Source organism: Trachemys scripta, chromosome 3 (assembly GCF_013100865.1).
Source record: "Trachemys scripta elegans isolate TJP31775 chromosome 3, CAS_Tse_1.0, whole genome shotgun sequence".
Classification (NCBI taxonomy): Eukaryota; Metazoa; Chordata; order Testudines; family Emydidae; genus Trachemys; species Trachemys scripta.
Genome location: NC_048300.1, coordinates 46,264,704 through 46,553,061, shown reverse-complemented (window position 1 = coordinate 46,553,061; position 288,358 = coordinate 46,264,704). Strand labels below are relative to the sequence as shown.

Genomic DNA, 288,358 nt, shown 5'->3' with positions numbered 1-288,358 from the left:
GGGGAAGGAATGCAAGCCAAAATAGGAAAAGAACAGGTTAAAGAATATTTAGCTAAGTTAGATGTATGCAAGTTGGCATGCCTTGATGAAATTCATCCTAGGGTACTTGAGGAACTAGCTGAGACAATCTCAGAACCATTAGCAATTTTCTTTGAGAACTCCAAGAGGATGGGTGAGATCCAGAAGACTGAAGAAGGGCAAACATACACCTATCTTTAAAAGGGGGAACAAAGAGGACCCCGGATATTGTAGACCAGTCAGACTAACTTTGATATCTGGGAAGATACAAGAAACATTTATTCCATGATCAGTTTTCAAGTACTTAGAGGATAATAGGGTTATAAGGAATAGTCCTCACGGATCTGTCAAGAACAAATCATGCCAGACCAACCTAATTTCCTTCTTTGACAGGGTTATTGGTCTAGTTGATGGGGGGAAGAAATAGATCTGATATATCTTGATTTTAGTAAAGCTTTGATACAGTTCTACGTAACATTCTCATAAGTGAAGTAAAGCAATGTGGTCTAGCTGAAATTACTATAAGGTGGGTGCACATGCATTTGAAAGACTGTATTCAAAGAGTTATTATCAATGGTTTGCTGTCCAACTGGGACGATGTATCTTGTGGGGTCTCGCAGGGGTCACTCTTGCATTCGGTACAATTCAATATTATCATTAATGATTTGGAGAATGGAATGGACCGGATGCTTACAAAATTTGCGGATGACACCAAGCTGGGAGGGGTTGCAAGCACTTTGGATGACAGGATAAGAATTCAAAATGACCTTGAAAAATTAGAGAATTGGTCTGAATTCAGCAAGACGAAACTCAATAAAGACCAGTGCAAAGCACCTTACTTAGGAAGGAAAAATTAAATGCACAACTACAACATGAGGAATAACTGGCTAGGTGGTAGTACTGCTGGAAAGGATCGGGGGGCGATAGTTTAAGGGTTAGCCATGTTAGTCTGTATCCCCAAAAACAATAAGGAGTCTAGTGGCACCTTAAAGACTAACAGATCTGTTAGTCTTTAAGGTGCTACCGGACTCCTTGTTGTTTTTGTGGGGGCTATAGTGGATCACAAATTGAATATGAGTCAACAGTGTGATGCAGTTGCTAAAAAGGCTAATAATAATTCCCAGATGCATTAACAGGGGTGTTGTATGTAAGAAACAGGAGATAATTGTCCTGCTCTACTTGGCACTGGTGGGGCGTCAGCTGGAGTACTGTGTTCAATCCTGGGCACCACATCAGACTGTAGAAAAGAGGTGGACAATTTGGAAGGAGACCATAGGAGAGCAATAAAAATTATAAAAGTTTAGAAAACCTGACCTATGAGGAAAGATTAAACATCTGGGCATAATTAGTCTTGAGAAAAGAAGACTGAGGGGAGAGCTGATAACAGTCTTCAAATATATTAAGGGCTGTCAGAAAAAGGACAATGATCAATTGCTCTCAGTGTTAATTGAAGGTAGGACAAGAAGTAATGGGCTTAATCTGCAGCAAGGAAGGTTTAGGTTAGATATTAGGAAAAAATTCTAATTATAAAGGTTGTTAAGCTCTGGAATAGACTTTCAAGAGAGATTGTGGAATCGCCCATCACTAGACATTTTTAAAAACAGGTTGTACAAATACCTGTCAGGGATGGTCTAGGTTCACTTGGTCCAGCCAAAGCCTGGGGGGCTGGACTTGATGATTTCTCAAGGTCCCTTCCAGCCCTACATTTCTATGATTTTATGAGATAATGTCTTCAGGAAGCTTCGGAAACACAGTGGAGATACCGATGATTGCTATGAAGGTTTGCTAGAACCATTTATTTTTAACTTACTGTGTCCAAATAACTCAGCTTCTAAAATGAAACCAAGATATGATCATATCTTAATTATTCTTAATATTGGTACCCAGCACTTTCTTAGGTGCTGTTAAACAATATAATAGTAATGCATAATTATAATTAATGCACATACAGGCCCTATGGTGATTGCATGTTAAAAGTTTCTTCCCCTTAGAAAGATCCCAGTGGTTTGAGACATCTTACACTGGGGAACATCTGTAGAACTGGTAAAAATCTTCATCTTAAACAAAATGTTTCAAGTACTCCCCCTGTTTTAGAAAGTCAAGATAGAGACATAGGCTCAAGGTTCTGGAGCAGCAGCATACTCTGGTGGGTTGTACGCTGGAAGCCAGGAGACATATTGTTTATTATTTGTATTGCTGTAGTGCCAAGGAAACCCAATCATGGATCAAGACCTCATTGTGCTAGGCACTATATAAACAAGACCTGGTTCTATTCCCAGCTTTGTTCCAGCCCTACTGTGTTATGTTGGGCAGGTCACTTCACCTCTGTTTCCCCTTCCACCTTTTGTCTACCTAATCTATTTAGACTGTAGGCTTGGTGTGAGAAGGGCTGTCTCTCATTATACAGAGCCTAACATAATGGGGTCCCAGTGTTAGTGGGTGATTCTAGCTGCCACTATAATACAAGTAACTAAAGCTGATCAAAAAATGTTGTTGAAATATTTTTTGATAAAAAGATGGGACCAAAATGAAACTTTAATGTCAATTTTTTCCATTTTTCAAAGAAAAACCAAATATATTTCAATACGTTTAGGTTTCAATTTTGTTTTCAGTTTCAGATTTTTTGAGTGCTTGGGGGTAGCCATATTGCTTACATCCATAGATTCCGAGACCAGAAGGGACCATTGTGATCATTTAGTCAGACCTTCTGTATAATGCAGGTCATAGAACTTCCCCAAAATAATTCCTAGAGAACATCCAAGGAGTATTCCTGTAAACTTGCAACTTGTAGTCTCATCAGAAAAAGTTTATTTGACAGATTCTATTTTCCATAAACCCACATTGATTGACATTAACGATTTCAGGATCTCCTTTAATCTCTCTCATGCCCACACCAAACATCCACATCAGGGTATCAAAGGTGTGATGTCTGCCTTCTTGAGAGGAGATGTTAATGAAATCTCTATAATTAACAAACAAACTTCTAGCTAATAACATATGTGCCTATCATGACCCTTAGCACTCTATTCTGTGTTTCATCCTTTTCCATTTCTGCTTTTTTCTGTCTCTCTTGTGTTGGATGGCAAGCTATCTGGGACAAGGTCTCTGTCTTCCTCTGTGCTCAGAAAGGACATACCACATTTTGGGTACTCCCATAATATAAATAATTAATAATCCTGTCAGATGGGCCTTGGCTTTATGGACCACAAGTATAGAAGTAGCAGAGTTTGTGTGCTCGGGTTGTTGGCATCCCGCAACAGATGTTCTTGCAGCAGCTGAGAAGAAACAAGTAATAAAACAAAGAGACATTATAGTTTTGCACCACATGTTCTCAGACAATAGAGCCTGGAGGCTTCACGTCTCCGGATACTGACATGTATTTAAGCAAAGCATTCCTAAGGATGCATTACATACAACTGCATGTCAGGCAGGATGATGATACCCAACAGAAAACTTTCCTTCCCTCAAAGCTAAAATAATTAGCTCTCTGTTGTTCATGAAAATGAAACTCTTGAGGTGTGAAATGGCAGGTGGGTGGTGGTTATAGTATCAAGCACAATGTATTACAACTCTTTTTGGATTAGAAAAAAAAGGCCCTAGAAAAACCTTGGGTCTGTGGCAATGTCTTCTGCGCAGCTTATGGCTATCACTTGTAATAGTGGATCATGTATGATACCGGAGGCCCCTTTCTCTTCCTGTGGTAGCTAGGGCATAGGCTCCCCAGTGGTGGAGTTTGAGTGGGCACAAGTTGTCCTTTATTTGTGCTACAACTGGAAACCACAAAGAGGAGATTACCTTTTACAATCTGTTGAAGATAGTCAGATGAAATTTTATAATAGCTCATGAAGTACATTTCACAGAGAAAGCACTCGTTAAGCTCTCTGGGACAGGGATTGTCTCGAGCACAATGAGGCTTTGGCTCCCTGATTGGGATCCCTATGTACTACAATAATTTAGACCTGCCTGCAGAGCTGGTATTGACTGACAGTAGTTTCTTAAGGTTTTGGACCTAACATCATTAGAAAGTCTTCTTACAAGGCCCATGAAAATATAGAAAGTACCATGCCAAGCCTAGATCCCCTAGAAGCAGATTGTTCAAGCTGTTCTTTGGTGTCAAGTAAATTGCTGAAAATGAGTCTATGCTTTATTGTCATGGGGCAGCAGAAGCAGAAGATGGAACAGTGGAAGATAGAGCAGCAAAGGGACTGGCGATATGGCACCCAGAGAACCAGGAGTGGTCTTCATTGGGGTCAAAAATATGTCATTGTCGGGTGTGATTTCATGCTTGGAGGAAGCTATGTACCTGCAAACAACTGCTAACCACCATCAGACTTTTCTCTATTTTTTCCAAATCAGCTACCAAGAAACACTCCCTGCCAGATGGGAAAAGTAAATCTTAGGCTGAGATAGGAGAGTTGTGTTAGCTTCCACTAGCTTGAGTAACTACTTCCATATTTGAGGTCCCTTCATTCAGTTGCCCTGTTGGTAGGGACACAGAGACGGTAATGAAGCAGATAAATAAATAAAAACTCACTGCATATGGCCTAGGTCTGGGAGGAAGTTATGCATTTGATAGTAAGGATGATGCACTAGCAGAAGAGGCATAACTACAGAGCACCGATGAATGTGCCTTCTGTTGTTTCCTGTAAGGGCAAGGACAGCCTTCACAACTGTTTGTTGTGCTAGTGAACTGCCCCTAATTTTTTATGGAAAAACGTCCGTAGAGATATATCCTGTGTCCCCTTGGCACACTTCAGACCTATATAGAATAAAGTTAGGCGAGCTGGATGTAAGCCCTATGACCCAAAGTGTGTAAGTGCCTGTGATCTTAGCAACGGCAGGCATATGCTCAAATCCTGCATTTCTCATTAAGGCTGGTCTCCTTTTCTGATACCATCAGGCAACAGCCTCTGAGTAAACTCTCTCCTCTTGTGTCCTTTTCCTCTCAGAATGTGATCAGTTTCACCAATCTTACATCATCACTGTGGGATTTCTCATAAATACCTACAGTACGGCCATGCGCAAAGGAGTGGAGTGGAGTTCTGCAGAAGGCAGAGTGGTCTTGACAAAGTCTGGAAATTCTGTGCTTTGGACCAGGGCTGGGACATTTTCTGTTGCTTCCTGGATGAGAATTTGGCTCTGTCGGAGCCCAGCTGTGGAAGTGTGCATCAGTGCAGAGCCTCTTGTAAATCACAGAAATCTGATTATAGTATGAGCGGGTCCCTGACACAGCAGTAGTCCTATCCTTTTTAAACACAAAATCAGGCTGCAAGTCATTCCCCCAAACAGACATTTTGTTAAGAAAGGAACCCCCTGTCATATAAATCATATATAAAGGCACATACTGGGTCATATCTCATTTAATATTTCTTTACAAATACTGCTAATATAATTAAATATATTTTTACTAAACCCATGCATCTAAGAGCCCAGTTTGCTTTAAGGAGATGAAGCATAATTCCCCTTTAAGAGAAGGAAGAGCTTCCCCTGACAGTAAAACTCTGAGCTCATTAGATACCCCCATGATTATAGACTTGAAAAATTCACAGACAGATGAGTTCTGAAGGAAATCTTATCCAGGCTCATGGCTGGAATGATGGTTACTATCACATTATGCCTTCAAGCTGTAGGAGGGGGAGAAGTTAAAACAGAGGAAATGGGAAGATTCTCTCTGTCAAAACCGTGAAGAATACCCACTAGCCCCAGAGGGAAATGGTATTTAAATAGTTAAACATTTCTGGTTAAGTTAAGAAAGCATTCTGCCTTTCTTCCATCATGCATATTTCAGTAATCATGAATCATAATGTTGTGGAACTATAAATCTGGCATTCCTTCTCTAGGTACCGAGTGCCCATATATGTGTGTTTACATGGCACTCCCAGCTTGTCAAAGGTTCTCAAATGTTTTCCTACACTTCAGCTCAGTGACAGCACAATTGGTGAATTGAAAAGCAGACTATAACTAGCAATGGCGTGTGTAATATTTTTTTATGATTGCCCGCTATTAAAATAGGATCTTAAGAAAGCACGACAACACTAACAATCATAATTACCAATTTGGTTAGACACACTACAAATGTCGGACTGGAAAGAGAGATCATTTCCAGGTGCAAAAGGGAATTGCTTGTCTCACTTCATCGGATTGTCAGGCAACTCGGGTGAAGAAAATTGAGATTACACGTGCTTCGAAAATGCTGCAACTGAAACGAGAGGCCAGGAGAGGATTTCTAAAATAATAAGTCTGAAAGTCCCTGCAAATCTACATTTTCCAACTGTTGTGAGAAGATGGCAATGGCAAGCACTCATGGCTATGTTGAGTCTTTTGCTCTTTACACAACCAGAGTAACAGGAAGGAACCCCGGGGGCACAATGGGGTCTAAATACCCTGGTTACTAACATGCAAGGCCCAGCTACATATACACACTGCTGTTCTGGCAGGGCTCACATGGCTTCTGAAACACAACGTAGTGAGGGCCACTAGAGGGCTCACAAACTATTTAAAGGGATACTACTCAACTTGGATACTCTGCAGGCTCTTACAAGACTTGTGCATGGGACTATTATTTTACCATGGCAGTTCCTAGGGAAAGATACAAAAGCCAGGGCAATATAAAAACATAATAAAAGGGACACAAGGATGTAGTAACAGAGTGAAAGTTCTCAATGGCATATTATTCATAATACCGTTTTATTTATTTAGATTTATTGAATAATACAAATGTACGTGAGTGCCTATAACAACTCTCACTGTCCTAATGCTCTCTCAGATTCAAGATACCTCATAATTCTAGTAAGTAGAATTTTCCTCCCAGTTGCTTTAAGTTAATTTCTTATCATGATTAGGTGCTGTGTGGTGATTCCTTCACAGTTGTTTAGGGACATGTTTGCCTAAACAAAAGAGTCAACGTGGTCTATTGGATAGGGCTCTGGACTAGGTGTCAGGAGATCTGGATTCTATTCACTGACTCACTAGGAATGTCATTTCTTTTCTTTGTGCCTTTTCTTCCTCTGCTACCCTTTGTCTTGTCTTTTTCGAATGTCTACTCTTTGGGACAAGGGATGAATCATATTATGTGTTTGTACAGTTCCAAGTTCAATTAGACCCCTAGGCACTATTATGATTAGGACCCCACCAAATTCACGGCTGTGAAAAACATGTCACGGATCGTGAAATCTAAATAGTGGAGGAAAGGGGGAGGGGCAGGGCTGGGGACATCCCAGCTGGGGGATTCTACTGTACATTGGGCTCCAGTCCAGGATGTGACTTCCTCTTCCCCTGCATGGCCACTCTCAAGGGAGAGATCAGACCCACCTCCAGGTACCTCCCCCTGCTACAGGAAGCTCCACCATAGGCACCGACTCCGTGGGTGCTCCAGGGCTGGAGCACCCACAGCGAAAAATTAGTGGGTCTTAGCACCCACCGGCAGCCAAGCTCCCTCCTCCCCCCACCCCTCCCAGCGCCTCTCCCCCACTGGCAGCCCTGCTGATCACTCCTCCCTCTCCCTCCCAGTGCCTCCTGCCCACCGCAAACAGCTGTTTCGCAGCATGTAGGTCGGCTCTGGGAGGGAGGGGAGGAGTGGGGATGGGGCTTGCTCAGAGGAGGGGGTGGAAAGAGACGGAGAAGAGGCAGGGTGGGGTGTGGAGAAGGGGTGGAGTGGGAGTGTGGGTGGAGCCTGGGGCAGAGGAGGGGGGCGAGCACCTCCGCGGATAGAGAGAAAGTCGGCACCTATGAGCTCAGCAGCTGAAGGCAGCACAGAAGTGAGGGTGGCAATCCCTCGACCCCCATACAACAGCTTTGCGACTCCCCATGACTCCCTTTTGGGTCAGGGCCCCCACAATTACAACACCATGAAATTTCAGATGTAAACATCTGAAACCGTGAAATTGACTAATTAAAAAAACCCTATGGCCATGAAATTGGCGAAAATGGACCATGAATTTGGTAGGACCATAACCATAATACAAGCAATAAAAATTATAACAACACTGTGGGGCTCATAGCTCTCTCTAAAAGTAGAAAGGGATTAGCTTAGCCTGAACTAGAGAATCTCATGTAATAATCATGGCCCGCTCACTGACTTCCTGTGATTGTCACAAGTTGAAACTGAGTTCCATCAACTAAAGAGTTCTTATTAAGCTTAGCAGATGTAGGCGGGAGTCAGTCATTGAGATAACTGGGACTTTACCTATTCAGGGCTTTGTAGGTGAGGAAGAAGACTCTTGAAATGGATCCTGACTTCAGCTGGCAGATAATGTAGAGTGTGGAAACCACTTGTAAGCGATGAGTTCCTGCCACTCGGCTCTGCTTAGCGTCTTATTTTAAGGCAAAGTTGATTGGTGTCTGTATATTTTATAACATTAATACAATACAAAAACAACCTGTGGCACGTTCCAGTACCTCAAACAGCTGAAAGATTATCATGCTGTCAGATAATTGGATGATTATCATTTTATTACATAAGGCATCATGGTTTATGTAATGCAGTAAATCACATACAAACAAGATAAGTAAAATTAGACATCTACTGACAAACATACTTGGCATCAGTTTCATTTGTAACTTATGGTATTAGCTTTAATTTACAGTCATAAAGCCTAGGTTTCTTAGCCAGTATTTATACTTTGTCCGAAGTAAGTTACTTCCTCTGTTGACAGAATAGATGGATATGCAAAAATATTCAGGGCAGACTACAGAATTTGTGCCCTATATTGTTGCAAGAATATCTTAATCCCCTTTCAACTCCTATTTCTTTAAACATCTGTCATACAAAAATCCTAAGCCAAAATTCCACATAATGTTGGAAATTCTTTGCTTGAAACATACTCAAAAACATGCCAGTTCCCACTGAAAATCATTCTAGACTTAGGAGGTTTTAAGTGAATTTGCCTACATGTAATCAGTGACTGGCCTAAGTCTATTTCTAATGAAAATAGGTTGTGATATGAAGATTAGCTGACTTTCAGAAACCCCTTTCAGAGGGTTTCTAATAAAGAACCTACAGTGGAGTTTTATGTTCAGAAAACTGTGTTTGGGGTCCAAATTAAATCCATTATCTTCAAACTCCTTGTAAAGATTTTCTGAATATGTATGGAAATAGACATATGTATACATATACAAATATACGTATGTATGGATGTATTTTCATCAGAAGTCATCGTAATATTGTAATGAGATGAGTGGTGTGTTTGTGCACCACTTTCCTCTACTGGATACAATTCGAATGGCTCCCCTTTGTGTCATAAGGCCCATACTGCTGACAGCGAATGGAGACTTTCCTTCAATTCCAGCACTAGGGGCCTTCGTTTTTGGAGCAGGATAATCTGAATTCTTTCCCATGTGTTGCTGTGAAGTTATTATGGTGGATAGCACAATGGCCACTGTGAAATTCCTAGGTACTCAGAGAGGACACTGTACCCTTACTCTTATGAAAAGAGTCATGATCTGCTTAATAACCATTACTGATCAGGACCTAGGATTTACATCTCATCCCCAGCACCTCTCGCAGTATAGTGGCCCCTAATGCCATGCTGGCGCTCATTCAACATTGACTCAGAGAGACGAGTGCCACTTCATGAATCACCAACCAACAACTTCCTGCAGTACCTCCCTATAGGACTCTCAGCCAAGTACTGAACCACCATGGTCCACCTTGGGTAACTAGCAGCTATGGCTGCAAGCCATATTATTCTGAACACTGTAGCCGCTACCAGCTTATTTTACGTAAGCCATCAGACAGCTGACATTCATCTACTGCTTTTGAATATGGTCTTTTAATACCTTAAATAATTTAATGACATGCAGAATAATATGAGGCAATCGGCTCTTATAACAAAATGTATATACGGCCCAATTAGTAGGAAAAGTATGTAATTATTATTTTATTAACCACTAAGCTACTTAACCATTTTAAAAACTACTTATAACTCATGAAGAAAGGGTTAATAGTGCAAAACAATTATTTATTAAATGTTATTTGGCTATTTTCCCCCTCATCTTTCGCTAGAATGCCAATCCCTTCAATTGTCTGGCAGATTCTAGACATAGCTCTCTGTGTATATTGTTTTGCACTCTTTAAATATTATAAATTAGCTGTTATGTGCTTAGGCCTTGCAAAAGAATCTATTTGAAAGACAGCCTGGCAACATGAAATGTGATTTGTGAAAAAAAGTTATGAATATTATGATTTTAAACCGGAGACTTCTGGCTTTTCTTTAAAGTCAGATAATCATAACTGACCTGATTGGAAGGATAAATACCATTTGCACTGTTAGTTTGTATGCAACATGCCACCCACTGAAATCAAAGAATGCTATTATACAAATCTATAAGCACAAATCTGAAGTTACATTACAGATTTAGGGTCCAATCTTTAAACTGTTACTTATGTGCAATCTATGCTTGTCTGAGTAGCCCCATTGGCTTAAATAGGACCAGTTGCATGAGTTAGTGTTGTTGGACCAGACCCTAATAAAACAGCCAAAGCATAGCAGTCTTGGACTATAGTGAATATTGAGCAATCTTCTCTTTATTGATTTCTGAGTGCTGTTCATGGACAATATACTATAACAACTTATTATGTTGTGCCTTTCATAAGCATCCTAGGGCAGACTGATTGTGCCATCATATTGGAGGATCTCAAAGCCCCTAACAAACTTTATACATATGTACAGATCACATCACCCACCACTGAAAAGCAACTGGAAATACAGATGGTTAAAAAATGGGATGAAAATTTGCCTTGGGATCTTGTAATAATCACAAAAGGTCAAGATCTTAATTTTACATCTCAACCAAGAGATATATTTCCCCTATTTATGCCATTTTGTTGCATGCTTTCAGCATACTTTTTCTAAGGGCATGTTATAGGAGATTAAGTGCTTATTGTATGATTCATGAAACAAAGTGATTTGTGAGTACACAAAGCAGAGATGAGAGGGTGGCCTAAAGGCTGGGACTCTGGTGAATGAAAGAAAAATGGAATCCGCCTCTACCTACCATATGGATTCCTGCAGCTCCCCCAAGCTGTCCCACTGGCTAAAGATGAAAGATAACTACATGGAGGCTGTCTTTGCAGAGCTCATCTCAAATGTTGTTTACGTCTGGCTGTCAGAGATATAGCCATATCAGACACGGACACAATAGTGTCCAGCTCACTGGCGCCCACAGAATTTCATATAATTCAGAGGTGTATACCACTGCATATAATTTTTTGACTTGGAGGCATCATATGGCCTGTGAAGGCAGCAGGGAGTGTGCATATATCTCTATATTTTTACAACATTATTATGAAAACCAAAACTGTTTCTGGACAGTGTAAAAAGTTTCACTTGAAAACCAAAAGTTATTGAATCTAGGCTTTTGGGCTACAGTTCCAAAAACAAGGCGAAAGGTTTCACTGTCGCTCATGCATTTTAACTAATGATAAGAAATCCTCCACAGGGTCAGTGTTCAGATCAGATGGGACAAAAGCTGAAAAGTTCACATGCTTATTCCAACTTTATCCAAATGATCTACCGATATATGCTTGATTTGCAAAACTGGGGCGGAAATTTCATAAGAACAGTGTTTCCTTTAGGATTTCTGGTACAATAGCTGCAAAATAAATACTACTAAACTTCTCATAGTATTTTGGGACTTCTGCTTTTATGGAAAGATTTGACTTGGATGGTGGCGGGATCAGGCCCTTCAGTGATCATCGAGTTGCACAAAATGAAAAATTATTTCAGAAAAATTATTCACTCAACTTTTTTTGAACCTCAAATCGTTTCAAGGTAGGGGTAAGACTTGGGCATATTAGCATGAAGGGCAAATGACCTTTCTTGTCTTCCATAACTTCTCCATGCCAAGGCAGACTATAATCCCCCAATAGATGAGCTAGTTGGTTTTCATTTTATGAATATCAGTTCACCCATCCCTAATTTTAACTTCCTTTCACATTAGAAGAAAGACCCTTTTTGCCCGCACTCTGTGTCATATGGGAGAACAGAGCAGTATTAGACTTAAACCAGGGCCGACGGTGGCTTTAATTCTGGTAGTTCCAGAAGGAGCACATGGGAGAGCAGGGCTAGGTAAATGTGGCCCTTCACCTTATCCCCAGTTATAGAAACTGAATGTCAGCCTGGAGGAGGGGTGAAGATCAAACCACTACAAACTATTTTATTATATGAAGAAGGAACCAATCCCTTTGGTATATAAACATCATTGTTTTCTTCCCAACTCAAAGGTGCTCTGATTATGACCGCTTCCTTTCTCCTCAGTTGTGCTGTTCTTGCAGTGTATGGTCAGCCATCTCGGCAGCACAACTGTAAAACATTTTCAATCACCAGCTTTTATAGCTCCCTGACATCCTTTGACTGGGCCAAGCATGAAGAGTCATCCCCCCAAACAACGAGCGATTGCACCACTCATACTGGCTAACCATTATCTGCCTTGCTACAATCCTGAGATGGTTTTTACAGTGACCAAGTCACTACAAACCGCCAGCTGTTGTCCTGCTTTTCTTCATCCCTTCTTCTGGCTGCCAGATAGTAAGAGTGATCCATCAACAACCAGTTCAAATAATGGCTTTAGTTTAGTTCCAGCACAGCTAGCTGCTTCCCCCAGTGGCTCTTAGGTTTCTTCACTTGAAGAGCAAGCCCAAAGCCAAACCAGTCTTTCTTGCTCACTGTGATGAGAGATAGACTATATGAGGAATGAGAAAGGAAAAAATAGATTCTCCTCATGGAGACAGGCTTTTTGTATTGCTACACAGTTCTCTTGCCAAGTGGGGAACTGCTCTGTGGTACTAGTTTAGCTTTCTCCTGAGGCACAAATCTCTCCAGGTGCTTCTCTGGGGTTCAGTACAAATCCCATGCAGGGGCCTATGCAAATGCCACAAGCTAGCTCTTTGCTGGCCAAGTGACTGCTTCCCTCGGGTCACAGTTCTCTTAATGATTGGATCAAAATCAGCCACAGGGCAAGGGACACGATACTGGGTGGTGTGTGCTATGTACATTCATTAAAATATATACAAATATGTTAATTAAGCTGAAGAACAGTGAACATTATAGTGATTCAGGGAGCAGCAGGGGCCCAGATTTTCAATTATTTGTAGCACTATATTCGTGTGCATGCACATCTGCTTAGGTTGCGCACTAACAAGCGTGAGTGATGTGAGCACAGATGTGCATGTGTGCAAATCCCAGTTTGTGCATATGCCCATAGATAGACAGACATGTAGCTACTCATATTAGCACGCAAATACGTGCCTTACCTCTCAGGATATGTCTACACAGCAGCTGGGAGGGTGCCTTTCAGGGCAGGTAGATAGACATGGGCTCGAGCTACCATACTAAAAATAGCAGCGTGACTATGGCACCAAGGGCAGCAGCTCAGACTAGCTACCTGGGTTGGGTGTGTTTGTACTTGGGTGGCTAGCCTGGGCCACTGGCCATGTTGCCCCAGCCACACGGCTATTTTTAGTTCACTACCTTCAGCAGAGCTGGCTCTTGTCTGTCTAGGTGGGCTGGGAAGCACCCTCCCAGCTGCTGTGTAGACATATCCCGAGAGGCAAGGCATGTATTAGACAGACACAAGCATGCAAGCTCTGGGCACATGCACAAACTGGGATTTGCACACAAGCACATCTGGCACATGAAATCCTTGCCTTAAAGCTTTCTGAAAGCCAATCCTTTCATGAACAGACAAACATGCTGTACTTGCAAGACGGGGCCTATTAATAGTTTGTGAGGTATTAAATAAGGGGAATAATGGGTTAGTAACAGACCAGCCTCTAGATTTTTTAAGATGTACTGTATGATCATTATGAAATTTTAGCCACAACTATTTTCTTTTTGGATACCAACAGAGACCTAGTGACTGAGCTACATTTATTCTCTGTTTGTCAGTTCATATAACCGAGCAAACAGGAAAACATCAATGCTCCTTTCACTCTGGTTCTAAACAAAGATGAATTGCAACTGTTTGTGCGTCCTGACTGGGACACCTTGGTGCAATGAAATACCTCAAAGGAGGTATCTGATACTATCTCAGTATCCAAATAATGTCCTATACTGTCTGCATCCCGGGCTCAATCCCGCAAGGAACTGAACGCTCCTGGGAAGTGCTGAGTGTCCTAAGTTACCCCTGATGTTAGTGGTGGTTGATGGTATGCAGAGCCTCATAGGTAAAGCTGCAAGTCTTTCACAGAGGTCACGGAAGTCACGGATTCCCTGACTTTCCGGGACCTCCATGACTTCTGCACTGGCTGGTGCAGCTGACCCCATGGCTGCCCAAGCAGCTGGAGCAGCCTTAGGGCCAGCCGCACTGGCCGCTGCTTGGGTGGCCCCAAGCAGCTGGTCCCGGTGCAGTCTGGGAGCAGCAGCAGCGCCACGGGCCGTGTTCCCTTCAGCAGTGGCGACAGGGCCCCAGACCACTACCCCCTGCCCAGAGCAGCAGTGGTGGCGGAGGGACCCCAGGCTGCCCCCACCCTAGCAGCGTCAGGGCCCAGAGTAGCACCCCCCTATGATCAGTAGCATCCCTGGAAGCCTCCCACCCCCAACCCCCAGCACCTAAGATTTAGTTAGGGGTATTTTTAGTAAAAGTCATGGACAGGTCACCAGCCCCTGACTTTTTGGTTATTGCCTGTGACCTGTCCATGACTTTTACTAAAAATACCCATGATTAAATCATAGCCTTAATTATAGGATGCTGTACATATAAAGCTGCTGTGGGGGAGGTTGTAATATAATAAGGGGTAAAAGGTTCGAGGAAATTCCAGTGTTTGTACAGTAGGAATAGATCAAACTCTTCTATGTGTTATCTTTTTCTAAGCTTTTTGGCTAGGATTAGAGGTGGTATAGGCTAAGAGCAGATATGTCCTCCCTCCTGCACTTCCTTAAGTCCTACTAGACACATTTTTCCATCTCTGAGATGGGAGATGGGAGGGTTCCAGAGGTGGGCTGCAGTCTGAGCTTGTCTAAACGGCCCCTTACCCTGATGCCCACAAGCCCGAGTCAGTTGGCATGGGCCAGCCACGGGTGTCTAAGTGCAGTGTAGACATCCCCTGAGTCATACTCTAGCCCTACGAGTTGCTTTAGGTGAAAACTGGAGATTGGTATTCCTTTAAAAAATAAATACATTCAAATAAATTCTGTAAAGTATAGTTATTTCCCTGGGTGTGAATGTGATTCCCAGTGTTGCTGGACAAACAAAAAAACCAAATTCTGAAACATAAATATAAGCAAAAACTACTCCACATGACCTTGCACACAGAAAAATCCAAACCTCTCAATAATCCAACATGCAGGGCAAATCCTGATAAACAGAACTGGGAGCTAGGATTCCACCATCCATTAGCATTAAAGCCAAAGCACTTGATTCTTTTGTGCTGAGCTCTGTGAAGAGATAACTGACATCATTTTCTTTGTGTCTTCACAGTTGTTGTAACCTCATTATTCTTTGAATTATCTTGGCTGTTAGTCATTTTTTAGGTTTAGTTGGTGCCATCTCGTCTGTAAAGCTGTGTCATCAAAATTACAATGCAGAGAAAGGTCGCAGCACAAAAAATAAGTCAGTCTCCATCTTCTAGCACTAGTAGAACTCCTTTTGTTTCCTGAATTATTCATTATTTCTTCTTCTTTTCAGTTCTCGGTAATTGTCTGATATCATCCTGCTCGTGCAACTCAGCAATAACAGTCTATGAATGCTAGAAAAGTTTATTTTCTTCTCCTTTCATGCCAATTGCTTTTACCAGTTCCATTGGAATTCTATAATTGGGGTGAGATAATATGCCAGCACAGTACAAAACAGCTAATCTCTGCAAGCATAATACCCAAGAAGACTAGAATCATATGGTTTATTGCTAGAAGTCAATATTCAGCACAAAACTGACAGAAGATTTAACTAAGTGATCTCCCTCTCCCTCTCTTCCCTTGGAAAAGAAATGCCTGGTTCATACAAAAATAATGGTAATAAAACAATTTGCGCTGCATTGTTGAAAAAGGTCTACTTGTTCTTCTGAAATAATGGTGCTTTCTCCTGCCTGGACTCTCACTGCTCTGTTTGACGTACTCTAGGGGTTAGCCAGAAATATAGGATTGTATTTGTCAAAATGCAAATGCTAAAATTGCACAAATGGTCAGTCTCTCACAGGCCCTAAAGCTACTGTGAAAGTTAGTAAGTCAGAATAACCTTCTCATAACAAAAGGTTTCCAATGACAGGCATCATTTCCATATTTATGCTGGTCGGCATTAAATATCATCATTTGCCAGCAAAAATTATACAGTGGTATGAGAGAAATCCCAGCTTCCCACTCTACTTCGAATAAAAAATAGCTGAGGTATCTCAGCTACACCCATGTCATAAATATGAACAATACTGACCACTGCATGATCATCTAGGGCTACATCGCACGTTTGCTCGGCGTCCTTTGGAATGGGCTGTGCGTAGCTGCACTGCTACTGGAAGAGTCCCCGGAAAGAACTGTGTCTCAGAAAGGCAATTCCAGCCCTGCTGTCCCTTTGTTTCCAAATGTTGCTCCTTTGTTAGATAGAAATAATAATACCCATCTCTCAGGGGTGGTAATTCGTTAAGATCTGTGATGTGTTTTCAGACCATCAGGTGGAAGGAACTATAAAAGTGCAAAGTAAGCCACTGACAGGGTGAGATTCAGGAAAGCACATATGTGTGTGCTTGGACTTAAGCATATGCTTAAAGCTAATTGATTTTAATGAGGCTCATACTTAAGCACTCTTTCTAAATAGAGATGTAGCTGACCCAGCACTCTGATCACATAAGCATTAATTCGTTCTCCCAGAAAAGGCCTGATGGAGAAGTGGGGTACTTGATTACCTAATCAGACTAGGGCAGGGGAGCTGATGAGCTAAGGAGCTAAGGCCAGGTCTACACAGACATATATTGGTATAACTACATCATTCAGGGATGTACAAAATCCACATCCCCGAGCAATGGAGTTATTCCGACCTAACCCCTGGTGTAGACAGCACTATATCGATTGGAGAATGTATAGACCTGCCCAATTATCCCATTTGCTGAGAGTGTAACTAAAAAGCACTGGAAGGAAGTGCAAGGGGGAAGGCTAGCAGGCTAGAGGAAATAAGAGCTCAGGGTGGTGAAATGTCTCCCAGGAGAAAAGGCTTAGGACTAGGGATGGGATCGCAATGCTGCATGGCATTGTGATGGCAGTCTGGGGGAGGTGACAAATAAAAGTCACAAAGGTGCTAACAAAAAGCATCCAAGACCATTTATGTGGGACCTCAGGACAGGAGAGCAGCCTGCTCTGTTACAGGATGGTTTCCTGAATTGAGGACTTACCTACTCGTCTTGCAGAATAGAATTTAATTGATATAGTGTAGTTTAAACCATTTTACATTAGAGAATTAGCTACTGGTTAGATGCACTCCCAACCTTGTAAAGCTCTTTTTGACATTACTTGAATTTCCTCTTTGTATCTACTACTCTGGATTATATTTAATCTCTTTTCATACACTTTAAAGGCTCTGTGGTCAAGTTTAGCCCTGGAGTAAATGGGTGCAACTCTGCTAACTTCACAGCAATTCTGAAATTGACAATTTTTTCCGGCACATAGGTTACCATATTTCCTGTTATTTTATGACATTGATATTTCACTGACACATTTTCTCCTGTGCCCATAACATTTTCCATCTGGGGTACTTTTCTAATCCTTTTGTGAACCCCTGGATTTAAATGTCAATCTGCAGTGCTCGTTCTTGGAGACAGAAGATCTTAAGTTTACATCTCGGTAAAGAAACCTATGCTATATGATTTGCTAAAAAAACATATACATCACTGTAGAATGGGGAGGGTTCTACTGCTAAAGTTACCTTCTTATGAAATCATTATCAAATCATTGAACTCCTTACAGCTGAAATCCTTGAAAATTAAGATAGTGATTTTTCCATGTAAAAGATGAAAGAGCAGCTATCACTGGGGTTCTCTTTTGGGGTTAAGAACAGGAACCAGCTACGCCTGTTAGGGGGAAGGAGGGAAACCAGTGTAGACATATTTTTTAACAGCTGAAAAAGTACAAAGCTTATGTTTTTTGTCTCTTCTCCCAAAGGAACAGTGAAGGCTATCCAGCCAGAGTCCATGAAACAAGAACAAAGGCTGAGGCATCATGTGGATAAAGTTACAGACTGATTATAATTCATGTGATGCTATTTTATTACTGATGGAACAAAATGGGAATAATTTCTTTGTGTGGACATTATTTCCTGTGGCTTTATGATACTAGGGTTATTTTCCCCTGAAACAACATGGTAGTTTAATTTGCTTCACATATCATAGGAATCTCTATTTGAAATGTCCTTTAAAATAAGTTATTTATCCTTCTGGATTAAATTTCTTCTTTTTCTTCTCGGTTAGAATATTCCAGTTATTTTGCCATTAAGCTGCAGGACTTTTATGTCATCCCGGGAAAGTTTATTTGGAAAAATATCCTAAGGGTGGTAGATTTATTAGCCAGATATGTTTTAGGGAATTCAGCTAAAGATGAGCCAAGCCAGTTCTTTCTCAAGGATTCAGGTCTTTCTGAATGAGTGAGGCAGTGGAGAGTGAAGGCAGAGAGGCCCCCAGGTTAGGGAGGATGTTTTGTGCTTGAAAGTACAATTTACCATCACTGTGTAAATGCCCTGTTATCCCAGAAAGCTGCAGTGTTGGGAACACCTACTGCCATTGTAGTCATATAAATAATAATATGCTGTACTTACATGGGGCTTTTCACGCTGAAAGATTCCTCCACGCATTTTGGAAACTCTGGGCCTGATTCTGCACACCAGTTTTACAATACTAACTCCATTGCCCTCAGTAAATTAATTCTTAATATACACCAAAGAACAAGAGAGAAGAATAGGTCCCCAGCCTGCACCTCACTCTCTACCTCTCTCATAGTCAACACTAAGGGACATCTTAAGGCCCCAGCTCAGTAAAGCACTTACCCATATGCTTTACAGCATTTGGCCCCCAGAATGTAACTTCTATCCCTCAACTGCTTTGAAGTAACCATATGATAGCCCATGCAGTTATGTTCAACCTGGAACCGAGACTATGTCTATTCGGTACCCAGGTTTCGCTAGTCACTTGGGTAATCACTTAATATGTGCAGACAGATGTTCACACAGAGGAATCACATCCCCCACTACTGAGATGATACCACCTCCAGGGAAGAGGCAGCAGCTGTCATTTACGGTGACTAAACTGACACTTTCTGGTTCCACACCAGAATGGGCAAATCTTTCATTGAAGCCAGTTGAGTTGTGCCCATTTACACCAGCAGATAATTTGTCCCACTGAGTGGCTATTTGTAGCTAAGGTCTCCAAAGGGAATGGAACCTTAGGAGGTGTGTGACAACCCTATAAACTTGCTTAACTTTACAAATCCCATATTACCACAAAGTCTCAGACATTGCTGACTCAGCAGGAATGGGGGTGTGGCTAGAGAGGGCATGGAGCATAACAGGAGAGTCAGAGGTCTAGGAACAGGATGGATATTTTGCGATTTAAAGTGCTACTCAATGACAGTATGAGATATCTCGTTTTTCTGAGCAGTCCTTAAAGTAGCTATTTGGGGCTGGGTTTAGCTCTTTTTAACGGTCGTACAGTACCTAGCACACTGGGTACTGTCAGAAACAAATAATAATCATTGTTACTTTTCTCTTAAAACTATAAGCAATGGTCACAGAGCCAGTTCAGCTGAGAAATGAAAAGGCCTCCTGAAGCTGCAGCAACTAGTCTAAATTCAGGAAATTTTCCCAAATTCTGTCTTTTATTGCAGGACAGTAGAAATATATATTTTTTCCTCTGAGACTTTAAATTGTCTCCTGAAGAATATTGTTAACAGAAGGAAAGCATCTGGTGAATGACTTACAGTAAAGCAGCATAATTTGGCTTGTACAGTACGCTAAAAGATTTTCTGAGTTTTTCAATGGAGTGGGAATAGAAATATATTAAAATTGTAATAATGATTTATAAATTAGCAAAGACTGTCATCACACTCTTTTTATAGCTAATCTAAATGGCAGCCACAGTGGAGTCAATTTGTCTCACGTTCTCCCTCTCAGTAAAATCAGGCACAGACACTTTGTTGGATATCCAGGGTGCTTTTATCTTTGCCTACAGAGACCCCCGAGGAATGAAAACAGGAAGAAGGTGTGGCAAGGGGATTTGTATCCCTGGCCTTTTGGAAGGACTTGACGTTGGAGAGCTCCCTTCAAGCGTGGCATTTTAGCCAGTTCTTTTTTCTGTTTAATAGGACATTAGAGTAGGAAAAAAGCTTTAATGTGGCCCAAATCCTGACCCCAAACAGCAGCAGAATGATTTTTACATCTCTCCCAGCCAGGGCCAGCGATGGATTTTTCTAACCATAAAATGAATGACGGGAGTCCAAGAATGGATCTCTGCCATGATTGTCTTCAATTGTTTTTTTTTAAAAAGGGAAAGATTAGAAAGGACAAACCTCAATACACACAAGTGAATGGATAGGAATGGCAATAAATGTTTGCAGAATCAAACGCTAAATCACTATGGTAGCCACTTCCTCAGACTTGCTGTCCAAAATGCTTGTGATGACATCTGGGGTGAAGAAGATGTTGCCGGGGGGCGGGGGAGGTGTCATTAAATGTCCAGGCCTATTGAGTGGATGCTTTTAAAAATGGAAGCCTAGCCTTTTGCCTAGTAGTGGGCAACCTGCAGCCCACATGTGGCCCATCAGGGTATCTGATTGTGGGCCGCGAGCCATTTTGCTGATGTTGACCGTCCCCAGGCATGGCCCCCCACAGCTCCCAGTGGCCGTGGTTTGCTGTTCCCAGCCCATGGGAGCTGTGGGAAGCAGCTGATTAACATAGTTTGAGCATCTGTACGAATGTGCTCACACTTTGAGATTCAGTTGAGATATACTGACAGCTTGACAGGAATCTAAAGGCTGCATTCAAGTTTGCATAACATGATATATAACACTTATGCAGTGCTTTTCATCTGGCCCATCACTTCCCGCAGCTCCCATTGACTGGGAATGGCAAACTGCGGCCACTGGGAGCTGCGGGGGGCCAGGCCTGCGGACGGTCAATATCAGCAAAATGTCTCAGGGCCCACAATAGGTTACCCTGATGGGCCGCAGGTTGCCCACCACTGCTTTTGCCCCTCCACAGTGACTGTGCTACCATGGTATCTACTTAGATTGTAAGCTGTTTGAGGCAGGGACTGTCCTTTTGTTCTTTGTTTGTACAGCACCTGGCACAGTGGGGTCCTGGTCCATGACTAGGCTGCAAGGCATGATGGTAATACAAATGATGCATAATAATGTTCTGAGGTGATTCTCCAGGTACATAGAGTTAGTAAATATTGAGTTTTTAAATGGGGACCACTATAAGTTGTTATATCTTGAACAAACAAGTGTGTTGTCTGAGCCCAAGTCCCCCTTTTACATTACTTAATCCTCTCCTCATTTTGGGAAGAGTCAGATTGAAATCCACAGGATGAAACAGGCAGATCAAAGGGATGGATAAAATGAGCACATATGCATCCATCTGTTGTGTCCATGTGCTCATGACTGCAAGCAACTCCAGAAGCCTGGTTGACTGGGGTTTGTTTTCAGCAGTTCACGCAGCTAAAGAGCAAAGCTGCATTTTGGGAAGAAAGCTGCCAGATTTCACCCCCACCCTCCCCAAAATCAATGAGATTCAAAACACTGTCATCTTCAGGTAAAAGTGAGGACCTATTAGCATTGTCAGTATCTCTTTCAATCAAGATATGCCCAATGGTTGCAGTATGGTTGTAGGCATGTTGGTCCCAAGGTATTAGAGACTAGATGGGTAAGGTAATATCTTTTATTGGACCAACTTCTGGTGGTGGAAGACAAACTTTTGAGCTTGCACAGGAAGTTGGTCCAATAAAAGATATTACCTCCCTGATCTTGTGTCTTTAAGGTATGCCCAAGGCATTTTTAAATGTATGCCTAGCTATACCACATTAACAAACATGTCTTGAAATATCAAAGAAAGAAAAAAGAACAGGAGTACTTGTGGCACCTTAGAGACTAACAAATTTATTAGAGCATAAGCTTTCGTGGACTACAGCCCACTTCTTCGGATGCATATAGAATGGAACATATATTGAGGAGATATATATACACACATACAGAGAGCATAAACAGGTGGGAGTTGTCTTACCAACTCTGAGAGGCCAATTAAGTGAGAGAGAAAAACTTTTGAAGTGATAATCAAGCTAGCCCAGTACAGACAGGTTGATAAGAAGTGTGAGAATACTTACAAGGGGAGATAGATTCAATGTTTGTAATGGCTCAGCCATTCCCAGTCCTTATTCAATCCTTTGTTGATTGTGTCTAGTTTGCATATCAATTCTAGCTCAGCAGTCTCTCGTTGGAGTCTGTTTTTGAAGTTTTTCTGTTTTAATATAGCCACCCGCAGGTCTGTCACTGAATGACCAGACAGGTTAAAGTGTTCTCCCACTGGTTTTTGAGTATTATGATTCCTGATGTCAGATTTGTGTCCATTAATTCTTTTGCGTAGAGACTGTCCGGTTTGGCCAATGTACATGGCAGAGGGGCATTGCTGGCACATGATGGCATATATCACATTGGTAGATGTGCAGGTGAACGAGCCCCTGATGGTATGGCTGATGTAATTAGGTCCTATGATGATGTCACTTGAATAGATATGTGGACAGAGTTGGCATCGGGGTTTGTTACAAGAAAGAAAGAAAGAAAGACGCCACATTTTTCCATCTTACCCCTAGTAGGAGCTACAGCTCTTGTAATCAGCTATTTTCTATTCCATGATCTAACTATGACACAACTGAAGATGGTTTAAGTGTCCCACAGATCTGTACTTCGTTCATAACCTCTTCCCACATTGTAACAATTTGTTACAGGAGTGTAAATCTGATACTGCTGGCTTGCAAACAAAGTGTTAGACAATCTGCAAACATGAGCTCATCACTCCAGGCAAGGTGAAAAGGGTCTCTGATGTGGTATCCTCATTGCTGGCCCCCAGATAGGAGTCGAAACTCCAAAAGGAAACCAGTTTTTAACGTGGTATCTGTTTTCATTTTGTTATCCTTTGTTCCATCTCTGACTCTTTCACACTTTGATATCTAGCCACTCGCTCTTTTTTTTTTTTTTTGTTATGATTCAGTCTTCAAGCATTTATTGTTAAACAGCTGTGTCTCACAACAGTGCTGTCCCTGTGTTAAATTTCTTAGGGGAGCACTTTCATTCCCTTATTCCCCATATGCCATCTCCACCTTTTTTAGCCCTGGTAGTTTTGCTGTAAAAGATTTTAAAACAAACAAACAAACAAACAAAAAACAGCCCACCACACCAACCCACAAACAAAATAAACCCACTTTTATGGCTTTATGTGAACAGACAAATTAGGACAGATTAGAGCACATGCAGGCCTTCCTGCCCAGGGCTCCTGTTCAGAAAGCAGCTATATCTTGGCTGTTTGCCCTTTTAGGGAGTCGGAGAAAAGAAGGGGGATCGCTTCTGAACACCCCAAAAGCATGTGTCTGGACAGGCTGGGAGCAGCTACCCCTGGAGTACAGCACTGGTGGAGGTGTGGTAATGGTTCTAGCCACTCTAGTTGTAGATAGTATACTTGCTTCTTGGTAGGCAATATGCTGCAAGCCACCATGCAGATGGCGTCCCTACATGTCCCTTCTTAACATGTCTCAGGCTCCTTGAGTTGTAAAGGAGCCCTCCGCATTCTAACTAAACTGAAAACAACATTTGACACCATACTTTTGCACCATGTATTTTAGCCTAGAATGCTATCAATAACCATGACATCCCTCTGCCATTGTAGGAATAGACCAACTGTCTCCCATAAGCAAAAAAACTAGGAGCTGTGCAAATCTTGTGAATTCTGTTAATGAGGCCTCTTGCAAACCGTTGACCCAATTTTGCGCTCGACCTTTGCTTTGTATTTCAGATAACGCAAGGTGAAATGCAACCCAAACCTCTGTAGTATCCATCCTAAAACTGTAAATCTGTCCATTGTTCCTTAAAACTCAGTGCAGATGGGGAGAGAGGTTCACAAAAACTCAGTGATTCCCAAGGTGGGTTTGGGGTTTCTAATGAAACCCCCAATCTAGCTAGCAAGCAAGCACGCACACAAAAACAACTTACCCTCACTTGGGGTTTTGATCTCAAAAATTTCAATAAGCTCTAGAATTGACCTGAGCCTTCAAGCAAAATTTGAACTGAGCTTCAGTTGAGATTTGAAAATAAACATTTGTTTTACATCTAAACTAGTTAGAGTCCTTTTCATTTGCCTTTGCAATTCCTGGTTCCAGACTGGTCTGGAAACAGAGGCACCAAAATACTACAAGAAAGTTTGTTCTCATAGTATTTCCAGCACCGATAGAAGGAGACAGACACTACAGTCTGTATTAACCAAACCCTGGGTGAGCAATAGTCCTGGCTATCTGAAGATTGGTTACATTCACTGGGGATTACACTGGATCCTCTTCAGTGCAGCCAAGGTTTGCCAAAGTGCAGCCACAGCTGGCTGGACTGTAAGGAAGCCAGCTAGCAAGGTATCTGCTTCACTGTGCTCCAGGTTCTTCATACTCACAGTGGACCATCACCACCATGGCAAGCTGGAATAGAGGAGCACACCAGTGTCATTTAAATTCATCTCCTGCAATGAATGACACAAGGAGCTCGGGTTATCTGCATTTTAACTTGTCTGAATTTTAGCAAGGTTTCAAATGTCCTGCACCAAGACCTTTGGATAATCAGAGTTGCATGGTGCCAGAAATACTACAAGAAATGCCTTGTAAGGATGAGATCTCCAGGCCAGTTGTTAGAGCCAAAAGACTTGGATAGCAGACCTACAGTGGTCACCATCATAAAGTCACCATTTATCAACAGTTGGAACACGGTGGTATCTTATGTGCAAACACTGATTCCCTGTACTTGGAATAGAAAACAGCTATGGTAACTGTATGGTACCTGTTGACTTTTGAAGGGTGACTACTGCAACATTAGTAAGTGACATTGCAACAGGGTGATGTGTCCCCCTTAAGGGCAGTGAGACCCCAGAGTCAGTCAAACCTGCATCATTCCTTCGTGGAAGGATAAACGGGTCAAGATGGGATGGGGGAGGAGTCAGTTACCTGAGCCCTGTGACTACCTGCTGAGGATTATAAAGGAGTTCTGTTAGCTCAGTCAAGGGGGAGCCTTGAATCAGGAGATACCTGCAGGGTGGGACTCGTGGGGCAGAACAAGGATAATGGTGAGCTGAGGCAGTCTGCCAGGATTGGAGCACAACCCCAAAAAACAGGGCTGTGGAGACCCTGCCCCAAGGGAAGAAGGAATTTGAGCCCAGGGACCAGGCTAGGAAGAGACCAGGTCTCATCAGAGAGACTGGAGTGAGACCATCAGAGCTCCCCTACACAGAAGAAACTGGGGTAGCTGAGAGAGAAATGGAACCCAAAGCTCTGAAACAAGGATTAATTGGAAGCACTGAGGAAAGAAGGGTTGATCCTGGAAAGGCCTGATGAACTGTATTTGTTTTGTGAGAACTTAATAAATTAGATCACAAGAGAGGAAATGTTATTTCAAAACTCCCATGAAGTATGAACAGATTTGGGAATGGAGTAGAAGTGTCTACAGTTCCATTCCATGGGGTGGCATGTTCTGGGACCCCACCCTGCAACAGGCATTGAACAAACACAGTTTGAACAAAATTATTTTGATAATAAGAAATTTCTAGTATTTCCACTAGCAAATAAAACAATTAACTAAAATTTCAGGGCAGTTCACAGGATTTGTCTGTCTTGCAGTCCACTCAAACTAGAACCAATTTTTACAACCCACCACATAGCCAAGTGCAGAATATCCTCTCACTGAATCACCTCAGTTGTGACTTTCACACTTGCTGTCTCCTTGACTGAAAACTTAATCCTTATGCCCTTGGGAAGTGTCTCATTTTATATCAGTACTTCTTGTGCTTGCAATTCCCTACCTTGGACTGTTTTTCACATTTCAGTCTGTCATCTTTCTAGCCCTCTTTAGTGCCTGATATTTTATACCTCCTGCTCCAGTCACTTTTTTTAGTTCTGGTCTCATGAACATATGAACTTATGAATATAAACAAATTTAAACACTTGTGTCTCTAGTCTATATGGTCCTTTTCCTTTTCTTTTTAATTTAGTTCAATTTCAACCAAAATTTGATGTAAAATTTTAGAAACTTATTTTTCCATCTCGTTTTCCATCTCATTTCAGACCTGAGTGCTGATCCTTATTAATGAGGTGCCTTTTTATAGCGCAAATATTTTTTCAGTGTATCATTCAAAACAAAGTCAAGAATAACTTCCAGGGCTGGCCTGGTTGCAAAGGAACAGGACAGTATGTCAGTCATGTTAGGGATCTAAGCTCTGTGTCAGAGGAGCTTCTTTACTCACCCGGGGCACAATCCTATAAGGCAGTTGTTCTCAACCAGGGATATGTGAACTGTGGGTATGCAGAGGTCTTCCAGGGGGCACATCAGCTCATCTAGATATTTGCCTAGTTTTACAACAGGCTACATAAAAAGCACTAGTGAAGTCAGTACAAACTAAAATTTCATACAGACGATGAAATGTTTATACTGCTCTATATACGATACACTTAAATATAAGTACAATATTAAATTCCAATTGATTTATTTTATAATTACACAATAAAAATGAGAAAGTTAGCAACGTTTCACTAATAGTGTGCTGTGACACTTTTGTATTTTTATGTCTGATTTTGTAAGAAAGTAGTTTTTACGTGAGGTGAAACTTGGGGTCCGCAAGACAAATCAGATTCCTGAAAGAGGTACAGTAGTCTGGAAAGGTTGAGAGCCACTGCTATAAGGGACTAAACAGGAGCTGGGGGCACTCAGCAGCACATCTTAAGTTCAGGATCCAGGTTATTACAGGTCTACGAGTACTACAAAGGCAGCATACTCAGCCCCAATGATATCTTACTGGTCTCAGTTCAGATCACAGTAGACCAGTGTCCACATCAGAAAACTTTGCAACTATGGCAGTACAGCAGCTAAGCAATGAACAGGCCTTGAAGTGAACAATTCTCTGATCCCTGAGGTGTGGGCTCAGCTTTCAGCACATTGGTAGGTCAGTGTAAGGTAGTTTGCTGTGTGTGTTTGAAAGAAAAAAAGAGAGAGAGCTCTAGAGCCAGTACCTTTTGGCAGCTCTAAGTTCACACACAAAATATTTTTCAAAATGCTATAAAGAGAAATACTTTTAATTGGTTTAAACATCTCACTTTTCTCTTTAACAGCCTCTTAGGGGATTTGTGAAAATGTTTACATGAAATATTGGGCGACAATTACTAGGTGGAGTAACCATCAAGTAGCAACAGGCAGCGGCTATTACAGTGTCTCTCTGCAGCCCTAACTCATGTTGAATAATACTTACGCTCATGAGAGTTAGTCTCTTTGAAGCCAATGTGAATCCAAAGTATGCTGAATATACTGAGGGCCGAGATGGTGTGTCGTGTATAAGCATTGTGGAATCAGCACCCAGCACGTGCATTCAAGCGTACCTTCAATTTGAAGCCCAAAACAAATCTAATTGGTTCACTTTAAACATCATTTGTGAGCATCTAGTTTGCAGGCTTTGTTTGCCCGTCCTTTCTCAATGCACCGAAATTTTAAACATTTTCATAGCTTTCAGGGGTGCTAATTAAAGCATTTAGCAGCTTTCCAGTTTGGGCAGTGGGAATCTGATGTAAAAGAAAATTAGAGCATTCACACACACACATGCATGCTTGTTCATTGTAGCTATAAAATATAGCTGCAGGGACTGGCAAGAGTACCAGCCTCTTACTCTTCGATACAAGTTATTCAGCAAAAAAAATTAGACAATGAATTCTAGTTTGGAAGGGGTTTTAATTAGGTTCGTTTGTTTTCTCCTTCCAATACCACATTTGGCTACCTTTTTCCTGGTTTGTGATGCTGGTCATTCAAAGGAGTTTTTGAAATGGATTAAAAGCTGATTTGAAACAAAATCTTTTTTTCAGTCTCCCTGGGTCACAGTCCACACACATGGTCTCCCCCCACCCCCCTATCAGCACCTGTTGTGTGGTGAGCCAGGGTCTCTCTGTTACAGAATGAATCCATTTAAATATCAGTGACAAGGCTGTGGCCAGAAAGGAGATGGCATGTGGGGGTATTTTATTTTCCAGCGTGGGCTGATGTTCCAGTCTGGGATTCTAAAGAATACATAGTGGCTTATTATTTTTACTCCAGAGAAAGGAGCTTTTTGATCACGGGAAGCTGAGTCACCCCTTGTTAGTTTTATTAGGTTTGCTGGAAGTGAATGTTGATGCTTGATCTTTTGCTGACCTCTTATTTTGATTTTCTATCAAGCCCCATCCCAATGTATTTCCTTTAATCACGCTCTTTGATATGCAGGGGAACTGAATACTTCTTCATTTGGCTTTACATGATGTCATAGGCAAAAAGCAATACAAATCCCACGAGGTTCCCCTCCATTTGAAATGGTTCACTTAGAGGATGAGACTCAGCCCTAGAGCTGTTTCCAGGTTCTGAGTTATTTTCAGTTTTTTTTCCCACAGCCATCATAAGAAAAATAGACCATGGGTCAGGTAATGTAAGCAGCAGACGACAAAACTGTTGCCAAAAAAATGTAACCACCCAATAGGCTCGAAAGGAAAAAATTCATTAAAGTGACACATGTTAATAGTATTGAATTCAAAACACTTGTTTTGACATCCAGATGTTGGAAAGCACCATATCCTGATTAACAAAAATATTCTCTGGTCTTTCAGTTCTTCCTTCCTTATTTTGATTACACGTCAAGTTTTGGAGAAATTCTTTCCCACTACTGTCCACTGATCACATCCCCAAAGTATTTCAAAATTTTAACTTGGTTCCTATAAGGAAAAAATGGAAAGCATAAACCACAAATATTTATGTTAATGTCACTGTTTATTATTGGAAGCTTAGTTCAGTCTGCTACAGTGCTACAGCAGCATACCAGCAGATATGCAATCCAACTCCTCAAGGCATTCAACAACACACACACACACACAACTGTTATAACATGGAAATAAAGTGACAGTGTGCCAAACATTAAAAACTTCAAATACAATTTGTTTAAATGGAGAGTTTTGAAAAAGAATATAAATATTACAGACTGAAAGCAAGTCAGAAATGCATCCAGTTCAGCCTTGTAGATCAACCATTCATTGGGAATAAATGTTAAAAAATGAAACCTGCAAGTTCTTAACAGTGAAGCCTCAAAATGCCCCTATATACTAGAAACATTCTTCTTATTCCTCTTTTACAACTGGGTAATTATTTGTAAGATGGGGGATAATAGCACTGATTTCCCTTGTAAAGCACTTTGAGATCTGCAGATGAAAGGTGCTACATGAGAACTAGCTATTAAAACAACAACTGTAATAAGTAAATATAGCCATTATATGCCTTACCCAAGGTCACACAGGGAATGTGACAGTGTCAAGAATAGAACTCAAATCTCTTGTGTCCAGTTTTGTGCCTTAACCACTTCCCTATTTAATGGATGGTTACAGTATACATATCCTGCATCGCCAAAGCTGCTCAGTTTGTCAGCATCTGAATGTTTATTGCCTACTTCGGTGTCTTATTTTGTTCAATGGGAAACAGATCTAAGCAACCGTATTACAAATATTGGGCAAGATTATGCCCTGACCTAACTTGACTGTGCAGTGTGAGAGGAGGAAGCAATGACTTTCCCCTGCCCTGCAAACCAATATAAAGGCAGAGAGAATCACGGTCTCTTTGCTTGAAGGAGCACAGGGCCAGCTCTTCAGAGGGGAGACAGCAGGAGCTGAGAGTAGGCAGGGCTCTGGCTCTACCCCATCCTGGGCTCCATGCAGCAGAGGAGAACACTACTTAAAAGGAAGTAGTAAATTCCTCCCCAATCTTTCCCCCAGCAGGCTCTGTGCCTCTGAAGGGTGCCTCAGTGGCAGAATGCCTGCTGGTCCTCTTCCTGGGATGGAATGGATCTGTTATGCCCCCAACACAGAGCAGTGTATAAAATGCCTAGCCTAGCCTCGTCCATCTGGAAAAGGGAACCGTTTTCCTGCATGGGAAGGAAGACAGAGCTCGTCTACGAGGATGGAGTTTCAAAACATAACACAAATAAAATATAACATTATTCCAGAACTTCTAGATTCTCATTCTAAAGACTGGTTATAAAAATTCTTCCTGATCGGAACAAAATGTTAGCATTTTCCTCTGCTCTGATTACAGCTCACATCCCTTTTAAGACCTCTTACACTGCCATGAACTATTTGTATAAGAAAGCTTATGTTTGAACTGGAATTGGCACAAATACTCACCCATTGGATATTCCTTTTCTGCAGTAATCTGATCTCTTTCAGTGCTTCACAAATCACACTATCCACTGAGGACAGAAGCCTGTGTTTTCTTATTCTCCAAAGAGAATAAAAAATCGTCAATAACCCTGACAGCTTCCTGTAGTGCAGCTCTCACAGCTTATTCCAGATGAGCTGAGCAATAAATTTGCCATAAAAATGTTATGATGTATGTATCTCCCACAGTATTCAGAGATTAGTTAGTGAGTTATATACCTTCATCTGCAATTAGCTCACAGTCAGATGGCCTACACCACTTTGAGACATGATAATGGTAAAGGTAAATTGAAGAAAAGACGGACCAATAAGCAGCAAAGCCCATGAAAATTTCTGTGTGAATGGCTATTTTGTAGTATCTTTCCAAGGTAATCTTTAGGATCACATGACCTTGCACCTTTCTCCACCTAACTGAGCATAAGTCATGACTTATAATGGCACTTTATTACAAGGTTTCAGCCAGTTACACATTGAAAATGAATTTAGCTGGCAAGCTGGCAGAAAGGTGGGGTGGGGTGTCATCTAGTCATTATAACAAGAGGCTGGAAGCCTCAGTTCTATTCCTAGCTTGCTACTTTGTGACCTTAAGTACTCAATTAACCCCTCTATATCACCCCTGCTTCCTTATCCTGGAAAATAGACACTAGTCCTCTGCCCACGCCACCCCAATTACAATAATGGATGAAAAGTACTATTGAAATATACCATTATTATTGACCAGCGGGCCGTTCCGTAACTGTTGTAAATAGTCCTAACTCCATTGATTTGAGCAGTTGACACCAGCTGAAGTTCTTCTCACTGAGTAGCTGCTGCTGGGTTTTTTGTTTTGTTTTGTTTTGGTTTTTTTTTTTTTTTTTTTAAGTCTATTATGTAATTGCTAGTTTTTAGAACTAGGGACAAGAGAACTCTCAAGAGTTCTGGAATTTCTCAAAAAATGGATGTTTCTCAACCCTCCCACTTCTTCCCCTTCTGAAAAGGTTTTAGAAATGTGGAATGTTGTGGGAAATTACTCAAAATGTCATAAAAATGTACATGGAAAAAAAACCTTCTCTAACTTACAGTTTCCTTGGCTAGAGTGATGTCCCAGGGTTGGATCCAGCCTTTCTCTAGCTTTCTCTTTCCAGGACCACGTCTCTCATTCATTCTTTGCTTCCAGGATCCTATCTCTCACCCACACACAGCACGTAAATATACAGACACATTCAGTACACACACACACACCCTTTTGGTGCAGCAGGATGACCCCAAAGCCTCTCTTTTCCTTCTCTGTTTTAAAAGGCCCATGCTGTTCTTAATCACAGCATCTCCATTCTCCTATCTTTGTTCTCCAGACAAGTATTGATAGACCAACACACAGTTTATTTGCTGGATCTGTTGTTCTTTTCCCTGGCATCCCTATCCTATGAATAGCAAGAAGGACACTGCCTGAAAGGAACTGCTGTTACAGTTGTGTGGCATTTTACAAAGCTGCTTTACAGTGAGTTCTCCCCACTTCCCACACTATTAGAGCTGATCACCATTTTTTAAAGAGAAACCTTTTCTTTGAAAAAATGGCCATTTTTGTCCAAAACTTGCCATTTTTTTTTTTGAAGAAAAACAAAACAAAACAAAACCTTGCCTTTTTCAAAGTATGTCATTTTTCATAAATTTGTTGGCAATTTTATTTATCAAAATGTTTATTGAAAACATCATCATCACCACTACTTCTCTTTTTTGTTTGTTTGTTTGATTACCAAAATCATTTTTCAGCAAAATATTTACCGGAAACCCACTTTTTCCACAAATGGAAAAATGTTGATAATCACTTTGCAAGTGGTCTTGATCGTGTTTTCCATAAACATTTCTAGTATATAAAATTGTGAATATATTGAAAGAAAAATAAAATAGGGATCATTTAAAAATCCCTTTGAAAGGGAAACAACTGCCATATTTCAAAGTCTAGCCACTATCTAGTCAAGGAGTCTCAAATGTACAGCACTAGATTTAGCTATATCAGAGAGCAACTCTCTCTCCACTTTTCCCATCTCTCCCTTCCATTATCCCCTTTGACACTGAATTATTATTTTCTCTTGCCTTCTCCACAGACAAGAGGACTCATTAAAAATTAAAAGGCAAACTGGAATGATTATTTCTAGTACACGCAAGTGTTCCACCCCGATCCTGCTCTTATTAAAGTGAGTGGCATAACTCACCTTGAGTTCAATGTACAGGCCTTTCAAGAGTATGTACACAAGCATCAGTTCAGCAGAGCATTTAAGCATTTACTCAGCTTTAAGGATGTAAGTAGTCTCACTGAAGCTGATAGACTACTTGCATGCTTAAAGTTAGGCATGTGCATAAGTGCTTTGGTAGGCTGAGCCATAAATCAGGATACCTTAGATAGTTACCTTAAAAGAAAACACTGCATCCACCGAAAATAACTTTCCAAGCTTTAGAAATATTTGTTTCAGTTGCTCCCAAGCCAAATGGTGCACCCCTCACTGGGTGAAAGTCACCCTGCGTATAAGAACTATGCACCACTGAAGACCCTGCTGAGCCCTAGTTTTGACAGTTTATGTGGGACTTAAGTAATGCACCAGTCCCATGCTGGCCTTTTGCACAGGAATGAATTTCACCCAGGGAGAGCTTCCGCTTTGCCAATACAGTGTTTCAAAGCGCAAATTCCACTCTGATGTTGTCTGAGTCCCAGGAAACAGAGCTCAATATCTGAGAAAGGCAACAGGCACTCGATGAATGATAAGATAGGGTACGTTCTATTGTTTATATTGATTAGCATTTCGGATGATCGAAACACTGTGTCAATGAGCACAATCATTGCTAGACCCCCTCACAATGACTTTGAAAATCTCCAGCCTTCGTGAGAACAGAAAGGCAGCCCTAACCGCTCAGAACTAGAATAGTTTTTTCCAGGTTGACAGCCAGCACTGACCTATCCTGTTTTCCAGGATAGTTGTTCTTTAGATGAACGACAGTTCCCCAGTGACACTGGGGAGGATACGAGCAGCAGCAGCACGGAGAGCGGACTGTAGTATGTCTAGTCTCATCATCCATATCATGGCTCTGATGTATTTATAAAGGTATAACACTACAGCTTAAGAGCACGACCAAAACACTACCAATCACACTGCTCGGCTGGAGCAAGCTGTCGCCAGACAAGCGGGAGCCAGTGAGAGCTTGGCTGAACACGGTGTGGGGAGAAAGCCCGGTTCTCAACACATGGGATCTGGCTAGAGTTCAGACAATTGGGTATAGCGTGCAGGCTTTGAGGGTCAAGGGTCACTTCCTCTGCTGCCTCCAATATTCTTTGCAATGTTTTTAAATGGATAAATCCATCATAAAGGGACATGTGAATGGGGAAAATCCATCCATCACCACATAGTGTACAATCAACAGCTTCTACAAAGGGTTTATTTTTCACATGAAATGTGACAAAGCGACCAGGAAGAGACTGTATTCAGCGCTCATCAATATTGGCGGGTTTTTTTTGTTTTTCCCCCCTCCTCCTCTAAACCTATGTGAAAATGCCCCCATTGAAGTAAATGTTCAGTGGGACAGGGGTAGACTCCTAGATGGAGACTCACAGGAGGTATATTTTACACTCTGGGACTGGATTGTCAATATAAGGACCTGCCCCTAGGAGGAACTGAGTGCCCTCCATTCACACTAGACAAAAGTGTTCTCTAACTTACACTGGAGTAAACCAAGGGTAACTACATTGGGCAAGACCATTGGCTATGGCTGAGGAACATTTGGCATAGCTGAGGCATGAAGGTGCCCTTTGCACTCCCTAATCCCAGGGCCTCTCTGCATTAGCCTCATTCCTGGGCACAGGTTATAACAGTTGGCAATCAGTGCAGTGTGGGGGAAGCCCTTACTGTGGCAGCTTGGTATCCAACACTTTTCCTGTACAAGGGAGATCCAGTCAGGGCCAGATTCACCTGGTTTAGGGCCACTGTGGCCTGGTGCCAAGGCACAAAGCAACTGGAGTGTAGTCCAGGAGCAGATGCATTGATTTCAGGGGAGTTAGTCCAGATTTACCTGTGTAATTGAGAGCAGAAGTTGGCCCATGGACTTCAGAAGGTGTGGTAGGCACTTGGGCCCTAGCGGTAAACAGCACCTTACAAGGTCAGACCCCAAAAGTCCTGTATCTACCCTGTAACAGAATGAGGCTGGGATTTTGAAATGAGCCTAAGGCATCCAAATCCTATCACCTTCCAATGGTTGCTGGAAGCCCTTAGGCACCTTTGACATCCCAGCCTAGAAGAACATGTGCAGACATTGTGGGGCAGTTCAACAAGTTGTCCGCAGAGTATGGAAATGAAATAAATGCCCAGACTGTTGCTTGGAGCCATGCTACCATTGCTAGGTTACACTGTTTCCTATGTGCTGTGGTGCTCACATGTTGTGCAAACACCACTTCTCAGAAATCATTTTTTGGTAGCTCATGTGACTAAAATGCTTTTTAAAAAATCTTGTTGAGGTGAGGGTGCATCTATGAGATTTTTTTCTCCTTAGCTTTGCTACAGCTCAGTCTACACGACCAAGGGTTTGCTGGTTTACTATGACCCTGCCTGGGGTGTGATGACAGGTAATCAAAGCCAAGATATTCCCACAAAAATTTCAGGTTTGACAAATCTTTTCTGTCAAAACTCTCTTTCACTGGAAGATTCCCAACCAGCTCTAGTCAATAGGATATTTTCCTATGGGTCAAATTCCTGAAGCCCTAGAAAGGGCTGATGAATGTCCTGTATGCAGTCGTTCTAGCATGCATGCGGAGCAGCAGGATTTGGGAAGATCACACAGGGAGTGTGCAGCCCATCCATGTCACAAAGCACTGTTCTTTAAGGACTTCCTGCATCTCAGACTTCAGCAGGGAGGTTTGGGAGGCAATGGCTACGTGGAGCCACTGGACATTTCCCCTGTGGAAGGGGAAAAGAATGTATGCAGCAACCAAAGAGGTCACTACAGTTCTAAATGTGTAGCAGTGGCTGTGGGGTTGCTCCATGGCCTGGAGGAGGATTCCATTCCCTCCTTCCCCGGAGACCCATAGCCAGTTTATCTGGACTTGACACTGGAGACGGCATTTGAGAATAGTTTGGTGGAGCTAAGCTGCTCATTGTTGACTGTTATTAGCAGCACAGTGGTAGCACACAGAGGCCCCAGTCAGGGATCAGGGCTCTACTGTGCTAGGTGCTGTATATACATGTAATAAACAAACAAACAAAGACTGTCCCAAAGACTTGGCAATCTAAGGATAGATTGGAAAGCATATTTACATTGACATGCTTTCAAGTTTGTGTAAACAGATGGCTGCCCAGGTGCCCAGGAAGGTGTGATGCTTGTGCAAAGCTCCAAACCTTTTGTCCATGGAAGGACTGATCACATCCAATAATCTAATCTCAGTTGAAATGCATGCAGGATCTTGTTAAGCCGAACATGATCTGACATTGTAGTGTGGGACAAGACACAAAAATATACTCAGAAATACTCCTGTACCCTGTACACAAGGGTGGCAACTCTCAAATGCTGGGCAAATCTAAAAAGATAGGTAAAACATATCTGATTATACAGCATATTTTGGAAAAAGCAACTAACGGAATTGCTAAAATAGTCTGAGTGCCAATATTTAAACTATATCCAGATTATTTTGCTTTCAACATTAATGACATCGGAGAAGCCAGCAACACCAATTATCATTCATACCATAGCCTAACCAATCAGTGAACACACTTGCCCTGCATGAAAAACAATGTTCTGTATGCAATAAAATGATCTCTAAAGTAAATGTAGGCAAAAATTACATTAGTCTATTTGCATGTTCGAGATACTAGCTCCACATGACACAACCTGCACTGTTAAGTTGGTTATTAGTACTCTGGCACTTGAATTTTACAGAGGTTAGCAGGCACTCCCATGAATAATTAAGCAAAGACCTATTCTTCCACTCAGCTTTAAATGGTGACTATATTCCAAAGCTGAAAGTGTGGAAATGCATTTAGATACGATTTGCAGAAAGAATTACAAGAAATCTCACTGCACACATAAGGAATATGTTGACAAGGAAGAATAGCTAACCATTAGTCTGAGTAAACTATTACATAACAGCTAAGCTATAATAAAACCCCGATTCCAAATCAAATAAGTCTCCCAGACTGCTTAAAAATGAGTCACCAACACCTTTATAAACATACAAAATACTTGACAAGGAAGTCTCTGATAATTTTTTAGTAATTATGTCTGTGAATTGTTCTCTGTTGACATCACTATTAGAAATAGTTTCCCATAAGTTTGTATTGCCTGTTAACATCTGCTCATTAATCACTAAATCTTTGAATATTTCCTTCATTACAAATTTATTAGAGAGTTTACATGATTTTGAAACTGGCTGTTCAGAGATTTTTAATTAGCACAAATAATGGTACAGGACAATAGTTAGTTTTTTCATGTTCTTTAGAGGGGGATGGGGTTTTTTGAGTAGATTCGACATGGTTTGAATAGCTTCATATCAGAACATGAGTTCACAAAACAAAGACAACACAACTTCTGTTTGTCTCAGATATATGTAGGGAACAAAAAGCTATTGGATTTTTACTTTTTTTTTGTTGAAAGACATTTTAAAGCCATGTGTATAATTTATCTATGTCTTGGATGAGATTTTCAAAGTTTTGCCCTAGTGTATGATTCAGAAGGAAATCCAGAGCCAAACTTGAATGTTGAACAGTGGTTTCTTAATATGGTCTGGCCAAACTGATGCAACTGATAAAAAAGTAAAGTGAGCCAGACGATGAGTGCAATAAAGAGAATAATCAGGACCTGAGAAAATCTCATCATGGGAGATGTGGATTTGAGGAACGTGTGGCCTGTTACAGCACAATGCCTGGGAAGCAGGAAGGTCCTGTGTTCAAATGAAGACAAGTATCACCTCAGGCAAGTCACTTGACTTTTTTGTGCCTCAATCAGTCCAGCTGTAAGACTGGATTCCATTGAAAACCAGATATTGCCTCTGAATTGAGCTATGCTGAATAAATAAGTCACAAGAAAAACGGTGTATTTGAAAAATGTTTTAGCCAGGGATTACCATAGGCTGCTACTACCAACAGACAGAGCATTAGAGGCTGTGGTGGTTGTAGATATTTCAGCCACAGATGAAATATTTAAATTATTTTGCTTCCTATGTAAATATTAGGAGGGAAATAAAGAATGAATTTCATGGTAATTTGAAGTACAAAAAAAAAAAGCTATGTTGAAAAGATGCAAAGTAACATGATGCAAGGTAGAAATAAAATACGCTTTTAAATTAAGAAATTATTACAGTGATACTAGTGAGTTGCATTGACTAAGAGCTCTTACGATACATAAGTAAATGAAATACCGTACAGTCTGTCCACAATATGCAGGACTAGAGTGACTCATTAACACTATAAAGAAATTTTTTCAACAAACGCCCACTGAAGGCTCACACTGCACTGACCTGTCTGTGAAGAGGCAGATGCCAGCCTGTTCAGAAAGATCAAAAGGAATCACTGGAAAGAATCTGTGAGGAGCCATATGCAAAACAATACTAACCATGCCAAGAGCTAGGACCACACCCTGGTGTGCCTTAGTGCAATTAGAGTACATTTAAATCTCTGTACAAAAGACAGCTTGTGTTATATGCTGATATTCCACTTGGCTTTGCATTTCATTGTCCACTTTCAGAGTTCACCCTAAAAGCTATGGGATGACAGCCGCCATTTTATGACTTTTTCTGCAGAGAAATGCAATAGGAGGATTATTGCTTTCCTGCAGGTAGAACTTTGGGTCTTTACACTGCAATTTATGTTCTTTCTGTACAAACTGCTCAATCTCCCTGTGTTCTAAACTCCACTGGTGGCATCATGGCGGAGTCACGGCCATCCTCATTACCACAGTTCAGTTTGGCACTGAAATAGACACTCAAATGATGCAGCAGCTACAAGTCAGTAACAAACTCTTGTAGAAAGATTTCAACCCATGACTTTATAGGCAAATTATTTAGATGAACAAATTGTACCATGCAGAGCTAGAGAGAATACCAAATATGTAACCATCCGGTTTTTAAAATAATGAGTGAAATCCTGGCCTTATAAAATCCAAGGGCAAAACTACCATTGGCTTCAATAGGGCTAGAATTTTACCCAATGTGTTGTGTTGGCTACATAGTGCTCGGCTATAATGCACCCTAATGGTGGGGTGGGGGGAAGAAGGGAACAAGGACCTCCCTCCCTTTCCCCAACAAACTCCTTGGATAGACATGCTAGACCTGCCAGGAACACAGCACCAGGTTGGGGTGGGGGGGAGGGAAGGGGAAGGGTCACCTGACTAGGTGATCCTTCTGGGGAGCAATTTTGCAGGAAGGGATGGGAGTAGATGGTACTGGCTGGCTGCAAGGTAGAGGGGGCATGGTGTGCCCTTTAAATAGCTGTAGACATTTATGCCCACCCTCTCCAGAGCAAGAGGGAATCTCCTGGAGAACTGAGCCTCAGAAGAGTGGCTGTGAGGCACAGGAACTGCCTGGGGCAGCGATGCTTATGCACCACCTTTTGCTGAGGGCTGTGCCTCAGGGCTCAATCTTGCCCTGTGATGGAACTCAGATATAACACTTACAGAAGGGACAAACTGCAGGGGGAAGAAAAAGCACTGAATGCTCCTGCTCCCCCTGAACTCAATGGGAGTTTTGTCACAAAGCAAATGGGAACAGAACTGGGCTCTTACAAATGTACTTTTCAAGCACCAGCATTTACTCAAGACCAGATTCTGCCTCCCTAGTTCATGCTGAATAATACCTTACTCTCAGAGTAGCACTTCTGACTAGCCTTTATTGTCAGTCAGCCACTGTTCAATGTGAATCTGGCCTACGCAGTTTTCACCTTTCTTCCCCCCCACCCCCACTTCACCTCTCCTTACTTTCAAAGTAGTTTTGGCGCAGTAAGCAAAATACTTACTGGCTCCATCCAGGATAGGTTGCTACACCTTGGCTTAGGACTGACTACTCTTTGCACCTCAGTTACACAAGCAGGTTTGGTTTGAAAGCCTTCTGTCGAAATGAAGAGGGAGGTTTGCCCTTTTTATTTCCTGCAAAATGCTAGGAATGTTTGAAAGCTACAGTAACCAACGAAACAGAATAGGAAATGAGAGAGACGTTTATCCTCTTAGAAACAGCTTTATTCCCTTCAGATTTCCAAAGGAGCATAGACATATTGTGTCTGTTTTGGCACCAAAAGATATTAAAATAACTTCTTCAAACATCAGGATTTTTTCTGCCTTTTATAAGGGTTGCAACCACTGGACATCAGAGCAAGAACACAGAGTTCAGCTTTAAAGACATTTTACTGCAGCTATCAGCAGGAAGCTAACATGTTTAAAGTTCTCTCAGAATATACGGATTAATCAGGAAGAATATAAAGCCACATCTCCCTCCAAAAACCTACTTTCTCTGAGTAAAAAAGTCCACACCTCATAATAGCCTGTCTTCTAATAGCCACTGTCAAAGCTGTTGAAAATTACTGAGTAGCTCTAAGATGAGCATAAAGGCCACTTGTGCTCCCTTTTGTCAGGGATAGTTACTTTTCAGCTTTGGAAAACAGAACTTTAGTTATGACAGTGGTTTAGCAGATTAATAAAACCAGTCACTAGAAGTCTGATTCAAAGCCTACTAAGGTCAGTGGGAGTCATACCACTGACTTCAATGGGCTTTGGATAGGGCCTAGCTCAGGGGTAGTCATTAGGCAGACCGGGGATCAAAGCTAGACTACCAGATGCTTTTGAACAGATTGCAAAATCTAGGAGCTGTATCTGGGGATTAGCTCTCATCCAGACTGATGCCCCCTCCTTCAGTTGCTTGCCCTGTCTCTCTCCCTTTGGGCTTGATTGCTCCCTCTCCAAGGCTTAGTCCTCCAGCCAGGTCCCTATAGTTCCCCCCTTCTAGAGAATCAAAGTCCCACTGGATGAATTCTTTCAGGCAGCCTTCTGATCCACTTCCCAGACTGTGCTGTTTCCCCAGTGGAAGATAGGGGAACCCAGGCCCACCTTCTACTGCAGGTTCCAGCCCAGGGACCCTATACCTCAGCAACTAGTCTACCCTACCACTGTTCTCCTACATTTTTTCCTACCCTCCTTTCTCCATCTTCTGGCCCAGCCCTGGAACCTCCTCTATTCCCTGTAGGTACTTTACTCTTTCTCAGCTTCTTATTATTCCTAGGTAGCATCCCAGAATTTACTTCCCCTCTCCCCACCACTTCTTTGCCCTGCCCCTCCAGGAAGTGACTGTAGAGTTCCTCCCTGTAGTCCTTTCTTCTCAACACTTTATGGTTTTATACCAGCTCAGCCTGCCCCTGCCCAGCTTCATCATCAATTAGAGCTCATCAGCCCTCATTCTCCTCCAGGTGTTAATTGGCCCTTTCTTGGGGTTAATTGGCCCTTTCTACCTACTCAGGCTTTGTGTAGGGGTGGACACCTCATCACAGGGATGGATAACCTTGTGAGCAGCAGTAACAACTGTAATTACAATTTAGGCCCTGTAGCGAGGCGGTGGGATACCCCACAGCCCCGCTGAGGGCCGAACCTCCCCTACTACCAATGTGGGCGGAGCCACCGGGTCCGGCGCCCGCCCCTCCGAGGTCACGGCCCCGACCCAGAAGTATAAAAGCCCGCCTGCAGAGAGAGCCTGGGCTGGCGGAGACAGCAGACGTCCCGGGCCGAGCTCCCGCTTGGGAAACAGCCGCAGGCCGCGAGCAGCCTGCTGACTCACCGGGCCGGTCGAGCCTACCTCTCGCCAGGTACCCTGAGGAGGACTGGCCAAGCCTGCCCCGTGCCAGCTACCCCGAGAAGGAGCCGAGCCTGCCCTGTGCCAGGTACCCCGAAGAGGAGCCGAGCCTGCCCTTCGCTACCTACCCAGAGGAGCCAATGCTGGTGGAGAGCACCGACGACACTAAGACGGCCCAGGTACCGTACGAGGGGGAGTGTGGAAGTAGCCCGGGGGCAGCCGACCCCAGTCTGGCTGCTGCACTGCCAGAGCCGATGTCAGTGTGTTGCGGCCAGAATCCCCACTGCCAGCAGCGAACGTCCGTCGCTGCTAGGGCCCCGGGCTGGGATGCAGTGGAGTGGGAGGGCCTGCGTCCCCCCTGCCACCCATTCCTTGGGTGGCAGACTCCCCCTTTTACCCCTGACCTAGGGCCTGGGCTGCCACAAACTGACCCAGACCCTGCTTAAAGGCCTGGGTACCTGATTGACAATTGGCTTGCTGCCCGGCCCTGACTTAGAGCCTGGGCTGCTACAAACTGACTCAGCCCCTGCCCAAGGACCTGGGTTTCTGATTGCCTATTTAATTGCTGCCCCGCCATGACCTAGGGCCTGGCCGGCTATAGACTTTGCCTCAGCCCTTGCTTAAGGGCCTGGGTTCTGACCTCTTGGCTCCGCACCTGCTTACGGGCCTGAGCCCTAACTGTGTGTCTCTTGTCCCAGACTGCCGCCGGACCCGGACGGATGGCGACTGTAGCGAGGCGGTGGAATACCCCACAGCCCTGCTGAGGGCCGAACCTCGGCCAACTCTACGACACGTGGTACCAGAAGTGGGGACCTCTTGCCCAGAATGTGGGCACGAGCCCTAGACCCCTGTGAGAAGGGGTCCGGGGGGGAGCGGTCCCCCACAGGAGACATGGATTTAACTAAGCTTTTCATGCTCCTGACGGAGAGCCAGTGCAAAACCGGGAGTTCCAGCAACAGTGTTTACAGCAGTTGGCAACCACTCTGCCCCAGCCCGCAGGGCCCCAGCCAGGAGACCCGGACGGGGCTCCCCGTTTCACCCTGCCTGTAAGACTGACTAAGATGGGACCACAGGATGACCCTGAGGCCTTCCTAGTGACCTTCGAAAGAGGCGCACACGTTGCCGGGTGGGCGCCAGACCAGTGGGCTACCCTCCTGGCACCATACCTGATGGGGACGGCGCAAACGGTCTACCGGGGGTTGTCCACGGGGGATGCACGAGACTATGTCCGGGTAAAGGCGGCCATTTTAGACGCCTTAGACATCAGCCCCAAAACCTTCCGGCAGCGGTTCCGGGCCCTGTCCTACACCCCGGGCACCTGACCCCAGCTGGTAGCCCAGGAGCTGAGAGACCTGTGTCGGCAATGGCTACAACCTGACAGGCGGAACCCCGAGGAGCTCACTGAGCAAATCCTGCTGGAACAGTTTGTCCACATCCTCCCGTCCCGGGGGAGGGCTTGGGTCCTCCGCCACTGGCCTCCCACTGTAGCAGCTGCCGTCGCCCTCATGGAGGACTTCCTGGCGGTGGAAACTCCAGTCAGGCTGGGTATGCGGGGCCACCCTCCAGGGCTCGATTGCCCTAACCCCGAGAGACGGGCGAGCCCCCAAGTCAAACCACGGAATCCCCCGCAGAGTCAGGAGCCCCGGTATAGACGTCCTGAGGGTCCCTCTCAGCCTGCCCCAATGGGGCCCGAGATTGGGACTGGCCGTGGCCCACGAAGTCCCCCTAGGAACCAGGGGGAGGCTCAGCCCGATCCAGGCGACCCGAAATCGGACCCTGTTTCTCTGTGGAAAGCATGGGCATCTCCAACGCGACTGCACTGACATGGTCTGCAGCTTTGGGCACGTTTGCGCCGGAGAGAACCGTGCCCGACCACCGCAGGCTGCCAAGGTCACCATGCCCGTCGTTGTCGAAGACTGCCAGACGCGGTCTCTGGTTGACTCTGGCTGTGGACAAACCCTAGTCCACCAAAGCTTGGGCTTCCCTGAAGACCCCCAGCTGGGGAACATCCTATTGCAGTGCATCCATGGGGACGTTCGACCGTACGCCAGTGCCCGAGTCCCACTGACCATCGACGGAGTCATGCGGACCATGGTGGTTGGCCTGGCCCCGCGACTCGCCTACCCCATGATCTTGGGGCGAGACTGGCTAGAGTTCCCGTGCATCCTGGGCTCCCATGTGCAGGAGAGCCCCGATATCACCCCAGCCTTGGAGGGGGACTGCCGCGAGGATCCCGCCGAGGAGGCTGAAGAAGCGGAACATCGGAGCCAGGGGGGCGTGCCTAAAGACCTCCCACTAACATCGACCGATGACCCTCAGATCGGTACGGACTTCTGCCGAGACCAGAGGGAGGATCCCACCCTGGGGCGGGCGTATGAACAGTTGGCAGCGGTAGACGATGCTCTGATTGATCCTGCCCGGGCCAAGGTATGGCCCCGGTTCGAGCTACGATGCAACCGCCTCTATCGGGTGGACCGAGATGCCCGTACTGGGGAGGTCCAGAGACAACTGATGGTGCCTTGCTGTCACCGACGAGCGGTGATGAAGCTCGCCCACGACGTCCCCGCGGCCGGGCACCTGGGTCAAGAAAAGAGCCTCGCCTGGATTCTGTCCTGGTTTTTCTGGTCTGGGGTGCACCAAGAGGTGCGAAATTATTGTAGCTCCTGTCCGGAGTGCCAGCTCGCTGCTCCCCCGCGGACGGCCCCGGCCCCACTAGTCCCCATGCCCATTATGGAGACCCCGTTCGAGTGGGTGGCCATGGACTTGGTGGGACCCCTCCCGAAGAGCTGGGCCGGGTTTCTTTACGTCCTGGTCATAGTGGACTACGTGACCTGCTTCCCCGAAGCTGTCCCGCTCCGGAGCATCACCGCAAGGACCATTGCCGAAGAACTCCTCAAGGTCTTTGCCCGCGTGGGCTTGCCCCAGGAGATCCTCACCAACCAGGGTACCAACTTTACCTCTTGGTTACAGCGGCAGGTCTGCAGACTCCTTGGGATTAAGCAGCTGCGCACTTCGGTATACCACCCGCAAACCGACGGCCTGGTCGAGCGGTTCAACCGCACCCTGAAAGACATGTTGTGCAAGTTCTCCCCTGAGGACCTGCGCCGATGGGACCAGTTGATCCCACCATTACTCTTGGCTGTCCACGAAGTACCCCAGGCCTCCACCAAATTCTCTCCCTTTGAGCTGTTGTATGGCTGTCGTCCAAGGGGACTGCTGGATCTCATGAAAGAGACCTGGGAACAAGCCCTGTCACCCACTCAGGGCCTGCTCCAGTATGTCCTCCAGCTGCAGGGACGCCTAGCACAAGCTGGAACTCTCGCTCGAGAGAATCTGAAGGCCGCGCAGGAAGCTCAGGCCCAAACATATAACTGAGAGGCCCGACTCCGCGAGTTCCAACTTGGCGACCGGGTTCTACTTCTCTTACCCTCCAGTGAATCCAAACTACTGGCTCGGTGGCAGGGGCCATATGAGGTGATCCGGAAGATCGGGCCGGTCACCTACGAGATCAACCAGCCAGATCGCCGGAAAAAAGTCCAGCGGTACCACGTCAACCTCCTGAAACCCTGGCAGGAACGGGAAGGCCTCTTAATCAATCCCTGTCCCCCAGAGCCTGAGTTAGGGCCCCGGGTTACACCGACTGAAAACGTCACCACGCCTCAGCTTGGAGAGTCCTTAACTGTCGAACAACGGAAACAGACCGGGTACCTCCTGCAGGTGTTCCGTGGGACGTTCACCGCCCAGCCGGGCTACACGACCCTTGTGTATCATACTATTCAGACGGAGTCGGGGATGGTGATCCGAGAGTCAACTAGGCCCCTACCCTATCGTATGTGGCAGGTCGTCGAGGAGGAAGTCCGAGCGATGCTAGAGCTGGGGGTCATTGAACCATCCCAAAGCGAGTGGCGCAGCCCAGTAGTCCTGGTTCCCAAACCAGACGGCACACAGCGCTTTTGCATCGATTTCCATCGTGTGAATTCCATCTCGAAGTTTGACGCCTACCCAATGCCTCGGGTAGATGAGCTGCTGGACCGTTTAGGCAAGGCCTGCTTCTTCATGACCCTTGACCTAAGCAAAGCATACTGGCAGATTCCCCTCGACCCCACGTCACAGGAGAAAACTGCTTTCGCCACCGCCACGGGCCTCTACCAATTCACCCGGATGCCCTTCGGTCTCCATGGTGCCCCGGTGACGTTCCAGAGGCTCATGGACCGCCTCCTTCCTCACCACGAGTACGCGGCCGCATACCTGGACAATGTTGTCATCTATAGCGACCGGTGGGAGAACCACTTAGAGTGGGTAGCGGCTGTCCTGAGGTCCTTACGAGCCGCAGGGTTAACCGCCAACCCAAAGAAATGTCGTATCGAGTGGCAGGAGACCACCTACCTGGGCTACACGGTTGGAGGGGGACAAGTGAAACCCCTTGTGGGAAAGGTCCAAGCCCTAGCGGCGTGCCCACCACCCACTACGAAGCGCCACGTACGCCAATTTCTGGGACTTGTGGGCTATTAGCTGAGGTTCATCCCCGATTTTGCCTCCATTGCAGCCCCCTTAACAGAGCTCCTTGTCAAAACCAGTCCCAGACGAGTGGAATGGATCCCGGAGTGCGACAGCGCCTTCTGGGCTCTCAAAGACTGTCTCTGCCGCGAACCCGTCCTGTACGGCCCCGACTTTGACCAAGGGTTCGTCCTACAGACCGACGTCTCAGAGGTAGGACTAGGGGCAGTCCTGTCTCAGGAGGTGGATGGGGAGGAGCACCCAGTTATATATCTCAGCTGGAAATTATTCCCGCGAGAGAGACACTATGCTGTAATAGAGAAGGAGGCCCTAGCAGTAAAATGGGCCTGTGATGCCCTTCGTTATTACATCCTAGGGGCACCCTTCATTCTAGTTACTGACCACACCATGCTTCGGTGGTTGGCCCGGATGAAGAACAATAATATGAGGTTAACGCGGTGGTACCTGGCGTTACAACCCTATGCTTATACCATCCGCCATAGGGCTGGTAAGGACCACGCGAACTCGGACTTCTTGTCCCACCTGGGAGAGTTGGACGGGAGCCAGCCTTGGGGAGGGGGAGGGGAGGTTGGAGGCAGTGGGATGCCCCGCTGAGGGCCGAACCTCCCCTACTACCAATGTGGGCGGAGCCACCGGGTCTAGAGCCCGCCCCTCCGAGGTCACAGCCCCAACCCGGAAGTATAAAAGCCCGCCTGCAGAGCTCAGTGGAGAGAGCAGACGTCCCTGGCCGAGCTCCCGCTTGGGAAACAGCCGCAGGCCGCAAGCGGCCTGCTGACTCACCGGGCCGGTCAAGCCTACCTCTCGCCATGTACCCCGAGGAGGACTGGCCAAGCCTGCCCCTGTGCCATGTACCCCGAGGAGGACTGGCCAAGCCTGCCCCGTGCCATGTACCCCGAGGAGGACTGGCCAAGCCTGCCCCGTGCCAGCTACCCCGAGGAGGAGCCGAGCCTGCCCTTCGCTACCTACCCAGAGGAGGCAATGCTGGTGGAGAGCACCGACGACACTAAGATGGCCCAGGCACCATACGAGGGGGAGTGTGGAAGTAGCCCAGGGGCAGCCGACCCCAGTCTGGCTGCTGCACTGCCAGAGCTGATGTCAGCGAACGTCCGTCGCTGCTAGGGCCCCGGGCTGGGATGCAGTGGAGTGGGAGGGCCTGCGTCCCCCTTGCCACCCACTCCTTGGGTGGCAGACTCCCCCTTTTACCTCTGACCTAGGGCCTGGGCTGCCACAAACTGACCCAGCCCCTGCTTAAAGGCCTGGGTGCCTGCTTGACTATTGGTTTGCTGCCCTGCCCTGACCTAGGGCCTGGGCTGCCACAAACTGACCCAGCCCCTGCCCAAGGGCCTGGGTTTCTGATTGCCTATTTAATTGCTGCCCCGCCCTGACCTACGGCCTGGCCGGCTATAGACTTTGCCTCAGCCCTTGCTTAAGGGTCTGGGTTCCAACCTCTTGGCTCAGCCCCTGCTTACAGGCCTGAGCCCTAACTGTGTGTCTCTTGTCCCAGACTGCTGCCAGACTCGGACGGACGGCGGACTGTAGCGAGGCGGTGGGATACCCCACAGCCCTGCTGAGGGCCGAACCTCGGCCAACTCTACTACACGCCCAAAACCTGTGTAAAATTAAGCCCAAGTTTTTGCAGCATCAGAGTTTTAGATTACAAATTCCTTGGGATAGGAACATGTATTTATAATTATCTGTAAAGCATCATGCACATGGTGCTAGAGAAATATAATAAAGATATTGTGTTAATGCTCTCAGCCAGGGGTTCTCAAACTTCATTGCACCCCAACCCCCTTTTGACAAAAAATTATTTCACCATCAGGAGGGGAGACCGAAGCTTGAGCCCGCCCAAGCCCCACTGCCCTGGGTGGGAGGGGCCAAAGCCAGAGCCCCACCGCTCTGGGCAGGGGGGCTAAAACAGAAGCTCAAGGGCTTCAGCCCCAGGCAAGGGGCCTGCCTTCAGCCCTGGGCCCCAGAAAGTCTAAGCCAGCCCTGGCAACCCCACTCAAAGAGGATCACGATCCACTTTGGAGTCCTGAACCACAGTTTGAGAACTGCTGCTCTCAGCAAAAGTTAAAGACCCAAAGGAGAGTGGCAGTGGTCTGCCAACCTCAGGGTGAATCCCTCTCCTAGGGCATGGGGGGTTTCACTTAGTGAACAAAGATGCAATTTACCCCACCCTCTGGCACTTTTTCTGAATTTAGCCCAATGTGGAGAATCTAGAACCAGTTCTCAAGGTGAACAAAGCGCAATACTATCATCTGAAGTTGGGGGTTTAATGCAGATGCACTTCTTTATATGTCAAAAGGTGGGCAACCATTTTCTGTACTTTTTGAAATGTGGAGAGATGGGATGAGGGTTGCTGTACAGAAGTGTGATGCAATACAAACTGGGACCAGATCCATAGCCCACTGAAGCTGATGGAAAGACTCCCAATGAGTTTTGGATCTGGTCCTTGACTTGTAACTGAACTCCCTGGAGAAGAAAGAACCCATCTTCAGCAGCCGAAAATGTAAAATAGCCTTGAGGTAAGTGCTGGCCTAAACAATGCTGAGACTTTGTTATTATTATTATTTATTATTGAAAGGACCATTTTCACAGCAGCTAAGGCCAGCTACAAATGATGACTCACTTGCACCACTGATCTACACAAATAGCATGTGCTAAGATTACCATCTGGTATAACAATCTACATCACAAGGCTCCACATTTCCTGTTACCCAGGGTAAGTAAATTTCAAGCGTGAGGGAAAATTTTAGCAAGTACCTTTGCAGAGAGAATAATGTGTCTTACACAGAGGGGGGAAAAGAAAGGGAAATTATGAGGTAAATGTTATTCCCCTCCTTCTGCCCCCTCACCGCATAAGAAGAAAAACATATTAAGTTTGCAGTTCTCATTTCTATCGTATTTAAAAAGTCAAATCTATGTAATGAATACCTGCCTGGAGGGATTCCAACAGGATGTGGACAGGCTTTCTGGACACTGTTTGAAATGGATGGTGAACATTTCATTCTCCCTTTTTTTAACGGTGGGATCATATCATATACAACAATGATATAAGGTGCTTTAGACCCTGAAAAAATGTGATTATGTCCTACTCTCTTTCACAAGGCTAGACTATGCCTCTACGGCACAGCCTGCCCCAAGGGGCTGAGGAGCCCCCCTGTAGCTGAGCCATCCTTTAAATGGGTGCAGCGTCTGCTCCTTGCAGCACCCCAACACCTTACACATCCTCAGTCTGTCTCTATGTGTACATGTTGGATGGCACCTCTAGATGTGGGTGATAGACAGAGTTATAAGTACATAGGTGTAGCTATAGATGATACAGATAGGGCCAGCTGGTGTAATTCAGCATACCTCCATTCACTTTAATAGCTCTGCACTGATTAATGGTAGCAGAGGACCTGGGCCTATCTAGATCTGCATCACCAATATTACACACATCTAAGTAAACCGGTGCAGCTATAGATATAAAAGGCATTGTTTATAATTAGAGCCAACATGCAGTGCACTTTTGGGGTCACCCTGAATTCTGGCAAAGCGTCTCAAAGTCCCACAAAACTGTCCTTTTGTTTCCTTCTGTGATACATTCCCCACCACCTCCAGAGAGCAGGGTCCTTTTGGGGAACAGAATCCAGGGCCAACAGTGGTTGGAAAGCTTTGACTAGGCAGTTTTATGAGCTGCCTAGAAGTTACACCATTAAACCTCTCCTCACTCTCAGCAAGGAACACTTCTGCATGTTAGGCCCAGCACTTGCCACCTCTAGCAGGTGCACCCATGGTATCTGGCCAGTTGTCTGGCCAGCTTCTTTCAGCTAAAAGACAGGAACCAGCTCCTCACCTAATCAAACCAGTGTTTTCTACTGGACCAGTGCTTTGACATTTGGCAGGAGCTGGAGAGAAGACCTGGATTTGTGAAGAGAAGCAGAGAAAGTCTCCCAGACAAAAGAGATAAATAATAAAAATAAAAAAGAACAAGTTACTGAATGCCAGACAAGGGACTCATTGGTCTCAGGAGGTGAATGACATATTCCACTGTGTTGCAACAAGGGAGATAATATAGCTCAATATAGACAAGCCTCTGCAAAGACCATAGAGGCTTCTTCCTCCATTCACATCTTACCCAGAATCTGATGTTAAAAGAGAACTGTTGTTTGTTGGTCTAAGGGCTGCCATGGCTGCTTTGAAGTCTGGTGTGCCTGATGGAAACATCAGAATGAGGCCAGCAGCTGTGAGAAAGCAGCATTTCATCACAATCAGAGGTCTCTCACCTTAGTGCATTCTTCCACGCAGTCCTTGGTATCTGAAACTGCCCTTCATCCTAGAGTGCTAGTTGCCTAGATGCTCCTCCTTCAAATTCCTCCTCCTCCAAACTCATTTCTTCATGCAGTCCCAAACCATTAGCCCGCCTCAGCGAAAATGCTGGCACCCAACCATGTTGTGAAGAGAGAAAATGAATGTATATAGGCAGATCCGCAATTGGTGTAAATTGTCATAGCTCCATTGAAGTTTCAATACTCCAAGGCGATTTCATTCCTGAAGTCAGTGAACAGTTTGCATTAGTTGAGGATCTACCCAGTCCCAAGTTAGAACCTTGCTCTTGGTTTCCTCATGCAGTTTATTCTGTCCATCTATTTTGAAGTGAAAACTTCTTAAGGCGAGGTGCCTATCTTCCTCTGTGCTTTGTACAGTGCAAAGTACTTTGTCAATGCTTAGCAAATAATAAATAATAGCCTCGGTGTGCCTCATGGGCTGATATTTAGAAGGTCATGGAGTTGAAATCTTGTCTAACCTACTTGCTGGCCACTTTAATCAACTCTATTGTAGATGTGCATCTAACAATGTTAGCATCAGTCTGAAAATGTTATATATACATACACAGAGACAAACACAGCTGCTCTGTAACACTGGGGAGAGATTTCTCTCACTACCCAATACCTCGCTACTCTCACTTCCCAGCTACTCAGGCCAGATGCTACGTGCAAGATGTGGGCCTTAAAGATAATAGTAAATCAGTGAGTGAATGTGGAAAAAGAATAGGCTAGTTCACTGGTGGCCAACCTGCAGCTCACGGACCGCACACAGCCCATCAGGGTAATCCGCTGGCAGGCCGCAAGACAGTTTGTTTACATTGACCGTCTGCAGGCATGGCCGCCTACAGCTCCCAGTGGCTGCAGTTCACCGTTCCTGGCCAATGGGAGCCTGCAGATGGTCAATGTAAATAAACTGTCTCGCGGCCCATCAGTGGATTACCTTGACGGGCAGCAGGTTGCCCACCACTGGGCTAGATTGTAGAGGGACATACTATTTCCACCCTCTGAGTTAAGACAATCTTTAAGAAGATTTAAATGGGCCCAGGAGGCAGCAAGATATGCAGAACGTTACACTGTTTTCCTGTGATATTTATCAGCTACTAAATTTATGCTGAAATACAAGAACAAGATTATTGACCCAGAAGTTAATATGGGCTGAGCTAAGCTAAGGTCATTCTTATTTGTTGGGCTGACTCAGTAAGGCCTAAATCAGCATTCATTGTGGGGATGGTGCAAATCAAGAGTTACTCCACAGACATTACTGGAGTTACACTGGTGTAACTGATGGAGAATCAGGCCCAAATCATAGTCCACAAAACATTTTGACATATTTTGTCCATTTTGAAAGTTCTTTACTTTTTGAGCTTTTGCTTTAAGTCACTGATACCCAAACTTTCCTTTTTCAACTTTAAAGGATTAGGCATTGAATGCAACAGCTTGCAAGAAGTTCAATTATGTTTACCTATAGAGATGCTACCAATGTTAGGCCCAGATTTTGACCTTCTTTTGTCTTATATCTTTGTAACAGCCATATAATTCATTGGTATGACATAAAAAAAACCCACATACAGTTTCACTGATGATTTTTCCTAAATTCTCTTCAGAACACAAGAACCACCTGAACGCCAGGAGCCCAGCACGTCTTATCAGCCCTACAATAACAACACACTGTGCCCGAGCTCAAAGCTCATGAGTCACTCTACAACAAACCCGCCATTGTGCAGAGCCTGAGAACCCATGAGCAACCTGATGACAAACCACCAGTGACAGAATGAAAAAAACACCACTGAGTCAAACAAAATTCCATTTCAAGCTTCTAAGCAAATATTTTATATTTAAAAAGCAGGGGGTGGGGAGAAGGAATGCTCTGAAATTCTGTACATAAGTTCTGAAATATAATATTTCCCTGGCACATTTTTATTGTTTCTCAGCAAAATAAATAAATAAAATAAAATTTACAACTGCCCCCAACTGTCTCACAATCTTCCAGGCTCTGGCAAGACAAAGTATGACCGGACTCACAGCACTGCTCCCACATTGTATATATCACCAGTACATCAAGCACTTTTTTATCTTATATGTCCATGTAATATTTCAGTCAAAAGCCTTTGGGATGGAGGGGCCAATTGATTGTGTTGTTTATTTTTGCTAAGCTATCTTTCTGACTTGATTCATCCAGGATTAGGGCCATGAAATTATTACTTTAGGGCCTGATCCTGTACCATTGGAGTCAACAGGAGTCTTACCACCCACATTAGTAGGAGCATACCCATGGACCTGTCTGTTATAGCTGTCCCCCTGCTGCATTCGTTTTCCCCCTCTCCTTTCTGTTTGTCCTGTGTGGCCGCCCCTCCCGGCCATTGTGCTAACTAAAATCACAGCCCTATTCCTAGGAATGGCTTGTACAGACTAACTGGAACCATTGCTCTGCCTAGGGAGGGGGCTTCTTGCTTCTTTGTTTGGTTCCTTTGTTCAGACCCGGGCTCGGTGTGGGGGGCGCTGCCCAGAATTGCAAGACCTGAAGTGGCCAACTAATTAAGCATATGAGTCATACCTGTGGCCCAGAACATGCCCAGGCATGCCTATACTTCCCTGCAGCCTTTCCGTGCCTTCTCTCCTCCCCTGTATCAAGAGGAGCCAATCAAAAGTACTGGTGGGAAACTGCCTGAGTTTGCCTTTAAAGCCGGACATTTTCTGATCAGACCTCGGAGAAGGTCCTTGCTTTGCCACCTGGTCTGATCAGCTAGGGGTCTTTGGGGGGGCCTCTCCCCACTCTCGTTTGTTTTTGAGCATACCCTTGTTTTTAAACTCCCCTCCCATGAACAACAAATTTGTGCCTGGAGATCTCCTGATTATTGTAAGCGAATCGAGTCCTCTCTGCGTCCTCTGATGCTGAAACTGCTGTTCCTGTCTCTGTGCTTGCTGCTGTCCTGGGGATTGGTAAGAACTCCCTCTTGCAAACTCCCCCTGTCCTAGCTGCTGGCCTTGTTACCCCAGCAGACAGAACCAAGCTAACTCCTTGGTCTGTATCTGTAATCTGTTTCTTGCTCCACAGGGCCTTTGCTGCTGGAAATAAGTCTGTGCCACTGCTAGGCTGTGCCTTCCTGGATTGTATCCTGGGCTGCCAGCTTGCAGCCACCCCACTGCTGCAGCCACCACTAGTTAACCCCCCACCCCGCCCCCGGGGCTGTACCCTGGGCACACACCACTCTGCCCTCCAGAACTGCTCCCCCTCCCGATCAAAGAAGCGGCATAGTGTAAGGTGCACCTATTAGAATCAGGTTCTTAGTCTAGATAAGTTGTAATTTCATTTTGCATAGCTGTGATTAAGTTAGGTTTAAAGAATTGTTTGTATTGTGCTCTGTAAATTAGGTTTAAAAAAAATTGTTGCATTGTGTTCTGTTACTTGCTAATTTGGGTAGTCTTGGTTAAGTTAGATCATAGATAAGATTTTACTGTGTTCTGTATAATTGTGGTTAAGTCTGTCTTCCCGCTGCCCTAACCCCGCCCCCCTGAGCTTGCCCGTGTCTCCCTCCGAGCTCCCCAGTCACACATTGCAGTCTCTCTGCTGTTTAAACTTGCAGCCTGTCTGCTGTCTGTGACTCCCTGAGTTTAAATCTCCCTCCGCAGCGCCTCTGCCTTTGGTCTCTGCTCCACTACGTGCTCCTCTTCCCCCATCCCCCAACCTCACTCCTCTACCACTGCCTTTCTCTCTCTCTCTCTTTTTATCCCTTCCCCCACGTGTTCACCCCGCTCCTACTGCTGCCAAACCTCAATTGTATTACTGAAGTCTAGCATAAAACCCCATTGGTTACCCTTTTTCTCTCTAACACACCTCACATTTTACATTTACACCACTGTGACATATTTTTACCTAGAGTTGTTGGTTATTTAATACATTTTACCCATAACTGTTAGTTGGTTATATGCTGCTGTGACACACCCTTTACATAGGAACTGTTAACTACCTGTTACATTTATACTTCAGTGTTAAATTGGTTACCAACTGTATTGGACCCCACTGTATTGTACCCCACTATTGAAAACCCCTAACCTATTTACTAAAAGAAACCCCTCCCCAATTGTCTACCTTAACAAACCCCGTACCCCTCACTATTGAATTTTCCCTGTTTTTGCATTTTCTTAATAAAGTTTATTTTGCACCCCACCAGTGCAATAGTTGTCCCCCAAGATCCCCTACCTGCTGGCAGGGTCAGGACCAAGATTTTCAAAGGTGACCAGTGATTTCGGGTGCCTCAGTTTTGGGCATTAAGTTTCTGCGAAGTTTTTGAAAAGCACCCGATTTTCAAAAAATGTCAACCATTCTCTCTCTGAAAAATCAAGCTTTTTGAAAGTGTTTCAAGTTGGGTGCCCCAGAATCGTGAGTCAGTTTTGGAAATCTTAGCTTTAGGTCTTCAGGTATTGCTAGACACTCTGAAAGGTATGCTGGGAACCTCTAGATATTGAGTTAGTATAAAGCAGCATCACCAACTGAGCTTTAGCCTTTAAAATGCTTGTATAGACTGAATAAATATGCTACTGCTATCGATGTCATTTTGAATGAGAAAGAGCAGGAATTTTTTTGCATACAAATATACATTCCTAGATGGGAAAAATGTTAAAGCTCTCAAGTTGGCTTGTGAATAATCAGAATTATCCACCAGTGCACTCGACTAGAAAACAAACTAAGAAACAGAGTCCAACAATTCTGCCAGTTATCTTATTCCTTTATGGTCACCAGTCCTATCCGTGATTCCAGACCCCTCCGTTTTCTGAGGTTTTTTGCAAAAACACATCAGTCTCAATATGAAATCTTTGATTCCCACAAAGAATGACATTTCAGAATGATGCTCCATGCTAGTAATTTTTTCCCTGGCCTTCCACATATGGCAATATTTATCTTCAAAGTTTTCCTCTTTGGCTCGTAGGCTGGTTTGTAAACCAGATGATCTTGTGTGGCCTAATTGTAAGATGATTTGTTGTGTGATTCAGTAGCATTGTTTATTTGTACAGTGGTTTGATGGAATTTGTAAACTGCATAATATTGTTTTACAGTGTTTTCTGTTATGAAAGAGTCACATTTTGCTCTAGTATTTGCAGAGGCAATAATAATTAGATGTAATTCTCAAGATACTTTGATCTCTGCTCTCTTGCTGTATAAGCTAGTGAGATTAAAGCAGAAAAGTTGTCTTTTAAGTGGGGCACTGACACTGAGTTTGAAGACGGAGTGACAATAATATACCAGGTTTTAAATTACAAAAATATTTATTATCAGACAAATAAGATGTAAAGCTGAATGGTAGAAATCTGATGGATGTTCAGCATCCCTAACAGTCTCCATGTTTTACTATGTTTTGGAATAGCATTTTAGCTCTCCTTTCCACAAATATCTTTTGTATTATGACTTCAGAGATGTGTTATTTGCCATTCAGGACAATGGTAGCTTTGTTCTATTTGACCATTGCATATTGTTTAGTTATGACTATATAGAGGCTGCCAGGCCTATAAAATGTTCTAAGGGCTTTCTGACCTTCCCATTTAGTTTCCGTCATTAAAGACCCTTCGGGAGTCTATTTGGTGTTCTATGGGCAGATTTCTGAAGGGGTGTCATGAATGTAAATCCAGAAATTTTTTTGAAAAACTTGGATTCCAAAGCCTTGCTCAGGAGATTGGTAATGGGCCTTTCACTTCTAGGCCACTGATTTGAATCCAATCCACTCCACCTAAAGTCATTGTATCTCATGGCTATTAGTTGGTCTATGTGAAGAAGTGATGGTCTCAGTCCAATTCCTTGTGGACAAACATCCACATCAAACACAAAATTCCCATTGTTACAACTGGTAAGCTTGTGGACAATCTCAGCATAGCGGCCATCGATTGACTAGACATAAGGACTGGTTACCCTCTTAGCCTCTAGAAGTGTTTCTCCGTGAAGAGGGTTCAACCACATTGACAAAGTGTTGCGTATGGGAGGTGGCTACGCTGCTGACCACATAGATAAAAGAGTGACATCTGTTTCAAAGACTGTTGGCTTTTTTCCTTTTACCCTCACTACATTTTTCACATGTAAAAAGTAAAGCACAGTTAGCCACTGGACCCCACCAGCAGTATGTGGGACCCAGGGAATTCTCCACTGAAGATTAATGTTGAGCACAGAGCACAGTGTCCCCTTTGAAATGTTATCCTTGTTGTGTATTCCTTTGCTGTGAAGTGTTTGTGGGGGAGAGAAGGGAAGTGATAAAGGGCCAGATTAATTCGTACAGATGGGGAATTGCCACTGTGTGTGATACATGAACCTCCAGTGTCTGATGAGTGTATTATAACATAATTGGGTACAAGCAGTAGAATCACTGTCTCCCAGATTCATTCACTAATGATTCCAGCAGGAAATACAGATGTGCTAGTGATTCATACAGAAGGGCTGCTAAAGAGGTTGGCTGACCTTTTGTTTTTATTTAGACATTAGCCGTTTTTCATCTCAGTGTACATGCAGGTACTGTGAGAGATTATCTCTGGCAGAGTTTCAAAGGAATATATCAAGACGAAGGGACAGGAGTGCATTGTAACAGAGGAGAGTAACCCAAATTCATACTGCAGTTTTACCCGGACTATGCAATTAAATTATTTCTCCACAATTCACGGCCAGGTTATCCTAGCAGAAACAGGTCTTGTCATCCTTTACCGCCTTGAAAAAAATATGTCTTGTTCTACATTTCTCTACAAAGATGCTTTCCTTAAAACGCGGCATTTTTTTCCTTGGCAATCATTATAATGAAACTCATTTCATTAACAACAATCTGGCCCCTGATTTGGGATTCAAGAGAGCTTGGTTCTATTCCTAGCTCTGCCACTCACCTACTGTGTGGAAGCGACTTTTCTCTATCTCAGTTACCCCATCTGTAAAAGGGGGACAGTAATGACCTTCGTGAAGCCCTTTGAGAGCTAGAGTTAAAAAAAAGGCTCCATAAGAGCTACGTATTGTTATTAGGAGTGGTCAGAGAGATGGGCCCAAGCCACAAAGGTTGGGTCCAGATTTAGATCCAAACTTTCCTAAAATTCAAGATGTGTTTGATTCTGAGGTTTCGATCTGGTGCAGGAGTGTTGTAAAACACTGGGCCTTATTTCCTGGCCTCACTCACGTGACATGGCTCAGAGTTAAAGCGCTTGCTCCTGTCACAGGCAGAAGCCAATGTCCACTGTTAATTTTTTTTTTTAAATCACATGCAGATAAAACATTAACACATCCCAATCCCCACAGACGAATACAGCCAGTGAATAAAACATGCCAATGGAGATGTCTAGGATGCAGGTCAGGGTAGATGTCCTGGATGTGCCTGACGGACAAGAGGATTATGTTCCTGATGTGACTCAGCTAGCAGCAATTATTATCTCTGCACCCCAAGAGCTTTCTGATCACACGGCAGGTTCTCGGAGCTAGGCACACAAATGAAATGCGCTAAGGAAATCTATGTCACTCTACTCCTGCAAAGCTTAACGACTAAAAAAGTAAAAGCTGATCATCTACATGCGAGAGCTGAGCCTGAGCCAGACCGTTTCCCTAGAGTTCGGGGGTGCTCCCACCTGGAGTCCGAGTTTGCCCATCAAGGAGTTATGGATCAACTGCTAAATTCACTTCCCCAAAGTTTGAGTCTGGGGTGCAAGCTGGTTGGGGGAGTCCCCACCCCACGTGGCAGCTGCAGTGCGGTAAAGAGGCTGGTCCTATCCCCTGAGCCCTGTTTGGTTTGTGGGGAAGATAGAGGGGAGGAGCTGGCTTCTGTGCATCCCAGAGCCCCGATCAGTTGCCAGCCCATCTGCTGTTGGGTGATGAGGATGCCACTGCAGAGGAGGAGCTCAGCCCTGCAAAAGAGAGCACAGGCCACTGGCCACCTGATCAGCTCTGGGCCTGATGCTGCTGAGAAGGGGCCTGCAGGGCAGGGCTGGGAGGAGACTGCACAGTATGGCTTGCAGGCAGTGGGATACGTGGCTGCTGTGACAGTCTGAGCTCATGGCAGAGTTAAGCCCAGAGAACAGCCTACACCAGGCCCACCCCAGTAGGTCTGCCTGCCTATAAACAAATGGAGCCCAAAGGTCAGGATAATTAGGAGAAAGTACTATAATCTGGCCTGACACTGAAGGAGCCCGAGGGTGACCATATTTCCCAAAGGGGAACTAACTCAAGCTCTCCTCCCCCCCCCCCCCCCCCCCCCCGCCCCGGGTTGGCCTAAGCCACTCACCCAAGCCCACGACCACCACCTCCCACGTGAGGCTGGCATCACTATTTGCCCGAGCCCTGCCTCCCGCGCTGCACGGGGCTGGCATCACTGCTCCCCCTCCACCACCCATTCCACCACACCCGACTTTTTGACAAAAATGGACATTTGTCCCATTTGCTCTTCCCAACTGATCAAGTTGGCAAGAGCAAATGGGACAAGTGCCCACTTTAGCCAAAAACATCGGGACGGCCAAGACAGGGCTTAAAAAAGGGACCGTCCCAGCCAAAACGGGACGTACGGTCACCCTAAGCCCAGACAGGATGAGCACAGTTAGCTGGCGGCCAGCACAGCTGCAGGGGTAATGCAGTGCAGCCAGCAGGGATGGGGTGACTGCAGGCAAGGGAAGCCTGTGTGTGAAGCTGGAGCCAAAGACAATGGCATCACAACTAGTTCAGCCAATCAGGCTGAGCTATCCAGCTTCCAGGAGGAAGCTCTGACCAGTATGTGGATTAAAAGGATAGGCCCCTGAAGATGGTGTGGAGACCAGGACCTGGCCACTGCATACTTGTGCCAAATGCAAGTGTAACCCACTCATGAGTGTGTGTTACAAATCCCCCTCTGTGCCCAGTCTGCAGAGGATATGAGTCTGCTACAGCACCACTTAGAGAGCCCTGGCTGACCTGCTCAAGCTGTAGTAACTCATGCTTTTAGGTCTGAAGGTCCACAGGCTAATTCCCAGTGTGTTTGCTAAGCTGACAGCACCATATAACCATCATCTGCTACCCAAAAGAGAAGGAGGTCCTCCTAATCTGGGACTAAGAGACTGAGGCTGGAAGAGCAATTTAGTTGCAGGCGAAGCTTCTTTGTTACCTGTCTGGGATTTTGTGCACAGTATAATTGCTGTGGTTAATTAACCACATGTGAGTCTTGTTAATTGTTCCTTTTAATTGCCCTAGGATTCTGTCCATGCACTAAGTGGCTGATAAAGATGCTGGACTATATCTATGATTGCAGATATTGCTAGGTAAATTCCGACCTGCTAAAAGATTTCTCTATGCCAAGACAAAGGAGTAGGAATTTAGGAACAGTAGGAACCAGTTGCAAGTTTGATAAATACTATAACGAAGACCAAAGTAAAAACAAATACAATTTACTTGTGTCTCTGTTCAGCTTACAGTGCTTTATGTTCACACAATCCATCCTCTATCCATATACTCCTTGCACACATTCAGTGCTCCTGATTTATGTGCACCTGTCTCCTCATACGTGAATTGGCTTTAGTTCAGACCAGACATCTGCAATGATTAATCTCCTACATTGCACATATAGTAGTTTGGGTTTGCTAAAAAATGCTCATTTATTATATTTTGAAAACTTATTTAACTTTTCTCACCAAACCGATGGAAGCAACATATTTTATTACATCTCTGAACACAGATGCAGCTCCCAAATCTTCTTAAATTGATCCAGACCACCTCTAAGATAGCAGGTTACACACTGCAATGGAATGCATAACTTGACCGTGAACTGCTGCATATTTTGTACTTCATATTTACATTTTTCCAAATGGGGGTTGGGGGAGCCATTTTCTTCCAGATAAAGACACTTTCTGCTTTTGCTGGATGAGATAAATCTGTATATCCTTGGACTCTCTGCTGAGATTGCCAACAAGTTTACACTAGGAATTGGACTGAGGCCACCAATTCATTCACACAGGTTCCATCAGCTGGCAACGACATTGTCAGATCAGTACCATACTGCTGGAATTTCAGTCACTAGGTGACAGAGACTTCCCTGAGGGTCATCTTGATTTGTAGAGATACAGTCCTGTAACTACTATTTTAGCAAATGGCAATTCAGATGATTAGATCCCTAGGTGAGATGTGGAGCTGGAGTACTGGCAGTTATGCAAGCATAAGAGCTCATGGCACCATGGCCAAAGAGTCTAGAGGCTAAATTCACTCTAGTCACTCACTTTTGAGTGCATAGGCCTTGGGTGAGCATGAGCCCTCTGCACAGGGGCAAATTTCACCCTGCTAGTGTAAGTGGGTTCAACTAAAGTCAATGGAGCTGTCTTTGCATACTCCAGCAGTGAATTTGGCCATAAAAACTCTCATTATAGATCAGCCTCAGAACCAAATCCCCCAAACTTTGGTAAAACTGTGGATCCAAATTTGAACATTATAGCTTGGCTCTAGGTCCCTGACCTCAGAATCTGAAAAAATGTGGACCTTTTTTTTGGCCTGCACCCACCACTAATTAGCTGCATGAAAATGATGTATAAGAACAATCTTCTGAATCCCACAGTGTGTTTCAAAGCATAAAAAGCACTTTAAGTCCTATTTGCCACTTGCATCTAGTTCCCTTTCTTATGAGTAAACAATCCATGCAACTCACACCTAAAAAGTTTTATCGGGCTCAGCCTATAGCATGTGCAAACATTACAGAAACCCAATGATCACTGACCCCTTCCCGACTCCTGCCAACATTTTGGTTTGGATTAAAACAACAAAAAAGGCAATGTTAGTTTCTTGGACCACCACAATATGTTTTAAGAAGGCTTTATGCCTATGGGGCTCAGTATTAGATTCCAACAGGTTACTTCATTAAACGAGCATATCAAATTTGATTGGGAGTTCTCATCAGCTCTCTGTTCCGTTTAATTTTATTTTTAAACAGATGAAGAAATTACTGTTACACCCATGCCTACTGACAAGCCAACTACATTACTTCACATCTACTTTATAACCACATATAATTACATAACCTCTTGGTTTATTTTCTCCCAGAACTCATGGCTCCTCATAGAATCTATTCCGTCTGATCTAAGAGGCAGATTTTGGCCTAAAAACTGGTTTTCAAGACAGTTACAGAGTTTGGGGTTTTATTCCTATATTGAATATTCTATATTTATTAACCACATTTTGATTCAAGCACTGTAGCACGAGTGTCTCTGTTCAAGTCTGGGTAAGCTGTATTAGTAAAGGGAAAAGACAAGCCCAACACACAGAAATATTCTGCACAAATAGTCTACCTTTAATTATGCATAGCTGTTTGATTACATCTCTTTATGAAGAGGCAGTTCTCATTTTTCAGCCCCACATCATAAAAGCTTTTCTCAGGACATTCTGTTCTCTCTACTTTGTGTCTTTCTAATTATATGCACCGTAATTATTTTTCTAACTAAAAATCCCCATCAACCCCCCATGAAACATTCTTCCCTTGTAGAAATAGAGAAACCAGGACTTCAAAGTGTTTTGACAAACAGGTGCTCTGTAAGAATGTGTATGGATCACTTTTGGTAAGAATGTGATTGGAAAGTCCTATCATTGGCAATTTTACATCAAAAGCAGCATCTTTCAGCAGAACTTCATTTAAATGGAAATTAAAAGCCTAATAATTTTACGTTACTGCAGTTTTATGCCAGTGTAACACCACTGAAATTAATGAAGATCAACCAGTGTAAAACTAGACTAACCCTGGTGAACTGAGTCTTAAGATTATTTTAATGTTCATCCCAAACCTAATTGTTTAAGAAGATATTTACAGTCCTCTGGGTCCATTTGTTATTATTAGCAAAATATGCTAAATAACCAGGTACAAACAGATGGGTTTTTTCTTCAGCACCCAAGGTGTGCATAGTATTTCTTGGATAGTCCCTTAACTTCCACTGAAATCAACAGGAATTGCACTTGCTTTGCACTTCTTGCCATCACCTTCTATGTTTGAAAACACTTTTTAATATACAGTATTCATAAATTCATCTTCAAATGTTGTGGTCTAGTCCTGTGACCATCTCTCACTTGAGTTACGTTTACTCATGTGACTAAGGCTACTGATGATCCAGGGAGTAAAAGTTGTGGTATTGGGCCCCTTGATTCTTAATTGCTCAGATGATGTGATTGTAAATTGCGGAATGGGGTGGGAAAGACTCTTCTCATAACAAACAGTAGAATCAAATTACTTGTCAAGAGAAATAGAACCATGTAACTATTTCTCTGCTATGAACAAACCACTATAAACACAGTGGTTTGCAAGTAGAGTATAACACACACACTTAGCCAACACATGACAGAACTAAGGGGAGGCAGAATTGTGACCTCTTATGAGACTGTGTGGGAAACAGCACAAGACAAGAGCTCACAATGACTATGTAGCTCATCAATGTGAATACTGTACAATTTCAACGAGTTCTATCTAGAGGGCTGAACTGGCCGAGAGCCTTTGTCATGTGGATCAAGAACTGGACTCAGATCACCCACTCATTTCACCTAGCACAACTGAACAGACAGAAGTAGAAATTATTTTGTCACTGCCAGGTTGACCTGGTCTGGATTCAAACCCGTGACCTAGCAGGGAAATCCCCCCCCCCACAATTGGTAAGAGACTGATGGCAGTCTCTGTAGAGAGGTTCTAGGCTGATTGTGTGTGGCGCAGATCAGGGTCTGGCCTCAGCGATGAGGAGATGTAACAGAGGTTTGCAATCCCACTGCCTATGTTGAAACTATGAATACAGAAGACTTTACTCTCCAGGACTGTCAATCCAGAACACCTTTTGCTGGCACTAAACATTTACCTGGAACAATTTGCTGTCAATCAATATCCCTGTATTTATACTGCAATGAAAGGAAAAAAGCACTGCATGGATTATGTAATCTTTGCACTAAAACAGAGCAAAGAAGCGATCCATCCATACAGAGAACAGTTTTTGTTAGATTCAGGCCACAGAATACAATTTGAAGAGCAAGTATGCAAAAATTACTTCCCACATTAGGCTGAGACATATAGTACTGAACTGAGGGATTTCTTATGTCAGAAGAAGACTGCCATATGAATGCGACATAAGCATATAATTGAAATAATTTATTTACCACTAGAGCACCACAAAAACAGACATACACTGTGTTAAAATACAAGGTAATCGGTCATCAAAATACAACACAGCTGTTTTTATGTTCCTTTTTTTTTTTAAACCGTGCCGTCCATACAACTGTATTGCTGCTAAACACACAAAAAATGCTATCCTAACCCAACCAGCTGAGTGCTAAGATTTGTCCCTCAGCCCCACCCCTTCCCTTTGAGGCTGATCCTGTGAGGTACTGAGTATCTCCTGCCCAGTGCTGAGTATCCTTAATTCCCACTGTCTTCATTGCAAGCTGAGGAAATCAGCACCTCACAAAGGGGCGCCATAGTATGCCCCTCTGTGCCTCTTTATTTCCATTTACACCTCATTCTGAGGCTTTGCGCTGAACTTAAATAGCGCCAGGACCTCCCTCGCGCTGCCCCTCTCCACAGGGGTGAGTTTCACCCCAAAGGAGCTCTGGCTGCACTTTGTAGGATCAGGCCCAATGTCCTCTTTATTCACTAACAGGAAATATATGTCTAAAAATAAACCAAAAAATGAAAGATTTAGGAGCTGTAAAATAGAACATTTCAAATACTGTCAGTGCATTTCTGAGGAAAAAATAGAAAACAAAACTTCATCCAATTTGGGGAAAATGACCTAACGCAATTATAAGGCGTTATACACAGATTTTTTAAAAACATCCCCACCTCCCAGGCCCAAACTTCTGGCTGCGTCCAGCAGATAGGGAGTGTAGTTGACATTAATGACATCTCAGATCCTGCTATTTCAAATCATCAAGCTTCAATACCAGGTTTTTGCCACATTTAAATTGATAATGGCAAGTTGGGTTTTTTTTTAATTTGCCCAACCCTTGTCTCCTCCTCCCCACATATAGAATTCTGATATTGAAGCTAATAAAACAGATTAAGGCTAAATGCTGCAAACGCCAGCAATCACAGTGCTCAAAGAGTTTCGTTTATTTCCATTGGTCTCTTCAGGATAGTAAACATGGCTCCTGCAAGTGTTTGGAGGATTGGACCCTTCATTTGTTAATTTCAATTTGCAAAATAATACTAGAAGAACCACACACACATACAAACCCTCATATACCTCCTCTGCACTGAGACAATGGGCAGGGTCAGATTATTCATTATTCATTATGGGCAGGGCTACATTATGATCTCAGCAATGAGCACGGGCTCCCAATGAAGTTAATGGGAACTGTCTGTGCAAATCAAAGGGGTAGAATCCAGACCTTGAGCTTGATTCGCCACTATGTTACTTCAGTTTTACAGCAGTGTTGCTCCACTAAAGTCAAGGGAGTTACACTTCCTAAATTCAAGTTAACACAGTGGAGGATCAGGCCACTAATGTTTTGCTTTAAAGCTTCAGGGGTGAAATCCTGGCCCCATTTCAGTCAATGGCAAAACTCCCATCAATTTAAATGGAGCCAGGATCTCACCCTAGGTCCTGTTCCTGTATTGTATTTGAGGGAATGTGCCCTTTACATCCAATTGTCATGTTTCCTTGCACAATCTTCAAGCTTTGCCATTCAGAACAATTTATAATGTGAAATCAATTGAACTATTCCTTTTCATGGTTTTACACATCTTTGTCTAGCTTAGGGATCTGTTGCTATTCATTTATTTTTAAACACCGGGTACGATGTAGATCTCGTTTTACTCCCTCTGGAATACGATGAAGATTGTTAGGGCCCAAAGGAGTTTGCTAGATTTATGTTCCTTTTTTTTTTTTTTTTTTTTTTTTTTTTTTTTTAAAAAGGGGGGAAAAAAAATGTTTTTTTTGAAGGGAAAAAAAAAAAAAAGATTAAACAAAGACACAGAGCCCGATCCTCCAAATCCTTCCACATGCCAATACTCTCACTAGGCCTCATTTGATGCCACAGAAGTCAATGGCAAAACTTCTGCTGACCTTTGTGGGTGAAGGATCACTCCCATAGACTAACTGCAGGTGAAAAATCACTGCTGTGCAAAAGGCCAACGCAAGGCCTCTAAACTGATTCAGTCCCACTCAAGCCTTGTTTTTAGGGCTTCAGTGACGCACGTGCTTTGTCCTGGCTCTCTGCACAGTAGAGAATTTCCCTGTGTGTAAGGGTTTGTAGGGCGGGGCCCTAGCCTCGTAGCTCTTAGGCTGCGAAATCTTTTCTTAAAAATCTTGCTCCTTTATCCATCTGTTTGACTGTCTTTAGCCGAGAAAATAAAACAAAACAAAACTGGGTTTAAAACTCTGAGTCGCATTGCGATTCACTGCTACAAATGTGGATGAACTAGGATGTGGGGGAGGGGAAGAGGATACTATTTTAATCCATCCTTTTTGTAAAACAAAAGACAAATGGAGTCAGGTAGCTTATGTCATAATGATGAACAATATACAAAGCACATGTATAGCATTATTATAAAACATGTATTTGTAGTGCAAGTCAAAATATAGGGACTCTACTCATACTGGCCAGCTAGAGGGAAACACATGACTGAGTGATCAAAAAGAGCCCCAAATTCAAATTCAAACTCGTGAGAGTTGACAGTATTACAGAATACAAAAATATGGTGAAAATTTACACATTACACATAAAGTACTTAATTTTTTTAATAGTTTACAATAGAGATCTACAGATATGTTTCCAATTAAGCTGGCTTTTACTACCCACCTATTGTAATACTATAGGTATGGTTACATATACCAAAAGAACAAAACATCCCATAGCATAGCTATACAGCAACATATTAAGGTCTGAAGATTAGACCAGTACATGTTAAATATTTCACTGGTTTACTAAACTGACATTTTAATCATTTACAGTAAAAAAAAAAATCTTATAGACTTGTCTTTGAGACTGAAACAGAGTGTCCTTTATTAGTAAGTTTTTCAGTATTTAAAACAAGGGTTTGAGACCTTACAAGAAGCCTCCCTAGGCCGCTGGCATATAAAATAAGGCATTTTTAAGGCAGATTTTCTCAATAGTGTATTAACTGACTTCTGTTTTAATTGAACTAAACTAACCATTATTTTCAGGATCTTTTGAGCTTGAGTTCCCCTAAGCATTAAACATATTTCTGGCAGTTTATTTGGTCTCCACTTTGTCCACATTTGTTTCTTTTTTTCCAATGGTGAAGAAATGTTCATGTGATAGTTTTTACATACAAATAAATAATGCACTGTTAACACTAAAACTAAAAAGAATGGGTAGGATGTCTATCGCATAACAATACAGAGAGATCAAGTAAGGCATGGGACAGATACAGCAACTCCACTTAATGGGATTTTCCTGTTTTTTCCTTTCACATAGTAACACTAACACATTCTTCCAGTGTTTATTTTTTAAAAGGTGTGGTTCTTTTTGTTTTTGTTGTTGTTGTTTTTGGTTTTTGTTTGCTTCTTGTCTATCTCACTAACTGAGTAGGTGAAATGTAGGATAAAGGCCTTCAATGTTTTGTTTCAGATGCCAGTTTTAAAAAAACAAAACAAACAAACTTTCAAACAGTTCGGACTAGTACCGCTTTTCTTCTTCTTCTTTTTAGTTTTTTTTTTTTTATTTTATTTTTTATTTTTTTAACACTGATGAACTTAGGTTTTCTTTTTTCTTTCTTAATCTCTTTTTCTTTCTTCCTTGGTTATTTTTACGCATTTCTTTATTGCTGTTTCAGGGACATCTTTTAGCTGCATTTGCAAGATTTTACGACCATGTTGGAAAGTTGTTCAATTTTGGGTGTTTTGCCAATGTAGTACAGGATGGTGAGGGGTTCTAAATCCTGGGACACGCAGCATGGAGAGGCAGACGCTTCTGGATTTATGGTGTTATACAAACTGAGTACCTAGAAGAAGAAAGAAAAAAACTGTGATGAAAACATTTATCATTGTGTCCACAAATCAATGCCTATCTCCGTCTCTGGCATCACTTGCTCCTATAGGGTTTGAGCCAAAGTCCAGTGAAGTCAATGGAAAGGCTCCCATTGACTTCTATACTCTTTGGATTAGGCCTGTAGCCCTGGTCACACTTTACACTTTAACAATACATCTCATCCCATTTGTCTCCCTTACCAAATACAACTTTGTGCCTTCTACCTCACTCACCCTGTGCCCATCATCAATAGATGCCAACATACACCAAGATATCCTTTCCTGCTTCAACAGACTTCTAAAAACCTGGTCCATACCACTTTCCATCTAGAAATATCATTCCAAACCCTATTCGGTTTTGTATTGTGCTGTGCCAGCTTGTAAACTGTCAGGAGTATGGCCACTGGCACAGATAATTCACTGTACAACACTGTGTGTGACTGCAGGCTTCACAAATTATAACAAATAACACATTTGGTGTTGATGCATTCTTTTGCTTTGGGGATCTCTTATACCCTTGAGGTGCTGTCCCCTTTATTTAGATTGTTAGCTTCTTGGGACAGAGGCCTTGTCCTCTTACTTGGCTGTAAAACACCATGCAATAAAATGATATAAGTAAATAATGTGTGTGCAAAACTTCCATTAATGGTAAATAAGCATAGTCAGAGTTGAACGGAAAGGTTTTTTATCTGCCAAGAACTGAGTTAAGTTCACTTTCTACAATGCTTTAAAGTGTCAGTGATATACAGTAATCAATTGCTGGAGGAGAAGGCACAACCCTAAACTCAGGTCTTGGCAGGTGAGTAAAAGAGGAAATTATTTTTAAACTCTTATTTGCACATACATCGATCTGATTTGTACACAGATATGGGGGTTTGAGGGAACAATGGACTTACGGGTATTTCTCTAGGGACATCCATGGAGACTGGATCCATGTCTCTGGCCGCCGGGGGCTCGCCGCCAGGGAGAGCGGAGAGTCCCGGCCAGGCTCTCCGCCCTGCTCCTGGCGCTCTGGCCGTCAGGGATTGCGGGCCCGCGGTCAGGCTCGGCGCCCTCCCTTGCCGCACGGGGGGAGGGGGGAGAAGGGGAGGGCGGTGGGCGGCAAAAAAGCCAGAGCCGGCCCTGTCTGTATGTTACATTCTGTTAATGTGGTGGACACTGAAAGAGCCATATTTATGCTTTCAGCTTTTAGTTGACTGTTAACTGATGTTGGTTTTGCAAGTGCATCAAAGGAGAAGCGAACCCTTCACTGAGTTAGGCATTGCTTTGTTTTTCTCCCATGCTGCTACATCCATTATTGTTGCTATGGATTAATTGTGACTTTGATAGCAAAACTCTTGCCTGGAACCAACTACGGCCAAGTTAGCAGCTTTCATGCCACATTAGATTCACATGCAGAACGGTTTTCTCTAAGGGAAGTATGTAGGTTACCCACTGATGATACACAGGTATTTCCAAGGATGCCATTAATGTGTTAGTTAAACACTAAGTGACCTTTTCCCAGAGTTTCAGCACAGCGTTCGCAGCTGAGACAGAAGTCCTGTTCAGTGCAGCAACACTAACTACTTTATTAAACAACCTCTAACTTGTTGGGTAACTGTCCAAACCACATATTTGTGACCATGACAGTTATTCTTCCTTCTTCCTTAAAAAACAAGTGCTGCTCCAAACTTTGCATACTACTTCTGTGTATCAGAGGGAATTTATACTCTCTTGCATCTGAGCCTGTTGACACTGCTGGACTACACTGATACAGCCAGCCAGCCACCCACACATATGCAGTGCATATATACTGAATTGTTTATATTCAAGATCAACACAGGCCCGGACTATAAGATTTTCTCATACTAGAGAAAGCAAGATTACTGTTCAATGTGCTGTAATCCAATTGCTTGCTAATGCTAATCTGATATTTTAAAGAAGGCTTGAGGAATGGGAGCCATCATTCTTGGTTTGAATCCAGCTGCAGATTCCATGGCACAATCAGGAGACAAATTTAACTTTTCACATTTACTGAATCGTAAAAGGAGAATGAAAAATAGGGAATAAATCACATCTATTCAGTTTTCATGAAATTTGTGAAAGGTGGCAGATAACAGTGGAAACCAAATCCCTCCGTTTATCCAAACAACAGGTAAGGTCCAGGCAGTGGCAGCGAAAGCTTCCCCACGCAGATACCATGCTTTTGCAACTTTGTAGGTGGAAGAAAGAGCATCCTTAGCGGAAGCTCCATTTTCTTGGGTAGCCTAGCAAAACTAGAACATGTTAACCTCCAGAGACAGCGAGGCAAGGCCCAGTTTGTCAAATGGGCCAGTGGTGAAGATAAGGCACTCTCTCCTTGATGTTTATGACATACGTGATGCATCCATATGTCACAGCGATGGGCTCACTATTAAGATGAAATTCACTCCCATGCAGAGGGCCAGCACAAGGTCACATAAATCCCACTTAATCTCTAAATGGAGGCCTTCACTGGTCTGCTCTACAAGGCTGAATTTCACCCTAAGAAAGTCATTAAAATAATACATGTTTTGCATTGTTAAAGTTTTTGGCATTTGGTGGCAATGATAATACAATTCCACCCAAGGTTTTAACATAGATGTTCTAATACAAGTCACATGAATCGAAGTTCTCAAAAGGCAGGACTTACTCTGCTGTGCTGAGTATCTGAGCTCCATAAATATGGACAGGCTCCTGCACAAAAATTAGCATGATACCCTTTAGGTTCATGAATCCATTTCCAGCCAAGATCCCTCTTGAAGTCAATATAAAGTTGACGCAGGCAGCAATTATCCTGCACATTTCTGGAAATAAAAATACAGACAAATGCATTGGTCAGAACCACAATGTGTGTGTGTGTGTGTGTGTGCGCGCGCGGGGGACAGGGGGAAGGTAGAGTGGGAGGGAGAATCCATTTAATTGCTTCCTTCATAATGCTTTACAGGTGAGCTCAACCCTGACTCTCATATTAATTCAAACCGTAAGATTCCATACAGTGCCCAAGCAATGATTTCAATTCCAAGTACAAAGGACCAAATCCTGGTCTCACTGAAATTAGACCCATAGATGCCTCACTACTGATGGTAAACTACGATTTGACAGGTTATCCCATGTACAGGGGAAGCACTAATCAGTCACTAGTCTACCAGTGTTGAATCAGAGGCATATATTTGAGAAACTAATCTATAGTTGTCTCCTGTGTGGAAACAACAGTGCCTGGGAGACTTAAGATTTTGTGGCTCTGCAATGGGGAAATGTGCAGGGCAACTGACCAACCCCTATAGAATTATGTGACTCAGCTGTAATTCTTTAAACCATGAGCTACTGGCAGAATCTACACTCATGGGATTCAAGAAGAAAAAGAAACAATTTCTTGGAAACCAATAGTAGCTCAGAGTATACTGAAATCCAATGCTTAGCCACAATTATTTTTGCTCGCATATACAACTGTTTGCCAGACTTAACATTAGGAAGGTCATACAGGTACAGACTCTGTCAAGGTGAACTTCCTCTGAGGAGGTTAGCATCCTCACATGAACTATTTCCTGTGATTACATGACTGGTGTGACTGGGGACTAGTACTGGTGGATCTTGATTTCCTGTTTTCTAAAGGTCATGAGTGCTCTCAACTCTCATTAACTAATTGAGGGTACTCATCTCCTATTAGGTTCAGATTCCACATGGACAGGTCAGTTTTGCTATAGACTGACCTAACCTGTCTGAGACCACGGGGCAGAGTTTTGTGTTAACACCTAGTAAAAAGAAATTTATCAAATCATGTTAGAAACAACCCAAGTTACACTTTTAGGCATCTAGGAGTAAATATAAGTAAGTTGACTTTATACGTATATTTACCTAAAACAATAGGCAGCATCTAAAGCACGCTTCTTCCGCCGACTGGGCTGTTGCGACTCAAGTCTGTAGGAGGGTAATAACATTAGCAGAAGATGTGGGGTCTTCCCACTGTATTTTTTCCTATTGGACCTGAAAGCTTTCTCATCACTGGAGGAGCCATCAATACCTTCAAAAAATACATTTTGGTGATAAACATTGTGTTGCTTTTTCTTCACAAATTATATAAACCATCTCTTTAAAAAAATCTCTTTCTTAGAAAACTGGTGGTGAGGACATCTGGTGGTGTGTCATGGGGGCAGGGAATCACAACCTGAGATCTCTGCATTAAGGTATATATAGCGTCATGTACCCTCATGTTTGACATATTGGCCTTCCCCCAATTTTAGTCTATATAAATGGCTTTTTGAAAGCAATTAATGGATCTATCAAAATCAGTGATGGAAAAGACTTATTGGATCACCTACCCATGTGGGAAAGTCCACTTTGTCTAAGCTAGTTTTAAATGACCTGCATGATGATGCTTTTGCCACTTTATGTGGGAGTCCAATCCAATGGAATCTCTCTCTTTTCAGATTCATAGCTTTTAAGGTCAGAAGGCACCATTAGATTATCTCTTGACATTTCACCTACACTTTTCTTTGCTTAATTTCATTCCATTATTCCTATTTTACCCCACTGTGCCATCTGAGCAATTCCTCTTCGTTCTTCATTTTTACACCTTTCAAATGCTTGTACACTCTTCTCCTATCTTCCATAGTCTTCCATATTACTAACCAATACATATTATTTTGTTCTGCTAATCTTCCTTCATAAATCAATCCTTCCAGCCCCATAATCTGGTACATATCTGGCAATGGGGACTTTAAAATAATTTTACTGGAACTAGAGATCACTGATACTGGGATTAATTAAATTTTTTTGGAAGCCATTGACAATGGTCTTAGGTCACTATTAGTCTTATTCAGTAGGACAAACGACTTCAATAGATACAACAGAACTTCGGCAAATACAACGTTGTCGGTCATTTATACAACTTTGGCACATACTGTATAGTTCTTCCCCACATGATCTATGCTACAGTTAGAGTTTATGCATATTGAAACGTTACATCAGAGATATAACCAAGTGAAAAAAACTAGGAGCAAGAGGAGCTGTTAGAATCCCGCAAAGATTCGGGAGTCCATTTGCAGGTACTCACAAACAGCAAGGCCTGATATGGTTTTACGACAGCGGCAAAATAATTATCCTTCCAAAAATGGTATCTTGTGATCAGCCAAACAGTGTTTGGCACCAGGACATTCTTCACATTATGTGAATGGCTCTTCTGTCCTCCAAATTCAAGATGACATTACTCATTTGTTTGGGGAAATGGAAACAAACACCTGACTACTGCCTTCCCTATACTAGAGAAATTTACCATGCTCAGAACTGCTTAGTCCCTCTTGCACGCTTGTAAAACACATCATGTTCACAGACAAAAGTGCTGTAAACAGTTTGCATGTGCTCTAAACACTGTCTGGATTAGACCTGCCTACACCAGGGCTAATCAATGGTTTAGTCTGCACTATTGTAGCCTGCACCATTTTAGTGCCAGTGTGGACAGCAATAAAATAGTTCAGACTGAAATAGTTCAGTCAATACTGTCAGCTCAGTTATGTCCCACTGGTGATTTCAAGATCTCCCAAAATCCACTCTTTTGGGATCTGTGCGATAGATTGTGAGATAGATACCAATAGGGCATTGAAGGTAAAATGGTTTGGAACAGGCTAGCATGGATGCACTGAACCATTTGTGCTTATGGTAGTGCAATCTCCTTGATTCAGTTGTGGAACAGTTACATTTTATAGTGTTTACATGGCTTTACCCATGTGTCCTTAATCATCCCATTCCCCCCAACAAAGAGTCAAAGCTCTCTAGTTCATCATCCTCAGGCCCCCAAAATCAGTTGTATTTTATATTTTACAGAGACCATAAAAAGTTCCTTATTTCTATCTTTTAATCCACAAACATGACTGCCCTTTGTACACCCTCCCTCCCCTCCCCCATTTTTTGTTGTTGTTTTGTTACCTGCAAATCTTGCTTCTAGCTCTTCACTTTTATTTGGGATGATAAAATTATTTGAAGGCACGAAGGTGCAGCATGGACAATGTAAACTTATCTTAAATCCAAAGTTCCTCTCTGCAAAACATGAAAGCGAGGGGGATCATTTTTACATCTGGAGTGACCCTGAAATAATTCAGGTAATGGAGGAAGAGTTGGGGTGGGAAGGCAAGAGAGAAGAGAATTTCTCATCACCTTTGTGATGGAGCCATTCGTGTACAGCTTCAGTGACATCAAAAGACAGCCATTCTCCTTCAGCTCTTGTTTTGACTACCTTGCTATCAATGTAGCGCTGTCCTGGTGAAGGTAGTTCTTTGGATTTAACAACCTGAAAGAAACAGTGAACATGTCAAGACTCTGTAGATTACAGTTTTGAAGACTTATCAAAATGGACACTCTATAAGAGCTTAACATAACACAGTGGTATACTAATAAATAACATAACAGCAATCTACACATACACAGGGTAGACAGACATTCAGGCATTTTGACACAAAAATGTATGCTAAGTAATGGTGCAGGAGAAGGCTCTATCAATGGGAGGCTTGCTGTTGACTTCAGAGAACACAAGAGCAGGGACTAAGTCATCTGCACATTGTGGTAAAAGTGACATGAAAGATACTGGCAAATGCGGTCTTTTCATCTCAATTTCTATTATTCTGCTCCAGAACCAGTAGTGCATATGGTCCACCACCAGTTACTCTATAGTTCTGTTTAGTCATAGGGACATGGGAGTTGCCAAGCTGCAGTTCATATCTATCCCTAATGCAATATATCTTACCTCTAATATACTTGATGCTTCAAAAAAGGGTGAGGAATCCCCATATTTGCACCTAGACTTACAAAGTATTTTCCTGGGTAGACTTGGGGAAACCACTTAAGTAATCAGCTTATATCCAGAAACAAAAGCACTTCCACATAGTTCTCCAAGGGAAATCTAGAGAAATGACAGCAACAAAATGCTGCTCTGCACTACAATACTGCAGAAGTGGTGGAGCAATGGGAATAAACTCCAACATTCAAGTTAGCGAGGATAGTCCACCATTGGCCATAATACATCTGTTGGGTAAATTAACACATGCACACCTCAGGCTAAAAGAAAGCCTGTTGGTGCTTTGTACATTGATGATACTGTTATATTCTTACTGTGATGGGTTGGATCACAGAAACCCCCCTGGGAGCTGCCAATTGATGTGCCAAGACTACCCCTGCTCCTATTTTCCCTGCCAGCTCAGGATTCCAGCACCCTGTCTTGCTGAGCCAGACACTCCCGTCTGCTCCAACACAGACCCAGGGTCTGAATTACTTGCCCCAAAGCTGCAGGTTAATCTGAAAACAGCTCCCAGAAGTGTGCTTGTCTTTAGCACTCTGATGCCCAACTCCCAATGGGGTCTAAACCCAAATAAATCCATTTTAACCTATATAAAGCTTATACAGGGTAAACTCATAAATTGTTCGCCCTCTATAACACTGATAGGGAGATATGCACAGTTGTTTGCTCCCCCAGGTATTAATACATACTCTGAGTTAATTAATAAGGAAAAAAGTGATTTTATTAAATACAGAAAGTAGGATTTAAGTGGTTCCAAGTAGTAACAGACAGAACAAAGTAAGTTACCAAGCAAAATAAAATAAAATGCGCAAATCTATGTCTAATCAAACTGAATACAGATAATCTCACCCTCATAAATGCTTCAATAAGTTTTTTCTCAGACTGGAAACCTTCCAGGCCTGGGCACAATTCTTTCCCCTGGTACAGCTCTTGTTCCAGCTCAGGTGATAGCTAGGGGATTCTTCATGATGGCTCCTCTCCCCCTCTGTTCTCTTCCACCCCTTTAATATATCTTTTGCATAAGATGGGAACCCTTTGTCCCTCTGGGTTTCCACACCCCCCCCCCCCCACTGGAAAAGCACCAGGTTAAAGATGGATTCCAGGTCAGGTGACATGATCACATGTCACTGCAAGACTTCATTACCCACTTGCCAGCACACACATATACAGGAAGACTCACAGGTAAACACAACCATCTGCAGACAATGGGAAACATCAAGATTCCAAACCACCATTAATGGCCCACACTTTGCATAATTACAATAGGCCCTCAGAGTTATATTTAATATTTCTAGTTTCAGATACAAGAGTGGTACATTTATACAAATCGGATGATCACACTCAGTAGATTATAAGCTTTGTAATGATACCTTACAAGAGACCTTTTGCATGAAGCATATTCCAGTTGCATTATATTCACTTATTATCATGTTTTTATAAAACCATATAGACTGCACAATGTCACAACATCTGTTGGGTAAATTAACACATGCACACCTCAGGCTAAAAGAAAGCCTGTTGGTGCTTTGTACATTGATGATACTGTTATATTCTTCAAGAGCAGTTCATCTGTACATAAAAATTACCTTGTTAGAGCTACTAATGTACTGACTCAGGGTTACTGGCCACAGGAATGCTCATTGTATTACAGACAACTGCAAGAAGATGTAGCTTATGCAGCTGTTTGTAGAGGATGCAGCAATATAAAGCAGTGTAAATCCTAGTTGAATAGCACCTTTTATTTGTACTGTTTAGGATGCTTTTTTTAATCCAAATTTTCATTCCAATTTAGTTTGTATTTTATGCCAACAGGTTTATCACAACCTGGTACTGAGCACACACCTCATTAGAAACCCCCTTTTCCCACCTATATACGATGTTGCAGCACATTTCCAGATTCTCAAGTGCAACAAATTCTTCCCCTTATTTCCAAACAACTGAGCAATCACCGCATTGCATACAATCACAGATTCCCTCCATATCTAGGAAGGAAAACTTGGGCTTATGGCTGTCTGTCAACTGACCAGTTCCCCGGCATTACTACACTGATGGTTTTTTTGATTCAGGAAGCTGGAATGTCATGCCATGTTAAGTACATTTTAATCAAGAACTAATGATAACATCAGTTTGCACCCATTGGTATGCCAGCTCCATGACTTCATGGATTTTTTTGCCACAGTCTGAGTCCATCTCTAAAATGAATGAGTGACAGACATATTCATTTTTCCATCCTGTGTTCTCAACCCCAAGTCAGCACTTTGTTGGTACATAATCAGCAAATGAGATGGTAAAATTCACCTGAAAAATTCATGGACAACAGGCACGAAAATAGGCCATGTGATTGAAGTAGGTTCTTCATCGTGAAACAATGGGAATTTGTCTACTCTCTAAGGGTCTGATACTGCCCCAGATACAGTATTTCTCCACTGACTTCATTGGAGCCTCTGTATGGATCAGAGAATTGTATTTGAATCTCTCCTCTCAGAGAGCAGCCCTGGCACTGAACTTGTCTCTTGACAAGAACAACAGTATGATAAGTTCTTACTCCAAGGAAGGAGCATTTCTTCCTCCCCCAGACTTCTATTGAAGGACTGGGAGAGAAGGGATACACAAGATGCTATTGGTCCAATCCTACAAGCTGCTGAGCCCCTCTTTCAATGGGCACTGAGGGCATTCGGCACCTCTCAGAACTGGGGCCTATTTTTTCACAATGCATTCTTCAAACTAAGCAGTCACAAAACTCTACAGCAAGAGAATGAAGGCAACAAAGAGGTTCCCATTCCTCAGCTGTGCCCGAGGGCTGAGTGAATCAGTATTTACAGCTGCGAAAATCCAATGGTGGCACAGATATAACTTTGGGTTCCCTTGGAATTTTACTGGGTCACTTCCAGTGTTCCTAAGAAGAAAACACAGCTGTCACGCTGCATGGATTGATGGATGCTTCTCAGAAGAGAGCTGAAGAGGACCCAGCACTTCTCATCTCCGCCCTTCTGTGCAGTCACACCTCACAGCAGGTTTGACTCTTCATATCATCATATGTCTCTAAAGTACGAAACATGCAAAAAGCCATTTGCTAATGCAAGTAGATTTGATATGGTTGCCCTGAGACAAGTTAAGGATCTTCCGGTGGGCCCTGAGAGAGTAGAGGGGACTGGCCAAGAGAGAGAACCAGTCCCCAAAGAGCATGTCTTCCTACCCCTTTCCTTCCCCCTCCCCCATGACAACCTGCTGGCAAGAGGAACACTGTGAAAGGCATGTGTCAGAGACTATCAGTATTCACCAGGCATAAGAGACAGAGCATATTTCACTCACCCTGCTTACACGGTGGTGCATTGAAAGCCAATCTTGCTCTCAGAACTGGAAGTGTTATGAGAAAAGTGTAGAAACGCTAGAATGGGAATAATTCAGTGTGAAGGTTACATGACTATTATTACATTATTTGATCAGGAGACTTATCTCCTCATTCCATTCACAGCATCTGCAGGAAGAACAGAAAGCTATGGCACCTCAGGCCAGGTTATTAATTCGCAAGCTAAGCAGTGCTCAGCTAACCTATGTTATCAGTATCACTGGTTAATCAGTCAGGCTTGAGCAGTACTTGGATGGGAGCAGGGCCGGCGCAACCCATTAGGCGACCTAGGCAGTCGCCTAGGGTGCTATAATTTGGGGGGTGGCGACCGCAGTGGTATTTCGGGGGCGGGACCTTCCGCCGCCTCTGTGGGGGGCGGCATTTTGGGGCGGGGCCTTCTGCCGCCAAGGGTGGCAGAAAAGCTGGCGGCGCTCCTGGATGGGAGGCCTCCAAGCACTATAGGTGCTGCATTGAGTGATATTGGTGAATCAGCAGGAGTGTTCCTCTCTTCCCTCTAGGTTGAATCAGCACCCCCATATGGTGTTAGGAAGATACATAAAATCAGTGCCCTGACTGCTGGTGATCAAGAAAGACCCCATGACATTTTCTTCCCCGAGAGGTAAGGGCATACTAGCCCCACTGTGCAGGCCAAATACCAGTATGGATCGTTACAATCTACTGATCAAAATTCCTCCTGCACTTTCAATTAGATAAAGTATTCTTCACTTCCTTTCCTACACTGCAGCACAGTATTGTTGTGCACTCTGACACAGCCACCCAGTAGGAGACAAAGTGACTCCTCTTTCTAGATAGTGTTTTGGAATCCTTACAGGAAAAAACGTGTTCTATAACTGAATAGAGATGATAACATTCCACATCCTCTCTCCTATCTTCCCCTGTTGTCCTTCTCTCATACTTTTTGCTGTGCACTTTATTTCTGGTCATACTCTGTACTGGCAACAACCTCTCCACTTCTTGTTCACTAGGACCTGCCATCTCTGTCACATACTCTTTAAAGCCCATTCCTTTTGGGAAGCTTTTCTTTCTATGCTGCTCTCCCCTCTGACAACATCTCAGCACCTTCTCTGACCTGAAATATTGTCTTGTGACTTGCATTTGCATGAGTTAGACGATGAGTCTTTGGGGCAGGGACCCTGCTTGTTTAAATTATCTGCAAAGCACCATGTAGTTCCACATACTAGTGGAGAATAGAAAAAAATAAGTGGAGTGAGAAAGAAAAGACATAAATGACTCCAGGGGTGCAGAGAGGGGCATTGAGGTAAAATCCCCACTTCACAAAGCAATCACTTCAGATGTCCCTCTGGCATCTCCTCTAATCCCTCCCTTTGAACAGCTACAAAGAGTCTGATTTTCATTTGGATCCCAACCTTTTTTTGTGCATTATCACCTGCATGTGAAGGTGACAGATTCAATCATGTGCAGGCTTAGGAGAGAGAATTTACATGTACAAAACCCCATCAGCCACATGTACCAGTGATACATTTGATCACATGGGTAGGTGATAATGCTCAAAAGGATCCATGCACAGGTCTGTGCATACACAGCTTTATCGGTTTATGAGTGAAGGTCACCTTTGAAAATCAGGCCCAAGCTATGCAAAAGAAGAGTGAAAGTTCTGTGAAATACCTGCAGCTTATAAAGATATGTGTGTGAATGATCTTGTGTGTGTGTATAAAGTGCTTTTTTGGTCTAGCTTTCATGTGGGCTCGCACAATCATGATTTTAAAAAGGGTTACTGCACAATAGCATGGTATGCAAGTGCAAGTGGTCACATGATGGAAAGATTACCCAGGTAAGAGGACTGTATCCAGTAAAGTTCTGGACAATTACACACAGTATCACTTTTATTTGGTAGTATTGCTTTGACGTCTGAGAGCAATTTCTTGTTTTTTCCCTGCTCTCCTTTTGTGTACGGTACCCCTCTGTAAAGGCAATGGCTGGGAGAAATGTCTTTGTTAATCTCTTCAAGATCCCCATTACTGTTGTATCTGAGCGCCTTATAATCTTTAATGTATTTATCCTTAAGGGATGGGATTATTCTAAACCAGAGTTTCCCAAACTTGGGCCATGCCTTCAAGGGCTCGTTTTCGATAGCACTGCTAAAAAAAAAAAATATTCTGGACCAAGTTTCTTTTTACAAACTCATGAATTGAAGGCACCTTAACAAAACTCACAGGTGGTTTCTTGCCCCGTTGCCTATGCTTTACATCGGGTATGATCATGTACTATCAGAACCCTGTGAAAGAAACACACATATACTGTAGTTCATTTGGAGAGGCTGATGAAGCAGCGTAGACAGAAACATGCATAAGACATCATCTACCTGCACATGTTTAATGAACCCTAACTCATGCTGATGAGCACTCGCAGGACTAGTCGCAGGGATTGCAAAGGGGCTACTCACAGGAATAAATCCTCATGGATGCAAGTAAGGGTTCCACAGTCTAGTCCTTTGCAGATTACATTAGCACATCTTTGCAGAATACACCCAAGGCACTGTAAACAAACGGGGCATTCACATTTTTGCTGCTTATTGCCTACAAGACCCCAAAGTATTATATCTTATGCTGAAATTTTCTCCTGGTGGTAGCATAAGGACCAAAAAAAACCACCTCTCTCTGCCATTCCCCATTCTGTTTTCGTTCCCACCAAACATGCTGCTCTTTACTAATTCTTTAAAGGGACTCACTATAAAGTTTGAACAGTTATGAAGCTCAAAGGGGTGCATTCACTGCTCAGCAAGGAGGGATATATGTTTGCATCTCCCCATCTATTGTGAAGACAGTAGACTTTTCTGAAACTCTGGAATTACGAAGCGTAGGGTCACTATATTCGATGGTGAAGGAGGTTCAGATTCCATCACAGATAGAAGTTAGAGGAAACTACAAATGCATTTCTAGTATAGGCTGTATTCTCAATTGCTGTTGCCACTCGTTCCGCTTTATTTTTAATAGACACTACAGTGAATTAGCTTTTAAAAAGACTTTTAAAAAAAAAAATCTAGGAGAACAAGACAATTAGCTGAAATCATTAAAATCTTGGAAGATAAACCTACTTAGTTTGTGTATGAGTACTCACTCCCAAGAAAGTACTGCATTTTTCAGTAAATAACTAGGCAAAACGTATCAGCTGCCAATGTAAAAACTGAAGACAAGGATTGTTATTCTGTGTTTTGTAAAGCCCTGTGTACACTTACACTGCTATTTATATGATAATAAACAATAATGGAGAGTTTCTGAAACTAGTAGAAACTCAGCTCTTTTTTCAAGCTAGACCAGATCTTAAGCTGGTGTAAAGCAGTGCGGCTCTGTTTCACTTCAATGGCGTTATGCTGATTTCCACCAGCTGAGGATCTGAACGTGCAAATACAGAAATGCTCTGTTTTAACCTTTTCATTGGCCTTTTCACATAACAAGGGGATGAATGAATGACTTCTAAAACAATAACCATCTAAAACAGCATATTCCCTTCCCCACACACAGAAAAAGGTAAGAATCCCACAGAGAGACAGACAGAATGTCTCTTCAAATAATTAGAAACTCTCTTCAAATAACTAGAACTCCAAAACCAACTTTCTTAGAGTAAATATAGTTAAGCTGCAAATTAGACCCTGATCCTGCAAACACTCACTCACCTGAATAACTGTTCATACATAGATAGTCCTATTAAATTCAGTTGGACTATTCAACTGCACAGTTATCCAGAGGCATAAGGGCTTCCAGGATCAGGACTATAGTGTAATCCAGGTACAGTGGGTTGGCCAACAGCTGCTGGTATTCAGCCACTACATTAAAAAAATGAAAGAACAGAAAAACTATAAACACATGTTCCAGGAACCTTGTAATTTATTACTAGGTAATTTTGGCTAATAAATCCATCACCTCCTTAAAAAACAAACAAAATCCCAACTGCAGTTCAGCAATGACTATATACAAATGCAGGCTGATACTGCACTTTTTTACATCAATAAAGCCTAGAAAACTCTGCTCAGCCATCAAAGGCCAAGCTTTAACAATAATGGGGGTATTTGATATCTGAGGCTGAGTATTAGTGTCACTATAAGGCAATTTACCCTTCCTTTAAAAAAATTGCTGAATAATTTTCAAAACACAAAAATCAAATGGCAACCTTAAAATAACTATCTTGTCTGTTACGTTACCACCTTAAATAGGGTTGCAATTATAATCAATTAAGGTGGGTCTTAGCTCTTTTTTTTGAAATAGCAAAGAGGGTATTCTCTTGTAAAAACCTGTCAATAATCTGTTTTCCCCTCTCCTGATGTCCTCCTTCCAGATACTGTTGGCTCACTTATAACTTCCTTCCTTCTGTCCTCTCCTCTCAGACTGTTTTCTATTACAGCATCTCGGCAGACTCACTAATTCTTCCCTTACTCATCAGTCAGTGCCCTTTACTTCATGGTCCTTTAGCAATAATGCAAATAACCTTCTTTCAACTTTTTATCTCTTGTACTGAACTGCCCTAAACAATGACCAATTATGTACTGATATTGGTCAAGGGAAGAGCACGAGAGATGAGATCACTATGCACAACACCATGGCTGTAAATGGTCACTCAGGATAACAGCTTTTACAGTTCACACTGTGACCTCAGGTAAGATGCCAAGAGTCCCAGATGCTATCTCATCCTGTACAATATACGTGAAAAGGTTTTCAAGTTCTGACATATGCAGCTTTTGGTTCTTCTGAAGTGTGTGCCACTTGCTCTAGAGAGTAAGAGACTCATTCCCTGTCAGATCCCAGATTCCCTGATATTCTCAGACAGTCCTCTGACTTCACCCCACCCTTTCTAAGGAGTAAGGGTGAGAAATCAACTTTCACATTCGTCCTCAATTTCTCCTCACTCTACTGCCGAATTCAGGAACTGGGATCAAAATCTTGCACTCTAGCAAGAAACAAACCTATATGTTTGTTGTAAACCACTTTCATCTCTTAATTGCTCTTCTTCTCTTCTTTAATGATTCTGTGTGAAAGTTCATGTGGTAAATTAGCTGTGAAAAGCTTTTGCAGCACATTTCACAAGATACCAACTATCTGATAAAACTGGTCTAAATGTATTTGCTTGTTTAGTGGTTCTCACCATCGGCGCAAGAGATCAACCATTTATTTGCTATAAGATTTGCTGCATCAATTTTCAAGATTTTTCTGGAACAGGTTTTGCAAAACATTCAGAATCAGAGTCTGCTCTGATCCATACAACCCTATGCAATATTATAGACCTACGAGGGTCTATGACCCTGATCCAAAACCTCACTTGAAGTCAATGAGGATCTTTCCACTGACTTAGTGGGCTTTGGATAGGCTCTAACTGAGGGCAGAATCTGGTCCTTAGAAACTAACACACGAGGTGCAGAGTTCTTGCCAAAATACAAAAAGTACAAAGTACTTGCCAAAATGTTTTGAAAATCTATAGCGCTGTGATACATTTGCTTGAAACTTGCCAGACACGTTCTTCATGCAAGCTTCCAAATAAAGAGAACATATTGCACACAGACCCAAATCCACTTTATATCTAGGTACAATGCAGCTGCGCTGAGCACAATAACTGCCTAGCACAGTGGTTCTCAAACTTGTTCCGCCGCTTGTACAGGGAAAGCCCCTGGCAGGCCGGGCTGGTTTGTTTACCTGCTGCATCCGCAGGTTCGGCCGATCGTGACTCCCAGTGGCCACGGTTCACTGCTCCAGGCCAATGGGAGCTGCTGGAAGCAGAGTGGGCCGAGGGACTTACTGGCTGCCGCTTCCAGCAGCTCCCATTGGCCTGGAGCAGTGAACCACGGCCACTGGGAGCCGTGATTGGACGGACCTGCGGACGCAGCAGGTAAACAAACCAGCCTGGCCCACCAGGGGCTTTCCCTACACAAGTGGCGGAACAAGTTTGGGAACCACTGACCTAGCTGCATCGGCCTGCTAGTTGCTTTGAAGGTATGGAGGAGGGATGGGGGAGTGGTTAAAGCAGATCAAAAAGGAAGCTGACCAGCAGTTCAGGTGGTCATCGTAGACAGGTCTCTAAATGTGATGATACAGCACTGCATCATCTTGTGGTGATGGGACGAACCATGCAGAAGGCATCCCTATCCTCCAAGGAAGGGCCTAGCCAGCCAAATGAAGGTTATGCCTGGGTGGGTACAATGTGTGGCGCTGGGGAGACATCCCTGGTTTTCCTCAGACTCTTTTCTACAAATGTATGTTTTACACTTCACCAGGAGGGAAGACTCTGCATTGTGTAAGCAACAAACCAGAAAGGATGACCGGGAATCCTTCTCCCGGAAGATTTTGAAATACTCAATGCAATTTCCTGCAGTTTAGAAGATTTTAAGAAAGCTCAGAAGCAAGATCAAAATGAATCAAAACAAAAAAAATCCTGTATATTTATCTAGCCATTTAACAGTAACTTGCCAGAGGCAAGTTATGTTTTATTAAAGTACCAACAACTAGGAGCCAAAGAGAGAATGGGTTTTCCACTCTCCTATCCCTACCCTCAGAATCCTGTGCGATCATGAGCTCATCTCCCATCTAAAATTAGGTCTCTCCTGCTCCTCCTACAGTCATGTCCCCTGACATCTACAGTTCACATTCATGTGCATTTTATTGCAATACTTTAGCACCATACTTACTATCCAATTTAAAATGTTTTGACATACTACATCTCCCAAGATCCTGTCCGGCTCCATAAGTCATTCCTCTTTGTTCCTTTCCATCTCTCAGTTTGTCTTGTTTTCCCTAAACTCCAGTTTTCCCTTATGATTAACTTCCCTCCCATCCAAATCTTTACTCTGTCCCATGCCAATTTTCTTTCAACCTTTTCTCTCCACTATCCTCCACACTCAAATCTTTTCTACTCACTTATCTGCCCCCTTTACTGATTACTGCTTCCCTGTGCATACACAATGGAGTGCTAGCAGTAGTGCGGAACCTAAGGGGCAACAGAGCCATGTTGTTTCCCTGGAATCTTCTATTCCAAGATGGGAGGGGAAGCTCATCAACGGACCATCTCCTCTTCAATCCTTTTTATTTTATGAAGGAGACGGAAGAGTCTTATATTCATGGGGTCATCTCTTCTTCTCTGTCAAGCACTGATGCTCCATCTACAGGTAGGAAGACTAGAACTCCACCAAACTTTTCCCACCAGGCACCTGCTCTTTCCACTGCAACTTCTTCAGATTTCCCTGCCAAGGGAATTCTTATTTCATTGGAGAAGGGGATCTGTGTTCCTGCACGACAGCGAAAGAAGGGGGTACCTTTTGCTCTTCTTTTAGCAGAGAAGGGGTCCCTGTGCTCTGCTTCACTCTTCCCTTATTTTTGCTCATGCCTGGGTCCCTTTTTACAAATTATTCTAACTCCCAAGATGGAGCTGTGTGGCAGAAGCCCTTTCTCTTTAGAGAGGCAAATGAGTCCTGTATGAATAATAATCAAAGCAAAGTATCAGCTCCTTTTGCCAAGGAACCCCCACGCTCTTGTCAGTGCCCAAAAGGCACTTTAATACCATGGTGGTCATTCTTCTGACCCAGGATTTATTAAACTCTCTTTCTAACTCGTCATCTCTCTTCTTTCATCAGCCAAAAGGATGACTTTCAACAGCTCAAGGTTCTTTATCACTCCTGAAATTCTGCTCAAAATGGAGGCTAAAGCTTTTCCCTCCATAACACTCCCAACTCCTGCTTGTTTGGGGGTAGGAACCCAGCCCAACCCTCTATCCTACAGGGTATCAACTACTAGGCCCTAAGATGTACCCAAATACTATACTGCACCTCTGCATTCAGTTGCTCTGACACTCTTTTGCTGTAATAAGGTATACTTGCCACTAACTGTAAATAATCTGTCAGTCAATGGTCTATATTTCTATGTGCAGTGATGTATAGCTGTGAATATATATTCACCTGTGTGAATTTCTAATAGGATATGGATTGGTTCCCAGACCCTGTTTCCAACAGTTGCTGCATTCCAGCCAGGAGATAGCTGCACTTCAGTAGGTGAGGTGAGTTTCCAAAAGCACAATATATAGTTATATATAAAGTTTTTAAAAAATGAGACTCTTTCTAATCAACTGATATGCATTATTAACTGATATGCCAGAGGTACTCTATATAAGGTCTGGTGTATGCTAGACTTCGCAGGACAAGTAGTAGTTGGACAAAAGGGAAGTATAGTACAAATAGAAAACGGTTAGGCAGAAATATACCCCACATACCCAGACATACACTTCATACTGACCCGCCATACCTCACCAATTCATTTTTTCCTTTTGCAAGGAAGAAAACTGTTATGCCCACATATCCTACAAAGTTTATAGTTTCACAGCATACAGTGTATTTGCCATAGTGAAGGCTAAATTTCAGATTGCAGGAGTATAATTTCTGGAAAATATCATATAAATTGTGATAACTATCAAAATAAGCTGCTTTATATGTAGTCCATCGCAAAACCAGCCAAGTGAAGTCAAATGTCTCAGGTGAGGTTTATAATACAGATAGATTGTCCTGGTTCAGATTCCCAAATCCAGTTTCTCTGACCAGTATTTCCCATAGCATGAAAAAAGCATTATTTAGCAAGCCCATTGAATCAATTGGAATTCTCGTTCAAAAGAGAAATGAGGCCTCCCCGTTCTGTTCTCAATTACAGTAAGGTTAATCTGGGGTTGCTCCACTGAAGTCAATGTAATTACTTCAAATTTACACGAGTGTAACTTGGCCCAAGCTTTTAGTATCTCGTTCTAACTGTACTCCCTAACTGAAAACAAGACAAAAGGCTGTCTGAATTGTAAGTGTGGTATTTGGAACACTGGCTGTGGCTTACATTTAAATCTGACTTATAATGGGGTGATATATTCCATGGCATCGTCATTCTACACCTCAAAGGGGGGCCCTTAAAATTTTTGAGGTAACTTTGTCTGAAGTGTACTCTACTGTTCAGCTCTTAGGGGCTTATCCAATGCCACTGAAGTCTAGGATTGGGCCCTGAGACACAAAGGCTAAAATTCTGCTCCCAGTTTCTTCAAATTCTTCATTGTAATCTGATGTCCCCCTTGGGCTCTACCCTGGTGCTGCCTGCTTATTTCAGCTTGACTATTTCTTCCTCTAATGTTTCATGTGGTGCATTCCTCTCTTCTACCAGCCTATCAGGTACCCATATATATAGCAGCCTCAGATAGCAGCCACAGTAAGACCAGCGTTTCAACTGCATGCTTCACGATGCTTTATGATGTGTTACCAAAACATGGCGCCGGTTCCACGGGAAGTCATTTTAACATGTTATTGTTTGACAGTCTGTACCTAATAAAGCTACCTTAAAAACAATACTCTCAGAACTAGAGTGGATAGGAGTCTGCCCTGCTGTGCTTTTCACTTCTCCAGCTTTGCTAAGGTGCCTATTTATTTTTGGAATGCTTATTCATAAAAGTCGGCCCTTTTCAGAAGAGTGCAGAGGCTTTATTCATAAATACAGAAGCACCTTAATAAAAGAAAGATGTGCTGAAGTCTTCAAAGCACTGATGAACAAAGATATTCCCATAACATCCGAGCTTTATCTGATCAACTTCTAATAAAGCCGGCATTTGGCATAAATCTTTAAAAACATAGCAAGGGCCACTGGAGGATGCTAGGACTTGTTTATTTAATCTTATTCCTCCTCCAAAAGTATGTTAGCCTCCTAATAGTCTCTAAAGTCTTCATGTACATTCAAAAGTGCATCACGTGAATGCTCTAGAGCCGATAGCTAGTGGGGGAGCAGGAAAGATCATTCTCTGGTGTTTGTCGCTGTGCTGTTTTATTTCTTTCCAGCTTCCCACTCTCCAGAGTGCTGATGTTCAGCAGCCACCGTGAACTGATTAAAGGGAGGATTCAGGGATTTATAGCTCTTTTGACAAGTTTAAATCTCTGTCCACCTGTTACAGTCTTGGAAAGACAGTAGCATCTGTGTAATACAGAAGAAATTTGGTTCTTGCGCCTGAGAGCCTTCCTTTGATGATAAGGATGAAATAGTTAGCACCTATACAGCACTTCATATCTGCATAGGGCTTTTCACTGATCCTGAGAATGCCACCGTGCGGTAAGTAAGTGTTATTATACCTCTTTGACAGATGGGGAAACAAAGGCACACGGGGTCTTGTTCAGATCTGAGTTATGCTACTCAGGCATTGATTTCAGTGGAAGTACACCAAATTTACACTGATGTAAAAGACACCAGAATCTGGTACAAAGGACACCAAGTGACTTGCTCATGGTCACACAGCAAGTCAGTGGAAGAGCCAAAACGAGAACAAATCAGCTGGTACCTACAGTAGCCCCACAATGTGCAGAAGAGGGAATATCATTGACAGATAGCTAAGTGGTTTGAGCATTGGCCTGCTAAACCCAGGGTTGTGAGTTCAATCCCTGAGGAGGCCGTTTAGGGATCTGGGGCAAAAATCTGTCTGGGGATTGGCCCTGCTTTGAGCAGGGGGTTGGACTAGATGACTTCCTGAGGTCCCTTCCAACCCTGATATTCTATGACAGAATAGAGCCAGATTAAGGCATGGGTACTATAAGTGCATGTCTGAGACCAGCTTGTGGAGTCATGTCATTACCTCAGAAATAAGCTTTCATTTTAAGTTTTTAGCCATCGTGGCTGCAAAGAAAATCTTGAATATATGCCCCTGATGTAACCAATGCAGTCATGTCTGCCTGAGTCCACAGGGAAACAGAAACAATAGCTCTGAGAAGTGTAAATTCCTTGTGCATCTCAATGGCGTGTTAACTCTGAGATCTATTATGTGACAGGCAGGGCCGGCGAGAGCGGGTTCGGGCCCCGGTAAAAAAAAATTTTCGGGCCCCCCAGCAAGGGCGGACCAGCTAAATAGGGCCAACGAGGTGGGGGGAGAAGCCAGGCCTGGAATTTTTTCAGGCCCCCCAGCAAGGGCGGACCAGCTAAACAGGGCCGACGATGGGGGGGAAGCTGGGCCCCGGGCCCCCTTCTGGACTGCCAGGCCCCAATAATTTGTACCAGCTTCCCCCACATCTCGTTGACTCTGGTGACAGGAGGAGAGGAGTGTAGAAGGCCTGGGCCAACCTCTCAAACAGCTACACTGTGACTACTGGGGTAGATATAAGGAGGCCTCCTTGCTGCCAACCCTGCCTCTCTGGGAGTGGGGAGAGGGGACCCTTCTGCCACCCCTAAGGGGAGGAAGGCCCTTGTTACTGCTCCTGGAGTAAGAATGGGGCTGCATGCCACTACCCCACCTCTCTGGGAAAGAAGACATTGGCACCATCGCACCAAATGGGGGGCTGGAGACCTGGGTGATTTGTGTTCTGGTGCATCTAGGCCTTTGATTGTCTTAATAGAGTCTTGAAGTAAGTGCCTTTATTGGGCCTTAGCAAAAAGCAGTGCACCCATTTTCTTATGAGGCCTCAAAGGAATGGGTGAGTACTGTCAATAGAAGATCTTAGAGAAGCAAAGATGCTGCCTTCTATCTTTTTCAGCTTGAAGGGATGGTTCTGTAAGGTGAGGGACCCAGGTACCTGGAGAACTAGGAGAATGCAAGGAATGTTTATCATTGTGATAGCTGTCACAGGCTAATTTCCTAGTTTTTCTCTTTCCCACCTTTATATTTTTGACTGCAATTGTTCCCAAGATAAGACTATGACACTAACTCCAAATACTAGGACCCAGTCCTTCCATGCATGCTCCATTCACTTCTATCTAACCAGGTTAGGAAGAACACCAACTGGTCCCAGCCCCGGGTGCACACACTCAAATCATAGCCTCTCTGACTATGAGGTGAAATCTGCTACAGGGCAAAAGTTAACCAGGTCTCTTTGTTTCCATGGAGCGCTCACCCCTCATATCATCCTTGCACATACCATATTGGGGAACACCTCCTTCCCCTTGAAGTGGCTCCTGCCCCTCCTAACCCCCTGAATTCAGCTCCAAAGAGGTAGGTAGAGGACTCACATGCACACTCATTCCTTGAAACTGGTGGATGTGGAAGTCCTTTTAAAACTAATGAATAGGATCTCATTAATGAAATGCAACTCTGACACATAATGCAAATACCCACCCCTGAACTCAGAGGGAGTCGGAAACTAACAATCAAATTATATATTCCCCATGTGGGCTGCAAAACCACATTGTCCCTTCCAGGCTCACTAGTACTAGCAAGCCTAGCACAAGCAGTCCCTCCACATCTCCCACAGAGAAGCAGGAAGTTAGGGTTGTATTTATGCATGGAAGGGGAATATGGAATGTGCAGGCCAACCCTACTAGCAGCCCTGCTGCTCTTGTGTGAGACTCACTGTCCGTGCATGGGATTGTGTACTAGAAGCAGTGACTGGGCTGGCTGTGAACATCTCTGCAGATAGTAACTTTCTTTTATTATTCCTCTCTCCTTCCTGCCTCTACCAACCCAGTGGACTTAAGAACCTGCCTCAACACTCCTTGCTTTACCTCCCATATGCAGGTTCTCCTCTCCACTTCTGAAGCTTCTAGCTCTAGTTTCAATCTCATCCTAGCCCCATGCTTCTATTCAAGCTCTCCTCCATTCCCAAGTATCAGAGGGGTAGCCGTGTTAGTCTGAATCTGTAAAAAGCAACAGAGGGTCCTGTGGCACCTTTGAGACTAACAGAAGTATTGGGAGCATAAGCTTTCGTGGGTAAGAACCTCACTTCTTCAGATGCAAGTCTGAAGAAGTGAGGTTCTTACCCACGAAAGCTTATGCTCCCAATACTTCTGTTAGTCTCAAAGGTGCCACAGGACCCTCTGTTCCATTCCCAAGACATCTGGTCTTTTTTAATCCCCTCTCTCCCACCCACCCTCCTTGATTTTCCCTTCCTCCCCAGCTCCAACTCTTCATGTTGGACAACAATTCATCTTTGAGCCAACTGAGGCACTTCAAAGAACTGGTCTTCTGAAGACCCTACCAAGTCCCTCTTCTTTTGCTGCCTCCTATTTGGCCTGCAGGTCTTGGGGTGGTCAGAAAGAGAATTTAGCAGTACTTAGAGATGGTGGTGCTCATGTAGGCAGAACCACTAGTGAAGGTACTTTATAGCACAGATTCACCATTACAGAGCTAGCTGAATGATTGAAGTCAACCCTTTTATTGAGAGCTGTATATAAGGATTTAAGATTGATAATGAGGCCTCAGTGAAAAGGAAAATAAAAACCACGAGAGGAGGGAACTAGCCATAAGAATGTCCCAGAGTTTCAGGAGCCTTTAAGAAATTAATCAGAGTGTCTCACTTCAGTACCCAGTGAACAGGTGGCCACACAAGCCCATCACTCCAATAAGTGTGCTGCAGAGGAAATGTTGCAAACAAATTCAGTTTATCACACTGAGGACCTAAGACTGTATTATAGTCCCAGGCTTGGTGTCTTTAATCAGTAAGTAAGAGCAAAATAATAAGCACAACCCATTCTTCTTATACAAGAATACACCCAGCTAGCTGGCTTTAGCCTTCTGTTTCTTTGGGGAAGTCTGATTTGATTTCACTCTAGTCTAGATTCATTACTGATATAAAACCTTCCCTCATTACCCCCTGCCCAACACAAAAAAGTAGGCAGCTCTCACCAATAACTGTATATATAAGGTCAAGGTACCTGCCTTTTCCCAGGTGTCTATACTTTACTAGGGCACAAGCTTGCTCAAGCGCATACCCTCAATAATGAGCTCCAGCTGGCCCTCATTACCAGTCAGGTACTCAGTTAAGAAAAGGCACTTTTTTTTTTAACCCTCATGTCCCTCACTGCCCAAATGAAGAAATTCAATGGGTTTAACTCAGGCTGCCCCAAACACACACCTTTCAGGATGCTAATTAGCTACCACAGAAGCACTGTGACCATAACTCCTGTTGATGGGAGCCAGGTGCCTAAATACCATTGAGGAGCTGGGCCCTTAGAGGAAGTCTCAGAAGGGAGACCAAGTCAGTACACAGACTGAACTACCCTCAGGTAGGGAGACACACATCGGTGTGCTAGCATAGTGAGCTTGCAATGTCACTCCCCTATGATCTGCCTATCTTGTTTATAAATAGAGGGTTTCAGTCACCTTCATCAAAGACTCACTTTAATTATTTCTTTTAATGAATGTTACAGAAACTTCCAAATCATATCATATATATTTGAACTTATCTCCCACTCCATCCTGGGTATCAAATAAAGCCAGGTTCCAGTCCACAACCAGCTGCAGATCTGAACTCTAGCACTCCTGCTGCTGATTTCTAAGAGGATTCTGAGATCCTTTGTTTTGCAAGCTAGGCATCTGAAACAGAATTCCACATATCCCTGGCCTAAATGATGACTGCAGTGCATACTTCTCATGGCAGCTTCTCAGGGATGATAGCAGCAGAGCTCCAGTTTCAAGAAAGCAGCACAAACTCTTAAAGCAAATGGTAATACCCTTATTCCACTGAGCTGTACTTTACTCCACAAATAGTCTCACTGAAGTCAATGATACTGCCCAGAGTCTCCCCTGTGGACTTTACTGGGGTTTAACAGGTGTGATCCAGGGCAGAATGCCTAGCAGAGAGGCAATGCTACACAAGTATCATGTGGTTCCTGTAATACCCATATGATAACCAACATACTTCTTTGGTGAGAACTCCCGGGAGCTGAGCTCATAAGTCGCCATATGTTATTAGCTGAAATGCCTAGTGAACTTTCAGAGTAACCAACAAAAATACATTTTATTAAAATATAAAGAAGTCTCACCAGGACGGACCTATGGAAGAGAGGCAAGAGCATATAACTCTTCGTCTCTCTGTTTCTGCTTCCTCCTTTCCCTTTGATCTATGTGGCTATCATACAGAAACAGTACCACAAATAAAGCCTCAAATTGTAATCTTACTTTAAAATGCTATAATGATAATTTTTGGTAAAGAAGAGTAAACAGCTCTGATACAGTCCAGCTGGGGATTAGGCCTGAGAACAACAGTCCCATTTCTCATATGTAAACTAGTGATTAGATCAAGAGATGGAGAGTTAGGATCCTGGATTCTGTTCCTTGCTCTTGCCACTGACTCAGTGTGTTATTTGGGGCAGATCATGTAGGGTCAAGTTTCATAAGCACCCTCCAATGTTGCATGCCCAAATTTAGACATCTGAGGTCTAATTTTCAACGGTGCTGAGCACATTACAGCTCCCACTGACTTCAACTGAAGTTGCTGGCCACCCAAAATTAGAGGGTGCTTTTGAAAATTGGGTCTTAACCTCTTTCTGCCTCATTTTGTTCCATCTGTTTAATTGGGGATAATAATATTTTTTTACTTCAGAAAGGTGCTGTAAGACCTAATTAATGAATTAATATTTGTAGAGCACGTTGAGATTTTGCAATGAAAGGAGATGTAGAAGTGCAAAGTATTATTATTATTATTAATTTACTAGCTTGAACTGTGAAGACACTTAAAATTAGTTTTTCAATTTAAGATTTTGAGCACATGAAGCCTGATTCTCTCCTCGCTTACATAAGTGTAATCTGGGAGTCACTCCACTGAAATCAACGGGGTCATTTGAGGGTAAACCAAAGTAAGACAGCAGAGAATCAGGCACAGGGAACGTTATCATAAGGACTTAGTACAATAATCCGCAGTAATAGTCAGAGCTTTACCTGATACAGTTCTATTCGTTGTTCAGATACCCGTGCCCTTGAATTCTGCATACGAAAAACTCTAAACTCTGCCTTCACCAAGTTGGAAGCATTTTTCTCCATCGCTGAGACGTCAAATCTTACGATTCTGTAGTAAAGGCTGTAATAGTTTGGTGGGATGGCATCTGCAAGAAGTTAGTGTAATCTTTTAAAATGATAAAATACATTGTTCTTTCAAAGACCGCAACATACGATAGCCTCAAGAAACAGTAAGGGAAATGTGTGCAGCACGATTCAGTTTCCAACGGCCAATTTAATATCATTAACAATTTAACCAGAAAAATAAACACATGTGTTTGACTAGAGGAATAGCAGATTAATAGAGATTAACAAACCATTTCAAACTCTATTTCAGGGCATGCATTTAACCCTGTTCTTAAAAAGTAACAGTGGAAAATCCTGGATGCTTATAAATTGGAGCATGTTCATGACAGTTGATCTCTGGCGAATGACTTCAGACTTGCATAGGCTTAATTGTATTTTCCAAGAAAACAGAATTTAATGGCAAGCACTTTGCCCCATATAGGTTTCATTTTTTCAAAGCCTACAGTAAAAATATTCAGCCCTGTACAATGTGTTTTCTGTTTTAAATATTTTGATTGTATTAAACTGCAAAAAATAATTAGAAGGGAAAGGGAATAGACCAGCATGTACAAAAAGAGAACTACATATCCAGTGACCAACTATCAATGATAACTGATCAGATATATATTAAAATGAACTCTTGCTGTGCACTGAAGATGATCAGGCAAAAGCACAGGCACAATTTTAATATTTAGAAAAGCTGAATCAAAATCTTAAAAGACAGCATTACAAAAATCATCAGTTTAAATTCCAAAAGGCTTCCTCTCCTAAACCTTATCTGATGTTAACATGGCAAGCACTTACACCCAATTCCATGTAACTTAATGGGTTCAGTGATCATCGTAAGCTGTTCTACCTAATTTTGTCCATGAGCACAAGCAGCAAACCATGCATAATGCTACTCCTGGGGGAATACTGCACATGCACAGAATTTATGTCCCCAGCAGATTTCTTTGCTTCCCTGCAGAAAAATGACAGGGAAGCCACAAGAGCAGTGAGCTACCCTCCCCAGCAGTATGTTTCGGGTGCCCAGGGCAGCCGCCAGAGAGGTAAATCACTGTGGGGCAAAGGACGGGACTGGGGAAGACCCGGCTAGTGGCTTCTATCCTGCACCAGGCTCAGCTGCTAGTCCCGGCTGGGCTGGGGAGGACGGGACTTCCTCTTCCCCTGCACAGCATCTGGAGCCAAGTCAGACCCACCCCCAGATTTCTCCCCCAGCTGCAGGAAGCTCTGCAAACTCCTCCTCCCCTCCTGTGCTTCCTGCACCGATTGCTCCTCAGGTGCAGGGGGAGGGATCCCTGTATAGGGAGCTGCCCACACACCCAGACCCCCCTGCTGAGTTCAGTCCCCCGTACACCCACACCCCTCCCCCTGCTGATCCCAAACTACCTTCACCAGGACTCCCCTGGACCTAGAACCCCCCAACAAAACCCTGTGCATCTAGATCCCCCGCATTCGGATCCCCTACTGAGCTGCCCGCACCCAGATTGCCCCACACAGACCCCTCTCAACCCACACCTGGATCCCCCATACTAAGCCCCTCCACACTTGGATCCTGACTTGCTAAGCCTGCCTGCCCACACCTGGCCTGGAGGGGCAGAGCCCTGGGGTGTTTCTGGGGCAGGCCCAGTCCTTGCGCTATGTCAGGGTTGGGTGTAGCCTCACTGCTAAGTCCATGTCTCGGGGGGAGCTGCACAGAGGTGTGATCTCCCACCTCTGTGCAGCTAGTGGCCTGTGCTCCCCAATGCCATGCTGGAGCCTCCATATATATTTGATTAATAAAATTTGCAGAATTTTAAAATATTGTGTGCAGAATTTTTATTTTTTTGGTGCAGAATTTTTTATTTTTTGGTGCAAGAGTAATAGTGTTGCTGAAAACGCTCTGCATGTGTGACATTCTTCACACTGCTGTTTGGCAAAAGGTCCTCCAATTGCAGAGTGGGTACAGTGAGCCAAATTCAGAGATGAGTCTAAGTGAAGCTAGGGGCCTGATACAATTCCCACTAAAGCTAAGGGGAAGTCTGACTTTTCTTTTACATTTTTTTAAATTGAAAACTGTATAGAAGAGCAACAAAGATGAAAAACACATAATTGGGGGGGGGAGCATTACAAATTGACAAAGTGGGCCAAATCCTCTGTCCATGTAACTCTGCGGGCTTCATCAGGGTTATGCCAGCAGAAAATTTGGGCCACCATCTTTAAAACACAACATTCTCCCCACTCTTCACACATCTCAATACTTGTCATGCTGTGGAAGCAGTTGGCACCCAGCACATTATAGGATTGGGCCTATATTGTTAAAAACCCAAGTGTGACTCTTGAGCTTTCTTAAACATCCTGGAGGAGACTCTTGCTCAATCCCTTTTCCTGTAATATACTGACTCTAGGGCATTAATACATTCTCCTACTGATGGAATAGAGTTCTTTCTTCTGTGAGGCATTATACAATTCCTAGCTATAGAAAAGACAACTCCAATAAGTTTGAGTCTATTTCTAAACTACTAGAGGATGATTGGGACAGATCATTAATAATGGAAACCCACAGACAAAGAACATGTTGCATGTCTACAATGTATTTAAGATATTTTTCCACTGCTATCTGAACTTTTGAACAACCCAGCAGTTCTAGATAATTTTCAAAAAGGCACCAGCCTCACTTTTACATTTAGTACACCTGTCACTGTTCATTGCATCTGTTTTATACATTCTGTCTGGATTTGAATACAGTAAAGAACAAATACAAGGCAAGTACCAATGCAGTAAAGAGAAGGGCCCCATCAGCAAAAAATGAAATCATATATTTCTACTGTCCTTATGCCCTTTACAAGAGCATCTCCTCTAGACATATGCCCCAAAATCTCATTAAAACCTGGAAAATGGATAATCTTGAAAAGTAATTCTTAATAAGAGGAAAATTTCAGATGATAAAGAACTGATCTAGACCATAGTTTGGCTTCACTATACATAGTAGATAACCAATTCTCAGAATACGTACCAAAGCCCACATAAAAGAGGATTTCCAAAATAAAGTTCCACTCAACATGGTCAAATGCCTTCCTCACACCTAGTGCAGTTAGCACGTTGACTTATCAGTCTTTCTTACTGGTCCCATCAATTAAAAAATCTTCTCAAATTAGCAAATATACCACATCCTAAAACAACCCCCATCTGATCACTATGCTGGGCAACATCCTTGCCACCCAGCTGGCTAAAATGTTTGCTATAATCTTAAATTCAGAATTTGGTCTATAAAGCCTTGGTAACAGAAAGTCCTTATCTTGAGTAATACAATGGTTGTGGGCCTCTCTCAAAGTACTAGGGAATTGCCTTCTTCCCTTTACATACCAAACAAAATTTAGTCTCAATACTTTTGAGAAATTCGATCAGAAAGGTGTCTGAACCAGGGGGTATATCCCCATTTAGAGCAGAAATAACCTTCTTGATTTCTTTTTCTGTTATAGGGAACTCCAAGATTACTACCTGTGCCTGGTTCAAATCTTGTCCTACTAGGAAAAGAAATTTTTCAATAGAACCCTCAGATTTCACATCATGTGAGGAATATAATTTTGGCTAATAATGCATAAATATATGATTGATGTCTTTAGGATTAATTGTAAATTGTCCTTCCTTGTCAATTATTTAAGGTATCAGCCTACGATTTTATTCCCTGTGGATAAACCAGGTTAGGAAAGGGCTACTCCTCCCGTACACACAGGCAAATGCACACGCATGCACAAACACACACATCCTGTTCATATGCTTTTATTTGAGGTACATAAGATCCCATTCATCCCTCTGTGTCAGAATTAAATTAAGATCTACTGTATGTCCACATATTTATTCCTCTATTTCTACTGAATAAGATCTAGCAAGGGTCTCCTCTAGGTTGCTCAATGTTGTTTATAGAAATTATACTTCCTTGTCCCTTTTCTGTTTTTTGTTTTAGATACAGCCTATTATTAATCCATGAATGCATTTTTGAAGGATCTGCCAATAATTTTCTTGACACACCTCTCCAATATATTTTTTCTGATCAAACAAAATCAATATTTTTATCTATTTATTTTACCATTTTTTCGTTGCCAAATAAAATAGAATTCAATCTCCATTACACGAAAGGTGTGGGGATATCAAAGATTTCAAAATAACTGAAGACGGGTTACTTAACTTACAAAATCTTCACAAATAACTGCAAAATTGGGGCTTCAGAAATCTATCCATCCTATTGTATCAACATTAAGTCTGTGTATTGTAGCCATCTTTAAGACAGTAGAAAGACTCCCACTGACTTTAAAAAAAGTTGGATTTGGCCCCAAGTGACTCTAAGATGCTGTAATTTGTATCTTCTTCTGACCCCTCCCTAGCATACAAATTGTATCAAATTAGGCACAGTTGGACTCCCTTCAACTCCCCTTTGACTCTGGCCCAAGAATTTCAATGCATTTACACCAGGGATGAGTCCGTCCCATTTAGTTTCCAAGCACAGTTTCATTGTTAGAGAGCAGAAGCCTTAAACATTCTTTGAAAGAGCATCACGAATGAGTGGAACTAATTCAATATGTTTCCTGTTGTTAGGAAATGTAAACAACTTTTCTTTTCTCATTGGTAGAAACCATAAGGACTGACTTCACACATCCACCCACACTGGAAAGGCTGAGAGCTTCAATCTAATCCTTCCATCAAGGGCTGGTAATAAATGCTTGAAAGATTTATTTTTATTCCCTTTTGTGTTTATTAAACTTTGGAGGGTTTTCTTTGCTTTTTATTTTCCCCTCCTTCTCCTCTTCTTTCTGGTGTTCTGCCCGTTCTTCATTATGACAGTTACAAAACATGGGGTCCCTTTTTTCCCCCTCTCTGTCTCTCCTTTTTATTCGTCCTAACTGAATTATATGAATGGCCATGTACTAGGCTTTGAAGAAGCATATGCAAATATTTATAAGAGTAGCTTGATTGTTATTAAATGCAGTTGTTATGCTTTCTATGCTCTGGCAGAGGTCCCTAGCCCTCTGACTATTAGAACCATTTTGGCTGTTTAGATTGCAACTCACTGATAGCAATAGCCTACTTTTTTTTTTTTTTTTTTTAAATAGGCAGCAGTCACTTTTGCATAACATGACATTGTTTCTTCCCACCTCCTGTTTAGATTTCATTCCTGGCCCTACATATGGATTCTTGTCCAGAGCAGCCCTCCTTTAACAACAATGGCATGTGACAACTGAAGCTGTATGTACTAGGAGGTGGAGGGAAAGACAACTTGTAAGCTATCACTGAATATCTTTCCAGCAGGATCCTATCCTTGCTGTCAGGCACCCTCTTCCAGTGAAAACCTCTCCAAGGAATGAGACAGTTGTCTAACACATCTGGATTCCAAAAGCTCACGGCTAATTATTCTGCTCACCCCTTGTGACTCCAACGTGACTGCAGAATTCTGTGGGAAGCAGTCTCCAGAATGCAATCAGATGCCTATATACAGATGAGCCAAATCATGCTTATGGGCTTCATTCATGTTTTCAGGGGTCCATCATTCAAGTATTCAGAGGCCCAAATGGACAGCTCAGATGTACACCCCCACAGTAAGCTTTTCCCTCTGTGATAAAGGCTTCTGAAGACATCCATCTGCTATTCCAATGCCTTGGACCTAGATGGATCATACTGTGGCTGCAGTGTGGAGCTTGATGCAGATATCTATTCAACTTCCTGCAGTGATGCCACAAAGTCAGAAAGTCAGCTCTGCACTGGCTTCCTGTCTGGATCCGCTTTAACATCCCAGTTTTTAATCTTCAAAGTTGTCAAAGGGTTATTACTTGACTCCTTGAGCAACCACTTCTCTATACACAGTCCCCTGCTAACACTACCATCCAACAGGGACACTGTGGCTGATGGAGCGAAGGGTGACATTCTTGGGAGTGTACAGCAGGGAGTTTTCAGCTGAGGGCTCCCGGCAATGGTATTCCCTTCCACCACAGATCAGGATACATTTGTGTCTTGCCTCTTTCAGAGCATAATGCAAGACACATCTGTTTGTAGCTTCTGTTATTGAGGGAGGCTCAGATTTGTAAAGGCATTAAGTATTGCTGCACTCCACGCTGCAATCCATCACTTATTTAGGAATCTGAGTCTCATTTTCAAAAGGGATTTAGGCACCCAGGAGCCCAAATTCCATTGATTTTTCAGTGGGATTTTGGTTCCTAAGTGCCTAAATCCCTTTTGAAAATGAGATAAGGCTCCTAACAAAGTCAGAAGTTGCAACATTGCAACTTGATCTATTCCACAGAATAATCCGTAGTAATAAATCCTAATCACAGTGGGCAGAGGGGAGGGAAGAGAAGTGGAGTACAAGGTTCACAATCTCATATCCCTGGTACTTCTTTGAATTTGTGTGTTTGGTATCTACATATCATGACAATGGACATAATATATTTGGATATACAGAGAGAGAGAGAGAGAGAAAGAAAGGAAGAGATATTTCCGTAACATAAAGGCAGTAAGAAAGAGAATAGGTTTGGGACCCAATTGCTGACTACTCTTCTGAAGCCGTGGGAAAACTGAGGATTGATGACAACTGAAATCAAATCAGTTGCTGTACCACTGATACTGGCTGCTAGAACAGTCAACCCAGCAGAATGGTAAAGGGCCAATATGCCACCATTAAGAACATGGATTGTCAAGTCCAAATCCTTGCTATGAAAAAACCCAAACCCAAAACCTTAGCCCTAGACAGGACTCCTACTCTAGTTACCCAAAATGCTGACTTTTCCCCCAATCAGTTATATTTCCACAAATCAATACTGATGAGGTCTCTTTATTTAATTAACTTCTTTCCATATTAGCTCATGAACTTTTAAGAGTCATTATGGTCAATGCATACCCAGAAGGGAATCTATCTGTGTAATTTTCTCTTTATATTTTCATGAACTGCCTATCAGGACTCAATGTACATCATAGGCCCTATTCTGCTGATAACTAATAGATTATGATCTATGCTGAAATGGTACAAGTATTACAACAGGAGGAGGTGACTTCTAGCCACGCTGTGCCTGTGAAGCTCCATGTAGCCACGCAGTGCACAGCCAACTACAGCCATACAGTTCTAGGGGATCATGGATTTACAAGATGATAATTATCCAACTTTGTGCTTAATGTTCCACTGTTGAACTGCTGTTCCTCTGTAAAAATCTACAATACAATAAGAAAATTAATACGTTTATCTGCTTGGAAAGTTGGCCACAGTTAGAAAAAGATGTAATCTTCTAACAGAGATGACGCATAACTGTTGATAGTAGGAGGGCACAATTTAAAGGTTCGACTGCCCTCCTTCCCCCACTCCCCCAAACAGCTCAGGTCATACACCCGGGCAGGCCTCCCCCTTGCCCTCAGTCTCCCCTCCCGGAAAGCAGCAGCCCTTCCCTGCAGCACCCAGCTGTTGCTCCTGCCTCTCCCCACAGGGTGCAGCTTGTAGCGCAGCTCGCCTGGCCTCCGCGGTCACTTGCCTGGGTTGGCTCCGCCAGCTGCCGCGCAGGGCTGGGGCCCAGCAGCACCATGTGACTGAGCAAGGCAGGCTCTGAGTCAACAGGAAATCCAAGTGTGGGAGTGGGGCAGCCCTGGCCATGCCCCGAGCCCCTGGCGGCTGGGTGGTTTCCTTCCAGCCGTGGTTTCCAAGGTGCTTCCCTCCCCCGGAGGGGGCTCGTGTGCATCAGCCACCCTATGGCCCTGGTTAAATCACCCACAGGTCCCGGTGCGAGACCCAAACATACTGGGACAGTTGCCCAGCGGTGACCCTGCAGCAGGCCTGGCAGAAATCTAGGGGGGGGGGGTCACATGACTCTGTGTCCCTGTCCCGCCACGTGTTGCCTCTGACTGTGCATGTTCTCTTGGTCTCCCTTCAACTCCCATTCCCATGAAGCTACTAATCTTTGCAGTCTCAGCTTAAAACATAATTCCATCTGGAAAACAAACAAACAAGGCAGTAAATGGCTATACACCCACTCCACCTATGCAGCCCTCTCACCTGCTGCTCTGCAGGCCCTGCAAGTTCTTTACCCAAATCTGAGCTAGCAGAGCATGACTCAACAGCTTACTGCTGCTATTCTGTGCAATGCCACCCCATACCACCAATACAGGCTACAAACCGGTTACCCTACTGAACCGAGTCAGTTCTGGCTCTTCCTTCTCCCTCTCTCATTGACTCTGTGCCACCGGGTGGAGAAGGGCTGCTGTGCAAGACAGCAAGAGTGAATGCATGTCCATCTTCTGTGCTACATGGCAATAACAGCTAGCCACGCTGCCAAAACACATCCAGTCCCTGAAGCTGAGGAGGCCAGGAGAAAGGATAACAGCTACTTCACTCCCTCAAAACGTGGGGGAGGATGGTGAAACTTAACAAAGTTACAGGGACATGTGGGTGCACTGCTGGTTTATCTGAAAAGATGTGTCTGGTGATGGCCAAAGGCCATAGTCGACATTATCATTATCTTCCCTTTATCAGGCACATACAGCCACTGCTTTCTGATAGACTGTAGCTGCAAGGAAACTGAGTTAATTCAGGCTTGGAACCCACCCTGGTGCAAAGAGACCCAGGGTCCACTTGCAAACTGGGAAACTAGTACTAACGTATTTTTGACAGACACCTCTTCCGGTGCTTTAAGCCAAGACAAGAAAGACCAGATTTTCTGGATGCTCAGCACCCATACTTCGGGATAGGTTTTCAAAGTTGCTCAGCTCCCACAGAGATACCTAAATAAGGGTCAGATTTTCCAAAGACCATAGCAACCAGTAGTTGCTACTGTGACACTTGTGGCCTGATTTTCAAAAGCACTAAGCAGATGTTATGCTCTTTTGAAAATCTGGCATGTACTCTGGTGCTGAAATGGGAACCGAGTGCTCCTGAATACCTGGCTCCAATTGTGGGTGGTGAGACCTACTGAAAATCTGACCTAAATCTTCGCCAACCCCTGGCTCCCTTCTCCAAAAGGCATAAAGCAAAAAACTTTCTCCCAGTCCCTGCTAGTTGCCTAGGATAATGGTGTCAAACGTGTGATAAGCAGACCAACTACAAAAACACGCAAACAATTGTTGAACACAAGTGTCTGCGTGATTGTGTGATCAAAAAGCCACACAGTGGGCTATAAAGTAACACACTGGGCATGGCCTAAATGAAAAGGCAAAAATGTTATGAAAAAACATGTGTATCCTCTCTTTACCTCTCTCTTTTTCTTGATATTGCCTATTATTTGCCATTAACAAACCCAACATTAATATGTCACTGGATGCTGTACAGCATCATGGGCACCCATTCCTTCTTCCTTTCCTGCAGATGAATGAACTATGAAAAAAACAAGACCAAACGCTAAGTGCTGTCAAAGTAGAGACAGCAAGAGCTAAATAGTTTGGAGAAAGAGATACTACGCATGCCTGCTTCATTCCAGCCCACACACACTGCCCACCCGCTGCAGGAGAATTTTACCAAAATAGAAAGCGATAGTGAAAGAGTCTGGATGGCTGGTGGGTGAGGTGAGAGGAAAAGGCTTTTATAGAGAAGGGTGACCATATTTAATGTCAGTGGATAACAAAAGCTGGTTTTTTTCAACAGCTACTATTCCCTTTCAAAAGAAGGCCTGCTGTAAAACAATTACCTGTATGTCAGTGTGCTCTTACTAACCCATTCTTCCTGCATTGCACAACACATGCCAATGACATTATGTGGGATCTAAGAGGCTCCCATAAAGAGAAACAGGCCACAGAACAAATTACAACACACTTATTTTTGGAGACAGAGAGACCTTGTTGAATTTAGCCTAAACGAAGTATTGCAGGGTCACCCATTTGCAAAACAGAATGGGGGATCTGATTGCGACTCAGGGCTAGGAGGAAAGTGAGAGTAAAACCTTAAAATACATACACACCATCACAAAGTCTTTCCACGCACAAAACCCATTGATTGGAAAGGGAGTTGTATGTGTGCATCTAACATCTGCTTAGATTGAAAAGGAAATGACTATGGAAATCTAGTGGTAGAGACAGGAGAACGAAGGCTAGATACTGTGCAGTTAGACTTACATGTTTAAATATATGTTAGAGTAAATTATCATATGGACTGTGAGGACCTTTTGTTATTAGTACTTCGTAGTCAGGCACTGCTATTTAGTCAAACACAAGACATGATCCTGGCCCTTTAAAATTCCTCCTGTCTTGAGAGTGCATTCCACTGAATAAGTCTGAGTTCCTGTAAAAATGACACTTCTCCCCCCACAAGAGAAGTGGAATTGTAAAGGGCCAGGGCTGTATAGAAGTGCAGTTCCACTATAGAAGAAACATTACTAGTATTGGGGGAAATATTTTAGTGTGGTAGGACTAAGCACAAAGCCCTGAATCAAAATCCTGATCCAAATATCTCTGAACTACAGAGGTGTTTGAAAGCTATATTCAAATGGTTGAAACCTCTGACTAGAGAAAGAAGGTCTGTGGCCTTCCCTAGAAAAACTTACTTTCTCTTTTTTCCAATGTACACTCAGAGCTCATCTTTCTTCACGGCTGTGCTAGACTATTATATTTGCTGCGTGAGTGCTGTGTAACATTACATCTCTAGGATTATAAAATGATAAATGAAGTTATATATTCCTGCCCAGAGCACAGAGAATCCAGATGGGACAAAGCAATCACTGCTGATGGAACAGTGACAGACCAAAGAAAGACTTAGTGTGACCAGTGTTGAATGCTTCACTTTCTTAGAAATGAATATGGAACCCTTCCCAGATTATGAATCTGCCCCTCTAAATTACACTTCTCAGGATGAAGCAGAACAAGCAGCACTGGAGTGGGAAAGACTAGTAATTATTCCCCCTCTCTTTCTCTCTCTGGAAGATCAGAAAGTCACCCCTTTGCAAAAAAAAAAAAAATCAGGCCAGCCAGCAACCTGCATGTAAACACCTGCAAGTTTTTCACAGATGTGTTCTGCTTTACTATATGCATTCTGCTGCTGCCTCTAGGATTGTTCGGAAATGAATCAATTGAAAAGAAATTCCACGGCACACATTCACTCGTCTCGTTCCTTCCCTCTGCTTTATTTATATCTTTTGGTGCTGCTGTGTTGCTTTTCCTCTCCCGTGCTGAAACACAGGGACTGAGCACTGATGATAACACTTGGTGCACATCAAGAGAGCTATTTTCAGGTCATATTTTGGGCTGCTCAACAATTATCTTGGTCTACTTAAAAGGGGAACCAAGTTCCCCAAGAGTACTTTGGTGGTACCAGTTGGCTTTCCATCCTGGACCATCTTTAAGACATACACAAACTAAAATGATTAAAAGCTATGAAGCTGAACCTCATTCACACTAAGGCCCCTTTACACCACTCTGCTAGTGTAAAGGGGCCTTTAAAAGAATGTAAATGTGAATCAGGCCCTTTAACTATTTTTTTAAATTAGTAATTGACACACACGGCTCAAGGCTTAATGGTGGCTGCACATCAGAATGTTCTACAATTATGACACAAAAGCAAAAAGACCAATATAATTCTATAGCTAAATGTACAGTGAAGCTTTGCTTGCTCTACCCTAGAATCTCATATCATTACTGCAGTCACATGGTCTCATGATTTTCTACTCCTGGTGAGATTTGGCAGAACCGAGCCAGAAAACCAACACTGCTATCTTTAGCATGCTGGCTCGACCCTTTCCACCAGTGCAAGTCTTTCCACCAGGGCCGTCAGCCTTGCTTTAACGCTCTGGGGTAAAATTCTGGCCCTACTGAAGTCAATCCCATTGACTTCAATAGGGCCAGGATTTCACCCTGCATGCACAGCAGTCTAGTGTAACAATGGAAGAGGGTTTTTTCGGCACAAGATGACAGTCTTCACGCTCTCTGCCTCATGTTTTCTCCTGATTAAGGTTGCCAACAAACGGTCCTTCAGCTCTCGCCAGCTATTTTCTGAATGTCTGAGGAAGGAGAACCCTTCCAAATCGCCATCGGTATCCTTTGAATGAAATCCCAGGTTATCATGTATCACCACTGAAATCAAATATGTAAATAGATGTGTGTTGTGTTTGGAAAATTCTCAGGTATGCACTTTGCTATTCTGCTTATACTGGAATGTAAGAAAAATACCCAAAGTGTCTTTCATCTCTTTCCATGGAGTGCCGCTCCTTTTTCAGCTAGGATTTATAAGCAAGAATCACAGGCGCTAGCTCCCATCTCCATTTAAGAAACTGATCGGGGAACACAAGCTGACCCTCTTAACTGGTAAAGTTGAGGCCCTCTGAATTTGTTGTATTGGGTAAGCTGAGCATGCTGATGCCTAAAACGTATCAGATTCAACTCCTTCAATGTTTGCAAGATTGACCACAGGCTACTTCATAACAAAGGCCTTTTCTTCCTTTCTTTCCCCCACCTCTTTTCTTGGTTGCAGACTACTTAAATGAAGTTTTCAGAAGGGATCTGTAACAAGAGACATCCCCATTGGCAGAGTGAACATGCAGATACAATGAAAAGCCTGGCTACATTACTTGTAACTATACTGCTTTATACGCAGACTTCTTGAGGGTGGTAGTAAAAAATAAAATAATAATTAGAATAAAAAAAACCCCAAGAATGTTTTTTTATGAAAGACAGTGTTTTTCATTCTCTTATCAACAGGAGATTAAGTATTGGGCTGGGTTTGCGTGTGCGTTTATTATTATTAAATCTGTCCTCTTTTTGGCACCTGCCTCATAAATTTCATTTATACTGACAGCAGAATTAAACCTGGCTCTGGGATGTTATCTCAGTGCCAATTTACTAATGAGCCATATTTTTTAAAAAAAAATATTGTCCAGACATAGTTTTACTGAATCCATCAGACTTATTGCAAACGTTACTTCTGTTACAAATCTATTCTTCTCTTCAGCATATGAGACTCTTGGCATAGCTACGTCGCTGCACCTGCTGTGCATATCCCTCTTTTCACGGCTCTAAGATTTCTCAAGGTATTGGAACTGAGGCGTAAGGTCAGAGAGAGGCACATGGGAATTGTGGAATCTTAACAACTTCAAGGGGAACCTGCCGCAGATGGACAGGATGCACCTGCACTTGGAGACAGGGGTCTGATGCCAATATGGCTGCTCAGGCCAGCTCTGAGGCAGCAAGAATGCAGTTTTCAATACACTGCGCCAAGTGCAAAAAGATTTGTCATCATTGTTTGTTAATAAACTAAACATACTATACATATAAGTTAGAAAAAGAAAGTAACCTTATTCAGCTATGTTTAAAGCCCTGAGTGGGCATACTGGACAGCTGGTGATATTTCTCAATGACTCCAATGGACTCCTTAGTATTTGACACTTTCAGAAATGGCCTGAATATTTTTAGGGTCTATGGAGCCACTTTTCTATCCTCTTTCCCTACCCCTTACCAAATATAAATAACTCCTCTCCGCTGTGATCACAGCACCATTCTCAGGGCCAGGCTGAGGAGTTTAGGGTGGGTTAAAATGGTGGTTCTGTGGGGAATCTCAAACTTAACAGGTTCATTTTATATAAAAAGGTTCTGGAGCAAAATGTTATGCTCTCTTCCACTGCAGAAGTGGAGGCTAGGGTTGTAATATTTAGAAATGTTTAATTTCAAGGGGACATTCTCCAAATGAGACTGGAGTCTGGGGGTCTGGGCCTCAGTCCCTGTGAGGACGAGCGTGTGCAATCTGGAGAGTTCTAGCACACACATAACAGTGCTCTACAAACATCAATTCACTATTTAATCCCAGACACTGGGACTGGGTGACAGGGGATGGATCACTTGATGATTACCTGTTCTGTTCATTCCCTCTGAAGCATCTGGCATTGGCCACTGTCAGAAGACAGGAGACTGGGCTAGATGGACCTTTGGTTTGACCCAGTATGGCCGTTCTTATCACCCTAGGGTTGCCAAATCTCCAGGATTGTCCTGAAGTCTCCAGGAATTAAAGATTAATCTTTAATTAAAGATTATGTCATGTGATGAAACCTCTAGGAATACATCCAACCAAAACTGGCAACACTACATATGTTAAGTAGGTATGGAGATATGTATTATTGCCTCCATCTTACATATGGATACACAGAAACAAAGAGTGGCTAAGTGATTTGACTAGCCCCCAGAAAGAATTCACTGTCTGTCAGATTAGAATGTAGGAAGCCTCAGGACTTAGTTCCAGGCTAAGTCCATTTAATAATATAGCCTTCCATGCTGGGTACTCAGGGAGCCAGCCAGCAGGCTGAGAGGAGGCCTGTTGCTGCCTTGTCAGCAGCAGCAGCCCATTAGGCACTAGCCCCCTCAGACACAAATTGGTTTGCAGTCCCCTTGATTTGGAGGATTCATGGCTGTGTGTTTTTTGGGGTACCAGAGGCCAGTCCTGGGTGACTGTAAAACAGATTGTGATTAGCCCATTATCTTTGGAGTAAAGCACAGGCACAAACTTTCAACACCAAAAACTGGTTTAGTACACTTTCAAGACTATCCCCTGCACATATTTAGTCTTCTTTTAATGTAAACTAAACTGGCCTTGATATTTCTATGTCCCTAAAATCAGACCGGGCCCAAAACACCGGTTCTGTAAACCTTACAACTTCCACAATACACACAGCCATCACAAATTCTCTTAGCAGCTGAGTTAAGCTTTTCAATGCTAAATTACCAGGACAATGTTTTACTTCTCTGAACACACATCTACATTTTAATCGTCTGTGGGAAAAGACTTGTAACTGCAAGTGTTGTTGTACAACCCAGTACAATGGTTGGAACCCCCAAGGTTATCTCCCGGTTATACACTGACACCATGACTCAGTGCTAACAGACTATTCATACAATACATAAACATGCCACTGCTGAAACAAGCTGTGCTGGAGGGGGAGGGGGGAAAAACGGGGAGGGGGGGGGGATTGGAAACATTCTGAATTACTTAAAGAACTACTAAGTAAGCTTTCCCTAAATCCAATTTTCTACAACAGTGTCACAACAACCACAAAGCCGTCATACATGACAAACTTAGTGGTGTTGAAATCAAGGAAATGGCAGTGAAAATACATTCTCAGGCTATTTCACAATTCAATTTGAGCTGTTCAGACTGTTGTGTTTATGTGTCTCTACCTTACAGCGGGGGAATCCAACTGTAATCATTTTGCTCTTGTTTCACAGCATTGTTGTTTTCATGTAAAACATTTTCTTTTTCCTTTATTAATCTGCAGAGAGTTTCAACCAATTGGAAAAGAATATGTGTGGGAAAAATGATAAAATCAGTTTGAATCTTCTATAGTGCAGTGGTATAAAAGGTCTTTGGCTCTGATTAGGGAAAGCACTTAAGCCTGTGCTTAACTTTAAACTTATGTCCCACTCAAGTCAGTTTAAGAGCTTTCCTGAACGGGCATCGATTTAAGCATGTGCTTAAGAACTCTCCTGAGTTACAGTCTGTAACCGTAAGAGCAAATGGTGTGAATTTTGTGTTGGATGGATAGCCCTAATGATTGAATCCCTCTATTTATCTATGATGGTGGCAATGTGAGTTCCCCCTAATGCCTTGCCAATGTACTTGACTCCTGTCTCGAAAAGACCATCTCTAAGAGTGTAGTTCAATCTTCATGACCATTCCATTCTTGCCCTCCCGTCTGAGGCTCCCAATCAGGGCTGACAATTAGTGTCAACCGTGGATGGGGAATCTATGAAGCAGACATTTACATACTGGAGTGAGATTCACCTGGACTGGATGCCAGTCTAGACAGAGCCATCCAGTCCCACAAAAGCATCTAACTTTGAAATATGAAGTTTGGCTTTTAAAACTCAACAAGCAAGTGTTGTTTTAATTGTCAAGAGAACTAGCTTATATGGACAATTCTCTCCATAGAGATCCCATTAAAAGTGGGCACTGCACCCATTAGTGATTTAGTGTTGAATTGCTGCCATCTGAATGAATCATGATCCTTCGGTGTTGTCCCTTCCAAACTATCCCTCCATCTCTCAGTCTACTTGTATGGCTCCACCACGAGAGATGCTGAGTGCCTCTCAAACATGACTCTCCACAGTTGGTGGTGGCTCCATCACTCTTGCTGCCGCATCTCAGTTGGAACTCTCCCATAATTTTCTTCCTTCAAGCCACTGAGTCATTTCCCATCTTTAATTATTCCCTTAAAACTTTCCTTTCTCTTTAAGCTCATAAATTATTCTTTCAGTGAAGCATTTTGCAATGCCCTCCATGAAAGACAACATTGTTTTTTTTTTAAAAAAGGCCTAATTGTGCTGTCATGTTCTGTACAGTACAATTCTGTACATGTAAGAAGGAGAACAGATGCATATATTGATAATTAAGGTAAGATTGTCAAGTTTCAGCATCTTTTGGAATTGAAAGGCAGTCAAATTAAATGCATAATTGTAAGACATGTGAAGTTAAGTAGGCTTCTGCAATTGAAAGTTGCCGATGAAAGCAGTTCCCAGTGCTGTGGTTTTAATTACTACATAAAATGAATGGAAAATAGGATTAAGGATTTTGCACAATTGTAACACATTGTATTAGGAATTGGAGCATTTTTTTTCAATCTGGAGAGGCATGAAAAAAAACAATAGAATGAAGTCCAATTGGATCCAGCTTCTTTTTAATATTTCAGTTTACTAGACAACATTTGAAATCATTCTTCACTGGCATGTAGAGGGGATTATTGGGACACAAATTATGTAGGTGATTTTGCAAATCAATCTTGTTTCTTCTCAGATTCTGGATTTTATTATTTGCTCAGCAGAAAAATGTTTATGGGACTCTGTCCCTGCAACCATTTAGCTTTATCTCATTGACTAGCTCTGTTTATAAACAAGAAGTTTTCCAGCATTGATTGAGAAATTGACCGAAATCCCCTCTGACTGAGTGGAGTCTCGTGGCTAGACAAATTCTGGCTTGGCACAAAAGTAAAGCTATGTAGGGATGAAAGTCTTAAAACTGCTATTGTGTCATCGTAATAACCAGTCCACATGTGCAAATGCAATAAAACTCAAAGCTTGCTAAGAGGTTAGCCACCTCCAACAAAGCCTAGAGAGCTTTACATCCACAGCTAGAGTGGTTCTTTCAATTTTTCCCTTCCCTTTCTTGCACAGTGATTTTAGCCTGAGTAAACTGCCCAGTGAGTGACTCTGTTCTTTACAATGTCTTCACCTAAGTCAATTACCCAATAAGAATTTAGCAAGCTGTACCAATTCATTCAAGCTTTTCCTTCTCAAGCTCAAATTCTCCCTAGCTCCCCCTCCTCCACAGGCCTGCTCTTCATCTCCAGCTGAACTGAAATCTGGTAAATATTACACTTACAAGGTAACTGGTTTGGAATGTAAAGCATCTCAAGCACAGCAGAGTCTCTCCTTGGCACCTAAATGTATATGCTTTGTTGCCTAATGCCAAACTGCATTCAACTGGCTTTATGCAATTCAAATAAAGGTATTAAAATCTTGGGATATATAAACAGTCAGACTGTTTACCAATCAAAGTGACAGTTAAAAGAAATGCCTTCCTAAGGGAAACAGACAAGTGCTACTTGTCTTTTTAGTTAGAAATCTTAAAGAGTGCCGGGTCTTGAATAAACCTTTCAACTTTGGATAGAGGAACAAAATGTTTACATTTTTTGGTATGATCTTCATAAATATAGAACAATGGAAGGAAGATCAGGGCCGATTTGTTATGCTCTTCACCTCCCATAGAATCTTTCCCCACATCATCACACATAGCCATGGTCATCAGCAAGTGCAGGAGTTCCTGGCATTTTACAACAAAGCTCAGGGGGCAGTATTTTAAACCAAGTAAAAGCTTTTCCTGCATGCAGGATTTTAAAATCATTTGACCACCATTCTGCTAGTATAGAATTAGTCATAGATGTTTGCAAAGTGTGGTACTTAATGACTTAGGAGAGCCAGGTTGGAGACATTTGCTTACAGTATCTCCCAGTAGCTGAAAATGCCTATTTGGATGCATTAAACAGGCCTCTGCCTGCTGCCTAGGAGACAATGTTGATGCTAAAGGGTAAAAATATAATCGCAGTGCAGTAGGGAGATTCAAATGTCTTCTCTTTTTAAGCAAGCATTACTGAGTGGCAAAAATAAATATCATGGCAACTACCTTCTGTATCACAAAGTATGCTGTCAAATGTGCTGTCAAAAAGCACATTTCTTATCTGCTAATTTAGGGGCAAGTCTTGAGAGGTACTAAGCAAATGCAGCTCCCATGGGCTTCAGCTGGAATTGCAGGTGCTTCAAAAGTGTTCAGAACAGCTCTGAAATTTGGCCTTTCAATTCTTAGCATTTTCACTTTCTAGTCCTCATGCTTGGGTTAAGATTCCTTACATCCAACACACAGAAATAGAAAACAGATAGGATTTCCAGCTCATAGCACACCCCGGAATGCTTTAGTTGGACGTATTCCGCATGCTCCTAAAATACTGAGAGGTTGAAGAAATATTTTAGATGGGGTGAGGAGAAATCTAGAATTGGACAGAACTCAAACAACAGGTAAGAAATATACCATCCTTTCTTAACCTGCCATATCAGTCAACAGTCTCAGGACTTTCTTACTGGTACGGAACACTAACCTAACTATAAGAGGATTATCCTTTTATTATGACTTATAGAACCTCCTCACTAAATACTCCTGAGGGAATTCTACGCCAAAAAATTTAAAATTTTGCGCCAAAAAAAATAAAAATTATGCACACAATGTTTTAAAATTCTGCAAAACTCTGCAAATTTTATTTGTCAATAAATAAATGTAGCTCCAGCATGGCAGTGGGGAGCACAGGCCACTGGCTGCATTGAGGTGGGAGATCACCCTGAAGCCCCCATCTCCCCTGGTACAGAGACTTGGCAGTGAGGCTGCACTCGACCCAGACACAGGGAAAGGGTCGGGCCTGCCCCAGAAACACCCTGAGGCTTTGCCCTTCTGCGCCAGGCGCACCAGATGTGGGTGAGCAGGCTCAGCCCAGCAGGATCCAAGTGTGGAGGGGCTTAGGGTGGGGTTCCAGGTGTGGAGTGAGAGATCTCTGTGTGGGCCAGTCTGGGTGCGGACAGCTGAGTGGGAGGGTGGATGAACAGGGGCTCATTGGGGCATTCCAGGTGCAGGGGCAATGGGACTCTGCAGAGGATCCAGGTGAAGATGGTTGGGGCTCAGCGGGAGGGCTGGGTGTGCTGAGATGGGGCTTGGCAGGGGGTCTGGTGTGGGAGGCTTAGTGGGGGGTCCCGGTGCTGGGGGAGTGGGACTTGATGGGATGAGGTAGCAGGTGCAACTGGTTGAGGCTCAGTGGGGTGTGGTCTTGGTGTGGGGGGCTCGTTAGGGGGGTCCAGGTATAGGGGGTAGGACTTGTCAGGGTGAGGATTTAATGGGCCTGCTTAATGGGAGAGCCCCAGCTGCTGCTGAAGGGATGCCGCATGCCAGGCTCCCGCTTCCCCCTGCAATTCCCCTATCCCCTTTTCTTTCCCATCTCATCCCCCTCCCCCACTGCCCCATTTTCCAACCCCTCTCCCCTCACTCCCACATTCCCCTCCCCTGCCCTATTCCACCCTCTTCCTTCCTTCCCCACTGCCTCTTCCCCCACCCACCCCCCTTACCCAGCCCCACCATGGGCACTACTGTTGCACAGAAAACAGGAAGGCTCAGAGCATACAGAAGGGGAGCTCAACTGACACTAGGACCCAGGAGGTGGTGTCCAGCAGCAGAGTCAGCAGAGCAGAGACAGCCTCCTTCAGCTGGGCAGCTCTGTGTTTGCAGAAATGGGGGCGGGGATGGGAGAGTGGCATGTAACCCCATGTGCCTCACCTCTATTGGGGGGGGAATCCCCCCCAAAACTGCACCTATGGTCTACCCCCTCCCCCACTAAATGGTTCACCTGGAGAAAACTGGAACACTATATCCTGCTGGTAGCGTTTGCTTGTGGAACAGAAGGAGACTCAAATAAGGGACTTACACTATTACCTGAGTTTAGAAGTCTCTGGTATTTCCACTCGAAAGGTAATGATGACAGAAAGGGAATGTATCCCCACCACTACACTCACTGAAGAAACTATCTTCATATAAGATTTTACACATCCAGCTATAGCGGTAATGGATTATATGGTAGCCACAAAAAATTCTAATCATATTAAAACTTTAGAGCTTTCTCAACATACTTTAAACCTAACCTTACCTCAAAAAAAGTATTATGAACGCACCTCTTCTTATCATCTGCTCACTTGGGACGGAAAAAGGGAAGGAGGTGTGTTTCTTTATCAAGATTGAAGGAAGAAGAGACCACCCTGTAGAGGTGCATGTGTGAGAAGCAGACTTACTGTATGTATTGTTCTGTCTAATGGAATACTAAACAGGAATCTTTGCACCATTAGGCTTGAATGTCCAAAGAGGTCATGTGTAGCACAAGGTTCTCAAAGCAATTACAGATGGGCTGCCACGTATCCAAGAAGTCTGAGACAGAATCATGCTGTGGCCTGCTGTGATCATCAGTGTGAAACAGTGCAAAAGGATTCCTGGGTACTCCTTGTACTATAGGGAAGAATTTTTTAAAAAAGCTGAAGGGAGTATTGTACTATGTATTTCTAGCCTACACAACTAGAGTAGTCTGACTATCTGATAGGTTTTTCCCATGGTATCTATCCTGAGCAGGCTTCTGTCAAAAGATGGATAAGCAAGTCTGCTTCCAAACCATCACTGCAAAACCCACCAGGATTTTGACAAAGGTATAAGACAAACACAAGGCCAGTCAGCCTGTACTAAGAGCTTCAATTCAGGGAAATATGGGAACACCTTTAATTGATTGCTTTGCTTCATTCTACCCTCACCTGCAGCAGTAGATCTACAATAGTGTTGCCCAGGTATAAGTGAGCACAGAATTCAGCACTTAATATACAAACTAGAAACAAATGAAATCACTTGGAATCAAAAAAGGGAAAACTCCTACATTTATTTAATAGTTCCATGACTAAGGGCAGGATCTAACAATTGTTCCTCAGGCACTACTGTTTCAGATTTCTTGGTATTCCAAACTATCCTTGGAAATGCTGTAATCATTGGTATAAATAAAAGATTCACGGTTATTTTTTGGTTTCTACTAAAACAACATATCTTTTACATATTTTGAGCTAAGCAATTCCTCAGATTCAGAAGTAGATCTGGAAATGGCTGACTGTGTCCAGAAATCTAAGAAATGGATCGCTGACATGGTCAAAAGTTTTAATGTATTCTCGGATTGCAATGAACGTGAGATTTATATTGAAACATAAGATCATTTGGTTGGCAACCGTCTAGCTGCTACCAGGAAGGTCTTTTGTGTACAACAGAGAGCTTCCCCAATACAATTTAAAATGGGAAGAAGTTAGTAAAAAAGGGCATATTGCCAAAATACTTGGATTATAAGTTTTCAAATTACACTACAGTTGTTATTTCTATTACAAAACTTGGCTAGTCACTATTTTTTATTTAAAAAAATAGATCATTTTTCTGAAAGATTTCAGCCTAGCATAATCTACTGTGCCCTAGACAGTCTTCTGAACCTTAAAACGGACTTATTTCTAATACTGGTTATTGTAGATCTAGACAGATGCCTTGCCTGGAGCAAAATCATAAACAGACTGAAAAAGGATTAATATTTGATACAGTAAATGTGCACTTATGATATTTTAACTCTTCAGTGGCTGGAATGGAAGAAGTGCAAAACCTAACAAAATGACTGAGCAGCACAGATTACTATAGCACTACAGACCACGGGATGTGTCTCCAGAAGTCTTTGCAGCAAACACAAGGTAGTAGAGTGCCAGTGTGGAGACAGGGCATAACAGCAGCGCAGCTGTTCTTCTGCAGTACGGCTGCTCTCCCTGGTGATAAGGAAGTAACTCAAGGGTAATCACATGAGTTAACTCGGGAGTGAAGACATAAGTCTTGTGTGTATTGCATCTGGTGTTTTCAAAATCGATTGAGCTTCCTATTTTACAAGGCAAGCTTTGGTTTTCCTGGATGCGACTGCACCAGCTAAATGGAGCTGTCATTTAGCTCCATTTCTTGGAATACCAAGAAATCTGAAACAGTAGTGCCTGAGGAACAATTGTTAGATCCTACCCTGTCAACTGAAGGATATGACAAATGTCTTTGATTGAGACATACTCATTTTCCATCAGTCACAGAGATGGCAGCTACCTGCGTCTTGTTCATCAGCAAAGTATTGGTTTCAAAGAGCACATTCTGCTAAATTGTCAAGGGGTTGGTTTCTTTTTTTCTTGGTGAGTTTCAGATTTTCTTTTAAGTCAGCTCTTCCCCATACCAAAAGGGGTGTCAAAAACTTTGAAAGCATGACAGAAAACCTGCACTTCCGAATGACCCTACAATGCTGAAAGCTATGGAGCTGTATCAGTAGCAATGAGTATGACTGCAAGCTACAAACCGCATTAGTGGGTACTCAGAATTCCACAGATACTGAAATGATGTCCAAGCTCACCAACAGATCAAAGTAAAAGGCCCTATTTCTGCAAGTTTTGATTGATGCTTTTAGTCCATTAATTGTCCCTGAAGTTTCACCCATTTTGTTTTTGTTACTTAGTCTGTTCTTTTCCTAACAATAACACCAAAATAAATGATCCTTGAAGCAATACTTGCGTCATTTTTGTAGGAGCTCCCTTCCCGGTCTTCTGGACAAACATAAATGGTTGAGGTGAAGTGGGGAAACAGGAGACAGACAGACAAAAAGAATCCAAAACTAACCCAGACTGTGAACTGAGTTATATTCTACAGATTGCTTCATATAATAGGATGATTCAGAAAACACAGATGTACAGCACTCTGAGAAACAATACCTTTAAAGATCAAAACAGACTAGCAAAGCATCTGCTCTTGCTAAGAACAGACTATGGAGCTGATTACTTATGAACACACTAGTATAAAGCAACAGAGCAACCAAGAGGGCCTTTCAGAACAAGTTGTCGGCTTTGTGTCGTAGATACATTATAGATATATTTTATTGATTACAGTTGTTATCAGTAGGATAGTGCAGGTATTTAACTGATTAAAGCTAAAGAAGCATAACTGCAAGTAATCTTCCTGATTTAATTTAGTCATATGATTCTGTTTCAAGTTACACAGGATACTGAGGGCTATTAAGTACAGTATATAGTGTTTAAATTGGCAAGGGATTTACAGAAAATAGGGAACACCCTTCTGCAAACTAGGATGTGAAACATGGAACTGACCCAGAAATTAGAAAACCAAGTAGCTAAGCTCCATTTGGGCAAACCGTCCTGAATTTGTAAACTCTGAAATGGAGTTACATGGAATGTTTTTATTGCGAAGCATCATGCATATTTAGATGTGTTTCAGGAGTGCCCATACTTTGCCCAAGGGGAGGTTGCTCTGGTAAGCTGCAAACTCCCTATGTTGAGGGTGGTTGCAGAATTGTACCGCAGAATTCCAACACGTGCATTTGGTTGCGGAATGCACTTTACCCAGCTTGATACATATGACAGGAATCACGTAACACTGTAGAATGACACTTACATACAGGCCATTGAGACACCTCATCTAATGCCACTGGGATTCTTGAAATACAACACATGAAGAAGATTTTTTTCAGTATGCATAAACATTTCAAGAGGTTCTCCCATGTGCCCCTGCATATAAAAAGCTTTATGGAAACATAGAGAAAGTAAAAACAGAGTAATTAACAATGAAGTTTAAACTGAAGGTTAATATGTCTGGGGAGAAATAACCCAAAATACCGGTGTTCTGCTGGAGGGAGAGACCTGGGAAGTAGTGAGAGAGAGAGTTGACAATGGATATAGCAGATTAGAGATGAATTCCCAATCTGACATGGCAGCAGAAAAAAATATGTGCTTGTGGACTGCGTGCCCAGAGGCATCCCATCACAGAGCAGGGAGGCTGTTTCTGTGGGCAAGTCTACACTCAAGTGCTACATTGGCACAGCAGCACTGATGCAGCTGCGCCATGGTAGTGCGTCTGGCGAAGATGCGCTATGCCAATGGCAGAGCGCTCTCCCATCGGCATGATTATTCCACCTCCACGAGAGGCTGAAGCTATGTCGGCGGGAGAGCGTCTCCCGCTGACACAGCTCCGGTGTGGACAATGCTTAGGTTGCTGTAACTTGTGTCGCTCGGGGCTTTTTCACACCCCTGAGCAACATAAGTTACATCGACTTAAGCGGTAGTGTAGACCAGCCCTACGTGAATCAAGTGTGGCCACATCAAGAATATTGCATTCAGTTCTGGGCATCTCTTACAAGAAAGATACCGGCTAATTGGAGAGACTTCAGAGAAAAGCAACAAAATGATTAGAGGGCAGGAGGATCTGACTCATGAGGAAAAATGACAAGAGATAAATACTGGGTCACAATAACTGTTGACAAACCTCTGAAGCATCTAAACACCAAGAAAAGAGCTTATTTAGGACAGTATTAACATTACCCTGGAACATATCTTGTTTGTTAGAATAATTTCTGGCACTGTCATGTGAATGCTAACAAGGTGCCAAAAACATTATCAGGTGTTTTTAAGCACTCAGATACAATGGTGGTAAGTACAGAATAGACAGATCAGTTAGGCAGAAGGAAGAGAAGCTAAAAGCACTGGGTTAAGGTTGAATATCAGGTGCATCTGAAGAAGTGAGGTTTTTACCCACGAAAGCTTATGCCCAAATAAATCTGTTAGTCTTTAAGGTGCCACCAGACTCCTTGTTGTTTTTTTAGGAAAACCTAATATCTCCAGACAGTGAGATATTAGGAACAATTTTCAAAAGCACTTAAGTGACATAGAAGCCTAAGTCCCATTAACTTTCGATGAGTGCCTAAGTCACTTTTGAAAATGGGACTTAAGTTCCTAAGTCACCAAACTGATTTTGAAAATTTTAATCATAGTCCCTCAGGAAAAGTTAGCCTATCGGTTCAGACAGTTACCACCAGACTGGACTGAAGTGAACACACATGAGCATTGGCAGGGAGATGGCCTACCTGTCCTATTAGATCTTTTCCATACCTAACTTCTCTGATCTATATGTTCTGTTACATATATATTTTGAACTCTGCTCTGCTTTAAAAAACAAGAGGGATATTCAGTGCCTTCTAGAAGCAAAGTGATGAACAACTTGCACCTACATCACTCAACACTCCCGCCCCCACAAAAGTTTAACATTTGTAGTTTCCCTGCCCATCTTGGTCCTGATTAAGGATCTATTATGAACAGCAGGAAACAGAAGACAATCTGCAAATAATATCTTATAGCAGTCTCTCAGTTTGAGAAGTCAAACCAGATACAGAAGAAAGTGTACAACGGAACTTAGGAAAGTTGGTTCTTGTATTGATGTGTCTAGGATTATAAAAGGTGCTAAATTCTTTCCTAATAAGGCAATTTGCTGTTTATAAGCATTCCAAGAAAACTATACAAACCAGTCCAAAAAAACTTTAAATGGGCTCTTTTCATGATTTATCTATAAACATTGGTTGCCACCTACATCTCAGACATTTCAAGTAAATCAATGCAAATTTTGTCAGAAGTGGCCAAATCATCTCCTGCTTGCATGTTACTCAATGCTAAAAGAATTATTGACAGGCATTCCTGATTTGCCAGGAGGAACTATATATCCTTTGTAAAGAAAGATATGATCTTAATAATAGAAACAGAAAAAGGAAACAAAACCGCCATTAAGGTGAAAAAGTGAAGGCAAACTATAGCAGGGCCCAAATCTGGCAGTAGTAACATGCTCAGAGAAGAGACGCAAAAGAACGCACATGCCCCTTCCTGTGGGTGATGCAATGTTAATATTTCAGACCTACACTTACGGGGCCATGATTAGTTCAAGGCCGGTTCTGATATTCTGTTAGAGACTACTGAGTTAACAGCTGGCACTTTAAACAGCTGCTGAATTCAGCATGATCTCCTTGAAATAGTATCAAAGCAACATTGTTGCTGATTCCATAAGAGTAAATTGGGCCCTTGGATTCAAAGGAAAGTTACACACACTTATCTGAAGGATGAATTTGGCCCAAAGTTAGAGGTTAACACTTCCTTTATAAATCCCTATCCTCCAGGTATTAGGACTATGTCACAAACATTTGGCTTCAGAATTAAATATGATGCCCCATGCCAATTTACACCAGCTAAGGATCTGCATGCAATTCATTTAAAAAACAAAATATAAATTTATAGTTAATATCAATTAACACGAACAGATCAGATACACAACAGATGCTCAGAAAAATGCCAGTTCTATATATGCTCCCTTTCCTAAACCATTCCAAATATATAGAACCATTCTCCCCTATCATCCACCTGAAGAGTCCGGGAGGCTAGATAATGCCTAGGTTCAGCAGGTGCATTAGATGGAGACAAAGAGATGGAGGCTGAGATGAAGGGAAGCACAGAAGAGGTGAAGGAGGGAGGTTCATTAGCGAAGCAATATACTCATGGCACCACATGTAGAGCACTAGTGAGATGGTGTTTTGGAAATCATAATAAAATAATCATAATAATGATGGTGGTGCTTCCAGATCTGCACCCCATTGGGTGAGGCACTGTACAAACATAACTGAAATAGTCCCTGTCCAAAGAACAAATCTGAGAAGATGGCATTTTCTGCTAAACCCTACTGATAGTATGGCAACCCTTGCCAGCACTGCACAGCACTGATTGAATAAGGTCAGGAAGATGATATTACTTGGCTTTGACTTCTTGAAGATGAATGAAAATTACTTTAGAAACTCTTTTGCTCATTTTGAGGTCAGAGGCAGAAAAAAAAAGTAATTCTTTGAGTTTATGTTTTATCTTATTTACCAACCCTATCATTCCAAAATAGCTTCAGTTTTTTGAGAGAACATTTATCAGATCCTTAGCCCTTAACAAAGAGGAAACAATTATAAAATCACAAGGCTGGCAGTCAGAGCACAGTTATACTGCTCCCACTGTCTCATAATTTCCCATGTGCATTTGTAAAGTGCTTTGAGATCCTTGGATGAAAGATACTAAAGAACTGCTAAGTGTTGTACTACAGACAGCCATTTAAAACAAAAGTGATGATGGTCAAGCTGTTCACGTTCAAAAATCAGATGCTATACATGCTTAGCAACATCTTCTTCCAAGTCACTGTTCGCTACATATTTCTATTAGGGGGAATCCGGATACCTGTCTTCCTCTTTCATGCAGACACAGATGGGCCAAGAGGCGTCAGAACCAATGGAGTTCACCTGTATGTAGGGACAGCAGGCCGAGAGCCCATGTACTGCAGCTGTTCTTTGAAAGAGAGGAGAGCAGGCACAGCCAGGGAATCTGCAGCTATGAATTACACCAACCAGACCTTCCTGTCTTGGAGCATATGCAGCCACTGTGGATGAGCCTGAAACTATAGTTGTTAGACACACCTAACTCCCATTACAGTCACGGTGAATGACAGGGTTATACCAATGTGCTATTTAATAGTCACATAAGTAGGTAATAAATGAAAGATGGCAATATTTCTTTGAAGCATCCACAGTTTACTGGATAAATAACACATTTAAAATAAAATTTGCTAGTACAGTACTAGAGCTAGCTCTCTAATCAACAATAACAGTTCCTCAGGTTAAAAACGATATGCTTTGGTAACAAAATATGCTCTCTCTCTCTCTCTCTCTCTCTCTCTCTCTCTCTTCCTCCCTCCCTCCCTCCCTCCCAGGTAAATATATATATTACCTGGGAAACCATGATATATAGTTTTGTTATTTGGATGAATAATGTGATATCTTTATATATAACTTCTATTAATGCAGAGAAATAAAGAACTCCAGTATAAATAAAATAGAAAAACTATTTTGCAATAATGTAAATTTGTGATAAAAGCAAATCAATTCCAAATTCTTGCAGACATCCCATTCTCAAGCCCAGAATTTACCACCCTCCCCTTACTAAGTTGAGTAGTACTTTATTCCATGAGTAATCCTATTGATTTCATTGGAATAACTCATAGAATAAGTATCAGGGGGGTAGCCGTGTTAGTCTGAATCTGTAAAAAGCAACAGAGGGTCCTGTGGCACCTTTAAGACTAACAGAAGTATTGGGAGCATAAGCTTTCGTGGGTAAGAACCTCACTTCTTCAGGTGCAAGTAATGGAAATGTCCATTACTTGCATCTGAAGAAGTGAGGTTCTTACCCACGAAAGCTTATGCTCCCAATACTTCTGTTAGTCTTAAAGGTGCCACAGGACTCATAGAATAAGGTTATTCTCAACACAAGTAGGGTGGCAGAGTTTTAGTGAGTTCATTATACTGTGTGTTTTTTGGAGTCATTGGAGGTATTTCATCCTTAATTTTGAACTTCCTGCTTTTGCTGGTCTGCAGTAAAAGCCTAAAGCGAAACAGTCTAACAGTTGGAGCCAGAAGTTTGACCTACATTGCAACTGCTATAGTCTGATGAGGAAATATACTCTAGATTCTAAATTCTCTTTGCAAACCTCACACTTGGCTGACAAGAAATAACAATCACTAGAAGCTATCTGGCCACTGTTAAAGAAATAGTAAAAAGCAGGCCCTTCAAAAAGCAGTAACATTGAATGATAAGTGACATTTCTAACACATAATTCCCTGTTTCTACTGTAGGATCGGTCTCTAGATAAGTACTAGTATATTGGACTAGTACAACTGCAGGATGACGAATACTGCCAGAACGAAGAATTCTTTGAGCTGGTATGAAAGTCTCCAGTTTAGAGCAGGCTCGTTTCTTCTTCAGCATAACTGATTAAATCATGGAGCATCCACTGGCTCATCAATTTAAACTGCTAGCCTGTCAGGGCAGGAACTGTTTCTTACTATGAATATGAGAGTGCCTAGCACAACAGAGGCCTGATCTCAGCTGGGGCTTCTGTACTGCATATATTAAGGTATCCATCACTTTGCCTCCTAAAGCCTCTCTTGGATAGTGTTGTTAGCAACAGATGGATGCAGCATATTTCTACCAAGGAGTTGGCTGCATTTAGGTTTGGAGTGAAATGATCCCTGTAAATACATGGCCAAATTCTGGTTGGCATGTGGTTCCACGCACCAGAAAATCCTCAGCCAGCAACTGCAATACAGAGTGGAAAGTGGTTCCTCCCATTTTGGCCCCTCCACAGCATCAAAGAAGAGGGAATCTGCAGGGCCTCTGTGACAAGAACTATGGAGGAGGGGATGCATATTTAACACCAACAGACCCTCGTCGGTGGGTAGGATCAAACCTGGGACCTCTGGAGCTAAATGCACGAGCCTCTACTGCATGAGCTAAAAGCCACATGGCCCTTAACTTAGGCTGTAGCAGACTCATTAATCTCTAAGTGGTCTCGGTGACACTAGCGGGGACAGAGCACCACACCCAGGAGATGTGTGGGTTACACATACTCCCTGATCTGGCAATAGCTGATAGAAATAATCTGCAGAGGGAGGCTGTACCTATCTATATTACTGTCTGCTGTTTGTTTGTTTTTTGGAGGGGAGGTTATATAACCACTATTACTGGGGTATCTTTAAAAAGTTAAGAAGAATAAAAGTCCAGAATATAAATGGTTTTGTCTCCATTTTTCTGGAGCACAGTGTTACTGCTTGTGTAGAGGTTTGGATTATTTTCTCTGGGGCACTATTAGGAATAGCAATTCCTTATCAAAAAAGTGTACCTTGATCTGGTTTGTACACTGTCTGGTTTGTACTTTGTCTGACCTCTTCTGCCACGAAGTTTTACAGCCAAAGCCCTGCCACCAAGAATGCTTTCTTGCTAACTGGCTGACTGTTGGAATCTGGGCCTATCCAGTTACATGGTCCTGTAAAGTGAGGGTAGATGTCTTGGGATCTCCTGGAGGGTAAGGCAGTCTCTAAAATGAACAGATTTCAGCCTATTAAGTGCCTTCTAGATTAGAACCAGGCATTTGAGCTTTACACTGAAGCAAATGGGGGAAGCCAGTGAAATTGGCAAAGCATAGATGTGATGTGTTTGCATTGGGTATTTCTACCAGCCAGACATGCTCTACCAGCTTTGGCCTTTTTGAAGCAGTTGTGTCCAACCTAAGTAGACTGAGTTGCAATATTCCAACCTGGGCAAGTTTAAAGCCTGGATCACTTTGGCTAGGTCCTCACTCGAAAGGAGTGAACACAGCTGACTGGTCAAGTGAAGGTCAAAGAAGGTGTTTCTTGGCACTGTGGCAAGCTGCATGTCAAGGGAGAGTAAGGCTTCCTGAGGCTTTGCGCCACCTTGATGATCTGTGATGTTCTGGATCACTGATGATTTTAATGACTCGTTAGTTCCTTAAAAGTATTTTCCACTCCCTACCAGCACTGGTTCTGTCTTTCCTAAATTGAGATTAAGTTAACGATTCTTCATCCTTTTGCTGATTTCATATAGACATTGGGGCACCTGTCCCTGGTGATGGCAGAGGCTGAGTCATTGGAGAAGACATTCAGATGAGTTGGGTGACAGCTGAGTCTATGGCATCTCAAGATCTCTCTGAGTGGTCTCAGGAAGAAGTTAAAGAGCAAGGGAGCAATTATTGAGACACAGAGATATAGCAGACAGATAATAGGCCTGGAGAAGATTCTCCATCAGGGCCATTTTTGTATTATGCCCTGATCTGAAACCTGATTATGATGAATCAAGGAGTCTAGCAGAAGACAGATGCTGCTGGATGCCCCCATCTTCTCAATACTTATGTTAGCAGCAGAATGGTCCCAGCTACAGTGCAGGTATACAGTAGTGGTTTTTTTTTTTTTTTTTTTTTTGCACTGTGTACCTGTTTAGTGGGTGGGACACAACACCTGATACTGACCCTGTCCTGTGTCAGGGGGACTAACCCATGTAAACCTGACATAGGTCAGGTGAGTGACATTAGGAAACAAAGTTCTGTTGTCTCTTACCAGCAGTCCTGCAAGTCACACTTTTATTACTCTGTACCTCATTAATCAGTAGTCTGTAAATATATCATATTTGTAAAGTTGTTACTGATATAATATGCTTGCAATTTGCAAAGGACTATAAGAATCTTGAAGCATCATCACTATCCAATACACTATTTCCAGCAGAAGGGTTCACTCTGAGCATTGATACTTTTACACTGCAAACCAGTGATGGGCCAAACCAAAACAACAGATCCAAATTTCCCCTGAATTTTGGAAAAAAGCTGATGTGAATCTGAGGTTTAGGGCTTGTCCCTGCCTCTAAATACAGTATGTTGAAATGGAGGGGAAAATACAGGCCCTATTCTCCCTAGAACAATTCTGAGCATGTGTGTATCTGAGAACAGAGGCAGTTCATGGAAGGTGACGGTGAGGATGGCTCCAGCTGCATAGGATGGCCCATTTTCCCTTACCAAGTGTTCAAAATCACAATCAGCATGCAGTAACTCACTCTTACACTAGATGCCTCCCTTCCACCACCACCCCCCAACCCCTGCACAGAGCATCCGAAGAAGTGGGCTGTAGCCCACGAAAGCTTATGCTCTAATAAATTTGTTAGTCTCTAAGGTGCCACAAGTACTCCTGTTTTTTTTTTTTTTTTTTTTTTGCGGATACAGACTAACACGGCTGCTACTCTGAGACTAATTACAGTATCTTTTTACTCAATTACTATCTATCAGAGTAGGTTGTTTTACTTTAAACAGAGGGCCCCAATGGCCCATCGATCCAGCCTGGAAGATTTAAAAGTAGTAGTCAGCAAATTTCTGCATTGGTCTGTAGAGAGGAGATGAAAGTGAGTCTCACGGTTTAGATCCTGTTCCTCTAGCCCCACCTCTGCCAGGAACAACTCCTGCTCCTTTGGCAAGCCCTGAAGCTGGCTGCTGACACTTAGCCCGGGGCCCAGAGAACAGAATTTCTAAACTATTTCCTGGCTGTAGAAGGAAATGAAAGCAAGTCATTTTCAAGAAAAGCAGGTTGGGTAGTCCAACCTTTTGCTCTAGAGACAAAAAAACAAAACAAAACCAAAAACAGGAAATATACAGAGAGAAAAAGTGCAATAAAGAAGGGAGGGGAAAGAAAGTAAAAAGAAAATTGGACATTTTGATTTGTATTGCAATCAAATGGAAATTCACAGATTCTAATCTCAGCCAATACAATTTAAAATAGTTAAGATAAAGATACTCCAGCTAATGGGATAATAGATGAATGGCAGAGACGGAAAAAATAGCAAGTTTTTAACTGAATTGGAATTCTGATGTCTTTTCTGTCTCACATCAATCATTAAAGTGAAAGCAATGCTTACAAATTAGGACTGGAAATGCACAGAATGATTTTGCATTGTCAACCAGGAAGAAACCTCAGAATAAACTACTGGGTAATACTAATGATATTAACTCCTAGAGTGGTGAGATTACTCTTTATAAAATTTCAGAGTGAGGTATCTGAATGAACTGGCCCTAAGCTGTGACTAACAGACCTTTCAAGTCTAATGCCTTCAAGTACAAATTTAGTAACCACAAAATTTCAAGTAGGCACTCGTCTATTATTTAATGCTAGTGTAATAAGCAGCCATTTGATCCGTCAGTGAAAAAAATGTTTGTAGCGTTGTTGTAGCCATGTTGGTCCCCAGATACAAGAGAGACAAGGTAGGTGAGGCAATACGTTTTATTGGAAAGAGACAAGCTTTTGAGTCCATCAGAGCTCTTCTTCAGGTCAAATAATGAACAAATAAGGATCAAATCAGACCAGTATGCCGCTAGGATTCATGAAGCACAGGTCTTATGGTTATTTGTGATGTCCAAGCAGCTGTGAGTGGGGAGAGTATTCTGGGTGTTGGTTTCTTTCCACCCTGGTAGAATGGCTACTGGGAGATACAGAGCCAGCCTGCAAGCTGCTGAATCAGCACAGTACAGCCCGGGTGAGGTATAGGGATGCGACTTATGTGGTCACCTGCATTACTTGGCCTAAGGTCAAACCTGAGGAGGAACCAACACATAGTAACTAGAAACAAAACTAAATCCCAACTTTTAGCCAATGTTAAATATTTTTTACACTGTTAATATGTGAGACTCAGGCCAAACCTGCCCTTCATTGGCAAGTTCTATAAATGTGAATGGGGTGAAACCAATCTGGCCTGTGATCTTAAAGGCATTCTTTTAGGCACCTTTGAAAATCCTAGCAATAAACAATACTCTGAAAACCTATAGATATTAAAAAGGAATAAGACCCTAACTACAGGATTTTGAAACCAACCTGTAGAATTCTAACCCTGTAGCAATTGATGCTGCAGTCATTATACAGACCAAAGTCCCACTGGAGGTAATGGAAGTTTTCCCTGCTCCCAGACTGCACCCTGAGCCTATAACCAGGAGTCAAATTTGATTCACCCTGCCACACTTATCTTTCATTCTGTACTGCAAATATACTGGAGGGCAGCATGTCTCTGATCATATCTATTCTTTAACAGCAGTTTTGGATACCGACATTGGGTCCTTCCATATAGTATTACACTGGACACATCACTAGCAACTGTTCTGTAAGAAATAATGTTACATTGGCAGGCAGATGAGCAAGATGAGCTAATGAACCAAATTTTCAAAATTAGCCTCCATAATGATACCCACTAATAATAAGCCAAAAGAACTTAGGCTCTGAAGTGCCTATGTTGCTTTTGAAACCAGGATTTAGGCTCCTAAGTCATTTGGACACTTTTCAATATTTTACCCATGGAAAATAGTATAAGCCCAATAAATTCATAATTACTGTAATATATGCTAGGCTCTAAACCTAGGTCAATGCATTTAACCCAACTGGATCCTGGGTTAACACACAGCCACTCGCCAATTACCACACAGTCAAGTTATCAGTTAGTTATTAGTTAAAAGTGCAGCCAGATCTGGAAATGTATGTTCTGAGCAGAATCTCATGTCTCTGCTCCTCTCAGTGGCACCTGCACAAATCAGGAGGCATTATGGCTCCATTAGTAAGCAAGCCTTTGAAGTAGAAGATTGTGGGTCTGATTGTCATGTACACCAAAGCCCCTGCACACCACTCTGACAATGTAAAGGAGTAAATGAGAATCAGGCCCTTTGGCTTTAATTCCTACTCCAGGGTATTTGGGCACATACTCCAGGCTGACCCTGATCAGGCACGGTGAGTATTGCAGTAGTGGGGGCTTCCTTTGGACAAGCGGTTATACCAAGCCCCCTTCTTTTTTCCTCCGAAGGCTGCTGAGCTCTCACTGATTTTGTTTGTGTTTTTAAGAAAGCAGGATAAACTCTTAGTAAAGCGGGTTCCTCTGTCGATCTATCATCTGAACAGGGGACTGCTATTTACAAAGGGGGCCTAAGGGACCAAATCTCATTGCAATTTGATGGGAACTAGATAGCTAACTCCCTTAGGCTCCTTTGAAAATCCCATCCACCCTGACTGCTCCATTTGCCGAATCACTCACTCAACAAACTCCGATCTCCACGACTCCAGTGAAAATCTGGATTAACTTCATTGGTTTCAATGGATTTACTCCAAGTTTTCATCTGTGTAACTGAGATCAGAATGTACCTCCAAATATTTAACTCATCACTTTGTGACACATCAAGCAAGAGGCACTATATAAAACCACATTAACTTCCATCCCATTAGCACAGTTTCTGTTCCCAAACTCCTTTGCTTTCCAGCTTGTAAATTCAGCATATATCATTGCAGCTAGTTGACTCAAAAACTTGTGCTTTTAGCAGTCGCTCTGCTGGTTCCAGCTCTAATCAGGACTGACTTTAAGATTTTGCAGATAACATAAAAGGACCTTGTTGGCTTAGCCCTGGCCTTTCTTTCTGGGTTGCTTGCTGAGTAACCAGATTCTTATTTGCAGCCTTTAGAATCTTTCTTGCTATGTGTATTAAGGTTTGATTTTTACAGTTGTCTGTAGAGAGACTTTTAGATATGGAGTCCTTAGCTTCTAGACTAGAAGTGGCTTTAGAGAGGATGATAGTAAGGTATTGCAGCATGTTTATTGGCAAGGTCTTCATGGTCAGATTGTCATTTCTTTTAGGGAGGGGCAGTGGAATATCTGAGAGGTACAGGGCAGAAACTCATGCCTAATATTCTGTATTCTATAATCATCTGCTCTTGCCATATTGCTGCCATATGCTGCTACCAGATGACATCTGCTATCAAATGCTGCTACCAATAAGCTACAATGTAGTTTATTTTTGAAGCTTTTTACAAAGCCTTATACAGAAGAACATCTTGGATGGCAATTCATCAAAGGCAAGGAGCCACATTACAAAAATGTCCAAAAATACCTTGAAAATATGGTCATTTTTTTAAACCAAGGGTAAAGCATCATAGACCTGATGCAAAGCCCTTTGTAGTCAATGGAAAGACTCCCACTGCTTTCAGTGGGCTTTGGATCAGGCCCTAAACCATTAGTACAGACTCTCAACGGTCAGGTAGAAACAGAAAGTTCAGGGACTTAGCTGCATCACATGTGCAGCTGGTCCTGTGGTAAGTGTGGATTAGACAGCCCTACCATAACAAATACCCTACCACCAGGAGGAAGAGAACTTTCCTAATAAAGTGGTTTAAGAATTTGGAAGGGTATAATGTTCCCTTAGACATGTGATACTTGTTGTGACTTGGCCATCTATTTAAAGATCTCTTTTTCTGCATTTTTTTAGGGTCTTCTGTTCACAAGAAAGGAGGGGTGTGTGAAAATTCCAACTGACACTCCCAGACATAAAGATGGACCCAACCTGCCATGTTTGGATCCAGATTCAACTTTTGAGAGACCTCGGACCCAGGGTTTTGGTACAAGTCCATTGTAAAGACATCTAACTGCTAGTTTAGATATCCAGCCACCCAAAATGTAGATCCTGAATATAAGCCTCTTGGTTGGTAACACCACCAGATCAGTGGATTTCTTCAAGAAAGGTGGCACTTATTACCAGGCTGACATACCTAGTGCTCTAGTTTGTTGAAATATTCTGTCACTCTATATTACGTCAATATGCAACAGGAGGGACAAAGAAAATGTGCAAGCATCTTTCTGCATATCTTAATGCTGAGATGCAGCTACTCTGTATCTAAAGAGCACATTGCAAAGAACTTGAGCTCAGGGAAGGGAAGCAATGGTGCAAGCCACCTATACCCCTACTCTGCTAGGAGTCTGGAGCCAGTACAGCAGCTCACAAACTGGGCAGAATCAGCTGGTGAGGGCATGGGACCAGAGCACCCAGGATATGCACTGATCCAACACATCTCCTAGGCAACAGCCACTGGCAGAGCTCCTATGCAGCCCCAGTTTAAAAGTGCCCATCCTGATGAAGGATGGCAGTAATATAGCTGCCTTTCTTTCCCCAAGGGTGAATGCCTCCTGTTGAAGCTGCTCCGGCCGACATGTGGCCAAGGGGTGCAAATTGTCACCTTCACATGTGGGAATGGAACTAGCTCCTAGTCGCTAAAGATTTCATTGACTATATGTTCATTAAATATGAGGTTGCGCAAGGTTAGCTGGAGTGGACTCCAGTATGAAAAACCTCATAAACGTGGAAGTCTGCAATTCAGATCCAAGAGAAATAGCTGGTGCTATGTTCACTATGCTCACAGGAGTGTTTCTCAGCCTTGTTGGTCTGCCTCATTCTTATGAGCAAGTAGGGTTTGAAAACGGACAAGCAGCTTCCTATATTCTCTAATGACCAGCCGTGACTTAGATCCTTCTCTCACCATTCCAAGCTTGCCAGCCACTTCTAGCCAGTATTTCAACTCCTCTGTACCTAAAGAGGGGAAATTTGTGCCTTAATATTTACATGACACTCTGAAGACTTAAACTGCTATAAAATTGCTACGTATTACTCTTCGTATTAGAACTCTTGGCAATTTCAGCTAGTCCTTAGTGCCTGTTTTTCCAGAGCACAAAACCACCAATCCGTACAGCACACTGGGCAGCGTCTGCTCAGGAGCAGCCAAGCTTTGAAATAACAAGGGCTATTGTAGGTCAGGTTTGGGATGCATTAGCAGACATGTGCAGGCTGGAGAGCTTAAAACAGCATCTACTCACTGAATGTTGGGCTCATTATTATTGTTTAACACTCATATGGCAGGATCAGGGCCCACTGTGCCAGGAGCTGTACAAACAAACAACAAGACACGGGGCTATCAGTTTTTCACCTTCACAAAGTTCACTCCCAATTTTTTTTAAAGGAAAAAAACCCATATTTGATTCCTCAATCATGTCTATGATTGAACCAACACTCTGCTTTAGCTGAGCTAGCTACTGAATTGCAAAGGCTGAATGTAAACAAAAACAAATAAGAAAAGGAAGCTTCAGCAGCACTTAGCTTGCCTTTTAAAATTCAAGGCAGGGGTTTGAATGAGATGCAGCCAGTGAAAACACAAGACACCGACACCGGCCAAATGAGGAAAAATAATGAATTTATACAAGTAAAGAACTAAAATGGAAAGAATGACAGATCTACTGCTGCATTTCGTGTGCATATAATAATCACTGATAGACTTTCCCCAGGAAGTGTTGAAATTACCATCACTGAAATGAGTCCAGCAGTTTAAAATTAAATTATCTTTCCCAGAACATTCCAATTTGGGCTTTGGCAACAATAGATGTTTTAATGCTCTTTATATATATATATAAAGCGAAGTATCCTCTTTCAAGCAAGACCTCCCTCTTAGTTTTTGCGAAGTCAGACTGGACTTGTGGTCATTTTGCAGGGTCCTTTTTTCAAAGCCAATGTTCAAATTCAGTCGTCAGATTAAGCAACAAACAGGGTTTCTTACAACAGCCCTGAGTTATGAATGGATGGTTATTTGTGAACTAGCCTGTCAAGACAGATGCAGTATTTGTCAGAGTAGTGTGGGTTAGATATGGTGGGAAGGAGCCAAACAAACAGAGCCAAGGTCAAAGTCACAACATTTTCTTTCTCTCTCCTTTCCCCCCCTCCCCCAGTTTTGTTTTGTTTGCTACAGTGTTTGCTGAAATATAATGCACTAGTCAATATTTTCACTCAGCCTGCCCTATATTTTTGTCTGAAAAGCAATATCTTCTCCATGCAAGGAAAGCAGATGAATTTATAAACAAATGAGTAATAGTTTTATAATACAAGGAAAATATAACATATCGGGCCTGATCCAAAGCTCACTGAAGTCAGTGGAACGATTCCTATTGATTTCAATGACTTTTGGGTCTTAGGGAATTTGGATATGTGGTGCAATCTTGTCCAGATTAAAACTATTATTGTTATTTATTTGTATTGCAGTACTGACTAGGAGGCCCAGTCATTGAACAGGACCCACTGTACTAAGTGCTCTACAAACACAGAGCAAAGAGACAGGCCCTGCCCCAAAGAACTCAGCCTGGTGGCAAAACTTCCATTGACTTCAATAGGAGTAAGATGAGGTCTGTAGTGAAAATCCAGAATAGTTTCAATGCACCTCCCTGTGCATCATGCAACCACAATCATAGGAAAGTTCTGTTTCTAGGGACATACCTTCCCCTCTTGCAGGAAAACGTGCATGATGGGAAAAGATATTTTGAAAATCCCACCAATTCAAACTCACAGGATTGCTACAGGGTTTTCTTCCCTAGGGTGGGAACATAGGATAGTATCCACAAGATGGCATTCAGGGTGCAAACTTCACACTGCATAGGAATTCACAGGGAAATCCAGGTGTGTCTCCCTGGGCCTTGGAGTATGAGAGAATCCATCTGCACTGCTTGCCAGATCCTTCTCCTCAGATACATTATATGGCTCACGCAACAGCCACAGGGTTCTTCCCCTGGGGGAAGTCAATACTGTACTTCAACAAGCAGTGAGAAAGCCCAAGCAGATTTCCACTTGGAACTCCACTGGGTTTGGAGGCCATCGCACAGAGAACGTGCTTTCCATTTCAGAACCAACTTGCAGAGCTCCTGCTGTATGTAACAAAAAAACTCAACCATTACCTCCTAGAGGTATACACCTAGTCGTTCAGATCCAAAAGCCCAGCCCACTGTCATATGAGCTAAAGCAGAACTCCTGTAGTAATTATAATAGTAGGTCCCTTCTCCTCTCTGCCAGCCACTAGAGGGCACCATCATTCACTCATTCATTCACTCAGAGCCTGCAGCTTACATTGGGAGGAAGGGGGATATGACGCCAGGTGTTGAATGTGCTCCCTGACCCCTTATGCAGAGTTATGGCCTTTGAACCCTTTCCCCCTCTCCTTTACTCCCTTCTTCACCATTCAGCTGTATTTTTGCACTGCTGGGTTTTCCCTCAGTTATTATAGAACAGCAAGGACGGTATAGATGGTTTTGGAGGAGTTGTTTCAAGAGGAAATGTAGCTGCTTTAGCCAGACCATTCCAGGAAGCAAATTGATAGTAATGTTGCAGTTAGGCACCTACTTGTGGATATCATAGATTTAAAAAGAAACACACAACAGTTTGTGGTTGTAGGCAGGATGCAAATGTACTCTGTACAAATGACTGAAGCAAACTTTTTAGTCTAAACAAATCTGTTCAGTATCCATAACATATTATTAAATTAAAATAATACCTGGAGAACATATAATTCCCAGGCTAAAAACTGCCTGTTTAAATGTATAGCATATGGTTTCACAATGGGAATGGAAACATTTGTGCATCTTCACTAATGACTTGTTTTGTCAAGATGTGCTGGGAGTTTCCTCTTAATCTGTAATGTGGAAGCATTTCTAGCATAGAGACACTTGCATAAGCAAAGAAAACATGCTGTCCAACTGGAGAAGGGACTCTTCAGGATAACAAAGATAATGAACAGAGAACTTTTTTTTTTCTTTTTTTCTGAAAAAGACTTCAAGTCTTGCCTCTGCTACTGGTCCTGATGTTTAGCAATACATTTTCTAAGCGCTGTGAGGGATTTCAGCTGCATGGCTTCAAAACTCTGTTCATACCTCTGCTAATGTCCCACAAAATCAGGTCCCAGTTCAGAAGCTACTTAAGCTTTAATTGTTAATGGGACTATTCACATCCTTAAAGCTGCACATGTGTTTCTTGCTGAATAGGGACCTCACTGAAGAACAAATCCTAGCGTCCTTGTTTAGCTTTTGCTCAGTTCTTATACATGCAAGAGTCCTAAATTTAAAGTGATAACATCAGCCTATGAAAATATTTTATCGATTGTCCTTACAAGTAACACCTAAAATGACTAGGACTGACAGAGGTTAGTGAAAGCAAATAGTTTGTCTTCATTTTTTTCAGTTTATTTACATTGTGTGTTTGACAGCACTTTGAGAATAGTCAGTTCTGCTCTCTTCCCTCTGTAGCCATTTGTCCCTTGATCCTATAACACACTGAAGCCAAAGGAACTTCATGTGGGTATAGGGTTCCATCTACACAGTCATTTTCAAAGTTGGCACTTTAGTCAGTCAGTTTCCTCCTTTATTTATGTGGGTCTTTCACACAGAAGCAGAAGACAGCAAAACATCTAAAAATTGTCACCTGTGACTGTAAAACACCAAACTGGCAGAGGAGTAGGGGCTGAGTGGAGTACCAGAAAATTTACTTTTTTAAAAACTTGACTAGATTCCAAGATGATGGTATCTCTTTAAGAGAGATGTCAATGGGAGTTTTGTTTGAGTAGGCACTGAGACAGGGATTTAGGATTTTGGTCCTAGGGTTGTTTTTTGTTGTTATTGTTGTTCCGAACCCCACTAAGAGCCTAAGGTGTTCCTTCCATATTTCTTTTCTTTAGTCTCCCTCTCCTCAAGTCACATAGTAACAGGATTTACCATGCCAGATCAGATTACTGAGCTCCCAAATCTGGTACTCTACTATTGGCTGTGGCCAATACCTGATGGTTGAGAAGAAAGGGAAAAACACCCAGAATGCACTTTGCCATTTGTATGATGAGGGTACATGTGGGAGGAGTGATTCCTTCCTGACTCCTATGGTGATCAGCTTATGCAGTGAAGCAAGACATTTGATTACCCCACTCAGTATGTATAATTACAAATGATACCATTGTTCATAATATTATCGTGCCCCTTTTAAAATCCATCAGCAACTTCTTGGCTCTAAAGAGCAGAGGAGGACTCAAGAATGCTACTCATGTGTAAGCCACATGGCATCATTCCCACCACCTTCCCTCTACCCTACTGGAAGCCTCCACCAGTACTCCAAATTCCTTACAAGAGACTATGGGGAATCAAACTCTAAGGAGGTGCTAAGCACCACAGCTAGGCCACTGGGTCAACACAGTTGGGAGGTTTAAAATAATATACTCCTTTTGAGAATGCGTCCATATTTTTAACGAAATAGAAAATCCTGAAAGATTAAGTTCTGGGCTCTGCTAAATGCGAAACACACGTGAGCTGCACATCAGTAGCTGTTAACATTTGGTAATGATGCAATCAGTGAAGGGGAGGCATACAGTGTAGCCACTGCTGTACTAGTAACTCAATTATTCTGAAGACAAGAAGTCTTATAATAAGCATATAATCACTGGTAAATCAACTCCTTGTTCATAAAACAGAAGCATGGCCTTGTATCCAGCCAGTTTATATAGTTTTTTTCTTTTTCATTAGGAAAATATTCAGCAGAATGACAGTCTATATAATGCAATATTTATGCTATAGAGTTCATTGAAAGATAAGTCATATCAATAACTCCCATAAAATTGATGTACAGGCAAGAGCTTGGCTTCATGGTGGGGAATGGGTTCTGTATAATATTAGTATAACATTAATGTGAAACAACTATCAAGAAAAGAAATCATAATTTTTCAGGGTTTTGTATATTTTTAGCCCCAAAGATGATAGAATACTCAAAGTGATCACTTACTTTCATAGGGCCCAATCCATCAGTTTTTACTGACTCACTGGCTGTAATGGGAATTTTAGATGAATAAGGAATACCGAATTGGGCCTTTATATGTTTACCACAAATAAGCCTTCCAAGTCCCTGAAAACATGCCTTGTTAATTATATGTATGTATAATAAATGTCCCAGATATGTCAGATTATTATTATTTGCAATCTGTAACTGTACTGATATTACATATCTGCAGATTAACAATGCAATGTTTGCCATCACTAAGTTGAAATAAACATTCAATTTAAATATCAGAACCTTTCTAGTCAGCAATTTTATCACAGAGACAAAATTATCTTCTAATATGACCCCATTTTAATAAAACCAGGACTTTGGAACTCGAAAGATAATTGTTTCTAGACTTTTTTTCAAGCATTCTATCATCTACTGTCTTTAGATTTCACATTCAATCTCTGTAAAACAACTCAATTACTGATTGTTTGGACTTTTATTACCTAACCCAAAACAAGATACATAGGGATTCCTGCACAAACCAAAGCTCAGCTGCTTTTTGAGTTTCCAAAGCTTCTTGATATTATTTTCATGACACTAATTTTGCAATCTATTGTCTACATGGGTCTATTATTCTTTGACTCTCTGAATTTCCACATATGTTCTGACTACAAGTGTCTTTAACCTCAAATGGACTGTCAAGCAGACGCCAGATGCCCCCTTATTCCCTCAGTGCAAACTATCAGTAAACCTTAGCATAACTTTACTTTGAGCCTTAAACTAACAGCATGTGAAAAGATTAATATGAATAAATTCAAAACTAATCAGATCCCTTCTTTAAATGTTGACACAGTATTATTTATATCCCATAAATACCTTCTTGACTAAAATTCATCCCAGGAGATTGGCATCTCGCCAGTTCTATTCATATTTACTGTATTTATATAGTACAGTTGGCCAAGGATAATATTTAAGACAAAATATGCCTTAGGGTATATACAATATCTCTTATAGTTTTCCTTTTACATCTCCTCATTGCTAAAAATATTTAGTCTGAACTGTATAAAATGCCTCACAAAGACCTATCAGCAATCTGCAGTGATATATAGCTGACTATGAGTATAATTAGAGCATATTTGTAATACTTGGGCTGTAGTCAGTTACTGAACGTTAACAACTTTGTGGTTAAAAACTCAACCACTGATCTTTCCCATGCCTTCATCTCAGCAGCTTTTGACCTTCAATGCATTCATATTGATCTCCTTCTCCTTCCTCATCACTGTCCCGCGGGATCAGGAACTGCAGAGTTATGAAAATTATTCAGTGAAGTCTAGGAGAAAGTGTATATAGCAGCCAATCCTGCACTTTCAATTTGTTTGTTTAAAATATGGTGGAGCAATTCCTTCCTTTCTGTCTTTTTTGGAAAGGTTCACTCAATCCAGTATAACTAAAGAGCAGTGGAAAAACAGTTAACCTACTTACTATGATGTTAGCCACGGCACTTGCACAGTAGTATTGGATCTGTTGCTAAATGGCCTTCTGATCCCAAACTTCTGATGCACTCTGTTGGTAGATACCTGAAGTCTTCTTTACGTTGCCAAAACCCCTGCTGATACTTTAGTACCGCTCTGGCTTTTGACAATATTTTAAAAATAGACCCTCTTTTGTCAACTTTGATGTCACACACTTCAGATATTTTAATGTTCTGACAAGTATACGGCTGGATTTTATAGTAGTAGCTCTTTGTGTGATTTTCTTTGGGTGGAAAAGGAGGCAAATCTGTAGTCAGGATCAATGCCTTCAAAAACCCTCTATTACAAGTTCATACCCATATATCAAGTAGTTGCTACTATTTTCTATGGCCTTTGTTAATAAATACTTGCTACCAGGCTCAGGGCATGAGGTGTTGGGTCTCAAAACAAAATTCTGACCAAAATACAAGCAAGGGTGGCATGGCAATGAGGGTGTGGATGTGTGTTTTGAAGGAAAATTGCCATGATTTCTACGTTCTGTCTGAATGTCATTGCTACAAATTACATTAAACCTTTTGCGTATACCCACTTGGCACCAATATACATAAAAAAAATCTTCCTTCACAGAGGGTAACAAGGGTGGAGTATATTTATCCTAGCTGTTATTGTAATTACAATAATAAAATGGCTTTGACTGCAAGGGTGTCCTGTACCTGATGGTGTCATTTAACAGTAAAAGAAGAAAAAGGCAGCTGCAAAGAGAGGGGTTCGGACACTTTGACTGGCATCATGGGACTATCACATGCAAGACACAGCAAGCCCTAAAGCTACAACTTGTTAAACTAAAAATAAATAAAAGAAAATGCAATTAGAAACTCTTGGATAAAGTTACCAAGATGGCTACATTATCTATTTAAGCAAGAGGTATGTACTTTTCAAAAACAGACAGCAAATATATAGGGCATCAAGTGGAGGGTGGGGGAACAGGGAGGGAAATGAAAAGATTAGGCACTGGAGTTTTGGATACCCTGATGGTGAAGTTTTTTTTTCTCTCTCTGGTATTTAACCTTCCTTGGCATGAGCAGCTAGCTTTTACTTTTTTTTAAGGAGTTTTATGCTTTTTCTGCACACCCACTGCCACCACCAAAACAAAGAGGCATGTTATGATGATTTGTATTCATTATAGGTGGGATCTGATGAGATATCAGCACAGAACATTTTTCCCTTTTATTGTTCAGAATGAGATGTGTATCATCAGTGTCATTCAAAAAAAAAAATAGCAAAGGGCATAAAAATGAGAGGGGTTCCAGGAACCTGACACTAAACAGAAGGGAGAACTTCTTTGTACCTAAAATTAAAGGCACCATTCATTGGAACAGAGGCTATTAAACTGAAAACAGAAGGGAGAGGTCTCTCCAGTTGTCCTCTGTTAGGGTACCAATTTAAGTAGAGATCTTGAGAATGATGTTCTGCAGATCGGGGAGTTTGGGGGGGGAGAAGCCTGTGATTCTTTTTTATACCTTTTTTAGCAAGGATAGACTGAGGCAAGTCGAGGGAAAGAACAGCTGTGGAAAGAGATAGGGTCGTTTGAGAGAGAGAGAGTGTGTGTGTGTGTGTGTGTCGCCCAGATCCCAGGGGGACACACGGTGACTTCTGTGATGAGTTTGAGGGAGAGGGTGAGAGGAGATCAAACACAGCAGATCTACAAGCATCCACCCCTTTCCCCCCTCCAACAAGTATGAAAAACGAACTAAGAAGGAGTTAAATTAACAGATGGGGGGGGGGGTTACGATACATGGGGCAGGTATTTCACGGCACTGGGCACTGCCAAGACTTGGGGGGTGAAATCACACACACACACAGGACTTACTTTCGGGGAAAACAGGCAGCATGTCTATTTTGTAAACCTCTTTGGCATAATACTCCTCATCGCTCCTCTCCCTTTCGCAAGTGGCGGCTCTGTGGTTGGCTTTCTCCTGCAGCAGATCCCTGGTGCTGTTGTAGATGGAGATGACCTCCGGAGGGACCTCCTCGGGCTCGGGGTACTCTTCGGGAGGGCTGGTGAGCTTCAGCTTGCTCAGGATCTGTCCTCGGATCGCCTCGATCCTCTTGCGCATAAACTGATCCATGTCTAGGGTGCTGCAGGTAGACAGGCTGAGCGCCACCGTGGCCAGATCCAGGGTGAGCACCACGCTCAGGAGATAGCAGTGCATTTTCGGGTTTAAACCCAGCGTCCCAAAAAAAGTGACTTGAAAAAGAAGGGGACGAGGGGGGTGCAAAGGAGGGGAAGCAGCTGCGGTTGGAAATGCAACCGGGTTGCCAGGAAAAGGCAACGGGGGTGCAAATGAAAACGCCCCCGGGTTATACAGGCGAGCTGCAAAGAAAGCGGGTCGCTACCTCTGCATCAGCCTCCAAACTGAACAAACTCAGGGGGTATTTCAACCAGCCCCCACCGCGGCGCGAGGCACTAGAGGAGTTTCCCTAGCGAGCCGGCGTGGCGGGGCTGGCCAGTGAGCAGCGCGCCTGAAGCCGGAGGGCGAGCGGGTGGCAGCCGGGCGCTCAGCTCCGGGCTTCTGCTCTGGGCTCCTCCAGCGCCACGCACGGGACGGGACGGGACCGGAGAGGGGCGATGTCAGGGGCGGGCTGGCTGGCGGCGCGCGCTGAGCTGCTGGCCCCGCGCTGCGGAGCTGCAACAACACACGCAACTGCGAGCGGAGCGAGCCGCCCCGCAGGCGAGAGGGCGCCCACGTGCGTGTGTGTGCGCGAGGGGAGAGCCCGGGGCGCCCCGGGGCTGAGTGCACAGGGGGTGCGCGGGTGAGCTCTGCTCTGCTCTTCGCTCCTTCCTCCGGTGCTGATCCTGCCGCCGGCACACCGGGCTGCATGCACCGACCAGCCCCCCTCTCTTGCGGTGCAGCTTCCCCGGGCCCCCCCCCCTCCCTCCAAAAAAAAAAAAAAAAAAAAAGCCAACCCAAGCCACAGTCAACAAGCCGGCGCTGTTGCTGCTGCTGCAGCCTCCTGTGGGTCGCGAGCCCCGGCGTTCAAAAGGTGCTTTGCCCCTTTCTCCCTTGGGGGCACCTCTCCCCTCTTGCTTGGTTTCAGTGCTTGCCACGCACGGCCCGATCCGCAGGGCTTCCCCCGGCCCGAAACGCGTAGCTCCTGCTTTACTTTATCTGCAGCCCCGTTAGTCTCTCTCTCTCTCTCTCTCCTCCTGCCTGCCTCCCTCCCTCGCTGAGCCCCGTTGCTTTCCTTGCGAAGAGGGAAACTTTGCCAGCAGATAACATCACGCTCTTGCGGGGAGAGGGAGATTTATAAGGTCTCCCTGCACCACGTGTTTGCCTCCCAACAAAATGACGTGGTGGGATTGCATGGAAGAGGATTCCTCCAGCTTTTCCCTCACCCCGGCTCCTTAGTCCCTCTGTGCAGCAGGCGGGGGCCCCGCGATCCCGCATTAGCAGTGCATACGCTTCAAGGTGCCGCACGGTGCGGGGTGGGAGAGAAGCGGGAGAGGGGAAGACTGGGGGGACTCTTGTCAGGCTTGCTTGGGGTTTACTGTTTCTTGAGCCTGTTATTACCGTCATGGAGCCAAATCACATCGCTGCTTTCAACTCTATTGCAGGCAATTGACCGGCACCCGCGATAGGGTCACTGTCATGCCTGCCCCACCTTTTGTGGAGCTCTGTGAGATACACCTCTACCTCGATATAACGTTGTCCTCAGGAGCCAAAAAATCTTACCATCTTATAGGTGAAACCACCTTATAGCGAACTTGCTTTGATCCATGGGAGTGCACAGCCCTGCACTGCTTTACAGTGTTATATCCGGTCACGTTATATCGAGGTAGAGGTGTATTTCTGTTAGAAGAATATGTGCAAATAATTACGATTCATTATTATATTATGCAGCAAATTTGGCCCATTGTTTTAATAGTCAGCAGAAGGCAGTCTGGCTTTGCTCAGTCCACTCCCCTGTACTTAAGTTGGATTTCCATACACATTCTGTGGCCTTGTCATCTCCCTCTGAAGTGTTACCTGGTTATCATTATACTCATTAGGACTGTGATGATGATTCTCTCCTGCCTCCTCTTTGGTGTCCTTTGTGCACATTGTCATTTGTACTAGGCCACTCAATTGCTCACTCCAGGAGCTTTTTAATTTCTGTCTCTCTAATTTGCTCTCTCAGTTACTTCTTATATCCACCACAGTCTCCTAGATGTTATGTATAGAAAAACCTATTGGGTTTACCTTGTCCATCTTGGTGCCAATGCATGATCATTCCCTTTTTATACATAGGGAATTGCTAGTGGTTTGACCTAAATGCATTGTGCCCATACTGCATTCTGGCTCTGCTCTTGAGAAATTATTCTACAGTCAAATAGATCTCATTCTTAACTTCATCCCCTATGTGTTTTCTTTCTCTGTCACAGTCCATTTATCACATCTATACATCAGCATGAACTTCATGAAATGATCAAGTAGCCTTTGTTCCCTTAACACCCGCCATTCTATCCCTAAATTCCCATAAGCATTAAGTTGTCATAATTTTTCACTGGATGTGTTAAGAGAGAGAATCATTTGGAGCCTCTATTAAGTCATCTAGCCCACTCTCTTCCATAGTGACAAGATTGTTTCTAAACCTCCTATTATGGTATAAGATGGGGTATAGGAGCATTCATTGCAGCATGATGACATAAGGGGCATAAAGGGTTAGGACCACAGCTATACCATTCCTAATTATATTACAAAAAATGTACAGAGGAAGCCAGATAGGATGGCTCAAATATCCCAAAAGATATAGGCCCAGATCCTTAGATGGTATAAATCAACACAGAACCATTGAAGTCAAAAGAGTTACACCAATTTACAACAGCTGATGATCTAGCCTGAAAAGTACAATCTACTGTTTCTAGGAAGTATTAAAAAGATTTCTAAGACTTGCTAATCACTTGAAAGTGGTAGCCCCTAGATTAAAAGCAAGATTTTACTTCTCAGTATGTCTGCAAGGAAAACAGCTTCCTTAAAACAGTTATAGTGGGGGGACGGGGAGGGGAGATAAAGGGGCCTAGCAGTACTGAACTACTGCATGTTGTTCGCAATGGCAGGGCTCCACTGTAGGGAAAGCAGTGTTGCCAACGAATCCAGCACTGCTGCGGATACAAGCAAAGAAGAGCCTTCCTACTGGATAAAGGACATGAGAATTAAAATTTTTATTAAAGTTAATGTTTAAGATGAAATATACATGAGTTAAGAGGCAAGGTACTGTACATCTGGGGTCAGGCTTGGGTTATGGGGGGTTACAGGTATCGTTTGCAAGGATGGGAATATACATACATATCGCATAACCTGCATAGACTCAGATTGGGGTGCAAGGGTTTTTAAAGCGTCAGTGGATAAGTGGGCTCGGGTACGTCACCCATGAAATGAGTAAGGAGTCCAAGTCAGTATCGGTGTCGTGGATAAATACATGGGTGGAGCGCATCCCTTGGTCCTTCAGGGAAGGAAGTGGGTTATTTCCCTGGTCGGCGGTCTTGGTTACTCAACGCGGTATTGACGGTGTCCTGTGATGTGTTCCGTATAAATGTCTCTGGACCACCACTATATAGTTGAAAACAACAAGGAGTCTGGTGGCACCTTAAAGACTAACAGATTTATTTGGGCATAAGCTTTCATATAAAAAACCTCACTTCCTGAGATGCATGGAGTGAAAGTTACAGATGCAGGCATTATATAATGACACATGAAGAGAAGGGAGTTACCTCACAAGTGGAGACCCGGTGTTTACAAGGCTAATTTGATCAGGGTGGATGTAGTCTACTCCCAATAATAGATGAGGAGGTGTCAATTCCAGGAGAGGCAAAGATGCTTTTGTAATGAGCCAGCCACTCCCAGTCCCTATTCAAGCCCAAATTAATGGTGTTAAATTTGCAAATGAATTTTAGTTCTGCTGTTTCTCTTTGAAGTCTGTTTCTGAAGTTTTTTTTGTTCAAGAATAGTTACTTTTAAATCTGTTATAGAATGTCCAGGGAGACTGAAGTGTTCACCTACTGGCTTTTGTATGTTACCATGTCCAATTTGTGTCCATTTATTCTTTTATGTAGGGACTGTCCGATTTGGCCAATGTACGTGGCAAAGGGGCATTGCTGGCACAAAATGGCATATATAACATTAGTAGATGTGCAGGTGAATGAGCCCTTGATGGTGTGGCTGATGTGGTTGGGTCTTCTGATGGTGTCGCTAGATATGGGGACAGAGTAGGCAATGAGGTTTGCTACAGGGATTGGTTCCTGGGTTGGTGTTTCTGTGGTGTGGTGTGTAGTTGCTGGTGAGTATTTGCTTCAGGTTGGGGGGTTGTCTGTAAGCGAGGACTGGCCCGCCTCCAAGGTCTGTGAGCATGAGGGATCATTTTCCAGGATAGGTTGTACAAGATTCCTGTTTAAAAACAAAACGCCATTTCCTCAGCTAGTATAAATTGGTATAACTCCATTGACTTCACTGACCAGCTAAAGATCTGGCCCTGCCACCGGTTGTACCTAAGATGTGAATGTTTCTGAACATAAGTTTGTGAAATTAATGTATTTCCTCCCAAAACTTTACCTGAAACCATGAAGAAATAATACATCCATGGCCACGTAAGAATTTACAATTGTTACTAGGCTGTACCTCATGCCGATCCGGAACTTCACAGCGACAACACGGCTAGAACTCAGATCCTCCTACTCAAGCACTAGCCCATACCATGTGAGCATTTAGAAACTCTTCATTAGCGGTCAGCAGTGATAAGTAGAGCTGGGCAGAGAAAGGTAATTCTCCTTCAGGATTTTGATATTTTGAAACTTGCTTTTGTTGCAGTTAGGAATAAAACCCGAAAATTTCAAAATTCTCTGTGGACCCTGGAATCCCTAGGGTCTCGGACTCTGAGGCAATCTGTCCGGGGGGCTGCTCCAGAGCCATAGACCCTTCCAGGTGAGCTGGGGAGTGAGGCAAATGAGCTGGCAGGAAACCAGGCAGGTTTCAAAACCTGGCTGGTTTTCTGCTAAATGTCAGCGAAATCAAATGGTCTCCAGGAAACATTTTGATTTTGCCAAATCAGCAAATTCCAAAAGAAAAATGTTCTGCCAGAACTTTTCCAATCAACTCTCGTTATAAGTCTTATAACCTACAGCAGAGCAGTCCTTATGCTGTCCAATAGAGAGGCCAATAATGGTACACATACACACTACCAGTTCATTACACACTTTCTTAGTTTGACAAATGTCAACTTCAAGCGTCTGGCATTCACTATAGTTCAGCTCTCAGTTTGACATCAGTGTAACAAATCTGTTGCTACCTAAGGCTTCTTGGTATCACTATGGTGCAAATTATTGCCATTCAGAAGCTCTCAGGAGCAGCAGAGATAGAATGTAGACTCCTGTTCCAAAAGCATAGACCAATCCCTACCACTTGAGCTAAGCCCCTACCACCTGTAAGATAGGGCCTGATACACACAGCTCAGCCATTTTGAGTCTCCTTAGTAGAGGACAATGGCACACATACATACTAGCCAGTTCATTACAATATATACCAAAATACACAAGCACCAGGTTTCCATTTTGAAGTATGGCATTCTCTCTCTCATGACACATTGCCTAAGTTTACTTTCTATGTGCACCCAAAACTCTTGCTCCCACAAATGTTTTTGTGGATATACAAGCAATGCAGAATTGGACCCCAAAGAAATTATGGCCCAACCTCTGTTTATCATGGTCACGTGAGCAATTGCATTGAGTAAGGCAATCAAAATTTGGCCATGTAACTTTTGCCATTTTATGTGCATGGTCCAATGCAATTCTGCTGGATAAAGTGCCATAAACTAAACATACTTTCAGAATTAAACAACCACATGCCTTTCAATACAGGTAATTCAGTTTTTGAGTTATAACTTTATTTTCACTCTGCACATATCTAATAGGCTAAACTATCATAATTAACCCCTTGCATTTTATTTTGGGAAGGTATCCGTTGTATTTATTAAATTCTAAAGAGTGAATTAGAGTGAAAAACTACTGTGGAAAACATTTACTAAATAGAAATGCAGTTAAACTTGATTTGATCTATATACATTTTTTTTTAAAAATGCCCATCCTGCATTCCTTGGGCACCCAAATATGAGTAAAGAAAGCACAGAGAAAGAACAGGACTTATCTGTTCTTGCGCTTTCAATTCAGTACAATGCTGTCTTTTTATATGTTGATTTTTTTTAATAAACAGTAACTGTTTATTACAAAAACAGGGACACCTGGAAAGTTACTTCACTTACTGAATTTAAGGCTTTCATGTTTCCTGTTAACTTAAAAATTATGTGGTCAGGATTTTACAATTTGTGGTTTCTTTTTTAGATTGTTTTGGTTATACACAAATGTGCTGTGCAAAATACAATGGCAATAATCTTTCTCAAACTGCTGACGACCAGGTCATTAAGTAAGGTGGTTGGCCACATTTCATAAAGTAGAGAACATTGTTGGAGAAGGAATAACTTTTAAAATTTAAGAGGCACATTTCATAAGCTTCACATTGATGACGAGCGTCTGACAATTGCACAATTAATTCTTTGTGGCATACAAAGAACTTTGCAGCATGTTACTCTGCTCATGTTGAATCTTTGCTGTTCTGATGCAGTCTGCCAGTCAAGAAACTTTCAAATTCTCCTTTCTATAAAACAAGCACACACAATCATTCAATTTCTAGAGCAGAGGTGGCACCTTATAATGGTAAGATGAGATGACAAATAGAGGAAAACTGTACAGTAATAAAACGCTTAATTTTACCATTTAATACCTTTGGTGTAGCTGGAAGCATCAGTCCTTTACACTTCTGTATCGTACTTTTCATTAGTGAGCATAGTGATTCCTGTGTGTACTTGACACATCCTATTGAACTTACTTATTATGCAAGTGGCCACCAGGATGTGTCTCTTATTTCATACAGGACTCTGTCCTGCAGCCTTTACGTTTCAAAGACATTGACTAATTTGTATCTCTGGCTCTTTAACATAAAATTAAAATGATCTTATGTTAACATAGTGATTTTCATTTTAGAGGCCCAAAGTTCTTTGGAAACTTTATAAAGTGAAGGTCTGATCCTGCAACCTTTCCTCACAAGTAGTTTCAGCTCATGCAAACAGACCTCTTGGCTTCATTAGGAGTGTTCGTGTGAGAAAGAACAACAGAATTTGGTCCGAATAACTTTTTCCACTTATACAGTGCCAGCACCTCTAAGTAAAGGTGGGAACTGTTCTCCAGTTCACAACACCACTACACAACAATTTAAGGCAGGAAACAAAGAACAATACCATAAGCAACTGAAGCTATAGTGCACATTTAGCATGGATTATGACCAGCATTAAGACACCTAAGGCCAGATCAACCACAGATTTCCCTAACTGGAAGAGCATGCAGTCCCCAGTAGATGCTGAGCTGACATAGCTATCTCTTGGACCACTCCTTCCGGCAGCTCCAACTGTTGGAGTAATTATGGGGGTATGGCCAGATTGCACAATACTCTAGTTTAGGAACTGTTACTAGCTGACATGGATTAGACCCTGACAATCTGGAAGCCACAACAGCACCTTTGGGGCACAACCCTCCACTACTCAGGGGAGACTGGATGCTGCAGAAAATCGGGAGCACTAGTCTTATGAAAATTGTCAGGGAATATATAAAGACCACAGTGGTCAGGACCTCTAATCTAAACTATTATAAATTCATAGACCACTCCTTTATATGGAGTGTGTATGTATTTCTTTCATAATATTTCAAGGCCTGAAAGGTTATTGCATGTTATTTTAGAATTGCATAGAGACAGTGTTGGTTGTGCTCCAATAAATAAGACAAATGATAATCGTAGAAATTGTTAGTAGTTCTAGCAGAACATCTATATGACAATATTCAGGAAATTCAATTGTACAACTTCAGTGAAAACATGCGTCCAAGCGGTACTTGTGGTGGTTTTTTAAGAAGAGGATTGTTTATAAAGCAATATTAAGTAAGTGGCGGCAGCCTCAAAAATGGGCCTTTAGTAATGTAATATCTTAAGCCATGTATTGCAGCTGCACAGGAACAGAGTTATTCTTTAGTTCACAAAGACTGTAGGGTTCTTGCTTCTCCGGCAGCCCGTTGGTGCAGCTTACACAAAGAAAAGCCTTAAATAAAACAAAGTGGATTCTTAAGAGTGTAACATCTTCAAAGTGGTTCATTTTCAAGGGCAGTGGGGAAGAAAAACTCTAGACAGTTAGATTTCAATTTACTATTTCAGACTGTCCCAGTAGAAAGTCCACGCTGATCTACTTCGGGAAGTAGGAAAGGGGGAGAGGGGTGGAACAACTTCTAGTTTTTTCCCCCTGGCCAGAGAGTGATATTCTCTTCAAATTTATAAAACAAACACATTTTCAAGTCCACTGTCCATGGACCACTGAAATCAACTGGAGCTCTGCACAAGAAGGGCTTGCAGGATTGGGTCCCTTTAGAATGAGCTGATGTAAATGAGGAAACTGCAGTCATTTGTCAAACTGAAGAGACAGCCCTAGACCAAGTAAGATCAGATTTGCCTCTGTACAGAGTGCCTACAAAAAGCCTATGCATTTAGCCATCCTTAGTGCTTTTAAGTGTTATGTAAGCCTTGTGTGGTTGCTCTGCACAGGAGTGAATTTCACCCCGGTGAGCAAATGTATCCATAATAAAGTGTAATAAACTTTGTGTCTCACTATTTTTACTGGCTTTCACTGTGACAATGGGCATCCTTGGTCTACCATGTCATAACCCAGGCTTCATTGGATTATTTCATTCATACATAAGTCATTCCAGTTTGCTTTGGTATGGGTTTTGTTTGATTGTTTTAGTCAATGCAGTGAGAGGAATTGACATCCTTGGAAGCTGGAAACCTGCATTTGTCTACAGCATGATACTGCTAACACAGCTCATCCCCTGACTAGAACAGGTCAGAGGGCAGCTCAATTTTAAAATTTTATTAAGATGATGTTAAAAAAAAATTGTGAACAGAGTTTGAGCATAGAAGTTTCTGGTTATCCGGGAATAACATACAGATTATCGAGGGTGCAAAGTTTGGCTTAAGATCAGGTGGCATGAGGAATACATAATCTGCAAAATCCGGTGGCTAAAAGGTTGATGGGTCAAAGTACAGACATTGAGTTATGAAGTTCATAGAGTGGTTGTGTTCGGGTGTGGAGTATAATGAGTGGATATGATGATGAGGATGGATTGACCCTCATTTGGTGAGATTTAATGTTTAGGGAGTTTATGGTTCCAGTTCATATGATCCAATGGAGAAGGTCACTTGGTCCCTTTCTTGTAGTGGGAGAACGATGTCACTCTGGCTCACGCCTCCTGATACTGTCGGTGGCCGGTGATGTGCTCGATGTAGATGTCCCTGGACCATCGGATGGCGTCTGAGACCATGAGGCACTGCATGAGATGTCCGTAGTGTCGACCGATCCCACAGGTCCGCAGCATCTATACTCCTTCATTGGTCTCTCAGCTGAGACTGCCATCAAGAGCGTCAACCATGCTGGCATTTTTCTGCTGTGGGTACAGTGGCACCTCAGAGTTACAGACACCTTGGGAATGGAGGTTGTCCATAACTCTGAAATGTTCCGTAACTCTGAAGAAGAGGTTACGGACTTCGGGGGTGTGGGTGGGGCATTGGGACTGCAGCTGGATCCAGGTTGCGGGGAGAGGAGAGTCAGGGCTTCTGTCCCACGGAAGCACCGGAGCTCAGTGCTTTAGACATGGGGGGAGCACTGGGGCTTGGGGCTTCAGCCCCATGGCTCTGCTCCCAGTTTCAGCCTTGCAGGGGGCACTGGGACTCAGGGCTTCAGCCCTGGGCGGGAGGCGCCGAGGCTCAGAGCTCCCCAGGGCTCCACTCCTGGCTTCGGGAGTGGGGAGGGGGAGGGAGGTTGCATTAGGGCTCGGGGCTTTAGCTATGGGGGGAGCATTGGGGCTGAAACCAGCACTCCCCTCTTAGCTAAAGTCCCGAGCCCCAGCGCTCCCCCCGGTCTAAAGCCCTGCGCCTCGGTGCTCCTGAGGATAAGAAGCTCCGAGCCCCCCTACCCTGTGGCTGCAGCCCCAATCCACCGTGGCTGAAGCCCTGAGCCTCAGGCCTAAAGCCTTGAGGCAGTACATATTTGCTGGTGGCTTTTTTTTTTTGTCTGCGCTGCTGCCTCATTGAGGACTTCCAGGGTGTCTGGTTGATCGGTAAGTCCGTAACTCTGGTATTCATATCTTTGAACTGTACATTCCCACTACAAACCAGTCTGAGTCCAAACAGATTTCACATCGGCTACTAGATAGCCACTTTTGGTCACTACTCCACCTGCGCTAGTGACCTAGAGGTACAGGGCTCTGATCACTAGTCTCCTGAGCCATCCAGGCTCCCTGCTCACATCCAGTATGCATTCTTCAGAATCTGCAGTAGTATTACTACATTGAGTAAGGGCTGTAGGACCTCCACCACAAACAGTCTCAGACAGCAGCTTTGGATCTGGTTGATCCATGGGTCTTTCAGCTGAGGCCTAGTATGTCAATGCCAGATGTACCCTCAACCTGGACTATACCTTACACGTGCGTGGGGTGGGGATAGACTCTGACATTGGAGGCCTTTTACAATCATGCATAGATGATCCTGCTTGCATTTCTATAAACTCTCTCAAACTGGATTCCTTTAGTATGCAGTTTTGGAGGCTTCCTATAAAGCACTTCCAGTCAACTGTTCCATTTATTCACTTAGAGCCAATCCCTTGACCCTGTAAGGTCTATAAAGGCAATTCTATAGCATTCCAAATGAAGCTCCATGTAGGATGGATTAGCAGCTGCAAAGGCCACACACACACAGGGCTGTAACTCTCAGCTGTCCTTGTTTCTAAACTCACATTTGCCCCACTCCCATGCAAATTTGGTGCCGCCTCTTTTATTACAATAAATCTATTCCATCATAAATGCAGAATCAAGGAACAGAGGTTACAGAAAATGTTATTGCCTCATCAGTGCAAACTTTAAGGGCCTCCAAGGTCTAGCTATTCCATCTCCCATTGACTTCAATAAGAGCTGGACCGCCCACCTATTGCTTCTGCCTTGCCTTCTCTGTGTCCTTCATTGTATTCTATTTTGGTGTTGCAGCAGGTGGAGACAATAACATGGAGCTTTCTTCCAGTTTTTGAGGCCTGCAGAAGCTGGCAGCTCAGGAGACCTACATAGCAATTAGGCTGTCTGGTCTCAGAGCACTTCCTAGTACAGCACCCTAGGAATCCATTAATTTAAATGAAGAGCACCCACAGGGCAAGATGGTGGCCATTCTTACATGGGTGCCCACAATTGGGGTATAGAGGGAAGAAAACAGGGCACTAGGAAGTCACTACTGCACACCTGTCAGCCACAATCTGTCCCTGAGACCATGACGATTTTGCTCTGTTGTCCACCCTCCATCCCCAGTGGAGGGGAACAAGCATGGGGGAGAGTACATACAGTACCCTGTAAAAAGATGGTGGAGTTCCCACAGCAGAGCATATACACACTCTGCCCCAAGGGCACTGAAACTGAGTCAGATAAAATGCCCTTGGGAGCTCCAGCTTTGCCCAGGCCCCTCTTCCTGCTAACCAGGCTGTGGATTAGAGACCCCCCAGGTCTTTACATCCATAAGGAAGACCAAAATAATTGCAGCATATTTTGCAAATCTTTGAAGCCTACATTTCTCAGCACCTATTGCAAAAAAAAAAATTATATATATATATATATATATATATAAATTATATGGAGTTAAATAGGAGTTTGTGTAACCTGGATTTCTATACCACTGGGATCCAGGACTCAGAATACCATGAAAAGGACCCTCTCTTTGTGCTAATAAATATTAAATTATCTGCCATTTGGCCATTATCTAATTATAGGAACTTATCTCCTAACCATCTTGAGCATTCCTGATCCAATTTATGGAAAGTTTAGACTTAAGAGGAATTTGTCTGACAGACCTCCTTGTACAGACATTTCCTCCTTATAGCTTTCCCTTTCCTTTTTGCATCTTTCCTATTGGGCCATTCAACATTGTACACAGCTGCCGGACTAAAGCGGCACAGAGTGTTTTCTTTTAATTTTATTAATTTCATTCAAATCTTGGCCCAAACTCTGTTCAATTGTTTTTTCCTTCCTTTTCCCCCTAGTGCTGACCGGTAGATTTTTATTATCTTGCTGGAAAATCTGGCTAAAACTTAATTATAAAACATTTATTAAAGTGAGAAACAGATGGAACTGAATTATATGTATGCAGCAAGTTGGATAACTTTGTTACGGTGATGAAAAAAGATTATTTAGGAGGACATCAGTTGGAATTGATATCTTATATTGCATCAATGTGTATGCTTCCAAGTATTTTTCATCATGTTTGAAAATATTGGGTAGCTAGTTAAGAGGGATTTTTAGCCACCTGGATTAAGTGCAACACAGGTTGCTAGTATTATTAACTGCTAATAGTTGTTTGAACATCCTGGGTGTAATAAGCTTAATGGTCTGAGTGCACAGATCTCCACCTCACAGACCTACCTATCATACGTACACACGCGTTAGTTGTCTGAGCAGAGCAGCCAAGGATTGAATGCGGCATGGAGATCAAATGGCAAAGCAGTGTGGCAGAAACCTCCTCTGGCCCCGTGAGTGTCAATGACCAGACTTCCGTCAACAGACCTTCTGCTCTAGCATCTTTCACAAGCTAAATCCTTTCCCTTTCAGACACCTGTCCCCCTTCACTCTAAAACAGAGCTGGAAGCAGTAATTCAAAAAACCTCATTATATTTTAATTTTTAATAAATGTTTTGGGCCTCAGCTGCTGTAGATCCGTGTAATTCCTTACTGCTTTATAAACGGGGCCAAGTATTAACTGCATGCTACAGCTGGGGGAAATTAAGGCAGAGAGATGAAGTGACTTTGCCTGTGTCACCTTGGGTGTCATTTCCAGAGCTCGCGTCACAGCTCATCTGTCCCATAAAGCTCTATTCGCCAGTGTAGATCACTGGCAGGCTGTATCGTGGTTTGGCCCTACGTTTGGCCTACTGAATCATCAGCAGCTCAGACGGGTTGTGCGTGTTCAAGGCCCAAGAGGCCAGTCTATGGTTTTTATTCTCAAGTAGCTAGCCAGAATCATACACCCAGCTGCCAAAATTCAACCTGCAGGAAGGAGAGTACTATATACAGGCACAAAGAAGTTCCCAAAGTCGGTCTTGCTATCAATTTACCATGACTAATTGCCCCCTTGATAATATTGGCCACCCCTATCACAAGCCCTGGAGCCCATCTATCAGTACTATATGTAGCATGACGTAGGAAGGATACAAATCATCCTTTGGATTTGGTATGGCACTGTACGGGTGGCCAAAAATTGAGTCTATGACCCTATAAAGGAAAACAATGTCTCCTGGACCAAGTCTAGATTATGTGTGTAGTACCCAATCCTGCAGAATGCTTCAACACCCACTCAAACCAATAAGTCTGCGGGTGCCGTGTATCTACCAGCATCAAGCCTTATGTATGTCATACGGACATCCGATCATCTTTTACCTCACAAAAAGCAAACTTTAAAAGGAACTTGAATTTAAAAGGACACAGCCAGTAGGTTGAATTTCCTATTTGATCTACTTAAAAACTGTTACACTCCAGTGAGGAATGTTCTTCACATACCAAATACATTTCGCTTAATTTATTTTTTAATCCTTCATTTTGGCACCAAAAACTTAAAAACAAAAAAAATCCCCAGGCAATTAAATAATATCACAGAAAACTAACCGTGTAATAAAGACTATAATTCTGTTGAGCTGATGTGGAGATGACAAACAGGTGTGGAGTTGGCAGGTTCACACACGATCCTGCAAGGTGCTGCAATGGGAGAGAAGGGTACCTTGCAAGAACTAAGGCCTTTGCTACCTCAAGACTGAATTTCCATGTATTACTTCACTGTTGTCTGTTTTTAAATATTATTTGATGTGTGTGCTTACACTCTGTGGGTCTGACACACTGTACTGGCACTGTTAAGAGACCTGAATGTATCTAAGAATCAGACCCTATGGTCTTATGTCACTAGCATTAGCATGGTCCTACTGTGATACGATGCTAATCAATAGCACCACATGCAAGCTACTAGCCTAAAGGAATTTTCTGAAACCACATGTTTTATAAAGAAATATTCAGTCATGTGCCTGCAAAATAAAAAGTAGCACAGAGATTAACAGGGTGTTACTGAATTTTTCATTCAGTCTTAAAAAAATGTATTATACAAAGCATAACAGGCACACTTTCTGAATGTTAACAACATCTTGCTGTTACAGTGTCTTTTATCCTTGAATCTAAAAGCACTTTAGAAATATTTATTAAGGCTCTGATCATGGAAAAGCTCTGCACAGGTGCAGGGATCTGCTCATGTGGCCCTGATAACAGAATGGGGAAATCTCGTGTCTCTAAAAATTCCTTGGAGGTGTTTGGGAAGGTCACTTAATCAGTGGCAGAGTTGTGAATAAAAGCTAGAATTCCTGGATCCTCATGCCTTCTTCTAAAACCTAGTTTGCACTTTTCTATTAGATTATATGACAAATACATATTTTACATGTATTTAACATCTACATCGCATACAAAAAAAAGGAATTACTTCTCATGTAAATAAATGACTTTATAAGACATATGTTAACTAAAATTCATTATGTGGTTACAGGCATGGATATGCCAGGCAATAACCAGTAACATTAATTTAATTAATGACACTATCTCCTGCCCATCCCAGGCAAGATTATGGCAAAGGAAATACTTCAGAAACCTTCAAATTAAGAATTGCACTGTCTTTCTTCAGATGGGGATAACAGAATTGCCGTTGACAAGGAGATAAACTCACTCACCAAACTAACTACATCAGTCACACGTAATATTAAAATGACATTTATAAGATAGTTTATAACGGGTTAACAGATGTTTTTAATGCATTTTACGGATTCAGTTAGGTCAAGATGATGTTTACATCCATGGTATACAATCATAGACAACACCTTCTACTGATGTGCTTGTAACCATCTATGACACACACTACTCATGTTTGTAACATGCTTATAACATCTATTGATCATGTATTAACCATTTATAAATGGAATCTTAATATCAAATGTTAAAAGTTATTAGAGCTGCAAGCCTGCAAAGACTTATGTATGCAATTTACAGAATGAGACCTCTCTGGTGTAAGTTTTTGCAGGATGCAAACCTATTTAGCAATTTTACAATCAATAGAAATGCTGAAAATAGAACTTTAAGATTATTACTGAAAAGCTGCATGCTGGTGCTTGAGAATCTCCGCCATTCAGTGGAGTGAGGGAAGAGGCTATTGGTCATTTCACTGGAATGGATGAACTATGATACTATAATGAAATATTGTTGATTTATCGGAAGATTTCCAGAAGCACTGAAAGGATTTAGAATCCTATTGAAAGTAATGCCATGCTAAATCCCTTAGGAGCTTTTGAAAAGGCCCCCTTTAAACTTATTAAAGCATTTGGCAGCACACAAGTTATATACGTGTTAGGGGGACTGAACTCACAAGATTGAAATGTTGCACGAGGATAAAAGCAAGTATTTTATTCAGTGTTGAAGCTGCACATTTTGAGTCAAGCTCTGTTCAGTCAATGTGTACCCAAAGATAAGAGCGATAAGAAACAACTGCCTTTGAAAACAAACACCTGTTGTAAGACAGCTCAGGAAGCTAGCCCATACCCCCTCATTCCCCAAATGTAATCTTTACTACAGTATTTGACCTGTGGTATTATTTATTATCTTATTCAGAACATTCTGCTTCAAGCATCTCCAGGATATCAGAAAGCAGGGGAGTGAAGTCACCAGGTTTTCAACTGCCTTTTTGGAAAACCACCATTCACAATCCTCCCATCTACTGCAGAATGCAAAACCCATGGCTAAGGTTGTAAGCATCTGTTCGTTGTCTATATGTTTAATGTGCATCTCGTTTGGCTTTAGGATCTCTGCACATTTGCTCCAAGTATGATCAAAATTTAACAAGATCTCAAGGCTTCCTGACATTTCAGGTCTTCCCCTGCCTCTATCTTGCAGCAAGTCCCAGATAAGTCATTGATCGGTTTGCAAGGGCTGGAAGAAAGCAAAGTTGATGACTGCTCAGTCTGGTTATTAAGGATGCCAGGACCCATTTTATAAGAGTTAAGGGTTTGTCCATCTAACCATCAAAGTGCTAGATGTGAGATGGTGGTTACTGCCTTCCTCCTTGGTGGTGACTGCAGAGATAGCTCAAGGGACATGCAGGTACACAGGTCAGCCTGTTCTAGGAGCACCACCCTACCCAGAAAAGTTTCATCCTTTCTAAAAAGAAATCCCCTTTCCACTAGGAAACAGGCAGGGCCCCCAATCAGCACTAAGGGAATGCTTGGTTCACATTACTCATCTTGGTCAGAGCATAGAACTTCAGAAGGGAGACACTCCTCAGCCCCGAACCAAGAGATCACCAGCCAGAGAGAGGCACCACAGGCAGGAGCTCTCCCCACTCAAGCAGCCATGGCAGGGAAGTTCCCGGAGCCTCTCTGTGTCCCAGTAAAATTAGTACAGAATATAAAACAGACCCCAAAAACACCCCACCAAAGGTTCTCTCACAGGGGCAGACCCCAGGGGAAGATGGCCCTTTCCTCACAGAAAGAGAAGCCTAAGATGATCAGAAGATGAAGGCAAAATTAATCAACAGATTAAGGTGAACTGCTCCTCTCCCCAGTGAAAATGTATTGTCTGCAATCCATGCAGCAAATAATCCTTTTCCAGATGTGCATATTATGGAGTCTACCTGGTGCCTTGCAGATCTGGAACCAGTCCTAGGTCTCTTTGTTTCTATGGATGTAAAAAGACACCATATAATGGTAAGTAGGATCATGAACTCCTCGCTTTAGGCAGTAGCACAGCTCTTCTGAAGCCTGGAAACTCATGGGAGCAGGAGACTGAGCTTAAGAACCGAGTTCTGCTCTCTCTGTGATGATAGAGGAAGAGAGCACTGCCAGGGAGGGTGGGCTAAATGACTCTGTGGGAAAGGGGTAGGAGTCAGCAGACGTGGGTTCTAGCTCTGTCTCTGCCACACTATTCCAGAGGTGTTGAGCATCTGCGGAGCCCATGGTTCTGATCATCCTTCCCCTCTTGGGAAAGGAAAATCAGTCTCAGAGTTGCTTCTATACAACAGGAATCTACTTTTACTACACATTTAAATCCTCAGCTTAAAACCACAATACCAAGGCAGGATTTGTGTTCATGGAAATGGTTCAGGTGCAAAGAAGGTAGAAGGCAGTTGGGTTAAGCTAAGTGGACCATTTCTCTGCCTTGAAATAAGTTTCAGAATTGCTTTGGATGGAGAAGGTAGTGGTGGGAGAAAGATTTGTTTTTGATGAAATATTACAATATTTGCATGTCCCCCAAACACTTTTTCCCCCCCAAAAAAATCTATTGCCCAGTGAAGTTGCAGGATTGAAGTTCACATATACGTACTTCACTGAAAGTTAGACAATAATGCTGTCAATAACGTAGCAATTCAAACAGCACACAGATGTGCTGATCCTTTGTAGATTTCAGTCCAAGTAAAGTACCTATTTAAGATTAATTTAAAACAATCAGGGCTCAGATTTAGATTTTAATTATTCATAAGCATATTGTATGCAACCCAAAAGAAAAAGCAAGGAGGCTTTATAGGGTGAGAGGGTTGGTTAGGCAGTCTGTGAAGTAGTACATAAAAAAAGGTCAGTTATGAATGTTAAGGGATTTGAAAGGCAATACATGTGGCCTACACACACACCCCTTCTCCCCCCACAACATTCAGGTGCTGATGTGTAATCTAAAATTATAGTTTAAGACATTATCTTTTATGTATAATCTCTCTGTGTGTTTCTTAAAAACATTTATAAATGGCAACTCAATGCTTTGGTCACTTACAACTTTACTGCAAAAACCTAAGTGCATACAAACAAGTTCTGAAAACTTAAAAGATTATGGAAATGTTTGCTAAAAATAATTTTATAAAATTTAGTCATTTCAAAATATACTATTGTTTCTCAAGCAACTTTCTGGTAGGAAAAATCATCTTTTTAAAGTAGTTGATCTCAATGAGCCACTGGTCAGAGCCAGATACTGCTGATATCAAACAGGACTTACATGTTGGATGTAAGTCAGTACCACGCCTTAAGATCAAACCACAGAGAAAATTCAAATCAGCATCATCAACTCTTTGTTCAGTAAAGTTATAGATTTAAGGCTGTCCATGTAGGTTTTACTCAAAGTAATTAAACTCTGCAGAAACCAAGGAATGTGATGTGAGACTATAATGGTACATTATAAGATTCAAACTATATTACCTTATTTTAAAAATATTTGTTTACACTGCAATAATGAGATGCCAATTCTACTAATTTAATAACTATACAGATATCAAATCCTCAGAAGTTGGAATAAACGTACATCAAACTTTTGTGGTTTTGCCACTCTATATTTTGGGTACATGCCTTCATTTGTGATAATAATCATGAGGCCACAAGCTAATGTCTCCTTAGATATCGAATACACTTAACACTCAAACCAGTTTGAAAACGTAAACATTTCTGCTGTTAACTTCGAGTTCTCCTCGAAGAATTATGCTACAATATATACCAGATGCATGAACAGGCTACAGTATAACAGAACTACTGCCAGCTGTTAGGGGCTGGTTTTATGAATTATATATGTATATTATATTTACATGGTATAATATATACAAATCCCTCCACTCATCTTATTTAAGAAATTTAAATCCAATTTAACATTTATAGTTTGTCTCTATTACATCAATGAAGTCCTTTATAATTTCACTTAGATGCTGAATAAGGGAATACTTAGAATATTTTTTTAAATTAGTGAAGATATTATGTGCAGAGCACTAAGAAGTAAGATACAAAGGTGCATGAGAAATCCATAGCAGCAAGAATACTTGGCAGTTTTGTAACAACTTCCAGATCATCACAATGTGGTTTAAAATATCAATGAATTATGCCTTAAAACCCATGAAGTATCTTCATTTTACAATTGGGGAACTGAGGTACTGACCTACACAAGATCTCACAGCAAGCCTATGGATGGGCGGAGAGAGAATTCAGTCCCCTGGTTCTTACTTTTCTTCCTTATCCACACAACTATCCCTTCTTTACATGTATATGTATTGTACCCATTGTACTTTAAGGACTGGATTACCAACTGGGGTAAATTGGTTAGGTCCAATGATGCCAACAGAGTGACACTTGTTTACTCCAGCTGAGAATCTTACCCTCATACTAAAAGCAATTCAGAGCAGTGACCCTTCCTTGACACAATTCAACACTATGTACAGACAGCACTTTATAAAACCATTAATTAATCAAGCTGTACAGTTGTCACAGCAGTTATGCCATGGACCTCGCAGGTGAGGTTCCTTTCTGAATCTGGAATATCCAAATCTCAACATTGCCCCCTGAAGTTTTATTTATGGTAAAAAAATAAAATAAAAAGCGAGAGCTCCTTTCCTCTCCCACTAGTCTCGTACTGAGATTAACTTAAGACTTGCAAAAAAAATAAAGGGACAATATAAAGAGATGACATCAGTCATAGGCCTCAGTTTCTTTTTTTTTAAATTAAGTTTCTAAGACTGTCTCCCACCAAATCAATGCTCAGAGACCAGTATTATGACACTAGTGGTTAGTTTTCTTTATTATCTACAAAATCTTTCTTGGCCAAAGGACTGCAGACTCTACAAGAGACCAATAACTTTACAAGGTGATGGAATTTTTATGTTTATTGTAAGTCATTTCTTTTACAAATTGCTGACACCTTTTCAAGATGCAACCTAGCTTTGGAAATGCAGGCACAATAATACTTCAATAGCCAGGACCAATGTATTCACTTTTAATGACCTTGGCAAAACATATCTTTCATTGGGCAGGTGCCACTATTTTGACTGTACAAAATGTTTTGGAAATATGTTGAAAATTATACATGTTTTGGAAAATATTTCAGGATTTCAGTATAGGGAGTGAAGTTTTGGTAAATAAAAGTTTGAAGCTAATGAGGAAAGAAGCCACACCCAAACCTAGGAAAGTCTTTGCTTTCCTTAAAATAGGCATATCTACAATCCCCAAAAGCTGTGCATTCACAGAATGTAGAGCTTTTTATTCAAGTAAACTAATATTTTATCTTGAATGTTCTTTCATTTCCTCCATCAGTCACTTTCACTATCCTGCCTTAGTCCATCATCTTGTCCAGTGTGGCTTTCCCGGTCACTCTCTTTATCCCAGTCTTTCATAGACGCTCCCATCATGAAATCGTCACGGAGTATGTTCCATGCTGGCTCTTCATCAGATTTCACTTCACCCTGAATAGGATAAAACAAAAACCGAAAAGGTGAATGCGGAAATCAGACAGTATGAAGGTTTCTGATCCTCCACAATACCCCCTCCCATTCCCCAAACCCACGTTTACAATGTATGCAAGACACAGACAAACTGAGGGCTGACTTCATTTGCTTTCAGTGCAAACAAGCATGCAAGTGAATTATAAAGAACTTGACAAAGCAATAAAAGAAATATGGAAACAAAACAATTATTTTTCATGGACTAAACACGGTCAACCCTGGGCATGGCTTCCTTTAGTAAAATCATTTTTGGCAATCAAAATGGACTCATGATATCATTTATTAACCCCCAGGTGCTGCTTCATTAGAACATTTTTGGCACATTTCTGCAATACAAATATGGATTTAATAAAGGCTTTGTAAAAAACAAATTTAACATTTAACATATTTTGTGATTTGTGAACCAAATCCCCTTTATGTGGGTTATTATTGCCTCACTACCTGGGCCTGCATATGGTACAAAGATGCTTCCAAAAGAAATGGAAATTTGATCTATGGTCAGCAAGCCAACAGCACCTTGATTCCAAATTTGCTTCTGCATGAAAATGGTTTAACTGAGGCAATATTTAAAGGCTCAGGGGTTAATAAAAAGAAGGGTGACAAAGAGCTTTGGTTAGCTTATCATTTAATGTATTGCAAGGCAGCAGATCTCCAAAGATTACGTGGTAAAACACAGATGGTGCAACAGCACCACCCTGTGGAAATAATTTAAGCAACACAGTTCATACAAATTTGTACCTATATCCTATTATTGAAGATAATCACTCAAAACTGTTCCATGTACTAGAGCGGTGGTTTAGTGATCTAAGCCTCCAGTGTGAAATATTTCAAGGAACAACATGGCTCAATATCTGCTTGGAGTAATGGAGTAACATACAGTTTACCATTGAAGGGTTATTGAGATGAGATTGTATAGACAAACATAAAAAGTAGGGGTTTTCCCTGCTGTCCCTGGCTAAAAATATCCTCTCCCCCTGCACTGCTATCACTGACTAGTAAACGGTCATCCCAGAAGCGCTTACACTTCCGTGATGCTGTACGGTGTGTACAGAGCGTACACATAACATTGTTGTAACGTGCTTTGGGATACGTCAGGATTGATACTAGCTTATTAAAGGAATCTTGTCACAAGGAATTAATTGAAATGAGAATACTATGAGATGGTGGTTGCTCTGCCTACTGCACATAGTCAGTCTCTTCAAATTTATGCATGCTTTCCCTTGATCTAGTGCATTTCTAGATGCTATATATTAAGAGTACAGAACACAATATGCGTAAGCCTACTTTCATGTGATCTCAGGGAGAGAGCAAATGGAGATTATAAGGATTTAGTGCCCTGGGAAAAAGAGACTGGAGAACTCAGGTCAGTTAATAAAAAGCAAACATATAAAGAGACTAGCAAGAAAGCCTTTCTGCATAATGAACACAAGTTATGGGAACACAAATCTGTCCCAGAAAGAGCGAGATCTTTAAGCTAATGGATGTCAAAAAACAGAAGCATTCATCTAGAATTACAACTTGTCCTGCACCTGTATTAAAAAGATGCCTCTCATAAGCTTGGTTATTTTATTATTTTACACCCATCTCAAAAAATAGTTTCCAAAAGCCCATCCAGAAAAAAGTACCCTCTGCAGCTGCTGCTTAGACTCCTTATGGGTTGCCTGGCCTTTACATCTACTTCTGCAACTTCCTATTCCAAGGAGTAGTTCTCCCATCTCTAGCCACCATGGAATCAGCAACATCCTCTTCTCCAACAGCAGTATCTCCGATTCCACCTACTCTTATGGCAACTGGCCTCAAGAGAAGTTGATTAACTCCACAGAGAGCTTGGCTACACACAGAAGTTGCACTACAGTAACTACATTGCAGTATGGAATCGGTAACACCTGCTTCCCCCACAGCATGGGCTCAGTTATCGGTATAAATTATTCCCATATGGGAAGGGGGATAGGCCCCTTTATCCCAACATAACTAGGGATTGTACTAGGTATAACTAGATCAGTAAAAGAATCATCCTCTTAACTGAACAGTTATACTAATACAAAAACTGTGTGCAGACCAGACCTGACCTCCACCTACTGCAGCGTTTGTCTACATTAGGCTTTTTCACCTTGCCTTAATGATTTCCAATTAACTCAAAGCAGTTAACATGTTGGTAAAGGCTAATGTGGATATTTCGCAAATGTTTGTTCCAGGATACAAACATCAATGAACTCTGGGTAATAAAAGTCTCAAGTAGCCATACCAGGAGTCTCTTTTGTCTGCATGCAGGGTGGGCTCCTCTACGGCTGCTTGCAGAAGAGCTCTGCCCAGAAGACAGAGTGGTGTTCGCTTTGGCCGATAGCCAGAATGCACAAGAACAGTAACTGTTGCCGAGATAATTTGGGGCTTGACTGGGCCCCAGCTGTTTTATATCTCATCATCTACCCTGTCAGGAATGAGAGGCTAAAATGATGAAAGAAAACACTCACAAACCCTTCTTTGCTAAACCCATTTAATAATCACCACAGTCTGGATATAGCACTGAAATAAAACTCTAAATACTCAACTGAAAAAAAATCCAGCTTGTTTTTCCAATAAGCTGCTTTTACTAAAGAAAAATGCAACAGAAAAAGAGTACTACATTTTAATCCACAAAGTGCGTTTAAAAAGATAAAGGACAAGAGGTAGCAGCAGTGAGTTCTAGGGGATTAGAGAACTGCTAGGAACCAGAAAAGCCCTAGATTCAAATCCAGTATCATCTGACCTTCAGCAAGCCAGTGGGCCTCCTTTTGGCTCAGCCAACTGAACGGCAACACCTGGGTGAAAACAGGACTTCAACAAAGCTACCATCTCTTGTGTAAATGAATTACATGTAAAGTTTGATAGAGACTTGCACAAGCATTAACTAAAGAGTTAGAAAGCGGTAGCAGGTCTCAATCTGGAAGATGAACATTTACGTTCAGGTGGTTTATCAATTTTGAATATATTACCACTAGGAGAAAACCCATGTTCATCCCACTTAATGGTGGGGCACTTCTACTGCAGGAAGGAAAAAATGAAGGGGTCAATGAATTAAGACTGAAGAAAATACAAGACTGACCTATTTGCTGTTGTAATATCAAACAAACAAACTTAAGTTCTAGGAAAATGTGCAGTAAATCTGTGCATATAATTAGCAGTTAGTTCAAGTTTAATTTCACCACATGCTTTATCTATGCAAGAATGTTCATGTCTTAGGGTTTTTAATACCATAATCTAGTTTCATCGAAGTAAAAACAAACTGATTCTTGGCACTTGCCAAATAAACCAGCTTTCATTCCACATGATTGCTTTGAGCTTTCTCTCAGCTGTTTGTCCACATCTTCCAGATTTTACTACGGTATTGAAGTCCCTTCTGAACATCCCCAAATGAAAACAAAAAACTGTGTGTAAACATTAGTGCTACACAAAAGGACTGTTTTGGAAAGGCAAGAGTAAAGCGCCAAGGGCTTCACATGTGTAGAGCAAACTGTTCTTCGAACAGGTTATGACATTCAGGAGACTAGAACAATGTGTATATATACAGTAATATGTTTGAAGAGGAGCGGTTTCCTAGTGATGTTCAAGTTATTTTGTTTTATTCCACAGTTTCAACAGGGGCCCGATGGCTAATTCCATTTAAAAGATGGAAGAGGCTGGAGAACATTTCATATATGGCTTCTTATATTTTCACCAATAATATTCAGAAGTATTGCATTAATTAATTGATATAGGCAATCTAATCCACAGCATCTCTTGGAAACTTGCTTGCTTGCACGACACGGGCACATTATAAAAGATATCGGACATGCAAACAAGATAAATGTTCACACTGGCTTGAAGCGTTGAGAACCATACATCTGGGCAGCCAACACCACACTGGACACAAGCTAAGTCAGCAGTTCTTAGTGCACTGGGATGACCTCTATCCACCAGAGCACCCAGACTAACCCTATTCTGTTCGCAAAACCAGAACATAGTTTCTGTCCTGTTTCTGTATCAGGACAGCAGCTGCACTTATGGTCAACTGAAAAACACTAAAAGACAGCCAACCCCCTCCACATCTTTCCTTCTTTCCGAGAGCCTCTCATCCGTGAGCACACTACTAGTGTGGATGCAACCAAACGGGTCTGGCATGGGTACGCTTTGCAGAGAGGATGCTCCACCTGGGCTAGGCTAAGTCTGAGGGAATGCCCACACAAACCGCTACAACAGCACAGCTGCAGTGCAGCAGCTGAGTCACTGTAGCGCTTCAGTGTAGATGGTGCCTAGGTCAGCGAAGTTAATCCACTGACCCGAGAGGCAGTAGCTAGGTTGATGGAAGAATTCTTCTGTCTACCCAGCTCTGTTAACACCTGGGGTTAGGGCAGCACGTCTCTCAGGGGTGTGGATTTTTCACACCTGAGGGACGCAGCTATGCTGACGTAAGTTCCCAGCATGGACCTGCCGTGAGCACCGATCACCTGAGCTCAGACTCACCCACGGTGAGCTGAATCTTGCCAGCCAAATCTTGAAAAATGAGTAAAGTCAGGGTCCAATAGACTAGGAGGACAACACAGCAATATGGCCATTGCATCTAATTTTTGGGGGTGTCGTGGGGCCAGTGCAGTAACAAACCCTGTGCAGCCTCCAGGCCACCACAGCAGGGATCTCTATATTTGTGATGAAGTAATTTTGGAATTTAGAACTGAGCATCCCTCTCTGCTTTTAACCCTTGTTTTTACTGCTTGTACCAATACGTATTATGTAACTCGCTCTTGGCAAACGCGATTAGAATAACTAGTGTGCCAGAAACTAAGTTTAAGTGAATGAGGAAAGCACAGTCATTCAACTGATACAGTATTTTTAAAGGCGAAAGAAAGGAAAGATTCTAAACCTTGTAGGGTGAGACAACATCAGCAAAAGTATAGTTCTTGGTGGGAGTGAACTCCTGTAGTGAGAACCCATGACAGAGTAGGAATATTGGTTCTACTCCCTGCTCTTCCACTAACTCACTGAAACTTCTGGCAAGTCACTTAACTTCTATCTGCCTCAGTGTCCCTCAGTATTGCAAAAACAATAACCTATCTCACATGGAAGTTGTGAGGCTGTGTGTGTAAAGCAGGGGTGGGCAACCTGCAGCCCGCGGGGGGTGCGAAGGCTTGGGGCTTCCCCCATGTGGTAGGGCGAGCCGGTGCTCATGGCTCCAGCCCCATGGTGTGTGGGTGTGCGTGCGCAGAGGCTTGGGGCTTCCCACCCGCGGGGTTGGAGCCGCGAGCGGCGGCTCGCTGGAAGCCCCAAGTCTCTGCGACCCCTCCCCCTCCCCCGGGCAGGTAAGTTGAATGTGTGTGGCCCGCCATTTATTTTTTTCGGTGGGTCAATGGCCCCTGACACAAAAAAGGTTCCCCACCTCTGGTGTAAAGTACACTGACACCCTTATCTGGAAGTGTAGAACATTAACAGATACGTTTGCAGGCATTTTGAAAGCCTGGGAATTATAACCAACATACTGGGTTTCCCTTGCCTTCACTTTATACTCAAAGATGAACTACCAGACAACGCACTGACATCCCTCTCGCATTACCTTTCACCTACAGTAAGTGTTTATTTGTACCTGTCAAGGAAGGAATTTCTAATATAAACATTTTTAAGCAACAGCTTTATATCTAGAGAATTTTTTTTTTTTTTTTTACATTTTTGTCTTAAAGTGTAATTAGTTCAGACTACATCTCCAATTGCACCCATTAAGCTCAAGACTAGCAGTCTGAAAGCTTGAAACATAGGAGACACTGACTGCCATGAAAGAACTGTGAAATGTAATTGACAAAAGTCATTTGATACGTTTGACATTTCTGAATCCACTACTGGAATTAGCTGTCTGACCATAGTCTTGTGTTGTCTGGGGTCCTGGTAGAATAGGAGTGCTGGAGAGAAGCTTGCAGATAATTTTCTACCCAGCCAGCTCAGCGCCTACCTTTGGGACTCGGACCCGCTCCTTCGCTGCCGCTGGTGGAGTGTCGATGCGAGCTAGCTGGTCCGGCAGGGAGGCTGCCGTCCGCGAGACCTCGCCTCCCTCCTCCTCCAAGGCTGGTGCCACTGAGGCCTCCACATCCCAGGCCAGGACACTCCTGAAGTTTCCCTTTTGGAGGCTGGGAGCGTCTCCGAGGCCTGCGCTTCTCAGGGCGGGGCAGGCAATTCCAAGGAGAGCAGCGAGAGTGGGGAAGCAGCCGGCGAGGCGAATTCCGTTGCTAGTACCATGCTGGACATATTCGGCTCCATCCCCACCCAGATGGGCTACAAGAGTCAAAAACTAGCAGAACAGATTTTTCGAGGGATCATTCTTGTTTCTGCGGTAATTGGTTTTATCTATGGCTACGTCGCTGAACAGTTCGGTTGGGCTGTCTATATAGTTATGGCTGGGTTTGCTTTATCGTGCCTGCTAACATTCCCTCCATGGCCTATGTACCGCCGTAATCCTCTGAAATGGCTACCTGTCCAAGAGTCGGGAACAGAAGATAAGAAACCAGCAGAGAGAACTGAAAAGGCATACTCAAAGTTGAAGAATATGAACCCTCATGATGTAACATTGGAGAATTTTACTTCATTAAAGGTTTCTAGGATGATAAAAAAAAAACTGGCACCCTGTTGACAGTATAAGACAGGCAAAATTTTGAATGGTGAAGGAGACTGGAACTTCTCTTCCCCCCTCTAGGAAGAACTGCTCCTGGACAGGAACGAGGGACATCAACAGTGCAGTGTGAGAAAGTCTGCACTGACACTACCTGTGCCATGTTGCTTAATACATACAAAGAAAGCCCTATGTTTTAAGAAAATTAAGGTTGCAAAGTCAAGCACTTAAAGATAGGCAATGCCAGTACTACGGTTGTCTATGTCAGTGCTTCTCAAAGTCGAGCCACCGCTTGTTCAGGGAAAGCCCTAAAAAAACCCCTTCCACTTCAGCTAAAGGAGTGCCTGAAGCAGCAGTAGGGTGTTAACCTCTGTATGGACCAGTCACTTGAGGGGAACATAACACATTTTGCTAGATAGCAGCAGAATGCTGGAAATCATAAATACTGGGATCCACTCCTGGCTCTAGTGAATAGGTCTAGCAGTTAACAACAGCACACCTAAGCATACAAATTCAGGCCAGCTGTTTTGAAAAGCCATGTGTGGATGAGTAGATAAGGCTTGGGTAGCTATAGTGGAGATCACATTCTATTAAAGCTCTGTTCAAAGTGACCTTCTGAGGCATCTCAGTTACACCATCTGTAAAATGTGAGGAATTAGAACTACCTGACTTTCAAGATAGAGATCTGAGACTTTGCTCAATACGAAGAGATGAAAGTACATGGAATTATGAACACCAATAAGTAGAAGATCTGAGAGTACAGCCTGGTCTACACTAGAAAATTAGGGCAGCATAACAACATTGCTGGGGGTGTGAAAAATCCACACCCCTGGATGGCGTAGCTAAGTCAGCCTACGTCCCCATATAGACAGCACTAGGTGGATGGAAGAATTTTTCCATCCACCTAGCTACCTCCTCTCCGAGAGGTGGATTACCTCTGCCGATAAAAGAATCCCTCCCGTCGGCATAGGTAGTGTCTATACCAAAGTGCTGCTGCTGTAGCATTTTAAGTATAAACAAGCCCTGGAATTCATCTCTTCTTGACTCCTGGCCCAGCATTCCTTCCCATAAGCAAAAAGGGTTGGTTGATGCTGCCGCTTCTGTGTAGAAGTCAAACTCTGGGGTAGGCGAATATGCCTCATGTGGATAGAATGTTCAGTGATTTTAGCAGTCAACTTCGAATAAGCTCTACTGAACAAGTGCAAATGGGGATTTTCAGATTCTTGTAACTTGGGATAAATCTGGGTGGATTTCTAAGGAAATAATAAAAGGCTCTTCTGATTCTGACAACAATTTCCCTGCTAAATTTCAAGTTCCTGCTCCCAACGTCTAAAGTGCTAAAGCTCTTCAAAAAAACACAGTTGGAAACTTTTTTTTTTTTTTTTTTTTAAACATTGCCAAAACTATCTACTCTTTCTAACCTTATTCTCTGGAATATCTAAGCTTTTTTTCTGAAGCTTTAAAAAAATTCTCCTGAGGCAGAGAACATGTAAGGAAAATTGCAGCCCAAGCAGTTAAAAATTGGCAATATAAGAAGCGATTGAAAACAGAGGCTTATAATGGAAAAATATTGGTGTTGATACCAACTTCATCTATAATAAAGCATCATAAATATGCATGACCCTGAACAGACACAGAAGTAACATCCCTGCTCTGAAGACTTTATAAACTATGTTTTATGTTATTCTGTCCTGTTAGCATCTGGACATTCAAGCTGGCAACTTTCACAAACACTCCCTTCACACAAAAATTGTCGTAACAGGATAAATTACATTCTCTGAACAACACACTTTATATTAATTTGGTTTAGGAAAGTATTTTAAAGTGAAAGCTTGTAGAACATGCCGATTGTACAACAGGTGCCTGTTCTGCTCCAGGGTAATTTCACAAACACTTACTCCTAATGATAAGCATGTCATTCAACACACATTCACACTTCCCCTGGACTTCAAGTTAGAGTGACTAAATTGAAATGCAACTGAATATTTGAGATAGATCTATGCTGTTGACTTTAGGAGCAATACACAATCTCATTTATTCACAGCTCTACCCAGGAGTCTTGTGTTGGAGGCCATTTCCAGTTAACAACCATTACTATCAATTGTTTACAGCATTTGGATTCCAGTCGTTAATATTCAAACTTCTACATGGGTAAAACATTGGAGTTACTGCACAGAGGGGCAACTCGGGCTCAACAAACATTGGTTTGCATTTTGGGCACAACTGGAAGAGCAATCCACAGTTTAGCAATCTGAGTGAGTAATCCCCCTATCCCTACATCCTTTTCTTGGGTTTATTGTGAAGGTGGATGTGTGAATGAGAAGGAATGCTTGGGTTGGCATGCACAGAGGTTTGAATACACACTAACCTAATAAAGCCCAGAATTGAATTACATAAATTCTGAAAATAAACAAACATTCACCTGGGCTTTAGTGAAAAAAAAGAAATTAACAGCAACCTCATTCTCTAATACCATTACTTAACACTTGACTGTAAAGAGACGTAATAGAAGTCATTTATATTTTAAGCTATTTACATGGTGGGGGTGGGGGGGTAGGGGGAGGGAGCTTTGTTTAGGCCTGGTAAAAGAAACCCAATGAGTTTCAAGAGCATTTGTACCACAAGATGTAAAAGACATTAAAAGAAAAAAATAGAGTTAGGAGGGGTCTGGTTTTTGGCTGGAAGTTTTGGTGCTTTGCAGAGTTTGGGGCATTCCATTTCTGATAGCAGCCATCTGGGAATTCTTTCCACTGCAAGAAGAATTTTACCACATGCTGCTGCAAGACAACATACAGACATGTTGGCAAAGAGATTCACATATACCTGTTGAAAGTAGTGGGGAAAGATATGGGAGTATTATAACTAAGAGCTGCCCAGGAAAAAACATAAATTTGGGTTCCAGATTATACTGTGCACAATATACATGTATTTTGGAAAGCATAGGACTTTTAAAAGGTACATAATCAACATGAAATCTAATCTGTTATTAAAAAAAACATTCAAAGCAGTTTCAGGTAATGAACCTTCTGAAAATTTGCGATTTTACAGTCACTTTTCCTATTTTAAACATGGTTTTCTCCCCTGTGTTGCTGCTGAAAACCCCCACACAAACTTGCTGTAATGAGGAAGGGAAGGTACTATGAAAAGAGAAAAGGGGAGCAGATATTGTGAAATTGACCATATACAAAGTTAGTAAAATATATGCTAAAGAAATTGGACAGATGCTGTTCTCTCAATCTCTTTCAATTATAGTCATTGTAGGCGTTACATGGAACAATACTGGATACAAAGAATTAAGAAGTGTTTTTGAAGCTGATACCCCTTTAAATTATATTTTTAGGTTGAATATTCTTGTCATTTTCATTTCTTCCATGCCAAACCATTTTACTTACAAACACAATAGCCCTCAAGACATTTGAAAGTTGTCTAGCAAAATGTAATCAGGCTCTTTTTATATTAATCTCATGTACCCAATGCAGAAACACCTGAAAACAAGCCTGACTTAGTGAAATGCAATGTGATATTTTACAGGTATATAAGATGCATTACAGGTATGAGAGGTCCTATTTTATGTTAATGTTTTAAACTAATGCTCTGTGAGATAGAGTAACATACTCATGAAATTACTGTGTACCCAAGTGTCATGGGATCAAATGATACAGGATTATAGTGACAGTTAAAATCAGGCCAGAATTAGAGTTCAAGGACCAACACTGAATCCAAACTTTATACAGCATCCCCCATGTGTCCTCCCAATGCAGATTGCTGCATAAAACATAGATTGGGGTGGGGGAGGGGAAGGAAATGCCGAGCAAAAAGGGGTCCTAGTCCATGACTGGGGCTTCCAGTCGCTCACATATACAAATAATAAGTATTACTGCTTTTAATAAATCTTATTTAGATAAACATTCTAGAGTCAGATTAGAATTTTGTCATATGTTTTGTCAAACTTTGCAATTCAAACATCATCGGATTGGTTTGGGTGCCAAGAAATTTCTGGAAACTATAAGGCTTTGTATGAAAAAGGGAGTCAGCCAGGAACACGGTCAAGAAGAGTATTATCCAGATCCAACTGAGAGTAAACACACAAACTGCAGAGTTTCAGACAATTTGAGGGTGATGAATTTAACCAGTGGAAATTAAAGTAATCTAAAAGTTAAAAAAAAAAAAAAACTAATTTAAGTTCATGGGTAGAGACTATTAGAGTGTATAGTAGTTTCCATTCCCTATGAAGATGACAAATTAATAACTTTAATTATCAAAACATTACATCTAAGATATCCACTGCTTGAAATGGTGGCTGTTGGAAACTGAGGATCTACTCCCAAAATGAGAATATTGCACGGATTGAAGGCCTCATCCAACTACCAGTGAAGTCCACATGAGTTTTTCCACTGATTTCAACAGGAGCAAGATCAGGAGCTGACCAAGCATATCAGTTCTGCAGTGAAAACTCTGAACAGTCAGCCAGATATTTGTAAAAACAGACAAAAAATACCTTTCATATCTGAGGGAGCTCAAATTGTAAGGCAAGCAATCTGTCTTGTAGAGGAACTGAAAAACTGATTGAAATTCATAAATCTGATAACACAAGTTAGTTGTTAAAATTGAATGGCTACAGCTTTAATGATCATAGCTCAGTTAGGTTAGAAACAGTCCAATTATCATTTAGAAATGAGATCTCTTTTAAAAATGCAGTTCCCATAATATATTCCCCCTCCCCCCCAAAAGTGAATTAATGTTAAGTCTGAAGAGTTTTACTATAAATATGAATGTTTAATGTTGGGGGGGAGGAACCCCAAAGAAACACTAAAACCTCTCTGCAAATGATAATCAAATACCAACTGCCATTCTTATCAAGGCTGATCAATAAACACAAAAGAGTCAATCCCAGACAGACTTGCTAAATAAACGAAGCCTAAAGTAATGATAGTTCCTTTGGCATTTCAAGTAAGGAAGTGACCTGACAAAGCAATCAAATGGGTCCCAGTTTGGAAAAGGTCCTCCTTTCTGATCACCAGTCCAGGGCAAATGCTTAAGTTTATGGATCCTGAAATGAGATTACTGGTCTACCAAAGTTATAAAATAGTGGAATTTCAAGAGTGAAAATCACCCAATTTATTGTTTCAAAATCTTTGTTAGTGAATAACTTGGAAACTTCTTGATAGCTGTGCAAATCTTTTCCACCCAAAACCCCATCTGGTCCCTCCTCCTACACATAGCTTTGGCAGGATGTCTTGAAGGTCTGCAAATTGAGGCCTTTTTGGACTATCACTGTAATTCCTTCTCCCAACAAAGCTTATCTGTCTATTTCAGTCCTATGCTGCTGCTATCATCATAAAAGCAGTCAGTGCCTCCACCTTCAGGAGTTATAAGTGCTAAGTTAAGTGGAAAATATGGGACTTTTTCAGATGATGCACAGTACTCATTTTAGCTCTTACAATCCTCAAGATGGCAACCATTAAAATCAGTTTGGAATGGAAATGTAGAAAAAATGAAAGTATTAATATCATGAATTTTTCAAGGTTCACAATTCAAAAAATAACCACATTTCTAAACAATTAAGTATGTCTAGCCCTGGTGTTTTGTGAGATAATGGGCCTTAAAACTGGCATTGAGCAGAAGTGCTATTTTTGCAATGGCCCAGCATCTAACACAGCAAGCCTTAGACCAATGTAATTTTTAATCCCAGGCACATAGCTAATAAAGACAAGTCTCCTTTAAAGAAAAGTGTCTGGCTAGTGCAGGACTTTGATTTGTTTAAAAGGAATGCAATTAATTTGAAATTCAGTCAGTTTTTAGAAACAAGTTACAAAGTTTCAGGCACTACACCTTGTCCCCGAATCCCCCACTTGTCTATCTGAGAATATACCCCCTACTTATTGTACCCATTAACAAAGTATGTGAGTGCCGCACATATCTTCAGTATATTTATCCTCAGAACACACTTGCAAAGTAGGAATTATCCATTATTATCCCCGTTTTATGAAGAGGGAACAGAGGCACTGTGAGACTATGTGATTTACTCAAGGTCACACAGGAAGTCTGGAGCAGAACAAGGAATTTAAGCCTGGTCTTCTGAGTTCCAGGCTACCACCCAGGCAGTGGACCATCCTCCCTCTCTTTTGTTGCCACCAGTTGTTCCACTCTTCCACCCCATTCTCATGGGTTGATTTGGGGGGGGGGGGAGAGAAAGGGGGGTGTTCTTTCTTGTGTGGGTCTTTTACCCTGCAAAGAGGGGAAAGCCAACTGGCTATTAAGGGGGAAATTAAACTGACTATACACAGAATAGTGTCACATCTCAAACAAACTGGAAAAAGGTTAACTGCTCTCTAATCTTTCAGTTAAAAATATTTGGTGTTTTCTGTAACAGTTGTTTTAAAAAAGATCTCAATTATGTGATTTATTTTTTAATCGCCAGTGTCCTTTCAGAAACCATCATTAAAAATTGGTCAAATTCTTTGATGAAAGAAAAAGTTTAGCTCAGTCTTCCAACTGTTCTTCCAGTTCATACTGCAGAGCTCTTCTATTTACCCACATAAATAAACAAAGAGTAGGTGCACAGAGAAGTCATACTTACAAAAGAGCATATCTGTATTATGGTAAACAGAAATCAGAACACATCACACCGAAAAAACCTAAGGAATACTGAGCTGAGGAAATTGCTCCCCAAGATAATCTGTGAAAGACAGCACTCAGATGGGGTAAATCAAACTAGTTCAGATAAAAGACCTACACCAAATCTTCAGTTATTTCCAGAACAAAATCTTTCTATAAAAGGTTCTGAAGTGTTTATATATATATTCTTCTCTACATACATCGTCCTGCCAATAACTGCTATGAACAAAGACAGAAACCTCTCAAGGAAAGTCTGTTTTTGGGAAACTTTCAGATCAATATTGCAGAAGTGAATCCTTCATGCAAGCAGCCCAGATTTTGTTTTTTAACCAAAACGAAATCCATACTCCAAACTTTTCAAGATTTGCTTACTGCTAGAGTTTGAGCCAATATGCTGAACTTCTTTGACTTCAAACTGATTCAGTGATAAAAGCATATAAGCCGTGACCAGAAAAAATTAATTACCAATTAGTGTTTAGCCAATGGTCAGAAGATCATTTGATGCAATCAAAGAGAAGGCGCTATTTGACAGTTTAGAAAGTCTGTAAACAAACATAACTGAAAGAATTGGAATTTAGAAAGAGACAGTCGAACATCCTAAAAAGGACCTGGAGAACTAACCATGATCTCAGTGATTTATCCACAAAGGAACAAATGTCTGCTATCTCATACAACAAAAAAAGGAACATTGGGAAAAAAAAGGGTCCAAATTAAAAGGACAAGCTTCAATAAGCCAATCATGACACCATGAGCTATTAAAGCCACAGCCAACACAAACTAGACATCCAATTTGAGTTAAAGACATATTTCCCATTAAAATAGCTTTGGAGATCATAGTTTGAGAGTTCAATAAAGCAGTCTTAATAGGATTAGACATTTTGGATGTCTATTCATTGTGCATTTACAGAAGATCAAAAGAAGATGTATACCGCAAATTGTTCAAATGTACCCCCTCCCTGTGACTGTTTTAGACACAATTTCATTGAAAACCAGCTTGGCAGCAACATCTGGGAAAATAAAGTTACACTGGAGACCCCTTTGCTTTACTAATGAACGTGTAACAAGGCATATAATTCTCAAATACTTTATTTTTATATTATGGGTGGAGCTGATAGCACTGCCTATAGTTAAAGTTGTCCAACATTACCCATTATAAGACCCTGTTTTTAGTTGCTTATAACTGTGCCAAACAAACCCTTTGGGCTGAAATTTTCTATGCTAGGTGTCTCCCAAAAAAATCCAACTTGAAGCAAAGTTTCAGTTAAAACAGTTCTGCTATTATCGAGAGTGAGATTAGAGAAAAATGTTGTTTTGCCCATGATAAAAAAATCTCAGTTTGCACATGCTAATAGAGACTTTAAAGTTTGGCAGATAAAAATTCCAGATAGTCGGTCTTCATTGATCATGCTCTGATCCCTCACAGCTCTCACATGAGATCAGACTGCACAGGTACCATCCCCACAAGGAAACTAATTAAGCATGCTCAATCCCACAGCTACAGGACTTTCTCTCCAATTCCTTCTCCCAGCAGCTAGGGTCATTTTGGTGTTAGGAATCAGAACGGATAGCAAGAAGACTCTCTCTCATACTCTGAATGCTCCCCCAGTTGGTGCCCAGACAGCATAGAGAGGAAGAAATAGCTTGACTGTAAAGCAGAGGGGGGGAGGAGCAGGAGCCAGGAAGGGGGAAAAGATAGCAGAAAGGGGGTGGGGACAGTGGCAGAACTGTTTGTAACCAGTCGAACACATGCACCTCCAGAATCTGGAACTGAACTCAGGATGCTGAGTCTCAACATTCCTTTGTTGTCTAGCAAATAATTATAAAACTAAGTTGATCTCTCCCCCTGTCTAGTGGCTGGTTCACACAGAAGAAAACAGCCTTCTACTGCTGCCAATTACTCCATTTGCTCAAGCGCCAGACAACCGCACTATGGATGTAAATATCCCAATCTTGCCAATAACCCAAGGTGGAGATGATGGTCTCACAGGATAGAATTTTGTTTTTTTCCAGTTTGCTTAAAAAAAAAATAATTATGAAATTACACACAAAGAAAGCCTACATTAAAAGATCATTAAAGTTGCAAAGTCAAGCACTCAGAAGTTAGAAAATGCCAGAATTAAGGTTGCACAGGTACACAACCTTAATTCAGCCCTATTGTGCCTATGCAGTATAATACAGTATTTAATTATATGATCACATTCCATTGTAACAAAAACCTAGACTAAAAATATAAGTGAGCTTCAAACATGATCCAGCAGGTGGGCTGGCAATAATAAAAGATATGTACAGCTAGAGAAATTGATATAAATAAAAGGATTTATACAATAACCTAAACTAAAATTCATATGGAAAAATCCTCACGTATTGATGCTGGGACCATCACTATGGACTAGGATGGTGAGAGAGATTTTCACTTTACTCCAGGAATTTGCCAAACCAGATTACTCCAGGTTTGCTGCAACTATCAGCATAGTCAAGTGGGCTAAAGGGGGCTGTTCAGTGCCTGGACAAGTTGCATACTCTGTAACTTTACCTGAACATTAAACACTCTAAAATGTAGGTGCATTCCTCCAAAAAAGCAATGGTTTACTATGTTACAGTACTGGACTTTACTATGGTATTTCCTACCTGAAGCATAAGAAATAGCGTCAATACCACACTAAAGTCAAAACACTCAATGTGTTAACTCCTGCTATTTTTTTTTCAAGTGGCATCCACTGTACACTGTTATCTCCTCTCAAAATACTAGTCTTTTGCAATAAATTCCTGCTGCTGTCACTCCTGACATTACGTTGCAGAAAATCCAGCCAAATTATTTGTCCCTAACTAATTCCTATCACTTTGGATTTATATTTAAGTGCTTTCTGTAAGAGCAGCGTACTACATGCTGACAGTTACGGTACGCTCACACCACACTCGCAGAAAACCGACAGTGGCTGTGGCACTGAAAACAAATGCCAGTAAGAACATCTGCAGCAGTGATCTGGCACCATACTCTACTCTGCAATATTTTTGCCTTCCTGTTGCAATAAGCAACTGCTTTTTAAAGGTCAAAACAGGTTTCAAATGACCCCAGATTGCTAGCACAGTTCTAGGCCTTTATAAGAGCGGCTATACTAGGTCAAACCAAAGGTCCATCTAGCCCAGTATCCTGTCTTCTGACAGTGGCCAATGCCACGTGCCCCAGAGGGAATGAACAGAACAGGTAATCCATCAAGTGATCCATCCCCTGTTGTCCATTCCCAGCTTCTGGCAAACAAAGGCTAGGGACACCATCCCTGCCCATCCTGGCTAATAGCCATTGATGGACCTATCCTCCATGAATTTAACCTTGTTCTTTTTTGAACCCTGTTATGATCCTCCTGATCCTACGTGACCCAAAAAGCCCTAGAGATTCTTGTGACTTCAACAAGTTGTCTGGATGTGGAGCTTATTTTCATATCTGTACCCTCAGGACCCTGAACAAGGCAATGTGACTTGTCAAAGCCCATAAAGCTATGTAACTAAACAAAAACAACCAAAAAATATCCCCAAAACAAAAAACACCACAAAAAATTTTGCACCTATTTAAAAAATATTTGACTTTTCACCTGAAAAATGTTTTTCTGTTGTGTCATGTGATTTTGTTTTCCTCAAACCTGATTAGAAAAACAAACAACCCAAAATACTGCATCTATTTGTGATCCAGCATCTGATGCACTCATGGTAACAGAGTCAAACTAACATTCTCAGAAGCAAAAGAAAATACTAATGGCAAGCTATTGTCAGAACTTCCACATTTATTGATTAAAACTTTTCAAAAACCAGGACACGGCAAACAAACAAAAACAAAGCTTGTAATTTTTAGACTCCCCAGCCAATCTGCTCCTGCAATCATCTGCACTTGTGATTTGCTTACTAAATACCAGGAGCATTCATAAAATGAACCTCAGTTTCAAAAAAGTAAGAGGGAAGAAGAAACCTTGGTAGCAAAGCTCTTCCGTCTCCTGAGGCCCATGATACAACTCCAGACCAAGGACTTAGAATTACACTTAGGGCCAAAAGGTGGCTGAAAATAGCACCTTGGTTTTTCACTTTTTTTGTATGCCATTGCAAATTTACTCTGTTTAGAAGCCAAAGGGATTTTTCTAGCTGTCACCATGGGAAAGTCAATTTGGTCTAAGAATCAAATTATGCTTTTTACTGATTTGTATAGTCACCAATGAAGCTTCTAGAATAACAATTTAACATAGTTTAGTTCACTATAAACAGGGCAGAAGAGAGTCCTTCTCACACCTCACCATTGTAACAGCTCTGCAATAAAAACTATAGTAAAAGTATAGTTTTGTTGGTTAAAGCAAGCAGCTGAGACTTCGAAGATCACACTCAGGAGACCACTGACTAACTCAAAATAAGGCTGACAAATACAGACTAAGCTTGTTACAAAGTATATTTCTAAATAACTCCCATGTAAATTACATACCACTGGGATACCTCTTATCACTTAAGACAATCTTACTTGTGAGTAGTACAAATGCAAAAAATCAGAGAAATTAGAGGCCATCAAGTCCAGTCCTTGTGCTGAGGCAGGACCAAGTTAACCTTAGACTAAAGGTTTGTCCAACCTTTTATTAAAGTCTCCAATGATGGAGATTCTACAACAATGTCCCCTGGAAGCCTATTCCAGAGGTTAACTACCCTTATAATTAGAAAGCTCTCCTTAACCTTGAATCATAGAATTGTAGGACAGGAAGGGACTTCGAGAAGTCTTCTAGTCCAGTACTCTGCACTTAAGGCAGGACTGAAGTATTATCTCCATCCCTGACAGGAGTTTGGAGAGTTTTAAGAGCAGGGTTAGACAATGATGGAGATTCCACAACCTCTCTAGGCAATTCTGTATCCCATTACCGTCACCTCCAGATCATCACTTCTAATCTGGGCCAGGTCCCTAATAATCAAAGTTATCACAGTTGTGGTCTGGGGGCCTCTGGGAAATGCGTCTGTAGCTCAGAGCACCTGTGGGTTGTTTTATGACAGACACTAGTTCACTACCTAAATCAACTCCCTTGAGGTCAATCTCAGAGGTCAAGTACTCAATGGACATGTAAGACAAGTTGCTTTTCCCACCCTAAAGGCTGTCCTTCCAATTTACAGTTGAGGCATATCTGGAGAGCAGTGCACGCTTCCCTGCACTGCCACTATCCATGTTGTACCTGTTCTGTGGATTCACAGAGGATTTCTGTCCCCAGAGCTGGCAATATGGCACCTTTCATAGGCACTATTTTTTTTTTTTTTTTTAAAAGATTGTCGATACTGTAGATTATGTTATTGTTTTGGTGGGGTCAGGAGGGAAGGAAGGGGGGCAGAAGAGAAGCAATGCACTGTACAGAAAGCTGTTCTAGTAGGACTTTAAACCAAAATACATCTCATTGTAAAATAAATGCTCAAAAACTGGAGTACTTTTCAATGACTACATTCTTCTCCCACATAGAAAGGCTTTCAGATAAGGTGGAGGATCTTGCCCAGAAATAAGTATTGTGCACAGTACCTTGGGAAAAAAACAAGGAAAAATATTCCACAAGCTAGCTGGCTCAGCCAGGATTAAGAAATACCTTGATAAACAGTTAATGATATGAAAGGCAAAGCCTTTGGCTTCAATTCAGAAAAGTAATTACTCCCATCTGGGCGCACACAACCTGCAAAAGGGCTACAGTTTTAAATTGTAGGAGCAAATATTTTACAGAAGCCCATGGATCCTCCTTTTGTAGCTGTATTAGGGAAAAAAGAAACACTGAAAAGATTTTAAGCTCACGGATATAAAGCAAGTCTACAAGACCATATACAACAAATACAGTTCTAGGAAAGGTACAAGTAATCCCTCCTCTAAGTAAGATACCAAGTTGTAAGGGTAAAGAAGGAACACATCAAACCCGATTAGAAGGGTGCCTATGCTACTGAAATAAATCCCAATTCCACAGGTGGACTTCTGTGTCTCAAAAATGTTCACATGCACAGATCTATACACAGATGCTTTAATAAGCAAATCACAGCAAAAAGCAGATACTAATGGTCCCTGAAAGTTCCCATCAATGCCTCTCCAAAGAACAGCTACCAGGATATTGGAGGGGAGGAGAAAAATTAGCATCCCCTCAAGACATGGCAGTTCATGAGTACACGGTTCGCTACATTTGCAACTTACAGCAGATACACTCCTAGCCTGCCTATCTGCATAGCAAAAGGATTGGTTTAAGAAAGGTTCACTTTCACAGGGAGATTTTGTTCTGCTATGTTCTTCTTGCTGACTGGTTGTTTTATGTGGGTGGGGTGGTCGTGGTGGTTAATTGTTATGAACTGTATTCTACTTGATGGCAGGGTGCCCATAGCGTGGGATTGGCATCTTTTAGAATTGTTTGTTGAAATAAACACATTCACATTTCTTAAAAAGTAAAAACCAAACACTCCAATGCTGAAATGTACAGCAACTTGCTACCAAAACCTGCCTACAGACCTTCCACACAAGCTAAAAACCTCCTGCTCAGTGGTTTGAGCATTGGCCTGCTAAACCCAGGGTTGTGAGTTCAATCTTTGAGGAGGCCACTTAGGGATCTGGGGCAAAATCAGTACTTGGTCCTGCTAGTGAAGGCAGGGGGCTGGACCTTTCAAGGTCCCTTCCAGTTCTAGAAGATAGGATATCTCAATTAATTAATTAATACAAAATCCCCCAAAAGATCCACAGACTCCAAACAGCAAGGTATGATGTGCGAAAAGATACAAGTCCTGCTCAGTGGCAGAATGTTTGTGTTATACTAAGGAGAAAACCTAGATTTAGATACCTGCCTTAGTCTCGCTCACCAAGGTTCGAGCTGGGAGTGTCCATAACTAGTGAGCTATGAGAGAGATAAGTTGCCAAGAGAAAACAAGCCTTGATTAAGAGCAGCTTGAACAAAGTTCCTGACTTGGTTCAGTCCTGGCTGTAGGACTGTGGTGACAAAAGGAAATGATGGGAAGAGAAGAACTGAGGTATCTACAGAGAAGATATGACTGTTATAAAAGGGCAAATTTGGCCCCAAATCCAAGCTGCACAACCCCCAAATTTCATGCCCCAGGCCCCACCTCAGGAAGTCCTGGACTTTGTAAATTTGTTCAGATAGGGAAAAAGAAGACATCAGATATAAAGCTAGAAAAAAGACAAACCGCCATTCAGCATCCAAAGAGTTATATTTGATTTTCCAAAGCACCCAGAAAACAAACACGCCCATGCTGACTCCTCCAAAATCAGTCATTCTAGTGTATATAAGGACACAAAGAGGCACTCGAAACCAACATTTTGTGACCTTGTCACTAGAAGAAAACTGCCGCTCCACAATTTGATAGCTATAAACAAAAAAACAATAGTTTCTCAACTACTGACCCAATCTCAGCCTGCCATATTTTTGCAGGTGATGTACAATCTCCCCTGATCAGAGTTATAAATACTGTCAGATCCTTAACCACAGCAGCACTAGTGGGCATTGCTGTTATACCAGTTTTTTTTTTTTTGCTATTTGATATCAAGCAAGCTACACAGATTTTAAGAAAAATAAAGCGTCAGCACCAAACTAACTTGCTCTAATTACCCAAAGAGTTTTAAAAATACTTTATTACTACACTTGAGTGAAATTTCTAAGTGCTCTTCATGCCATGGAGTGTTTCAACATGCTGCCTAAATGCACACAAACAAAAAACATATGACAAACTGTTGTCTCCCAACTGATTAAAGTATTTCTTCCTGGCACACAAAAGCACTTAGTTAGCTCGTGTGGATCTGGGCCAAGAGAAGTATTCCACCCACTACCAAGCATAAAGTTCAAACAAGCACAAATATGCTTAAAAATGGGGCAGCTTCTGAAATTTCAGAGAGCAAGAGAAAAGTCTGAGCAACTTGTTATTAAACCCTAGATACTTGAAGGGTTCACAGGATTGGTCTAAGGGTTGGCAGACCCAAAAAAATCTGTGTCACTCCAGTATCTGTTTGTAATGACCATGTGATTTTGTTTGATAACTCTTGGAAAGAGAAATGTATAATGTCCTAACCAACTCTGCAACCCGGCTAGCATGCACACAATTAAGTGAACACCCCCCCCCACATCTGATCTTTAATAAAGTCTCTAAATACCCTATATTGCCTGCCAATATAGTACATCTTTCCATAATAATAATCACCCTCACACCTGTGTCAAAGCCCTTCAATTTCAGGTTCGATAATCATTTCAGAGCAAGAGAGCACAAAGAGATTACCTGTGTGAATGCATAAGTTGAACAGGCCAATGCCACATGTTATCACAGGAAAGTCCCAGCCATTTACCACTGTATGAGACTTCAAATCAAGTTACAAGCCATTAAAATCCAATGGTTTCTATTACTGTCTCTGATTATGTACCAAGTATAAGTCCAACTTTTACATATCACTAAAGCAAAATGATCAATGGATCACCAAAGTCTACCTTGAGCTTCACAGAATGGACTAAAGATTAGGATGGGAGGGGAGATGGGTCTAGCGAGGCTCACTCTCTAAGTAGTCCACCCAAAAATTCAGACTCTGAGAACCACTGTGCTAAAGGGCAGAAGTATTTACGCACCATCAAATAAAACCAGGATAAACAACTACACTAAGAGAACCCCTCGTGTAAATTCAGCAAGACCATACCTACCTGTTTGCTTTTCAGGGTCTTCCCAGAAGTACTTTGTTCGCTTTTAGCTCCTTCACTCCCTCTGAGCATATTGATGAAGTCTTTCTTCGAAACAGACGACATCAGTTTAGCACGTTTCCTATTGGAATTCCCTGCTTCTTTCACTTTCTCATCGACAGTCTTTTGGTGTTTCCGGACAGCGTTAAATAATTGCACAACACCCCTAAGGTTAAAGGGAAAGAAAATATTGCATTTTGCATCAGTTTGTCATTATAGAAACACACACACCAAAAAACATTGGGCTGGTACAAATGCTAAAAAGACCATTAGCTACTGTTCTCAAAAACAGTGACTTAAGGTTCTCACACAGCTAAAGAATAAGTAATCATAATGCACCTCAGACTTCCAGCATTCAACTCTTTCTTCACACCTGCTGCTATGAACCAGATAGACATCTACCGCTATAGGACCCAATTCAGCAAGGTACTTAAGCACATGAACAGTCCCAATGAAATCAATGGGGCTACTCACATGCATAACTGAACTAGAGCCAGAGTTCTTAACAGGTTATTCAGCAGCCACATTAAGTTGCTGAAAGATGGTACAAAGTGCTGGAGTCAACCACAGGACAATGCTCCATCCCCCCAAAATCTATCACCTGCCACTCCCACCTATCAAGATGGAAAGGGGAAGGAGCATCAGAGTGACCCCAGCAAAATAAAAGTAAGTATAGAGAGAACACCAGCAATGCGTTATGCAAAGATATGTGGTACCGCACTAGGGTAACGCAAAACAGTAATCTGACCACAAGAACAATGAATTTGGTGAACTCTCTGAAGAGGGGGAAAAAAAAGTGGTAGATGTGATTGATCTATATATTTTTAAGTACAGAATTAACAAAACGATGAGCTCAGGCACAGCACTCATGCTGGGCAAACACTTAACATATTATATTCTTGTCTAAATTCTGATGTTCTTATAAGACTTCTGAAATCTTTTTTGAACTCAATACTGTACAAGGCAAACCTGGGTATAAATCACTTGGCTCCCACTAGTCACTTCTTAAGAGTTCAATCTGATTGGAAATAGATTACCCACACATGCTTTTATATCTGTTTATTTAAAAAAAAAAAAAAAAAGGGGGGGGGGGGGGGGGAGAGACAAAAACACTTTCTTACCTCGTGGCAATTCTCTGAAAATTTCTTTCCATTTCTCTGTCTTTGGCAACATCTGGCTTCACTCTGCACATCATTTCCCACTCCCGCTTTTTATCAAGCTGTGGTATAAATATTGTTATGTGAAAAAACATTAGGCATTTTAAAATGTAACATACTTTGATAGGATATTTTGTAAGACGACAAAAATGATAAACCATTTGGACTCAGTTTGGATGAGGGTAAGGGGAACTTTTAAATATTACTTTTATTGGGCTGGACAACAGGTCCTGGGGTAAGTTTGCCACACTCACACAAGGATGCCAATCAGATTCTCAAACAGCCTCTTATCCCCACAGGAGGTAAAAAGCCTGAGAGTCCCCCTGCAGAAAGTCTTCTGGGTGACCCAGAAGGATTAATGGATTCTGGGAGGAAACTCAGACCACCCCTTTTCAGGAGAGAGTGACCAACTAGGAGAAAATTATTCAAAAAGGAATCCTCCTCGCTCTCCCCCACCCCCCAAAAATCATATTCTTCATCTCACAGTGTAGGAACTGCATAGTAGTCAAAAAATTTAAGTTAAATATTCAGGGCCTGCCTGACACATTTTGGGCCTACACTACTTGATGTTCTCCACTGAACAGACTATCATACAACGTACTGTATTTTGTAATAAGCAATGACACTGCAAAAGGAAAGCTATAAAGGAAAGAATTTGGACCAAAGAGGGAGAACATTGTGTCCACTGCAAAAGAGCTGAGATATAAAATATTTCAGTTTTCTTTTGAAGCTCGCTGTTTTAAAATCCAACCCAACCATATTTTCTGCCTCCATCATCAGCCACAGTAAATAGTGTTTTTATTTCCACTATGATAGTGGAAAGTTGTATTCCCCACCCCTGTTTCAGGGAAAAGTTAGCAGCATTTTTTAAAGGTATTTAACAATGTTCTAGTCATAGGGATCTTACATTGAGTCTGCATCATACAAAAACTCTTACATGAAATTATAGAGTCCTTATCTTTATCATTGCAGGCAGACTATTATGAATTTATGAGTTTATGAGCATGCTCTGGCCTTTGATCAAAGGATTTACCCTATTCTAGCATGGAATTAATAAAAGGCAGACTGTTTTCAAGTTTACCCAGGGGTGAACAAATCAGTTTACAGCCTCACAGCCCACCACTAATTTGTGGTACCCCACATATTTATTGGATAAAACCAGGTATTCAATGAGAACAGTAACTGATTAGATTCCTTACTATAATACTCTGTATTCAAAAGGTGGGCTGCGCCACCACGGTATGTCCCAGCTAACCAAACTGCTGACTGGGTTATCCCATTAAAACAGTATTGTTAGGCTGAGGCATTTAAAGTGTTTCTATTCTGTACTTTTAATACCAAGGTAAATCAATTTTCTATTTTTAAATCACAATTCTTCATAGGAAAAGCTTAATTAGCTATACAATTTTGTTTTATTCACCTGACAATTTCAAAACTGCATACAACCTGGGATGTTTAAAATGACCATAGACAGAACATGAGAAAAAATACTCATTGGGAAAGAAATTGAACTGGCAGCATGATCCACTAGACCAGGTAATCAAGCTCCGCTCTGATTTATACCCAGAAGTTAAGACAGCAGAATTTAGCCCAAGACAACTTTTTTTGTCTCTAGCTTCTATGATACTAAGACATTGGAACTTTACATTTATTTCCGTTTGTAACACTCCAAAGCACACCTATACCATATATTAAAAATAGTCTTAAGAAAAGTGAACCAGCAGATGCTTTTCACCCCCACAACAACACATACTTAATCCAAAATGAGAGCAAAATCCAATCACAATACTCCCATTGCCAAACACCAGACCTTATTGTGACCCGAAAGCCTGTGTGGATAAAGAGACAGGTCTTCAGCATGCCCTGAAGGTCAGCAGATTCAGGCTATTTCAGATCAAAGAGTGAATGCATCTCGAAGGTGAGGCAGGGCCATAACTAGGGCAGGGTAAGTGGGGCAGCCACTAGGGCACATAGCTACAGGGGTGGAAAAATGGGGCAGAGAAATGAAGGGGTGGGGGGTGGAAAAACAGTTGGGGATGCAAATAGGTTTGCTCACCCTGGGTGCAAAAATGCCCTTGTAATGGCTCTGAATTGAGGAGTCTGCATGGAGAACACTACCAGCAGCTTCCCCATCTTTACCAGGGTGCTCCAGCTCAGGAACCCCCACTACGTGCTGGTGTGGCAGTACTGCACAGGGATATCACAGACTGTCTCTTTCTCACCTGCCTCTTTTTCTCTAGCTTCTCTTGTTTTTCTTTCTCTCTTTCCTTCTCCAGCTCTTTACTTTTAACCAATATGGTGGATTTACTTTTGGGAATCTTTTTGTTAAGCACTTTGGCCATGGCCTCCGCCCAACCCGCACTTGGGCCAGCCTGGGATTCGGATTCATTTTCATCCATGTTGCCGTGGACCATCGCCTCATCCTCATCATCACCGTCTAACGCTTCGCCCTCTGAAGAGGAACCGTCTTCTGGGAGCTCTGAACTCCACTCAGAACCTGAAGAAAGAGGGAAGATGTCAGATTCCCTGCTTCTGAATACCCTATCACTAAGAGAATTCCTCTCAAGCTGAAATGTTACAAGAGTTCAGGACCATACACCATTTCCTGTTACAACTAATTCCTCAAGAAGATGTCTAACTGGGCATACATCACTATAATGAATTTATTACAAAGTACATTGTGTAAGCATTTGCTCCTCTGAGTGATGATTTAAGAAGTTGGGTGGGAGGGAAGAGAAGAGAGCCGCGATAATTTATTATGGGATTAATGAACATTTTGATGATTAAAAGCAGCAGATTTCTGAGAAAAAGCTTTTCTGGTAAAATATTAAAACCCCAACACTGACACCTAGTGTTTAAATAAATAGAACCAGGCAGATTAGCTTAATGGTTGTGTGACATTTACCCACAAATACACAAAGCTAATTCAGATTAGTGCGCAAGACAAATTAAAGTAAAAGATCCTCAAAGTACAATTTCCTAGGCAGATAGAAAGTATCCAGAGGGCTATGTTTTGTGGCTCTAGGATCCAAAACGCTTGGTCAAACTTTCCCAGAACATTGAGCTCCTATGTCACAAAGAGATGCTCAGGTCTCCCTTGAGACATATGGGGAAACACCTATTTCTTTCTTTTTAACAAAGTAAGACTGGATTTTGAAAACAAATAGCAGGAGTATGTGAGAAAAGGGGGGAGAGAGAAAGGGCCACCAGCCCCCCATATACATCCTTCAACTACCGAAGCAGACTGATGAAGCCTGCTTTGAGGGCATCATGTGGGGCAGCAACTCTATTGCTACCTCTTGGTCTGCCCTTAATGGGTTTCAATTCTCCCCAGATGCAATCAGATTTGAAGCTTGACCTGGGAACAAGGAGAGATCTTTCATTGCATAGATAACCAACCCTTTCACCTTTTGCACTGACTCTGGTAACAGCTGCTTCAAGCACTCTAGTTCTCATATCATGCTTGACCCCTCAGAAAAAGGACTGCCTTGTGGTTAATGAACTGGTCTGCAACTCAGAACTAATTCCTCTGACAAACTTTCTGTGTGATCGTGGGCAAGTCGCTTAGGGCCAGATACTTGTTACCCTTACTCATATTGGGTAGCAACTCAATAAAGTTAATGGGACTATTTGAGGAATAAGACACAACCTAGTAGGAGTAAAGGTCTCTCTCTGTGCCTCAGTTCTCCATCTGTACAACTAAGACAATACTTCACTATTGTACAAGGACATTGTTTCATAGATTTATAGAGTTTCAGGCCAGAAGGAACAATTAGATCTAGTCTGACCACCTGTATATCACAGGCAATTGAATTTCATCCACTTAGCTCTGTACTGAGCCTGATAACTTGTGTTGGGCTAAAGCACAACTTGCAGAGAGTCATCCAGTCTTGATTAAAAGATATCAAGCTATTGAGAATAAGCCACTTCCCTGGGTAGCTTGTTCCAGTAGTTAATCATCCTCAAGATTAAAAATTGTGCCTTCTTTCCAATTCAAATTTGCCTGGCTTCAACTGCCAGTCCTTGGTTCTTGTTATGCCTTCCCTGCTAGATTAAAGAACTCTTTAACCTCATGTGGAAATACCGGGTCCTACTTACACACTAATGAAGCCACTTCTCAAAATTCCTTCTGAAAAACTAAACAGACTGTGCTCTTTAAGTCTCTCTAGGGCTGGAGAAAACACCTTATAGTGAGTCATTTTTGTGGCTCTTTCTGCAGCCTCTCCAATTTTACAAATTTATAAAATGTAGCCACCAGAACTGGACACAGTATCCCAGCACTGGTCTCACCAATGCCATATACAGAGGTAAACAATCTCCCCACTCCTCCTCACTACTCAAGTCTATGCATCTAAGGATCACATTGACCCTTCTTCCCCCACAGTTTCGCTCTAGGAGCTCATGTTCAGTGGCTTGCCCACTACTACCCCTAAATCCCCTACTGACTCACTGCTTTATAGCATACAGTCCCTCATTCTGTACGTAAGGCCTGGAAACACTGTTACTATATCTATGACCTTCAATTTGGCTGTATTATTTCAATGGGCCCAGCTTACAAGTGATCCAGATCATTCTGTATGACTGCCCTCTCCTGATCACTATCTACCAATCTGTGTGTCATCCACAAATTTTATAAGCAGTGATTTTATATTTACTTTCAGATCATTGATGAAATTGTTGAATGGCATCAAGCTTAGGACTAGCCCCTGCAGAACTCCACTAGAGACACCTCGGACATTAATAGAACCCCAATATTAGCTGGCACACTGTTGTGGCACATAATAAATAACATGACCTTTTCGGTGTATCACTGGAAATTGATCACTGATCATTAATATTCTTGCACAATGTATGTACAGAAAAACCCAGAAAGGGATTTATAGAGATGTGCTGCAAATATGTTTTTAAAATGTACTTGGTAAGCAGTGCTTAGGCCACGCCTGTTCCACACCAAGGAATGTGCATCTCAGGTAAATTAAGCAAGCTGTGACCAAAGACCAAAAAAAAAAAAAAAAAAATCATATTTATGCAAGGTAAACAGAGGCATCAGGAGAGCAAGTAGGGAGAGATGACTAATAAACAATCTTGGAGGGAATGGAGACTGTGCTCCAATGAAGCATTTGTGCCTCTTGAAGCAAGGTCAGTGAACTCTGGAAAGATCTAAGGAGGGGAAAAGGCCATTTTGGCATCCATCTCTTGAGGGATTAAAGAGGCCAGAGCTCTTGAAATCACAGAACGTTGTGTCCTTCAACCCTTCAAGGGGTTGAAGACTCTGGGAATTCAGGATAAGTGAGACACCTGCTTAGACAAAGATTATTTGCTGAAATTAAGCTTTAGTTTTAGAAGTGTATTTTTGTTTGTTTCTAATCTTTTCTCTCCTTACACCTGTTATCATTTAAACCCATGACTCTTTGTTTAATAAACTTGTTTTATTTTTACTATAAACCAATTTGCTGCTTTGATTAAAATAGAGTATTTGTTAACCCGAGTTAAGATAAGCCGCTGGGTAATGTCTCTTTAAGGAAACAGCAAACCTAATAACGTCTTTAAATGGGCAGGAATAGGGCTGGACACTAAACAGCATACAATTTGGGGGAAATTTGGGATTGGGAGAGTGTTGGGGTCACTCTGAAAAAAAGGAACCTGGCAGTAAAAGCCAGCATGGATACGGCTATATAGCAAAGAGAAACCCGTGGCTGACCCATGCCAGCTGATTTGAGCTCGCGAGGCTTGGGTTGTGGGGCTGTCTCATTGCTGTGCAGACTTCCGGGCTTGAACCCAAGCTCTGGACCCCTCCTAGCATGCAGGGTCCTAGAGCCCAGCACGGGCCACCTGCAGGTTTTCTTTGCTGCGTAGACATACCCGGTGTGACTTGCACACTTATATGCTGGCCCTTGGTGTCAGGGCTGTGAGCCACAGCAGGATAGCATTTAAGGTACCCAGAGTTGCAGGGCAGGCTGTAACACAACCCCTTACCAGTCTGGGTTGAACCCCAATGCATCACAACACCCCAATTCAAAGAAGATGCCCTATCAATGACTTCTTAGAGATCTGAGTTAGCCAGATCTCAATGCATTTAACGTGTGCATTATTGATACTGCATAGTGTTGGGTTTTTTTTAACCAGAATATGATGCAGTACTAAATCAAACACCTTACAAAATCTGAGTATATTACATCTACACAATTACCTGTATCAACCAAACTGGTCATCTCCTCAAAGAATGAAATCAGGTGTGTTTGACAAAATCTGTTTTCCATAAAATCATGTTGACTGGCATTAATTATATTCCCATACTATAATTCTTATCCCCTGACTCTCATATCAGCGCTTCCATTATTTTGCCTGGAACTGATGTAAGGCTAACTGGCCTATAATTACCTAGCTCTTCCTACTTGCCCTGTTTGAATATAGGCACAACATTAACACTCTTCCAGTCTTCTGGAATTTCCCTGGTATTCCAAGATTTACTAAATATTAATGCCAACAGGCCAGACATCCCCCCAGCCAGCTCTTTTAGGACTCTTGGGTACAAGTTCTCCAGGCTTGCTGACTTAAAAAAAAAAGTTGATCATGTTTAACGTCATCCTTGGTTAGAGATTACTAATGAAATGGAAAGTCCTTAGGATATGAGTATGTCATCTTGCTTCTATCTAAATAAAAAAACAAAATGTGTATTGAACACTTCTGCCTTCTCTCCATCATTAATAATTTTATCATCTCCATCTATTAATGGGTCTTTACTATTACTATGATTTTTGTTCCTAGTATATTTTAAAACTCCTTATTGTCCTTAGCCCTGAAAGCCATGGATCATCCCCTGCTGTCTAGCTTCCCTGACAAGTTTAATCATTTCATAACGTCTCATTAATATTGACTGCTATCAATATCCCCCTTTTTTCCATTTGTAAATATACAGCTTTTTTATTTCTGATTGCAGCCTTCACAAGATGAGCTTTTAGCCAAAGTTGTCCTCTTTCTTGATATATAAAAATACTTCTTAAAGAACGTCCAATTTTCATTCACATTTTTTCTGTCTAAATTTTTCCTCCCAGTCAATTTCACTCAATTTTCCTCAGCTTTGGAAAGCTACCCTTTTTGAAGCAGCAAATATATTTATGTTGGTAAGGTGGTCTTCTGTTTGCCTTTATTGGATATAATCAGGACAGGATAACTGTGCCCTAAGTAACCACCAACTTTCAGTCCAGTGATTTATTCCCTACAGTGAGATGCAAAGTAGAGTTACTTCATGTTGGGTGCACTACCTTTTGTCTATAATTTTAAGAAACTAATGATATTTTACTGCTGGCTTCATGAGACCTCCAGCTGATGTTTTCCAGAAGGAAGACACACCCCCCACCACCACACACACACAGCACAATTTTTCTTCCACACATTATAGACAGATGCTACGGCAAGGAGAACCAAAGAAAAGACTATTCATAAAACTGTGCCCAGCATGCATTTTCCCTTCACCTTCCTCCTCCCTTCCCAAATCTCATCTCCTCTTTCACTCTCCATTTCCCCAACCTACAATCCCCACCACCACACCACGTCCCCAACTATATGGTTCTCAAAATGTTCCATTTGGACAGCAATAAAAGGGGTCATGCCTAAGGGAGAAAACACAGTCAGAACCGAGGCTCACAAAGCTTGCAAATGGAATTTTTGTACATGCACTTTTAAAGAAAGCAAATCCTTAACATATTTAGTTAACTGTACAGAATACCTAGCTGAAGCAGGGGAAAAAAGATTTTGAAGAACTGAACTATTTCATCCCAGAGTCAGAATCAGCCCATCCCACTCCTGAGAGGGTAATTTCTTATTTGCACAGAGCCAAGTGGCGAGTGAATTTTACTAGCCCAGCGAATGGGTAAGTTAAGTTAGTTGTCCAAGATCACCCGGCAAAGCAAGATGGAGCCATGAACAGAACCTAAGAGACTAGAGTCCCAGGCTCTTAATTTAAGCATAAAACCATTCTGCCCCTCAGTAACCCAGACCAAACTGCAGTACCATTGCACACCCTGGATACCTTACTCCATGAGTAGTCTCATTGTCTTCAATGGAATGGCTCACGGTGCAAGGTACTATGCAACACAAGTAAGGGTATCATGATCTGGCTCTGTTATGCTTATATGAACACTATTGTGAACAGTCAGCATTTGGATCGAATAAAACTGCAATGTTCTCAGAAGTATATTTATTTAAACCACAAAATACAAATTCCATTAGTGTTCTGTGTCCATGTCATGATGCTGTATGCCCCATGCTGTATGCCCATCATGAGAGGAGGAAGGAGAACTTCATGAGTGCTGATCCTGGAGTTAGCGCAATGATAAAATGGAAGACTCATTTAGATGCTTATTCTGCCATCATCCCATCTTATTTAGTAATTTCTAAAAGCTGCGCTGTCCTTATACTACCAAGACATCTTCACACACCCTGCTTCCGTGAGTCACCAGCAGGTTTTTTGGACACGTGAGAATGGGTAATCACACAGCAGTTGTCTATTGCCTACTAACACAAAGAATTTGCCAATTATTCAGCAATCCACTCTAAACCTATACCACAAAATTGGACCAGATTAATTTATATGGGTTTTTTAAACCAATGTGGTTCAATCAGTGCAAACCCCAGTGTTGAGATTTATTTTGGTTTAAGAGTGCTCACACAGACTTTTGAACTGGTTCAACTAAATCAGTTTTAAAATCACACCTTTAATTAAACCAGTGCGACTTTCTCATGTACACAAGATCTTCAAGTAATAGCACAGCTCTGAATTTGCCCTTCTACAGGACCTTTAGTCTGAGGATCTCTTTACTAGCATTAGCTAAACTAGACTCGTATTATTCCTAGCTTACAGATGGGGAAACTGAGACACAGATGTAAACCTATTTACCGCAGGTCAGAGTGAGTCAGCAACACTGTCATGAGCAAAACTCAGGAGTCCTACACACCACCTTAATGTTGCCAACTCTTGCAACTTGATCACAAATCTGGTGAGAGACATCTGATGTAAAGTTCTAGCTTCTGGATTCATGTGATTATGTGAGAATTTCAACTTTCATTAAAAAAAATCTTCTGGCCTTCCTGGTTATGAAGAAAAGCTTGAAAACATCATACAAGTGTACCCTAAAGGCTCAGAATCCAGAAGACAGCCAAAATTAAGCCAAAATGTATTATTTTTAAATCTCAGGATTTTTTGTCTTTGGGGTTGGCAACAGTGCTCTATTGACTTTAAAAAACACTTGTTTTACAAGAGCCAAATCAAAGCAGAGCCAAGCTGATTGTGAAGTCAGGAAAAAATAAAACCAACAATGGAGCTACCCTTGCAGCTTCCAATTTGTAATTTAATTTACAGCTATCTGGAGTCAACTCCAAACACTACACATTGCTTAGATTAGTTTGAGAACAAAGTTTTATCTTCAGACAAATGCCAGTTCCACCGCAAGAGACGCATTCAAAGCACCGTTGAACTAGGGTCTGACTCAGCATTTGGAATGGCAAAGAGCTATGACTTAGTGCAGGGTTTCCCGAACTGTGGTCTGTGTAGATGAGCTTGATGTTCTATCATTCACTTCAAAACAATTTTTGAAGGTGGTTGTACATGAACCAATAAAGTTTGGAAACTGCTGATTTAGTGACATTTTCCTTTGCTCCCAATCATGAAGTTACAGTCTTGGGGCTGGTCTACACTACCGGGGGGGGGCGGGATCGATCTAAGTTACGCAACTTCAGCTACATGAATAATGTAGCTGAAGTCGACGTACTTAGATCTACTTACCACGGTATCTTCACTGCAGTGTGTCAACGAGAGACGCTTTTCTGTCAGTTCCCCTTGCGCTTTTTGTTGAGGTGGAGTACCGGAGGCAACACTAGAGCAATCAGCAGTCGATTTATCGCATCTATACTAGACATGATAAATCGACCCCCACTGGATCGATCGCTGCCCGTCGATCCGGCTGGTAGCTAGACAAGCCCTTGGTCTATACTTAAAAGTTTTACAGGCAGAGCTATATCATTCAGGGATGTGAAAAAAAACAACACCCCTGACCAACACAGCTATGCCAACAAAACCCCCCAGCGTAGACACAACAATGCCAATGGATGAGTGCTTCTGTCAACATAGCTAATGAATTTCAGGGAGGTGGTGTTCCTACACTGACAGAAAAACTCCTTCAGCATCTACACAAGCAGGCTATGCCAACACAGGCTCCACAGTACAGGCCTAACCAAAGACTTTACTACAGAAATTGTAAATTGCCAAAGGGAATGGTATAGCTAAAAATCATGTGGTACCATGAAAGTTCAAGTGAAGTTTCTGCTTTAGATAATTTAGAGACATTTCCATTGCCCACAGTAGTAACAAGAGAGGCTAGTCCTACTTACCAGACAAGTTTTGCATACTAAACAAATTTTTTCAACCAAGCATATTAATTGTGTGCATCTTGAAACATTTCTTAAAAATGCAGGATAAAGCACAGTAGCTCAGACTAAATTAAAGTGGAGTGCTTAGTTTTAGCAACTGAGTTTTATTGAGAGGTATTTGGGGCTCTATCCTAAACTACAAGAACTCTAACCTGGCATAATTTCAAATCCATGGTAGTAGTACTGTAACCACATATGCATAGACTTTAAACAGGAATCAAACTCTCTCAGGATCTAGTTCTGCCTCTCTTAAAATACCTCTCTCTGCCTGAAACAAACAAGACCACCCCGGAGCAGGGCTCTGACATGGCTACCTTGACATTTACAGGACACTTTATCTTGTGACATATTACCTCTTCCCAGACTGAACAGAAGACAATTTTTCATTGGAAGAAAACTTTTTTTCCTTGACCTTATTTTTAAGAGAAAAATTAATCAGGTAAATTAGTATTTGAATGCTGCCAACAACATGTTAGAGGATGAAGATAATCACTGGAGGATTAAATGTACATCACTAAGGCATATTAGCAAACACCAGTTAATCTATATTGGTTGCTTCTATGTGCATTTGTATTCTGTGCTGCCTCAAGTGGATTTCTGTAGATCCTGCAGCAGATGGAGATGTTTCATGTATTTTTATTGACAATAATAAAAAAAATAAAACTTTTATTTCTGGAAAGAAACAGCAGTACACAGTTTATATACACTATCAAGTACTGCAGTTCTCAGAGCACAAAAGTGTTCTCTCAAAGGGGTTTACACATCCAGGAATCAGCAAAGACTAGAGCTACTGTAGTGCCAGGCAAATTAGATGGGGAGAAAATGAGGGAGGGACCACACAAAAGCCCATACAGGAACAGCAGGAGGCAACCACAAAGCCTAAATGGAGGATCTCAGGCTACATGTACACTAGAAGCGCTACATACAGCGCAACTGTAGCGTTTCTGGTGAAGACGCTCTAAGCATACCGGAGAGAGCTCTCCCATCGGCTTTATTACTATGCCTCCCATAAGGTGCGGAAGCTATGTCGACGCGAGAAGCTCGCCTGCCCACATAGCACCGTCTACTCCGGCACGTAGGTTGGTATAACTCACATTGCTCTGGGTGTGATGTAAGTTATACTGAAGTAAGTTCTAGTGTAGATAGGATCGCAAATGTTATTTGCGCCCTAGCTAGGCGTGATCTACACTAGACAATTAAGTCGGCCTAACTATATCACTCAGAGATTTGGAAAATTCACACCCCTAAGCAACGTAGTTAAGCCAACTTAATTTTCTAGTTTAGACAGCACTAAATCGATGGAAGAATTCTTCCTAGCTACCGCCTCTCAGGGTAGTGGAGAACTGCTCCTGTCAGCATAGGTAGTGTCTACACTGAAGCACTACACCTCATGTGGACTTTGCCAAAAAACAAAACCAAAAATGTTGCACTCCCCATCCCCCATCATGCTCAAAAACCATATAAAAAACCAAGGTTCCTGCAACTCCACAAGGGATATTTCTCACATGAAAAGAAATCACTACACTTGCAGATTTAGAGCGCTGGGAGTTAAACCAGCTTTCGGAGATCGCAGCAGGGAAAACGCTGCCGAGAGTCTACACCCTCAGCTGGAAGCGCTCTGGCATGGCCACTAGGGTGACCAGCCGCAAGTGTGAAAAATCGGGACTGGGTGGGGGGGAATAGGAACCTATATAAGAAAAAGCCCCAAATATTGGGGCTGTCCCTATAAAATCGGGACATCTGGTCACCCTAGTGGCCACATTAGCAGCTCTTGCAAGGCCACAAAGAGCAGTGCATTGTGGTAGCTATCCTAGTGTGCAAGTGTCTGCAACATGAATTTCAAATGCGGGGGGTGGGGCGGAGTGCGACAGGGAGTGTGTTGTGTGTACGTGAGGGGAAGAGAGAGTGGGTTTTTGGGGCACTGAGAGTGTATCAGCATGCTGTCTTGTAAATTCAGACCCCCCCCCCCTCCCCACTCCGCATCTCTCCCACACACTCACAGCAAGCAAGATTCCACACTAATGGCTTGTTTTGTCCCGGAGCAGATAAGCATGCTGGCCCTCAGAAATGGAGCTTTGAAAGGGGATATCCGCATTCCAAAACAATGACAAGAGTGGCCACTTGACTTAAGGGGATTATGGGACGTTTCTGGAGGCCAAGCAAAGCGCAGTAATGCAACACTTTGTTCACACTGAGGCTGGGGTGTTTCAGCCAAGGTGCAACAAGCCTTAGGCTTCTCCTGGAGGTGAATTACCAGGAGCACTCCAGCTGCAGAGTCCAGGCGCTCTAAGTGCCTTGCCAGTGTGGATGGGCCAGGAGTTAGGGCGCCCGGGGCTGCTTTAATGTGCTCTAACGCGCAAGAGTAGCCAAGCCCTAAGCTCCCACATGTGGCTTTCCGTGAGCCTTAGGTACATACAGGCTATGACAACAGAGAGTCCTGTGGCACCTTATAGATTAACAGATGTATTGGAGCCTTGGGTACATACAGGCTATGACAGGCCTTCTCCACCACAGGCTAAGCCTATTCACACCCCTTGGGGGGCCACGTAGGGAAGATAAATGACTATTATTCCACAAGGAGATGCACAACAACCCCCCCCCCCCCCCCACACACACACACAGTAGATCAGTTACTGCCTACCTCCCCTTGCATCCTACTGTTGTTTTTTTCCTGCTGCTCTCCTAGGCAGCAGGGAGCTGAAAACGAAGATATCTTTAGGGGCAGCAGCAGGGATTGGGCACAGGGCAGAGCGAGGAGGAAAACGGGAACATGGCAGACTGGAGCGGAGCACGGGAAGGTTGAGGAGCAAAAACAGAAGAGGGTCAGGGGGTGGGGAGGGACAAAGAGAGGTTATGAAAAACCTATGGGGGGTGGAGAGGAGCCTGGAGGATGGAAGTGGGAACATTAGCAGCCTGCAGCAGCGAGGAACGAAAGAGGGGAAGAGATGTGGACACCGAAAGGTGGTTTGGGGGAGAAAACACCGGCGGGTTTGCAGATGCTCACGCAGAGCCCCTGGGCTGCAGCTGTCCGCACCGCACAGAGCTCCTGGCCAGGCTGCGGGGTGCCCGCGCTCTCACAAGGCCGCAGCGAAACCGCAGTTAGTTTTACGACATCCCCAAGCTCAGGCCTCTACCAGGTGCTCCCAGCCCCGCCCAGGGTCAGGAGCCATCAGCCCTTTACCGCTCTCCTCTGCCGAGTCGGCGGCGGCGTCTGCAGCACCGACCCCACGTGGGCCCTCCATGGCGGCCGCCATCTTGACCGCAGCGTGTCCTGCTAATCCAGCCCGGGCGGCGCCGCTGGCGCTGTGAACACGGGTTCCGCGGCCCTACTTCCTGAAGCTGCCTTCGCGGGGAGAAGCCGGGCCTCAGGCGCGCAGGGTGAGAGCCGCCGCCGCCTTCCCCTGGGGGACCGTAAACAGGGGGACACCCGCTTCCCGCACGGCGGCGCTGGGTCCTTGCGCGGGTGGGGCGCGGACGCGGTGTCGGCGTTTCAAAGGGGGCGGGACTCGGGCAGGAGTGGGGCGGGGCAGGAACACGGGCGGGGGCAGCAGCAGCGGGGAGACTTTATGGGACTAATCCAGGTTCGCATGGAGCTAGAGTTTGATTCCTCAATAAACTTCTTTTGAAATACATTCCAGGCGGCAACTTTCCTTTTCCTCCTAAAAACCTGCAGACCTTGCTCGCAGGCCACTCTGCCATAAGCTGTGTGACACTGGTAATCATATTATTTCTGTCCGGACTGTGTTCTTTGTATTAAAAGTAGCATCTAATTTTCATGGCCGCCTTGAAACAAGAAACATTCTAGTAAACGAGAGAGGGCTAGATTACATGATCTGGTTGATATTGAGCAACGTGAATGTTGGCAAGACTAATACATTTTATTTGATTTGAACAAATTATACTTGGACTCCCAGGCTCAAAGCCTACAGTAGTGAGAGGGCTACTGTCATGCATCAAGGAGATATATCCCACCTTGCATAAAACCTTTCCATTAAGAATCCTCGCCTTTCCATGGGAGTTGCAACTTCTCACACAGAATTCATCAAGGTTGACGAGATTTGCCAAGATGTTTCGAAGGAACAGGCAAGAGAGAAAAAAAAAGTGGGGAGTTACTTGTCATTGCAGAAGTCTTTTTTATGGTACTGAGAACGACTCTTCAAGCCCATGCAATTGCACCCATTGCGGCAGCTACACTGTGGCTCCCCAGGCGTCTTTTCCCACATTTATGACATTTAAGATCTGTGACCCCTTAGGTTCAGTATATTTGTGTCTTGAGGGTGTTTATACTGAAGTTGACCAGCTACAACAATCTGGTGGCTAAAACAGCCAGGAGTTTTTCTGCCACTCAGGCAAAAATGACCAATGAAATCTTGCAAAAGGACCACTTCGGTATCCAAAGGTCCGGACGCCATGATCCTTTGGCTTTGTCGTAATCATGATATTAGGATCATGCATTGTTTTAAAACTTATGTAGTCCTGCAGATCTGAACCTCTCAGTATAGGCTCTTTTCCTAGTCAGTATCTCCTGCGCAGGAAGTGTATGCTTCCACTTAGTACTCTGATCCCCATAGACCTTGTGAATTTCTTCAGGAATCAATTCTGAGCTACAAAAACAGACACATTTAAGTGTTGTGTTCAATGGCTCACAAAAAAAAAATCAATACTTTAGACTCCTGAGAAATACTAAGCAAACACCATGATAGTGATCAGCTTAGAATTGCTGCTCTTGTTCCCATACTAGACAACATTTTTTTATTCTTTGTTTTGGAGTACCTCCATCCAAAGGTAGGTGTTCCTGCCCTATCCAGTTCTCATCTAGCTGTGGGAAAAGATTCAGACCTTGCAGGTTCAGACAATTTGGTCCAGGCTGAAATAATCTGGCCCATTCCTGAAATACATGGCAGCTGGGGATCCATGTTTAAATGTCACTGTCATGAAAACCTTAGGTTTCCCTGTACACTGCAAGGAATTCGACAATCAACATTTACTGTGCCAGAGTATTTGACTTTACCATGGTATTTGCTGTTTGCCTTTTACTAGAAAGGTTAAAGCCAAAAATATTATGGCCATTGGTGATATAATATTGCTTTCTTAATTCAACCAATTTATCTTCCCTTCCCTGTTTTTATACAAGTCTCATGTCAATTTGATCCGGGAAGCTGAACTGTGCTCCATTCCTGATTAACCAGCAGGGGTTGATGCTAAGAACACCAAACTCACCATCTTTCTGATGAAATCAAAATGCCACCTTACCTAGCATTTCCATCTAGAAACACAGGGCCCAGTCATTCTCCCACTATTTCCAGTGTGGAGGGGAGGAAGGAGAAGGGTTCACCCCCCTCTCAGTAGGGGGAGCCATGGCTGAAGAAAGAACTCAACAGGGCCAGTGGGATGTACACTGGCTTCCTGAGACAACAAGGGAAAGTTTTTTTCAGAAATTGCAGCCTGAGGATGTAATAACTATGACATGAAACCCTCTGCATTAGAAAAACCCTCTTGAGGAGTATTCCAAAGGCAGCAGCTAAAGGAAGCTTAAGCAAAGCTATCATAGTCAAAGGGCTCTGTGTGGGTTTTCCCTGGCCTCCTTCTGGTTCTGGGGGTTCTGCAAGTTATCTGTATGGAACAATGGTGTAAGGACTATATTTTAATTCCAGCTAGAAAAGCTTTAAGAGTGGGAGGGGTTCTGTGGCCCTGCACAGGGCCGGCTTTAGCAAGTGCGGGGCCCGAGTCATGGGGCTTGTCTCACCGGGCGGCTCTCATACGCTCACATAAATCTGTTAGTCTCTAAGGTGCCAGAAGTACTCCTGTTCTTTTTGCAGATACAGACTAACATGGCTGCTACTCTGAAACCTATGTTTTTAATCTGATTTCTATATGTGTATGCTGTGACCATATCAGAAACCCACTGCATCAGGATCCTATGACACAGTAGTAAAAAGACTTAATCCCTGAGTACATTACAATCTCCACTGATGCTACCACTGCTGAAGCTGCCTGGTAGTGAATTGTGGATCCCAGTTTTCCTAATGTAGACAGAGCCACTGAGACAAGGAGCGTGTCTTAATCTAAGCAATATAGGTGCATCTACACTGCAAAAATTGAAAACCATTATTCACCACCTATGCAACCCCTACCAGTGCTAGCTATGGTGGAAGTTATATTGGTAAAAATGCCTGCCCCCTGTCTACACGATGGCCTCCTCTGTTGCAATGACTAGTGTAGCTGCACCGAGGGAGAATCCTGGGTCCCAATTTTTCCATTGTAGATGCACCCTAGAAGGCTTAAACACCGTTTCATGCATTCTTTCAAGCCCCAGTAACAAGACAGAAGTTAGCTGAGATACTTCAAAGCATATTCATAGTTCTAGTTATTCAAACCATACAGAATGTAAAGGGTGATTCAGGTTTCTGGGCCAGATTCTCAGCTGATGTATATTGGTGCAGCTCCACTAACATCACTAAAGCTATGGCAATTTACACTGACTGAGGAGCTGGCCCTCCAATCTGATTTGCAGTTTGGCATCAGACTATTTTTGTGTCATAACCCCTCTGCATTTTATACCTTCCAGATATCTACTAAAATAGTAGGGTCTTTTTTTAATTAATATTATATTTCCTAATTGCAAAACAAGCCAATTTAGCCAGGAAACCGTTTGTTTTATACAGCAGATTATTGGGAAATGTGACTTCAGGGTCAGTGTACTTACATTTTCAAGAGGCTGCTATGCCACAAATGCAATAAATATAATACTAACATGCCATAGTGCGCTGCATGCTAATTTCCATATTCACTATGCAAAAACGTCATGAGCCAAAGTCCTCTTTGGTGTAAATCCATAATAGTCTGTGGAGTTACACTAGAGATGAATTTAGCCCCGTGTTAGGCTCACTTCAGTTTAAAAGATATCCATTTCATGGGAAAGAATGAGAAATTGAAATTATTATTCTGTTTGCTGTTCACTCAGAGAATCAGCTATAAAAGGATGAATAATACATTTATTGCCTCCTCTTCAAAATATAAAGATGTACCATTTTAGTCATGATGTGTCCATGTGCTATTTTGAATAGGTTTTTTTTTTTCCTACTTACATCAGAAATATCCTGTAAAAAGAAAATAGGCCTCAGTCTTATAGAAAGGTAAATCAGAAAAGGAATAGATACGTGGCTATTGGACAGTTCTTTAGCCCCACTCCAGTTCCTTTCTCCCACTCCAGCAGTGCAAAGGAACTAGAAAGCTGGCCTAAACAGCCAGTGGAGGATTCCCTTTATAAAGGGGTAGCATAGAACCAGTGTAGCCAAGTCTTTCCCTCTTGTTCCTGCCTGCTCCCCCACATCGCAGAGGTCAGGGAGGAAGCAGGGCCAGAACACACTGCACTCTGGCTATCCTGGGCAGGCAGAATAGCCCCTTGGGGAGCTGTGTTACTGACACAAACTCAAGCAGTCCTGAGGCTATTCCAACTTGGGCTGGGGACTGAAACAGGATTGAGGAGGTGGTATGAAGAGTGGCAGAAAACCATATATGCTCCCCCCACACACACACTCTTTCAGTGCAGCAAGCACAGCTCTGGTGCACTTGAGGATCTGGCCCTAAATATTTAAATTGTATACGTGTCATGATAGCCATGGAATAAATGGCTTTTATTTCTGTGTCCATTAAATAAACTGCAGAACTAAGGAATAAACTGCATGTATTCAGCAACTTTGACCTTCTCACCTGCACTTTCACCATCCTCCCGGGTTATTATGACATTCCAAATATCTTAAAGGCTTTCAAACAGCTTCCCTTTTTAATAAAAGGAACCTGTCACAAAAAATTCTTCCCAAATGAGAAATATCCTCCTCACATCCCCAAATTACACTGGTCTCAGATTTAGGATGGATAAATTTTAGTCCTGGACCAGTAACAGTTTTAATATACAATATCTGGCAGACTAGAAATGGGGCCTTTGTTTGGCACAAGGACTGGGATCCCTTCCTTTTAATAGTAATAGGCATTTGCTTTTTGTTCTGGTGGTTCATGATTGAGCTGACATAAAACACTATTCCTACATCATTTTTAGAGGATCGCATTAGTTTATTAGTACTTTTAGTCACTCCAAGGCCATCATATCAATTCATAGAGTTAAGTCCAGAGGGGACTGTTATGATCATGTACTCTAGGCTGACCTCCTGCATAACGCAGCCCAGAGAATACAGGAACTATGGCGACTTGGCTTTGCAAGAGGAGGGACATAAAGAGTACCAATTAAAACATGTTGAATTAAAAAAGGTTCTCGAGTAACTTTCTCCTAAAATGTGCCCTAAACAAAACACATGAAGGCTTGTTATTATTAATAATTGTTACTATTATAGTGGTAGCCAGAGGTTCCTATATGTATTGGAGTCCCATATGTGCTATGCAAACACTTGTCAAGACATGGTCTCTGCTTACAAAGCTTACAAGCTATGGTCCTAATACTACAGCTTGAACATGGGGTGAACCCCTTCCACAGTGTGGCTCATCATTGACTTAAATGGGACTCAGTGTGGGTTATGGATCCACCAGAGCAGATTTTCAGCAGGGCCTAGTTTCAGATAAGATGCAACATGTGGGTGTTACTGATCTCAGACTGGAAGATTGATTTTAAGATGGTAAAGTTCAAATATCATAGAATCATAGAAGTATAGGACTGGAAGGGACCTCAATAGGTCATCTAGTCCAGTCCCCTGCACTTAAGGCAGGACAAAACAACTAGACCATCCTGTCAGGTGTTTGTCTAACCTGTTCTTAAAAATCCATCATGCTGTTGGTTGCCTTAGAAATAGCAGTAGATAGGTCTACCAATGTTACATTTTGAACAATGTTAATAGTTGAAGTTTTTAACTAATTATTACACTATGTATTTTATAAATGAGACGTTTTAGTTTCTGCTAATTTTCTACTTCCATTATTTTATGCTTTGCTCTGCATAGATGATGTTCTATCATTCCTTTCCCCCCTCCCACCCCCTCCAATCATGTGGGTTGCACTGGAGATAGAAAATTCAGTTTGGGCACCTCAATATCAGAAAAAAAATTGATAAAGTGGAGGGAGTTCAGAAGAGAGCAACAGACGTGATTATGGGGCTGGAGAGATTGATTTATGAGGAAAGATTAAAAGAGCTAAATATGTACTACTTGGTTAAGTGCCAAGCAAGTGCAAACATTACTAGGCTTATAGCTTCTACTGCGAACGATCCTGCTGATGAATTCAATGGGACTACTTCTGATAGTAAGTGCTACACCCAGAATGGTTTGCATGACACCTACGATAATTCTCTATACATATTGGAAAGAGGTAAATACCAATAATGAAGCATTAGGTCCTGATCCTACAAAAAAGATCAACTTGTCTATGCCCTTAGACCTGTGTGGAATTCTGTGGGACTCCGTTCAGGCATAGAAGCTTTTTTATAAAATGAAAGCTCAGAGAGTGAGGTGATGACATCACTTCAGGAGCTGGGGCCCAAGCCTATATCTTAATCCAATCCCATGCAGGACTGTTTTGCAGTGTGCTATGGACTCTGTTATGTCACTTAACCATAGAGCAGGGGTTCTCAAATTGTACTGCACCATGACCCCCTTCTGACAACAAAAATTACTACATGACCCCAGCAGGAGGACCGAAGCCTGAGCCCTGCTGCCCCTGAGCCCCATCATCCTGGGCGGGGAGAGGGCAAAGCCAAAGCCCAAGGGCTTCAGCCCCAAGCGGGGTAGGGGCGGAGGCTGTAACCTGAGCACCGCCACCCAGGGCTGAAGCCCTCAAGCTTCAACTTCAGCCCCGGGCCCCCAGCAAGTCTAATGCCAGCCCTGGTGACCCCATTAAAATGGGGTCACAACCCACTTTGGGGTCCTGACCCACACTTTGAGAACCACTGCCATAGAGTTTACCACCTGCTATTGTGTTGCAGGAAGGAGACCTGGAAAAGAGAGGTAAGATCCAGAAGAGATGACAGAAAATAAAGTGAGGAGGCCACACAAGGCTAGAGAAGACTGGGAAAAGAAAAGAAAGTAAAGAGAAGTAGGAGAGGAGACAGAGAGAAGACAGGAGAATATGTAAAGAGGAAAAGAGGTGATTCCCTTGGGTTTTTTGCTTTTGTTTTTCTTTACTTTTTAGCATTACACGCACAGATCTGTAATCCTGCTACAGCACTGAGGGATGGACAAGATGACCTCTTAAGGTTCCTTCTAGCCCTACATTTCTATGATTGTTTTTCTAGATAATACAGAGGCTAAGATTCCTTGTGTACTCAGAGACCATATTTCTTGTAACTACCTAAATTAATCCACAATTTATGTCAGGAACAAAAATATATATATGAAAATGAAATCCACAATCCAAAACTAACTTTTCATTGTCTTTGGTGGTTTGGGGTTAGGTGTCTTATGCACACAACTTGAGAAGTGTTTGTGTGTATTATTTTCCCCTAATCATTCTAGCTAAAAAAAGGTTCTAACACAGAAGTAGCTTTTTTCACAAAAATCCGGTTGTATTAGTGTCCAGTTGGCTCAGGGGCTCCGCTTTCATGAAGGTCCTTTTCTTTGTGGAAGCAGCCACTGCTTTATCAAAGTTTCCCCTCGACAACACAACTTTAATACTGCTGGGCTTGAAAAACCCACTTCTCCTCTGCTGGGATAGGCCCCAGATTTGGATGGAGGGCATTTTACTGAGGCAATATTGTACTGCTCCCCTAAAGTAATCAACATTTTGCTAAACCAACACTTTTTGCTTTCCTTTGTGAAAATGAAACTTTTTCATGTTCTTTATTAGCTTGTCATTGTACCTGAGGAATGCAGTATTACACATAATGCTTACATAGGGACCTCAGACACAGCAGTGATTCCTTTCACAAAGGACAAGAGCTGCTTCTCTACCAGCTGGGTGTGTTCACAAAAATCCTAGTGTTTATCAAAGTAGCAGTTGCCTGGTCACAGACCCTATTAGTTCACTCTGCTCCTAAACTGGCTTAACAGTTTGATGAAGAACAGGATCTTTGACACTGGTAGTCATTTTCTTCACTAAGAGCAGGAGCTCCTGAGCTGCTGTGCAGTTTCATGAAGAACAGGATCATTGACACAGTCGCTTTTGTTCTGTTTTGATGCTTTCCTAATGTTTTGCTTTGGTGCTGTTCTCTGTGAAACTGTTCAGGAAAGCTCTTGCACTAGCTAAAGTTTCATGGTGCTCCTAGACTTTGCTGAACCAGCAGCCACGGCTTCAGAGGACCCTAGTCATCATGAGCCTTGTTCTCTGCCGGCTAGCTGTGGTGCATATGGGTTCATTTATGGCCAATAACAGTAATTGTTTTAAATTCTTTTTGTTAAATAATAAAATTATATAGCCCCAGCAAGCCCATCAAATGCTCACTATGTACATTTAAAAAAAACTTTCTTCAGTTTCAGAGGGGTAGCCGTGTTAGTCTGAATCTGTAAAAAGCCACAGAGGGTCCTGTGGCACCTTTAAGACTAACAGAAGTATTGGGAGCATAAGCTTTCGTGGGTAAGAACCTCTGAAGAAGTGAGGTTCTTACCCACGAAAGCTTATGCTCCCAATACTTCTGTTAGTCTTAAAGGTGCCACAGGACCCTCTGTTGCTTTCTTCAGTTTGTAGTTTATATTGGAGGCTCCTCCTCCCCACGCAAAACTCATGAGACTCAGAATACGAACGTTAGAATTCAAATGAATGAGCCTATTTTTTAAGCTCCCAAGAAAAATCCATGCTATACTCAGAGATTATGTACTGAAAAATTGGGACAGATCTACCCTTTTTTTTCCCTGTCAAAAAACAGGATGGACTTCCTCTTTAAGTGCAAAACAGAACACAGGTTTAATGATGGTGTTCCAATGGGGTGTAACATGGCCACAGCTATGAAGTCCTATATTTTTGTGTCTGATCCAAAGCCCATTGAAATCAGCTCCTTTATGGGCTTTGGATCAGACCCTTTAGCCTGAATTTTCGTAAGATGAGAGATATAACACAATTTATAAATAATTAAGAAGACATATATAGGGATATATTTAGGGGGGAGGGATAGCTCAGTGGTTTGAGCATTAGCCTGCTAAACCCAGGGTTGTGAGTTCAATCCTTGAGGGGGCCACTTGGGGATCTGGGGCAAAATCAGTACTTGGTCCTGCTAGTGAAGGCAGGGGGCTGGACTTGATGACCTTTCAAGGTCCCTTCCAGTTCTAGGAGATAGGATATCTCTATTTATTTATATATAGTCCCTTGTTCTATTAGAAGAATTCTTACTGATATCCATCAGAAATGAGCATGAGGACATTCCCCATAGGCTTCTATGGTATTATCATACACTTACAGTATGTAGAAGACTTGAACATTATTCAAAATAAAGAGTGGTGTTTTGGTTTGGGGGTTTGTTTGTTTGTTTCTTTTTCTCCTCACTTTCCCCTATTGCTTCTATCACTCGCCTCTCCTTCACTTTGTGAACAAATTGCCTTGAATCACACATATCCCCAGAACAATTGCCCTTTCAGTTCCAGTGAAGGCTGAATCCCTGGCCAATATGAGAAAGTTCAAAATGTTTGCCACCTTCATAAGTCATATTCACGGCCTGATTCCCATACTACAAAAGATCAATAACAGCAGATAGAAGATGAGCATGCTAAAGCTCTCCATTGGCCCTAGACTTCACCATGTTTGTTTCCATTTTCATTTCTGTGAGTTAGCTGGTCCTAAGCATTTCAGATCATTTACCAGTGAAGAGAGAAGAACCAGCAGTGAGCAAGTCAGTTAACTATATTGCACCTACATCCAATAGCCAATCTTTTATTAATAAATAACAATAAAAGCCTATATATTCCTTTACAAACATTTTAGCTACTGAAAGGGAGGTGACAGGGGTGGATGGGAGCAGAGGGGAATGGAGACAGGCTGGGAGCAGAAGTGTTTATAATCACTAGAACACACTCCGCCCCCTACCCCAAACCTGGAATGGAGGGAGGAAAGAGTCCTGAGTCTCTACATTCCTCTGAGGTCTGCAGGTATCTGTGAAACCTACTGGCAAAGTATGTGTCTCATCACTTGCTAGTGGCTGGTCCATATAGATAACAACAGCCTTCTAGTGTTACTGGTAACTTCATCAGCTCAAATGGTAGAGGTCTGTGTTGTGGATCCCAAACCTGCTGGTGACCCAAACTGGGGGTCAGTGTGGGTCCACATAATGAAAATTCTGTTTTCAGGGATTTGGGGATATCACATCCCAAAGTACTACATTAAAAGAACATTATTAAGGTTGCAAAGTCAAGCATTCAAAGGTTAGGAAATGCCAGAATTCATATTGCCTGTGCATTATGGATGAACATTATCCATAATGGATGCATTATGATTAAGTTGTTAATTACATGAACATATATTATTTTTTCCACGGAGTGGGTCTCTGTCTCTCCTGTTGAAGCTGTTCCACTTTGTATAACTACTTAGAGTCATTAGGCCAGAGCAAGAGACTGACTCTCTAGCCTGGTCATTTAGGCACCCCCACGGGAGACAAAGGGTCCAGTGCCCTCACTCCGATGACTAATAATTTATCCAAAATGGAACAGCTTCAACAGGAAAGACTGAGAGAAATTCATATCAGACTATCTCATAGCCCACTGGTTAATGCACTCATCTGAGAGGTGGGAAATCCCTATTTAAATCCCCTCTCCCCACAAGGCAGAGGATAGAACTGAACCTCGTATTCCCACATCCCTAGTGAGTGCTCCATCAACCAGGTAGAAGTTATGAGGAAGGTGGCAGCATCTTCTCCTCTGGCCATTTAGCATGGGCTGAGGCAGGTATGTAATTCTTTCTCACAAGAAGTGGTTTAGGCACCTCACTCCAAGAGCAGGGATACATGATGTAAGACAGTCCCAGCCCCAATGAGCAATGTCTAGCACCGACTAGCAGTCCAAACACCACCGGTTCTCCCATATGGGCGAATGCTCACTCTTGCAGAGGGGGATTTTGCACTCCTATGCCAAAAAGTGGTGAATAGAGCTCGGTGACATTTTTCTGAAGAATAGTTTATTTGACAACAAATGCAGTTTTGGGTCAACTAAAACTATTTGCAAATTTGTGTCATATTTGGCAAATAGTTTTGGTGAAAATAAATATTCAAAAAGTTGCAATGTTTCATTTCCACATTTTCAAATTAAATGTTTTGACCTTTCATTTCAAAACAATGTTTCATTTTGAAATTTAGCGACTTTTAAATTTAAAAAACAATAACAAAATAAAATAAACCCACAAACAAAATGAAAAACAAACAAACAGCAAAAGTTGTTTGGGGTTGAACAAAATGTTTAGTTCAACACAAAACAATTGTCTCTTTTTTTTTTTTCAGTGAGAAAAAAAAAAAATCAATTTGGGGTCAAACAAACAAATGCTTTTCCTGATTTTTCAGTTCAACACCCGAACCAAAAACCCATATCATCATATCAGCCAATTCCTTGCTCAGGTCTAGTGGTTTAATCACTTCCATGATCCTAAGTCACTTGTCAGCCGGGGTGAAAGTAAGGCGGTACAGGCTGGTACGGCGCACCGGTAAAATGTGGCCGCTGGTACCGGCCCCTACTGCCTTACTTTAAAGCACTGCCCCAGCAGCCTTTTAAGTACCCTGCTTAAAGTGCTGCCTAATGTTGCTGCCGCGGCAGCGCTTTAACATCACTGCCACTTTTGCCCCCCCAGGCTGCCAACATCATGACAAAAAAGCCTGACTCTGAAACTCCTGCTGCTTCTACTGATAATCCAGTTTCTGACTTGCTTTAGAAGACAGTAGGTCAGATTCTGCTCTCACTTCCACTGGCATAATTATAGTCAGTGGCTGGAATTACTTCTGATTTACACCAGTATACCTGAAACCAGCCAAACATTCTTAGGACAATTTTCAGAAAAAAGTAAAGACCTAATTTTACATCACAAAAGGTGAATTAATAGCACTGTATAGAAGTTTGCCACAGGCCAAATTCTGTTCTCATTTACCCTGATGTAAAACTAGAGTAACGACATCGAGTTTACCAATGTCAGTGGAGTATGTCAGATTTACATCAGTGTTACCAAGAAAAGGCTGTGGCTATGGCTACATTAGAGAGCTCACAGAGGCGCAGCTGCACTGTAGCACTGCTAATGCAGATGGGAGACGCTCTAAGCCGACGGGAGAGAGCTTTGCTGTCAACTTAATTACCCCACCCCCAATGAGCAGTGGTAGCTATGTCGGCAGGAGAAGCTCTCCCATCAACATGGTGCTGTCCACACCAGCTCTTAGGTAGGTATAACTTACGTCACTCGGGGGTGGGTGGGGGCTTATTCACACCCCTGAGCGACATAAGTTATATCAACCTAAGCTGTAGTGTAAGAGTCAGCTTCATGTACTTCTGGTTGCAAATAAGACCTCATGGAAAGATTTTGAGGCTTAGATAGATTTAGAAAGTCCTGTCATGCTCTCCGGAAATTGGAAAGAGACTATATGACTAATTCAGCTCAAATACCTCCTTAGCACCACGCCAGCTGAATACTTAATGCCCATATCAGAATGAAGGAAATAAGAGTCACAGGAGAGTGGTGTGGTTTGTATGCAAGGAAGATGCTGCAAGGACAATTCCTGTAAATTCTACACAGATTTGTGTCATTCCGACAATGCGCACATCTCAGGGGTTATGCAACCTTAACAAACTCCAGGAAAAAAATCATCACCAGAAAGTGATTTGATGAAGGATGCGTTATTTAGTGTTTCAGAACAGCTGCAGGGGAATTAAAGTCCCAGGTCTAACAGGATTCATATACATTTGTATTAACACGTTTATTTGTTATGGGAACCCTTGCTAGATATGCCCAATTATTATCTTAAATTATAAAATCTTCCTGAATCAACATTGTTAGCAATTACTGCCATCCTCATAAAACCTAGTAAAGCCTCACTGCAGTTGCTTTGCACAGACCATTAACATCATTATTAAATACAGATGCAGAAGGTTTAGCCAAAATGCTACCGTAGCTACAGGGCAAGAATTGGTATTGGAAGGTGAAAAAAATATCCCTTTGTGGTAATAGATAAGAGGTTGCTGGTAACTTTATATTTTGCTTTAAGTTGGGAATAACCATTAAAATAACTTCAATGTTTTTAAAAAATAACATTCTGTTCTACTATGAGATATGACAGCCCTGATTTATAACTGAACCTGAACTTTGCTTCCAGAGACAAAAGCGAATTATACTAGCAATTGCACTTATATTTACAACCCACTTTAGGCCAGATTCTGACATTCTTACTTTGAGTAGCACCTGACTGCATGAGTGGTCTCTTTGGGCTCAGTGTCAGACTGGTTCATAGTCGGGCTTCTGAAGCCTGAAACATCAAGGTAGAGTAAGTGCTTATTAACTTTAAGCACGAGTAGCTCTATTGAGGCCTATGGGACTACTTGTGTGAATAAAGTTAAGCACAGGCTCAAATATCTTGCTGAACTGGGGCCTGAATAGGTGAATAATTAGTTATGCCTGGAATTTTGCACCTGCATTTAATTACTGATACCTACCATATTGTAAGGTGTTTTGTAGAAAAAAGTATATCTAAAGTTTTTCTTCCGATGACTAAAGCATAATGGGAACTGGTTACTATTGGTCTCCTACTATCTGTCTTCCAAATTGTGTCACTTTTTTTAGGAAGATGGAGTTTGCTAGCAGTAACGTCAGAAGTGCCACTTACAATTCACCATATGAAGTTTAATTCTGTGCTTAGCAATACTGGAGCAACGTCCTTTATTTCTGAAAATCAAATTATATTATTGCTGCCTCTTTCATCATCATAATAATAGCGAATGTGTGTAAATAGAATGGAATCTAGCTCACTCTCCCTTAGCTGAATGGGATCTGTGGGACTAATAGTGGTAAAAACTTGTTTAAGCATGAGGACATGACTCAGGAGCCACATTCTATCATTGGACATATGTGAATGGAAAATGACATTTATCCATCATAGGATCACTTAAGGTAGGTATGATCCATCATCCAGCCTATCTCCCTGCAAAGGTGCCTTCATTTTATTATGCTAATAAATCTACGCAGCAGCATGCAGTGCACTAGATATTTGAATTGTATCTCACATTAATACTTACCTGTACAGCAAACAGAAATAAAGGTGTATCAGTGGTGATTAAGTCTTCTTTGCCCTGCACTCATGAAACATGCATCCTCAACGGAAGCCATATGGCTATTTTTCATACGGTTTGAGGGGACACTTTTTTTAAGTCAAAGACCAACAGCAATGGGCAAAATCCTGGCTCCATTGAAGTCAATAACAAATCTCCCACTGACTTCAATAGAGTCATGATTTCACCCAACGCTTTTATTGCTTACCCAAGAACTATCATTAGTAAGAGTCTTCATTTCCATTTCCTTGCTTAAAAACTTTGAGCACTAAAGGTATGCATTTATCATCATGATGGAATGATTAATGGACAAACCAATTCTGATAAAATTACCAGTTCAAACCTTCATCTAAATGCAAACCTGCATCACAAATCTTTAACCAAACCTGCATCACAAATCTTCAAGTAAGTTCTTCCCCTCTCCCTCCTCAGCTCCCTACAGAAGTAATCATCACCCACATGAACTTTCAGAGTACTTCACTGAGAAAGCAAGGTGCAGTTTAAAAGGCATTGAGTTACTGACTGGAACCATGGCTTAGTCATACCTATGTGGCCATCACCATTATTTTCTACAACCCATTTTTCATTTGACTGACCATTTCATCAAGAATTGTACCACCCAAAGAGGAGTACTGGACAGACTGCAACTGTGATTGGAAACTGATCATCTTAATTTCCCGTAACTCTCTAGAGTGTGGTTTGTGTCAGAAAGGTGGCTATGTAAAACCTCCGATGATGCCTACGGTCTCCCCTTTTGCAATGCATCATGGAAGATTTAGTTCAGCAGGGGAACCTGGTCCAAGAGGAGAATGGGACATGAGACACCTGTACTACAATTCCCTAGAGGCACCAAGGCAGCATTTCCAAATAATTTTTTTTCCAATTTTTGCCCCCCTCCCATCCCCAAAATCTATCATTTTTTGGTGTTTGGATTTTCAACTAAAAGTCAAAATTTTCTGTGGATAGCAGACACTTTTCACAAGAAAATGTATTTAGTTGAACCCCAATTTTCCATCAAAAACAGTTTCTATGGTCATTTCAACCAGCCCTAAAAATTTCTGCAAAATAGAGTTTTTCAGGATATATCATTCTCTGTACAGTAAAAACTCACAGAGAGGCCAGGAAACCATAGAGGCTCAATTCCTGGAGCTCTATCCATTTATCTAGGTTCTTATTTGAGTCCCTGGCTATACTATCAGTGTGCCTACAAGGTATTTAAAAACAAACACCAACAGCAGTATCTCTCTTCACCCCAGCCTGTAGAAAACTAGTTACTAGTTTATATTTTTGTTTGTTTGCCTGTTTGTGTTTTAAGTGACTGGATGGTTTGACTAGAGTGGGAAGAATTTACTGAGTGAAAGCTAAATCAAAGAAATTAGGCTATGTCTACACTTAAATTGCTACAGTGGCACAGTAGACACTTATTACAGTGGTGGGAGGGATTCTCCTGTCTCTGTAGTAAATCCATCTCTCCGAGAGGCGGTAGCTAGTGTTGGGATTTTGTGGTTCCCAATATGCTGGGCAGAATCAAGGGACTTCGATTCGATGCGATTCAATTCAATTCAATGCGATTCAACAAGGCTTTATTCAATGTGCACAAAGGGAGAGCCCCTGGTACAAAAATCAGGGAGAGTCCCTCCAGCAAGGAGCCCCGCCCCTTGCTATGTTATAGCACATGGCACTTACATAACAAATTACATAACACAAACCCTAACCAATCAAATTTAACCTTTCCATATATGAATTTGTTCATCACATGCTCATAGTTCTCCACTCCACATGTTGAGCTCACCCCCCTCCCCTTGGCCTTCTCTAGAATGTTCCTAGGGTGGTGAGCCACAGCATGCTTCCCTATGCATAAGCACCCTGCAAACCACATTTTATCCCAAATGAACACAAGCATTCCCTTCACTAGCTTAACAGAAGAATTCTTCCATCGACCTAGTGCTGTCTATACAGGGACTTAGGTCACTCGGGGCATGGATTTTTCACACCAATGAGCAACATAGCTGGGTCACTTAATTTTCTCGTGTAGACCAGCCCTTAGTTTTGCATTCTGAAGGTGGTTCGTTCCATGGTTCCTCTTAATTTTCTTGCAGGAGTGAGGCTACGTCTACATTACAGATTGTATGCCGGCATAGCTATCTCAGCATACGCCAACAGAAGGAGTTCTATTGCCAGTGTAGGAATAGCCACCTTCCCCAATGCACTCTCTTGTCAGCATAGCTACATCTACACTGGTGGTTTGGTCAGCATAGCTGTGTTGGTGGTGGGTGTGTGGGTGTGCTTTTTCACACCCCTGACCAACATAGCTATCCAGGTGTAAGTTTTAAGAGTAGACCAGGTACAGCTCCATACTCAAGATCAGGCTTCTAAGAATGTCCTGTCTTGTGCTCTCATGAGTCTCCCCATAATGGTAGACAGTTTAATTGTCCTGTGGGAATGCACTTGTCATGGGAGATCATGGCAGGGGAGGGAGAGACAATGTCATAAGTAGCTAAAGCTAATTGCATGGGGAGCTTGGAATATCAGGAGAGAGACATCAAAATGGTCTCTGTATTCAGTGAAGAGCTAGAGAAGAGAGAGCACAATGCTTATGGTCACGTCTGTTACTAAACAGATGGATTGCTGCATTTTGAATCAGCTAGAGCTTTTTAGGGTTGTATGACTTCATTGCTAGATATAAATCTTTCCTTTCTTCTTTATACACCATAACAAAGAAAAAAGGGCACAAGTTTTTTAAAAAAAATCTCCTGAAGAGTATCTTTAATCTCACAGCTGATTTCTCAGAGGTGCAGAGCATTCACAAGTCTAGATGAAGTTAATGGGAAATGCTCAGCACCTCTAAAAATCAGTCCCTGTGCTTTCAGCACAGTTCGGGGGATGAGGGAAATGTGCCCATGAATACCTGTGAGGATGGTGACATGCATGAAACCCTAATGGAAGCTCTACAGAGGCCCTTTTAGCCTATAGAATAGAAAGTTTCTTTATACCCTTAACAGTATCCATTGCATGTAGCTTTGTAATGGAATTTCTCATTTTTTTATTTGCATGTGTTAGTCTTTTTATTGCAAATAGGGCTCTAAATCATACTTTAGAAATGAATATTGCACTATATGTGAGTGCATGTGCAAAGGAAGCTATCAATAATGTTAGTTATGAAAACCTGATCATAAGTGTTTTTAGTCCATTAGCCATTCAGTTTTATTTATGTCCTCTTTCAGGCAGGATTTGAGGCCAGAATTCAAAAGATGAAGTTTGGAAAAAGAGCAACACATGAGGTTATAAAACACTGTCACATTCTTTATGCAACAGAATTCTTTTTTTTAAAAAAAACCCTCCAAGTCTGGCAATAACTTTCAGGAGAAAAAGTGAGTACTTACCAGCTATTTTTTTGCCATCATTAAACTAAAATGTCTTTAAGAAACACAACTCAGACAAACCAAACCAAAGTAATCTGCTAATCACATATGCTGTGAATACAGATAGTACATTATGCTTCCACCAGCTATTAATATATATATATATATTATGCAGTCACAGACCTTAATACTGCAAGCACACAGGTGATATAACTTTACTCTTGAGTATTTCCATTAACTGCAATAGGACAAATAATGTGCACTTCTGTGCATAAGCATTTGCAGGATAGAGTACTTACTTTTTCATAAAATGATTACATATTAGAGATACCAAAAACCTGCTATCTACTCAGAGTTCATGGGTTATGATAAAATAGGATTCAGATCCAAAGCACCGTTAGAATTGCTTTTGCAAAACAAGACTGATCAGCAAAGTTTTGCAAAACCAAAACCATATAGCGAGTTTTGAGAAAGTAGAAAATGGATTCTAGAAAGCCCAGTTCCAGTTTTACAGATATGAAAATCAACTAAGAATATTTGCAAAAACCAAAAACCACCCTATGCTTTCCCCATCTCTAGACTGCAACAGGAATGCAGTGCACAATTTATGAGAATGAAACTGTTTGCTTATAGTTCCTGTTTTATCTGATAAATAAAATAAACTTTATGCAGTTAAGCGTAAAAGAAGAAAATGTTTCTTATGACTTTCCTGGAGTATAGCTACAATCTGCTCCTGAGATTTCTGATACATGTTTACTGTATTAATGCATGCCTGAAGCTATGACTTGATCCTGTTTCATTTAGAAGTTGTGAGGATGGGATTTGAAATGTCAGCACAGGGGTTGCTCTCGATTCATCACTGCTGCCAAAGGTAGCAGTGGCTGTGGCAGCTTCTTCCAGAAGCTGTTGTTGCTCATAGTTCACAAAGCTTAAAAAAAAGCAGTGAGGAAATAGAGCACCTAAAAAAAAAAGTTGTGGCTATTTTTTTTTTACCATATTAAGATGCACATGTTGCTAGCTCTGCTGGATATAATACAAATTACTTTGCAATAAGGAGATGGTCTTTTTTTCTGTAATTTATATCAAAATAAAAATGTCAGCCTGAGATAATTTTGCAGCCAACGTTTTTTGATTGGGTACAGTTCAAAGGCTCAGGTGTTTTTTACATGAAGAATAGGTCTCTAACTTGAGAATTCATTTCTGTTGGAGACAACATGGATACAAAGTTTTTAAAGCTTAATTTAGATTCAAATTAATGTCAAGGCAAGTTCTTTGAGTCACCTAGTCCTTCTCTGTGGAATCATTTCTAATTGAATGTTAAGATCAAAGTTTAAGTTTATAAGAAAGAAAAACAAGTGCAGATAAATAGTTATTATCTGACATCCTTATGAAAATTCATGACCTGCAGCTTTATCAGGGACCTTTTAAGAATTCTAATTGTGAAGTATGCATAACTATTAAATGGCTAGAATGCTTCAGTCTCTTGATAAGAAGCGAGTTAAATAATTGTCCTGTTTAACTTGTGCTTGTTAACCTTTAAGGTCAACTAGTTTGAACATACGTTTAATGAAATCCTGGAGCCAGAATTTATGATACTGCTGCTGAATGTTAAATTGGACAATTTACATAAGCAGGACATTAACCTTCTGAGCACTAAATAGCATTTTAGCACTTAGCCGCTGGGGACAATAAGGGACATGTTCTATATATTTGTGATTAGCTTGCCTGGAAATTCTCATGATGACCAATTGGCCTACCAAGTTTAGCAGCATAATTAAATGAATGGACTCAGCCTAAGTAAATTATCAGTGCTGTGTACAGTATATCATTATAGTCCTAAGGAAAAAAAAAGATATGAATAATTTAATATTACATTACTAATTTATCAATGCTAAGTGACTGCAAGGAGGCTCTTTGTAATTCGTTGTTTTAAATTTGATATTTGATTTACTGCTGGTGTGATTAAACTTGAACCTACTTCATTTCTTTATCAGAAATTTATGGTAACAGTCGACTTTTTTCCCCCAGGGTAATGGATGTATTTTTCGTTTTCTTCTGCTTTGATGATAATAGCAAATACAAAGTATTATGCATTGCCAAACTTGTAATTAAGCAATTTGTCACAAGGCATGTGTGTCATCTTTTGGCAGGCAGATCTTGTAAAAGGTAAGGGCAGCAGCCTTAGAATTGTCAGCTTTCCAAGCTGGTACAACAGAACAATAATGGCTTAGAGAATTTTCCTCTTGGATCTGAAAGATGGAACTTAATATCCTGCTCTCCCTACCTGAATATTCTCACAGTGTAAAGGGAATGCAAAATGTTGGAGGAGAGTGCTGTAGATCTGAAAGGAGAATGTTGGTTTTAACTATTATAATTGTTATTATTTATACTGGGGTAATGCCCAAAAGCCCCAATCAGGGTTGGAACCCCATTTTGCCAGGTGCTGAACAAACACATACAGAGTCCAGTCCTTGCTCTAAACTTCTTATAGTATTATAAAGAAATAAATCAGACAACAAGTGGGGTAAAAGGATACAGCACACAAGCAAAGTGATCAGGGTAACAGCAGGCACACGCTAGCACCGCTGTGTCCATGTTGTTTGAGGGGATGGTTTTTTACAGTTATTTTTATTTATTTTGCAAACATAATTTTAGGTTTGTTTTTTATGGGGCACTCAGGGTTGAAGTCGGGAAGATGGAGTGAGTGTTGAGTAAGAGAGAGCCCTGGGTAAAGGAAGAGGGAAATGGAGGGGAAGGGAAGTACAAAGGGAAAGGAAAAGGGGCAGGGAAGAGAAGGCGCCTAGTGGGTAGGCAGAGTGAAGCTGGGAGCAGATGGGTTGCTGCGGTAGTCGAAGAGGGCAGGATGAAGGGCCACCAGCCATCAATGGCAAGACAGAAAAAGAGAAAAAAAAAAACAATCTGGAGTCCAACCTTCAGAATGGAGTGATGATGATGTCAGAAGGCTTCCTGTGAAGGCTTCCTGGCTGCTGCTGTTTTTCCCCATGTGGGAGCTCTCAGTGCCTTGAGGGTTCCCCTCTAACTCTGGTGAGGTGGTTGGGGGCTGGAAGGCCTTGATTTAACCCCTGCTCACTGAGCTGCAGCTGGTGCTGGCTGTACTGGGGGAGGTGCACTCAAGGTTAGGGCTTTCAATAGCCCTCCCCTAAATGCTGCTGGTGTTCCTCATGGGTAGGCAAGAATAGAAGCTGCAGGGCGTGAATTAAATCACAGCTGCCACTGCCCAAGAGCAAGAATAGAACCCTTGTCTGCTGATTGATGTGCTGCGGGATTGGATGTGATGGAGTTACAGCCAGTCCAACTCAGGCTAGGTCAACACTACCCGCCTGAATTGGTGGGTAGAAATCGATCTCTCGGGGATCGAATTATCGCGTCTCATCAGGACGCGACAATCGATCCCCGAATCGACACTCTTACTCCACCAGCGGAGGTGGGAGTAAGCGCCGTCGACGGGGAGCCGCGGAGGTCGATTTTGCCGCCGTCCTCACATCGGGGTAAGTCGTCTCCGATACGTCGAATTCAGCTACGCTATTTGCATAGCTGAATTTGCGTATCTTAAATCGATCCCTCCCCCTGTAGTGAAGACCTGCCCTCAGAACATACTACATGGCACCACTGCACTCACTTTTCCCAACAGCATCCCAATGTGCTCCTCAGTCAGGTCAAAAGGCCACGAGTGGTATAATCCCCAGTTGTGTGGCTCTGCTTGGATTCCTTGTCAAGGAACAGAAGTGACCAGTGTATGACTGGTGCTCTCTCTGTCTCACCAATAAATAAATAAACAAATAAGCAATCAACATGTTAATTGGAAATCTTCCTCATTTTTATATCTTTTTGGCAATACATAGAATAACTATATGAAAGAGCCCTTTCCTTTGAATGATCAGATCTGAATAGTCTGTGTGTTTTTTAATTCAAAAGTAAAATCAGTTTACTTGTGGGGAGTTTTAGAGCTCACTTAGGAATTATTGAAGATTGGTCCCCAGAGCCAACACGAGGCATAAGCAGACTAAGCAATTTCTTGGGGGCCCCAAGCAGCTCAAGGGGGACCTCTATTTGCTTTTTATTAAATGTTGTGTGGGGAAGCCCCCCAAAATATTCCAGCTGAGGGCCCCCACCAGGCTAGCATCACCTCTGTTGGTCCCATTCAGATTACCACAGCAATTCATGAGGCGCCGCGGCAGTGAGTCTCACTTCGCTACACTGCCATATTTTATAATGGATCGAAGCCAAGTGGATAACTCATCTGAAGTCACAGCAATATATAAAAAGTTATACCAACGAGCAAAAAATATGGCATATGGTACAGTGGCCAACAACGTAGATTTGGAAATTCAATTAAATCTGGATCCAGAACAATGTATGACTTTATGAATGCATTAATACATATCTAGCATAAAAACACAGAATGCAATCCTCCCCTTTAAAAATTCATATTGAATGTGGGGGTATTTTCTAATTCATATTAGAATAATTACTACATTTTGGATAGGTGATGATTGTTCAGGCAATTACAAAACTTTTAAAAAATGAGCATGAAAGTTTGTTTTCAGAACACTATACAAATTACTTTGAATGACTTTGGCAATTTTATTTTATTGTTTTAGTCCTTTCCTGTCTACCTGAGCCCCGTGAATACCGTCAGTCTGTTTTACTGGTGACAGGTAGTTAGAAAATTACTAAGAAAATAACTGAACAGGAAAATGTGGCAGGTAAATCCAGCAACAAACTTATTAATATGGTCAGCCCTGTTTTTTGAAGGTCAATGAATGTCTCATCTTGCAGCTGCAGATATTGATAGAAGTGAAAGCTGAGTAATTTTCAAAACTGTGCCTTGACTAAAACATATTAGACCCCTTGATTACCAATTGGCCTCAGTACAGGCAAGAGAATGCAGGGTGCTCCAGTGGTTCAAGCACTGCCTAAGACTGGGGTGACCTGGGTTCAAGACCCTACTCTGGCTGGGTTACTTTGGGTAAATCATTTAGCCTCTCTGAGCCTTATTTCCACCATATGTACAATGGGGATAATAGTGGTCCCTGACCTCGCAGGGAGATGGTGAGGATAAATTCATGAAAGACTGAGATGCTCAGATGCTAGGAAATAAAAATAATAAAATAAAATGTGATCAGGTAATTAACTTCCTTTTATAACTAAAGAGTTCTCTGTTCGGTGTAAAATAAATAGGTTTGCATCTAAGCTAAAGAAAAAAATGGAAGGAGATAGGCTGGTGCATGACTTCCTTTCTTAGCCCAAGAGACACAAGCTGTTCAAAAAGATACATTATCAGCAGTGCATGGATCTATTTTTCTACTGTGTTGTTGTGGCAGCAGTGCATCAGTGCTTTCAATCAGCCATCACTGGGATTACAAGGTGCAGGGGTCTTCGAAAACAATTTGGAATGAGCTGTTCTATACATTACAGCTTGCTTTCCCCTTCCCTTCTCCTCATTCCAGGTTATTCCTCATCTGAGACACTTCTTAGTAACTTTAGAAAACAGTTTTCCCAATGCATGGAATTTCAATATGGTAAAATGCTTGGCTTCCGGCCACCCGCCACAGAGGAGCACACCCCACCCCCAGAATACACCCAACACACCCACGTAAAGAAGAGTCTCAAAAGTAACCTCAGGTGAGAGACTAGTGAAATGGATGAGAGTGATTTTGTTAATGTCACTTGTGGGGCCAGAAGTTCAGCTCCTTTCCATATGAAGGAAGTTGAGCCTGTGAAGTGCTGAGCCCCATCTTTGGAGCACTCAGCACTTCTCCGAACATCCTTAGTAATTGTTATATTGGGATCCAAAGGTCCCCAGGCCTCCTGGTCACATGAATGGGACTAGTCCTATACGTGCGGGGATTGAGAAGGAAGAACAGTGAGCAGGAAGACATGGAGATTGTACGTAACATTTTTTTCTTTGACTCGCCAAACAACAAATGTACAGGTGCATTAATAGCCCCCCTCTGTTTCAACACGCCCATCGTTAATCAGTCTAAAATAATGACAGAGCTGGGTAGGACCATTTTTTTCTAGTACAACATACTTTTGTAGTTTTGCTACAAGAGTTAGCTAAGGGTCACTGTCCCCCTCTAACAGCATGAAGTAGCAGCACAAACCCAAACCACTAATGATTAACCTTTTCAAAGAATCAATGTATGTGTCTCCAAATCTCACCAGCTTTCTCCTGCTGAGCTCACCTCACTACCGTAGGGTTTTTCCTCTATCCACATTGTCCCTCTGCAGCATGCAGTCTAGGAGATAACTGCATACATGTTTTCAGGGCTGGTCCTAATTATTCTAGCAAAGTGAGTCCATCCCACCTCCCTTGGTTACCCCCAAAATCTTTTTTCCCCCCTAAATTTTTCTCATTCCATCCATCCATTTCCACTGCAGTGGAAGGCTTGTCTTCTGGCTGGTTAGCCTCCTCTTCCTGCAATGCATTTTCTGAGTATGAGAGCAGTATTGTTGACAGACTGCCTCTTCCGTCAGTGGAACCCTCCCCTCCCCAATCACAGTGCCACTTGAAGTGTGGCTCCATAGGCATGTGTCTGTTCAGTCTATGCCTTAAGCTATGCACACATATTGAACAGTTTCTAGTTAGAGCATTTTTAAGTCATAGAAGATCCTATAGTTGAATGCAATCTTTCGTTGACTGCATTATGGCAAGAGACCTTTCATCACACCTTCAGAATTACCTACATTAACTTGCAGGTTAAGTTGCACCTGCATGAAGTTGCAGGTTCAAAGCTATCATTACATCTTTGCCCCCTGAATTCATGAGGGAGTTTTCAATTTTCTGGTGATCTTTACCAGCTCACGTGCCCATATATAATTATACCAATAGTGCCTTAAATACCTAACAGCCTCCAATTAGATGTGCTAAATCAGATAGATAACAGAAACCAAGAAATATATATGGAAAGAAAATAAATTGCTTAGACGTCTTATCAGAAGTCACAAATTCTGTCTATCTCTCTTGCTACCCCCCTCACCTGTTCCATTTAGACAAATGTATTCCATTTAGTAAAAGGTTACATTATTGCTTGTCAACATCTCTACTGAAATATATACAGGCATACATTATCTAGTCTTTTAATGCAATCCTAAAGAGCTTTTAAAATGGAAAAGTCAATGCAGCTGTCTGTTTGAAGTTATTTAAGAATTCTTTCAACTGTACTGTAGCTATAAGAGATCCTCTCACAAAACAAGCTTTCTCTTATAAGAAAAAGAGAGAGAAATTTCTCTGACATGTTTTCCACACAGGCATTCTTAAATATAATCCCTTCTGTTGCTTTGGTAAGTCAATCACGCTAACAGGTACCACTTATTCCACGACTGCCTTGGGCTAAGTAGAGCAAGTGACAAAAACACTTTCAGGTTGTCATGTGTTAATGTAAAATGCCCCTAGACCCCACCGCTTATTCATCTTCATCTAGTTGACTAATGCTTTTCCCATGTTGTTACATGTTGGTAAATTAAAGAAATCTTCCAGACAGTTCTGTCAACAGTTTACTGAAATGTACCTCATTAGTGAGGTTGAACTGTCACATGAGTGTAATTTAATCCTATTGAATTATCACTCAAAAATGTTTGAATCTCAGGCCTTTCTATACTGGAAAACAAGATTTGCTAGTAATACTGTCACATCTTCAGTTGATTGGAAGTGAAACATGCACACACTGAAAAATCTACTTGTAGTCAGACTTGTAACAACCCTTGTCTAATATTTCAGTGAATAACATAAGGCTGTGTGCATCTCTATTGAACATTTGCTTTTCAAATCCAATCAGAGATGGGAAGCTGAATACTACAGTTAAGATTGAATATTTTTCCCTTGCCTGAACAATAGATTACAAATTTATATTTTTGAAAAGTTAAGGAAAAAAGAGGGAAATATAGCAAGAAATTTAAAGCATAGGAATTGAATGTATACTGTTAAGTTTGGGAAGCCTCAAAAGATATTGCTCTCTATCGAGGAGGTAGAAGCAGCAGTGAATAAGATCAAGAAGGGTAAAGCAGCTGGTGAAGATGAGAAATTGTTGATATGACCAAGGCAGCTGGAAATACTGGAGTAAAGTGGCTTCATAGATTACTATGTGTTTGCTGGGATCAAGCGAAGATACTAGATGACTGAGAAGGGGAATGATTGTGCCTGTTTGGAAGGGTAAGGGTGATGCAAATGATCCAAACACCTATCAGGGCATCACCCTCCTAAGCTAGCCTCTCACAGTCCTTGAGAGAGTTTTGGAGGCAAGGTTGAAGTGCAAGGTGGTGGAAAATATAGGAGAGGCGCAACATGGCTTTAGGAAGGAAAGGAATACAATGGACGCAATATTTGCAATGACATGGAGGTTTGAAAGAATGATAAATTGGAGGGCATGACGGCTATTTAGCATTTCCTGATCTTGAGAAAACATATGATTTGGTTCATGGGAGCTGGTGTTTGGAGTATTGAAATGCATGGGAGGGGGACATCAAGAAGTGGAGATGATAGAGGAGCACTATTGAGGTCAAGAGCAAAGGCTGGAATGTTGTAAAGTTTTGAGTTGATGATGGCATTGACACACGGCAGTGTTCTGATTCGACTTCCCTTCATCCTAGTTATGGAACTAATTAATAGAAGAACCAAGCCTGTGAAGACACAGAAAACTAATGTATGCTGACAATCTGGCCCTTTTAGCTGACAGCAAAGAGGAACTGGTAAATATAGTATCAGAGTAGGCACCTGTGTTTAAGACCATAGTTGGAAGGTAAACACAAATAAATCTGAAGTTATGCATGTAGGAATGGTGGAAGAAGAGCTGTTGATTTAAGTTTCACAAGAGATGCTGAATCAGAAGGAAGAATTTGTGTACTTGGGAAGTACACTTAGTGCCATTGGAGAGGCATGGAGCACTGAAATAGAAGAACCCAATGTGCATGTGCAGCAGTGAAAAAGGTGGCAGGAGTACTATGAGACTAGCAATTAGGTAAAAAAATGAAAACAAAAATGTATTCTGCATGTGTTTGTCCCAGCCTGCTCGATGGTTTGGAAATAGTGGGTCTTACAGAGATGGAAGAAAAAGACAATAATAGAAAATAATACAGTGAGGAGAATGGCAAGCAAGCAGAGGGTATACAAGAGTGTGTACGGAAGAAATTAGGGATTAGATGGACTTCAGGCTGTCCATGATAGATAGGCTGAACAGCACACATTTGAGGTGGATCAGAGAAGTGATGAGAATGGGAGAAGAATGACCAGCAAAGAAAACATGGGAGGAAGAGGATAGCAAGAAAGCACATGGAAGACTGAGATACAATGGAAAGACTCTATCAAGAGAAAAGGACCGGAACTCCAAGACTTACAAACCTGTACTATGGACTGGAAGGAGTGGCCAAAAATAGTGAGCACGTCCAACCCATGTATATGGGAAAAGTTGTTGAGAAAGAGAGAAAAGAGAAGAGCGTATACTATTAAATCATATGCATTTTGTGTCTGGTCCTGCTCCGTGTAAAGGGCTTTGGGTGCTTTGGACCCTTAAATAGTAAAGACTCTGTTCTAGATTATATGACCTTCACATGTCTTAATCCTGTAAAGTGCTGAGCATGCCCTGTGAAATGCCAAGCGCTCAACTGCCACTGAAGCCACAGGACTAGGCCATTTGATACAATAGGGGGTGTGGGGGAGGAGGGACTCTAAAAACGCATGACAACCCAATGCAGAGAAATGGTGTATTGAAGTGCTGAGTTCAAATATCTGTCCTGTGTAACAAAGGCTTTGGGGTGGGGAGAGGAGGATGGAACAGTGTCCCAAACACTCTCCAGAACATTGAAAAAGAGGCCCTCCTGCAACAGGAGAGTAAAAATGCACCTTCTTTGATCCCTAATTCCATTGAGGGTCATCTCAAGAGCTTAGGGCCAGCCCTGCCTAGTTCTCTCTGCTGGTAGCACTGCTTGCTTTACATATTTAATGAGATTTTATGATTTTAGGCATTGTAAACTATAGTCGCTTCCGTAGACCTCTTAGACCTTCCTCCACCTACCTTCAATATACCTGTCAAGTTTCACAGGATGTGCTCTAAATTCCAGAAGGGAGAATGCTGACTTCGCACAGCGGGAATGAAAGAGCCACAAAGCATTACATTGTTATACAAATTACGTGACAGGCCTGGAGACTGGAGTGGAGATAGGGGAGCAGCAAGTGTGGAAAGAAACTAGGATTGTATAGTTTGTTTAGGAATGTGTTTTGTGTACATCTCATGGAGAAAGGAATGTGATATTTTCTGTATTTTACAATGTAGACTATACAAGGAAAGAGTTGTTCAACTGAAAATGTATTTTATATATATCTCATTAAACTCTTGAAAATGTCACTTAATGTCATACTTAATAATTTCTGCATATTCAACTCCAATTGATGTCAATGGAAGCTTTGCATACAAATTAGTTGCAGGATACAGAGGAGGATTTTTGGGGAAGCGGGTTTTTTTTTTTTTTATTCTGAACTTTTACACATGTAATTTGTTCTTCAGCGAGCAGAACAAGGTTCCTTTTCATCAGACATTTAACGTGTTTTTGTGTAACACTGGCTGGTACAGGCAAAGCATTATCGATTATGAAAATGTGTTGCTAAACTTATGTGTGTTACAGAATGCCATGTATGGTAGTAGTGAGAATATCTAACCTATGCTGAAGGGCTTCCTCTTCAGAATTACTGTGTTGAAGGTGGAAGGGATATTTAGGCACAGGTATTGGGGTTATCAACAAATACCCTGCTTTGATAGAACACTGATCACTTCCCTGCCATAGCTAAGCAGTTACTGCCACAAACGCATCTTCTCACTGAGATGCAAATCATACGGAAAGATCATATGCTCAGTTGCTTTGTCCCAGTTTTCTAAGTGTCAACACAGTTTTCACCATATATAGCAATAATGAAAAACTGGTACTTTGCAAAAGCTTCCCTGAGAGCTCCTGCCACGCAAGGAGACACTGGGAGATCCCTCTTGTGTTCTGTGCCGGAGGTCTTTACCCAGGGCTGGATTACCCAATAGGCAGACTAAGCATGTGCTTAGGGCACCAGGAAAGCAGGGGGCATCAAAAAATGAGAGTTTTTTTTAAATTTGATATTTAATATTTCAAAAAAAGCATAGAAGTAGTCATCATGGGAAAAATCAGAACTTTGTTAGACTTCCTTCGACTCCACTACACACACTTCCCCCATTTTTCTGTTCTCTTTTTATTACTTATCCCCACCTAAACCAGGGGGGCATCCTACTAACGTAGGCCATTTGAGAAATCACATCGGACTTTTGGCAAACAAACAAGATATTGTCCACAAAAAAATATTTTTCGGCATGAAAGCGAATGGTGAGAAATACACTCGAGAATGGCTACTGTATTTACCATCAACAGGATCTGTGTACTGTTTTGTTTGCAAACTTTTTGCATATAAACCTTCAACATCCTGGTTTGCTGCAGATGGATTTAGTGACTGGCGGAATACTGTTTTAATTGAACAACATGAAAATAGCACTACTCACAGATTCAATGTTGACATATTTAAATCGAAGACAGCTCTTTGGATTGACACAAAAATTGGAAGAACAAATTAAAGGGGAGCGTGAATACTGGCAACATGTCTTGCAGCGTGTTATAGCTGTTATTCAAACATTAGCTGAATGTGGTCTGCCTTTCCGGGGATCAAATGACACATTTGGATCATTGCAGAATGGAAATTTCTTGGGATTGTTGGAGCTTGTGGCTCAGTTTGACCTATTTTTAGCAGGCCATATCTCAAAATATGGGAATGCTGGCAAAGGTAACCCATCATACTTATCCAAGACAATATGTGATGAACTCATTGGTCTAATGAGTGACAACATTTGTTCAGCTATGGTGGATGAAATAAGTACTGCTGGGTACTTCAGTTTATCTGTCGACTTTATACCTGATCTTTCACATATTGGTCAATTGAGTATTGTACTAAGATATGTGTCTCCCACAGATGGAAAACCAGTTGAACGATTTATAACATTCCTCTATTTGAAAAGCCACACTGGTGAAGAAATGGCAAATCAAGTACTGCATTATCTGTGCCAAGTCTGCAAAATAGATTTCTCAAAGTGCAGAGGTCAATCTTATGACAACGCTGCCAACATGTCAGGGCGTTATCAAGGAGAAGCTTTTAGAACGAACAAATATGCCATATTCATACCATGTGCTGCACACTCTCTCAATTTTGTTGGCCGCAGTGCTGTTGATTGTTGTCTGGTGGCAGTAAGGTTTTTCTCAACAGTCCAGTTACTTTATACATTTTTCTCTGCCTCAACACACCGATGGGCAGTTCTTAAAACATATTTCGGCAATGATCGTGTGTTGAAATCTCTTTCTCATACTCTCTGGGAGGCACATGCAGTGGCAACAAGTGTAATTCTGGAGTCCTACTCAAAGATTGTGGATGCATTAGAAAGTATAGCTGAAGACCAATCACAAAAGGGAGAAACTATACGAGAGGCAGAAAACATTGCAAACAAGATGCAAGAACTAGAGTTTGACCATGTGGAATGAAATTTTACAACACTTTTACCAAACAAGTCAAGCTATCCAAGAAAAAGAATTGGATTTGAAAACATGTGCAGACCTTTGTCAATCATTAGCAGACCACTTACACACTTTGAGGAATGATTTTGAAAGATTTGAATACATATCAAAAGATATCTTGCCTGATACTAACTACAAAGAAGCCCAGTCCTGCAAGCGAATCAGGAAAAAACAAACAAAAGATAGCAGTGCAACAGAAACAGCACTGAATCCTAGAGACAAATTTCACGTATCTACTTACCACGCTATAATTGATACACTTGAAGCTCATATGAAGAGGAGAGGTGAAGTGTACAAAGAAGTATCAAGTAGATTTTCTTTTCTAAACGATATAGACTTATCTGACGAACAATATTCACAAGGTTCCCAAAAGCTAGTTGACTCATACCCTGTTGACTTGAACATGAATCTCTGTGGAGAAGTACGGCAGTTCCACTGTTATATGCTCGCAAAGTTTAATGAAACAGGAAAAATGAAATTCAGTCACATTGATCTTCATGACACAATATTGAAAGACGGAATACAATGTGTATTTCCAAATGTAGAGATCGCACTATGTATTTTTCTAACATTTATGATTACTAACTGCTCCGCAGAACGCTCTTTTTCTCAGCTGAAAAGAATAAAAAAACCCTCAGAGAACAACAATGTGTCAGGACAGACTTGATTCACTTTACCTATTGTGTATGGAAGCAGACATGCTTCGTCGAGTCAGCTTCGATGAACTTATCCAGAATTTTGCAATCAGAAAATCTAGGAAGAAGCTATTTTAATTTCAGAATACATGTAAGTTTTGTGTTATTTCGAAAAATAAAATTTTATTTTACGGTATAGTATTGTTTTTATTTTGAATTACATATGAGGGGCACCATAATCTTTTCAGTGCTTAGAGCCTCTCAAGGTCTTAATCCGGCCCTGTTTGCACCAGGAAATTTCCTGACAATCTCTTCAGACCAGATCATATAGGAGCTGGAATCACTAAATGAAGATCTGTGTGCTGAAAGCTGGGCCTCAAGTCCCAGAAAATCCACTGAGAAGAAAGTTGAACATCCAAACAAATAGTGTAGATTTTGACCTCCAAAGTCTGTGGGAAATTGATACTTCTATGTACCCAATTCATCATCAGACTTGGCAATTTGGCATTAGTTCTTATCCCTGAGTTCTGGATGGAAGATATATTCCATATCCAAATTAATATTGGCAATATGATGATAGCTGGCATTGGAAAATGATATGGAAATATATATTGAAGGAGGGGTAGTAGTCCCCATCCACTGACAATTACCTTGGATATTATTAATTATTATTACTATTATACACATCTTTGGTCATGTTGGATACACTCTGGTAAGGAATTGCTTTGACAGTATAGAAATAGTCTTTAAAGGAGAAAAAATAATGGTCACCACCTTGACCCAGAAGTGAGAGCTCAATGGCATTCAATCACTGTTGCTTGAGTGTATACAGCAGCCAAGTTCAAAGCTAATTCAGTGTTGACCCCAAAAGTCAACACTTTCGTCGTCTGACCATTTTCTTGGAAAAATGTTAATAGGCAGGTGCAGTGAATGTAACTGATTCATGTCATATGGGAAAACTACTTCCAACAGGCAGCATACAAGAACATAAGAATGGCCATACTGTATCTCTTTTATTGTTTGGAAATCTACTGTTGATGTTGCACTTTTATTTTAGCATGGTTGACAAACTCTCACTTGTAAATGAGGCAAATGAAAAATGTTTAAAAAAACAGCTGGCTTCTGAGCTCATCTACCCCTTGTCAGGCACCTCCAGTTATTGGTCAGTAGGAATCCAGAAAAACAACAAGCGCAGATGTATTAGGACAAACCCACCACTTCCTAAGTGATTCGTGTTTACAGACACCAACCTAAGAGTGGGATCTCAAAGGAAAACAGTGTTCCAACATCTGGTGAGCTTTAGCTTCCAAATTTTAAAAATTCACCCCTCAGAACTCCCACTAAATTGAACTCAAAGAACAAATCAGAACAGTGAGAAATAGTCACAGCTTCAATAACTCTATAATAAGCTGATTTAAAATCTCTGAAAAACACTTGGTTCAGAGATTAAAGGTGAAATCCTGGCCCCACTGTAGTCAATGGCAAAACTCCCATTAACTTTTACAGGGCCAGAATTTCACATTATTTACACTTTATATTACTCCTGGGAGAAAGTCCCAGAATTAATTCTATCAGATACTTGTGCACAGCTCCCATGGAAGCCATTAAGGGTAGCATATACAGGTCTCACGGCAGTTTTGGGGTCAAGGCAGGTCTTGTAGGTTACATGGAAGGGTGGGATAAATGCTTCCCTCGGCGTACAGTTCTGGAGAGAAACGGAAGAGAAGCAGTTGGGGGAGAGGTGTCCCAGACAGAGACAGGTGTTGCCATTGCGCTGACTCTGCAGGAGGTCCTCCACAAGAATCAGGGATGAGTCACTGTCGGGTGCAGCTGAGAGGATGTCCATTCTTTCCGGCATCTTCCCCCACTCAACTTCAAATTAGTTCTGACCCAATCAGCATTAATACATGCAAATTCTCCATCACAATGTGCAACCTTTCCCTCCACTGAGGGTGGGCGTCAGAGTGAGGAGCATTAGGGGACATCATTGCAGCATGGCTTTTGCAAGAGCCGTGCTGCCATCGGGACCAGGATGCTGTGCAAAGTCACAGGGTGCCTCTGTGGACATGCCTGGTATCTAGCAGATCTCCAGAGAGCGGTGGATTTCAGGAACTGAGTCACATCCCCTTCTGCAGGAGGAAACCACCACTGTGACCCCTCCCCTCCTTCACCCGCACCACACAGTCATCCGGCACCAAAGTACCTTTCTTCCCCCTAGACTGGAAGGAACAAGTGGATGACTGGTGCGCTATCTGTTTCTCTCTCTCTCTCTCCCACATCATGAAGCAGGCTTTGGGAGGCAAAGAAGGAATTAAGCCTCCTTCACTCTCTGCTCCTTCTGGCTCCCCCTGCTATTATTTCATTTCTTTCTTTCTGGGAGATAAGTCATTCAGGGGGTCAGCATTTTAAACATCATTGGAACATGGGCAGAGCTGAGATGAAGGTGTTATGCTGGGAGGTCTTAATGACTGCCATGAACCAGTTCTTTGATCTGCAGATAACTACAGAGCTTGTTAAGGCAACTAAGCAGATGCAAAGAGCTTTGTGTGTCCATTATTTCCTCCTCCTGGTTTTCTGAGCCACCACCCAAATTAATAGGGTTCTGCCCATTGATGCCCAAGTCATTCCCTGAAATTTTGGAATTCATCAGATGTGGCATTCAAAAGTTATCTTATTACATACAGACAAACAGTGACATGCCATCAAATTGAGTGTAGGGCCTCACTTCACTCAAACAACTGGGGGGCCTGGTGGCAGGGTGTACAGGTCCTTTGATGTGCCAGCAGTCATTATTGGGGTTTCGAAGTTAAACTGCAGCAGAGGATCTGCACAAGGTTTTCAGAGTCCCATGTGCCTCACTGAGCTGGGGTGGCTGGTGGAAGCCCTAACTATGTGCAAACTCATGAGGCAAGCACAGGTAACTGAACCTATAAGGCTCAGATTCATACAAAGGGGCTGGTCTTTTTTCAGTTAGCCCCAGAGACCCACAAGGGCTGTCCTGCTGCAATTTTAAGATGCTAAGCTGCATGCTAGGAAAATGACTGAGACTTTGCTTGTTTGTTTTTATTTTGACTGTTCTAGAAACAATACTCCACCGTAAATAAACGTGAAACCTCCAAGAGGGTTTTCTCTTCTTATCACTGGACTCTTGTTAAATTTCTTTCTAACTGCATGGGCCCTACCCTTGGACCAGGGGTGGGCAAACTACAGCCCAGGGGCCACATCTGGCCCTTCAGATGTTTTAATCCAGCCCTCGAGTGCCAGCCAGGGAGCGGGGTTGTGGGCTTGTTCTGTGACTCCGCGCAGCTCCTGGAAGCAGCATCATGTCCCCCCTCCGGCTCCTACATGTAGGGGGAGCCAAGGGGCTTCACATGCTGTCTCTGCCCCAAGCGCTGCCGTCTCAGCTCCCATTGGTCGGGAACCACAGCCAATGGGAGCTGCTGGGGCGGCGCCTACGGATGGGGCAGCGTGCAGAGCCGCCTGGCCGTGCCTCTGTGTAGGAGTCAGAGGGGGCACATGCTGCTGCTTCCGGGAGCTGCTTGAGGTAAGCACCATCCAGAGCCTGCACCCTTGAGCCCATGCCCCAGCCCTGATCCCCTCCAACCCTCTGAACCCCTCAGTCCCAGCCTAGAGCACCCTCCTGCACCCCCAACCCCTCATCCCCAGCCCCACCCCAGAGCCCGCACCCCCCCACACACACCCCAACCCCATGCCCCAGCCCAGAGCCCCCTCTTGCACCCTGAACTCCTCATTTTTGGCCCCACCCCAGAGCTCGCACCCCCAGTTAGAGCCCTCACCCCCTCCCACACCCCAACCCTCAATTTTGTGAGCATTCATGGCCCGCCACACAATTTCCATACCTAGATGTGGCCCTTGAGCCAAAAAGTTTGCCCATCCCTGCCTTAGACCATCCACTAAATGAAAATCACCATAAATGCAATATCAATGTGTAAAATTATTTGCCAAAACATCCCAAACAATAATGCTGATTCTTCTAGTGGTGTGAAAGGTGAGAGGGTAGAAGTCGCCCCAACTGCTGGCGCTGGGCTGCATCAGCTCCAGAGCAGATAACAAAGTCAGCGCATTGCTCTTTCTAATTTATTTTCTGACTCTCCTTCTACAGTAAATCAGGGCACTGGGAATTGTTACTGAACTGACAGAAGTTATCAGAGATTTTGGATCTTGAAATAAATTAGCATTTACTCTTACAATAATAAGTTCCCAGTAGCAATATCTTTACACTTATTAGCTTCATGAAACCCCAAATACCACTGCTATGTAAGACAATTATCCTTCATTGTATGTCTTGGGTTACACTTCTGTGTGTTTCACTGAGCTGTATTTCTTAAAATTTAATAAAAAGAATTATTTTAAAAATTAGACTTGGATCTACATTTCCATGGGGCTTTGTGTAATTAAAACAAAAGCTTCTTGCACTCAGTTTGCCCATTCATAAAATGGGTATATTAATGCCTGCCCATCTCATGAAAGCACTGTTCCAAGCACACTCAAATCAATGGGTGTTTCCATTGACTTCAGTGGGCTCTCAATCAGGTCTATAAGCACTTATCTTACAATCATATCTGCATGTATCCACCTGCATGGATTGGATTGCAGGACGAGGGCTATTGTGAGTCTTAAATGATTGCTGTTTGTAAAGTGCTTTATGATCCTCGAATGAAAGGTGTTATATACAGTAAGTGCAAGGTATTATACAAGTTATTGGGGAGAGGAGGAGGAGTATCTTACTATTAATAGAAAATTCAGTGGGAAAACAGATTTTATTGTGTAAAAGATGTCATAAAAATACAAGTATTTTAAAGGAAAATATGTTTTAAATGGTGTTTCCTTGAGGCAAGTGGAATAGGTTGCCTGGGCCATTCCATTTGCTGCCTCCTGGTGATAACGAGGTTACTCCCCAAAAGATGAAAGATCAAAAGTAAACTAATTAATAAGTTCTTTATGCCGGTATTATTTCCTTTGCTCGTTTCCATTCAATTCACCAACCACTGAAATCTGAGCAGTTCCTTAACTCCCAGGAGCATTTCCAAGCGGAGAAAAAAATATCACGGGCAAAATGCTGCCCTCCTTGTAGTCAATGGGAATTGAGCAAAGTTCAACTCCGATTGATGGACCCTGCTGACTCCGGGCCAGTTTCTTCTGTCAGTTATAAAAATCAGCAGGAATGTGAAGCACTCTGCTGACTCCAGTGACGTTACTCCAAATGTAGGGCCTGATCCACAGCATTCAATAGAGCGACAAACGTGAAGTGAGGCTGGGAAATTATTCTTTCCTCTACCAGTGGTTACAACTTTCACATCCCAACACTGTGATGAGGGCACAGCATCTTTACCAAGCCTTTGATTTCTAATAGAGATGTACTGGGGCTTTTTTGAGCAACCCCAAAATACCTGTGACGTCTGCTTCCTGGATGTATTATTTCCCAGAAAGTTTGTTCGTAGCTGCAGAGTTAAAATATGTGGTAACATACCATGACGCAGGATAACTAAGGGTTTCACTGTTTAATTTGCCTTTAACCTATGCTGAGCTATCTCACTTGTTTTGTAAGTAAAAACTGCCATTTGTATTTATATTGGGAATGGAATAAAGAGCCTTTCACATATAGGTTGCCATTTACAATCTGGCTCAGATCAGTAGCAGTTGAAAGATTTTAATATCTGAGGTGAAATCCTGGACCCGTTGTAGTTAATGGGATTTTTGCCATTGACTTCAGCAAAGTCAGCATTTCACCCCTGATATCTGGCCTATGGTTGGGTAGAATGATTCAGTCCAGTGTTCCTAGTGGACAAGAGTCCATTTCACAAAACCACTTCAGTTGGTCGTGTTATTTGGCATCCTAGTCTAGTGGTTTTCAATCTTTTTTCATTTGCAGACCCCTAAAAAATTTTGAATGGAGGTGCAGCCCCCTTTGGAACTCTTAGACATAGTCTGCGGACCCCCAGGGTTCACAGACCACAGGTTGAAAACCAATGTCCTAACGGATAATCCCAGGGTGCCCAAGGAATAGATAAATAAGGAAACAGAATTCCCTTTTCAACCACTGAGACATCTTCTCCAGGTCAGAGTAGAGGGGAAGTTTACACAGCCGCTGCCTGTGTTGTACCTGTTCAGTAGATACAATATGGCCTCTTTTACCCATGCTAACTTCATCTCTCTTTTTTAAAATGAACCCCATTTATATTTATTGTATCTTTTCTGCCTTGAATTGACTGCTACGGCAATAGGATTTTAAATTAATACAGAAAAGATGACACGGGCTTTGTGGTCCCTGTTATAAGAAGCAGACCTTCCTTGAGGATAAAATACGGCACTATTATTTTGTAAACGGAGCATTGCATTTTGGCTTGGAGGGGAGGAAGGGGAAGTGCAGAGGTGTGACAGCGGAGCTGAGTTGGTGTCAGGCATTTTGTTAGCCTGGGGCAGATGCAGAGAGAATGCTTTAAGACGTGTGGAGGGAGCATGCTCACTTTCTGCTGCAATTAGTTTATGCTGCTGAAGGCTAGAAGCAGGCAGGAAATGCTGAAGGGCTCAGCCGGTTGCTGCATTTGGATTATGGAGCACCAGACACGCTAGTCAGCCCCTTCCCTAGAATTCAGCGAGTGCAAATAGCAGCAAGCTGCCTGGGTCCTCTCCTCTCCTTAGCTCACCTTCCCCATAAATTCATCACATACATTTTCAAAGCATCCTTGGATATTTTTGTCCAGTTTTTCATGCCATTTAATATTTCAACAGTCTATGTTTTAAGGCATTGCTTTTGTAAACACTGTTTCATTGGTGTAAAGCAGTGGTTCTCAAACTGCGCCATCAGACTCCTGGGGGTCCACAAGAGTATTCCAGGGGGTCCATGAGTCATGTCCAGGGCCACTGGCCCTGCTGATCAACTCCTCCTCCTCCTTCCCAGTGCCTCCTACATGCCGCGGAACAGCTGTTCAGCAGTGTGCAGGAGGCGCTGGGAGGGAGAGGGAGGAGTGAGAACTGGGCACGCTCAGGGAAGGGGATGGAAAGAGGCGGGGAAGAGGAGCAGCAGGGGTGGAGCGGGGGGGAAGAGGTGGGGCAGGGGTGGGGCTTTGGGGAAGGTGTGGGGTGGAATCTGGGGCTGAGCAGGGGTTGAGCACCCCCAGGGAAAATTAGAAGCCCACTTGGGGGTCTGTGAAAAATTTTAAATCAAAATGGGGGGCCTCGGGTTGCTAAAGTTTGAGAATCGCCTGTGTAAAGTATAACTCAGAATCCAGAACCAAACTAAACATAACAGAGTCGCATGCCATGGTCCACATGTTAAATTTGCCTAAAATGACTGAGCAAATGGGTTTAACTGGACCCTGCAAAAGCAGCCTTAATGTGTGTGTATCTTTAGAAATGGGTTTAGTGTTTACACGACAGTAGTGCAGTGAGGCCTCCTATGATATCAGGGCCTTGCTGTGCTAAGCACCACACAGTCCCTTCCCCCAGTAGCTTACCAGCTAAATAGACAATGCAGACAAAGGGTGGGAGGGAAAAACAGAGGCACAGAGTGGTGAAGTGATTAGATACTGGTTGGTGATGCTTCCTGCACAGTCACCTATGCAGATTATTCTTACAGAACCAAGAATAATTTATATGTAGGGCTGTGCACAAAGTCTGCTGTCAGGGCAGTGTGCATAGGTATGTAAGCATGCATACCATGCACCCTGACCTCATACCCCACAGTCACCTCTGCAGAGCGCTCTTTATGGTTCCTACTGCTGTGGAGAACCTTGCCCATGATTTTGAGGGGAAAGCAGATAATTTCTGCCAACGCTTCCCCTGCTGCCCACTTATGAACAGCACCTGCCAAAAACTGGGCCTCAGAAATATGATTCAGCATCCCCAGAAAAGAATATGCAGTCCCCTTCTGACGTGCCTAACTCTAAAACCAAACCACATGGAGGGCAATTCCTGACTTGCACAGAACAGGTTTCTCTGAATAGTTGGACATAAAAGTGGAACATAACAAAAGTTATAGTCACCACTTGCAAAGGAAAACGAGTATCTAAAAGCTGTCTATGCCTAACCATTTCTGCAGATGGTAGGCACGCTTACACATCACGGGATGTAGGGAGTTTGCACTGGGATTTCATGAGAGATTTGTGGCTCACTTTATTGTTACATTAAAAGCAGAGAAATAGTTTGCAGAATTGTACAGCCTGGAAGGAAGAGTTCAGCTTTCCCAGGAATGAGAAAGGCTGAGCAGGTGATAAGGCATGTTTTAAAGATGGAGTCCATTGTATTGTGAGGAAAGTCGCATTGATGGGATACCAAGGAGGCTGTAACTATTTGGAATAATGAATTGTTAGTAGCTCTCATGTCTATGAAATTCCCTGATACACTCTCTCTCTCTCATTCCCTGACACTCAATCTCTCTCTCTGGTATGTATGTTTTTTAAAATGTTGAGTTCATGTTTGACTTCAGTGCTCGTCGATGGACAGCCCTGAGGAATGAAGTTTGTTGTTGTTCCGCCCGGGACCGCCCGGGGGGGGGCAAGTGGGGCAATTTGCCCCAGGCCCCGCAGGGGCCCCCACGAGAGTTTTTCGGGGCCCCTAGAGCAGGGTCCTTTACTCACTCCGGGGGCCCCGGAAAACTCTTGCTGAACTTCTTCCGCTCCAGGTCTTCGGCGGCAATTTGGCGGCGGGAGGTCCTTCCACTCCAGGACCCGCCGCCGAAGTGCCCTGAAGACCCGCAGTGGGGGTCCTTCCGCCCTGGGACCCACCGCCGAAGTGCCAGGTCTTCAGCGGCGGGGGCCCCCCTAGGCTCCTTGAATCCTCTGGGCGGCCCTGGTTCCGCCCATTAGGAAAAGTATTGGGGAGACACTACAATGCAGGCTTCCCCACCTATGTGCCACAGCTCTCACTGGAAGGAACCATCTCTAGGTGTGAGAGGGCATCTCAGTCTCCACATCTTTGTAGTTCTTGGGCCCTGATTTTCAGTTGCCTGGAAGACTGCAGCCATTTACACCAGTTCAAAGTCAGTGTAAAATGCTACCAAATCGGAATACACCCATTTTACATCCACTTCACACTCCCTTTGTGCTGGCATAGATAACTGCACAAGGTGCAGCGCAATGAAGCATGGCTTTTGGTCTCTCTCCTGAGAATGTCACACAGATTGGCACTTGAGTTAATTGTGGCTGTGTTCTGTGTGATGTTGACACTTCTCTGCTAGAAACAGAACCAAACTCATTTCATGTAGCCTGCTAAAGATCCATCAGGTGATCAACACCTTTGGCCACTACTGCCTTGGTCTAGATTTAAATTAGCCATTTAGAAATGAAAACTTTTTGTCCCATCAGCGACCACCCCTCTGACTTTTTGACATGTGGTTTCTAGTTCCAAACATGAGATTTACAATCTGAAATGCAGCAAGATAAAGCCGGGGTGGTTGTCTGTGATGGAAAGAACTCTGTGTATATTTCACATAATAGCATCATTATGTGTCTCTTTCTAGCATCTATAAAAAGCCAGATTTGCAAAGGTGCTGAGTATTTGATTGCAGTGGAGTTTGTGGGTGCGCCCACTGACTGCAGTGGGATTTGTGGATGCTCAGTGCTTCTGAAAATCAGGTGGAAAGGGTTTAAAGGTAACACGAGCTGTCAATCTGTAACGTCCTCCCTTGTTTTATGCAGAATGTTTTGGTGGAGATGATGGTTTTCATTAAAAAAACACCCATAAAGATCGCCGGGCCAGATTCCCATCTCCAGTTCTGTCCCCTTCTCACTGGCTGAGCTGTGCAAAGGGGACACAATCTACATCACAGATTGCAAGTTGATAATTGCTCTGATGGAGAGGAATTATTATCTGCTTTAAAACTGATGGAACTGCCTCCTATGCCCAATGTCCCCTCTTCACCCCACCTTGGCACAGTGGACATAACAAAGATGAGGAGGAGTATTTCTCAGCTGGGACCATAGCTGGGGGGTAATTGGGAACAGCTTCTAGACTACTCTAACTTACATTAGGGCTGGGACCAATGCAGCTTGAGAATTAGGGGGCCATAACCAACCTCCCCTTTCTGCTACACCAAATAGATCTTGGCACAGGAAGAAAATCTGGCCCAGAGGTCTGTAGTGAGAAGTGTGGTTTAGAAGGTTATATCTTATTAATTTGCTGTCATTGGGGTTGACTGCATATAGACAAAAGTCCTTCCTCCTTAGCGTGGTTCATGTTGACTAAGATTTATTCAAAGAACTGGGGGGAGGGGGGAGAATCAATACATTTTAGGAGGTAGTTCAATTAATTGATTTATTTATTTCCCTTTTTCAACTGATGTACTCATGAAAGATGCTAGATTGACAAGCTTGGAAAATGAAGTCCTCTCTTCCCAATTGATCTGCTAATGGCCTTCTTCCCGAGGGACTGCTTATAGGGAGTGAGAATGTAAGTTAGTCCCTATACTTGGCCTCTCTGCTGAGTTTGCCTACAAGGATACGCATTAGTGCCAGTTGTAGAGGTGGTGGGTTGTTTTTGTTGTTGTTGCTTCTTATTTTTGTTTATCTGTTTGTTTTTCATGACAGAGGATTTTGTCTACCAGCAACTGAGCTTTTAATAATTATTATAATATTTAGAGAATATGTAGGTAATTGTTTGGCTTAAACATCCAGAGAAATTCCACGATATTTTTCCAGAAATGCCTGGCACTCACATCAATGTGAACTGGCACTGAATTTGTCAGCATGACCCATACAATTATTGCCATTTTGTCTTTACAGCTGTTTTGCAGCCGTTACACAGTTATTATAATGCAGGCATGGGGAAAATATTGTCTTTTTTGTGTCAGTTTTCATTAAAGTGCAAATATTTTTATATCAAATAAAGAGCCAAGATTGTCAGCCACTTCACACGTTTCATCATTGCTAGACGAATGGGATTGTTACAGGTATTGGACTGTGAAAAATTACTTTTTAAAAGGGTAAACAATTAGTGTATAAAATATAGTACATTAATCCTACAGCATTTTCATGTTATTAGGCTTGAATTTGATCATTTTGGAAAATCCTGAAATCAATAGGTTCTCTGTTACTTTTCAATGACATTTAACAGTTAGACTTAAAAATACAGATGAAAGCATTATAAGTTTTATCCAAAATGATTATGGCCGTCATTTGAATAAAATACAGATTTTGCAAGCTGTAAAGCATATCATTATACTACATACTGGTCTAACTAAGGTTTGGTTCACAAACTACAGTGCTCTAACCAAGTCATTAAATCTATCTAAAAGGGCCTCATTTGAGAAGCAATAAAATTTTTAATCATTTTATTATTAAAAGAGTGTTTAATATGTAGCTAATTAAATGCCAAAGGCAGGTTATCTGAGTTTAACCTTCAAAAAGAAAATGATGTATCAAAGTCTGCCTCTGGCATCATGGGATAGAAATGTCATCCTCATAATCATTGCGTGACAACTAGCTGGTGGCCTTTTCTAGAGCTATAGTTAAATTACCTGATTAAATTAATAGCCATTTAGATGTTTTAGGAACTGCACAGACCTATGCTAAATGAAAATTAGGTCCATTACATTTTCTGAGTGGGCTAGATAGACCCTAAAATAAAACACGTATGCCATTGTCCACATTACTTAGATTAAGCAATTAAAAGCCCTTTCTAAAAAGCTACTAATTTTCTATAATGTGCAAAGGACTTGGTTTACATGAATGATCCGAGATAAGATTTTCCTGCTCTTTCCCCCTTTTCTTGTTTACTTTACTATTCAAAAACAAAGGGTTGTGTGTGTATTCTAAGCGTGGCTAGCACGCACTGTGTGCACGCTGCTGCCTATTTATCAATCTTAGGCTGTGATCTTCTATGAGATCCATGTGGATAGACACTTATGCCCATGTAGAGTCCCACTGTGTATGTCTACACAGCATTTTGGAGTGAGCCTCCCAGCCTGGGTTGACAGACTTGGCTTAGCAGGGCTCCAGACCGAGCTCTGAAATCCAACCTCATCCCCAGGCTTCAGAGCCTGAGCTCCAGCCTGAGCTTCAACTTCAAAGCACCATCTATATAGCTATTTTCAGAGCACTAGCATGAGCCCCACAAGCCAAAGTTGCCCCAGGCTGCGAGGCTCACTCCAAAATGCTGTGTGGATGTACCCACTGAAGTCAAATGCGGCCTTTCCCAGTTCAAGTCGAAGAGCTTCCATGTAGGACACAATGGTCTATCTGTGCATGGATCCCGTTGCAGGATCAGGGCCTTGTATTGGATAAGAGAATATAGTGACAGCATGTTAGTAAAGAGAAAACAGATATTGAAAAGCCTGGTGCCTGTGGTTCCCAGGCCTGGGACAGTGGTAGCAAATATAGGAAAGTCATCTTTAGACCTCCAAAAAGGAAATTTTATTTGTTGCAATGTTTTTCCAAAGAGAGATGCAGTAACAAATGTATTCAGTATAACTGAGCTCAGACTTTAGAACACAGAAGTGTTGCAGCTAAAATCACATCAGATAAACTGTGAGTTGTTTGTTTGTTTGTTTATTTTAAAAAAACCTGATTCTAATTAGCCAAAAACTAAAGCAGCATTACTGGGCATCATTTATAAACCGTGTTTAGGGAGAAACTTTATGCTTTTCTGTTGACTGGCACGCACATTTGATTTGGGAGGGCGGTAACAGAGACTCAGAACTCCTTGGTACTGTTCCAAGTTCTGCTGCTGACTGACTGTGACTTTTGGTAAATCGCTACAGCTCCAATCCTGAAACCTGCTGAGTGTACCCTGGAAAGTACTGAGCAACCTAAGCTCCCACAAGACCTGGCCCATAACAAGTCTGTGCTTGTGTGTACCCATCTGTATAATGGCCATAATAATACTTACCTAACTCAGAGGAGTGTTGTGAAACTTAATTAATTAATATCTGTAAACTACTTTGGGCCAAATTAAACCTTTGCTTAGTGGCTTGTGTAGCTGCACCACCCCATGATAAGCTCAAAGAGTCACCATTCATTCCCTGCTCCCCGGAGAAGTAATCTGCTACAGTCTTTTGCCAGGCGCAGATGATTTTCCTCATGCCAGCTCAGCTGGCCAGAATATTGGTGAAATGCTCAGGGAGGGGAGTGCCAGACATGTAGCTCTTCCTTCCTCCCTTATGCTGAGATCCAAAATGTGGGGAATGGAGCTGTGTGTGAATAATGGGGTATTTCTTAGTTTGCTTGCAATTAAAAGAAAAAAGTAATTTCGGGTTGAACCAAAAATGAATTAAAAAAAAATGTTTAGAAAATTGAAAAGTCAAAAAATATTGTTCTGGATTGAACAAAATGTTTTGTTCACCCCAAAATTAAATGCTTCATTTTGATTTTGAGCATTGTTTTACATTTTTATTTTAAACAAATCGAAGGAAACATTGAAATTTCAAACCAAGAAACTGGAATGTTTTATTTAGAAAATTAAGCGCTCTGACTGTTTTGGAGGGTTTTTTGAGAGGTTGAGGGGATTTTAGCACCGACACAAATTCGCCAAATGTTTGTTGTCACCAAATCTGCATTTTCCACACACACACACACACACACACACACACAAAAGTTTTGACTGAGAAATTTCACCATGTAAGGAAGCTGACCTTTTGTGGTAGTATGGTCCAATGGATAGGTCACTGGAGTGGGAATCAGGAGACCGAGGCTCTAAACCCTGTCACTGACCTGCTGTGTGACCTTGGATAAATCAGTTCATCTCTCTGTGCCTCCATTTCCCCTCCCATCGTTCCTCTGTCTTCCCTATTTAGACTGTAAGCTCTTTGCAGTGGGACTGTCTTACTGTGCATAAGCACAGCACAGTGACTATGCACAGTACATAGTGTGTAGTACAATAGCACCCTCGTGCCAGTTTGGGCATCTAAGTGATACTGTAGTACAAAGAAATGATTATAATGAGATCCATAAATAAGAGGCACTATGTTAAGCATAAGGTATTGTTATTTTATGAAGCTGCATTTCTTAATGTTGGAATCCTCCTGCATATTTTGTCTGTGTTTTGAAGTATAACACCTACCAATAAAAACTCTGAAATATACAGGTGCATAATACAGTGAATCTCAGACTGTCTACAGTTGAACTGGACATGCATTCACCACAGGGGATTTTTCAGGTTACACAATGGTATACAGATGCTTATCTATATTAGAACCATGCCTAAAGTTTTGGAAATATGCTGTAGGGTTTAGTGAAAGTATCCAAGTGTTCTATAAGGCCCCAATCCAGCTAAACACTTATAAATTTCAGCATGTAACTCTCACTGACTTCAATGGGACTATGCACATGCCTAAAATTACACATGTGTTTAAGAGTTAAACTGAATCAGGGATTAAGTCAGGACATGGACATATTCTAAAATAGATGCATCCATTCAACAATGGATTTTCACCAATCATCTCTCCATGCAGCAAATCACGTCAACAGATAAAAGTGTCCAATGATCAACTCCTTGTTTGCACTTTAGATAGAAATGACTGCTTTATCAGTCAGGTTTTGAAGTCATAGAATTATATCTAGATTTGTCAATCTTATTCTGAACTTCCAATTTAAAAATCCTGATCACGTTTTAATATTTGGTCCTGCCCTCATTTATAGATTTAGTAATCAACTCCTTAAAAAGTTAAGCATTAAGTATGATACAGTCTGATTGGAGGGCACTCTTAACATATCATCCCATATAGGAATCAAAGCTTTTATAAAGCATTTTTGGCATTTATCATTTCAGCAGTTACTGGAAAAATTCACCTGGGAAAATTATAACTGGTAATGCAAAGTTTATAATTAGTATTGCCCTTTTAAATGACCATGCTATTTCTATATTCAGAAGTTTTGTTATTGAGCTATAGTATATAGTTAATCGTGGTTTATATATTTACTTTTCATTGCTGATTTTACCAGTGATGTGCTGACAATATTCAAGCAAGTGGCTCCCACAAGAACATTCTCATTTAGCTTGTGATATACCATATGTACCCAGGTGTGTGGCGCTCACAGGCAGGAGCGCCGACAGCTTTTCTGCTGCCCTAGGCAGCGGAAGGTCCCACCCTGAAATGCCGCCCCCCACAGAGGCGGCGGAAGGTCCCGCCGCCGAAATACTGCCAGGGTCGCCGCCCCCGAAATTGTAGTGCCCTAGGCGACCGCCTAGGTCGCCTAATGGGTTGCGCTGGGCCTGCTCACAGGGCGAAATTCAAATTCATCCTTTTGCAGAAGTCAGCACCAGGTCTTTCTGCCACTTACCTCCCAATAAAATCTAGGGCCTTAATTGGTACACAGGCCTGGTGCTAACCCTCTGCATAGGGGTGAATTTCACCCACATAGAGAAGAGAGGGCCTGGAAATCTATTAAATCCTGATCCTGCAAATCCTGATTACCGCCATGCAGAATCCCACTAGGACCTCACACAGGAGTAAGCATCCATTTTGATGACTCTCTCTTTGAAGGCTCAGAGCCTTAATTATTGTTCCTATGTAAAGAAAAATGTTTTCTTTTAACTATCCCCAAGAACAGAGACAACACCCTTTGGCAAACAAATGCATATTAAGTGCACTTTGCTTGAAATATTTATACTACATTCCTGAAAAATATACTGTTTATTGATACTGTAATTCACTGGGTGATATTTGTCACTTCAGGGACTGGGCCCAGGTGAGGAGGACTGGTAGTGAGAGTATATGCGTGGAGGGGAAATCCTCTCCCTCTGAAATATTTTTTAAAACTGCTGCCACTTGGTATTATCTGATCTGCTCAACAGGTTTTTTAAAAAAAAGCCTCTTCAGATTATTTTTATGAGCCCTTGGGATAAAAGTCATCTCTGACAGGGATGATTTAACAGTATCCAGAGTTGGTCTGAGCTCCATCAAAGGACGCAAACCCATCCAAATTCCCTTGCAACTCCCTCCACCACATCCCTGGTTATCCTGGTTCAAAAAGGAATCATCCCAATTTAAAACTTGCCCCATCCGTGTGTACTCACCATGTTTCTGCTGCTCTTCACGGAAATATAAAAAATCAACCCGTTGAAAGGTATTTTAAATTATCTCTGACATTTACATTGTGCCTTTCATCCCGAAGGATCCAATATGCTTTGCAGCATTTGAGAGTTAAATAGGCAGAGGAATTCTTTCACCTCCACTGGGGGTGAAATGCGGCATCCGTTTAACAGTACACAGCCCCAGTATACAACTGTTTGGGACAGGATGTGAAGAACAATAGTGTGTCTACCTGAAACTGCGGGGATAGCAGGCATTTAATTTTAAGTAGGCAGCATGGTAGGCAGCAGGACTTTGCAAAGACACCAGCCAAAGCTGACCTGCAGGGAGGTTCATTTCTGTCCGTTTGGTTTAAGACAGGCATAACCGCATAACTGCTAATTAGGACAAAAGTTGCGGAAGGAAGCCTCTTTTGAGCTTCATTACAGAATCAGATCTGATTTTAAAAGACAAAGGCGTAAATTAAAAATTCATGCCACATTGTGCAGGGGATTTACACAAGTAATCCACATTGGCATCTGTAGGTATTGCTTGTATAAATTCCCTGTTCAGCGTGTGGAGGCTAGCACCCTTGAAATAAAAGCCAGCTCCCGCCATGGATACACATCCTAAACTTCCAGCAGAAGAAAGTACTAATATGAAGAAAAGCTGAGGGTACCTTATGAGCCCGCATGACAGAAATCCACTGAATGAAACTAATTGCATCTGCCATATCATGACAGTATGTAGAACCTTTCCTCTGAGGATCCCACTATGCTTTAGGAACATTAATTAACTAAGATTCATAGCACACCTGTGAGGAAGGTATATATTATCCCTATTTAGAGATGAGTAAACTGACATATAGAGATAAGTGATTTGCCTGTAAGTGTTCTTATCTAGAATTTAACGGGTGTTTTGTCTGAGTAAGACAGAGTAAGACTTAATCAAGCCACAAAGCCTTTTAGGCAAAAGGGAATACAAAATAATTTACTCTGAAGGAAAAATTCAGCAAATGCAAAAACTTCTGTGCAGTCTCCCCCTGTCCCTAAGTAACTCTTTCCCAGGAAGCTAATATTTGTACACAAGTCATTAACTCAGAAACAGAAAGAAAATGGGGCTTAAATAACCATTGAAACTTTGACTCATCCATAACCAAAAATCATCATACCAGTGAATACAGACCAAAACAACATAGGACACTGATCAGACAGGTGCTGACAATAGCCTAGCCAAAGGCTCTTCAACACCAGCTGATAACAGCCTTATTTTTCAGAAAAGAAATGCATTTCTGAAAAAGATGCCAAACTAAAAAAGATGAGCATTCTAAAACAGCCAAGGAAAAATATAGTGATGCTTTTTTCCTAGTCAGAGCTCCCAGAGGAAAAAGGTAGTTTAGTCCAAACATCCTTGAAGGGAATATCAAATAAAACCTATAAATTGAAGAACACATTTTTTTTTAAAAGTCTGAACAATTGCTGGAAGTTAAATATATATATATATATATATATTAAAGCTATTTTTCTTTTAACAAAAAAGTTACACTAAAATGTTCCTTTACAATCTCTCACAAGCTTTTCTTAACCGTTACAATCCTGCCACCTGAATTCCTGGCCAAAAAGCTATGGGCCTGTTCCAAATAAAAAGAATCCCATTGACTTCAATAGGCTTTGGATCAGCCTCCATCTCACTTGCCTCATTCTGCCATTGGATGTGCCCTCCAAACACCTGTTGAAGTTCCTGGGCAGTCTTTTACGGTCTCAAGAATTATACTGGTGAAACGCTGTTGAAGAACTTGGACCTCTTTGGTCAGTCACACATTGAGGAGCTTTAGACATCTTCAAATGAGGTAAAAAGGAATCCCAGGTGCAAGTCATTCTCAGCAAGCAGCTTTACCTTGTCCCATTACAGGACTAAATTTCCACTGCAGTACCAGCTTCTGGCCTGTGCTGCACTTCTGCCAGCACTGCTTCAGTTCCTCTCTTGGCCATTTTGGGGGCAACGTAGCTGTATTCACTCATCACACAGGGGGTGCATAAAGTCTTAATCTAACCCTTTGTATGAATTGGATGTATGAAAATAATTGCTAGCAATGGGCCAAATCCCTACGTCCTTAGTCAGAGAGAACTCCTGCTGCCTTCAATGGCAGGATTAATTTATTTTACATTTTTCAAAAGTTGTGCTTTTAATTGAGAACCAAATCTTGCTACCCTTACTCATTGAGTAGTACCTTATTATGCAAATAATCCCATTAGCTTCATGGGTTCATAGGCGTTAGGGTGAAGGAACTGAGCAGCAGATCATAATTCTGACTAGAAAACTGTGCTTTCAGCTGTAAAACATTAGCTGTAAATACGAATCACTGCATTCTTACTGCTAAAGCATCATCTTAATAATAAATATTAGATTTGTTAAGCAATGTAACTCCACTCCAACTGAATGAATTAATGCTAAAAAAAAAAAAAGTCACAGAAAGGGAACAGTGTCCTATCTGCTGGAAAAGGACTTTCTGAAGAAAAAGATAAAGCAGCAAATGAAACATAGCAGTCAGTTACCAGCCATCACATCCCACACTGCTCTTGGATATACACAAATATATATATTTGCATCTAGTAAAATAACAGTTACCTGAAAATGATAAAACAAGAACTAAAATGATTTTTAACTTAAAGTACTATTAATGTTATTTTACTAGAAGTAGAAATTTCAAAACCAACTAATTTCTTTTTTTTTTAAGTTTTTGTCATCAGAGCATCTGGAAATGAAGTATGATATTCAAAATCAAATTGTTCTTTTCAGTGGTAAATCAGTGGACCTATATTTATCTGGACCTAAGTGTTTATCCAAGATTAGGGATGGGTAAAGCTCACAAGACCCAGACATTCACTCTGAATAAACATGTAAAATCTGCGTATGCAAACACCTGGAATCTGCAGAATAGTCTGGGAAATCACATGAAGACAGTCAGAGCTTGTGAACTTGTGCTGTCTGGAAGCAGAAAGTACAAAAATACATGACAATGGTCCTGAGCCATAAAGTTCCCAGCTGCAGATCCACTCTGCATTTTTCCATTGTTTGCGGCTTTTTGGATGTCTTATTTTGGACTCCAATATGAAAATGGATTCAGAAGTAAATTCATCACAAATTGGTGGGAGTTCAGATCCAGGATTTGGCTTCTGATTTGTTCCAATGAAAATGAGAATTTTATTTTTCTGAAAGCTAACCAAACCTTTTTCAAACTTCCACAAAAGGATCATTTTGAGATTTCAGTGAAGGTTCAGGTTTTTCTTGAGGGGGAAAAAAATCAGTGCCTGAATCAATGGTCCATCTCTCATCAAAATCTCAGCATTGCTTTATAAAATGTACTTTTTTTTTCCTTGTTGGCACAGAGCACTGCTAAAATGAATTTTTCAATATGGGTTTTGCTGACTGCAGACACTGTTCCTTTAAAGTGTTAGCTCGGAGATACAAACATGAATTACCTATCACAGGTTTTGAATGGTGTGTTTATCATTTTTATTATTTATGTTTTTGGCTTGCAGTGTTGATGCAAATGTATTAAATACTGTTAAGACCTGTGTGCTTTAGCATCTGTGGAATATCATCACACCTCCAAGGCTAAGCCTGAAGTTAAAGTGTTTAAGAATTTATTTGGCCATTCTTTTTCTCTCTCTATGGCATTAAAGAGAAAAAAAAAGCAGTAATGAAATGCATAACCTATATTCTAAGAAAATATAACCGGCCTATTTGTGATTATGATTCACTGTTTGGTCACCAGAAATATATTGTTCTACAGGTTTATGCCTTTAACAGTTATTTGTTAGTTGCAACTCCTACAGGGATTATCCTGCTGCAAGTGGTTTGACTTGGAAGAGAAAGTGTGTCCTTCAAACAAGTTTATTTCTTTCAGGGATCTTTCTGTGTATTGACTACTCATAGTATTTTCTGTTATCATCTTGTCAGGATTCAATTCATTACTCTATTCATTATTCAATTTGTTGGGCTATACACATCTGAATAATTGAAAACTGCAGAAGTATTGTAAATTATAGTGTCTCCATGAAATCCCAGTTTTAGGGGTCTTCAAAAAAATCCCTCTTTGAAATTTGGCATATGAGGTCTCAGATTAGAAATAGAGTTTGATGGTTTTTTTAAAACAATTTCTGGACACACACATACCCCCCTTCAAATGTACTAAATCTCAGATTTGCTTTGTACAGCTTATCTGATTTTTAATTACCCTCTCAGTAATGTGGACCAAAGACAAATAAGGAAGTCAATATGGCTATACTATCATAAAATCAAAATATCCTACTGTAGTTTTATGCAGCAGCGATACACAAGTCAATAATGTTACTGTACAGCTATATAAGCTGACATGTACCTGTTGTTTTACGTAATATACAGTATCACTGAGCTAATATGACTCTTATTCTCATTCCTGTCATCTGATATGTTGGAGTATTTTATTTCCACTGTCCTGATGTATCATATGGAATCACACCATGTGTACCTTACTACAGGTATAGCAACGTGTAAACATATATATAAACAATACATTACATTGTAGACCAAATTCTGCTCTTGATTACATGGCTGAAATGCCATTCAAGTCAATAAGGTTGTGCCAATGTACCCTGTATTTCTTGACTCTATTTTTAAGCATCTGCTTTTGTTAGGCTCTGTGAAAGATTCTGGTGAGTGTGACGAAAGCAGAGGACATACTCCCGAGATGGGCCTATATACGTGTTACAAAACCAGCTTTAGTCTCTGTCTATGCTGTAGGTGTTAGCAGCCTCAGGCATTTGCCCATTCCCTCAGGCCAATCTATTCCTAGACAGGAATAATCTGCATGGGGTGGAGGGCTACTGTCTCAATTTGCCTGGGGGGCTGCATGCAGAACACACACCATTATACCCATTCCTGTTGTAGAGGAAAGGCATCTCTCTGAGGACCTAAGGGGGCCAGAATCAAGGCTGCCAGCATCAGTCTCACTCTCCAACTCCTGGCCATGGGTTTGCTGGCATGCATGTACACTAATTGCCTGCCATTGGCTGGACCTCTTTCATCTGGCTCTTCTCTTACCACTGCAACCCATCAGCTGCCCATCTTCATGGTCCCTATCCACTGCGCTTCTCACCCTCCTCTCTCCATCCTCCTGTCCCTTTCTACCTCCTTCCTTCACTATTTCCCCCTCCCCAGCCCATTCCCTTGTCTTAGTCCAACAGTCCTTTCCTCTGTTGTACTACAGCCTCAAGTGCCTCCCACCTACTAAAACAAACAAAATGCTCCCCTAAAACTAAGGGTTTGTAATAGAAAGACAACAAATATATAAACATATGTTCTTAAAAGGCCCCCACAATGTTAATATGCGGTGTGCCCGCCATCACAGTCAGTGTTGTGCTTGTATGCCGTATCCATTTAACCCACCCTTCATCGGTTTTTGGTAAGCTTTTTACGTTGGGATTCTGTTTCCGTATGTGCACCCAGCACAATTGAAACCCAGTCTTGACTGGGGCCTTTGGGCACTACTCCAATATGAACAATTAATAATAATTAGAGCTGGTTGCAAAATTCCTACAAGAATGGAATTTTCCTACAGAAAAACAGACAATTTCACAATTCCCGCCCTGTTTTCTAACCAAGTCTATTAGTCATAATAATATTAAAATAACATAATATTAAATGAAGGAGCAGTAAAAATAGACCATGTTTGCTTCAAAATCATATGTTAGGCCAAGAAGAAGTGAAATTTATCACAGTATGGATGGGTCTACACCAGGCTTTATGAATCCTTTAAGCTCCACTTCAAACATGAATGGTCTAGAAGGTCTTGTGTGGATCTCTGCACTGGGGGGAATTTCACCTACTGAATAAAGTGTCATAATAGACAGTGCAATTGCTATACACCTTTCACTTGTTTGGGACAGAAAGCAGTTTCTGTATAGTCTTGCTTCCTTACAGCAGGGCATGTAAACACTGGGAAACTTTTCCGCCTTTGTGAATTAAGTCCTGCACATATTTCCTGCTATGAATCAAATCATGAGTACATTTCTTGCCAGATACTGTAGACTTTCTGGCAGAGTATCTGCATCTTAGACCTGCAGACACTGGTGAATTGACTTGTGTGGAGCTACTGCAATTCACACCACTTGATGATCTGGCCCTCAGATTTTAAATATACAACTGTGCAATTTAGCAGTCTCAGATGTAAGCATCTGGGGTAAAGTTCTGGCTCTACTGAAATCAGTTGAACTTTGTGATTTTGTAAATATTTAACCAGTCTATGTAATATCATCTGCAAGCTTCACATATCTGAAAACAATCATCTATTCCATTTAACTTGCAGCAGGGGATTTGAAAATGATTGGGAAAACTGAGTGAAGAATGTTTTAAAAAAAACAGTTGGTAACAAAATGTATTGCCAGGTGATAATGGCTCAGAGTACTACATGAAAGGAGGTGGTGTCCAGTTTCATACGGACAAGCGTGCACATCACTAAAAAAATTAGCATAAATAACACTACTAATTAGAGCTGTGGAAACAACAGATTTTTTTGGTTTGCTGGCAAGTCTGAAAAAAAATCATCTTGGGTCAAACTGAAAATGAGTTTTTTTGTATTTTTTTTGGCAAATCAAAAAGTTAAAAAAATGTTTTGGGTTAAACAAAACATTTTGCTTCAACACAAATCAAGCATTTCATAGAATCATAGAATATCAGGGCTGGAAGGGACCTCAGGAGGTCATCTAGTCCAACCCCCTGCTCAAAGCAGGACCAATCCCCAGACAGATTTTTGCCCTAGATCCCTAAATGACCCCCTCAAGGATTGAACTCACAACCCAGGGTTTAGCAGGCCAATGCCCGAACCACTGAGCTATCCCTCTCATTTTGAGTTTGACTATTTTAGAAAGTTTTGGAATTTAAAAGAAATTACATTTCAATTACAAAAGAAATTTGTGAAAAAAAGTCATTTGAAACCAAAAAATTGAAATGTTTCATTCAGAAAACGTTTTCTGAATTTGTTTTAGCGGTTTTTTGACTGAAACTATTTGGTGAAGCCAATGCGAATTTGTGAAATGTTTTTGTGTTACCAAATCTATATTTTTTGCTGAAAAAAGTTTTGGCTGAAAAATTTCACACAGCTCTATTCCTAAGGGGCAATTTGTGAGGTAACATAAATGATCCAGGCCTGACTGTGTATGGAGATCACACATTCACTCATGGAGGTGGTTTCCTCTAGGCTAGGGTTATGGTGTAATGGTGGAGCAATGGGGGAAGCTTGCACTGCCACTGCTCACGTTATACTTGTGCTGTAGATAAACAGCAGACTTCAACACGAAATAAAAAGCTTTGATCAGTACTAACTTCACCCTCCCACTTTTTACTGGCCATAAGTGCGAGTGACGGAGGAGGGGGGCAGAGAGGAGCAAACGGGAGATAGTGCCTTGTGGGGAAGAGGGTGAGGGCTTGGGGGAACGGGTGGAACAAGGATGGGGCCTCAGGGGGATGGGTGGTGCGAGGGCAGGAGCTCAGGGAGACGGGGCAGTGTGGCCTCAGGCCGGGGGGGAGGCGGCACGGTGTAGGGGGTGCGGGGCGATTCCACCACTTCTGGGACACAGAGAGTCATAGGCATAAGGGATGGGATGGAAGAGTAACCACAAGGCAATTGTGGGGGAGGATGGAGGGCTGCAAGGAGCCCCTGGTGCAGGGGTGCCAGAACAGAGGAGGCCAGGGGGGCCATGGCCATACACACTGGCCAAAAGTGCAAGCGACTGGGGTGGGGAGGGGGCAGAGAGGAGCAAAGCAGGGCAGGGTCTTGGGGGAAGAGGTGGTGTGGGAGTGGGGCCACGGAGGAAGGGGTGGCGTAAGGACAGGGGCTCAGGGAAAAGGGGCAGTGTGGGGGCAGAAGCTCATGGAGAAGGCGTGGTGCAAGGGCGGGGTCTCAGGGGAAGGGGCAGTGTGAGGGCAGGGCCTCTGGGCAAGGAGTGGTGTGGAGGCAGGGCCTCGGGGGGCAGGGTCATGGTTCAGGTGCCTGTGGGGCCCCCCACACCTTTAGGGCACTTCCACCACTCCTGTCCTGGTGTGTGCAGTGACCTTGGCCTGCAGAAACAGCAAAGTGTTCTCCTGCTTTCTGTAATTTGTGTTATTTTCAATGTCTAAGGCTTTTTGAACGCTGGTGAACACTTCTATGATCAGGTTGTCATAATTCAGGGCCCCTCTTGTCCTATTCAGCACTTAGAATTTTTCTACCAAATTTAAACTATCTTGGCCCTAAAGGGAATGTCCGAATTTGGATACCTACAGGCCATTATTTGTGAGTTTCAGAGGGAGGCCAAAACTGGGCTTAGAATGGAAGCACTGCTATAACCTTACCTATGGCATTGCTCTACCACAGCGCTCAGAAAACTGCATCTTATTGAATAGAGAGCCGTTTTGTTTACCATTGGAAAAGGATTGCTGTATGAAGACATAAAAGCTACTTAGACATTTTTTTTATAGAACTTTTGCATAAATCTTGTACCTATAACCTGATCTAGTGACATAAATATTAGCAGCTTGTTTCTATTTCACCTGCTGTAGAACCAATGCTGTCCTGCAGCAATAACCAGCAAGGGAATAGAGCTATTTGCTGCTGTCATAAATAAGAAGGGGTGTCATGGCTGTTTTCATTTGACTGAGCAGTAATGGAGTTAATTATACTTCCAGTCTCTTTGTTTTTGATCGGTGTTTCCAAAGTCATCTAAGCTTTCTGACTTCTCGCAGTATTTTTAACCCTTTTTTCTACCCAAGTGAATTAGATTTTTTCTCTGGATTGGCGGTAGTTTTGTAGCTATAATTATGGTCTGTACTTAACCCATGCTTTTCTAACTGGTGAAAACTTGTCATTTACTAACTGTCTAATAAAAATCAGTAGATTTTTGCATAGCCCTGGATAATAGCAGATTAAGAATCTGATAGTACTCGAACACCAGCCATACAGAGTTGCCCTTATTAGCAAATAAGTTTGGTGTATCCCCACCAATGCATCAACCTGCCTTTAAGACAAAGGATTATATTATAAAACATAGTTCTGCAATTCATAATCAGTCAAAATGTTCTGAAAAGATGCAGCATATACTAATGTTGTATCTTTCTAGGAAAGCCACGATGGGAGAGGGCAGCATTCACTGGGGTTATCTGGATGAGGAAGAGGGCAGTTTCTGTGGCACACTGCTAGCCCTCCAAAGACATTGTAGATTGAATGTAGAGCACCTGTTTGCAATTTGTTGTGTTACTATTGTGACAGACTGGCAATATCCTGAACAAACCTTCTGGAATTAAGATCATCTTTAATGAATTAAGTTAAAGCTCATTTACACCTATGGGTACGTTGTATTAAAAATGCAATTGTGTATGTGTTATTGTAGCACTGTACTGTATGCACCTTCTCTAGCAGCATGGGTGGGAATGCTAATGTATTTCCTCCATTATCAACCCTCTGAAGATGTCCCCCTGGGGAGGTTGGCAAATACTAGTTCAGACTGATTTCCCCAGGGACCAACAGACAAAGAAAGTGGTTTTGGTTAAATAGCTTTGGTTTAACTGGCTCATGGCCTTCTTTCTGATTCAGCAAATGGACGGGATGCCTGGTTCACAGAGAGCTCGATCCTTAGGGTAAGGTAGGAAGGACTGGGACTGCCAGAAAGTTGGGGAGAATTCTGGTAAGCTTATTAGCATGCATGTAGGGTTTTTTATTATTTTTAATATGTTTTCTCTGTAATCCTTTTTACCTTCAGAACAAAGGAGACCTGCACTGGAAGTGCTGTGTGGTGCCTTATAACTGTAGCAATTACACCTATTCACCATCTCTGAGGAGAAAGCAGCAGGTGTCCTTTGGACAACCTGTCTGTGCTGGGAATAACACAGTGAAGACAGGGAACGGTGCAGCCCAGAAAGACCTCAGTCAGAAGGGAGAGGGATACATGTCTCCATCCAAGAGAGGCCTAGCTGGGGAACTGGAAGCCTGAGTGCGTGGCCTTCTGGGGAGAAATACAGGTGCAGTTGCCCCGAGCCATGACAATTATGTTTTGGTTTTTCACTCTTTATTTTAAATTCTTGGAACATAACTCAAGGCGGGTAGGGGGATGTGAATCATATACAAAGGGTGAAATCCATTTAAGTCAATGGCAAAACTCTCATCAACTTCACTGTAGCCAGGATTTTACCCAGATAATTTAATAAAGTAGGTACTTGCATGAACAGTTATACACGTGCTGAAATGTCTGCAGGCTCAGAGTCTTATGGTGACATTTTTAAAGGTGTTGATTTCAATGAAGTTAGGCACCAAGGTGCTTTTGAAAATCCCACTTGCCCAAATACAGAGGTGACATGTGGGGAGGAGGCATGTGGGGGTCACATGCCCCCCCCATTTGCTGTTTGGCTTGTACTGAGCATGCTCAAATAACTCTGCTGAAGCCAACTGCCCTCACTCTGCGCCCCACCCCCCACCCACTTCAGCAGGCATGGATCGTCTCTGCCCAAATATGTCTATCATTTGACTCATAAATTTTACCTCTTTGTGTAAATGTTTGACTTTAGAGAAGAACTTTACCCCTCAGCTAGTGCCTCTGTCTTTCACACTGAAAGTTAGGTAAAAAGTTATTTGCAAAACTGGGGAAAAGACATGCACTGCACTATGAGCACTGTAAAACATCTCTCCTCAGTATCAGATTTAGCCAAGCTACAGCCTTTGCAAGGGAAGGTCACATTTTTCACTCTAAAGTCTTTCAAGCTCTGAACCCCGTTTGCATATTGAGCTTCCCAGGACTATTTTCTACTACCAAAGGCATTTAAGCATGAAGAACACATTTCTTGATGTCTTTAGCTACAAATTGGCACGCAGATGGGCTGCAGTAGTATGATGAGGAGGGGGCTCAGATCTTAAATTCGCTCTGTTTATTACCCAGGAAGTTTTGATCAAGTTTATGGTGTTAAAGACTCCAACATATCAACTCCACTGAAGAACAGGACAAGCTATTGTAAATATGAACCATCAAAGCATTAGCCATTTCAATGAAATGAAGCAAATCAATTGTTTTTTACAAAGGTGCCTTTCAGATCTCCTTTTCCAGGTTCTGAGAGCCCTTATCAAGTTCAGCATTAATAAATGTTGGACTATGGACTGCAAGAATATATATTTTTTAGGACTTTGAAAGGTTATTTACCCTGCTACTAACACACTTGCTTTTTCATTTATTTTACTTGACTTGAATAGGCAGAGTTACTTTAAACAGCTAAATACAAATAATAATCTGAACTAATACTATTATGTATAATAATCACAATGGCCCCAATCCAGCAAAGTAGTTAAGAACATGCTTAACTTTAAGCATTTGAGTTGTACAACTAAAGTCACTGGGGCTACTTACATGCTTAAAGTTAAACATGTCCTTAAATGCTTTGCGGGATTCAAATCAATGTTTCTGATGCAATGCATCCCTTAGACCAATGGTTCTCAACCTTTCCAGACTACTGTACCCCTTTCAAGAGTGTGATTTGTCTTGCATGCCCCAAATTTCACCTCACTTAAAAACTACTTGCTTACAAACTCAGACATAAAAATACAAGTGTCACAGAACACTATTACTGAAACATTGCTGACTCTCATTTTTACCATATAATTATAAAATAAATCGATTGGAATATAAATACTGTACTTACATTTCAGTGTGATACTTGAGCCTGTTTTTCACTTATGAGCCTTGTCTGAAGCCAAAGCCCCACCGCCCAGGGCTGAACCATAGCTTTGTGGGGCCTCCTGGGGCATAGGGCCACATGCAACTGCCCTGCTTGCGACCCCCTAATGCCGGTCCTGCACTTGCAACCCCCCATAACCCATCCCATGACCCCCCTGGGGGCTGCAACCCCCAGGTTGAGAAATACTTATCTAGATGAGTTGATGTACCCCCTGAAGACCTCTGAGTACCCCTAGGGTACACGTACCCCTGGTTGAGAGCCACTGCCTTAGACTACTTATCTCATCATGATTCTTACTCTTTTTCCCTAGGGAAGGACTCATGGAGGATTACCAGCTGAATCAGGGAGGTACAAACTATACTCTTTTAAGGGATGCATATATGGTCTTCTTTGTAGATAGCTAGCTCTACAGGTCAATGGGGTCGGAGGAGTGTGAGCATGACCCAGATTTCCCCTCGCCCCCATTCAGATAGCTAGCAGCCACAGGGATGCTGGAAGAACGTCATGCCTGAGCTCCCTAATAGGATTGTGCCCAGCCCCTGCACAGGAATTCAAGGGTTTGAGCATGTTCCATCCACAGTCTCCTCTGCCTCACAAGGTCAGGCACAATCAGACTCAAAATAATTTCAGGTTCATTGGTATTAGAGGTTGATATTTTATGTCACAATAATAATTGTCATCTTAATTATGTAACTGATTTGATATAAATGTTATACACAGGTTTCAGAGTAGCAGCCGTGTTAGTCTGTATCCGCAAAAAGAAGAACAGGAGTACTTGTGGCACCTTAGAGACTAACAAATTTATTAGAGCATAAGCTTTCGTGGACTACAGCCCACTTCTTCGGATGATTTAGGCATATAAGGATTTTGACTAATATCTTTCATGCACTACCAGCTAGCTTCCAAAATATTTAAGAGTATAGTTCACACAAACTCACAAGGGGAATATTTCTTAGCCTTTTGTTCCATGAGATAAACTGAAAATCTTATAAATTGCTTTGAGTCTTGATCAAATGTGCAGGCACAATGTCGGGCAATTATTTATATTCATTAGGCTAAATTCATTCCTGAAATCAAAGCACTTGTACCTATGATGAATTTTTTCCACTGTGTTTTTGCTACTTGTTTGCTGGATATCCTCTCTTATTATAAAACAAACAACCGTCTGATTAAACATAAGTCCTATTTATCTGTAGTGCCACAATGAAAAAAAGTATGTGTGAAATTGCAGAGTCATGGGATATATTGTGGGATCATTACAGAACCATGTGATAAATTATATTTGTTATTCACTTTTGCACTATGCCCACTAATCCATGTTCCATTCCACTATTGCTAATATTTGAAACCTCTGAGCAGCTTCAAACAGCTGCCATGTTTAAAAGGAACGATTTGCTAGAATAATGTTTCCTTCTCCCCACTACAAATGTGGAGTTTTCTCTCCAAAATTACACTGACCTAAGCTCAAGTATTGGCAATATACATTCTGGCACCCTATCACTGGAAACAGGACCCTATCACTGGAAACGGGAGATTTTTAGCTTTCCAGTGGGACAAACACCCTCTTGCTACTAGTTCTGGAATGTTCAGAGACACTGGGGTTTAAAGTCATAATATATTTAAACAGAAATGCTACCTCAGATCATCTTTAGAGGTGATTTAAATGACTGAGTTATAATTTTCCTAATTTAAAACCAGCAAAGTTCCGATATTAGCTCTGCTCTCCTGGAAGATATTTATGAGCGCAATAACCATCTATAAGATCATTCACATTTCCCTTCCCAAATAATGTTGTAAAATAAAATGTAGTTCAATACAAAGGGCTTGATTCTTCACTCTCTTTCATGGATGTAAATCAGGAGTAACTCAATTAACGCTGGTGTAAAACTGGTGTGTAAGAGAGGATAATCAGACTCAAACTGTCTTGTGATCCATTGTGTGCAAGTTTCCTGCTTTTTTCTTCCATGATGGTCCAGTTATGTTTTCCTAACTCTCATAAGCCCTCCCATTGACCCTAGTGGGGTCCGTCATGAGTAAAGTGAAAAAGATATGGTCTCTATCAGGCTAATCCAATGTATTTTTAAATAGAGCCACTTTAGAAAGAGGAAATTCTCTACTACAAAAACTAAAAATTCATATTAAAACTGAAATTTTTTAAAGAAAATTTGTTGATAACACTGATCTGCCATGAATGTAAATCCACTTTTTCTTTCAATGAAAGCTTTAAAATTATGAATACATTCTTGCTGAATAGTGGTGTCCTATTATGCTTCTGCCAGTTTTTTTCTTACTCTTTACAAGTCCCTAAATTATAAGGAAATTAAAAGTCCATTAGATAGTTTACATTAACATATGCTATTATGGGTCTAGCTAGTGAGCATGGGCAGCAGCTGCTGTGTGATGTGACTTTCCACTACTGTACTTTAACATAATGCAAGATTCATTGAATATGTTTTTCTATTTGTACAAAGAAATAGTGCTTAACTAGTAAGCAAACTCATGTAAACTAAAATGATGCCCACCATGTCTCAATATGTTATCTCTGCAGCGGAACAAGTAGGAAGTACAAATTTAAAAAGAAAAGAAAATACATGATCTAAACCATGGAACATAAGAACGTAGGAATTGTCAAATTGGAACAGACCAATACTCCAAGACCAAAATCCTGTCTACAATAGTAGCAAGTGCTATGCTGCAAAGGAATGTCAAAGAACCCTGGAGAAGGTAGTTGCGGGATAGCCTACCCCAAGGGAACGTTCTTCCTAACTCCCAATAGTTATGGGCTGGGCTTATGCTCTGAAACAAGAGTCTCTGTATCCCATCCAAAACTCTTATTTTTAATACTAAATGAAATGGACTATACTATAGTTTGCTATGATTTAGTGGTTAGAACAGAAGACTGGGAGTCAGAAGATTTGGGTTCTTTTTCTGACTTTGCCACTGACTTGCTGTATCACCTTGGGCAAATCATTTAACCTCTCTATTTTAGCTGCCCTACCTATACTATGGGGAAATAATATTTCCCTACCTCACAGATTACCATTCTCCCTTCTTATTTTCTCAACCTCACAGGAGGTTGAGATCACAGAAACCTCCTTGGGACTGTCACCTGATGTGTTGAAACTACCTCTGAGCCCATTTTCTCTGCCAGTTTGGGCCTTCAGAACCCTTTCTTGTTGAGCCAGACACGCTACCCTGCTGCTGCAGGGTCTGACCCACGCTCTCAAAGCGCAGACTTAACTGAAAATGGCTTAGCAAGTAATCCTGTCTTCAGCACCCAGACACCCAGCTCCCAATGGGATCCAAACCCCAAATGAATCTGTTTTACTCTGTATAAAGCTTATACAGGGTAAACTCATAAATTGTCCACCCTCTATAACACTGATAGAGAGATATGCACAGCTGTTTGCTCCCACAGGTATTAATGACTTACTCACTAAAAAGTGATTTTATTAAGTATAACAAGTAGGATTTAAGTGGTTCCAAGTAATAACAGACAGAACAAAGTAAGTTACCAAGCAAAATAAAACAAAACATGCAAGTCTAATCCTAATACATTAAGAAACTGATTACAGATAAAATCTCACCCCCAGAGATGTTCCAATAAGCTTCTTTCACAAACTGGACTCCTTCCTCGTCTGGGTCCAGCAATCACTCGCACCCCTGTAATTACTGTCCTTTGTTCCAGTTTCTTTCAGGCATCTCTTTGGATGGAGAGGCCATCTCTTGAGCCAGCTGAAGACAAAATGGAGGGGTTTCCAGGGCCTTTTATATTCTCTCTCTTGTGGGCAGAAACCCCTTTGTTCTTCTGGGCAAAATCACAGCAACAAGCTGGAGTTTGTAGCCACCTGGGCAAGTCACATGTCCATGAATGATTCAGCTCTTTGCAGGCTGATGCCATTGTTTACATGTTAGTTTGAACATTACCAGGAAAGCTCAGATGTGGATTGGCGTCTCTCAAAGTCCATTGTCAGTTAAGTGTTTCTTGATTGGGCACTTATTGAGAATAGTCCTTTCTCAAGAAGTTGACCAAATGCGTCACTGAGGCTACTTAGAATCAAACACATTGAGATACAAGTACATAGCCAATATTCATAATATCAAATACAAAAATGATACGCACATACAGACAGCATAATCATAACCAGCAAACTACAACCTTTCCGTAGACACCCCACTTGACCTCCTCTGTACCATAGGACCCTGGTTGCAACAATGATCTATACGGTCACACCTTCTACTGCCTTCTCCCCATGAGCTTCTACATTCTTCTCAACACCTGGTGGAAGTCCTGGCCCCCTACCAGCAACTGTGTCTGTATATCCACACCCCCAGCTCCCCATCATTAGGAGCAGCATGTCTGGAAACAATCTATTTCTAGATTCCTGAGCAGAGAAGCATTTTTCCCAAAGTCCAGCTATAATTTACAACTCTTCCTGTCTGAATTAATCATAAAAGGAAAAGAATATATTTCAATCAATTTCTCTTAATACCTTAACCAGCAAATGCATGGGGGGGACTGGGAACAATTATTGTTGTCTTATTTGTGTTTTTTGGATGAAAACAATCTCTTTAGTAAAAACACTGCATTGATCCCACTTTCACTGTTCTCCCTGTAACACATACATTAAGGAGTCCTAAGTGGATAATGAGAAAGAACAATAATAAAGATAATGCAAAGTTAGGGAAATAATTATGTAACACACGACAGGTAATCTCTCCTCAGAAGCCTGATGAGATATCAGGCCAAAGGCCACATGCATTCACAAGGAATGTTTACAGAATCATATGCCTGCAGACATGTTATTATTACACTTGAAAATGTAAATGTTACTGCTGATTTTTATATATTGCACTATGTGACTAATTTAAAAAAATGTTTTACTTATTTCTAGATTATTTTCAACAGTGGTGTCAGGTCTAATTCTTTTAAATACATTTTTAAACCACAGGCTAGAGCTTTGAGTGCCAAGGTTTCGTACTGGCATTTTGGCTTCACTCTGAGCCAGTCAACAGGAAATTTGTTAGTTTGTTTACAAGTTGGTTTCTCTTTGATTTTTTGGCTTCAGCCCAAGCAGCATCAGCTAAGAAAGAGGAGCAAAAGCACAGCATCTCTAGTAGAAGATAAAACATAGTTGTAGGTAAGATGTAGCCAGACATATGGCATACTTCCTGGAACTAGAAATGAGAGATTTATACCACTGGAAAGCAGTGATGTCTAACTTTCTAGAGGGACAGCCAGCACTTGCTCCTAGCCTTGGAATGTGCTGAAACTCCGCAGTTTTAAGTCATGATATATTTAAACAGAAAAGTTATGTTAGGTCATTTTTAGACGTAGTTTAAATGAGATTAGCCATAATTTCCCTCACTTAAAAGAAAAGCCAGTTCAGCTCTGGTATTAGCTCAGGTTACCTGGAAGATATTTTTGGACACAAGATACCATGCAATCAGGTACTTTTGCTCTGCCAAACAACAGAGTCAAATAAAATGTAGTTTAATACAAAGGGCTTGATTTTCTTCTTTCTTGCATCAGTGTAAATTAGAAATGACTCTATTGTGTTGACACACAAGAATCAGATTCAGACTGTGTTGGGCTCCATTGATTGCACAAGTCCTGCTTTCCCACTTCCCAATGGCCCATTTCTGCTCTCCTAACTCACATGAGACATCCCATTGGCCTCCAATCATGATTAAGGGAGCAAGATTGGCTCCTCTAACAGGCTAATCATAGAATCATAGGACTGGAAGTTACCTTGAGAGATCATCTAGGCCAGTCCTCTATACTCATGGCAGGAATAAATATTATCTAGACCATCCCTGACAGGTGTTTATCTAACCTGCTCTTAAAAATCTCCAATAACAGAGACTCCACAACCTCCCTAGGCAATTTATTCCAGTGCTTAAACACCCTGACAATTAGGAAGCTTTTCCTAATGTCCAACCTAAACCTCTCTTGCTGCAATTTAAGGACATTGCTTCTTGTCCTATCCTCAGAGGTTAAGAAGAACATTTTTTCCTCCTTCCTCCTTGTAACAACTTTTTACGTACTTGAAAACTGTTATCATATCTCAGTCTTTGCTTTTCCAGACTAAACAAACACAATTTTTTCAATCTTCCCTCATAGGTCATGTTTTCTAGACCTTTAATCATTTTTGTTGCTCTTCTCTGGACTTTCTCCAATTTGTCCATATCTTTCCTGAAATGTGGCACCCAGAACTGGACACAATACTCTAGTTGAGGCCTAATCAGCATGGAGTAAAATGGAAGAATTACTTCTCGTATCTTGCTTACAACACTCCTGCTATTACATCCCAGAAGGATGTTCACTTTTTTTGCAACAGCATTACACTGTTGATTCATATTTAGCTTGTGGTCCACTATGACCCCCAGATCCCTTTCTGCAGTACTCCTTCCTAGGCAGTCATTTCTCATTTTGTATGTGTGCAACTGATGGTTCCTTCCTAAGTGGAGTACTTTGCATTTGTCCCTATTGAATTTCATCCTATTTACTTTAGACCATTTCTCCAGTTTGTCCAGATCATTTTGAATTATAATCCTATCCTCCAAAGCACTTGCAACCCCTCCCAGCTTGGTATCATCCACAAACTTTATAAGTGTACTCTCTATGCCCCTATCTAAATCACTGATGAAGATATTGAACAGAACCAGATCCAGAACTGAACCCTGCAGGACCCCACTGGTTATACCCTTCCAGCATGACTGTGAACTACTGGTAACTACTCTCTGGGAAAGGTGTTCCAACCAGTTATGCACCCACCTTATAATAGCTTCATCTATGTTGTATTTCCCAGGTTTGTTTATGAGAAGGTCATGCAAGACAGTATCAAAAGCTTTACTAAAGTCAAGATATACCACATCTACCACTTCCCCCCCATCCACAAGGCTTGTTACCCTGTCAAAGAAAGCTATCAGGTTGGTTTGACATGATTTGTTTTTTATTCCACTGTATTCTTTAAGCAAAGAGCCATCTTTGCAAAGAGGAAATTCTCTTCCATTGTAGGTGGAGGAATCCATATTAAAACATTGAAAACAAAATTAAAACAACATCTTTAACTTAAAACTGCCCTGTCATGAATGGGCTGGATCCTGCAAATGGCTCTCCTCAGGCCCATCCCTGCAACTGCATAGAGCCCCATTTCAGGTCAAGGCAGGATCCATTTGTGGGACCTACCCCTGAATTAAAAAAAAAAAAAAAAAAAAAAGAGGAATACAATCCTGCTGAATACTGATAGCATATTATTCTTCTACACTATTTTCTCTTTCCAGCTCCATATACATTGCTATATCACGCCCTCTGAATAAACCCATTTCAAGTCTGGTGGTACCAAGTGTAAAATGAACTAATTCCCTGTCTCCTCTGGTTCCCTAAATAAGTGCCCGAGAAGCATTCACTTTGTTTAAGGGTGCAGAAGGAGACAAAAGACAGCTACCATAAAGTTCTGCAGAAGTGCATCCATATATTGTACATTTGGGGTATATGTTTCCTATATTACTATGTTTCTGAATGCACTATTAACTATCCAGTGAAAACAATATATACATAACGAATGTCTAACCAATTTCAGTGAATGAATCAACAGACACTTTGAGTGCTCTTTATCCTGAGATTTCAAAACACTTTTCAAGTGCTGTAAAACTGATAAAACATGTAATCACTGCAGTCAGCCACCTCCAGGGTGTGATATGTCTAAAAAGGTAATGTCTGCTGACCATATGACAACTTCCCATTATCAGGCCTGTGTTGTGACAGTGTAGCTTACTCATGTCTAGAATCATAATCTCCAACATAATCTCTTGGAGCTAAGACTACTGTTGATAGATTTGTGGATGGTAAATAAGACAGAATTACATCTCTCTTCAGGGAATGGGCTGGTGCTACCAGAATTCATGCTGCAGAAGCTTTCCAGGCCAGCTTTGAACCCAACTCCCAGAGGTGAAAGGCAAAAGTTATCGTTAAATTTAGGCACCTAAATGAAGTACCCACATTTTCAAAAGTGCTCAGCTCCCAGCAGCTTCCATTCTCCTCCATGTGTGCGGAGCAACTTTGAAAATCTGGCCATATGCTGAAGTGCCTAAATAAGAGCTGTTGTTTATACTACAAACAAACAACACCCCTATGGTCCAGGTAAGTATTATTATCCTCCCCCTTTGTATGTGAAGAAATGGAAAGAATGTTCAAGGGCACAGGTGTTGGTGTATGATCCAGGAGCAGAAGTCAGGAGTTCCTGGCACCTAGCCCTGTGCTCATTCTAACAGAAAATGATGGCTCATACTCATATTCCACAACATAAATATAGCCTATTAAGACAGAAATGTTGGATTATATTGGTATCCTACTGTTTTCTGTTTTCCTTTGCAGATGATCAGCTTGCTATCATAGAGCTGATATAATAGAGCACATATTGTGGAGCACTAGCATGCTACGGAAATGAAATGCTTTTGGTAGCTAATATAAATTTTAAAAACATTTATTCATTTATTCCTTTGTTCCTCTGATGCCAATTGCCTCATCACGAGTGGCTCTAAAATTGGAAGAATAGTATAAGCAACTCGAATGCTCAGCTTATGGGTTGCTTGCTTGTCTTGTAAAGGAGCCATTTTTATGTAAAGAATGGGATTTACTCTAGAAACATCATAATTGTTCAAAATAAGGTAGGATTGTTAAATGGTTAAGACTATGTAGGTGGGCAGCTAAAGCATCTGCCACTTCTGAGAGCAAAAATAGCATGTACTTTATTAAAAGCAGCCTGCTTGGGTCCGTAGCGCAGTCTCAGAATACCACCCAGGAACAATTTCAATTTTAATAGCTTTTACTATGTATTTCATAAGCATGCCCATTGAAATTGAGTCATCAAAGCCTCCCAGTTCCTCCAAGACAGATTTTAGCCCGAGAGCTTGGAGTAATTATCCCACTGGATGTTAGCCTGTGTAGCTATTTCAACCTCGTTCATCATTTCAAACAGCTACATACTCTGCCTGCTAATTTCATCAGATGGATTAGCCTCTCTTACTTGTCTATCTTATTTTTATTTCTGGGGGGTGAAATATTGCCTTCTTCCCCTCTTTTAATAAGCTGAGCAGGCATGCACCACTGCACCGCTTCTGACTCCTATTTCTTTCAGCTCAGAGAATGATCTTCTGGGGAAAGAGTTGGGAGTAAATGTGAAGGTGAAAACTTGGCCACTTTTACCTGCAGGCTGGAACCAGCTGCTTTCAACCTGCGTCTGCAAACAGAGTCTTGAGCGTGTCTGACTCTATCTACCTATCTGTTTATAGCGTATTCTAAACAGGTCTGCTTCCTGCATATCTTCTGTTTCTTTTCCTCCACTGTGTGACAGTTCTTTTCTTGGGCTTGAGATGATACTGTATCTCTGTAGTCCATGTTTCAAGTAAAGCAGTTAAGAGAAGAATGACTGCTTCCCTAGGACTAGAATGAAGGAATCTGAGTCATTTCCCCATTATTTAAGGACTCTGATTTTATGCCATTATATGTGATAAGTTTTGTATGACACCAGTAGAGAAAATGAGCCTTTTAAAACAATATCCTGTCTTAAGAGACCACCCCAAAGAATCCCCAAATGCCATGAATACAATTCTGCTCCACCTCTGATAAACAATTATTAAAACTACTGGGCTGTCTTTAAGGTGGGACCACTGGATTGATGAGAGTGGTGCCTTATACTTCTACCATGCATTCAGCCAAACAGGGACCTTATCCAGGTACCTCATACCCATGCACCGAGGTGATGAGTTGGATGGGTCCTAGCACCTTTTACTTGGTGCCTACATTCTTCACTGATAAGAACTGTAACAGCACATGGAACAAATAAATAATAATGATTTCTTCATATAATGTCAGCATTACTAATACCCAGTCCTGACCAATGGGTAGAGAACTGCATTACAATAGAGACAAACTTAGTTTGGGAGCACTGCCAGGTAGACTGTTCCTTGTGGTATATTGAGCATTGTGAAGGTGGTACTGTACTTTCAGAATGGGGAGGAAGTTGCAGAGTGGAACATGTTTGCTTTTGGGCACCACTGACAAATAGTTGAGTATTGTGACTCTTCTAAAGAAGCTGTCTGTTTTTTAGCCTCTCAGCAACACTCATGGTTGGCAATGTCAGCCTTTGGGGTAAAGGATGCAAATGACATGTCATGTGGATGGCACTTGGTTTAGACTTAGAGCATCACTATACCTTCAGAAGAAACTCTCTAACCACTTGGCCATAAGGGTATGTTTCAATGTAGGTGCTGAGAAATTGGGAAGACGGATGAAGCTCATCTGGGAAAAAACAGTAGCCCAGAAGGAATTATTCATCACCTTGGCCCTATAGCCCCCTCTAAGACAGATCTAATAGTTGCTAAGACACTTCATTGGGATCCCTTGTTCAAATGCACTTGCCTGTAGTGTGGGTCAGCAAGTGGGAAATCCAGGGGAAGATCCTTGGAAGCTGCTAAAAAATAAAATCCTTAATTTATACCTAAATTATCTAAGTATTAGAGAAGATCCATATCATTTCAGAATGACCTTGATGTTAGGACACATTGATATTTTAGGTGACGTTCTTTTAATTTTTGCAAATTTGTGACATTAGTTATGGTTCAGTACCAGTATCAAGATCATTAGTATTAAGTTAAATACTTCTGGATCCACAGGACAGTAATTGCAGTAGATTTTCTAACTATTTATCTGCAAGTTTTATCTTTAGCTTGCCATCATTTTAGACTCCTCTGGCCAAATTTTGTCTTCACTTACACTGTGACAATTCCACTGCTAGGGCAAAATTTGTTCACTCTCTCCCTGACCCCACCATTAAGTCTGGAATCCATATCTACACTTCCTAGGATTCATAAAGTAGTTCATTGAAAGGCCTGAATGAGAAAAACATTGCCATTTGTACGAAGGCTTTGCTCACTTTGTGTTGGGTTGGAATGTGCTTTTCCTAAGTGAAGCAGACCCATCATGAACCATTTAAACCTTTGTTTCCTGGTCTTTAAAAGGCCTTCTTTTGGCTATGCCCCAATGAGTATGCAATCACAAAATAAATCTAAGGAGAAGATACAATGAATTAAAGACCAGAGTCTGTTGAAATAAAGGTACAGATCTTGCAACAGTTCTAAAAATAGTATATGTCCTGAAGAAGGAAGAGAGGGAAGGGTGAAATAGTAAGCCTGGGTAGATTAAACCACCACAATATATTGGTAATAACTGACATACAATAATTTTAGAGTTACTATCATCCAAAAAAAAGATAGTGTATACTCAAGATCTTCACTGATAAACACATAAACATGTAATGTAAAATACTCAAAATGCAACATTCATCTGTATTCACAGGAAATAATATGCACTGTTTTCATATTTGTAACCTAACATCTCTCTCTCTCTCTCTCTATATATATATATATATACACACACACACACACACACATTTTAGACAAAGAAAATTTGCTTAAAAAAAGCAGAGCAAAGAGGATGGAGTTCTTCTAGTAATGCTGATTGCTGAAGAGAAAATAGAGAATCCATTAGGAATGCCTTCATATTCTTTAATTCTCTCCCTCCCCCTGCCCCAATCCCTCGACCCAACCTAGGCTATTACACACATGAGGACACACATCTTCAATCATTTCATATCCTCTACAGCACTTCAGAAGCCATACTTCACCCTCTTGCCTTTCAGCACCATATATAAACAGCACACATATTCCCTCCGGGCAGTGCAGAACTCTCTCTCCCCTTTCTCAACAAGAATCACATACAGCAGCCACATGCTATCAGCCACAGGGTTCAGTCAAGGTCACTTACATGACCTTAGGGCTACTTCCTTTTGTCTGCCTCAGGAAATGTGCCATTGCATTCAGTTGGGGAAATAGCCTTCCTAGGCGTTCTTCTGCCTCTTGGAGATGTCTTCTTCTGAAGGGGGCAGACAGTAGAGAAGATCCTAAGGAAAGAGAATTCTCTCTTAATTATGTATTTCCCCCCACTTCTATGTCAAATTATCATCATACATCTAGTACTTTGCCCTAAAATTCAAATCACATTCAGCTTCATATATCTCAATATTATTATTCACTTTATCTATTTCATGGTTATATGGAAAAGGAGTCACCGGCTTGTTTTGTAACATGTCCAATGTGTTATATTAACAGTATAATCCTTATAAGCTACTGTCTTCAGGGTTTGTCTGAAAATCATGACTTCAAAGGGAATACAAAATAAATACAGTCCTGGTTGTGACAAGGTTTTCTTTCTTTAATTTGAGAGTAAAATTAGCCCTCATGAAAATTATGGAATAATAGCACCTATTTGAACCAAGAGCTATGAAAGTTTCTCAATAGAAGCTTTACCAGTACATCTTTATCCAGTGACCGGCAACACCCCTGTGTAACCGGGTATGTTGGCCTTTAAGGACAGGCCACAAGTCCAGCATTATCCAATTACAGTTTCAGCACAGAACCAAGCATTTATATGGAATGTAATTCTCTGAGGGAACCACAGGAATTGCAGGCTACAGTAAGGGATGCTGGGAAAGGATGAAGGGAGATATAGATATACACACACACAAACCCTTTTGTGGTTCTCTCTGCTAAGTGGAAGACTGGAAAAGCAAAATCTCCGGATCTCACTAGTCAAAGAGCTGAGGAAAGAGCCCAGAAGGTGCTTTGGGAAGAAGTCTGTGAAAGGGTTTGGGGGGAGCCTAAGAAACAGGCAGACAGAAGATTAAAGAACCCCGGGGAAGTGGAAGTTCTGTGCATGTTGTTACAGAGCTCTGGGCTGGACTGAACTGTGGGGCTGGCAAGAAAGGGTTTCTTGAAGTACCCAAGCAGGGATATTGTTAGGTTAGAGAGTCAGACACAGACAAATCCCCGGAGGGAAGCTAAGATATTGGCAGAGTGAAGGAAGAGGCATTGAGGAAAGAGAGCATGGAGGGCGTGAGGAGCAAACTCAGCTGGGGCTTTTGAGATATGGCAGGTGGAGGCTTCCCTTCACTCCCTGAGGTGTGAAACTGGGTGACGCATGAGCTGGGGCAGTGGCTGCCTCCAAACAATGACAGGTAAGAAATGCCCTTAAACATGTTTACTAGGCTCTCTGTACTTGGACAACAATGAAGAAGGTCTCATGCTTCTGGGCACAGACACAGATTCCTGCATCAAACAGCACTTTGTATTTTTAAATGATTGGGAAAGAGGAAGTCAGTGTGGGTGAAGTAGGCAGCCTGTCGGAGGTTAACAGAGAAGATGCCCATTGTCGGCATTCAGTTGTCTACTGGTTGGCGGTCACAGTGGGCTTTCAGACTACACACACAGTCAGATGTAAAGTCCTGAAGGAGATCTGAAAATAAAAAAGGAAAGCTGAAAAGAAAAATATCTGATGAGCAGGACGGCAATGCTACCAAAAACTAGCAATGTTATTTTCTAATGGAATTTCTTAATTTCCCTTCAATCGACTCACAATTTCAGTTTATCTCTGTACCGTTCTGAAATCTGTCTTTGTTTGTTTTTAGGTATGGTAAAGGCAAAACAGCAGCAGCAGACTAGGCTGCCCTCCTTCAAATCATACAGAACCACTAAAGGCAGCAGGAAGCACAGCTGACTTCTGAACAGCAGCAGCAGATGTTACCACTAGCAGCACAGGACAGGATACATGAGACCTACCAACACCAGCACAAGGTGTTCTGGGACAAGCAAGAGAAAAATCACCAGGTCCAGAGGCTTTGCTGAAATGGACCCCTACGTGGTCCTGGGATGGCAGTATCTGGGCCTACAAATGGCAACTTGAGCTGACTGAATCCCAGGCAAGTTCAAGGACACTGGTCAGGAAAAATGATAGGACATTCTCGAAAGAGGGAGTCGTGGCACAAGTTCCAGCCCACTGAATACGGATTTGAAAGACTTAATCCACCTCCATAACAAGTACAGGAATTCACCTAAGGCTAGGAGGAGGGCACTACCTTTGGTGTACAAGACCTGGGCACATAAGAGATGCCATTCGCTGTTTAAAGTCAAGGGCTTCGTCTGAAAGTCTGTCAGTCATGAGATAACCTTCTGTGTTAATGTGTGAACTCATACGACTATCAAAACCATTTTCTTTTGTTACCTGAGCAAAGCTTTTATTGACATTACAAGGAATGAAAGAGTAGTGCACCCTCCTAACACCATTTTAAGAATCAAAAGGGTTTAGTTTATTAAATGTTAGATACATAATTGTGTGAAAAACACATTTCTAAAGCTTTATTTCTGAAGTGTCTACTTACTAATTTTTGTTTTCACTGAGGAACTCTGTGTTATGAACAAATGTCCAGCTACAACTTGTCCTAAGAGGAATGTGTGCACTATAGACATCCCACAATTTCTCTACTTTAGAGGAAGAAGAGAGAGTTGGAAGAGTTTTTTCCTCAGAATAAAAAGAAATAAATAAATAAACCAAATGGATTTTATATCATACTATTTATATAGAAACAATGTAATCCTCTTTCTTTCAAAGAAAGGCTTCCTGAATTCAGGCTTCTGCTATAATATCCACAAACACTGTGACTAACACAGGCTTTCCACCAAATACTACTATTGAAGGAATGAGACTGTGTCCTTTACAAACACATTCACTGGCTTCCCTTGGTCATCAAAGACTTGAAAACTCATTAATGACATTTTTGAAGTCATATCAAGTGGTTGCTATATGAAGGTCATCACTGTTGCTTCACTACTAACAAATGGGTAAACTGTGTGACTGCTCAGAGTCAGATCCACCATTATTGATACATATTTTAACCATGTGAGTTTACCAAAAATGGGTTACTTTCTCCACCTTGTCATTGTGTTGATACTCAGTTGTAGTTGAAAAACTAATGGATTGGCAATGTCCTTTCCATAGTGTTTGATTTAAAGTTCAAGCCTTTTTAAGTACTGTACATTGTCATTAAAATAAAATATGGGGTAGTGCTATCTCCTGGACACCATATTTTCTACAATATGTTTCACGCCTCATTTACCAGAAATGTATTGAGATTTTCCTGAGCCAATGTTCAAAGAATAACTTGACATTTTTCATAGCCAAATGCCCTGTTTTTGTTAGTTTTTTTCTTCCATGAGCACTTGCAACTGCTGTCATAAATGGTAATTTAAGTTTCTTTTATATGTACATATAATGCATATACATAATCTATATGTTTACATATAACATATAATTTGAAACTAAAAATGTATTTATGGATTTATTAAATGCACCCCCATTACTAGTGAAACAGGATTTTAATAGTTTGTTTGTTTGTTTTTTTTAAAAAAAGAGCAAGTAGGTGTTACAACTATTGGGTAAGTAATATAATGTGAACATAAAAATGGCCATATTGGGTCAGACCAATGGTTCATCTAGCCCAGTATCCTGTCTTCTGACAGTGGCCAATGCCAGATGCTTCAGAGGGAATGAACAGAACAGGCAATCATAAAATGATCCATTGCTGTTGTCCATTCCCAGCTTCTGACAATCAGAGGTTAGGGACACTCAGAGCATTGGGTTGCATCATCCCTGACCATCTTGGCTAATAAGTCATTGATACACCTATTCTCCATGAACTTAGCTAGTTCTTTTTTTAACCCTGTTATGGTTTTAGCCTTCACAATATCTGCTAACAATGAATTCCACAGGTTGACTATGTGCTGTGTGAAGAAGTACTTCCTTTTGTTTGCTGCCTATTAATTTCATCAGGTCACCCCCCAGTTCTTGTGTTATGTGAAGGAGTAAATAACACTTCCTTATTCACTTTATCTACACCAGTCACAATTTTATAGACCTCTATCATATCCCCTCTTAGTCGTCTCTTTTTCAAGCTGAAAAGTCCCGGTCGTTTTAATCTCTCCTCATATGGAGGCTGTTCCATACCCCAAACCATTTTTGTTGCCTCTCTCTATACCTTTTCCAATTCTAATATATCTTTTTTGAGATGGAGTGACCAGAACTGCATACAGTATTCAAGGTGTGGGCGTACCATGGATTTATACAGTGGCATTATGATGTTTTCTGTCTTATTACTCATCCCTTTCCTAAGGGTTTCTAATATTCTGTTAGCTTTTTTGACTGCTGCTGCACATTGAGCAGTTTTTTTCAGAGAAGTATCCACAACGACTCCAAGAACTCTTTCTTGAGTGGTAATAGCTAATTTAGACCCCATCATTTTATATGTATAGTTTGGATTATGTTTGGATTAGCTGTACTGCTTCCTTTACTTCAACTAACTATTGATGTACAGCCTGGAGTCTAACACATAGACTTACATGTTTTGACAGCTCTGCCATCTTTCTTGCCTTAAGTTTTCAGTTAGTTACCACTGATGCAGCCTATGCAATTAATTAAATGACACATGTTGTTTGACTTTTCTCTTGTCGTTGCTCATGAAAAGTGCCAGAATATTGCCTAGGATATGATTCAAAGCAGAAAGACTGAGGAAACAGACAGAGTGGAGTGCTCAAGAAGCAGAAGTTCTTAAGGGAACAAATAAATAAATAGGGATAGAATAAGAGATAGAATATGAGAAATCCAGAGCATGATATGTGTATCACCCCATACATTTATTAAGAGAACCATGAGATGACTACTTACATCAATTTAGATTTATACACAAACTGGCTGTGTGAAGCTGATGAAACTACTCACGTGAGTAAGGCAAGCAGGATTTTGTTCTTTATTCTTTGTCAATTCCTGTAGGACCAATAGGGAAAGCCCAGAAGAAGAAAGAAGAAAAGCAAAAAGGTTGGAATAAGTTGTCTGAGAATTTTAATCAATTCATAATTAAATAATTCATGTTCAAGTCAGCAATCCCCAAGACTACGAAGTTTTTTCCCCCCCGAGAGACCTGTGTTCAAGATCGGAGAGGGGATCCCAAGGCCTCTCTAGCATAATTTAAAGCAGTAGTTCAGTAAACTGCCACAAATATCACACGCACTCCGGATGAGAATAAATAGCAATAGGCATTTTAAGCAAAAGAAATAGCTAGGATTATTTCAGTATCATAGTGGGGTTTTGATCTGAACTAAAAATATGTCTCAAATGCAAACAGAGAAAAATGATGGGCCTTCACATGATTGACAGCCTTTCAAAATAGAAGTGTTGCTATAATTAAGCAATAATGTATGACTGAGTGTGCACTATGACAAATTGGAAGCTTGGTTGATTAGATTGAGCATATAAGATGTCAGTATAATTATCACATTTTAATCATTTTCCTCCATTTTTTATAACAGCATTGTCTTCAGTCTCATTTGGTGCTTATTAGATTGATATTCTAAGAGGAATTGTACAACATAAAACATGTCCTTTAACAGGATGAACTTTAGATAAGACTTTAGGTATGTCTATAAACATTTATAATGATGGCTGTTGTGTCTCTACTTTCTTCCTCATCCTATGTGTCATTTAATGTCAAACTGGAGCTTCCTTTATCACGATCAAATATTTTAAATTGAACATGTCCTATCTCACTAAGCAGTCACTATGTTTGTTGAACTGTAATAGACAAAACATTTCACATAGCTAGACTGAAGGATGAACTAATGATACCCATTACAATGATTAACAATATGCTGAATTAATCATTGATAGAGCTGGGTTTCACTATTTTAATGTGGTTATACTGAAGTATATGGCAGTTTTTAACAAGAAGATGTTCTGGGTTAGTACCTCAGGAAACAATGAGGTTGTTTTAAAGAGCTGTTTTAAAAGGTTTAATTTTATACAAATCACATTTCTACAACGTATACAATACACCTCTACCCCGATATAACGCGACCCAGTATAACACGAATTCTGATATAACGCGGTAAAGCAGTGCTCTGGGGGAGCGGGGCTGAGCACTCCGGCAGATCAAAGCAAGTTTGATAGAACGCGGTTTCACTTATAATGCGGTAAGATTTTTTGGCTCCCGAGGACAGCGTTATATCGAGGTAGAGGTGTACATGGAATAACATCTTAATAAATTACACTGTTGCAAGAAAACTTAGTTCCAACCTGAAGTTATTAACACTGGCATGCTCTCTCACCCTTACTCTGTCTCAAATTAAATCTGAGCATCTCTTCACCACTATCAAAATAAGACAGTGATATGTGATCTAGTTGTGGGAGCACAGGACTGTGAAGCAGGACTCTGATGGTATGTCTACACTGCCATTAAAACCCACAGCTGGCCTATGTCGGCTGACTCGGGTTCACGGACTCTGGCTAAGGAGCTGTTAAATTGTGGTATAGATGTGCGGGCTCAGGCTGGAGCCTGTGATCTGGAATCCTTCCCCGTCACAGGGTCCCAGAGCCTGGTCTTCAGCCTGATCCCAAACATCTACACCACAATTAAACAGCCCTGTAGTCCAAATACCGCAAGCCTGAGTCAGCTGACACAGGTCAGCCACAGATGTTTAGTCGCAATTTAGACATATCCTAAAGGTTTCTTTGCTAGCTCCACCACTGACTTACTATGGTGGCTTGGGCAAGACCCTTAATATTTCTGTGATTCAGTAAAACCACATTATAATGCTTATCTACTGTGAAGTTTAATTCATTAGGGACAGATGCTGCCACTCAAATTCACATTGGATGAAATTCTCCCCTGTGTGAAAAGTCCACACCAGGTTTACACACTACTTAAATCGCAATGACTTACAGGGTACACGGGCTTTGTGTGGGCCATCTGCCCAGGGGTGCATTTCATCTATAAAGTAATAATTTACTCCTTAACTAATCTCATTGAAATCAATAGGACTACTTGTGGAATAAGGTACTACTCAGCATAAGGATGGCAGAATCACACCCTTAATATTTGTGAAGCATTTGAAATGTTAAGTTGAAATGGGCTACTAGGGTTGCCAACTTTCCAGGATTGTCCAGGAGTCTCCAGGAATTAAAGATTAATCTTTAATTAATGATTATGTCATGTGATGAAACCTCCAGGAATACGTCCAACCAAAACTAGCAACCCTTTGCGCTACACCAGTGCAATTTATTATTTTAACTTTAAAAAAGAATTGATTATGAGCACTTCGCCAAAGATCCACTCAAAAAAAAAAATCTATATATCAGAAATAATGCCTCCCTTATCTTCTTAGGTACATATTCAGTGAATTGGGACCATTCTCTCATGCCAAGGTATCTCCGTATAGTAAAGTTCATGCTGAAAAGCATAAAACAAGGGGATAATATCCATTTGCCTCAAACACTGTTTCACCTGGTGATATTCCAAAAGCCACAGCCCTACTCATAAACTCATAATTTGGTTTTATGAGTATCCAGGGCTGACTCTAGGTTTTTTGCCGTCCCAAGACGTCCCTCCGAGAGTGCAACTGCCGCTCCTGGAATTGTGCCGCCCCAAGCACGTGCTTCGTTTGCTGGTGCCTAGAGCCAGTCCTGTACCTATTACAACAATAAGTCCCACATTTTCATTTGAATTTTTAAGTTAACTTGTTTTCACTGTGCTTATTTCTCTTTTGTTTGCTTTCCCATATGTTCTAGAGCAGGAGTTTACAGGCCGGGCTGTTCACATAACAAATGATTTTTAAGCACATTTTGGAAAATATTCACAAAGTGAATTCTGAATGCAGAAATGCAAGATTTCACATCATAAACCTAATTCTGAGATATATGCTTTTTTATCCTTGGAACAGAAATTTACCTTCTGACCTCACTTATACACCTCATAGCACCCCAAGAGTATGTGTCAAAATGTCTATAATCTTCTTTAAGTTCAAGGTGAAGATGTTATTTCCAGTCTTGGATAATGCTGCCTGTGCAGAATGATCCTGTGCAATTTTTAATACTACTGTTACTATAGCTAATGACCCAGTTACCAGTAAAATGCATAAAAGCAAGATTTTAGCATTGATTTTACTCTTGGTCTTCTCTATAGCTTTTACAAACCTGAATTTAACATGCTTTTATCATACTTATAAGGGCTTGATGTTGGCTCTTACCAGAGATGCCCCAGGTTTATTTAATATTTCAAAAGACTTGATAAAGTCCCTCTCCTGAGCCTCTTAAGGAACCTTAGTAATCACAGGGTGAGAGGGAAAGTCCTGTCAGGTTTTAAAAACTGGGAAACAGATAGGGAGAAAAAGTAGGAATAAATGGCCAGGTTCCAACAGATAAGCAAGTTAACACTAGAGTACTACTGAGTTTAATATTAATACCAATGTTGTTCTATAGATTTACTGCATTATAGTCTAAGGAATGAATGAACAGTGAGGTGGGAATAAAAGCTGGCCACACATATTATTTAGGTTAGTCACAACTTAGGTCACGTCTAAAATACAGGCACTGCAATGGCACATCTACAGTGCCGTAGCTATGCTGTTGTAACCCCATGGTATAGACGCAGACTACAGTGATAGCAGGGATATTTCTGTCACTGTAGGAACATCTTCTTGAGTGAAGGTAAGTAGGTTGATGGAAGCTGCATCTACACTGGGGATTAGGTCGACATAGCTCTGCTACTTAGTGGTGTGAATTTTTCACACCTTTGAGCAGTGTAGCAATGCCAACCTAAGTTTTAAGTGTAGATCAGGCCTCAGGAACTCTGCCACTTACAGCTCTGATCAGAGGATTCAGCAATGGGTGTTTTCCCCCCGGCAACCACAGCATCTCCAATGTCTGAAGTTTCTTCAGATTGCTGTACTGTAAAATGGTAGTTAAGATAGCAGTTAAGATAGACTTCTGTGTGTCAACAGTACTATCCCTGCTATACAATTATATAGGCTGGTTTAAAAAAGATGATTATTCTCTATTATATCCTACAGGACTTTCTCCTAAGTGAGCTGTTTCACTTTAGAGGGAAGCTGTTGATTTTTCAACATGAAGGTTTAAATGTAGTGATGAGGAAAACTTTAACAGGTTAGAAAGTTCAATACATTTTAGATAACCACCCCCTCCATCCTTAAGCCCTCAAAAGTTTGTTTATTTATACTCAGGTGCAGCATGGTTTAGTGGTTATAGCACACACCAAGTCCCAGTTCTGCCAAAGACTTACTATCTGACGTTGCACAAGCCATTTAACCTCTCTGGGCCTTATTTTCTGTAAAATGAGGTTAATAATATACCCCTTTCTAAAACACTTCAACTAAAAAGTCCCAGGGCTTGAAAAACATATCCAACACGTACTAGTCCAAGGACTAAGCCTGTTCAGCAGGCCAAAATACAGCTGTGCTCCAAACTACACCTCCTCCCAAACCATACACTTGATCTTCCCTGATCAATGTTGATAAATACAAAGTAATACACATTGGAAAACATAATCCCAACCATACATATAAAATGATGGGGTCTAAATTTACTGTTACCACTCAAGAAAGAGATCTCGGAGTCATTGTCGATAGTTCTCTGAAAATATCCACTCAATGTGCAGCGGCAGTGAAAAAAGCAAACAGAATGTTGGGAATCATTAAGAAAAGGATAGATAATAAGAAAGAAAATATCATATTGCCTCTATATAAATCCATGGTATGCCCACATCTTGAATACTGTGTGCAGATGTGGTCGCCCCATCTCAAAAAACATATATTGGAATTGGAAAAGGTTTAGAAAAGGTCAACAAAAATGATTAGGGGGTATGAAATGGCTGCCATATGAGGAGAGATGAATAAGACTGGGACTTTTCAGCTTGGAAAAAAGACGACTAAGTGGGGATATGATAGAGGTCTATAAAATCATGACTGGTGTGGAGAAAGTAAATAAGGTAGTGTTATTTTCTCCTTCTAATAATACAAGAATTAGGGGTCACCAAATGAAATTAATAGGCAGCAGGTTTAAAACAAACAAAAGGAAGTATTTTTTCACACAATGCACAGTCAACCTGTGGAACTCCTTGCCAGAGGATGTTGTGAAGCCCAAGACTATAACAGGGTTCAAAAAAGAACTAGATAAATTCATGGAGGATAAGTCCATCAATTGTTATTAGCCAGGATGGGCAGGGATGATGTCCCTAGCCTCTGTTTGCCAAAAGCTGGGAATGGGCAACAGGGGATGGATCACTTGATGAATACCAGTTCTGTTCATTCCCTCTGGGGCACCTGGCATTGTCCACTGTTGAAAGACAGAATACTGGGCTAGAAGGACCTTTGGTCTGACCCAGTATGGGCGTTCTTATTTCTCCTTGTAGTCATCTGCACCCTAATGCGTGGGACTGACGACACCAGTCTCCCACTGGCTGAACTCTCAAATCTATTTAGTGCCAACCTGATACCACACAATCATTTATTAATGCTGCCTTCTCACAAAATAAATCAACTAATGCTGCCACCTCAATACAATAATGCTAGGCCAACCCTCCATGCCTCAGTACAATTAACAATGCCATTCATAAATCAATTGCACCCACCCCTGACTACAATAACTTATACATTCTGGGCAGCTGTCCCCAGTAAATCAATTTATGCTCGCCCCTTTGCTGTGGGGTTTGCCCCTCCCCCAGTGTTTCCTGCACCCTGGGCGCAGAGGGATAGCCCCCACAGTGTTCCCAGCTCTTAACAGTGTCAGCAGCCTCTTCCCCACCACTTTCATAGCAGCAACAAGACCTGAGCCCTGCTCCTGCTGAAGAACTGTGGCAGCCAGTTTCCTTCTTCTCACTGAATAACAACAGCTATGCACCTCCCCACTACTTCACCTAAGAGCAGCATTAGGAGCACTGGAACCGTGTCTCTGCATATTTAAACTGCCGCAGTTTACACCTGGTCCATGCCTGGCTCTCTTTGGGACTATGAGGGTAAGAGGCTTTTTTAAAAGTAAAAGCTTAGAGTTTACAGAAGTAGATCACATGTGTGTGGAAATTATTCCTGCTCACCATGGATGAGTGGCTTTTTTTAAGCTCTGAAAAGCACTATATACCGGAAAGTGTAAAATACTATTATCTGAACCTGTTGGTTGGTTGGGAAATGCTATTTGGGCATGCCAGAGATGGTGGGTGCTTAGAGTTGCCACCTTTCTAATGGCTGGTAACCTGACCCCAGAGTCCTTGGCCCTTGCTCCGCCTCTTCCACCAGGCCCCTGCTCCACCTCTTCCCCAAAGGCCCCGCCCCTGTTCTGACTCTTTCCGCTAAAGCCCTGCTGCTGCTCCACCTCTTCCCCCCAGATAAAAAAGAAAACGGGCATCAGAGCTTGTTTAATGGCACCTGGATAAGCTGAAACCTGGACTGTCTGTGGAAAACTGGATTGGTGGCAACCCTATGAGTGCAGGGGTCCCCTGTTGTGGGGCAAGTGAGAAAGAAAGGGGGCACTTAGTCTTTCAGAAATGGAGAGCTAAATTCAGCTCTAGGGAAAGCAGGTACAACACTCTTACATCAGTGCTGAATTTTGCCCCATGGAGTTGGGGGGCTAGAAGAAGAAGAAGAAGGCAATTTTTTTATCCTGAAAAAATATTGGTGTTTGCTTTACAGAAAGAACTTGAATTTTGGATCAGTTCTTATTTTAAACAAATCACGTCACCTCTTGATAATTTAATGATCATGGGAGTTAGAAGATTAATTTACTTTCCTTTTGTTCCATATCAGCATGTGTTCGATAGAAGTAATATATTCCACAGACTCTGATAGCATCAGTTCAATGTCCATTGACATCAAAGTATCTGGGTGACGTGCAGAACTGATAATAAGGTTGCATTTTTTTCTATACTTGATGACTATTCAACAAAGCAGCCCGTTAAGCACTCTTTTTCTATTTTTCCATTCCCCAATTTATTGAAGGGTCTGAAATCTTTTTCTGGGTCCTGCAAAAAAAAAAAAAAACCAACTAATGTTAATAAGTTTAGAGATCACATTAACACTTGCGTTTGAAGATAATAAATGACATTTTCTTTTGTACTGCCAATATGGTCCATATACTGTAAATTATAGACAAGGCTGGTAGAATGTCAGTCAAAACAGCTCAGTTGTTTCCAAGAATGAAGGTAGGAAAAAATACATTGATTTGCTCATGTGAAAATTTGTTGAAATTTTCTTTGAAAAGCTCTAGCATCCCAATGCAATGGAGCAGGGACTTAAGATCTGGCTGGCTGGTGACCTGTTGTCAGGGATGTGCCTTTTGCTGCCACTGTGAAAATCTACCTAAATTTGCCTCTGACAAAAATCACTAAATGCTAAACAGAGATTTTGGCATCTACATTCACTGAAGACTCAGTCCACAATGAGCATGCTCCAGCCTGTGACTGAGCAGGACTTTCCCCACAACTGCAACTTTGTGCTGTTCTGAGCTGGGGCCAGGTACCTGAAGTCAAAGCATGGAGATTGTCTCGTCTGTGCTGAGTCCAGGCCACATGGACAAAGGAGTTGCCTGATTCAAAGGAAACCTTAATTTTGGAATTTTTAAACTTCTGACTGCTTGGCTTTGAAGCCTTAATGATGTTCTTTTAATGTAGTGGTGTATGTATGTGTGTGATATATTGAGTACTATCTATTTTAAACATCCTCAAAAGGATTACCCCATTTGGGTTCTGATTCATCAAGGTACTTAAGCACATGTGTAACTTTAAGCACAAGTAGTCCCATTTGCATGAGATTATTCACATGCCTAAAATTAGACACATGCTTAAGAACCTTGCTGAATTGGGGCCTTTGTCCTATAGCTCTGAGGCAAGCCTGTAATTCTGATCTTCTTTGTCTCAAGCATAATTTTTCCTTTCCCCTGACGGTGACTATCTTATTTCAAAGACGCCATTTAAATTGCCATTGAGACTAGGGACAGACAAGCCCCCAGCTATCAAACTTGTGATAATTATCTTAACCATGTGCTTTAGAAAGAGCAACATTTTTCTTGACACACCTTTAACTGAAAAGTTTACACAGACAATGGAAGGGGGGAGGTTGCATATTCTAGTGAAAAGAGACATATTCAAAAATACACTATTCCTTTTCTACAAGTATGCATGTAACATTCATCTCCTCTACATAGAGCCAGATAGAACTCACCTTTTAGATGTGCTTGTACGTAGAATATACTTTTCTCGACAGGCACATAGAAAATTCTACCTTCATAAAGTTTATGTATATATGGTAAATTCTATTTTAACATGCATGGATGAAAAACGTATATATTACATACATATGTGGGCAGAATGCATCTTTTCCGAACGTACACACATGGAATAAATCTGTTCTACAAGTATACCTGTAGTATGCATCTTTTTATATTTGTATGGTCAGTATGTGGAACTCCACAATTTCCCCTTAGAACTAATTTTGAGACTAGTTCTCTTTTCAAAGCAGTTTCCTATGTACTTGTACAACATTATTCCACAGATTTGCTATTGAAATGAAATACTGCGGTGACCTTTTTAATTCCCCAGACTTTTTACAATCTTTGAAATTTAGCACAACAGCAGGAGTTTAATCATATTCACTGATGTAAAAGACAAAATAAGGCACCTCTACATTCAGTTAAAGAGATGACCTCCAAGGTGTCAGAGCCTTCAGAGACTCATTGGATGTCCCCAAGGACAATTACAGCAATGTTGCACGAGGTTTGTCTGTAATCTCTCACTTTGTCTTATGGTAACACAAAGAGGCATCTGTTGCATTTTTTTGTATTGTAATTTAGATGGAGTATTTCCATGGGATTTCATTGTTGATTTTAAAGTATTGTTGTTTTCCTGGTAAAAGAATAATCCCATAGCTAATTTATACCCTTCTTTTACTCTATTTCTATTTCAATTATCCAGAACAGCTTCCACTCTGAGTTCCTATGTTCACTGATTCTCACACCACTTCATGTTCTGTGCCTTGGTTTTATAGACATATCTTTTCTCTATCGCACTATGAAAGTTTAGCAATGAAAAAAAAAAGCACTCTTCTGCCTGTGGTGGTTGTGTCAGTGGTTTTGTCACTCCTGTTGATTGATGCCAGGTAGGCCAGAGGAAGGTTTAGAGAGAAAAAAAAAAAAAAAAAAAAAAAAAAGCACCATGTTTATCCATTGCCCTAGAGTGACAGACCAGATCAGCTCTCTTAAATCCTCTGCCCATACAGCAACCATGATCAGGGTGATTGATGAAGAGTCCAATCAGCTCTGAGGTGATTTTCAGTGTCAAACTGCTGTGGAGAAGCTGTACATGATCTCTTTACAAATGCTTTTGACAGCTTAACAGTTAAAAGTACAATTTGTATGCATGTGTGTGTGCGTGCAAACATACACACAAACATTCCAGAAATTCTACTGTAAATGATAGCAACACAGACAGACTTTTTAAAAACTAATTTTTAAAAATCAAACTGCTATAAATATCTGTATTTTTCATAAACTGTATCCATGTAGTACACACACCTATTCTAAATATCCTTAAATTCAATGGGAGCTGCATCCCCCTTGGTCCCATTTACTTAAGGCATGGGAGAGCTCAGAGAACTGGTATTAAAATCTGGAATAGAACACCAGTCCAAACGTGGCAAAGGTCAGCAGTGGCTGGGGGTTTCTACCATCTTGTGGCTTTTTATGACCCATGTGAAATAAGTTGGCGGTTTTGGTTCAGTTACTGAGAGACAGGAATCCATGTGACAAAACCCATCATCATAAGCTAGTTGCCCCCACAGAAAGAATAAGGAGACTCTAGAAACTGAAGAAGTATCTTGTCATCTTGGAAACTGTTCTCCCAAGTCAGGACTGAGCATATTGGCAGGACAGTCTGGGAAGCTTTGCACTGTCACTGATCATTCTGTAACTGTTCATCACTAATGAAATAAATTAAGCACCCTCCATGAACACTACATTCACCAATGCATTAACGAATGTGCCCTACAAGAACTTACACATTGTTGAACGTGGTTTTCAGCACATAATGCTCAATCCTGAAAAGTACTGAGCAACTTCCATCTTCACTGAACTTAATGGCACCTTGCAGGAGGGGCTCAACATTAGAATTGCACTAATACTGCACTGCAGAAAATATTCCGCAAATGTTCACTTGAGTTTTAAAATGAATTTGCTTTGACCAAGCTTCATGCAGTCAAATCTTCCCGTGCTTTTTAACCCTTGTACAGATTGAGACATTACAGCGATAAGCACTGTATAAACGCTGATAAATAGCTAAGAAAGATGTTCACTCTCCTTTAATGTTTGCTTGCCAAGAACATTCATGTAAACACATTTTTACTACCATGAATGTTTGGTGTAAGTGAATTTCAAAGTCATATGTGCAATTGTGCATGCAGACCTACTATTCAGTTTCTTTGAATGAGTAATTGCACTGGAAGTTAAGGAACAGAATCAATAGCATGTAACTTATCTGAATGATCTCAACTAACCAACATACCTCCAATAACAAATAGCAAATCCTCGCAGATAACTGCTTTCACACAATCCACATAATTACAAAAATTATCGCAAAATTGTTAAATACTTCTGAATAATGATTACATTAGAGGAAATCATGATCTGCCCAATGATATTCCACTTGCAGAAAAAGAAGCTAACCTCATTGGATAAATTATTCACAGCAAATTATTTGCTCTCCTCTATTTAGCACATGGCAGGACTGGACTTATAAAGCAGTGGTTCTCAACCAGGGGTACATGTACCCCTGGGGGTATGCAGAGCTCTTCCAGGGGGAACATTAACTCATTTAGCTATTTTCCTAGTTTTACAATAGGCTACATAAAAAGCACTAGCGAAGACAGCACAAACTACACATGTATCCTGTTCATAGACAATGATTTGTTTATACTGCTCTGTACAGTATGTACTGAAATGTAAGTATATTCCAATTGATTTATTTTATAATTATATGGTAAAAATGAGACAGTAAGCATTTTTTCAGTAGTAGTGTGCTGTGACACTTTTGTATTTTTATGTCTGATTTTTTAAGTGAGGTGAAATGTGGGGGTACACAAGACAAATAGACTCTTGAAAGGGGTACAGTACTCTGGAAAGGTTGAGGGCCACTGTCAGAGAGGGCTCAGGCTGATAACTGATAGGATTCATGGTCAGTTTTCAACTAGGTGACAAACCATTTGATAGACAGAAGCTGTGCTCACCTCTTCATCTGAGATGGAGTGCTTATGCTAACCATTAAGTCATTTGCCTGTAGTTACATCTTCTTGACAACATTTTGGTAGGTTACAAACTATTGGAAAAGATACATCAGGCTAGTGATACCTTCTTTGAGACTTGACATCCTCATAGGGATCTTTAACAAACCATTTGTGGCCCTTCATTACAAAATTTACTGCACAATACTTTATGTGCTTCTGTATCCTTCACATAAAGTACTCTACAGTAGTTTCAATAAAATTTGTGTGAAGTGCTTTATGGAACTTAATCTTGGCAAGGTGGTTCCATCATGAAGACTGAGTATCACCGTATTAGACCTCTACTTGTAAGGATTTTCCTTGTAAATGGCTAAATCATTATTCAATTGAGTGACAACTTACTGTAAACAGTATATTGCTTCTGGATATATCACCTTTGATCAATAAACTTTCTCTCTGGCTCAGCACTTACTTGCGAATATTGTATAAAGGTTTGATTAAATGTTTAAGAATAGTTTTTAAGTGGCAGAATTAAAAAAGATGTATTCATTACTAAATGCATCAGCTTTTAATGTAAGTTTGTAAACACTTATTACTTCTGTATCATTTCAGGCTGTGATAGGTTTCAGAGTAGATGTTATCATATCTTATAAGTTAAACAGGTTTGGTTCTGATTAGTACTTGGAGAGAAGACACACACTGTCCCAGGAAAGCCTAAATCCTGCAGGAAGGAGAATTGGTGAATTCCCCAACATAATATGAAGCCATTTTCTTGCTCACAAGATATTACTTGTTAATAGGGTGATCAGGTGTCCGATTTTCAACCAAACACCCAGTCGAAAAGGGATCCTGGCGTGCTGACCGGGCCATTGACTGTCCGGTGGCGGCGCTGCGCAATGGGGCTGGCAGGCTCCCTGCTAGCCTCTGTGCCGCGCGGCTCCTGGCAAGTAGCAGGAATGTCCCCCCTCCGGCACCTACACATAGGGGCAGCCCGGGGGCGCCACATGCTGACTCCGCCCCAAGCACTGCCCCTGCAGCTCCCATTGGCCGGGAACTGCAGCCAATAGGAGCTGCAGGGGTGGCGCCTGCGGATGGGACAGCACACAGAGCTGCCTGGCCGCGCCTCTGCATAGGAGCCGGAGGGGGGACATGCTGGTGCTTCCAGGAGCTGCTTGAGATAAGCGCTGCCCGGAGCCTGCACCCCTGAGCCCTCCCTGTGCCCCAACCCCTTGCCCCAGCCCTGATCCCCCTCCTGCCCTCTGAACCCCTCAATCCCAGCCCAGAGCACCCTCCTGCACCCCAAACCCATCATCCCAAGCCCCACCTCAGAGCCTGCACCCCCAGCCGGAGCCCTCATCCCCCCCCACGCCCCACCCCCTGCTCCAGCCCTGATCTCCCTCCCATCCTCCAAACCCCTCAGTCCCAGCCTGGAGCACCCTCCTACACTCCAACATCCCTAGCCCCATCCCAGAGTCTGCACCCCCAGCCAGAGCCCTCACACCCCAACCCCCTGCCTCAGCCTGGAGCCCCCTTCCCGCACCCTGAACCCCTCATTTCTGGCCCCAACCCGGAACACACAACCCTAGCTCAGAGCCCATACCTCCTCCCACACCCCAACCCCCTGCCTCAGCCCGGAGCTCCCTCCCATACTCTGAACCCCTCGGCTCCACACCCCAGCCCAGAGCCCCCTCCTGCACTCCAAACCCCTCATCCCTGGCCACACCCCAAGAGCCCGCATCCCCAGCCAGAGCCCTCACTCTATCCTGCACCCCAGCCCTCTGAGCCAGCCCAGTGAAAATGAACGAGTGAGTGAAGGTGGGGAGAGTGAATGACAGAGGGAGGAGGGATGGAGTGAGTGGGGTCAGGGCCTCAGAGAAGGGATGGGGCATGAGCAGAGCCTCGGGGGAGGGGCAGGGCAAGGATGTTCGGTTTTGTGCAAGTAGAAAGTTGGCAACCCTATTTGTTAAGCTGACATCAACTTTGTCCCCTCTACAATTTCCTTCGAGATTCCACATTATTAACAGGATACATGTGTAGATTTAAAATTACATGCAGATACATAATTGAATAAATATTTGAAAAAGCTGTGTATATAATGGGGTTTTGGATTAACTAGCAATTCCAAAAAATATAAAAAAAGTTCTGGTCAAACCGAAGATGAATTTTTCAGCAAATCAAAAAGTCAGAAAACATTTTGAGTTGGGTTGAATGAATGGTTTGTTTGACTCAACTTGAAATTTTTCACTTCGATTTTGAGCTTTTTAACAAAAAGCATAAGAGGAGGAGGACTGGCACCTACTTATGGCTCACCTGGGCTGTGGGAGACCAGGGCTTAATTCCCCCCTCTGCCTGATGTGGAGAAAGGATTTGCACTTAGGTTTCCCACATTGCAGGAAAGTATCTTAGCCACTGGGCTATGGGATGGCCTGGTGTGGGTCTTTCTCAGTCTTTCCTGTTGTGGCTGTTCCACTTTGTATAAATAATTATATATCCTCGATCATAAGCTGGTTCGTTTATAAGCTGACTCCCTCCCCGCCCCCCCACGCCAAGATGGATACGTAAAAATGGAAATTTTTTATAACCCATTCATAAGCTGACCCTATAATTCAGGAGTCAGCAAACTTTGGCTCCCAGGCCATCAGGATAAGCCGCTGGTGGGCCGAGATGGTTTGTTTACCTTGAGCATCCGCAGGCAGGGAGGTAAACCTAAGTAAACAAAGTGTCTCGGCATGTCAGCTTCTTACCCTGATGGACCGGGACAGCAACTGCTGGGGAAATTTTTTGGGAGGGAGAAGCTGGGAGTCAGGGGACCTGTGACCACCCCCCACATGACCCCACCGCTAGCCCGGGACCCCCACACTCTGCCCATCCCATCCCTTCTCATCTTATCTGGGGAGGGCCAGGGGAGGATGTCTTTGACCTGGCTGGAGCTGCTCCAGCAGGCTGGGTAGCACGGCCGCAGCCTGCTCCGGCGGGCCAGACTGGGTGGCGCGGCTGCAGCATGTTCCAGGAGGCTGGGCCAGGCAGCCCGGCCGCAGCGTGCTCTGGCGGGCTGGGCGGCGTGGCAACAGCCTGCTCTGGGGGGTAGGGCCGAGCGGCATGGCTACAGCCTACCAGCCCCGGAGCTGCAGCTGTTTCGGAGGCTGCGGGGAGAGCAGCGTGGCCAGAAGTGGAGAGACTCTGGTCCCGCCTCTTCCCTTCTGGCTCTGCTGCCTCTCCTTGCTCCCTCTGTTGGCGGGAGGGGCTTTGTCCCACCTCTCCCTCTCTATACCCATTCATAAGCCAACCCCATTCCCTGGTGCTTCCCTTTTTTACTAAAAAAATTCAGCTTATGAACAAGTATATACGGTAAATAGTCATTGAAATAGGGACTGGAACTTGAGTTTCCCATCACAGATGCCAGCTTCCTCTGGGTCCAGAGGTGCTCCACCCCCTTCCTGCAAACTCCCACCCCCCCACCTCTTCCTTCCCCCTCCCCTGAACATGCCCCCTCCCTGCTCTTCCCCATCCCTCCCAGTGCTTCCTGCAAGGCACGGAACAGCTGATCGTGGCGGGGTGCTGGGTGGGAGGGGGAGGAGTTGATCGGCGGGGTCACCGGTGGGTGGGAGGCACTTGGGGGCAGAAGCTGGCTGCTGGTGGATGCTGAGCACCCACTAATTTTTTTCTGTGGGTGCTCCAGCCCTATGTTTCCCATAGCCTATGAAACTGCTCTAACCACCAGGCTATAGAATTGTCATCACTCTCCTTTCCAGGCCTAATGGCTATTCATCATCATTCACAGTAGCCCTTCATAGTCATTCATTTACACTAGGACACTCTGAGTGCACAGGCAGACAGAGTCCTGGCTCTCATTTCCAGTGTCTAACTTCACCCTAGCCTGCAGCAGCCATTATAGGGAAAGAATGGCTTCTACCATGTAGCCTTGGGCTGAAAGGATTGTGCTTAGTCGCTGTGTGGGGATGACGTATGCACAGTTCTCGTTACAGGTAGGCGTTGTGAGGGGATGGAACACGTTCAGTTGTTCTGTGGTAATGGTGCATGCACAGTCTGGTTAGCACTAGGAGCTGTGAGAGGCTTATGCATGCTCAGTGAGGATGGAATCTTTGCATAGTTTAGCTGCTAAAATCGAAGAATTCTCTACTTAGCATATGTGAACTGTGATTTTTTTATAAATTGGTCAAATTTGGGCAGATTTTCAACAAAAGGCACACCCTGGCAAATTTCAAGTCCTGGCTCCAAAGGATGGGCATGCTAGAGCTGTTCAAGGAAAAGGTCTCAAGCATTTTTTAACTTAAAAAAACAATGTAATTTTTCCTAGCCCATTCTTGGAAATGGCCAAACCATTTTGACTGAAACTGCCTAAAACATTCCTCCTGAGGCAGACATCTTATATATAAATTTTCAGCCAGAATAGTTAAAATTTGGCAAAGTAAGAAGCAACTGAAAACAGGGCCTTATAATGGAAAGTGTCAGGCAACCTCAAAACATACAGTGTTACTAGCCTTGCCTATAATAAATACTTTATGATGTAAAGGTAATATGCTGTAGTGAACCATAATAATAATATGTTCGGTTATCTGTATACATTTATCCAGAGAAGGATAGAGGGTTCTTTTCTTAATAAAGAAACTTGGGATTGCACACTATAATAAATTGTACAACGCAGTGATAAACCATAAAAAAGACAGACATGGATGGCTGAGGAGATAGGGCAACAGTCTGAATGTGGCCCAAGTTGGTAGTTACAGGGCCAAAAGTTGGTAGTAACTAGAAGCAATTGCTACTTCCTTCTGCATGGTAGTCTATGTGAAATAAATTGGTGGTCTCAGTCCTCTTCCCAGCAGAAAGTTATTAACATCACAGTTAAAACTCTTGCTTGCAGTTTCAGCTGGGAGGTAAAAATTGGAATGCCCATGGTTAGATCATTCCTGCAGGATGGGTTAGAAATACACTGGCTGGGTGCTATGCGTACTTCAGCCTCTTCTGCATATAGACAACTTAAATCTCCAGTACTCTCAATCTGACCCCTTCTACAAGCACTAAAATCACTTTTAAAAACTATTAAAAAAAACAATGTATTGTCTTATGCCAAAGAAATAGTTTGTTCATTATCTCATGAATGAGATATTTTTCTTTTTTTTTTTTATTTGATATTAGAGTTGGTTGAGATTTTTTGAATTTCAAAGTTTCATTGATCATTTTAATTAAATTCAATGAGAAATGTAAAAGAAAAACATTCATGAATTTTCCCACTTGCTTTTCACCAGCTCTAAATCCAACTGAAACATAATATGAGAACTATGGTTAGGGCTAAGTGGCCCGGAAGGAGCCTTTTAAAATATTTAACATGTAATAGGTTTCTGAAAATGAAAACTAAAACCATCCTGCATAGAAGAACTAAATGGTGTCAGGACAACCAAGTTTAAAAATACTATTAGCAGTGAGACACTAAGTAGTTTGTGATATAAACAAATTGTTTTAGGGCTAAACGCTACTTTTGCCTACAGAGGTAGACAACGAGAAATAGTAAGTAAAGATCTTCAGATTGTCACACAGTCACTTAGTGTTGTATTGGATATTTGTTTGGTGCTTTAATATTTACATGCATAAATGAATACAGTATTTATTTTACTTTTTCTCTTTATCTAAATATCAAATAATATGCAGACAGAATGATCTGCTGAATCATAAGAATACTATATCAACTTCCTACCAAGTTTTATTTGCTATTCTTTCTGGAACATAGCTACCACTGTTTATGTTAGAGTTGAATGAAAAAGCAACAAAAAGTTTTGCAGGAATTCTTAAAATTATTTTACAGTTGGTTTAAAAAAAATGAAAATTGACATTTTCTATAGTCAAAAATTTCTACCAGCTCTACAGATGGTAAAAAAACAAAACAACAACAAACACCAAAACAAGTTTGTTAACTTTTTGTTGTAAATTTAGTTTTTGTTTTGTAGTAAAAAAAATTAACTTTTCATTGAAAGGCAGGATATTGTTATGTAGGATATAAGCATGGTGTCTAGTCAATGCACCCTCCTTTGCAGTTCAGCCACTGGTCACAGAGTATTGTGCTATTGTGTTTCATTGTTGCACTGTAGATAAAAGCAGGGATTCCCAACATATGATTTGAAACACCCAACTGGGTTGTAGGAAGGCCTCAAGTGATAATGGGCAGAAGAAAATAAAAACAGGTCTCAGTATTGCTAATCCCAAGGATTCACAAAAATCAAGAGCTAGTCCTCTCTGAGATTGGCTTTAAAATAATACATTTTAGATTCTTCTGGGATTTGAGCCTTTAAAGTTCTAATTTTTAAGCTTTTCTCCACAACCATAAGAACCAGGAACTTTTTTTTTTGCAATGAAAGCTGAGAGTTCAATCTAGGGACTGGGGCTTCCAGAAAAACATTAAGTATGCCAAGACCCAGGATAAAATTACTAGAGGTGATAACCCAGAATCTGAGCTCTATGGTGGCTCTTTCCAAAGTAGCTTCCTACCTTCTACTAGAAGCTTCTCTTCTCCAGGATCTGGAACGCTTGTTTCCTGTAGGCCACACCTCCAACAGAGAACCGCTAAACTGAGTAGAGAAAGGGCCAAGCTAATTAGAAGAAGATTCAACTTGCCTTCTCCACAGAACATGTGAGGAAGTGAGCCCTGATCCCGAAGGGAGTCAGATCCTGAAGTGAGAATTGTTTAAAGGTTGTGGGAGGACATGGAGATTTTTGAGGTATGTCCTTCCAATGTTGTATTCAGAACCTCCTCCCCCCATGAATGTTTCAAACATTTGTTCCTTATAAGTATGTTTTAATGACAAAATATACTGAAAAATATAAAAACCCTGCAAATAGAATTGAGGTGATAAGTATGCCCATAATGTAGCTTGCCAGAGCATACAGGAGTATGTTATGGTATTGCCATCTCGAAGCAT

The 288,358-nt window shown here is 42.1% G+C and overlaps 3 protein-coding genes across 3 annotated transcripts; 1 reads left to right on the top strand and 2 right to left on the bottom strand.

Moving 5' to 3' along the window:
* Window positions 1-63,108: 63,108 nt before the first annotated feature.
* On the bottom strand, window positions 63,109-138,760 carry TGFB2 (transforming growth factor beta 2). Its single transcript, XM_034764605.1, has 7 exons — window positions 137,861-138,760; window positions 92,710-92,873; window positions 73,115-73,247; window positions 72,887-72,997; window positions 70,820-70,985; window positions 69,615-69,768; window positions 63,109-66,939 (listed from the first exon to the last, which is right to left on the bottom strand). The coding sequence occupies exons 1-7, from the start codon at window positions 138,201-138,203 to the stop codon at window positions 66,781-66,783; spliced, it is 1,230 nt and encodes a 409-aa protein (XP_034620496.1). The 5' UTR covers window positions 138,204-138,760; the 3' UTR covers window positions 63,109-66,780.
* Window positions 138,761-157,832: 19,072 nt separating this feature from the next.
* RRP15 (ribosomal RNA processing 15 homolog) lies at window positions 157,833-195,423 on the bottom strand. Its single transcript, XM_034764603.1, has 5 exons — window positions 195,159-195,423; window positions 183,772-184,046; window positions 181,514-181,611; window positions 180,357-180,558; window positions 157,833-158,423 (listed from the first exon to the last, which is right to left on the bottom strand). The coding sequence occupies exons 1-5, from the start codon at window positions 195,229-195,231 to the stop codon at window positions 158,271-158,273; spliced, it is 801 nt and encodes a 266-aa protein (XP_034620494.1). The 5' UTR covers window positions 195,232-195,423; the 3' UTR covers window positions 157,833-158,270.
* LOC117875564 (signal peptidase complex subunit 1-like) lies at window positions 164,695-166,836 on the top strand. Its single transcript, XM_034766939.1, has 2 exons — window positions 164,695-165,051; window positions 166,768-166,836. The coding sequence occupies exons 1-2, from the start codon at window positions 164,698-164,700 to the stop codon at window positions 166,834-166,836; spliced, it is 423 nt and encodes a 140-aa protein (XP_034622830.1). The 5' UTR covers window positions 164,695-164,697.
* Window positions 195,424-288,358: the final 92,935 nt, after the last annotated feature.

What these genes read in the sequence shown, in the direction of transcription:
- TGFB2 (XM_034764605.1), bottom strand. Translation starts at nt 138,203, where the DNA reads ATGCACTGCTATCTCCTGAGCGTGGTGCTCACCCTGGATCTGGCCACG. An exon ending in GCTGCCTGTTTTCCCCGAAA is followed by an intron (nt 92,874 to 137,860) that starts GTAAGTCCTGTG and finishes AACTTCTTGCAG; the next exon opens with ATGCCATCCCACCAAACTAT. An exon ending in AACGAATAGAACTGTATCAG is followed by an intron (nt 73,248 to 92,709) that starts GTAAAGCTCTGA and finishes TGTTTCTTTCAG; the next exon opens with GTTGTTAAATCCAAAGAACT.
- RRP15 (XM_034764603.1), bottom strand. Translation starts at nt 195,231, where the DNA reads ATGGCGGCCGCCATGGAGGGCCCACGTGGGGTCGGTGCTGCAGACGCC. An exon ending in TTTCAGAGAATTGCCACGAG is followed by an intron (nt 180,559 to 181,513) that starts GTAAGAAAGTGT and finishes CTTTAACCTTAG; the next exon opens with GGGTGTTGTGCAATTATTTA. An exon ending in AGACCCTGAAAAGCAAACAG is followed by an intron (nt 158,424 to 180,356) that starts GTAGGTATGGTC and finishes TATCCTATTCAG; the next exon opens with GGTGAAGTGAAATCTGATGA.
- LOC117875564 (XM_034766939.1), top strand. Translation starts at nt 164,698, where the DNA reads ATGCTGGACATATTCGGCTCCATCCCCACCCAGATGGGCTACAAGAGT. An exon ending in AGAATTTTACTTCATTAAAG is followed by an intron (nt 165,052 to 166,767) that starts GTTTCTAGGATG and finishes CTGTCCTGTTAG; the next exon opens with CATCTGGACATTCAAGCTGG.